This window comes from Staurois parvus, unplaced genomic scaffold (genome assembly GCF_062004578.1).
Source record: "Staurois parvus isolate SC_StPar_1 unplaced genomic scaffold, SC_StPar_1.0 ptg001328l, whole genome shotgun sequence".
Taxonomy (NCBI): domain Eukaryota; kingdom Metazoa; phylum Chordata; class Amphibia; order Anura; family Ranidae; genus Staurois; species Staurois parvus.
Genome location: NW_028319124.1, coordinates 5,901,172 through 6,189,529, shown reverse-complemented (window position 1 = coordinate 6,189,529; position 288,358 = coordinate 5,901,172). Strand labels below are relative to the sequence as shown.

Below are 288,358 nucleotides of genomic sequence, written 5' to 3'. Positions count from 1 at the left end.
ACATCCCGGAGGAGGAGTTGACCGCCGAGTTCCTGGCAAACTCTGCCCAAGGCAGGAGATCGGCCCAATCGTCCTGATGGTCTGAAATATAACATCAAAGGAATTGTTCTAAGGCCTGATTGGAACGCTCCGCAGCCCCATTGGACTGCGGGTGGTAGGCTGAGGAAAAGGAGAGACTAATACCCAACTGGGAGCAGAAGGCGCGCCAGAATCTGGACACAAACTGACTCCCGCGGTCCGAGACAATCACCTTAGGCAACCCATGCAGGCGAAAAATATCCCTGGGAAAGACCGTGGCCAGTTCTTGCGCTGTGGGTAATTTCCTGAGTGGAATGCAATGGCACATCTTGGAAAACCGATCGACGATCATGAGGATGACCGTATGACCCCGAGACACCGGGGGGTCTACAATAAAGTCCATCCCTAGATGTGACCAAGGACGCTCCCCATTGGGAATGGGTTGCAGAAGACCCAAAGGGAGATGCCGTGGAGACTTATTCTGGACACAGATCGAACATGCCGCTACATAAGAGGCAATGTCGGCACGGAGGGTTGGCCACCAGAATAAGCGAGAGACGACCCAACACAGCTGGTTCTTCCCCGGATGCCCGGCAGTTTTGGCGTTATGGTAGGTACGCAGCAGGCGGGTGCGCAATCCCTCGGGTACAAAACATCTACCCTCCGGCCTCCCGGGGGGAGCATCAGATTGGGCCGCCAAAATCTGCTCCCCAAGAGGAGAGGTCAGACTGGTGCGAATGGCAGCCAGGATCTGATCTGGAGGAATAACCGAGATTGGCTCAGAGTCTTCCCTGGACAACTCAGAGTATTGCCGTGATAACGCATCAGCCCTGACATTCTTGGAACCAGGCAAATATGAAACCACATAGTTGAAGCGTGACAAGAACAGAGCCCATCTGGCCTGGCGGGGTGTCAATCTTTTGGCCTCCGAAAGATAAGTCAGGTTCTTATGATCGGTAAGAATGAGGACCGGAACCGCAGAGCCCTCGAGCAGGTGCCTCCATTCCTTGAGAGCCAGAATGATTGCCAACAACTCCCGATCTCCAATCTGGTAGTTGCACTCTGCAGAGGAAAGCTTCCTGGAGTAGAACCCACAGGGAAGTAGGGGTCCATCGGGCGACCGACGTTGAGACAGGAGAGCGCCTACTCCCGTCTCGGATGCATCAACCTCAAGGACAAAGGGCAATCCAGGATTGGGATGAGACAGTATCGGAGCCGACGCAAAGGCGGATTTCAGAGCCTCGAACGCTACGATGGCCTCAGGTGGCCACTCGTGAGGATTACTGCCCTTCTTGGTTAGGTCTGAGAGAGGCTTTGCCAGCGTGGAGAAGTTCCGGATGAACTTCCGATAGTAGTTGGCAAAACCCAAAAAGCGCTGAATGGGCCGAAGACCTTTGGGACGAGGCCACTGCAGAACCGCCGAAACCTTCTGAGGGTCCATGGAGAATCCCTCCGCAGAACTGATGTAGCCTAAAAAGGCAACTTGGGATCGATGGAATTCGCACTTCTCAAGTTTACAAAAAAGTTCGTTCTCATGTAATCGTTGCAGCACCTGCTTGACATCCTGGATATGGGACTCCATGGAGGCAGAGTAAACCAGGATGTCATCCAAGTAAACTACCACGCACTGCTGCAACAAATCACGAAGGACATCGTTTACGAATTCCTGAAAAACTGCGGGCGCGTTACACAACCCGAAGGGCATCACCAGGTATTCGTAGTGACCGGTTCTGGTGTTAAACGCGGTCTTCCACTCATCCCCCTGTTTGATCCGTACGAGGTTGTACGCCGCCCTAAGGTCAAGTTTGGTAAAGACTGTTGCCCCCTTAAGGCGGTCGAATAACTCAGTAATCAAGGGAATCGGGTAGGCATTCTTAGTGGTGATTCGATTAAGACCCCTATAATCGATGCAAGGCCTCAATTCACCACCCTTCTTCTTTACAAAGAAAAAGCCCGCTCCTGCTGGGGAAGTAGACTTACGAATGTGCCCCCGGGAAAGCGCATCCGCAACGTATTCCTCCATGGCCTTATTCTCCGCAACCGAGAGAGGATACACCCTGCCACGCGGATGAGTGGCACCGGGTTGCAAGGATATGGCGCAGTCGTAAGGACGATGAGCAGGTAAGGCACCAGCATGTACCTTATCAAACACGTCCTGGTACTCCCCATAATCAGAGGGCAACGCAGAGTCTGAGGAGGCACACAACACCTTAACCGGCCCACGGATGCACCCGGCCCCACACTGTGGAGAGCACGAGAGAATCTCGGCTGTTTGCCAATTGAAGGTTGGATTGTGCATCTGGAGCCAGGGATACCCCAAAACCACCGAATAGTGCGGAGAAGAAATCACCTGGAAACAGGCCAACTCCCTGTGAACAGCCCCAATAGCTACTTCCACTGGCACAGTCTCGTGGGTAACCTGCGGTGGTTGCAGGGGCCTGCCATCTATCGCCTCGAGAACCAATGGGGTAACTCGAGTCTGCAGGGGAATGGAGTGCTGGGCAGCAAACGAGCTGTCCATAAACAACCCGCTGGCCCCAGAATCTACCAACGCCTGGGCCGTCACCGAGCCCTCCGCCCAAGAGAGGACAACGGTGATCAGTGGCTTATCTCTGCGGAACGCCGGGGACGAGGAGACTCCACCCAAGATCTGTCCCCGACAGGATCTCAGGTGCGAGCGTTTCCCGGACGGACCGGACAGGACTGCCGAAAGTGCCCACCAAGACCACAGTACAGGCAGCGACCCTCCCGACGCTGAGCGGCCCGCTCCCCCTCGGAAAGGCGAGCAAACCCCAGCTGCATGGGCTCACCACCAGACAATCCATCCCCAGGAGGCGTGGGAGGAGAGGGAGGAACGGGTGGGACAGAAAACGCAGGTGCCAGTCGATTGGAAGGCCTCCGCAGGCGTTCCTTGAGTGAAGGCCTCTCCCTGAGCCTGGTGTCAATCAGGATCAGGAAAGAGATGAGCTCCTCCAACACCACAGGCAGTTCCTTGGCTGCAATCTCGTCCTTCGGTGTGTCAGAAAGACCATGGAAAAACGCAGCCACCAGAGCCTCATTGTTCCAACCGACCTCTGCCGCCAGGGTACGAAACTCTATGGCGTACTCGGCCATGGTCCGTGAACCCTGATGCATGGTCATGAGCAGCTTGGCCGCCGAGGTGGAACGAGCCAGTACGTCGAATACCCTACGGAAGGCATCGACAAAACCGGAAAAACCTTGAATCACCGGGTCGTTCCTCTCCCATAAGGGATTTGCCCAGGCCAAGGCCTTGTCTGAGAGTAGTGAAATTAGGAACCCAACCTTTGACCTCTCAGACGGGAAGGCGTGGGGTATTAATTCAAAATAAATACCCACCTGGTTGAGGAACCCACGACACTGACTCGGCTCACCCCCAAAGCGCTGTGGAAGAGGGGCAGAGCCAGTCATACCTCTGGGTGCCGCTGATGCAGCCACCGAGGTGGTGGACGCAATAGGCGGAGAAGCAGCGGGAGAGACCACCGGTGTGACTACTGGCCTAATAGCACCAGGAGCAAGGTGTGCAGTGCGTGCAAGCAGAGTTTGCAACGCCTGAGCGAACTGATCCAACAGGTGATCCTGTTGATCGAGTCTGGCGACTAGCGTTGGGAGCGAAGGCGTGCCTGCACCGTCAGGGTTCATGGCACTTGTGTAATGTCAGGGCAGGAGCCGAGGAACGGACAGGCAGGCCTAACAATGTAACGCACTGGCTGACGACAACCACCACCCACAGACCGGAGTCCCTCAGGGCGCGGAGTCTAAGTCCCAGGCTGCCCTTCACCAGGGCCCCTGATGGTGGGGATGGACTTGACGCAGCCAGGAACCAGGTCGCGGCCCCCAAGACACCTCAGCTGCAGTAATGGCCGCCGCCAATGGCGTGTAGCTGGTGGAAGAAACAAAAGAGTAGTCAGACAAGCCGGGGTCAACAACAACAGGACAAAACAGTACAGGACAGCAGACGAGAATCACAGGTCACAAGCCGGGTTCAGCAACAGAGGGTCAGATCAAAGGAGAATACAAAGAATAGTCAAGTCACAAGCCGAATCAGAATACCAGGAGAGTCACGAGAGTCAGAACAGAGTAATAGTAACACAAAGACACAAGACACAAGTGCAAAGAGCATGTGCGGGCCACAGGCTTATATGTCATCAGCCACGCCCCTCTGGGGGGTGGACCTCAGAGACCTGAAGGCATAAAAAGGACTCCCATCATGCACAGCAGAATCCAAGATGGACGCCAGCACATGGAGTAACATAACCTCAGGGAAAAGGTAGGACCTTGACACTGTACCCGATAGGAAGATTCACCCTCTCTATTTGTCCTATTTACCATTATCATCAAAAGTTAAAGTAAAAGAAAATCCCAAATTTTGGGTTCAGTGTTGAATTCCAAGTGTTCAGAAATCTGAGGGTTAACATTCCAGTTTTTAAATTCCAAGAGATTATAATACAGAAATATTGAGTACTGAATATATAGTACTGGATTCAAACTTCTGAGAGTTTGGAATTCTGAGAGATCAGAATTCCAAGATATGAGTATAGAATTCAGAATGTTCAAAGTTCAGAATTCTGGGAACTGAGTTTGGAAATCCCAAAGTCCAGAGTTCTGATTTTGAAATCCAAGAGATCCAAATTCCAGGTTTAAAATCTGAATTTTCAAAAATCAGAGTTTGGCATTTGAAAGTTCAAAATTCCGAGTTTGGAATTCCAAAAGTTTAGAATTCTGGCAAATTAGAGTTTTTAATTCTAAAGGATCAGAATTCTGATGGTTCAGAATTCCACATTTGGAATTCTGAGAGTTCTGATTTTGGTATTCTAAAATATCAGAATTCCAAGTATGGAATATAGAATTCTGAAAGTTAAAAATTCCAAGTTGGGGATTCCAAGAGTTTGTAATTTGGGTTCTTTTGAAATTGAGTTTTAAGTTCCAAGAATTGGGAAGTCAGAGAAATTAGAATTCGAAGTTCACTGTTTGGAATTCTGAGAATTCACAATTCTGATTGTGGAAATCCAAGCATTCAGAACACTTAGTTATTCAGAGTTTAGAATTCTGAAATTTTGGTATTCCAAGCTTAGATTTCTGAGCATTCAGAACTGCGGGGAGTAAGAATTCTGATTTTAGAATTCTGAGAAACCTGAACTTCAATTTCGGAATTTATAATTCTGAAACTTCCAGACTCTAAGTTTTTAACTTTGAGGGTTCAGAATCAAATTCCATGGTTTGATTTTCAAGGAGTGTTTGAAATGTCGACTTTAGAATTCAGAGATAGGAATTTCAAGCTCGGTGTTTAAAATTCTGAAAGTATAAAATTCAGAGTTTGGAAATCAAAATGATTTGTAATTCCAACTTCTGTGTTTTGGAATTCTGAGAGTTCATAATTCTAATTTTTGCATTTCGAGAGATCAGAATTCCAAGTTCGGAGTATGGAAATCTGAAAGTTCAAAATTTCTAAAGCATAGAACTACGAATCTGGAATTCTGAGTTCTGTATTTGGAAGTCCGAGAGTTTAGCATTCCAAATTTGGAACTCTAAAAGATTGTAACTTCTCAGTGAGGGTTCAGAAGTTCAGATATTGGAATTATGTTGGTAAAAAATTCTGAGAGTTAAGAATTCTGATTTTAGAATTCTAAGAGATCGGATTTCCAAGTTTAGAGTTTGGAAATCTGAAAGTTTGAAATTCCAGTCACTGAAGCATTCCAAGAATGTCAGTCTTTTGCCCCCAGAGATGGTCACACAACACCTGTGACTAACACTGAGGTCAACTTTATCACCCACTACTGCTCCAGACATAAACAGATGTAAAAAAATAATAAAAAGACATTGGTATATCTTATTACAAGACCCGAAAATTGGGCCCAGTTTTAGCAGATAGACCCAGGATAATAGGAGGGCAAGAAATGTCACAAATATAGTCGCTCCCAGCAAGATTAATTATTCAACTCCCGACTTTTCTCCCCACTTGATACATTTTGTCAATTAACTGGCATGTTTCATTGTAAGAAAATTAGGTGTAAAACTCTCTGAATTCTAAACACTCAGAATCCAAAAATCTTGGAACACAAACAATTTGGAATTCAAATTTCGATTTTAGAATAAAAATTACAAACTAGGAACTTGGAATTCTGAACTTTCAATTCTGAAATTGTAACTGTTGGAATTCTAAATTCATAATTCCATACTTAGAATATTTAATTTATAACTTGAAATTTCAAACTTTCAGAATTCCCAAATCTTGAAATTCTGAACTTGTAATTTTGAACTCTCTGAATACTGCACACTTCAGTATTTCAGGTTCTGAACTTGAAATACTGAACTCAAAATTCTGAGTTTGGAGTTTTAATCTCGCAGAATTCTTAACTGGCAATTTAGGAATTTGAACTCAGAATTCAGAATTTGAAACTAAGAATTCAGAACTCAGAACTAAGAATTTTAAATTCAGAATTTGTAACTTAGAACTCAGAATTGTGTGTTACATTTCTAGAAGCTTTGATCTCTAAATTGCAATGTGGGTTCCAAGTTTCAAATTCTGAGTTCTGAACTCTGAGTTCCAAATTCCTAGTTCCGAGTTCTGAATTCAGAATGATAAATTCAAACTCTGAGTTTTGAATTTCACATTTTAATTTCTGAGTTCCAAATACCGAATTCCAAATTCCTAGTTCTGAGTTTTGAATTCAGAATGATAAATTCTAAAATTCTAAGTTCTTAATTTTGAATTTTAAATGTTTTGTTCCAGTTTCTGGGTTACAAATCCCAAATTCCTAATTCTGAAATCCAGTTTTTGAGTTGCAAATCCCAACGTTCCAAGCTCTGATTTTCAAAATACAAATAGTGGATTCCAAATATGGAATTTTGAGTCCCACATCAAAGTTCCAAATCCTGATTTCTGAATTCCTAGTTCCAAGTTCTGGATTTCAAAATTCTGAATTCCAAATTCTGGCTTTAAAGTTCTAAATTTGAAATTGCTAATTCAAGTTCAAGTAATTTAGAAAATTTCATATTCCTAGTTCCAAGTTATGAATTCTGAGTTCCAAATCTCTAATTCCAAAGTACTAGTTCTGAACTCTGATTTCTGAATTCCAAATTCTGGCTTTAAAGTTCTAAATTTGAAATGGCTTATTATCAGAAGAACACAAACCCAGACACAAGTAACAATTGTAAATAATCACACATGCACACACGAATCTCTGTCACCACCCACAAATGACAGGTTTTTGAGCAACCTTTTAGGGCTTTTTTATATGTACGCCCATGTATGCTGCCCACCTAAAAAGTGATTCAATATCAATTATTTTTCAGCGGCATTTTATCAAAGGCAAAATGCCACCTCCTCACCACCTGTATTAGCCATTGAAAGCCCACAGCACTGTGCGCATTATAGACAGTTGCAGCATTGCCCCATTCACATGACTGGGTCACATTTGGAGGTGGTACTGCCTGCCGAATGCAACCTGTTGTACAAGTCCCGCCGATATGCTGGCCATGTCAAGTTGCTCCTCACCTGCCCCCCCCCCCTTCTCCAGTATGAACAGGACCTTATTCGTTACACTTTGCGTTCAAGCTGACTGGCATACAGGCTTCAGCAACACAAACTACTTTCACTAGCAATTAGAGGTTAGCTAAACCAGGCAATGTAGCAATTGTACGTACAGATATGGACAAAGACATTCATGTTGCTAAAGATCCTCCATCTTGTGTCATTCTCACTCCAAATCAGTTCCCCCCTCCCCTTTTTGTTGAATGGCATGTGGTCTGGTGTGACTGAGTTCAGAAGTGCACAGGACACAGCTGGATATACTTCATGGTTGTAGACCCAATTAGCTGATTCCAGTGTGTCTGGCAGACTCTTGCTCAGAGCTGATCGGAATGCTATAAACCCGTCAGTCACTGGACTTGAAAGCATTCTGGAATAGCAGTAAAACATACATCTCATTTGGAAACAACTTTGTCATACAATTTCATAACTTCTCACAGGAAATACATACAATGAAACAAAACATATATTCAGACAGGTCAGTTTAATGCGAGTCACCTGATACCCTACATCCCTAGATTACGTCTACCCAAGAGCAGAAAGCGATATCTCCTTAACCGTCCCAAGCAAATATGTCTGGACATTCAGAATATCATTCTGCATATTATCCTACCAGTGGATAGGATGCTACATGTACCTATGGAAGGTGATTGACCATGGTATAACTTGATTTTTGGTACTAGCCTGGGTCTCCGCCTAAACCCCCCTCCCCAAATGAGGCGATTGGCCCTTGGCTTCAGTAGACACTCCCTGCTGGTGGACTAGAAAAGAGGCTGTCAGGCTTGAGAGAGGTAAGAAGAAGAGATCTCCCTTTTAACATCAGGAACCAACTTTGGGAGAAAGCAACCTTTTGTTCGGACACTTGAACACTGCTTAAACCAGGACTTCTGCAAGTATTCTACCTCTCTAAACTTCTTTCTGCTCTCTCTCTGGTGTGTTATTGCTCTCTGTATTTATATATATATATTGGCTACATCTTTTTCTGTAAATATTTTTATTGCACCATTTTGTCCTTTTTAGTAATAAATCCTATTTTCTGAAAAGTGTTGAACTGTTTCTAAAGCTCTTTAATGCAAACTAAGAATCCCTGTCTCTGAAGAGCGCTACTGTGTGTTTTAAAACCTCTATATATCCCTGCCTGTGGTGACAATGGTATACAGATGCTTATTCAAACATCATAGTGTTACTGATAAGATTGGCGAGTTTCCTCCTTCTCCGTACAAAAAGGCGGTAGGGGAAGTGTGAAGGGTTAATTGCGTAATTAACCTGACCCAGTAACAATCGCTCTCAGGCTGCGGCACATAGATTGTGGTCCAGTGAGCTGGAAAATCTTTGTGCAGGGTGCAGCTAAACGTGGCATTGTTACGCACGTGACAGCGTGGTTTTAGATTGGCTAGTCCTTCGGTCACGAGTTGGTGAGAAGGGCTGGGGGTCTGACGCCGCTCCCGTCACAGGCAATACTACTTCTAGAGATATGTGGAAATGATATAGCGAGCGCTACAAACAGAAATATATGGCCATTTCTGTGTATAAATAGATGGGGAAGGATGTCCTGCTGTAATCCCTGAACCTCTGAGGACGTGCATCGCACGAAACGCGTCAGGGGGGCTACAGCTTTTGGACATCTAGCCACCACATGTGGCCAACATTGTATGGTCAGTACTTTTTGTTGTTTCACCCTTTTTTGGCTAAATAAACCTCAGTCATACAGCATCACACTATGTGGCGTCCTTTATTGGGCTCTCTTTGAGAGCACCACCTCCCACAGTGCCTATCTGGACTAAGGAGTATCTCTGACGCCTACACGGTTTGATGAATCCTGGTTACTGTGCTTCGCGGTGAAACAGAGGATAGTACGGAGTGCGGTCTGACCAGAGCCTTGATGCTGGAGCGTTTATGCAGATTACACTTCTCTACATGCGTTATTTAAACGCACCTCTGGTGAGTGCGCACTCTATCTGTTCTTAGGATTTTTCACCTTTCTTATCACCACTGACCTGGGATGAGGACTTTACGTGTGCTTTAACATTTCTCACGAATAGCGCACTGTTTACCATTGTATCACAAATTTTTTTGATCACTGGCATTTGGATGCATATACATCTTATAGAGATTTTTACTGTATTCTGATTTTAGCGCTGCACCTATTTTTCTCCTTTATTTTACTTCTAGAGATAGTATTTAGCACACAGTCCTGCAATACTGCTTGCTGCCATTGGAAAAAGACCTACCTAAATTTAGCTGGCTGGACAGGTATAGGCAGATGCTAATCTTATATGCAATCTGATACACTTTAAGGCCCGTCGAGCAGCCTAGTGACTTCTGTGATTCCTCAAGCTATCCTACAAGCTAGGATCCTTGCAGTGTTACTTTTGCCACTGCCTACACACACACCCACTCATCCCTGTCTGGCAAATTAGATCTGTCCCTGGGCACAGACACAGCGCAATGCCGAAAAGATTAACACTGAATCACAACCAAGCATACAGGACCTGATAACGTACTACAACAGATTCATCACATTCATGCATTTAGCGCAATTAAAAATCCTAAGCAGGCAGCACATAGTAAAAAGTACAGTTACAAAAAGTTAGTTTAAAAGGATGAGATATACATACAAACAAAATAGTAAAAAATAAAAGATTTAAACCTACAGACAAACTATCCCAGACAAACAAGATGAACAGACCTGCTTGCAAGTTTGGATAGAATCCACAGACCATACCCCAAACACCAATAGGACCCCTCAGGTGTGACCCAGATTTGTTGGCAGATCCTCCTTTCCCTGCCATATAGATCAAAGAGGAATTGCCACCCATCTACACTACCAAGTTGGAGGGTAAGGGCAGGCTCCTGCATAATTACCTAAGTACCTTAGTTCAGGTATCATTTTTGTAATAACAATATTAAAATCCCCATAACTGTATCCCATTGAATTATAGATCTGAAAGTGAGAACAATCGTTCCAGGTGTTGTTTTGTTATATGCAGAGTCCAAACTCCAGCACTCTACATTTACCAGAACTGGAAGTACCATAAAAGGACCCAGATATCAATAACTCCTCTATATATTATAAAACTAGCATGTTTAAACTCAAACAGCTAGTTTTTGCGTCACCATGCTTTACATATAATTTTATGATTGTGCACAGCATGGAAGGGGAGTTATGAGATGTTACCCTTTTTCATTTTTTTTTTTTAAAGTTGGAATATACACATCTTGTCTCAAAATGCTAAGTGATACTTTTACACCTCTGGGAGACCTTGGGATGTAGACACATCGACTGGTGTTCAGTGAGGAGCACACAGGATCTAACAAATTCTTGCTAGTCAGGTATACACATTATACATTTGGCCTTCCTTTCACACTGTGATGCTAAAATGCATTGGCAGATTGGTAAGAAACTTTGTACACTGTTACAGTATATTTGAATTAACCTTACCCTGGCTGGATCACAAGAAGGGGATCACCAGAAGGAAGGTTTATGACAATAAAACCAAAAAAATTGAACTATATGCTCTCTTTTTGGCTGTAAAATTACAGTTTAGATACAATTTTAGTGAACATCCTAAAGGAAAGGGAGGTAATACAGACAGTTCACATGTCTATGAGTAAAGGAAAGCAATCTGGCAAACCTCTAGCTATGCTCACTCCTTTCCTATCTCTGTAGGGTACTGTGGACTGGGAGTAGGCACACAAGAATGCTGGAGATGCTTGTATGCCAACTCTGGTGTTTAAAAATCTGCAGACAGTTTTCAATGATCACAACAGAGCTTTCATAGGAAACAATAAAAAATAAAATGATGTGGTTTGCTTGATATGCTTGAAACTACAAAACAAGCTAGAGAATTTGTTTTAAATTGTGAACATGAAAGTAATAATAGGTCCGGTTGGTACATGCAGCCACCACATCCCTAATTATGAAAAAACAGTCAACAGGAGACTTTAAAAAGTTGGGATTTTTTTAGGTGCTGATACCTTCTTTCAGAGCAATAACAACCACTATTTATAAAATGAACAACTTTTATTGTACAATTAGTTTAAAGGTTAGTGGGATATTACATATTCCCATTGGATAAGATCAAGATGTATTGAGACAACAGAATCACATTTTTGTCCTCAATATCACAACTCCCATAATGCACTTCCCCTCCCACATAGTCAAAGTCATCCCATACTAACACCAAATCAAAACACACCATTTTGTAGCCAAAAAACAGATTGTAATTGATAAATGACATCATATATCTATTACCATTGAATCCCATGGCATAATTTATAACACTATATAGCTGGACCAGAAACATAATTAACCCCAGCATATTACCAGGCATATATTATGATTAGCATGAAATAAGGCTGTTCAGGTGTAATACAATTCAAACACCCTAATGTGACAAGCATCAATATATATGGCACATATCTTTAAACGTAGCCTTGGTAAATGGGAAATAAATAAAACATCAGGCCCAACAGGATTCAATAGTCATTACTCCTATGGGGTGGGAACTCACACATCCAACTGTGTATGTACCCACGGGAAACAAATGGGCCAGACCCCACATGCTCCCAACTCTTATAAATCACACCATGTGCGTCCTCTTAGCCATAACATCTGTAACAAACATAAGAGAAAAATAATGACAATATCTAGACAATCTCCTAGATTGTAAGCTCGAAAGAGCAGGGCCCTCAATCCCCTCATGTTTTGCATTGTATTGGTATTGTTCTGTCACATGTTCTGTCCCCCTTTGTAATGTACAGCGCTGAGCGAACTATTGGCGCTTTATAAATACTGTATAATAATAATAATAATCTAGATAGACATTGACAAGTAGCTCAAACTGGGAACAGGCTTAATTCCTGAGTAACCATTATACTTGCAAGAGGGGTTTAAAACTTATATTTGCATTACCACCATGTGATTTTGTGGCTTCCAACTGAAAAAAAAACATTTGGTCTCCAGTTGGAGGAGATGTTTGTCAACGCCCCCCCCCCCCTCCTGGGGGAGCATTGTACATGTTCTAAAGCAAGAATCAAATTACATCAGTATTAAAGCTATGATACAGACCAACATGCTGGCTTATGGAGGACACCATTTTTCCATGTTGTATTAAGTATATGTGATCCCTGATGCATTTCCAAAAGGGTCTTTTCATTTTACCTACATAGAATGCTTTACAAGAGCACTCCATGTAGTATACTACCCCTATTGTTTGACAGTCAATACTATATTTGGGGTCCATAACCTCCCATTGAGTAAAGAACCAGTTCTCCCCACATGTATCAAATTACAAAATCTTTGTTGACAGCCCTCTTCTTTACACATATATTTTTCTACTTAGATTTCTCGTTGGCAATTTTTGAAAGATCCTTAGACCGCCTTACAGCTTTAAAGGTATCTGTACAAGTACGAGTGTTGTGGTGCATGGGACATATATGCAGTGTCTAGTAGAGTTTTTGATGATGGCTTTATATCTCTTATAAATCAATACAGTCTTCTTCAGCCTTTGGGGAGCAATGCCACCCTCCTTCCCCTGTGTGTGACCTTTGGGGCTGTGGACTGGTTCCTGATTACCCTCTCCATTATGGTACCATCTTTTCGCTCATGTTTGCGGCCGCTGAAACATGAGAGTATACCCTCAATATGATACATACGGTAACTTTTGTTTCCTTTTTCTGAAAATGTAAGTGTACAAATGTATACAGTATATATATTTACATATACACTAAAGTGTTTGTATATTATCTTGAATGTTTGAAAGTACACATGAAGTTGTTTTGTTTTTTTGTACTTTTCACGACAGTACCCCCTGATCCCCTGAAGAAGCTAGTGTGAAACGTGTCGGGACATGGCACATCCTCCCTTTCATAGACTGGCACATTGTGGCAAGCAAAATATGATATCATGGGGTTTATTTACTAAAGCTGGAGGGTCCAAAATCAGACTCCCTTCTGCATAGAAACCAATCAGCTTCTAACCTCAGCTTGTTCAATGAAGCTTTGGCAATGAAACCTGGAAGCTGATTGGTTTCTAAGCAGAAGGGAGTCTGATTTTGGACTCTCCAGCTTTAGTAAATAAACCCCCATGTGTCTATGAGGGAGAGGAAGTGCATTATGGGGGTTGTGATATTGAGAACAAAAATGTGATTCTGTTTTCTCAGTACATCTTGATCTTATCCAATGGGAATATGAAATATCCCACTAACTTTTAAACTAATTGTACAATAAAAGTTGTTCGTTTTATAAATAGTGGTTGTTATTGCTCTGAAAGAAAGTATCAGCACCTAAAAAATCCCAATTTTTTAAAGTTTCCAATTGACTTGTTTAAATTGTGCGTATTCCTATATGGTAATTATACAAGCTGATTGTATAAGAATTGTTTTTGTAATGCCCAACTCTGGGCTTTGAACCCATATATAAATACTTACCTTTTCTAGTTGTCTTCAGACCAGTCATATCAAAATGGTTTCTGCAGAAAGTATATATTTGATATGCTTTGTTTTAAACAAAAGTGTTCTTCTTTAAAGCTGAATTCCAGACAAAGCAAATATTGTCCTAATGTAAGAGCATTGTGTAGCACCCTCCTAGTTTAGGTAGGGAGAGCTAGATCCCAATGGTTAGTCAGGAGCTGAGGGGCAGCTCAGATGTAATAGCCAGAGGGGTCAAATTGTGGTCAGAGCTGAGAGACTCTGCAGGTCAGCCCCTCTGGAATTTCCCCCTGCTCTGAGGCTTTCAGGGGAGGACATTGGAGACAGTGGGTGGAACTGAGGAGTGGCTGGCTGTACTTCTGAGGGACTTCCTCCAATCCCCAACAGAAGACTTGGCAAGAGGCTAGGACTCCCTTAAAAGTGTTAGAGTCTGCTCAGTGGGAAGAACCGGGTGAAAGAAGGAGAGGAGTGAGGAGAGGAAGATCTGAGGCAGAGGAAGGAGTCTGCCAGGAGGCCTAGTGGGATGAAGCCTGCCTGCAAGCTTGGAGCTGGAAAGGAAGAAAACTCAGAGCTCACTGGCCCCCTGAGTGAGGACCACCTGTATGGCAGGGAAGGAGCAGCCCAGCTGATAGGCCTGGCACCAGCAGCCAACCCGCAAGCAGTACAGGAGTGGATCTGAGTGAGTACATCTGCACCCCCTGGGCGCATAGGGGAAGAAGCACCTCGGTGGGAAATCAGATTAGCCCCCTACTAGTGACTGTTCACACATTTAAAGGGACAGGAGCCAGATCCCTTGCTCAGGAAAACCTCCAGATCGCTGGGTGAAGAGGAGCATTTCCTCTAGGGTCTGGGGCAGTTCATCAAGGAGATGTTGGCTAGCTCTCCAACAGAGACTGTGTTGCAGAGGAGAAGCCTGTGAATAGTTCTAGGACGTTTGTCCTCAGTTATCGGTAGCCTTGGGCATCCTATACCCCCTTACCCTATCCCAGTTCTAAATCCCCTAAATTAAAAACAAAACAAAAGCTCAAGGTCTGATTTATGACTGTGTAGGACTATAGGGGGACCCAAACCAACTGCAATCCCTAAGGGGGTAGTGCTACATATGAATATCCTTATTAAATCTTAGTGTACATTGTGTAGTACTCCAAGATTTGTGTAATAATCCAGCACGGCACAACTCATACACTTATCCTCTGTGCAGGAGTTTTCTGTAATAAAGACCAGTCACTGTTGTTCTCTTTCCTTGTGCCTGGTGACTGGTCTTGTATCCACCCCAAAGGTATTTGATGTACAGAAACTATAATTGTATGTGTTGTGGCCTATGAGTAATGTACACTCACCGGCCACTTTATTAGGTACACCTTGCTAGTACCAGGTTAGACTCCCTTTTGCCTTCAAAACTGTCTTAATTCTTTGTGGCAAAGATTCAACATGGTGTTGAAAACATTCCTCTGAGATTTTGGTCCATGTTGACATGAGTTACTGTTGCCTTTGTATTATCTAGTCAAGTTAATTACGCAATTAACCCTTCACACTGCCAGCACCGCCTTTTTGTACAGAGTAGGAGGAAACTTACCAATATTAGCAATAACACTATGATGTTTGAATAATCGTCTGTATACCACTGTCACCGCAGGCAGAGATATATAGAGGTTTTAAAACACACAGTAGCGCTCTTCAGAGACAGGGATTCTTAGTTTGCATTAAAGAGCTTTAGAAACAGTTCAACACTTTTCAGATAATAGGATTTATTACTAAAAAGGTCAAAAGGGTGCAATAAAATATTTACAGAAAAAGATGTAGCCAATGTATATATATAAATTTATATAAATATATATAAATACAGAGAAAGAGAACAGAAAAAAGTTTTACAGAGGTAGAGTACTTGCCAGAGGCGGACTGACAACTCATGGGGCCCCCGGGCAATAGGGGATCATGGGGCCCCTGTGTCCTTACCCAAACTCCAAAAAGCCTATGAAAAAGGTACCAGGGGCATCTCATGGGGCCCCCTACTGACCCCGGGCCCTCGGACAATGCCCGAGTTTCCAAATGGTCAGTCCGACCCTGGTACTTGCCAAAAGTCCTGGGTTAAGCAGATCAAGTTTCAGAGCAAAAGGGGTGTTATCTCCCAAGTTGGTTCCGATGTTAAAAGGGAGATTTCTTCAACTTCAACTCAACTCTCTGCTCCAAGCATAACAGCCTTTTTCTAGAAACTCAACAGGGTGTCTCCTTGAAGCAGAGAAGCAATCGCCTCATTTGGGGAGGGTGTCGTAGGTGGGGGACTCAGGCTAGAACCAAAATCCCTCACAAGTTGATATCAGGGCAATAACCTTCCCTAGGTACATGTAACATTCTATCCAAGGGTAGATTAATGTGTAGAATCATCTGCTGAACGTCTAGATATTAAACATGCCATAATTTACTATTTCAGCTAGAACTATATGCTTTCTGCTCTCCTGTAGACTCAACTAAGGGGTGTAAGGTATAATACGACTCGCATTAAATTGAGCTATCCGAATATATGCTTGGTTTTTATGTAATTATTTCCCATCTCCAGATATAAAATTATATGGGAAAAGTGGGGTTTAAATGTGTTGTCTTGTTTTACGGCTAGCTGGAATGTCTTGAAGCCCAGGGAAGGACTGGTTTATGGCTTTACGATCCTTTCCAAGCAAGAGTCTCACAGACATACTGGGGCCAGGCTAATTGGGGTTTATAACCATGAAACTCTCCCGCTGGCCTGATTGCCTGTGCACTTTTGAACCCAGCACACAGGGACCACATGTCACTCAACAGAGAGGGAGGGGGGGATTTCAGGGGGAGAGATACAAGATGGAGGATCGTTAGCAAGATAGATGACCGCGTCCATCCCTGTATGCACAATTGCTACAGGTGGGGCTTAGGCTCCCTAGTGGAGGACACTAAGAACTACACTCACTAATTGCCTAGGTTCTAGGCATGAGTTTGCGATCATGCGAAATCAGCATCAGGCATAACTCCAGACTTAGAAGCAAGCCACAATGAGAACAGTTGACCCTCTAGCAAGCTGCAGCTACTTTGCTATACTCTGAGCACTCTATACACTATTACATTTAGAGAACACCACTTCTCAGGTGTGCAGCATTTATATACAGACACCACAGAGCCTGTACCGGCATCCACCAACCCAGCACTTCCTGTCATCTCACTGCCAGTGACATGTCCACAGCCACTAATGGATACAGGATGTGCAATTCACTCTGCTTTCTCTCTCCCACAGGGGCCCCTCTACATACAGTAACTCTCCCCCATGACTCCCAGGTTAGGTCCCTAGGTAATCTGTGCCGCAGGTCCAGTCCCAGTATGGGGGGAACCTAGTGCTAGTGAAGGGGACAAGCACAACACCACTACCAGAGTAAAAACCACTCTATGCCAAATCACCTATTTCCTGGCTGTTTGGCTGCCTTAAACAATGATACATGTACAGTCATCCCTAGCAATGGCAATATAGCTTGTGCTAAGCAGCAATCTACATGTTGGACTAGAATGTACTGTATTACCTCTAACTAACAGTCCCCTTGTTATATAGCTCTGTTCTTTAGAATCACTTAGAGAGACCTAAAAACAGACATTTAAAGGAACACAAACAGTCTTTATTGAAGTAATGCAGTCAGTCCTTGTAAACCAGGAACAGTCCTTGTAAAGCAACTTCTCACAAATAGTCCTGTACAAAGGTGCTTTAGTGCCTATAGACAAATTATACCTGAGTAGCAGCAAAGTCCTTAAAGTAGACCATTAAAGGCAAAAGTCCATAAAGGCACGTAATCCACAGGAGGTAGCAAAGAGTCCTTAGAGTCCATGGTTGGCAAGAATCCTCAAAAGGCAATCAGTCCATCAAAGGTACCCAGAAGTTCAGCAGGTCCCCATTCCCTCAGGGAACCCTGACTGGCCCCAGTCTGGGGCTCAGTCTGGATATCAGCCTACAATCTGGCAGTGGTTCAGCAGCCGAACCCCACAGGGAGCTCTCTGGGGCACAGAAGAGCCCCTATTTAAATGAGATGATCTGTAGGGGGTGATGGGTCTCCAGATTTTGGTGAGAAAACTTGGCCAGCAATGTTAACCCTTTCCTCTTGTACCCATCCATCTAACAGGTCATCCTGAGGGCACAGTGCACAAAACAAGATTATCACATTTTCAGTAGAAAGACAGCAGACTTGACCCAGAGAAACTTTAATCAACATAGAAAAAAATTAACGCCTTGGAAGCACCTGCATACAGGCGGCTAGTGTAATAGTCTAAGGCAGGGTTCCTAAATCTTAATGGTCTTCAAGTTTTTCATGTCTGAATGCCACCTGAAATCATTCCATTAATGTTTTGAAGCTGAGCCTTTTGCAACCTAAATGAACGCACTAACTGTGTTTTCGATGTATACGCTGAGCGTAACTGCACTGCCTCTGAGCACTACAAACTAAAAATGCTATTAATTTATTTTTAACATTCAAAGCAAACCTTCCTTATCCATCCATTCATGTCTCCATGCTCTATTTTGCTGAGAAATCATTTCGAAAAACACCCCCTGGCATTTCTGGTAGATGATTCATGTATCATTTACTTCCTGGAATCCATCTGGCCTTAGCTCAGGGATAGGCTGAGATGAGAACCCTCCCTCCTTTCCTGAAGACTCCTGGGATGTATGTCATCATTTGCCTAGGCCTGGAAACCAGGAAGTAACTGAAGAAATGTAAAAACAAGTTTAAACCAAGGACATATAACATACCTTCCTATCTATTTACTAATGTTGGCAGCATAAGGATTAAACATAGTCCATGTTGTATGAGAGGGTGAAGTTCCGCTTAAACTGTATTCAATCTCTACTCCTCTGATCTTTGCTGAAGATCTCTTTTGCCCTGCAGACCTGCCTTTTGAGAGATCTAGCCTCTGATCCTAATACTACCTAGGGATGCACCGAAATTTCTGTGGCTGAAACAATTCAGCTGAAAACACCCCTTTCGGCTGTCGGCCTATATGAATAAAAGCACCGATACAGGTGCCGAAAAAACCCCGCCCCTCACCGCCGCCCCTTGCCACCACCACCGGCTGCCGCTCGGTAGTTCTCAGCTTTACCTGAGAAACCATCGATGCCCCCATCCCCGCGTTCTCGCACATATTGGTGAACCCATATGCATACGTAGGCCATGCCCACATATGTAAACGGTGTTCAAACCACACAGGTGAGGTATCGCCACGAACATCAGACCAAGAGAAATAATTCTAGCACTAGACATCCTCTGTAACTTTACTCTGCTAACCTGTAGACAGTTTTAACCACTTGCCCTCCTGAGGATTTACCCCCCTTAATGACCAGGCCTCTTTTTGCTACTCGGCGCTGCACTAATTCAACTGATAATTGCGCGGTCATGCAATGCTGCACCCAGATGAAATTTACGTCCTTTTTTTCACACAAATAGAGCTTTCTTTTGGTGGTATTTGATCACCTGTGCACTTTTTATTTTTTGCGCTATTAAAAAAAAAAGGCTGACAATTTTGAGGAAAAAAAACAATATTTTGGACTTTTTGCTATAAAACATGTCCAGTAAAAAAAAATGTAAAAATCAAATTTAGTCATAAATTTCTGCCAAAATTTATTCTGCGACATGTCTTTGCTAAAAAAAAAACCCAATACGTGTAAATTAATTGGTTTACGTGAAAGTTATAGCGTTTACAAATGGCGGGAAAGATACTGGGATATTTAATTTTTTTATACTAATAATGGCGGCGATCAGCGACTTATGGCAGGACTGCGGGACTGCAGCGGACATTCTGACACTGGGGGGGAATTGACTTGGGGTCACTGACATCCCCAGTGACGCCAATACAGTGATCAGTGCAAAAAAAAAAACACTGACACTGTACTAATGGCACTGGGGAGGAAGGGGTTAACTTTTTTATTTACTGAAAGGGTTAACTGTGTGAGGGGAGTGTTTTACTAGGGGGCGGGGTGTGTACTGCACAGGAACACGCTGATCCGGAGAGATAAACTCCTCTCCGGATCAGCATGTCAGGAGCTGACAGGGGACTGACAAAAAGCACAGCTGCAGTGTAAAGACTGCAGCCGTCCTCCCTGTCAGTGATTGCTGCTAATCGACGGGACACAGTAGGTAATGACCGGCCGTGACCGGCGACTGACACCCGCGGCTGCGATCAGCAGGACGGGTAGGGCGGGCACACGCCTCGCGTGCGCCCCCTACCTGTTTTGCAAACGCACGTTTTAAAACGTGGTTTTGCCCAGCCGTGCCGACCTGCCACTGTATTTCTACAGTGGCTGGTCGGCAAGAAGTTAAAGCATCACCCATGGAGATTTTTAAGTACCATAGTTTCATGAGCGTACACGACAGTACATTCTACGAGCGTGCGCAATTTTAAAGTGTGACATGTTGGGTATCTATTTACTCGCCGTAACATCCTCTTTCATATTTTACAAAATTGGGGTATATATTTTTTTTTTAGTTTTTTTTTAATCAAAGTCTATTTTTTTCCAAAAAATATATATTCATTTTTAAAAACTGACAATTTTGGTTTTGGGTTTGGTTTTCAGCCAACGGCATTTTGAATTTTCAGTTTCAGCACCAGAATTTTCATTTCAGTGCACCACTAATACTACCTAAATGTCTTCCAGAACATGGTCACCTCCAGGTCACAGCCTACCTCATTCTTGTTCTAGCAATTGGTATCTGTCACCATAGCAAATCCTCACTCAGAAAATATTCTCACAATTGTGAAATCTAGCAGGCAGAAGAGGGAGACCAGAAGAACTGTGCACCAGAGGCATCCACCAGAAAGGGCTACGTATAGCTCTATGTTTTGGCGCTGGGACCTGCCATGTACCAGGGGGAAGGGGAGAGGAGAAGACACGTTATCCAGCCACAAAAGTGCTTCATCTGAAAATAATTGCATTTCAAAGGCCATTTACAACCATGCAAACTGTGGCCTGAGACTGCTGTAGCATAAGGTTTCAAAATCACTTTGCAAATGGCAGAATCTTCTTTGGAATAGGGGAACGAGACTTTGGACAAAGACATTCTTGTTTAGCTATTGCAGGCAGGTAACGTGTCTGCTGTCTGCTCATAAATTATACCTTTCTCATGTTCCAGCTCTGGACTTGGCGCTCAGAAGTAACATTCCTCACCTAAACATAACCAGTGGTCATTGGTACAATTGTGCCATCTGGTGGGGTGATTGAGGTACAACACCTAAGGTAAAACAATACACTAAATTGCCAAAAGTATTGGTTGGCCAGCCTTTACACATGAAGTTTAATAGCATCCCAGTCTTAGTCTGTAGGGTTCAATATTGAGTTGGCCCGCCCTTTGCAGCTATAACAGCTTCAACTCTTCTGGGAAGGCTGTCTACAAGGTTTAGGAGGGTGCCTATGGGAACGTTTGACCATTCTTCCAGAAGCACATTTATGAGGTCAGGCGCTGATGTCAGATGAGAAGACCTGGCTCAGTCTCCGCTCTAATTCATCCCAAAGCTGTTCTAAATCGGGTTGAGGTCAGGACTCTGTGCAGGCCAGTCAAGTTCCTCCACCCCAAACTGGCTCCTCCATGTCTTTATAGACCTTGCTTTGTGCACTGGTGTCCAGTCATGTTGGAACAGGAAGGGGCTGTCCCCAAACTCTTCCCACAAAGTTGGGAGCATGAAATTGTCCAAAATGTCTTGGTATGCTGACACCTTAAGAGTTTCTTTCACTGGAACTAAGTGACCAAGCACAACCCCTGAAAAACAACCTCACACCATAATCCCCCCTCCACCAAACTTTACACTTGGCACAATGCAGTCAGGCAAGTACCGTTCTCCTGGCAACCGCCAAACCCAGACATGTCTATCGGATTGCCAGACAGGGAAGTATGATTCATCACTCCAGAGAATACATCTCCACTGCTCCAGAGTCCAGTGGTGACGTACTTTACACCACTGCATCTGACGCTTTGCAGGCTTGGATGCAGCTGCTCAGCCATGGAAACCCATTCCATGAAGCTCTCTACGCACTGTTGTTGTGTTAATCTGAAGGCCACATGAAGTTTGGAGGTCTTTAGCTATTGACTCTGCAGACAGTTGGTAACTTCTGGGCACTGTGCACTTCAGCATACGTACATATTACTAACAGTTGATCGTGGAATATTTAGTAGCAAGGAAATTTCACAGATGGACTTATTGCACAGGTGGCAACCTATCACAGTACCACGCTTGAATTCACTGAGCTCCTGAGAGTGACCCCTTCTTTCACAAATGTTTGTAGAAGCAGTCTGCATGCCTGTGGCCATGGAGGTGCTTGGAATCAGGGGCGGACTGACAACTCATGGGGCCCCCGGGCAATAGGGGATCATGGGGCCCCTGTGTCATTGCCCAAACTCAAAAAAGCCTATGAAAAAGGTACCAGGGGCATCTCATGGGGCCCCCTACTGACCCCGGGCCCTCGGGCACTGCCCGAGTTTCCAGTTGGCCAGTATGCCCCTGATTGGAACACCTGAATCCAGTGATTGGGAGAGGTGTCCCAATACTTTTGGCAATATAATGTACTTTCAACACGATTCTGACCCATCAGGAAATGTACAAGTTTGTTATACAGTATGTATCCAAGCCAAATATGAGATGTTGTATTGTTAAGAGCCTAGCACTGGCATGAGTATGTTCTCCTTGTATTGGAGCTTTCAACTGTCCCAATATAAAGACTGACATGAATTGATATATGGAAAGCACTGTTGAAAAACTGTCAGTATTTAAAAAAAATCATAAACCTTTATGTATTATATGGCGTTTCATTTAAAATGTCTTGCATGGTATAGACCATAGAAATAGATTGATTGTGCATTATGCTGGATGTAGTTTTGGACATTTACCAGTAAGTGAAGCCTGTGCCTGACAACACTCTACAGGGTGTTCCTAAAGTCTGGACACATAGGCGAAATGCGTATTGAGGAAAAAAAACATATAGTTAGTGATATTTGCTATGTGTCCAGACTTTAGGGACACCCTGTAGTTCTCTGGTTTCCAAAAACAGTGCCATATATCAAATGTATATACAGCTGTTTAGGGCTAGATCTCAGCAGATGTCATCAATGCAAGATGTAACCCATGGTTGCTGTGCCACTTAAAGTGTTACTAAACCCTGGACCCTGCATTCTCTATATGTGGTCTCCCATAGTACATAAAACATGGAAATGCAATTATTTTAGTAAATATAAACTGCTAAATACCGTTTCTCATCAGCAGTTAGAGCAGTTTTGTGACTTTTATCAGTATCCAGCTGAGCACTGGTTAATCTCTTAGGAGGCATTTTCATTCTGCTCTGACTGTCCTATGAGGCTGCATAAACCCCGACCCTCTGTCTGGACAGTGCTGATTGGTCCTGTGCTGATCACATGCACCCTCCCAAAGAAAAACTCTAGCAATACACACTGAACTGAGCATGTGCAGAGTGACTCCTAGAGCTCTGTAACATCATCAGATGGATTGGGGACAGTAGAAAAAGGGGAGGATCAGAGAAGACAGGATGAAATAGCCTTTTTTACACAATGCGGAGGATTAACCCCTTAGGTTGCACAGTGAGTATAACAAGCATGCTTTACAGCATATACAGACTGATTTTATTGTTGTGGGTTTTGTAACACTTTAAAAGAAAATGTAAAGGTGATAGGCGTTTTACAGATGAGTGGGTTGGACTGTTAAATGAGGCCTTCCCTGATGCTGTAGGTAGCAGTGTTTGCCTGGTCAAGATGGGACATGCATGGGCCTTATCTGGGAAGCATCAAAGGGCAAGGTAGAGACTGGGTAAAATAATTTTTCAAGTGGATGGAGGTGCATGTGACTTGTGTATCAGGGGCCACAGACTGTGCAGCTGTACCAGGGCCCCCTGGGATTTAGAGGCTAATTTATATTAGCTGTGGGTCATGCTGGTGCTGAGATGCCCTTCTGCTGTTATGTAGACCTAGACACAGTTCATTTTAGGGCAAGTTAAAAGCAAGAGGCCTTAACCATGGTACTGCCTTGTAACTCCCATGTGATGTCAGGCAGGGATGACTTCCAGCACTGCCTACAGGGTTGTCAACATGGATTAACAGTTTATGGGGTGATAAAAATGGCCAAATCTGGGCATTCAATGCACAGAGGTTTATTAATATATACTCTATAAAGCACAAATACATTAGGGAAAAACAACTAATGTCTTGATGTGTTTTGCACAGACAGATACAGTATCATGACGCATGCCGGTGTGAAATGCTTCAAGGTGTTAGCTAATTTTTTCTCATGTGAATAATCAGAAATATCCATTCATGCATTGCTTCTTTGACGGTCTCTTTCTTCTGCGGATTTATGAAAAGCTGGCCATACATGGTTCAGTTTTGTTTCATTTAGCCAGGTGGATGACCAAAAAAAAAACTGAACCAATTTCCCTATCCACACAGATGAGGTGGATGAGGGACTCCCCCACCATCAGAATACACTGATCAGCATTGAAACCAATTGGCTGCATCCAACAAATCAGTCTATGAAAAGTGGATTGAAATTCGTCTGATTCCTGCTAAACCAGCCGAATGTTGATCCATGTATGGCCATCTTTATGCTGTCAGCATAGGAATGTCTGGATATGAAAAGCTGTAGATGGATGGAATACTAGGTTCCTATGAGACCTAATAATGATATAAAGGAGGCATTTGCTGTGTGAAAACTGGGTGTGGCTACACTTGGTTAGAGGCATGGCTTAAAAAGCAGTAGCATGTCTACTTACATAGAACAAAAGTAAGAGAATTATATTCAGTGTGCTTACCAAAAGATGTAGTACTGTCCCCATATACATAAATAAATGTCAAAAAGAAACCTAAACAGCAAATAAACATTTATTGTATTTTGCACACATGAATGATCAAGACTGTCTTGCAAAAGGTGGGGCATGTGGCAAATCTGTATCTATCTATCTATCTATCTATCTATCTATCTATCATCTATCTACCCACAGTGAATAAGTTGATGTAAGGGTCTAACATTTTAGTAGGGAAGGGGCCCTTTGGTGGCATTTCCACTACCTAAGAAACTTGGCTATGAAACCCCTGAGCCCCCCTTATTCAGCAGGTATTGGTATGAGGGGTGTAGCTTGAGCAGTGGTTGGATGCATTCCCAACCCATGAATCCAATGACTGCTTAAGGACAGACAGAGGAAAAACCTCTACCAGTGCAAGAGCTAGGCAGTATTTTCACCCCCTGTCAAGATAACCTGTAAAATGAAAATGGCACCCATTCAGATCAATTTATAACTAGCACAGGAAATCTGCATATAGGTGAGGCAGACACATGATGAATCTAAACCCGTCCCAGAACTCAGTCCATCTCTAGAGTACTGTATCATTTTTGCATTGTGAAGAAAATCTCTTACTCAATTGCAAGTGACCTAGGGATTGATTTACAAAAGGCAAATAGGCTGTTCATTTTGAAAGGGAATTTTCCCCAGACATTAGTGATAGTGGTGAAATTTCACTTTGCAAATCTTCCAAAAAGAAGTCTCAAGGTACCTAAAATTATATATACGATCAAACAAAAATACGTATTCCTGATTCCTGGAGTCCCTAGACACCAAGCCAATGAGAAACTTACAGAAAAAGAACTAGTTGTGGACTCAACCGGAATAGGGAATTCGTGAAAAATTATTCAAACAAAGGAGAAGGTGATCACCTTTTCCTTTGTTTTTCTTGAGCATTCACAAATTCCCTATACCGGTTGAGTCCACAACTAGTTCTTTTTCTGTAAGTTTCTTTTTGAAATTTCACTTTGCACTGAATACGCAAGAGTGTATGAGGATATGTAAAAAAAACAGTATTTCTGCTTGCTTCACCTTAAGCACTGGGAGGATTCCCTTGGAAAATGAACAGTCTATTTGTCTTTAGTAAATCAACACTGATGTTAGATGGCATGAGCTTCTTCACTCTGTGAGGCACCCTCTGCTAGAGTCTGCCAAGGGAAAATGTAAGTAATTAAGTTGCATCTGAGAAGTGATATTACTAGATGCTGACTAAATTCAATTTTAATTGCTGTGTAGTTAAAAATAAACAAATGAAAAGCCTAATAGCCATATCTTGGCCATAAACTGAGCGATTTTCAGGTAGATCTTGACAAACTGATGAAATTCGATCAATGGGATCGGTGGCTCCCCAGGCATCACTCCATCTGATATTCTTCTAGCTAAAATTTGAAGGAGCTGGAAGGAAAACTGTTGGCAGGACAGCAAATGCATCCAATCAGATGCAGTCACTGTTCAAATACAGCAGAATACAGCAGCCACAGAGGGACATTTGTCCATCCATGTTGTAAAGCACAGATGGAGGAATCTGTTTTTTTTTTGTTCAGCTCACAAGATGAATGAAAGGAATCTGTACATGTATGGCCAGCTTTACAAACCTTCTATGGCTACAATACAAAAATAGCCTCTGTTTCTCAGTGTCATGTACCCAGTCAAAACTGAGTTGACGAGAGGGCTACCCCTACACCTTTTCTCCTGTTTCCCCTGGAGATGATGACTGGGTGTGACAAGACACAAAGTGGCAAATGTGCCTGCAGGAAATCTGGTTCGGAATATCTTGGTAGCAGATGCAAAGCTGAAGCAGGCCAACTGTCAGTGGATAGATACTGGATCTCAGATGTGTAGTCAGACAAACAGAGGTCAGCAACATACTGGCAGCAGGAGCACAGAGTCAGGAACCAGGAGTCAGAGCCGGGCCAAGGTCAGCATCAGGCAAGCAGAAGAAGTACCGTAACGGCAGGCAGGAAGCAGGGTCGGGTCACAAGCCAGAGTCAGCAACAGAGGTTCAGGAACAAGCAGGATCAGCAAGCCGGGTCAGAATACGGATGAACATCAGATCAGGTCATAAGCAGAAGAAGCTGATGACCACTCAGCAAGGAACCTGAGTCCTGTAAGGCTTTAAATAGGCCACAGGGTGCCAAAGTCCATCAAACAAGCACACTCATACACATGAGCACAAACAGAATGCTAATGCTCATGTGCTCATGTAGTTGTGGGCAGGGTCCAAATGCTGTGCATAGTTCTATGGACCATTCTGTGCACTTGTGCATTCCTTTGAGCATGGCCATTGCTATGAACATGAGCATTCCTTTGAGCATGGGCATTCCTTTGTGCATGGTCTTGGCTATCCTGATACTCAGACACTGCATTATCATCTACAGTATCAGATGGATTGGAACAAAAACAGATGTCCCATATGTTCCATTTTTTCTTCCATCTTGTGATAGAAAAACAGACTTATTTATTCCTTACAGGCAGCCTGATGTAAATATCCACCCACATCTGGTCAGGAATGCAACAGAAGACCTGAGCGAAAATTTCAGGTGTTCAGTTTGATGAACCTTTACAGACCCAGATGTACACGGCATACATTTAAGACCACCTCTTGGGTTACATTGAAGTCTGTGTTTTATCTGTTGCATCAAGGGTCAAAATCACACTGACCATATGAAAGGGGCCCCATATTACAGTACACAAAATTAGGCAAGTTGGGTGTGTCACCTTCTTTTAGAAAAGGCACTCAGGACTTTGAACAAATATTAATCTCTGACTGAAATTTCATTTTCGGTGGGCAAGATCTCTACACAATCACAGAACCAACTTACGGCTTCCAATATACACAGTATATATATATATATATATATATATGAAACAAGAGGTACAGTATTCCCAGTATGCAATGCATTGACAGACTCCAGGCTGGCTGCTTTTAACAGGACAGAAATACATCGACTGTGAGGAAAATCCGTTCAAATAACCTGCAAATGTACACTGGTCAATGAAAATAATTCCATCGATTACAGAGGAGAGGAAAGAGATAGAATACGGAATTTAATTAGAATGAATTAACAATTCTGTTCCGAAAGCAATTTCCTAAAGCACTCCACATAATTTAGATGAGGACCTATAGACTATCAATACTAAAATATTGTCCATTTTCAACCTTTATACCAACTCAAGGCCAAGGCTAGTAAAGACAATGGAAAGGCAGTTGGTGTCATGTAGTCATAAAGCCAGGTAGAGCCAGGCTCTAGTAACAAAATGTATCTACATATACAAGTGTGGCACAGAAGAGGTTTTTCTGGCTACTAACTGTAATATTGAACATTTAATTGTGTCTGTACACCTTTTCCCTAGTCAAAATTTTTTTTTCGTTTAGCTGTATTAACCTCCCTAGCGGTATGATTATTTCAGATTTTTGATGCTGAAAGCGGTACCATTTTTTTTTTATTGTAGGCCTGTAATTTAATAATAACTCACTGAAATCTGTCTGAACAAGAGTCTAGTAAACATCCCGGGTATGATAAAACTTGAAACGCAAAATCATAAATTATAATTTAATAAATAATCATAAAAAATAATAATAATAAATTTAATTAAATAATATAATCAAACCAAAAACACTGAAATTTGAAATATAGCGCCAAGTTCGCACATCGCTGAGCAAAGTCGCAGAATCGTTTTCAGTGTCTGATGATGAATTTCCTCACGAATCATTATCACTCAATTCTGCAAGTGGTTCTGATTTACTATCGCTGATCTCTAGCCGGTCTAAAACCGCTTTTGAAATAAAGGGACGCTTTTTGGACGCCATGGACTTTTCTAAGTTTCCAGGCAGAAAGAACAGTCAAAATGCAGGTAGGGGACAGGACAAAGCAGTAGGGACAAAATGTATGTGAAATGTTTTGAAACAGCAATGTTTTGCTATGTAATAATAATTTTTTTAAAAAATGACATTTTTTAAAAAATTTCAAATTTGCCGCCGGTTCCGGCGCCCGTACGTCCTGACGTCACAGGGACCGGAACACAGAAGCCGGATGCCAGCATCATCTGGAGGAGATGGCCGGGGACGCTGCAGGGGACGCATCGCGGGAGCGAAGGACAAGGTAAGCGCTGCAGGGACTCCCTATGCAACGCTGCATGGTAAGCCCGAGTGTAGCTCAGGGTTACCGCTTTTGATACTAAAACTTTACCCCGAGCTACACTCGGGAATACCGCCAGGGAGGTTAAAGCGGGTGTAAGGTTTTGTTTTTTTTTTAATACACAAGAGGTTTACACTTACTTGCTATATGCAATGGTATTGCACAGAGTGGCCCTTGCCTCCTTTTCTGGGGTCCCTGGCTGCTCCTCCTCTTTTGTGTGTACTCCCATAGCAAGCTGTGTGCTATGGAGGCATATGTGAGAGTGCACTCCCAAGCCGTGCTGTGTGCGTCCATAGACACGCAGCACACCTCAGTCCTTATCCCCACTCCCTTCTCACAGGATTTGACTGATAGCAGCAGAAGTCAAAGGCTCCCACTGTTTTAATGAAGCCTGTGAAAGCAGGGGGGGGGGAATAGCTGAAGCAGCTGGGCAAATTGCTGGATCAATAGAGGACCAAAGTAAATGTGGGGGGGGGACAGCTAATGGACATTTTTTTTTTAACCTTAATGCAAAGAATGCATAAAAGTAACAGACCTTTTGACATTGAAACCGCTTTAAGGTCACAGGAGCAGCAAGCTTAAAAATGAAAAAGAGGAAAAGATCTGAGATCAGGAGGCTATCTAAGCCAATTTGTTCTGTTGTGCTGCCCTACAAAAAGCCACCTCTTCCTCAAAGACTGCGCAAGAGAAGGGCAGTGTGGACAACTGTTGGGTCAAGAAGAGTGAGGCCTGTGGACCATAAACATGTAGCTTTTGGTGTGACACTGCATATCTCCTATAGTGTTCCTTCTGAACTAGAAGCAGATACAAAGGTTGCAAACGTAGCTGATTCTGAGTGTAGGAAAGAGGGCCCTGAGAAAAAAATTGCTTTGCCAAAAGTGACTGTTTTATCTACGGTTTTGTTCCAGGAGAGTGTTGTGGAAAAGGCTCCTAAAAGGAGAAACCATCTTCTTGTTGGTGATTCATTTGTAAGAGGTGTTTCTTTAGGAAATCATGTGGACGTGTCAAAGGAAGTTAGATGTTTACCTGGTGCTACTGTTAGGAGAGATAAAAGGTGTATTTTAAAAATTGTCAAAAAAGCTAGTGAAGAGTGTAATGTTGATGTTGCCATGCACCTTGGCACAAATGATTTGTCCCAGAATGATGTGTGTTCTGTACAGAGTTTCAGTATTTGGGACAGGATCTCCAACAGTTAGGGTGTACTGTAACATTTTTGGAGGTCATACCTGTGAATAATGGACAAGAGAAAGTACTTCGTACAGCAGAGTTCAATGTTTGGGTAAAGGATTGGTGCAAAGCTGAAGGTCATGATGCTATCAGCTGGTCTGGCATTGAGCTGTACAAAAGAGATCATCTGCATCCCTCACACAAGGGCGCTGAGCTTCTTAGTTTGGAGTTTTTTGGACATGCATTTAAACTGTGAAATGGGAGCAGAGATTTAATTTGTGAGGAGCATTTCTGTCTCCCACATGTAAAAACAAATGTGAGGGTTTGTGTTGCTAAGGACTGGGCTGATGGGGTCATTTCAGTTAAAGTTTCTGGTGATAAAAATAAAGCAGTAGATAGCAGTGTTTGTCATGTCATGTGCACTAATGCTCGGAGTTTAGGCAACAAGCTTTGTGAGCTGACAGCTCTTATGTCTAGGGACAACTTGGGCCCTGCTGCAATTACAGGATCCAAATGACTGGGAAATAACTATACCAGGGTATAAACTATACAGGAAAGGCAGAGTAGGCAAGAGGGGAGGTGGAGTTGCCATATATGTCAAAAATAGCATAAGGCTAACATTAATTCAAAAAACAAATTAAACGCTTGAAACCCTCTGGGTCTGCTTTCCAACCAGAGAGGGATCTTCCCGTAGAATTGCTGTATTATACAGACCTCCAGGATGGACTGAAGATTATGATAACTTTTTGATTGACAAGATAACTCAAACGACAATGAAGGGGGAGGTTTTGATTATGAGTGACTTCAACATGCCTGACATTAACTGGAATTCTTAAACTACTATTACTGTCAGAGATCCGAGTATGACCAGAAATGTGTGGACTGACACAGGGAAGTAACAGGCTTCAGGAATAATATAATAATATAATTTATTATTAGCTACCCAAATATACAACGCTCAGTAAATAAACCAACCTTCCACTAATCTTAGTATGTGCAGGAACACAGGCGCAGTCAGGGCTGGAGAGGTGGAAGGGTCAGGCCGGCCATATGGTTCTGTTAACGACCGGCTGGTGATACCCCTAGCAGTCCTCAGGACAGGATTCCCCAGGGCGCGGAGTCTAAGTCCCAGTCTGCTTATTCACCAGGGCCCCTGATGTTGGGGATGGACTTGGAGCAGACAGGAACCAGGTCGTGGCCCCTGAGTACACCTACTCGTGGTAGAGGGATCCGCCAGAGGTATATGCAGGTAGGAAGCCTGATGTGAAGAGGCAGAAGGTGTGAGCAGGGATGGCTGGATCCGTGCAGGATGGATGGATCATCTGGGTAGCGTAAGGCATAGTCAGGCAGGCCAGGTCAGCAACGTGCGGGCAGCGAGGTACCAAAGGAGCAGGCAGAGAATAGTCAGGGTCACAAGCCGGGTTCAGGAACTCACAGCCAGCACGGTACAGAGGATCAGGCAGAAGGATGGTCAGGCAAGCCAGGGGTTAAACAGGAGACGGTCAGCAGGGTCAGGAACAATGCAGAGTCGGCAACAAATCAGATGGGCAGAGGAACAGGATACAAGGTACAGGGGCTTATGGGGAAACATACACCAAGGCACTGATCACAGGCCTGGTCATTCCTTAAATACACCTCCTGCAATCAGCCGCAGGTGTTGGCTGACTGCAGGAGTGAGCTTCTGGCTGCTGAGAGCACCTGCTGGTCAGCCCTGGCACTGCAGCCCACACGGCAGGTGAGTCCCACCACCAGTGCTGAGTCCATTCCTGACAATTACAAGCAGGAGCAGGGATGTAATGGAAGCTCTGAATGGGCTTTCTCTAAAACAGTTAGCAAAAAAGTCCAACCCAATGTGATCATATTCTAGACCTGGTACTGACAAATGGGAATCAACTGTCAAATGTTGAGATGGGAGAAAATTTGGGTTCTAGTGATCACCAATGTCTTTGGCTCAATATTAAAATAGGAACTGTAAAATCATATACAAAAACAAAAGTTTTAGATTTCAAAAAGACGAATTTTGCTAAAATGGGTGAATTTCTAAAAAATGAATTGAAAGGTTGGAGAAAAACGACAGGAGTAAGTAATCAGTGGGCACTGTTAAAGTCTATAATCCTGGCGTCAACTAGATTATATGTCAAGCAAGTTAGTATGAATAAACAGAAGAAAAAAATGGTTCACTAAAGAAAGAAAGTGAGGCCAGAGGCTCAGGAGGAATAAGGCCGAAACCTGTCCCTCACGAGTACCTAAGGCCAAATTCTGACTGTAGGAAGGCCAGAATACAAGGTAAAGAGTAATCTTTGGGATTAAACAAAGTTCACACCAGGCGAAATATGATTTCCCGTTACAGTAGTATGTCTGTCTTTCATGAAAGCCAGGTATTCTTCAATACCTGGCTTTCAACAGCCATACCATTAAAGCCAGTAACTGGGAAACAGGCTGGAGCAGGGTGCCTAGAGAGAATAGGTCTGGCCAGTTTGGAAAAGGCCAAGTATTATATTTTAGCAGTCTGAGTGTATCTGTGTACCAGTTTCTTCTAGACCCGTTGGGTGCAATGAAAATCATTGAGTTTTTTCTCCTCCTCTGTTTTGTAGAGCAATCACAAAAAGATCCACACTGGAGGAAGGGCATTTATTATGGAGTCCAGGGAATTACCAGGGCATCTGACACCAGTGCTAAAGAATCGTTGCCTCTGCCCACAAACACAGGTAACTTGCTGATAAACCTAGAGGCTAGGATATCTACATTTCTGACATAAGAGATCGGAGATGTCAGGATGAAGTGATCATTCCCCCGATCCAAGGGGTCGTGGCTGAGGAAACCCTCCTGAAAATTGTTCACTCCTAGAATGTAAACAGCAGAGATTTCTGGACAGTGGAGAATCATATTTACTTACTTCAAGGCTGCTTGACTCCTGGTACCCCAGGTGGCTGACATAGGCCACTACTATAGCATTGTCTGATGGCACCCTGATTGAGTATCCATGAGAAAGGGGGATCCAGTGATGCAGAGCTAATTTTATTGCTTTGAGCTCCAGGATGTTGACAAGGAGCTTTGACTCCCTTAGGGACCATGTTTCCCTCTTTGAGAAATTAGAACACTCTTCCCCAGCTTGTGAGATTGACCACTGTTGTTATCATCTTCCATAAGCAGAGAAGAACCTTCCCCATTTCCAAGGTTGGGTTATAAATCCACCAAGTTAGGGCGTTCCTTGTTTTTTTTTTTTTTTTTTTTTTTTAATTTAAATATTTATTAATTTTTCACATTATTACAAAATTTCCATAAGAAGAGACACAATACATATAAATATCAATACATTTCTACTCTGTCCCTTCTATTTACCTCTTTTATTTCCCTTCCCTCCCAACCCACCATTTCCCCCCCTTCCCCCCCTCCCTCCCCTCTGCAAGATCTCCAGTCTCTCTAGGCCCAATAACTTCGAATAACTTCCTAGTTTAGAGTTTTCTATATTTCTCTTTCAATCCCGATTTTTCCCATTTTTCCCATCGTGAATAGTATATTTTCATCCTGTCTTCCTGCATATGATAAGATTTTTCCATTCTGCTAATCTGGTTTACCCTATTGATCCAATCCTCCTCCGTTGGAACCTCTGTCTTCCGTCAAAACTTGGGGATCAACCCTTTTGCTGCACTTAAGTAGTACCATACACCTGATTCTTTATATTTATTTACTGTTGTCTCAACACTATGTAGGAGACACATGGTTGGGTCTAATCCTATGTCATTTCCAGTTATTATTTCTATTAATTTGACTATTGTCTTCCAGAAAACCTGAATTTTTGGACATTGCCACCATATGTTAAACACCGTGCCCTCTTCCCCACATCCTCTCCAACACATTTTTGAATTCTCCCCCCTCATCCTGTGCTCAGTGCTCGGTGTAATATGCCATCGTGTCAAACATTTGTAGTTAATCTCAACGTCTCTCATACTAACACTCTCGTGAACTAATCTAAATATCTTATTCTGTTGATCTTCATCTATCCCCACCCCCATATCTCTTTCCCAATTTGTTATGAAAATTAACTTTGTGTCTGTGTCTAGTTCTGTAAGTATTCTATACATTTTTGTAACACCGTGTTTCCCATCTCTACGTGTTTCTAATAGCCTTTCAAACATATTCCACTCCGTTTTTAATCTCAAGGGTTTTGGGAGAGTTCCTATAAAACATTTTAATTGATGATATTTCCACTCATCTATTTTAGTAAACATATCTCCTCCCATCTCTTTTAATTCTTTAAATGTTCTCAGTTCCCCCTCTACCAATATGTCTCTCAATTGGATATCTTCCTTTTTAAACCATCTCCCTGATATCTCATCTTTTCCTGGGGGGAAAAACTCTGTGTTTGCAAGAGGCATTAATATAGAGTTGAATTCCCATTTCATGTGTTTATGTAAATTATCCCATATCCTTAAGACAATTAAGGTGTAAGTGCTTGTGCCCTCTTTAATTCTTCTATAGTGTGCTGGAACCCATATCATCCTACTCAAATTAATTCCACTCAGATCATTTTCCATTTTTACCCAACTTTTCCTCTTATGATTAAAAGTCCAGTCATAAATTCTTGCTAACATTACTGCTTTGTAATATCTCTTGACATCAGGTAGTCCCATCCCCCCTTTCTCTTTAGTCCTACTTAGTGTTTCATATGATACTCTTGGTTTTTTATTCCTCCATATATATCTTGTTAACATTTTTCTCATTATCTTAAAAAACGCCTCTGGGAGTTTGATCGGGATCATTTGAAATCTATAGAGTATTTTAGGTATAATTACCATTTTAATTAGGTTCATACGTCCTAACCATGATGGATTTCCTCCTTCTAATCTTTTTAGTTCGTCCTTAATCTCATTTATCAGAGAAATATAATTTAATCTATACAGTTGTTTATATGAGGTAGCAAGTTTTATTCCTAGGTATTTTATATCTTTTTCTCTCCAAATAAAGGGGAATTCTTTTTGTAGCTTTTCTTTTTCGCTCTTTGGTATATTAATGTTCAAAATCTCAGTTTTTGTTGGGTTAATTTTTAGATTAGATAGTTCACCATATTCCTTCAGGATCTTCATTATATTTGGTAGTGTTATTCGGGGGTTGCCTACATAAAACAGTAGGTCGTCCGCAAAGGCCGCTACTTTATGTTCTATATTTTCTATCTGGATTCCCTTTACCGCTCCACTGTTCCTTATTATTGATAGCAGGGGTTCCAATGTCAATACATACAGCAAGGGGGACAATGGGCATCCTTGCCTTGTTCCATTGGACATCCCAATGGATTCCGACCTTTCCCCATTTACCGTGATGATTGCGGTGGGCTCCTTATATAGTTTACCTATCCATTCACGCATTCTCTCTCCAATCCCCAACACTTCCAAGTTGTCCATCATAAAGCCCCAGTCCACTCTATCAAACGCCTTTTCGGCATCAATTGACAAGAGCACTACCGGGGCTTTCCCTTTTCTACTTTTCTGGATAAGCATCAGAGTTCTCAAGCCATTATCTCTACCCTCTCTCCCCTGAACAAAGCCCACCTGGTCTCCATGAATCCATTCGGGCATTAGATCTTTCAGCCTGTTTGCTATGACCTTTGCGTACAACTTAGTATCAGTGTTTAATAATGAAATTGGTCTGTAGCTAGAGCACTGAGAGGGATCTTTTCCCTCCTTATGGATGAGAACTACATGGGCCTGAAGGGATTCCCTCCTCCCCTCCATCCCACCTCCCAAGTCATTCATATATTTCTTATAGTACTTAACTGTATAACCATCCGGACCTGGGCTTTTCCCTCCCCCTGTACTTCTTAATGCTGCTTCTATTTCTTCCTGAGAAATTTCTGCATCCAAGGAGTTCAGTTGTGTTTCACTAAGCTTTGGCAATCCCGCATTTTTTAAATATGTCCTCCTTTTTTCATTAATACCTTCCCTAATTTCTTTTGGTGATCCTTGGTGGCTGATGTTATACAACTTTCTATAATACTCCGTGAATACTTTAATAATTTCTTTAGTTGAGTGGACCATCTCCCCCTTAGGGCTTTTTATCTTTTCTATATAATTCCTGTTCTTCTTCTTATTCAGGGCTCTCATTAAGTATTTTCCTGGTCTATCACCCCATCTATATCTTTCACTTAATACTTTATTATATACTCTTCTCCTCTCCTCTTCCATCAATCTCTCTAATTCGTCTTTTTTATCCCTTAACTTCTGTCTTGTTTCTATTGTTATTTTTTTCTTGTGTATCTGCTCCAATTCCAGGATTTCCTTTAAGAGTCCACTAACCCTCTCTCTTCTTTCTTTTTTCTTCCTTGCTCCCATCGCAATCAGGATTCCTCTTATATTTACCTTATGACTTTCCCATACTGTAGCTGTCGATACTTCCTCTGTTTCATTCTCCTGGAAATATACCTTAATCTCTTCCCTGATCTTCTGCACAATATCCTCGTCCAAGAGAAGAGCCTCATTTAACCTCCATCCTAAACCTCCCGTCCACCTTTTTCCCCATCCCATTTTCATTACGACTGGGGCATGGTCCGAAAAAGTTCTTGTCTCTATTTCTATTTTAACCAGCATTTCAATGAGTTGATGATCTATTAGAATGTAATCCAGTCTCGAGTATGTCTCATGTGCATTAGAGAAGAAGGTATAGTCTCTGTCCTTCATGTGCATTATTCTCCAGGTGTCCACCAGCTGGTACTCGTGGATCACCTTCCTCAAAGCTCTCAGGGACCTACCCCCTTCTCTCTGCACAAGGGAGGTTGCATCCATTTGTGGGTCCATACAGAGATTCAAATCTCCTGCTATTATCAAACGCCCTTTTTTAAAATCTATCAATTTTTTTAGCAAACCCTTCAGAAAGATCTCAGGTTTCTTGTTGGGGCAATATATATTGGCTAGTGTGCATTCAATTCCCTGTAGTTTACCTTTCAAAAACAGGAATCTCCCTTCCGGGTCAGTCCTTCTATCTTCCAACTCAAATCTCATATTTTTTGCCAATCCTATTACCACCCCCTTTGCTCTTTTAATTGGAGAGTCAGCGTAATACCATGTAGGATAATATTTAGATTTTAGTTTCACATTAGATTCTATCTCAAAATGTGTCTCCTGCAAAAATACCACTGACATTGCCCTATGATGTAACTCTTTAAACAACTTAAATCTTTTCCCAGGGCAATTCAACCCATTCACATTATATGTTATAAACTGTATTTCTTCCATCCTTCTTGATTTTATTTATCTCTCTTCTAATTCGTCTCCTCCTATTAGGACCGAATGACTTGCAGAATATTAGCCCCACTCCCCCTCCCCCCATCTCCCCCCCACCCCCCCTCTCTTACTTTTCCCCTACCCATTTTTATGTTTATAAACTGGCTACAAATCATTTGTGGAACTGTTTCCACAGTTGATTTAAAATATTGGGCGTAGACTCCGCCCATGGACAGCTCACCTTTCCTCCGACCTCCCTAGCACCCCTTTCTCTATCTACAAGGCTCTGCAATAGCCTTTACTTCCCCACCTCAACCAGAGCCTCCAGAGGGACATCCACCTCAAAAAAGGGGGGTACTAGGGGGGCAAGGGAACAAGAGAGAGAAAAAGAAAAGCGTGTTTTTTTGCTCACTTCTCCCTCCCCCCTCTCCCCAACCCCAGAGCCTCTCTCCCCCTCCCCCCGACCCGCTGCCAATCCTCCCCTCCCGTATCATCCGATTCTCCTTTTTCTTCTTCTTCTTCCCACCCAGTTATCTCCATTCTTTGCAGATCCAGTCTATCACAAAAATCTCTCAGTTCCTCTGGGAATCTCAGATATGCTGTTACCCCATTTTTCCAGCCAATTAGAGATGCTGAAGTACCCCATCTATATTGCACGTTCTGTTTTCTCATTTGCTCTAACAGGAGTCTCAGGGATCTCCTTCTCCATAGAGTCTCTGGTGTTAAATCCGCAAAAATTTGAACAGTCAAATCTCCATATTTAATTAACGATCTTCCCTTGATCTTCTTCCAAATCTCATTTTTGACCCCAAATTTCTGGAACTGTACAACAATATCTCTCGGTCTTTCCCTCTCAGTATCTTGTTTGAACTTTCCTATTCTGAAAACTCCATCCAGTTCAATCACTTCTGTTTCTGGTCTGTCTCTTATGGAGTTTAAGATTTTTTTAACTAGTTCATTTAATGTTTCCCCTTTTGCTGCCTCTGGAATTCCTCTCACCCTAAGGTTAGACCTTCTTTCTTTATTTTCTCGAATTTCCATCCTGTAGAACAGTTTTTTTCTGGGTTTTCTCCAAATGGGTGATTTTTTTCCTTGGCTTATCTATGGTTTGGGCCTGGGTTTTAACTTTCTCCTCTGTTTCTTCCATTCTCATTAGCAGATGCCCTAAATCGTTCCGAATTACTGTCATTTCATGTTTTATCGTTTTCTCCAAACTTTGGAACATTTCTATCATCTCCTTCTTATTCGATATTTGTAGTTCACCATCAAGTTCTTTTTGTCCCAAGCCATCCGCTATTTGTTGGCTACAACTGCTGTTCATACCCAGTGATAGTCTCGGGCTGTTTCCTGAGCTAGTGTCCATTTCCCTTTTGGCGCTTACGCCTTGGGCCCTTTCTGGCGTAATGTTTCCATGTGATGTAAATTTCTTTATTGTGCCTGATTGAGACCCTTTGAGCCCTGCTCCCTTAGGACCTTTATTCTTCATATCCTCTATAAGTCTTTTGTCTTCTATATTCTCTAGATGGGGTTATACCACTCCTCTATGGTTTGTAATCCAGACAGGTTTACTGAGTTTTACTTGTGCTCTCCTAGGGGAACGTGGGTCTCTTCTCTTCTGAACCCAGGGAATCCTCCCCTCTCCTCCTTAACCCCTTGTTCCCCACTGTCGATCAGGAGTCCACTATACAATACAATAGGCCCCCAGCAGGTCTCACTCACCCTTCTCTTCCCCGGATGGTGGCTCCAAGCTTGGGTGGAGGGTCTTCACAGCAGCTCTGTCCTGGGGGGGATTCCTCTGGGCTTCCAACTCTGTACCTGGGTTTTTTTTTTTTCCTCTGGGCTTCGTCTCAGGGATGCAGGGTGGGTCTCCTGGCGCTCCCGGGCTCCCTGACCCAGAATCGAAGAGTCAGCTGGCCGGGGGCCCCAGGCAGCAATAGACCGGGGGCTACAGATAGTGGCCAGCCGGGGATTATGGGCAGTAGTTAGCCGGGGGTTGAGGGCATCAGAGAGCCGGTAACTGTAAGCCGGCGTCTCTCCGTCAGATCAGGCGGCCGGCCGGCTTTCTCCTCTCCCAGAGAGCCTCCGCGGCCGGTCACACACCCCCGCCACGTCACTCCGCTCTCCAGCCGTCCGGGTCCCTCTCTCACCAAGGACCGGAGAGGCCGGTCCGTCACTGCGACCCTCGTCTGGCTCCCATCTCCGGCTCTCCGGGCTCCACTCCACGGCCCTCCAGACTCCGGTGAGTCGGCTCCTAAGGGTCACCAGGGAGGTCGGGGAGCGGTACCTAGCCGAAGGCTAGTGCCGCTCACTCCCCACAGCCGCCATGACCAGGCTCCTCCCACCAGCACCTGTCCTGAGGGCGTTCCTTGTTTAACTGGAGAGAAGCATGGGAAGAGAGGGAGTGTGTTTGTTCGGGGCTAACAGAATATTGTGCTGAAAAGGCCTTGAGTGGAACTCAGCAAAGGGAACAACGTCGAATGAGGCTACCATAAGGCCCAGGACCTTCTTGGTGAATCTCACAGAATCTCATAGATGGATGTCTTTTTTATCTTAAGGTATGAGCATGGGATCTTAAGAGGCAAGTTTGTTTGCGGGAAGGAAAAACGTTTCCTGAGTCAGATCTAGAATGACACCTAAGTATTCTAGTCAAGGGGAAGCCTGGAGAGCAGTCTTTTGAAGGATGATTACCCAGCCTGAAACATCTGGATAGTTATTTGGATGTTCGCAAATAGTTTTTATGGGGATGAATCCTTCAGAGGAAGGTTGTATAGGTACCCTATGGCCTGAATGCCCCAAAGGTTTTAAGAGGGAGAGTAGGGGTACAAGAGCCTCTGTAAGTACTCCGGGGGCTGAGCATAGGTTGAATAGCAGTGTAACAGATTGAAAATGTTTGTTTTCTACTGAGCAGTGCAAGGGAAGTGGACTTTGTGTTCCATGTATTGACAAAAGAAAGGGCTGAATTTTGGATTCAAAGATGAATCCTTGAAAGAGCAATGGGGCACTCTTAGTTTAGAGGAGGTGGAATCCCACAAGTAGAGGTATTTTGGAGCCTTTCATTGTGGAAGAAATTCCTTTTCCCATGACCTCTTTAATTCACTTGTCAAGGTGTATCACCAAAGAGACTTCCTCCTTCAAAGGGTTTATGAATGAAGCGTCTTTTACAGCTTCAGCTGTCTGGGCTATTAGTCATAAGAATTTGTACATATGGACAAAAATGAGTCATTCTGGAAATTTGTGTCATAACTTGTTCTAGGGCATCAACACAGAAGACTGAAACGCATGAGTGTTGAAAAAAAAATGGCTCCAATCCCCCCCATTATTCCCGGTGAGCTGTTGTATTCTTAAGAATGTCTCAAACTTTATGACTGCAGTATCTTTTATGGCTATCTTCTACAGGCACAATTAGAGTTTAATTTAAGACTGGGATGGTAGGGTCTACTTCTGCAACAGTCCACTTTTAGTAAATTTATTTTCCACTGGATATACCTTAGCAATGATTTTCAGAGGAATGAAAATATTTTCAAGAGTACTCCAATCATCATAAATTGCCCATTCTACTTGTTCATAAATAGGAAATGTCTTTTTAGACTTATTAGGTCTCTTAGTACCCAAACGGAATGGCAAGACAGGAGGGACTCAAGAGTAACTATGCTGAGGCATTTGCTCACAGCATAACTGAGCATGTCTATATTTGCAAGCATTTTACATGAAGCCAGGGTATCAGATATAAAGGAGCCTAGGGGTGGGAAATCTTCCACAGTCACCTTTTTCACTGAAATTAGGCCCTCTTCAATCGCCTCTGGTTCTACTGCTTTTAGAGCAGGTATAAACACATCTGACTCAGGTAGAGAAGGTGGGGATGGAGGAATCTGGTGCTTAGAGCTCTGGAAAGGGACAGCTGTATTAAGGCCTTTAACTGTTCAAGAAAGTCTGACATAGTTGCAGAGAAGTAAAAATAATAATTAACGAGCGCTCGGAGATGGATAGTAAGCAGCTAGCATGAAAGGCACAAACCCCAAACCTTCATACTATAAATAATAACACATGCAGCGCTATGAAAAAAAGGATAATATATACAAATGAGTGATAAGCTACTGGTGCTTAAAAGTGATTATGAAACGTCCTCATATCATAGTTCAATAGTTTCAATAAACAGTGCAAAGGTGGTCCACTCCGTGCTGAAAGGTATATAATATGCACTCACCAGAAAGCGCATAATATGCGCATTTGAGTTGTCAGACCACTCCTGGTCCTAGAAAGCCGAAGCAGTGCGGATCGTCTTAGCAGGCTGTCACTCTGGTAGGGTACATCTTTCCTTAACCAGCAGAGGGATTCCAGACATCAGGAAATACTTGGTATACCTAATCCAGACTTTCTCAACCAGGGCATTCATACAAGATATCCACCTTGAGAGAGGGGGGGGCTTGGCCAAACAGCCCACCCCAAAAAACACTGATAGTGTAGTACGTTCAGAAAAATCTTTATTTGCAGAGTAAAGGTAACTGACTCACAAGGTATCCCAGAAGTAAAGATGGCCGTCGGCCTCCACGAGGTACGGAACGGCGTGACGTCACCGGCTAGGCTCCACTCTGACGCGTTTCGTGCGGACGAGCACGTTGTCAAATAGTTGCAGAGAAATCTGCTTTGGTCAGATAGATTGCTTGTTGCATGCCTGTCAGGGCTCCGGGTATGACCAGAGGTATGTGAACTGACGCAGGGAAACGCAGGCTTCAGATATGTTATAAACGATATAATTTATTAATACTAACAATACAAAACGCAGTGCAATACTAAAACATAAACACAGTGCAAACGAACCAAACCACCCACAGATAACAATACATACAATGCAAGCGTAGTTAGGCAGGCCGGGTTAACAACAATCGGGCAGGTAGGAACAGGAGGAGCAGGCAGAGAGTAGTCAGGTCACGAGCCGGGTACAGCAACTAACGGGCAGGTAGGTACAGGGGGTCAGGCAGAGAATGGTCGGGGTCATAAGCCAGGGATCAAACAGGAGAAGTCAGCAGAGGTCAGGATCAGGCTGGCTCGGCAACAAGTTAGTCAGGCAGGAACAGGAACAGGAACGCAGGTAACCAGATACAGGGGCCCATGGAAAAACACACACCAAGGCCCAGACTGCAGGTCTGGCCATCCCTTAAATACACCTCCGTAATCAGCTTCAGATGTTTGGCTGACTGCAGGGTTGAGTCTCTGATTGCTGAGAGCACCCGCTGGCCAGCCCTGGTACTGCAGCCCACAAGGCAGGTGAGTCCCACCATTACTGGCAAGTCCATTCCTGACAGTACCCCCCCCCCCTCAAGGAGCGGCCTCAGGACGCTCCAAACAGTCCTAGCTGGGCAAAATGTTCCACCGCCCGGGTCTGGTAACTGGCGGGATATCAAAGACTGGCACATCGGGCTGGACTCCGGGCAGAGGCACATCGGGCTGGACTCCGGGCAGAGGCACATCGGGCTGGACTCCGGGCAGAGGCACATCGGGCTGGACTGCGGGCACAGGCACATCGGGCTGGACACCGGATCACCAGGCGGAGCAGCAAGCACCGGATCACCAGGCGGAGCAGCAGGCACCGGGCCACCAGGCGGGGCGGCAGGCACCGGGCCACCAGGCGGAGCGGCAGGCACCGGGCCCCCAGGCAGAGCGGCGGGCAATGGGCCCCCAGGCGGAGCGACGGGCACCGGGCCCCCAGGAGGAGCGGCGAGCACAGGGCCCCCAGACGGGGTGGCGGGCGCCGGGCCACAAGGCAGGGCGGTGGCCGCCGGGCCCTCGGGCGGAGCGGCGGGCCTTCGGGCAGAGCAGCGGGCCCCCGGGCGGAGCGCTGGGCGCCAGACCCCCAGGAGGGGTGGCAGGCACCGGGCCCCCAGGCGGAGCGACGGGCACCAGGCCCCCAGGTGGAGCGGCGGGTGCCGGGCCCCCAGGCGGAGCGGTGGGCGCCGGGCCCCCAGGCGGAGCGGCAGGCGCCGGGTCATCAGGCACGACAGCGGGCATCGGGTCACCAGGCATCAGGTCATTTGGCTCGACAGCGGGCACCGCGTCATCTGGCAAGGCAGTGGGCACCGAGTCACCAGGCACGACAGTGGGCTCTGAGTCAATTGGCACAACAGCGGGCACCGGATCATCAGGTACCGGATCGTCTGGCTCGACAGCAGGCACTGGGTCACCTGGCGCTGGATCGTCTGGCTCGACAGCGGGCATCGGGGTCACCAGGCATGACAGCGGGCACTGGGTCATCAGGCATTGGATCGTCTGGCTCGACAGCGGGCATCGGGTCACCAGGCATGACAGCGGGCACCGGGTCATCAGGTACCAGATCGTCTGGATCGACAACAGGCACCGGGTCATCTGGCGTTGGATCGTCTGGCTCGACAGCGGGCATCGGGTCACCAGGCATGACAGCGGGCACTGGGTCATCAGGCATTGGATCGTCTGGCTCGACAGCGGGCATCGGGTCACCAGGTATGACAGCGGGCACTGGGTCATCAGGCGTGATAGGATCATCAGGCTGGATCAGTTCATCAGGCTGGGTAGAGACATCAGGCTGGGTAGAGACATCAGGCTGGGTAGAGACATCAGGCTGAAGTGCGGGTGCCGAGGCACCAGGCTGAACCACGGAAGGCAGGTTCTCAGATGGCAGGCTCACCGGTTTGGATACTGGCAGGATGGTACTGGTTGGAAAGAATTTTCGCTTTTTTCTGGTTTTAACTACTGGAGCACTGCAAGTAAACGCAGGTCTGCAAACGAATGGAGCAGCTGAGGACAGAGAAGAGCTGGAAGATGGAACAGAGGAGGGAGCAGCCGCCACAGAGGACCTCTCCACAGGGCCAAAGAAAGGATAGGTGCAGCGAGTGGGAGCAGGGGACTGGTATGTGGTAGTTAGCAGAGTATACTGGGCCGTCACTGGGGGTGCTGTCGGGGATGCAGGAAGAGTGCCTTGAGCAGAGGAATGACGTTGCAAGCTGACTGAGGCTGGGTGCAACAAGTCTGACCATGTCTGCAGTATGGATTGAACAAAGCTGAGCTTACACAAAGCCTGTCTGGTCAAAGACTGCACTGCGTTTATACAATCCCTTAATACCTGTGGTGAACATGCAGCATAATGCTCCAAGAAGCAATCCACATCATCCTCTAATAACCATACTAGGGACTCTACCTGGTCTGCACTAAATGGTGGCAAAAAGTCATTCCTGCTTTCAGGGGTACCAGATGAAGCCAACTCTACACAAACCTGAATCAAAGGTTGCACCTCAGAGAACTCTGTGCCCTGATCTACTAGAACATGAGCGAGCCGTATACATTCTAGCAGTTGATCCCGGGTATACTCCCTCAGAGTCTGATAAGCATATTCTCTGTCATCAAAAACCAGCAGCAACAAATACACAACCTCATCAAGATCCATCCTTCCCAGCAACAAACCAAGATGGCTTCCCTGTGCAGCCACTTCTGGTCAGGATTGGCCTTGGTGTAATGTCAGGGCTCCGGGTATGACCAGAGGTATGTGAACTGATGCAGGGAAGCGCAGGCTTCAGATATGTTATAAACAATATAATTTATTAATACTAACAATACAAAATGCAGTGCAATACTAAAACATAAACACAGTGCAAACGAACCAAACCAAACCACCCACAGATAACAATACATACAATGCAAGCGTAGTTAGGCAGGCCGGGTCAACAACAATCGGGCAGGTAGGAACAGGAGGAGCAGGCAGAGAGTAGTCAGGTCACGAGCCGGGTACAGCAACTAACGGGCAGGTAGGTACAGGGGGTCAGGCAGAGAATGGTCGGGGTCACAAGCCAGGGATCAAACAGGAGAAGTCAGCAGAGGTCAGGATCAGGCTGGGTCGGCAACAAGTCAGTCAGGCAGGAGCAGGAACAGGAACGCAGGTAACCAGATACAGGGGCCCATGGAAAAACACACACCAAGGCCCAGACTGCAGGTCTGGCCATCCCTTAAATCAGTGTTTCTCAATTCCAGTCCTCATGGACCCCCAACAGGTCATGTTTTCAGGATTTCCATTATTTTGCACAGGTGATTTGATCAGTTTCACTGCCTTAGTAATTACCACAGCTGTTTCATCTGAGGGAAATCCTGAAAACATGACCTGTCGGGGGTCCATGAGGACTGGAGTTGAGAAACACTGCCTTAAATACACCTCCGTAATCAGCTTCAGGTGTTTGGCTGACTGCAGGGTTGAGTTTCTGATTGCTGAGAGCACCCGCTGGCCAGCCCTGGTACTGCAGCCCACAAGGCAGGTGAGTCCCACCATTACTGGCAAGTCCATTCCTGACAATGCCTCAGATAGAACTAGAAAGCAGAGACCAGTGGTAAAATAGGGCCCTGTTCATGTGCAAGGAAAGCTTGTCTCTCTGAGTGGTTTGAGTGTTTTGCAAACCTTCAGCCAAGTGAGTGTTTGCCTGAACTTTTGCCATAGGTCATTTGAGCCTGGTTTCTGCCATCGCTATCAGTGAGGGTGTTTCTCTGTGGGGTACACAAGGAGTAGGGTGCAGAAACAGGGTAAACGTGTCTCAAGAAGGGTACACAAGCAACCCAGATGTTGACTGTTCTATAGCGAAGACCTTGTGGCAAAAGTGTAGAAGACCCTGAGTACCTTGTAAGGGCTCCGGCTGAAAACGGTGGTAAACATGTGACCTGTAGTGTGATGTAACACCCAGTCATCCACCTTAGACTGGATAGTGGAGCTTTTACCACTAAGTTTGAAAGTTTAATAAACTCCAACACATTCCCAGTTTTCTCATAGTTTTTGCATAAGGCAAATACTATTTAGGAGACACTTAAGTCTATTGCAAGTAATGTAGATATCAATTCTAATAAGGGCTATGTTATTGTTCCAACAATAGGACCATCTTGTCTTACCTTTCCATGTCACTGATCCCTATATCTGTCCAGGCTTCACTGGTCACAGTGGGCATAGACCCAGATGGGGTCTTCAGGGTCTGGGGAAGCATAGGAATAGACCATGGCCATGGACCTGTACAGGTGAAACTCGAAAAATTTGAATATTGTGCAAAATGTTAATTTATTTCAGTAATGCAACTTAAAAGGTGAAACTAATATATGAGATAGACTCATTACATGCAAAGCAAGACAGTTCAAGCCGTGATTTGTCTTAATTGTGATGATTATGGCTTACAGCTCATGAAAACCCCAAATCCACAATCTCAGAAAATTAGAATATTGTGAAAAGGTGCAATATTCTCGGCTCAAAGTGTCCCACTGTAATCAGCTAATTAAGCCATATCACCTGCAAAGGGTTCCTGAGCCTTTAAATGGTCTCTCAGTCTAGTTCAGTGCGAATGTGAAGTCCAGTGTGAAGTTTCCACAGTCTGTGTTGATTTGTGGAGCCATGTCATCTGCTGGTGTTGGTAGACTGTGCTTCATTTAGTCCAGGGTCAATGCAGCCGTCTACCAGGAGATTTTGGAGCACTCCATGCTTCCTTCCACAGACGAGCTTTATGGGGATGCGGACTTCATTTTCCAGCAGGACTTGGCACCTGCCCACACTGGCAGAAGCACCAAAATCTGGTTCAAAGACCGTGGGATTACTGTGCTTGATTGGCCAGCAAACTCGCCTGACCTGAACCCCATAGAGAATCTATTGGGCATTGCCAAGAGAAAGATGAGAGACATGAGACCAAACAATGCAGAAGAGCTGAAGGCCGCTATTGAAGCATCCTGATCTTCCAGAACACCTCAGCAGTGCCACAGGCTGATAGTTTCCATGCCACGCCGCATTGAGGCAGTAATTGCTGCAAAAGGGGCCCATACCAAGTACTGAGTACATATGCATGCTTATATTTTTCAAAGGTCCAATATTTTTCTATGTACAATCCTTGTTTTATTGATTGCATGTAATATTCTAATTTTCTGAGATTGTGGATTTGGGGTTTTCATGAGCTGTAAGCCATAATCATCACAATTATGACAAATCACGACTTGAACTATCTTGCTTTGCATGTAATGAGTCTATCTCATATATTAGTTTCACCTTTTAAGTTGTATTACTGAAATAAATGAACTTTTGCACGATATTCTAATTTTTCGAGTTTCACTTGTATAGTACCTTGCGGTTAACTATACATGCTGCACACCTGCCAAGCTGATTTCCCAAACAGGATCGAGTGTCAAGAAGCAACATTGCAGGCCTTCACCATGTCATGGGATCCAGGTACAGTTCCCAAGGTTACAGTGATCTGGAAGCACTGCTTCTAATATTATAGTAGAAAGCAGTGAATAGTTGATTAAATAATTTATAGAAAAATCCTAAATAGCATAAAGAAATCTAGATAAAACTTCAACATAAGAGATAAAAGGTGCATCACTTAAGGTCACCAGCAAACAGTAGTGTAGAGTTATAGGGGTATACCCAGGAGGAGTATCCAAAAGCTTTGCCAGTTTCCAATCACCTGAAGGTAGCAGCCCTCTAACGCAGAGTCTATGAATATCCTATGTCCTGTCCTGTACTGTACTATGAAGATAATAAGCAGATTAACTTTCAGCTTTATGGGAGGTTACAGAATATATTGCTTTCTGCATATTCTAATTTAGTGTTAAAAACAGCCTTACAATAAAACCAGACTCTATGAGTTGAGACATTCAGAACAATTTTTATTGAAGTCAACAAGCAAACTTTGAAATCAGCGGAATGTCATAAAAAAAACTTTTTTCTTTTTTTTCTTTCATATTCGAACAGCTAAAACACACATTTAAAAACCAAAGAAAAACATTTCTCCATAAAAAGAAAAAGAAAAACAAAATAACAATGGTATAGGCAATGTCGTTTACTGTACAAAAAGTTGATATGCACAGACTGACATTCAGTGATTAAGTAAAGTGGTACAGGTATTTCTAAAATGACTAGTGTAATATTTGTATCTCTCTATATATACACAGTATAAATTGATCAGTCCCACCTAAGACCAAAGGTTACTACCAACTGATGGGTTTAAAAAGTAAACTTCGGTTATTAATGCCATTCATTTAAAGCACTTATATGATTTTATTTGCTTGGTTATGTGACACAGAAACTTTTAGGTACTTTAGCTATCGGGATCATACAGGAGACAGGGGTGGAGTAGTGGTGGTGTGGAAAGAGGGGGGGGGGGGGTCACAGGTACTAAAGTGCAGTCTCCATCGAGGCTAATGGAACGTATCCAACATCCTATGTATTACTACATGGAATAAAGTGCCTTTTAAACTCCCATGAGTAATGAGATCAAACTAAAATGGCAAATTAATTTCTTTATTCCAGTATAATAACATTATTGCCCTGACCTGAGGAGGAGAACCAATGAAGAGAAAGGAGTATCACAGGAAAATCTTGGAATATAACAAATCACAGCCCTATAGACAGAGCAGCCAGTTCTTGAAACACGTATTATTCCTAAAAGGTATATTTATGGGCAAATTCAAGATTGTGCTTGTAGCTAGCTATATACAATAAACCCAAAGAAAACAACATACGTAACATTTATAAATTCTCCAAAACAAATTTACAGACACAAGTACTGAATTTTGCATTAACCACCAACATGTATCGCCATAAACACATCAGTCTCCCAAATTTATCTTACGTGGGACTGACCTTTGGGGGGGGGGAATTAAAAGGAAATAAATCCAGATTTACACAGTCAATACTATTACAATCCCACGTACTCTGTACACTGTATAATTGATGCTTTTCATGGTCACATCAAGTCAAAAAAGAACAGAGAACACCTGGCTCCACTGAGTGACTCTGTTAATCTATTTAGAGTTAAATCACCATTTTAATGATAGTTTGTACAATTCACAAGTCCAGCAGACTATCAACCACTTGAATTCTCCTGGATATTCCCTCATTTTATGTCTACAGGATAGCGATAGCATTTCAAAGTGTGAACTATTCAAAGTTCAGTTCTTCTAGAGTATAAAAATAAATGCACAATTCAGTGTATAACATTACAAAGTGTTCACTAACAATTTCAATATTTGGCTGAGTGGTGAATTAAAAAAATGCACAAGGTGTAAAGAAATGTGAAATGGGAATACAAAGCAGCCTTTTTTGTTTCTTGACATTGGCTGTCACTACAGTGAGAGAACATGGTGATAAGTCTTCAGATTACAACTAAATCAATAAAAAATATATATATATAAATAAAAAATGAAATAGAAAAATGTAATTTAATACTTAATCGAAGGACATAATTTAATCCTGGTTATACTTGCCATTAAAATGAGCAGAATATTTCTACTACAGTAATTAATGTATATGTGTTAGATGAAGTTTTCAATACCAACATTTGAACTTGACAAAGTGATGCCGCTTCCTAATGAACTAGTTCTGGTTTAGCACAAAATAGATATAGTACTGGACAATAAAACTGAGCATGATACATTGGTGATCTTACATCTTAAAGCGGAACTAAACCCTCCAATGCTTTACAGCCAAGCTGCCATCTTTGCCTCTGTTTGATCTGTAGTTGCCATGGTGCTGCACATGTGATCAGTTATGAACACAGCCATTTGATGCCTTGACAATTTGGCTGCAAGCACAAGCAAATGTGACAGTTACTACTTACAGCACACCTTGAATATAACTGTTTTGGGAAGCAGTTAAAACGATGATTTTAGCTGGCCATAGATGAGTTGAAAACATAATGAAAATTGTTTTCGGTTGTCAAATCGTTTGGTTTTTTGCATCATTAGTGTGCCAGTTGCAACACACGATTTTCATGCTGCAATCAAAAGTGTCCAATTCAACTTGCTGGGTTTTTTTTTTTTAGAAAAGCGCAAAAAAAAATTATGGCACAATCGTATGAGCTATTTTTTTGGATCAACAGAATGCTCAGTTTTCAACTCAACTATGGCTGGATTCATTTTCAGATTTAAAAGTTGTGGAAAAGAAATTACCTGCAAAAGGTCACATTAACTACATAATTTTCTTAACCCGTTCTATATAAAAAAACAAACATATTTGGAGGGATAGAACCTGTTTTTAATGCCATCTGTGTCCCTGTTGGGGATGTTTATACTCTCTATTTGTCAAAAATGTAGAGTTGTCCAAAATTTTGAGTTGTCAGGAATAGAGGGTAAATCTTCTACAGGACAGAACTGCTAGACGAGGATTTTTTTAATCTTCCTTTACTCTTCCAAAATGAAAACAAAAAATTGGCCTTAAAATACTTTAAGATGCCCACATATTTGGTCTTCTGGTCATCTCATGCTCTTTAATCTAGCACGTACACCATTATACAGAAAAAAATTCTATATTAAAGATAAAGCAACATTAGAAATAATGATAAAGATCATAATTCAGTCACAAGTAAGCTCTAACCATTGTGGTAAGATAGCAATGTAAGAAAATGTAAGAAAAGAGAAAGCCACAGTTTTCCTAAAAAAAAAAATATATATAAAAAAATTCAATCTAAATAATACTAGGGGCAAAAAGACAAAAATTGATTTCTTACACTGGATACTGAAAAATTCCTGTCCTTTAAAATGTTTCCCACTCATATAAATGTATGATCTGCTGCAATTTAGACTCTTGAAAGAAATCGTTCCTTAACATTTGTTTTATTGTTAACGACTCTTTTTATGGTCTTGCAATTGCTACCTGAACCCCAAAGCAACTTGGCAGTTACAGAAAAAACACCAGGAGGGTTACTTCAGTATGAAAACAGTTGTCAAGAGGCAACCTGTATTTGTCACAGGGGTTGCAACTTGAGACAACATAGATTTGCAGCTTGGTGGAAAAACTCAACACAAGAAACAGGTTTTAAAAGAACTATGAAATCTGCCATTGCAGATGTCCCCTCCTGAAAATGCTGCGTGCTCAGTTCATCCCATTGTTACAATACTTTGAGTTTCTGACCAAGAACAAATGTATACATCTGAATTTAAGATTTTTCTTATCTAAACACCAATTCCAAGCCAGTTTTTCAAAGTAATAATGTCAGTGGATCAACAGCAAGGCAGCTAGCAATTTTTTATAAGGTCAGCAATGGCAGCCCCTGTTTTTCCCCATGATAGGTTTGTTTGAATGTTTTTATGCTATACAAAGATTAAACAGTGACACAACTATCAGTATAATTATTTGAGAATTGTCTGTGGCCAGATAATATCAACCACTTGCTTGTTTCTTGCTTTCAGTCTTCAGCACTGCTTGTTTTTCAGATGTTAGATTGTTTTTCAGTAAATAATGGGCTTATTTAAGGTAAGAAAAATATTCAAGTTTCAGTAATTGGTCAGCAAACAATTCTTACTACTCAATATTAATAAAATGTAGATCTACTTGTGTTGTAGTCCTACAGCTTACTCTACTCTATGCATATTTATTGCTTTTTGGATTTCAGTAAAGACCCGAATAGCATTGAATCAGTCTTTACAGATTGTGATTTCGTTGCCAGTGTCAGCAATCCAGGGCAAGCAATTCTCAATTTGTTTCCATTGCACTATTTAACTAAAAGCATAATGCTAGAAGTTTAGTTGCTCACTAAGGGCAGATAACTGTATCAGTTACACCACTGTAAACTGGCGTGCTTACAAAGGTATTTTCATTTGATAATGACTCTGTGATACTGGTGTCAATCAAGTTTGCAATCAGTATATTCATAGATTTGTGTTTTTTCTTGATAAAGGCTGGCACATACAGCTCTTGAAGAAAGCATATTGCATGTTGAAGCTCTTGAAAAAATCCTTCATATTTAGTCAAACAATTCCATGTTTTATCTTATGTTGTGACTTTTCCCAGTGTATTTTATTTTCACATATCAGAATGAATCTGGCTATATGCAAGCTTTACAGTTGTCTTTGCATTTTCTACATATTCCATATATTTGTTTAATATTATTTTTGTATTAGCAGGAAATCTATACATAATAAAGGTAATGTCTTGATGTCCAAAGAACACAAAAAGTATAGCTCTGCCTCCTTGCTGCTGTGGCATGTGGGGCATTGGTCTCATACAGCATACAGTTCAAGTAAACAAAAAAGCTGGAGTTCGATCAGTGATTAAATAACAAGATGCTTATTGGAGTATTTTATACTTTGAATGCATTAGATTTTTTAGTCAGACACTGGCATTTTTGTCTACTGATGCTTACAGGGTATAATTGTAATATATACCATCAGGATCTAAAGAATGTACTGTTTGGTGGACTTGCTATCATTTTGGCAGCTCCTTTGGTGTGGATGGCATTGCAGTGAGTAGCAGATGTTAGATGAAATTATGACTGTCCAAGAATAAGGCAGGCCATAAACTATGCAATTTTATTTCCTTCCACCGTGGGTGGATGGAAAGAAAATTGCTCGATTCCCCCATCAACACAGTCAGTGTTGATGGAGAAATCCCTCCTGCAGTGTTATTGTGTTCTGCCGGAGGGGAGCCTTCCCTCTCTGCAGAACACAATGGTTAGTGTTGCTGGCTACAGCTGGCAGCATTAATCGTTCTGGTACAACAGACAGACTGGTTGTACACAAGTCAATCAATAGATCGACTTGTGTACAACCAGGGTGCCCATACATGGATCGAAATTCAACTGGTTCCTACTGAAGTGGCCCAATTTTGATCCATGTATGGCCAATTTAACTGTTTCTGGATGATTAAATTAGTTAGTGTATGGTCGGCTATAATGAGTCAATTATGGTAAGAAGTTGCAGTAATTAGCTTCAGAAAGACTAGGGATTGCTGTGTAAAAATGAGCTAAGCTGCACCACTCAATGCCATCTTGCAGCTACAAAAGTAAATACAATTTTGAGATGTACTAAAATGTGGTGGTAATATAGAGTAACCTCTGTGTAAAATCACTTGTAAGTCCACAGCTCCAAATGTGATCTAGCCTTGGGCACTATATTGTAAAAAGGAAATTATTAAATGATAAGCAACTGCAGCCATAAAACAGATGCAAAAATGTACTCACTGTGAAAGCTGAGAACAACTGGTATGCACAGTTGGAGAAAAAAAGGGACACTTTAATTAACAGGTTATGATATACCCAAGGCCAGCATAAAGACCATGCAAATGACAACAGTTGTGTAAGTAAGAAAGATTTTGACCATGGGTTATAAAAGTTAAGCTTTGGAATGCCTTACTAGGTCATATTAGCAAAAACAATGGAATATAAAAAGAAAGAGTGGATGCTTTCCTTGCAACTAATGATATCCAAAATTATAATTACCATGGCATGTTGCAGTAGAATTAAGCAGGCCACATTTCAGGATATTTCCTACATGACAAAACTAGAAACCTAGGGTTTTCGTTTTGCCTTCCTATGGACCAAAGCTGCAGGAGATTTGAATTATGTACCTATATATTGTACACGAATGGAATATTTGTTTTTGGTTGCCTGGGGCTCATGTGAGGGACTTGGGGTCCAGTGTGAAATAGACAATCATAGTGTAGGTGAAGTATGGCGTCTTCTCGAGTACAGGAGCATTTGCTGTAATTTTGTAACTAGCTGACTGAAAAAACTGCTTAATCCCCAATTAGCACTGGACTGTTTGAGTGAATGAGGCTGTGAAGTGATCTGTATCAGTATTTTTTTCATTTTGTTTTACAGAGCATATATATTTCCCCTGTACACTGCTGCTTGTTTAAATTTCCAACTGTGTCTCTTCTTTTTATATACTAGTGATTCCTAACAATCTGTAGATAATTTGTCAATGTTGCAAGAGATAACCTACTGATACTAAATATGGTCTGTAAAAAAATGAATGTAAAAAAAAATTAAAATCCATCTAAAGCATGGTTGCTATGGGCAACACCCTCACTTTTCTTCTCTAGAATTTATAATGAGCCCAAAGTCTGATGACATAAAAAAGCCAGTATCAGAGACATGTATATGTTTTTACTAAAGTTTAACTGCTTAACATATGTAGTAGGGTTCATTCACATGGGGTGCTTTACTGCGGGCCCCGTGCAGATCCGTGTTTTCCCAACATAGAGATAGACAGGTGTGCGTGCATCCCTGTGCTGATGTCCCATTCATTGGAACATGTGGCTGCATGGACACAGCCACTGTGTCCTAATACAACATGTGGGTGAGGTGGGTGCAGGTCCCTGAACGTATACAGGGTGCCACTGTATCCTAATATGCATGTCATATTAGGATACAGCGGCTGTGTCTGAGCAGTAGTGTATCTCAACAGAAATGAATGGGACTCCAGCACAGGGATGCACAGTGAGTGGACCCTTAGGGTTTTTTTATTCAAGATGCACCTTGTCCTGAAAGAGCTGCAGGTTGTTCCTTGACAAATATTTCTGTGGCATGTCAGAAGCACCTTTTTCTTTTATGGTTTGTATATTATAGTCACTGTTGATAAGCAGTTTAAACAGCTACATTCAAACCAGCAAGAAAGTGAACTGTAGTGACCACCATATATGAAGACCCCTGTTGGTCAAGAGAGACAACATAAGCCCATGTAAGGATCCGGCACTCAAATTTGATGAGAATCTGTAACCCAAGCAAAGATTTGGAGTGTTGGGTTAATGCCAATAGGTTGAATCATTTACCAGTTTCTCACGTCATTTTGGAAATCCATTTGTGAGATCTTTGCACTATATTACCATTTCTGATCCTCTATCATTGATGCTGTAAGGTAGTCTCTTTCACTGCAGTGAACATACAGTTTATCCATAATATATGGGGGGTTCTTTAATCTAGCAGACCTCAGGCACAGATAGCAACACTGGCATTTCAGTGTAGCAAAGGCAGCATTGCCAGATCACTACAGAGAGTTAGGAGCTGAGGCAGATCAGCCGGTACTTTTCTGTACTTGAGATGTTTTTGAAGACACAAAAGATTGGGAAATGTTCATGTATTGCAGCAATGTGCTAAACATGTTTTTCTTTTCATTTGCACAAACATGCACTTTAAACATACCTCTAGAGCCATGTGATTTTCTATCACTGGGCTATTATATGAGAAATTTGACAATCATTGGACCATTGTTTGGTTCTTGGGGTTTTTAAATGTAATTTTCAAATTTTGCAAAAGCAGCAAGTGTGACGCATTTGAGGGCAAAGTAAGGTATATGTAAAAACTAGCAGATCTCATCTATGTAGTCCCAAAAAGATATGAGAAATGGTAGATTTATTGGACAACCACTGCCTGATAATGGAAATATATATTTTAGGTCAATTTAGAGAAAATAAACAAAAACACATAGGGACTTACTATTGAGTATATTTAGTAATAAAAAGTACAAATATTCAGTCTTGATTTTTTAAGAACAAAAATGTATAACAGAAATTGCATTTTACCTAGACACCAGCGAGTCTCAGTGGGTGGAAAAACACATGAAAACAAAAAAAAAACATACTAGTGTATTTTAGTAGGTCTTTATGATCTAGTTAGCCTGCAGTCAAAAAACACAAAAAATCTGTAGACGATATAAAATAGCAGCATGTACTGGATTTCATGGAAAGGACACTGGTATGGATGACACTATACAGGAAGAAAAAGACTGTAACACTGCTAAACATCAAACAATCTGAACAGTAAAACCTGTACAATTAAATTGTTAATACAATATTTTGTTGGCACATAATAACCAAGACAACACAATATAAAATTCTTAATTTCTCCCCATAAACAAAAGTGTGTGTGTTTGGCACAGTATGGGCAGACCCTGTAATTAAGGTTGTGTTGATTCATTCAGTAAATTGTTCACTTCTTAAAAAAAAAACGTAAGTGATTTTTTATTGGTAACTTCAAATTGTACTCTTGATGAAGATCCATTTAGGTAATGTCACCCCTTTTTGAAGTCCTCTCTTAAGCAGCAGCAGAACCCTCTTTCCCTTGTTTGCATTCCCTCCTATATCAGCTTTCTAAAACATATGATCTTTTCTACAAAGGCGATTTCTCACAACTGTCAGGAATAAGTCATGACTGGTCCTGGGTTTTATAACCAATGATACATGAAGCAGAACACCAAACAAATATAAAATAGCTTTTAGTCTACTTAACGTGTGCCTGTGCCCAGACTATGTGCATTAGGGTAATGGCATCTTCCTAACTAGCAGCAAAAGAACTTTAAAGCAAGACACTGTGGAGAAATTAATTTTCAGTCTTCATAACAGAGGCATTGAGAACACAGCTCGTTTCCCCATTTATATATCTCTGTCAGAACAGACAGTCCTCTATTGTAAACAAATGGCAGGTGCTGTAAGCCATTAAACACTTACTGAAACCTAACTTTAGAGTCTCTTTTCTCCCCAGTGCCTGCAGCTACAAAGGTCAGTGATGGCCTTTTTTTAAAGCTCCATTACTGCATGTTAAGTTAAATGTTAATATCCATAGTCTGAGCACGGGTGAACTTTAATCATTTGTTTAAAAATAATTAAAGCAAATCTTTTGCCCCTTTCACTAAAAATCACATCAGCATACAGCTCTGCATGCTGCTATGAAATCATCTTACATTCATTAAACCATTTTTGCTTTTGCTTACAATTAATGTTTTTCTACTTCACTGATGATGTAACCAGGGCCTCACACCTGCATCCTGGGACATTCCTGTCATGTCCCAGGAAGCACACCCTGAATTTTAGGCGGAGTTCCAGAAAGCAAAGGGAGATGCATTCATCCGCCCTTCAGTAATATGGCCAGCGTGAGAAGAATGGGGGGGAGGGACAAAAGGTATACAAAGAAAAAAAGACTGCAACTATCTCTAAGTATTTGTCTGAAGATTGCCATTACTAAACATTTCTAAATGTACATTTGAGGCAATTTTTCTGATAAGGGTGAAGTTCCTTTTTAACTGTAATAGTTTAAAATCTATCTTTATGACACTTTGTCACAGTTCCCTGCACAGTCAGAAATCATACATATTAGGAGGGTCTGTGATGTAAGCCAATCATGTTGTAATGTATTACCAAGGGATTGTCAATCTAAGCTGTTTTTGGGCATTGGAAGGCAGAGGTGAGGGGGTTTAGGCAGCTTATAAGAGGAGTATAACGAGACTTCAGCAGTATGATGATGTTAGTTTTCAGTCCGGTGAGCAGACAGGTAACACAGGAAGCGGCCGCAGGGTGCAGTGGTGTCACCCAGCTTGATTATAACATGTTGGAAATCTATGCATGTCAAAAAGGCTGCTGAACAGAACAAATAATTTATATTACAAACCTTTTGGTAGGTAAATCAGATCAAAAGTATTTGTCTGAATTGTGTATTCGGTCTCTGATTAGGATTTAGGTTTTATGTTACCGGTCCTCCAGCACAGAACATCACACCTTAGCATACAAGATGCATCAGGTGCTGCTTCTGTTTTTTTCTAGAAAAAAAAAGCTGCAAATCAGCATCATGGAAAGTGTTTAGTTTTATTTCATGATTTGAGATTTTTCTGTTTTAAACCAATATCTGGCCATTATACTAGAATTGTTCGTTGTCACATGCTGCATAGAGTTATGGTCAAAAATATTGGCACCCCTGCATTTCTGTCAGATAAAGCACCAATTTGCCCAGAAAATTGATGCAATTACAAATGTTTAGGCATTCTCGTGTTTATTTCTTTTGTTTGCACTGGTAAAACACAAAAGTGGAGAAACAAAAAAAGTCAAATCTGACATATTCCACGTAAAACCACAAAAATGGACTGGACAAAATTATTGGCACCTTCAATTAAATATTTGGTAGCAAACCCCTTGGAAATCAATCGCTTCCTGTAACCATCAATGAATTTCTTCTACCTCTCTCCTGGAATTTTGGACCAATCTTCTTTCGCCAACTGCTCCAGGTCTCTCAGATTGGAAGAGTTCCTTTTCCCAGCTGCTCCCTATTTCTAATTGCAACAATTTTCTGGGCAAAGTGGTACCTTATATGACAGGATCGCAGGGGTGCCAGTATTTTTGGCCATGACTGTATGTTCAAAGAAATAATAGCAAACAGATACAGCACTGCAAGGCCATTTACTGCTACTGTGTCCCACCATGACATGTGCAATAAGTAACGATGAGGCTTTGCACACATACGAGCTGCATGTTAGGCTCACGTGAAGCCTGTGCTTAATTCTGTTTTGTTGCTTATCCCCACAAACAGAAATATAAGTGAGCAGGGAATGCACAATTGGCACGCTCAGACACTGCAGTCTCATCTATACTGAGCCATTCTGACTACTGCAAAGCTCTTATGTCAAGCTCCATCTCTTGGGGGTCATTTCAGATGCCTCAGCAGTGAAAATCTATGACCACGTCACCAAAAAACACCACAAAACAAAGCCCTTATTGTGATCAAAAACATTATAACCCAACTGTAAAATTTGAGACCACCAGTCTTAGTCTTTTTGAAATAAGGGCCAGCCAGGAAGTAAACTAAACCTGTCATCAAAGCAACACAGGGATGCCATTGCTGAACTCCCTTGTTTCAGTTGTTATGCTGATCATCCGACTTCAATATTTTCCAAATCACTGATCCAGAACAAGTATGCACTATGGAAAACCTCAAGTCCTTATCTGACTATTTGCTCTTTTAAATAGGAGCGTTCAGTAATGACAACCTCCATGTTCTTTTATGACAGATTTCTCTTACGTAAGAGTCCATTATGCGTGTTCCATTGAGAAAAACCTTCATAGAGAGGTGAATTATTTACCATATTGAAGATGTCATCTTTATTGTTCCTAAAGCACACAGCTATATCCTTCTGATTTAACTGTTTAAGTTTCCCTCATGCCTATCAAGCAGCCTGTGATGCAGGTCACCTTAGCTCCCTGGACACAAAACAACTGTATTCAGAGAATGGTTCAGCATCATATCTGAGCACAAAAGAGAAAACAAAAATTCCTATTTGAAAATTGGAAGAAAGGTATGGCTAGAAAAAAAACCCCAATGTATTAAAAACCAAATCATGTATGATGTTTGCAGTAGATGATACCAATTTTGACAGCTACTACACCTCAAAAGACCTCATAGTCTTCGATTCATATAGTCCATACTGTAAGCTAAAATCATTGCACCAACCAAAGAACAATTGCTGCTTTATAAACTAAAGCAGAATGTAAAAGAAAAAAAAACATGTAAAAAGAAACTACCACCATAAACATATTTTGTACTTAATAACAATTTCAAGTCCAGACAAGGATATACATCATTAAAATGCCAGGTCAGGAGTGTCTCGCTCATACATAGAAGTGCATACATCTTCATGCATGTACATTTCATGTTGTGCAATTTTACTGTAGTTTGTGCAATTCAACTGTACCACTGTCAAAAGTGTTTGACAACATAAAGGGCTAGCATAGGTCTCAAATGGTGCCACACGAAAATAGAACCTTGGAATGGAATCGTGTGCATTTAGAACTATCACACAGAATGGGGACTGTAATATGTGAACAACCCAAGACCATTAGTGTCGAAGATCTACCCTTTTACATCCATTCTCTACCTGTGACATAGGGTGGGTTGGTGGATGGCAACAATTTTAATTGCTTTTGATACAGTGGAATAACACCACTAGATTTGACTGTACATAGTGAGGAATGATAATCAAGCACTTATTCCCAGCTCTTAATAAAGTGAACAGTCTTGGATGGTTCTAGAGCACTGTACAGGCACAATCAGAACTACTGACCATACTGTTATAATAAAGTGACAGCTGAAATTCCCTTCATGTCCTTTTACAGAAGTTTAGAAAAAGACTACGTGAAGTCGCTGGAAAATGTCACTGTCCATCCTATCATGAACCCTTTTATAGTAATATGATATTTTTCCTATAGAAGGATCACTGAAAGAACAGTAATTGTGACGTTTGATGGTTTTTACTTTGTTCTTTAATACTTAACAAGTGATGTACCAGAAGGGTAAAGAGCGTCCTCTAAAGATTTAATGTATTGATGCCAATTTCAATGCAAGAGGACAGTTATTTACCCTCAATTCCTAACGGATGAATTACATTTAGGTCTTGATCACTAACAAAGAGGTCGTCTCAGAAGGATGGAGAATGATAGCAGGCCAAGAACATATCCATTAAAGTCACAGGGAACAAAGGATCTCTGTGCTTTCCTCTTCACTTCATGAAGATGTTAGGCAGACATTGTTGCTTTGTTCTGTTTTTACGTATACATAATTGCGTCCGTTCACTGAATGTCCTGCTCTTGTATTCCACCAGGAGACACAAAGGGGTTTATAATCTGTTGAATTCCTATATACTCTTAAGAGACAGGTTAACATATGCCTTTAATTCCTGCTGCAACCGTTTTTTTAAAAGAACATTCTAGAATTTATCCAGGATCCATGAATTTTATACATGTTTATGATTAGAAAAAGGAAAATTTTCTGTTTCTTTCTTCAAAATACCTAAAACTGGGGAAGTTGGTTGCCCAAGCCAATTATTTTTTCATCATCCAGATGAAAAATAAAAAATATAATAAATATAATAAATACAACTTGCTAACCACAACGGTGGGGAAAAGAGGGAGACCAATTCCACCATTAAAATAATAATAATAAAAAAGATGAGTTTCTAGGAACATGAAAATGACACTAATAGGTCATGTACATTTCAATCCTGGCAATAAAACACGATGTGCACATTACGCATCCCCGCCTCGTATCGAGGGGGAGAATTTACACTGTACGAACAAGAAGAGGTTTCGATCTGAAGTGCATCATCTCTTTTAAAACTCTGATGGGAATGAAGAATCCTCACGCTCAATTTTAAATTTAAATTTCTTCTCTCCGTATGCCAGTGGGCGCTTGGGGTCATGCTCAGAGCAGCACAGTCTCCCTTCCAGGGATGAGATTGTCAACTCTCCTTTCTCATGCTCTTTGCAGAAAGACGAAGGGCAGAATTCACAGAAGGATGAAGAGGAGGATCCGCATTTGTCACACTGGTGCCACGGGCAGTCCCATTTACCTGAAAAAGAGAGGAGAATCATTGCAGCAAGCAAACAGACTTCATGAATACATTTCTGACATTTTGCTATAAACACCAACAGTATATTTTTTCAAAAAGACTGCAATTTTTAGCGAAAAAGTATTAGCTCTAGTTCAGTGGCGTTGCCTTCAGAAGAAATTACAGTATGCCATCAGTCTGCTGCAGGTAGGAGGAATCATTGCCTCAGTCTTCTCTACCTCAATGATTAGACTATAAAACTGCAACTTTGTAACAATTCACAAGCAGTCATGGGTAAATCTGCTCTGGTTCAATTCGCCAACAGTTAGGCGATTCTTGTTCAAAACATGGGGAACCCAAACTTAGAGGCAAATCCCATTGAGGAGTACAGGGGGTAAATCTTCCTAAATATTTTTTGTCAAAAGAAAGCTTTATTAAGTTTGCACAAACTTACATGGCATAAGTTCCAGAACCACATGCCAAACAATCATAAACAACCCTTATCAAGACTTCACAGTCACAAGTATGACAATATGAATACAGTAAAAGGCATTCCGCTCCTTATACTCTGCACCTCCACCATCGACATGTGACAAGATCATCCACATAACACTAATTAGCCCATAATGTTTTCAATACCACAGACAGACCTCACATTATTAACAGCATATATTACAAAGTGACAATATGTTACCGTAGCAATTTATCCAACCCGCCAACCCGGAAATATCCAACCACCCATCCCATACTTTTAAAAATTTATAAGCACAGCCTCTATGTTGATAAATAATCCATTCATATCTAAGAACAGTTCCCAAGGATGTTATCCATTCTCTATGTGTGGGAGGGGAAGGGTTTGTCTAGTGAAGTAAAACTGCTCTACGTGCCTGAAATAAAGCACAAGGGGCTGAACGGGGCAGAAGGAGGACAGTCCCGGATTAACTGTACCCTCTAAAGGCATTAAAGTTGACTTGGATCAGTTCATTGTTAATCCTGAGTAGTTACCAAACTCTGTAATTACAGACATAGCTGCTTTCACCAAGATTTCTGTGCCAGCTAGCATCAAACACATATCATCTGCATATAACATTAGTTATAAGTAGGAGGGGCAAAATAACAGTAGCATATTGTCTATAGATCTCTATAGGGATCCCATCTTCCCATGGTGCTTTACTGGCTGAAACTCACCAACTGCCTCCTGCAATTCCTCAATAGAAATAGGAGCGTCTAGACGCATCTTCTGCACAGTGGTTAGGCTCGGGAGAGTAATAGTTTGTAAATATAAGATCATTATATGTGTACAGCATCTTAGAGTGGAGGAAAAAATTTCACCAGCACACCGAGGATTACCAATATGGGTCCAAAGGTTTTAATAAACCATCACATAGTTACAGCAAGGCAACGTTTCGGAGTCTCGCAGGACCCCTGCATCAGGCATGTGACTGATGAAGGGGTCCTACAAAGACTCCGAAACGTTGCCTTGCTGTAACTATGTGATGGTTTATTAAAACCTTTGGACCCATATTGGTGATCCTCGGTGTGCTGCTGACATTTTTTCCTTGCTGATTTTGTTCGGTTCCAGCCGACGGTCACTGCAGCACCCACTTATACACACAGCCATTTTTAACGCAGGAACGTGTGCGTTTGGATCATACACTTGCGTACTGCATTTTAGAGTGGTACAAAGCAGAGTAAAAATTAACTGGCTCGGCCAGCACGGTGTCTGGGGTATTCAAAGTAGTGAGAATGATGGGCTGCTATGGGTGGGGTGTAGATCGCGCAATCACCTATTTAGTTAGGAAGCGACTGGTATGCTCCCCCTCCTCGTAGAAGGCCTGCTTCCTAAAGAAGTGCCGTTTTTCAGCTGAGGAGGATGCCAAATGGGCCACAGCATCCTGTGCAGACAGCCACTCCTCTTTAACAGTGTCAGATGGATTTGCGATGTATTTATTCTCCAATCTCTGTACTAGTTGAGACAAATGGGATTCCTGTAATGAATTATTGTTCTTAATAGCTGTTATTTCCAATATAAACAGACCCCTTAAAAAACATTTGAATGCATCCCAACGATCCAATTCATTAACTTCAGGGGCATTATCTCGAAAGAAAGAAGTCAATGATGTGAGATTCTATACGGTCGTGAATAGTAATGAATTAAAGCCATAATGCATTCATCTTCCAGGGGGCGCGCTTAAGAGTGGAAGCCGGTCTAGCCTTTACCTTAGCTATCAATGGGGAGTGGTCTGAAATACCACAGGGCGCATAAGCCACATCTGAAACCCAAGCATGAGCAGCCGTATTACCCAGGCAAAGGTCAATCCTGGACAGGGACGAGTGAGAGTTGGAAAAGCACGAAACGGTCAAGTCCGTTAGGTGTCTCAACTTCCAAATATCCACTCACCCAAATTCCTCCATAAAGCAGGCCAACAAAGGTCTCCAGCCAGATGGCATACCCCCAGGAGAGGGGTGCCTATCCAGCTGGGGATCGGTCTTCCTAAATTTTATGCATTAGGACAAATAGGCAAGCTACTGACAAAGAAAAGGCATGGAAAGCTAGGCTCTGCTTTGGAGAACATGTATCATGGCAGAAAAGAAAAAAAAAAAGGTCTTTTCATGACAACATTGAAAATACACAAATCCTTTATAATGTGCTTTAGGCCAACTTAAAGCAGTGGTGGTCAAATGTCTAGATATGAGGGGCCTCAAGTGCGACCCCCGACATCACTAAAGGGCTGCACATAAAATTCAGTGAATATTCAATCAGAGATGGTCAGAGACTGCGGACATGACTTAGGAGTTGATCAGAGACTGTGGATATAATACACAAGATGGTCAGAGACTTTGGACAAGCTGCAGGAAATTGTCAGAGAATGTGAACTATTAAAGGAGTTGTTGGAGACTGGGGACATCCTTTAGGGCACAGCCATAGACTGGAGACATTTTACGTGAGGCTGCTAAAAATCACTACTATAACAGGGCAATAGAGAAATAAAGATTAGTGTTTGCTGGGACCATGAAGACCAATTTCTTTTACAGGCAGTCTCAACAATGATGTTGAAACTGTTACATTTAGCATGACTTACCTACAGCAACAACACCCCAGTCTGAAAAATTTCAACTTGAAATAAAGGCTTTTATAAAGTACTTTTAGCAGTGACGCATGTTTACATTAAAAGCTAATAGGCCCAAGTTGACTTGCAGATAGAAATTAGCTAGTAATTTGCTGTGGCTGCCCCAGTTCTGTTCTCACAGATGCAAAACTGTCCGGCTGCAGGAAAATTTCTATCAAACTTGCATTAGGATTTAAGCCACTTTAGAAAATACAGCAGTGTAAAATTGTCCAACAGCAGGACAGTTATAATCAGAGATAATAGTCCCAACTGATGTATAGAAAGAAAGCACTAACTCTCCAGAGCCTCAAAAGGGGTCAATACCAGGAAGAAGCCAGGGAATCAAATGTGTGGATAACCTTAGGATAAAATCCTGGTGATGCAGCCCTCCTCAGATTGGGAGATCATCAAAACTGGAAAAAAGCACACAAGTGGCACAAACACCTGGACCATTATTCAAGGTTTATTAAAACTTATTTAACCGCTTCCCCATCACCCTATAGCAGATTGTCAAGGTCCTACCTTTTCCCTGAGGTTATGTTACTCCATGTGCTGGCGTCCATCTTGGATTCTGCTGTGCATGATGGGAATCCTTTTATGCCTTCAGGTTTCTGTGGTCCATCCCCCAGAGGGGTGTGGCTGATGACATATAAGCCTGTGGCCCGCACATGCTCTTTGCACTTGTGTCTTGTGTCTTTGTGTTGCTATTACTCTGTTCTGACTCTCGTGACTCTCCTGGTATCTATTCGGCTTGTGACTTGACTATTCTTTGTATTCTCCTTTGATCTGACCCTCTGTTGCTGAACCCGGCTCGTGACCTGTGATTCTCGTCTGCTGTCCTGTACTGTTTTGTCCTGTTGTTGTTGACCCCGGCTTGTCTGACTACTCTTTTGTCTCTTCCACCAGCTACACGCCATTGGCGGCGGCCATTACCGTAGCTGAGGTGTCTCGGGGGCCGCGACCTGGTTCCTGGCTGCGTCAAGTCCATCCCCACCATCAGGGGCCCTGGTGAAGGGCAGCCTGGGACTCCGCACCCTGAGGGACTTCGGTCTGTGGGTGGTGGTTGTCGTCAGCCAGTGTGTTACATTGTTAGGCCTGCCTGTCCGTTCCTCAGCTCCTGCCCTGACATTACACAAGTGCCATGAACCCTGACGGTGCAGGCACGCCTTCGCTCCCAATGCTAGTCGCCAGACTCGATCAACAGGATCACCTGCTGGATCAGTTCGCTCAGGCGTTGCAAACTCTGCTTGCACGCACTGCACACCTTGCTCCTGGTGCTATTAGGCCGGTAGTCGCTCCGGTGGTCTCTCCCGCTCCTTCTCCGCCTATTGCATCCACCACCTCGACGGCTGCATCAGCGGCGCCCAGAGGTATGACTGGTTCTGCCCCTCTTCCACAGCGCTTTGGGGGTGAGCCGAGTCAGTGTCGTGGGTTCCTCAACCAGGTGGGTATTTATTTTGAATTAATACCCCACGCCTTTCCGTCTGAGAGGTCAAAGGTGGGTTCCTAATTTCACTACTCTTAGACAAGGCCTTGGCCTGGGCAAATCCCTTATGGGAGAGGAACGACCCGGTGATTCAAGATTTTTCCGGTTTTGTCGATGCCTTCCGTAGGGTATTCGACGTACCAGCTCGTTCCGCCTCGGCGGCCAAGCTGCTCATGACCATGCATCAGGGTTCACGGACCGTGGCCGAGTACGCTATAGAGTTTCGTACCCTGGCGGCAGAGGTCGGTTGGAACAATGAGGCTCTGGTGGCTGCGTTTTCCCTTGGTCTTTCTGACACATTGAAGGACAAGATTGCAGCTAAGGAACTGCCTGTGGTGTTGGAGGAGCTCATCTCTTTCCTGATCCTGATTGACACCAGGCTCAGGGAGAGGCCTTCACTCAAGGAACGCCTGCGGAGGCCTTCCAATCGACTGGCACCTGCGTTTTCTGTCCCACCCGTTCCTCCCTCTCCTCCCACACCTCCTGGGGATAGCTTGTCTGGTGGGGAACCCATGCAGCTGGGGTTTGCTCGCCTTTCCGAGGGGGAGCGGGCCGCTCAGCGTCGGGAGGGTCACTGCCTGTACTGTGGCCTCGGTGGGCACTTTCGGCAGTCTTGTCCGGTCCGTCCGGGAAATGCTCGCACCTGAGATCATGTCGGGGACAGATCTTGGGTGGAGTTTCCTCGTCCCCGGCGTTCCGCAAGGATAAGCCACTGATCACCGTGGTCCTTTCTTGGACGGGGGGCTCGGTGACGGCCCAGGCGTTGGTAGACTCTGGGGCCGGTGGGTTGTTCTTGGACAGCTCGTTTGCTGCACAGCATTCCATTCCCCTGCAGGCTCGTGCTGCCCCATTGGTTCTCGAAGCAATAGATGGCAGGTCCCTGCAACCGCCGCAGGTTACCCACGAGACTCTGCCAATAGAGGTAGCCATTGGGGCTGTTCACAGGGAGTTGGCCTGTTTTCAGGTGATTTCTTCCCCACACTATTCGGTGGTTTTGGGGTATCCCTGGCTCCAGAGGCACAATCCAACCTTCAATTGGCAAACAGCCGAGATTCTCTCATGGTCTCCACAGTGTGGGGCCGGGTGCATCCGGGGGCCGGTTAAGGTATTGTGTGCCTCCTCGGACTCTGCATTGCCCACCGACTATGGGGAGTACCGGGACGTGTTTGATAAGGTACGCGCTGATACCTTACCACCGCATCGTCCTTACGACTGCGCCATATCCTTGCAACCCGGGGCCACTCCTCCACGTGGCAGGGTGTACCCTCTCTCGGTTGCGGAGAATAAGGCCATGGAGGAGTACGTTGTGGATGCGCTTTCCCGGGGGCACATTCGTAAGTCTACTTCCCCAGCAGGAGCGGGTTTTTTTTTCGTAAAGAAGAAAGGTGAGGAATTGAGGCCCTGCATCGATTATAGGGGTCTCAATCGGATTACCATTAAAAATGCATATCCAATTCCTTTGATTTCTGAGTTGTTCGACCGCCTTAAGGGAGCAACAGTCTTTACCAAACTCGACCTTAGGGCGGCGTACAACCTCGTACGGATCAGACAGGGGGATGAGTGGAAGACCGCGTTTAACACCAGAACTGGGCACTACGAATACCTGGTGATGCCCTTCGGATTGTGTAACGCGCCCGCGGTTTTTCAGGAATTCATAAACGATGTCCTTCGTGATTTGTTGCAGCAGTGCGTAGTGGTTTACCTGGATGACATCTTGGTTTACTCTACCTCCATGGAGTCCCATGTCCAGGATGTCAAGCAGGTGCTGCAACGATTGCGTGAGAACGGACTCTTTTGTAAACTCGAGAAGTGCGAGTTCCATCGATCCCAGGTTGCCTTTTTGGGCTACATAATTTCCGCGGAGGGATTTTCCATGGACCCTCAGAAGGTTGCGGCGGTTCTGCAGTGGCCTCGTCCCAATGGTCTTCGGCCCATTCAGCGCTTTCTGGGTTTTGCCAACTACTATCGGAAGTTCATCAGGAACTTCTCCACATTGGCAAAGCCTCTCTCTGACCTAACCAAGAAGGGGAGTAACCCTCACGAGTGGCCATCCGAGGCCATCATAGCTTTCGAGGCTCTGAAAGCTGCCTTTGCTTCGGCTCCGATTCTTTCGCATCCCAATCCTGGGTTGCCCTTCGTCCTCGAAGTTGATGCTTCCGAGACGGGAGTAGGGGCTCTCCTGTCTCAGTGTCGGTCGCCCGATGGACCCCTACTTCCCTGCGGGTTCTACTCCAGGAAGCTTTCCTCGGCTGAGTGCAACTACCAGATTGGAGATCGGGAGTTGTTGGTCATCATTCTGGCTCTCAAGGAATGGAGGCACCTGCTCGAGGGTTCCGCGGTTCCGGTCCTCATTCTTACCGATCACAAGAACCTGACTTATCTTTCGGAGGCCAAGAGATTGACACCCCGCCAGGCCAGATGGGCTCTGTTCTTGTCACGCTTCAACTATGTGGTTTCATATTTGCCTGGTTCCAAGAATGTCAGGGCTGATGCGTTGTCACGGCATTACTCTGAGTTGTCCAGGGAGGACTCTGAGCCAATCTCACTTATACCTCCAGATCAGATCCTGGCTGCCATTCGCACCAGTCCGACCTCTCCCCTTGGGGAGCAGATTTTGGCGGCTCAAACTGATGCTCCTCCCGGGAAGCCGGAGGGTAGATGTTTCGTACCCGAGGGATTGCGCACCCGCCTGCTGCGTACCTACCATAACGCCAAAACTGCCGGGCATCCGGGGAAGAACCAGCTGTGTTGGGTCATCTCTCGCTTATTCTGGTGGCCAACCCTCCGTGCCGACATTGCCTTTTATGTAGCGGCATGTTCGATCTGTGCCCAGAATAAGTCTCCACGGCATCTCCCTTTGGGTCTTCTGCAACCCATTCCCAATGGGGAGCGTCCTTGGTCACATCTAGGGATGGACTTTATTGTAGACCTCCCGGTGTCTCGGGGTCATACGGTCATCCTCATGATCGTTGATCGGTTTTCCAAGATGTGCCATTGCATTCCACTCAGGAAATTACCCACAGCGCAAGAACTGGCCACGGTCTTTTCCAGGGAGATTTTTCGCCTGCATGGGTTACCTAAGGTGATTGTCTCAGACCGCGGGAGTCAGTTCGTGTCCAGATTCTGGCGCGCCTTCTGCTCCCAGTTGGGTATTAGTCTCTCCTTTTCTTCAGCCTACCACCCGCAGTCCAATGGGGCTGCGGAGCGTTCCAATTAGGCCTTAGAACAATTCCTTCGGTGTTATATTTCAGACCATCAGGACGATTGGGCCGATCTCCTGCCGTGGGCAGAGTTTGCCAGGAACTCGGCAGTCAACTCTTCCTCCGGGATGTCTCCCTTCATGGCCAACTATGGGTTCCAACCCGCGGTATTACCTGAGAGGTTCTCACCACAGGACATTCCGGCTGTGGAGAACCATCTTGCTGTCCTGCGTTCATCATGGGGGCAGATCCAGAGGGCCTTGAGGGACTCAGCTCAGCGCCAGAAGTTCCAGGCTGATCGCAGACGGTTGCCCGCTCCTTCATACCAGGTCGGCGATCGGGTGTGGTTGTCTACTCGCAACCTCAATCTTCGGGTGCCCACACCCAAACTAGCTCCCCGTTTTGTCGGTCCTTTCCGCATTCTCCGCAAAGTGAATCCGGTGGCCTATGCCCTTGCCCTTCCGTCTGGGATGCGCATCTCCAATATCTTTCATGTTTCTCTGTTGAAACCTCTGATCTGCAATCGCTTCACTACCTCTCTTCCTCGGCCTCGTCCTGTCCGGGTTGACGGTCATGAGGAGTATGAGGTGAGCCAGATCCTGGACTCTCGATTGGTGCGCGGTCGATTACAGTTCCTGGTTCATTGGCGTGGTTATGGTCCCGAGGAGCGTTCCTGGGTTCCTTCCGCGGATGTCCATGCTCCTGCCCTCCTCCGCGCTTTTCATACCCGCTTTCCTCAGAAACCTTTTGTTGAGCCGCGGAGGGGGAGGGGCCCTTGAGGAGGAGGTACTGTCAAGGTCCTACCTTTTCCCTGAGGTTATGTTACTCCATGTGCTGGCGTCCATCTTGGATTCTGCTGTGCATGATGGGAATCCTTTTATGCCTTCAGGTTTCTGTGGTCCATCCCCCAGAGGGGTGTGGCTGATGACATATAAACCTGTGGCCCGCACATGCTCTTTGCACTTGTGTCTTGTGTCTTTGTGTTGCTATTACTCTGTTCTGACTCTCGTGACTCTCCTGGTATCTATTCGGCTTGTGACTTGACTATTCTTTGTATTCTCCTTTGATCTGACCCTCTGTTGCTGAACCCGGCTCGTGTCCTGTGATTCTCGTCTGCTGTCCTGTACTGTTTTGTCCTGTTGTTGTTGACCCCGGCTTGTCTGACTACTCTTTTGTCTCTTCCACCAGCTACACGCCATTGGCGGCGGCCATTACCGCAGCTGAGGTGTCTCGGGGGCCGCGACCTGGTTCCTGGCTGTGTCAAGTCCATCCCCACCATCAGGGGCCCTGGTGAAGGGCAGCCTGGGACTTAGACTCCGCGCCCTGAGGGACTTCGGTCTGTGGGTGGTGGTTGTCGTCAGCCAGTGCGTTACATTGTTAGGCCTGCCTGTCCGTTCCTCAGCTCCTGCCCTGACACAGATATACTTCTACAGGGCAGCAGGGGTGTGCAAAATCACGTATATATACATGATTTTGCAGTTCTAGTTCGAAGCACACGTGCGCTATACCCCCCGCCACCATTCGCGGCCGTGGCTGTCGATCACCAGGTCCCGGCCGGTGATTACCCGCCGGCGCCTGGTGATTACCGAGGATCTCCGACGGGGAGGAGGGCTGCTTTGTTTCCTAGCAGTCCTCCTCCTTGTCGACTCGGGCACAGTGAAGCACCAACACACCGCCCCCCCACTAAAACACTCCGAGCACACAGTTAACCCTTTGATCGCCCCTCATGTTAACACCTTCCTCCCCTGTGCCATTAGTACGGTATCAATGCTTTTTTTTAGCACTGATCACTGTATTGGTATCACTGGGGATGTCAGTGACACCAAGCCAGTTCTTTCCCAGTGTCAGAATGCCCGCCACAGTTCGGCAGTCCCACTGTAAGTCGCTGACTGCCGCCATTATTGGTATAAAAAAAAATTCCAGTATATATACCACCATTTGTAGACTCTACACCCCAGTGTCAGAATGTCCGCCGCAGTCCCGGTATCTATATCGCTATTTGTAAATGCTATAACTTTCATGTAAACCAATTAATTTACACATATTGGGATTTTTTTTTTTAGCAAAGACATGTCGCAGAATACATTTTGGCCTAAACTTATGACGAAATTAGATTTTTTTCTTTTTTACTGGACAAATTTAATAGCAAAAGTCAAAAATATTGTTTTTTTTCTCAAAATTGTTGGTCTTTTTTTTTTTGTTATAGCGCATAAAATTAAAACCGCACCAAAAGAAAGCTCAATTCCTGGGAAAAAAAGACACACATTTCATTTGGGTGCAGTGTTGCATGACCGCACAATTGTCAGTTAAAGTAACGCAGCGCCGTAACACAAAAAATGTCCTGGTCAGGAAGGGGGGGAAATCCTCTGGAGGGTAAGTGGTTAAAAAGATAAAAAACATGCTCACAAAAAAAGCCTGTAAAGCCACAGGGATGGCCCAAAATGATGGCAGAGTGTCCGTCTGGTGGTGCGGTCAGCCATGACGCGTTTTGGGGACATGTCCCTTTCCTCAGAGCTGAAGGAAGTTTTAATAAACCTTGGATAATGCGCTGGGTGTTTGTGCCATCTGTGTGCTCTTTCCAACTGGTGTATAGCCAACTTTTTTATTTTATCTATGTTGGTAGGGGGAGCGGTAACCACTGTTAGGTGTACACTGTTCTTGGTGATAAAAGATGGAGTTATTCTTTAAGTAATGACAAATGGATTGCCAAAGAAATAGGCTCATATCAGAAATGCAATTTTTTCCTACTCCTGAGGGGGTGTATACAGGAGTGAGAGCTGAAGTTATTAAAACAGAGTTTTCCCACAAAAAATAGATGTTTGACCACTTCCCGACCGTCCTATAGCAGAACTACTGCTACAGGGCGGCAGGGCTGCGCAAAATCAAATATATATATATCTATGTGATTTTTTATTTCCTACCCACGCCGCCATTGGCGGCTACAGCTGTCGATCACCGGGTCCCTGCCAGAGGTTCCCCGCCAGCACCCAGCGAATGCAGAGGAACATTGACAGGGGAGTGGTCTGTATGTAAACAATACAGATCTCTCCCCTGTCAGAACCAGCAGAGCAATACAAAACAGCATGCTTACACAGTAAAACACCGCACACAGCACACAATATGAAACACACAGCACACAGTTAACCTCTTGATCGCCCCAGATTTTAACCCCTTCCTGCCCAGTGTCATTAGTACAGTATCCGTGCTTTTTATTAGCACTGATCACTGTATTAGTGTTACTGGGGATGTCAATGTCAGTCAGTTACCCTCCAGTATCAGAATGCCCGCCGCAGTCCTGCAGTCCCACTATAGGTCGCTAATCACCGCCATTACTAGTATATATAAAGAAAAAAAATTCCAGTATATATATACCGCCATTTGTAGTCGCTATAACTTTCACGTAAACCAATTAATTTACACGTATTGGGATTTATTTTTAACAAAGACATGTAGCAGAATACATATTGGCCTAAATTTATGCCGAAATGTGATTTTTAAAATTTTTTTAATGGATATTTTTTATAGAAAAAAGTCCAAAATATTTTTTTTTTCAAAATCGTCAGTCTTTTTTTGTTTATAGCGCAAAAAATAAAAACCACAGAGGCGATCAAATACCACTGAAAGAAAGCTCCATTTGTGGGGAAAAAAAGGACATAAATTTCATTTGGGTGCAGCGTTGCATCACCGCGCAATTGTCAGTTAAGTTAATGTAACAACGTATCACAAAAAATGCCCTGGTCAGGAAGGGGGGTAAATCCTCTGGAGGCCAAGTGGTTAATATATATACTGAAATTATGTTTGTGTAGTTCTGCATTCTAGCAATGCATGATGAAGACACACATACACCCAGTGATTAGAAATACAGGAGAATACACCCAGGAAGAGCAAACAGAGCATGACATACACAACCTAATATTAGGTAAGGGTAAGAACACATACACTCAGTAACTGGGAAACACAGGAGGATATACAACTTGTAAGTTGCAAGGTGGGGCCTCTATCAATCTGACTTGTTTTCCCAGCACATTCCTCCAGATTGGATTGAGATCTGGAGATTTTGGAGATCAAGTCAACACCATGAAGATACCTTCTTCTGTACCTCTGTGGTCCCGTTTTGATCACGTGCCCATTAGAGGGAAATTTTGGCTGTGGACACAGGTGAGCATGGGCACCATGACAGGTATGCGGCTATGCAGCCCCATACACAACAAACTGTGATGCAATGTGTGTTCTGACACCTTTCTATTGGAACCAGCATTAATTTTTTCAACAATTTGAGCTACAGTAGCTCTTCTATTGGACTAGACTACACAGGCCAGTCTTTGGTCCCCATGTGGATCAATGAGCCTTGACGCCCATGAACCTGTTGCCAGTTTTTCAGTTTTCCATCCTTGGACAACTTTTAATAGGTCCTGACCACTGCAGACCGGAAACTTCCCACATGAATTGCAGTTTTTAAGTTGCCCTGATCCAGTCAACTAGCCATTACAATGTGACCCTTGTCAAAATTGCTCAAATGCTTACACTTGCCCATTTTTTTTGCTTCCAACACATCAACTTCAGCAACAACATAGTTACTTGCTGCCTAATATATCCCACCCACTTTCAGATGCCATTGTAACGAGATAATCTATGTTATTTATTTTACCTGTCAGTGGTCATAATGCTCTGGCTGATCAGTGTATATATACAAGCACAAATATTACATATTTCTAAATACCAAGGCTCACCGTAGGGAGGCTGTGTCAGGTTAAGGCAGAGGAGGTGATAAGCTTTAGGACAGTCTCTCTTATCACACATCACCAGCTCCCCTCCATCACCACAGCGGAAACAGAAATCTTCATGCATCTGTTTCTGCTCAGTTTTGATTTTGCGTTTCTTTGCTTTCAAGCGGGCATTTTTGGCCTTTTCTTCTGTTGCTGTAGCACAAGCTGTCTGCAGAATGAAGAAACACAATACTTTATAGATTATAACAATGTACTAAAGACAATAGAGAGGTAGCACTAGTACATTCTGATTTAGAATTGTGATGTCTGCTTTTTTAAAATCTGAGAGAGGTTTGTTTGTTTGTTTGTTTGTTGTTTTAACTAGGTATTAGTGTAGTTATATTTCCTGTGTTGTTTGTTTGCTTTACCTTGTAATGATGGGCTCACATGTTGTGGCTGCAGTTTGTAGTGTTATAGCTGATCGATTCCCCTATGTCCATGTATTGCTGCAGCCAGCTTGCCCCTCATGCACCAAGGGAACAGGACAACCTCCTGTTCCGGATCACACAGCATCAAATCCATCCTCTCTGTGTTGCATCACAAATGTGGGAGTGCTAATGTGATAAGTGTTGGTCACTTACCTGACGAAGAGGCCCTGCGTGGCTCCGAAACGTTGCCTTTTTTACACTATGTGACCATGGAATAAAACTTTGGACCTGTCTGAGGAATCCTTGGTGTGCTCATGACATTTCTTTACATCAAGTGTACTAGGTTCCCAGCCTGTGATCACTGTAGTACCAGCTAAACCTTACAGCCATATCCATGAACGTGTGCTTCGGGAATATTATGATTTGCTATTGTGATAAAATACATAATCTCCCAACTGCATGAGTGAGATTGAGTTCTCTATGTGTCTGTGAATGCTCTGCCTGCTTGTGTCTGTGCCAGACCTAAATACTATGTAGTTATCACCTGCAAGCCCACTGGACCGTGAGACCCAGGGATTGTGCGACATGTAGCTTCTTCACAGGAAGTGTCTGATCTCATATTACAGACAGACATGCATTAACCTGTGCAGAGCCATGCCACAAAAAAAAACGATGACACGGTAATGTGAAGATTTGAACTATAATAGAATTTGTGTACAGGACAACAAATGACACCATTAAACTACATATTAAAAGCACATCTTATGCATGTGAAAAACAAGGAGCAGGTAGGAATGTTTACCATTCCAAGGTAATGTTTACCATTACCTTGAAAGATAACTGAACCTTTAGTGCAGTTGCACTCATATTGTATCATGTAAAGGAAATTTGTAAATTCTATATAAAATTGTATTCTATTTTGTATACTTTGCCTATGTATTGTACACTGCACTCGTTGTGCACATGGCACTAATAATGTTTTCATTACATTTGCATTCTTTCAAGTCCTGATTAGAAATTAGTCTGCCTATGTAACAACTCTTGTTACCATAAAAGTACAATTGTAATATTAATTTGATACCCCTATTCCCTCTTAAATACTGCGGTCACCCTCTGGCTCTATCTAACACACATCTTCAATCTCTCCCTCTATTCTGGCACCTTTCCCAACACCCTAAACCATCCACTAGTCACCTACATACTTAAAAAGCCTTCCTTGGACCCCACCAATCTTAGCAACCTAGGCCCCATCTCTTTGCTCCCCGATTCCTCCAAACTCTTTGAACGCCTGGTCTTTAACCAACTGAGTGATCACCTCATCAAGAATAACCTTCTTGATCCCCTTCAGTCTGGGTTTCGCCTTCAACACTCCACAGAAACTGCTCTCCTCACAAACAATTTACTAACAGCAAAAACCAATGGGCACTATTCTGTACTCCCACTTCTGGACCTCTCAACTGCCCTTGATACGGTTGACCACCCCATTCTCCTCAAAAAACTTTACTCCCTTGGTATCCGTAACTGTGCTCTTTGTTGGTTCTCATCCAACTTATCCCACCACACCTTCAGTGTCACTTACAATTCTACTTCCTCCTCTCCTCTCGCTTCTTCAGTTAGGGCCCCCCAAGGTTCTGTTCTTGGACCTCTCCTATTCTCAATCTACACCTCCTCCCTGGGTCAGCTGGTAGGCTCCCATGGCTTTCAATATCATTTCTACGCTGACGACACCCACATCTATCTCTACCCCTCAGCTCACAACAAGTCTCCTCACGTATCACTAATTTACTGACTGACATGTCAGCCTGGATGTCACACCACTTCCTCAACCTCAATCTATCCAAAACTGAGCTCCTAATATTTCTTCCCCCACATGCCCCCTCCCCTTACTTCTCTGTCAAGATCATTGGCACAACCATCAACCCAGCCCCGCATGCCAGGGTGCTAGGTGTAATTATGGACTCTGAACTCTCCTTTCGGCCCCACATCCAATCACCTTTCAAAGCTTGCGTCTCAATCTCAGCAACATCTTCAAAATATGCCCCTTCCTAACCAATGACACCACAAAGCTTCTTATTCAATCCCAGGTTATCTCTCACCTAGACTACTGCAACTCCCTCCTCATTGACTTACCTTTACATAGGCTATTCCCCCTCCAGTCCATCAAGAATGCTGCTGCCAGACTCATCCACCTTACCAGCTGTTCAGTTTCTACTACCCCTCTCTGCCATTCTCTCCAACAAATTAAATTCAAAATACTTACAATAATTTACAAAGCCATCTACAGCTCGGCCCCCAGCTACATCACTAACCTAGTCTAAAAATACCAACCAAATCACTCCCTTCGTTCCTCACAAGACCTCCTGCTTTCTAGTTCCCTTGTCATTTTCTCCCATGCCTGCCTGCAGGACTTTTCCCAAGCCACACCCATCCTATGGAATTCCCTAACCCAATCTGTCCGACTATCTCCTACTCTGTTTTAGGTGATCCCTGAAAATGTTTCTCTTCAGAGAAGCATATCCTGCCTCCACCTAACAACTGTACATGTATTTTCTTCATTGGCTCATCCCACACAGTTAATACCTTTTGTATCGCTTGTCCCTCCCCTTTTAGATTGTAAGCACTAACAAGCAGGGCTCTCTGATTCCTCCTGTATTCAATTGTATTGTAACTGTACTGTTTGCCCTCACATTGTAAAGCACTGCGAAAACTGTTGGTGCTATATAAATCCTGTATAATAATAATACCTAAGTAATCATGTGTATGAAAAAACTTCAAATGTGCTGAATAAAGAGAACAGTTAGCTAGAAATATGCTGAGTGTATCTTTTTGTGTCTGTTACCTGCTGCAGTAGTTATTATTATTTGGAACTACTAATCAATATGACGATAGGAGTTGCCTATCTATAAATTTTCAGTATTAAAGTCCAGAACAATCGCCTTCCTGACAGTTTTTCCTCACCTGTCCGTGATCCAGAAGATATCACCCATGAAGCCACCAAGCTATTAGTTAAATCGTCTTCACAGTACCTCCAGTCAATGCTATGAAGATTTTGAGCTCCATGCTCTAGTGGAGTAGGAATTCTCCATAGGATTGAATGGAGCGTGTACTATTCATGTGCAGCCCCAGTTCAGAAGATTTTGGCAAGAAGCTCAGAGGTTTTGTGGATGATATCTTGCTGGAAGGAAGACACTGAAGCAAAGATATGTACGGGGGTGCACAATACATGAGTAATGCACTACATTTTAACCACCGCCCGCCATATAGTAATATGACAGGTGCAAGGTGGTTCTTTCGTTCTGGGAGGACGTCATATGACGTCCTTCCATTCTCACTGCGCATGCGCGGCTCAGGGATTGCACAGCGCGGCGATCAGTGGTGCGCTGTGTCTCTCGGACACAGCGAGTCACCGATCACGGAAAGAGCCGAAGATGTCGGCTCGGTCATGTGATCAGCTGTGTCCAATCACAGCTGATCACATGTAAACAGGGAAATGCTGGTTATCGGCATTTCTCTCCTCTCGAGCTGAAATGCCGATAACCGGCATTTCCCTGTTTACATGTGATCAGCTGTAAACAGTGAAATGCCGGCTCTCCTCTCAAGAGGAGAGGAGAGCCGGTAATCGGCTTTCCGCGGACATCTACACTGATCATCAGGGCACTGATGATCAGTGTGCCCTGATGATCAGTGTAGCCCCAGCAGTGCCACCTGTCAGTGCCTTGTGTCAGTGCTAATCAGTGCCTCGTGCCAGTGCCCATCAGTGCCATATCAGTGCCTACCAGTGCACATGAATGCCACATATCAGTGCCCATCTAAGCTGCCTTTCAGTGTCACCCATCAGTGCCAGTCAGTGCCACCTATCAATGCCAATCAGTGCCACATATCAGTGCTGCCAATCAGTGCCACCTATCAGTGCTGCCTATCAGTGCCAGTCAGTGCTGCCTATCAGTGTGCATCAGTGCCGCCTAACAGTGCCTGTCACTTTTATAACAAAAACTAAGAAAAATTTTCAAAATTTTCAGTGGTTTTTGGTTTGTTTAAGAAAAAATAAAAAACCCAGAGGTGATTAAATACTTATAAATACAATGTGAAAATGATATCCAAAAACACCCTTAAACCTACACTGATTTCAAATTGGAAAAAACTTTCAACCCCTGAAAGCTTAAAATCAAATAAACAGGTCCAAAAGAGAATCTACCCTCTTTTACCAAATAATCTACCTATATGTATAACAACAAAACTTTCCCCATATAGTTATATACGTAAACTAACACAAAATCATAAAGTCCAGTGTCTCAGTGATCAAAACCAAATCATAAAAGTCCAGTGTCTCGATAATCAAAAATTGGTAGAACTAAAAAAGATGTATTCCTTGCAGTGTTGATTGCGTTCAATGATTTTTGTGAAAAACCTCAAAAATAAAGAAACTCACAATAGTGCATTACCATAACATAATCAAAAAAAAAAAAAAAAAAATATATATATATATATATATATACCTATATATACGCATACATGCAAACACAAATGTGTATCATAAAATTGTGCAACACTAAGTGATATAAAATTAGTGAAACACTTGTGAAAACCTTCCAAATAGGTAATAAAACACTCGTGCTCAAAAATTATAAAATCCTGAAGTGATCCACTCAGTGAGATTCCTACCCACACTCAGTGAGATTCCTACCCACACTAACAGAGGTGGAAAGGAAAAAATATCAGGAAGATCAAGCCTTCCAATTAGGATTGAAATCTCTAAAAGAAAAGAAAAATATTGTTATCAGACCTGCAGATAAGGGGGGAGGGGTGGTGGTTTTAGATAGATCTGCATATGAAAAAGAAATGGAACACATGTTAAATGATCAGGAAACGTATATGAAAATTAAAAATAATCCAGTCAAGTTGTACAAAAAAACGCTCCATAATCTAGTGAAGGAAGCAGAAAGAATGGTATTGTAACAGAGAAAGAAGGTAGATATTTGATTCCTAATCATTGCAAAACACCAATTATTTATTATTTACCGAAAATTCATAAAAATTTGACCAATCCCCCGGGTAGACCAATAATTAATGGGATTGGTTCTTTACACTCAAGAACGGGTGAATACATTGATTTTTATTTACAGCCAATAGTGAAAAAAATGCCCTCATATTTAAAGGATAGTAGTGATGTCATCAATATAGTGAATAATATGAGAATTACTAAGGAAACTCTGTTGGTTACAATTGATGTTAATGCTTTATATGCGAATATCAGACATAATGATGGCATTAAAGCCATCAAATGGGCTTTGAAAAACTTCTCTGATCTTCATATTAAGCAGAGAAAGTTTATCATCCAGCTACTTGAATTCTGTTTAGATAAGAACTATTTTTGGTATAATGGAGAATTTTTTATACAAAAAAAAGGGGTTGCAATGGGCGCAAAGTTTGCGCCCAGCCTTGCCAATATATTTTTAGCAAAATGGGAGGAGAAGGACATTTTTAAAAATAGAAGGAAGGAACTCATACTGTGGAAACGTTATATTGATGATATTTTGGTTATGTGGGAAGGTTCCCTACAATCATTAAAAGAGTTCTTTTTAATCTTAGAGAATAACGAATATAATTTAGGGTTTTCGTTTACGGTGGATCTTATGTCGATTAATTTTTTAGATCTTAATATTTTTTAAAGAAAACGACTCTCTTTTTACTAAAACATATTTTAAGGAAACAGACAGAAATGGCTTTATACCGATTAATAGCTGTCACCACCCTATTTGGATACATGGTATACCTAAAAATCAGTTTGTTAGAATCATGAGGAATTGTTCCAGACTGAAGGATTATATAGAACAATCAGAGTTAATTAAGGACAGGTTTGTCCAGAAAGGTTATGATCCTACTAAGTTAGAAAAAATTAGGTTTGAAATTAGTAAGAATTATATTGGAGATCAAAAAGTGAGTTATCAATCTAAACAAAAAAAAGAGTAAAATAAAAGGGTGGATTATGCGTTTATATCGAGTTATAATTGCCAATATAAAGAGATAGAATCTATTTTCAATAAACACTGGCCAATTATTAAAAAGGATAGAATTTTGGGCCAGATAATACCGGAAAAACCTACTTTTATCTATAGGAGAACAAACAATTTAAGGGATATTTTAGTAAAAAATGTAATTTCTCCCCCCAGGAAAAAGAAGATGAATATGTTTAATCTTAAAGGATTTTACCCCTGTAAAAAATGTTACATATGTAAAACAACAGGTATTTATAATAGATCTATTAAAGAATTTACTTCCCAAAATACAGGAAAGAGTTTTGAAATAAAAAAGTTTATTTCTTGTAATTCGACATTTGTTACATACTTATTAGAATGTCCATGCCACTTACAATATGTGGGCAGAACGTCAAGACCCCTTCATAAAAGATTGAGCGAACATGTTAATAACATTAGAAAAGGTAAAAAAGACCACTGTCTCTCGAGACATTTTAGGGATACCCATAATTGTGATCCAGGGACCATTAAATTCTGTGGTATTGACTCTATAGAAGCTCACTGGAGAGGGAGTGATAAAATTAAAATTTTATCACAAAATGAAACATTCTGGATATTCCAATTAAGAACACTTAGACCTAGAGGATTAAATGTGGATTTAGACCTTAATTGCTTTATTTCTAATTTTTAAATGTTCTGTTGTAATTTTATTTTATTTTAGTTTTAATTTTAATGTAGTTAATTATATAAATAATTTAAAATAAATATTCTCCTAGCTTTTTAGGTTAAAAAAGAAACAATTCATATTTAAAATTAATCATAACTTTATGTGCTATTTAGTAGGATATTTATATTTTAGATGAGATGATAATATTTATCGTGACCAGCAGGGGGTGCTAAGGGAGTAGCTATTAGTCTAGATATAGTTTACTATATGAGATGTTTGTCAGGATATACAGAAAGTAGGGGATATTAAATAAAATAATGTTTTTATCAATGTTTTAATTCATTAGTTGTATTCAATGTGAAATCATGATTAGTTAAGATATACATTAATGTAATTTTCTGGATTTGGATTATTGGATATAGGTGTTATATTGTATGCGGTCCCACTAGATATGCTCCTAGTTTCCGATTGTATAGGGAGCTCATTTCCTGTTGGTAGGCTGTGCGGTTTAGTAAGGGCGATGTTTCCCTGTTCCAATATGGCGATCAGAGTATCGTCAGTCAATTGAGGAGCGGTACTTATTGCGGCCAGGTGTCAGGACGTCTCTCTCTCTTATGATTAAGTCCCGGATGTGACGAAACGCGTCAAGAGGAAGTGACGTCATACGCAAGGAGCAGGAACCGGAAGTGTTACAGCGGCCATCTTTGTTGGGGAATCGCTGGATACTCGTGTGTGAACTGCCTGGGAAACTGTGGGAACTGCCTGGTAATCCCCACATAGTGGGGTTTGTCCATATCGCAAATTCTAATTTTAAATGCAAGCAGATTCATTAAAATGTTACTACTCTGAATATACATGGAGGTACGTCATGCTTCATAGACCTGTGAAAGTGGATGGCATTATAACATTATCCTAACAATAAGTGAAGGAGGAGAGGAGGAGAAAGTTCCTTTGGAGGATTTCTACAAATTATACTATTAAGGCGTGGGTTCTTTCTATTGTTGGTAAGGGTATATTGGCCTTACTCACTAGAAGTGTCACGTGTGGGTAGGAATCTCACTGAGTGGATCACTTCAGGATTTTATAATTTTTGAGCACGAGTGTTTTATTACCTATTTGGAAGGTTTTCACAAGTGTTTCACTAATTTTATATCACTTAGTGTTGCACAATTTTGTGATACACATTTGTGTTTGCATGTATGCGTATATATAGGTGTGTATATATATATATATATATATATATATATATATATATTTTTTTTTTTTTTTTTTTTTATTTATTTTTTTTTTTTTTTTGGATTATGTTATGGTAATGCACTATTGTGAGTTTCTTTATTTTTGAGGTTTTTCACAAAAATCATTGAACACAATCAACACTGCAAGGAATACATCTTTCTTAGTTCTACCAATTTTTGATTATCGAGACACTGGACTTTTATGATTTGGTTTTGATCACTGAGACACTGGACTTTATGATTTTGTGTTAGTTTACTATATATATAACTATATGGGGAAAGTTTTGTTGTTATACATATAGGTAGATTATTTGGTAAAAGAGGGTAGATTCTCTTTTGGACCTGTTTATTTAAGTGGTTAAATACCACCAAAATAAAGCTCTATCTGTCACAAAAAAATGCTAAAAAGTTTATATGGGTACAATGTTGTATGACCGTGCAATTTTCATTCAAAGTGTGAGAGCGCTGAAAGCTGGAAATTGGCCTGGGCAGGAAGGTGGTATAAGTACCCTGTAGGCTAGTGGTTCAAGTCACTGCATTCTGTGTAAACATCAGAGGTACAACAAAACACACAAGAGTCACTCAACCCTCAGTATCTGCATCAGCTAAATGCTAAATGGATAACCCTGTTCCAATTAAAGGACCTGGATAAAAAAAAGGTGCAAATACCAAGTGCAATGAGGTTACAGGGGATAAGTACATAACCACAGTATGGGCAACTCCAACAACACAGGAGTGCTCTCAACCCTGTGGAAGTCAATAGAGTCACAAGACCAGGAATAGTTAAAAGCGAAATTCACTTTAATGTTGGGTTAAAAAGCATGACGTGTAGGAGTGCCAAGATTGATACATCACCAAGCCAGTGGAGAGGAGAAACACATATTCCCAGAAGCTGGAGGATGACACATGATCCCGGACACAACAGTAGGTTGCTCAGTCCAGGAGCCTCAGGACAGCGGGAAGGGTGTGTAGGTGGCAGCCACTGGGATCACTGAGATGGCACATCCACTGGAAGTTACGTGTCCCAAATCTGGTTGTTATGTCATACACCTGGCCACTCAAACAAGAGCTGGTGAGGGCAAATTGGAAGCCTAGGGGAGCACTCAAACCATGTGAAACCAAAGGAGAGAAGCTGGTTATCATGATAACATGGCATTAGGGATAAGTGGGGGAAGGGGGGGGGGCATTAGGGATAAGTGGAGGGAGAGGAGGAACACTGGGGATTAGTGGAGGGAGAGGAGGAAAATTGGAGATAAGTGGGGAAGAAGGGGACATTTGGGATACGTGTGGGGGTGGGGGGGAGAGGGGCATTGGGAATAAGTGGTGGGGAGAGTGGGGACATTAGGAATAAGTGGGAGAAGAGGGGGGACCCTGTGGATAAGTGGGAAAAGAGGGGGGGGACACTGGGAATAAGTGGGGAGAGAGGAGGAGCATTGAGGATAAGTGGGGACGAGAGGGGGACTTTGGGGATTAGTGAAGGGAGAGGAGAAACATTGGGGATACGTGGAGGAGAGGGGGATGTTTTAGATAAGTGGGGGGGGAGGAGAGGGGGGACATTAGGAATAAGTGGAGCAGAGGGGGACATTGGGGAATAGTGGGGGGGCGACATTGGGGATAAGTGGGGTGGGGGGTGAGCGTAGTGTGCCCTATGTGATTGTACTGCACATGCTGAGTGTCCCATACCACAGTGCACTTGGTTAGGAAGATTCCAGGAGATGTCCATTACAGGTGGGGTACAGCAGAGGATCAGAGCTCTGAGCAGTATGCTGCAGGGACTGGAGGCGGCTCAGTGCCCTGGGACTGACAGCCAATAGGAAGAAGTCAGGAAAGTATGTATGCACTTCTTGTGGAAAGAAAAGCAAAACTCACCTTGCTGGCTTTTCATTGCGGAGGATCATTAGTGTGGGGCTAGGACAGGCTGTAATACGATACGTTAGGAGATCAGAACGTCAACCTCACTGAATAAAAACACCATTCCTCCACCCTCTCCTCTGCTGTCATGTGCCGAGCAGTGAGGGTTTTGTGCTGCCGGACTAGAAGCCAGGCTTCTCTGTCTACAGTTCTGCCAGCGCCAGAGTAGCCCACAGCAGGGCTAAATGTAGAACAAAACTTCTTGTCTGGAGCCCAGAACTGCATGTCCCAGGCAATAGGAATTAAACATCTCTACACTGTTCTGAGGCTCCTGGGCTGAGCAACCTACTGTTGTGTCCGGGATCATGTGTCATCCTCCAGCTTCTGGGAATATGTGTTTCTCCTCTCCACTGGCTTGGTGATGTATCAATCTTGGCACTCCTACATGTCATGCTTTTTAACCCAACATTAAAGTGAATTTTCATTTTTAACTATTCCTGGTATTGTGACTCTATTGACTTCCACAGGGTTGGGAGCGCTCCTTTATTTGTTGTTTTATGGAATTGATGTTAGCAGTTCCTAGAACCCTAAACATGCTGAGATGCCAAACTATTTGCTGGTCTGTGTCTTTACTTATGGCACACATGCATGGGCAACCTGACTGGCTTTATTATGTATGGCTAGATCCATCTGCAGCTCAGTGAATACCAGAACTGCACACCTTGTTGCTTTTATAGTCACATAAAAAAAATACAAGTATCTTGCAAACTAGATTTGTATGACTAATCGGTCTATGTAGTCCTAGATTGTAAGCTCCAAGGATTGTCTCCCGTTATATTGTAAAGCGCTGAGCAAACTGTTGGCGCTATATAAATCCTGTATAATAATAATAATAATAATGTAGTGCAACTTGACTTGCTTAAGACTTCTAGAAAGTTTCTTACCAGCTCCTGCTTAGCTTGAATTCCATAGTAAGTATCTAACATTTTATAATCAACAAAAAAATATGAAGTGGAATAACTGAAAGAATGAGAGACACACTTACTTTTGGTCGTACCCCCAAGAAACCACTGCAGTTATCTGCACCACAATGACACTCCGTTCGACCGTTTCCCAGACAGTCAAGGTTATAATTAAAGGTTAACTCAGTGCCTGGAAACATAAAATGTTTTGGAATGCACATGTTACTTCATATTTCATTCCATCACCTAAGTCCTCATGCACACTGGACATTTTTACAGCTGCTGTTTTTGGCTTTTGACGGTTTTTTCTACAGCTAGTAAACTCCCCAGCATGTTATCCTATGTGTCCATTCACACATAGACTGTAATCATCATTTTTTGGCAGGGGCGTTTTTTGACTGGAAAAAAAACCCAGAAATAGTGGGTTTCTAGAGAAATATTTTAGCTGTAAAAATGCTCTAATACTGAAAAACATGGAAAAACGTGGTAAAATCACGGCAAACCAGCGTTTTTGGACATTTTTTTAACCAAAAAAACTTTTTGTTCTGCTCAAACAAAACTAAAAACCGCAAACACGAAAAAATGCAGCAAAACGCTAATACAAAACCGCTAAAAAACGCTGAAAAACTTGCATTTTTAATGTGTCTTTACACAGCTAATGTTACCAGTGTTATTAAAACGCCCTGTGTGCAAGGAGCCTAAGATTTACAAATATCATTCCCACATAAATCCTCACCACCGTATCTGGGACTTATTAAGCAAAAATGTTGTCAAATTCATTGCTTTTAGTGGATAACTAAAAATACCTACAAGTAAATGTTTCTGAACACTGACAATCCATTATGAGGCATATTCAATCTTAATTACTATGAAAGGTTGCAATATAGTAACTATTTATTAGCCAAATGAAGTTATCATTTCAATAATACCTTTGCTACCTTTAACACTGTAGATTATTTAGACTAGTGTTTCACAATTGCTGGCTTCTGGCCTTCCTGCTTCCAAGCAGTGGATTTCCAGCTTGTTTATGCATGCTGATAGATACTTTGCCTCAGAGGCTTCACTGCATGTGCTAGAGATCAGGACCCAGCGGCAGATTTATGTAATGCTGCCCCCTCTCCCAGCAGCAGCCTGCACAGAAGCATTCCTGTAGTTGCTGGCATATTAAAACAGCAGCAAGAAAGTTGTAAAGGGTAGGCCAGGGAGATGCTTAGGAGTGAAGCACTGAAAGACAAGAAGGAGTGAAGGGGGAGCAGGGGCGGACTGACCATTTGGAAACTTGGGCACTGCCCAAGGGCCCGGGGTCAGTAGGGGGCCCCATGAGATGCCCCTGGTACCCTTTTCATAGGCTTTTTTGAGTTTGGGCAAGGACACAGGGGCCCCATGATCCCCTATTGCCCAGGGGCCCCATGAGTTGTCAGTCCGCCCCTGAGGGAGAGTCTGCTATAAGAAAAAGAAAACATAATATATTGCAGTTTACCAAATCCCCAAATTTAGTGGGTGCATTCATTTTCCTTTCTGTAAAAAAAGAAAATGAATGAAGCAATCACATTTGATTTTTGTAACATTGTAAACTGCAACCTATTACATTTTTGTTTTCAGGTTTAATACCACTTTACATTTATGGTGCTGGTTTGGGGATTGGGGATTATTGCAGAAAGATATTAGTCTAGGTTCACATCTACAGTACCTTGAAAAAGTATTCATACCCCTTGAAATTTTCCACATTTTCTCATGTTACAACCAAAAACTTAAATGTATTTCATTGGGATTTCATGTGATAGACCAACACAAAGTGGCACATAATTGTGAAGTGGAAGGAAAATGATAAATGGTTTTCAAACTTTTTTTTACAAATAAATCTGTGAAAAGTGTGGCGTGCATTTGTCCCTGACCTGTATGTTGTGTTTCTTGGCCTTCATAATGCTGTTTGTTCACCAATGTTCTCTAACAAACTTCTGAGGGCTTCACAGAACAGCTGTATTTATACTGAGATTAAATTACACACGGGTGGACTTTTTTTACTAATAAAGCGACTTTGGAAGGCAATTGGTTCCACTAGATTTTAGTTAGGGGTATCAAAGTAAAGGGGGCTGAATACAAATGCACGCCACACTTTTCAGGTATTTATTTTTAAGCAATTTTTAAAACCATTTATCATTTTCCTTCCACTTCACAATTATGTGCCACTTTGTGTTGGTCTATTACATAAAATGCCAATAAAATACATTTACGTTTTTGGTTGTAACATGAGAAAATGTGGAAAATTTCAAGGGGTATGAATACTTTTTCAAGGCACTGTATGTGCACGGGCACAGCAGCCAATTCTTTTGAATAGGCTGTTGTACCTGTGTTTCCCATAGGTAAAAGTCCCTGACCCATACAGCCGCATGGCACCTGAAAACCTGGCATGTTTTCCAATGATTGGAATGGCATATATAAGTGATTTTGAGCAGCCCTGCTACTCTGTAGCAGTAGTTCTGCTATAGGGTGGTCTAGAAGTGGTTAAAGGTAAACTTATCCTTTAAATACGCATGTTGCTTTCTTTTATTGTGTATCAACCCTTTTTTTATTGTTGTATCATGGAAGGATTTGAAAGAATTTGACCAAGTACTGGGGTCTCACTAAGATTGAGAACCACTAGTTTAATTTACACACATTTGTTGCTGCAGTAAATAAACTGGGGGTTTTTCACACTTTAACATTTTTTTCAGCGGTTTATTGTGAAACAAATTGTTACATTGTAATTCTCTGCAACTAACTGCAATGCAGCATTTTTTTTATGCTTTAGCAAACACTGACAATTTTATACTATGCTGTTGCTAAAAATCAGCTGTAAGGCCCCATGCACACTGGCGTTTAGCCTTTGTGCATGAGATTCTGGCGTATTTGTATGGGCGGAAGGCCTAGGTGCACTGTCCAGCCTTGTTCCAGGCAGCCTGTAAAACTCTGAGAGGCTGAAGGCTGCTGCAGCTGGACAGGGATGGACGGTGAACTGAGTGGTTGATTTACTAAAGGCAAATAAACACTGCACTTTGGAAATGCAGGTTCACTTTACAAGTGCAGTTGCTAAAGAACTTAGTAAATGCGGTAAAGCTTCACTTTACAAAGAATACCCAATCACATGCAAGGAAAGTAAAAAAAAAACAGCACTTTTGCTTGCACATGATTGGATGATTAAAGTCAGTAGAGTTTCACCTCACTTACTAAGCTCTAGAGCAACCGCACTTGCAAAGTGCACAGCCTATTTGCCTTTAGTAAATCAACCCCTGAGTGTTACTAACATTTAGTGCAGTATATGCTAGAGATAATTGTCTGAGATCATGGCATTTACATCTGAGGATTCCTTGGAGGATATGAGGTACACTCTAGGCCCTTTAGTGGACAAAGGGGGCTTTAACCACCTCGGTGGCAGTGCAGGGTCGGTTGGACGTTTATAAATGGCCTCCCTGCACCCTGCTTGTGCGCGCTCCCTGGGAGCGCGCAGCACTGTGATTCGGTGCCCGCTGTGTCCTCCGGACACAGTGGAACACCGATCGTCGGACGGGACCTCTGTGCGAGGTCCTGATCATGTGATCACTGATTGGCCAATCAGTGATCACATGCAGAGTAATAAGCAAGAGTATACAGAGTAATAAGCATTTGTGACATCATTGCTTACTATGTGTTAAATCTGTGAATGATCACAGAGGTCACATGGTACAAGGATATTCACAACAGCCTTGTACCATGTGACAAGCTGTGACCAATCACAGTTCACACAGTAGTTCTCAATGGCTGCAAGAATGCAGCTAGAGAGGAGAAATGATTGCTTTTACAGCCTTTATGGGTGTAAAAGCAATCAGTGTAAACAAAAAACAAATCTTCATCACCCCCCACAAGTAGTACAGTGTCACCATGGTGACACTGTACTGCTAGGGTGACAGTATGTAAAAAAATAAATAAATAATAATATAAAAAAAAAATAAAAAAATGTAAAAAAAAATGTTTAAAAATTATAATTTTTGGTTATAAACTAATTTGGTTTTTTTTTTACTAAAAATATAACGGAATAAATTTTGGCCAAGATTTATGATGAAATACTATTTGCAAAATTTTATAAGAAAAACACTTTTTTTCAAAATGTTTGGACTTTTTAATTTACATAGCAAAAAAATAAAAATCCCAGTGGTGAATATACAGTCAGGTCCATAAATATTGGGACATCGACACAAATCTAACATTTTTGGCTCTATGCACCACCACAATGGATTTGAAATGAAACAAACAAGATGTGCTTTAACTGCAGACTGTCAGCTTTAATTTGAGGGTATTTACATCCAAATCAGGTGAACGGTGTAGGAATTACAACAGTTTGCATATGTGCCTCCCACTTCTTATGGGACCAAAAGTAATGGGACAATTGGCTTCTCAGCTGTTCCATGGCCAGGTGTGTGTTATTCCCTCATTATCCCAATTACAATGAGCAGATAAAAGGTCCAGAGTTCATTTCAAGTGTGCTATTTGCATTTGGAATCTGTTGCTGTCAACTCTCAAGATGAGATCCAAAGAGCTGTCACTATCAGTGAAGCGAGCCATCATTAGGCTGAAAAAACAAAACAAACCCATCAGAGAGATAGCAAAAACATTAGGCGTGGCCAAAACAACTGTTTGGAACATTCTTAAAAAGAAGGAACGCATCGGTGAGCTCAGCAACACCGAAAGACCCGGAAGACCACGGAAAACAACTGTGGTGGATGACCGAAGAATTCTTTCCCTGGTGAAGAAAACACCCTTCACAACAGTTGGTCAGATCAAGAACACTCTCCAGGAGGTAGGTGTATGTGTGTCAAAGTCAACAATCAAGAGAAGACTTCACCAGAGTGAATACAGAGGGTTCACCACAAGATGTAAACCATTGGTGAGCCTCAAAAACAGGAAGGCCAAATTAGAGTTTGCCAAACGACATGTAAAAAAGCCTTCACAGTTCTGGAACAACATCCTATGGACAGATGAGACCAAGATCAACTTGTACCAGAGTGATGGGAAGAGAAGAGTATGGAGAAGGAAAGGAACTGCTCATGATCCTAAGCATACCACCTCATCAGTGAAGCATGGTGGTGGTAGTGTCATGGCGTGGGCATGTATGGCTGCCAATGGAACTGGTTCTCTTCTATTTATTGATGATGTGACTGCTGACAAAAGCAGCAGGATGAATTCTGAAGTGTTTCGGGCAATATTATCTGCTCATATTCAGCCAAATGCTTCAGAACTCATTGGACGCCGCTTCACAGTGCAGATGGACAATGACCCAAAGCATACTGCAAAAGCAACCAAAGAGTTTTTTAAGGGAAAGAAGTGGAATGTTATGCAATGGCCAAGTCAATCACATGACCTGAATCCGATTGAGCATGCATTTCACTTGCTGAAGACAAAACTGAAGGGAAAATGCCCCAAGAACAAGCAGGAACTGAAGACAGTTGCAGTAGAGGCCTGGCAGAGCATCACCAGGGATGAAACCCAGCGTCTGGTGATGTCTATGCGTTCCAGACTTCAGGCTGTAATTGACTGCAAAAGATTTGCAACCAAGTATTAAAAAGTGAAAGTTTGATTTATGATTATTATTCTGTCCCATTACTTTTGGTCCCTTAACAAGTGGAAGGCACATATGCAAACTGTTGTAATTCCTACACCGTTCACCTGATTTGGATGTAAATACCCTCAAATTAAAGCTGACAGTCTGCAGTTAAAGCACATCTTGTTTGTTTCATTTCAAATCCTTTGTGGTGGTGTATAGAGCCAAAAATGTTAGAATTGTGTCGATGTCCCAATATTTATGGACCTGACTGTATACCACCAACGCTTTATCTGTCTCAAAAAAATGCTAAAAATTCATATGGGTACAGTGTTGCATGACCACGCAATTGTCATTCAAAGTGCAATAGCACTGAAAGCTGAAAATTGGCCTGGACAGGAAGGGGGTAAAAGTGTCCGGACTGGAAGTGGTTAGGACTCATTCAAGATGAACACTGTGTCACCACAAATATAATGCAGTACTTTTTCACTCTTCCAGGGCATTTTCAAACAAACACCTGTTAAATATGCAAACATAACTTTTTGTGTCATGATAATGAGGGTTGTCTCAGTTAGAAAAGCCACTGTATGATCCACTAAACTTTTAGGTAGACATTACCTCTACTATAGGAAATACCTTTTTTTATTGCAGGGGGAACACTAAGATGCATTTAAGATATGTGTTATTATATCAACAAACCAATAAACACAAGTGATGTGTTTTTTAGTAACAGTAAATAAACCTCAAATTACAAAATTATACAGCAAGGTAGAAATGGTTAAATCACTGTACCTTGAGGTATGTCACAAAGCGCAAACAGTCCGACTCTCACATCGCCATTCACCGTCCACTTTTGGGTGTCGCAGTTTGGGTTACAGCTGTGATTCATGAAACGGGAATAATTCCCCTTAGGGCCAGCATCTATGATACGATCCTGGAATTCACCGGACAGAAAGAGGCACAATCAATCTGCTAGATGATAACAGAAAATTAAAATAATGCACAACTGACTCTTCTGAAACGATGTACTCTGCTCATCCTCTGAAAAACGAAATGTTTTTCTCTAAATGCTGTCTATATATACATGTCCTATTCAGATATGTTCCTCCGCAGAAATTTCACATCAAGCTATTTGAATGTTTTCCACCTATAATGCTAATAATCATACTACCCCTTCAGGAAGCAAACAATTCTATCACCTAACTGATCAATAAAGTATCATAAGATCAGGGGACTTTGGATCTCCTCCCCGATCCACTTCTCCCACTACACCCAGGTAATATATAAATGCCTGTTTTCTTTTCTTTTTCTTGTCTTGTAATACACTCCCTTTAAATTGATGTTGCCAGGTGATGTCCAATCATCTGTCTGTATGCCAAAATCTAAGGGCAAGTCTTTTGAAGATTTTATTGTAATGTTCTCTTTATTATTTTGTTTTGTATTGTCATCTTTGCAAAATTTTATTTTAAAAAATCCCCTTTAACCACTTACTAACTTAAGGCCATATATAAACATCCTGCTGCCATGAGCTTAGTATAAGTTTTATAGTTGGCAATCGACTGTTCAGTAAAAGTGATTTGGGTGGTTCTACAGCCATTCAACTACTTTTACAGTAGTGAGAAGGGCCACACTGGCTTATTAGCCTCCCTAAGATAGCATTAAAGATAAACAAAAAAAAAAAAGATACAAAATTAATTTATAATAAAATGTATGCAAATAATGAAAACAAAAAGCTCCCTTTCACCCTTGGGTACCTTTTTTGCCATTTCATGGGCAAGTACAATGTTGAGGCTAGACATGTTCAGCATCTATTTACTTGATACAATCTCATCTTTTATATTTTACCAAAATATTGGGTGTTATATTGTGTTTGTGTGCACTAAAAGTCATTTTAGTGTATTTTTTCTTGAAAATGTGCATTTGATAAGAAGCTGCACAAATATCGTGCTACATATAAAATTTGCAACAGCCACCATTTTACTCTACAGAGCCAATATAATTGATTGGGGCTCTAAGTCATTTTTTAGCAAAATATTTTTTAGCAAGTGTGTGAAAAAGAAAAAAATTGCCCTTGACGCAAAGTAGTTAAAAGAAGGCAGCGTATTGGATCATCTTTCCCAATCAGCACTGACCCTTCATACTGCTTAGGGTTTATTGATTTGTGTTTTTAAGGAAAGAACAGAAGTCAGATTACCAAAACTGATATTTAGTTTAACAGTTTGTGTACTTGGCTGTTAATCTTTTCTCCCAATACTACTAATTGGAATTACAAAATAAGCTTCATTCAGCTTAGAAGGGGGCAAAACAAATCTTACAAATCAGCTTAATGCACCTGAAATGCTGCATTGTCCCATCTACACTCTTTTACCTTCTGTGAGAACGGAGAGCTCCCAACACTGCCCATCCACTACACCAGTCACAAGGAAGCTGTCTTTATCTTGCTGAATTTTTAATTTAATACACATTGTGAAGAATGAAGCTATATGAGTGCTAAATGTTCATCAGAAGAGGTCTTCAGAAATTTACATGGACTAACGTTTTAATGGACTGCCCATAAGAGAGTACAAGCACTAGTCTTAGTTTGAGGGAAAACAAAATTTCAAGTCTACAAAGTCCTCCCTAAACAAGAATGCTTTCAACCTAGAGTAGAGAGAGGATGAAAGCAGAGCTGGCAGACACTGCTCATACTGTCTGACTTGGGGAAAGTATGGACTGTTCACCAATTGACAGACTGCAGGTTACATAGGGGCGATCTACTAAAACTGGAACACTCGGAATCTGGTGCAGCTGTACGTGGTAGCCAATCAGCTTCTAACTTCAGCTTGTTCAATTAGACTTTGAGAATAAAACCTGGAAGCTGATTGGTTTCTATGCAGAGCTGTACCAGATATTGCACACTCTACGTTTAGTAACCCCCCTCAGTATGTACTTAGGTGTCATATATTTAGTAGGCACTGTCAGTCAGGCCTGTAAAGCCCCTTCCAGATGAGGCGGACTCTTACCCTTATAAATCAAGGAACACAGGTCGTTACTAAATCATTTTTTAAAAATACTGATAGGAATAGTTATATTCCCATTGACAGCTGCCATCCCCCCTCATGGTTGTCCAATATACCTAAGGGACAATTCATGAGGATAAGACGCAACTGTGGAGATTTAGATACATATCTTTCACAAGTGGCTATTCTTAAGAAAAGATTTGGAGAAAAAGGGTATGATGAGGTCGTTTTGGACCAAACAGTGAAACAGGTTGCGTGTATGGATAGGGAGATGATGTTATCCCAACCTAAAAAAGAAAGAACCAATCAAGTCTGCCCTTTTATAAGCAATTTCTCCATACAACACATGGAAGTGAAGAAAATAATAAATAGGAATTGGGGGGTGCTTAAAACAGACCCTATTTTGTCTAAGCTACTTCCTGATAGGCCAGAAATTACCTTTCATAAGGCAATGCCACTTAAAACCAGAATAGCGCCAAACATTATTGATCCTCCTACTGCTACATCATTTTTTTCTGACATTAAAGGCTTTCACCCCTGTAACAAATGCATGATTTGCAAGTACAATGGGATTAGGAAAAATAAGAGCAAATCTTTTGTCTCCCACACTACTGGAAGGAGCTATAAAATTCCTCTGTTCATCTCTTGCAACAGCAGATATGTAGTGTACTTACTAGAGTGCCCATGCCGCAAACAGTATGTAGGTAGGACCACAAGGAGATTGAGGGACAGGCTCAGAGAGCATGTGTATAATATTAAGAGAGGCTATAAAGAGCATTCTTTATCTAAACACTATAGGTACTTTCACAATAGAGATCCCTCATCTTTAAAATTTATTGAGATTGACATGATCAGACATCATTGGAGAGGCATTAATAGACGCAGAGCCGTTTTGCAGCTAGAAACCAAGTGGATCTATGAGATTCAATCTCTAAATCCACTAGGGTTAAATATAGATCTAGATATTAATTGTTTTACAGATAATAGCTGAGTTTTAAATATTTATTCTATGCCTTATTCAACAATCACATCTGTGGGTTGTTTGACTGCCCTTTGGAACATAATGATACTATATGATGTTGCGTTACCTGTTATCTATTTATTTTATCTTTTTTATCTGGTTTTGAGGTGATATTGGTTTTTGAATTTGATTTTACTGACTTCTGATGACATTTATTATATATTTTTAATATGACTTAATATTTTACTATACGGACGTATTCGGTTCATTCCTATTCTATTCTATAATATTTTTATGCTATTTCTAAGTTTATATGATGTATATGGGACTCAATTGTTCCATTTTACGTATGTTTTGTTTACACATATTAGGTCCCATGATGCCACATTGTGATTCCATCATAACCATGACTTTTAGGGGAGATTCTTTTATTTTTATTTCTCCCTTCACATAATTTAGCCTTTTACTATTAATTATTAATTTTAATTTTTTTTTACAATGGTTTCCTTCTTTTCCCTATACATATTATCTCTGGGGATATATATAATGGTTGGTGTTTTTCCTTATCCCCAGTGTTTTCATTAAAGACATATATATTGTTACATTTAATCACAATGAGGGTCACGTGCTGTTGCCCCATTTTTAAGATTGTTATTTATATTTGTGTTACACCATTAACACTACTGCCATGAATGTTTCCCATTTTAAAAGTTGCTTATATATATATTAATATTCATCATCTTATGCTGATCAGTTTGTGGTAATCTGATTGCCAGTGTCTGTAATCCAGCTGTGTGCGCGCACGTGCATGCACATTAGTGCTTTGTCCCTAATACTCTGATAAAATGTCGCCCGCGCATGTGCAGATGCACTAAATGTATAAAATGGGATTTTAGACGTCCGACAATAGGTACACCCCTTTTGAGAACGTGCTCTTGCACGAAACACATCAAGGAGGAGCCCTAACATCATGAGTGTCATGCCGCCGGAGCCGTACGGAGGTCCGGGCGGCCATTTTGGAGAGTGGCTGAGCAGCCAAATGTTATCTTATGTGCACTTTACTGGTTATACTTATTCCAATTATCGATATGGAATGTTTTTAATTTATATTTTTGGAAATTTATCCTTAATAAATGAATACTTCTTGAGAAAGTACTACACTATATGTTTTTCATATACTGCTTGGCTCTGAGTTAACTGCTCACAGAGACCCCCAGAGGAAGCGTGGCTGCATGTGAAGCTGGTGTCCAGATGAGGGATCCTTGCTCTGGCTGGCTGTTCCATTTAAAGGGGCCCCTACAGAGGCCTATTGGTTTAATGCAAGTAACCTATGTGCATCTGGTGAGTGCGCATTTTATATATTGCTGCATGGAGTCACATCACGAGGATGTTCACTATGAAAATTACCCACGAGTCTGAAGTTTAACCACTTGTATTGCTGACCTACCTAAGTCAAGCCTGCACTTCTTTCCACACATCTCTAGACTGTACAATATAACTTCTCATTCGTGCGCCTAATTAAGCGCCGTATTCATCTAGAAGTTTACTGTATTGAGTTTTATTTTTATTTATTTTATATATTTATATAAAAATATTATATATTATAATGCACCTTTTGATATATATCTGCTAGGAGTCCACTTGCTCAGAGGTGGATCTGCCCGCTGATCTCCGCTGAGCAGACGGGTGGCTGTTCCATGTCCACTCCGCTTATGCAAAGCGGACACAGACACAGCCGGTTCTCCTCTATAGTCAGTCGGATGTAAACAGACTGCCTGTCCGTTTCGTCCCGACTGTCATCCAATCCGATCCACTAGATAGAAGGGGCATCCGCATCCATCTGTTTTTAGTGGATCAGATTGGATGTAGGCGAGTGTAAACAGACACAGGTGTGTTTACACCCGCTGCTCCACAGAGGACAATAGAGTGTCCGATTGGGTTCGCCTGCAAAACTGACAGATGGATCCGATTGGTCAGCTCATGTGAAGGGGGCCTAATAGTGCTACAGTCTTTGACCGCAAATTGAAAAAAAAAACCAAAAAAATGACCATGTAGACTTAAAAACGTTGTTCCTTCATCATCAATGCTGTTCCATAACATAGAAAAAACAGACATAATATTTGAAGCACATGGAGAGCCTCTGAGTTTATGTGCTAAGTACCAAAACACTGAATATATCTTTTTTGCTAAATTAGAAAAAAAACAAAACACATCATTAGTGTGCCCCTAGAACACACTAATCAATTATCAGCCAGTAGCTGGAGGCATCCACTAAACAAGTACACAAAATACTATAAATGCTTCTGAATCTGCTCTCACCTTGGTGACAGTAAGCAAGTAGAAGTTGGTGACTCCGTTTTCATGGGCTCGTTTCAAGCGTAGTCTGCACTCTTCCTCATCGATCAACTCCCCTACGTATTCATTCACAAACTCGCCCTGAAACGAACCAAAAAATACAAATCTTAGAAAGGAGCAGATATAATCTTATGTTGTTGAACTGTCAACGGTATTTCTACCACATGGGGAAGCCAATCAAAAAACAGTATGGAGAAGAGTCTGGACTATTGCAGCAGTAACAAGAAACACTTGCTCCAGTTTACCTGCATACCTAACATAGCTCATGCTGAAAAACTGATATTTCAGATTTCAGCGGATTGCAGAGTGCTGACATACCCCTTTGAGGTTTACATCTTAGTATCCCAGCCTGAGCTTCCAGTTCCACCCTCCTGTTTTGACCATTATGTGTGTGCCCCTTGTGAATGAAATTTCTATTTATTTTGCATTTCTGAACAAGCAAATTCCCATTCGGTTTGGTATCAGCTGCACTAGGTTGCGTAGCAAGAAAAAATACAATGAAAGAATCTTGCCAATTAAGTCCTTAAGAGGGATAAGAAGTCAGCAGGTAACCAAACATAGCAGGATCCGCAAAAAAATAGAATTTTATGTTTTTAGTGGAATAATTAATGTATTAATTTCTATTAGAAATCTAAACTTTTAAGATATACCTCAAGCTAAAAAACCCAGAAAGTTTCTTTCTACTCATCAGAATGCTACCTTTCGAATATCTCTCTTGCACAGAAGGCCCCAGCCTCTCCTCTCAGTGCGGAAGATCTCAGTCTCGGGGTAAAGCCGTTTAGTAAAGCTCTGGTTTTGGCATCTCTCCCCAGCAGGGCACACCTGTGGGTGACACTCATAGAGCAACATACGGTTCAGGCACTGGGAGTCCAGGCCACATGGAGATTCATCAGTGGGACGACAGTTACAACGAGGTATTTCCGAGATGTCTGCCACCTGGATCTGAATTTTCCCCACGGGTTTGTTGTTCTACAATATGGGAAAAAAAGAAAACAAAAACACACCATAAACAATTTGCTATGACCAAGGATCTGAAACTAAAATGCCTGGTTAAGCAACCAAGACTAATTTAAGTTTACTTGGGCATAGATGATTATTTATTTTATAAATAAAAAAAACTAGAACTGAACATACTAGGTATACAGAACATGTCCATGAAAATCTGTAGAGCAAAATGATTTGAATCTATCCAAGCAGAAAGCAAGCATCCAGGCTCTACTGCCTGCGAGCTGCAATTTCAAATATTATCTACAACAGTCTGCTGGAGAGAGCTGACATTGTAACATCATTATACAGGTATAATGGCTCTGTAGATGTGCTTGTAATATCAACCTGCTGAGTGACGTACACAACAGGGATACTAAAAAGCTAGGTGAATGTGTCTGAAGACAGTAAGGGGTTTATTTACTAAAGCTGGAGAGTCCAAAATCAGACTCCCTTCTGCATAGAAACCAATCAGGTTCCAGGTTTCATTGCCAAAGCTTCATTGAACAAGCTGAGGTTAGAAGCTGATTGGTTTCTATGCAGAAGGGAGTCTGATTTTGGACTCTCCAGCTTTAGTAAATAAACCCCTAAGGGTCTGTACACAACTGCATGGTTTTAGGTCATTGCATGTGCATTTTACATATATATAGTCCAACAATAAAAGGATATATAAAGCTGCCAGCAAGATCACCATCTGGGAAAGTTAGCATAAATTTAGAGATGACAGTGCTCCTATTTCCCCATAGACACCGCAGGCTCAGGCTTCAAGTACAGTTGCAAGAAAAGGTATGTGAACCCCTTGGGATTACGTGGAGTTTTGCATGAATTGGGCATAAAATGTGCTCTGAACGTCATCTAAGTCACAACAATAGAAGAACACAGTCTGCTGAACATAATACTACACAAACATTAGATGTTGCCATGGTTTAATTGCACATAACATGTAAACATTCACAGTGCAGGGAGGAAAAAGTATGTGAACCTTTGCACTTAATAACTGGTTGACCCTCCTTTGGCAGCAATAACCTCAGCCAAACGTTTCCTGTAGTTGCAGATCAGACCTGCACAACGATCTGGAGTAATTTTGGACCACTCCTCTTCACAAAACTGTTTCAGTGTAGCAATATTCTTGGGATGTCTGGTGTGAATCGCTCTCTTAAGGTCATGCCACAGCATTTCAATTGGGTTGAGGTCAGGACTCTGACTGGGCCACTCCAGAAGGCTTATTCTGTGCTGTTGCAGCCATTGTTTTGTTGAATTACTTGTATGCTTTGGGTCATTGTCCTGTTGCATCACCCATCCTCTGCGGAGCTTCAGTTGGCGGACAGATGGTCGTACGTTTTCTTGCAAAATGTCTTGATAAACTCTGGAATTCATTTTCCCATCAATGACAACAATCCGTCCAGGCCCTGAGGCAGCAAAGCAGCCCCAAACCATGATGCTCCCTCCGCCATGTTTTACAGTGGGGATGAGGTTTTGATGTTGGTGTGCTGTGCCTTTTTTTCTCCACACATAGTGTTGTGTGTTCTTCCCAAACAACTCAATCTTGGTTTCATCTGTCCACAGTATATTTTGTCAGTAGTGCTGTGGAACATCCAGGTGCTCTTTTGCAAACTTCAAACGTGCTGCAATATTCTTTTTGGACAGCAATGGCTTCCTCCGTGGTGTCCTCCCATGTACTCCATTCTTGTTTAATGTTTTCCTTATTGTAGATGTGTCAACAAAAATGTTAGCATGTGCCAGAGATTTCTGTAGGTCTTTAGCTGACACTCTGGGATTCTTCTTTACCTCATGCAGCATTCTGCGCTGTGCTCTTGCAGTCATTTTTACAGGACGACCATGCCTAGGGAGAGTAGCAACAGTGCTAAACTTTCTCCATTTGTAGACAGTCTGTCTTACCATGGACACATGAACATCAAGGCTTTTGGAGATACTTTTGTAACCCTTTCCAGCATCATGCAAGTCTACAATTCTTGATCGTAGGTCTTCTGAGAGCTCTTTTCTGCGAGGCATGGTTCACATCAGACAGTGCTTCTTGAAACCAGTAAACCCAAAACAGGTGTGTGTTTTTTAAGGGCAGGACAGCTGTCAGCAACACATCCAATATCATCACACTGATTGGAGTCAAGGTTGGCTCACACCTGGCTCTAATTAGCTCTGGGAGAAGTCATTAAGCTAGGGCCTCACATACTTTTTCCTCCCTGCACTGTGAATGTTTACATGTTATGTGCAATTAAACCATGGCAACATCTAATGTTTGTGTAGTATTATGTTCAGCAGACTGTGTTCTTCTATTTTTGTGACTTAGATGACGTTCAGAGCACATTTTATGCCCAATTCATGCAAAGCTCCACGTAATCCCAAGGGGTTCACATACTTTTTCTTGCAACTGTACAGCCTTTCTGTACTCTGTTTCCACTGATGTCAAAATCAGAAATTTCTTTCCTGGAAGTTCAAACCCAGTCTTTGTACATTATTCCTTTAGTCCATCGATGGTCAAGCACATAAGGCATTACACATACAAGTTTTGTTATATACAGTAAGTCACAGGAATCACATCCACCTTTTTTCAAATGTATCCCCTACAGTCTTGGCAGTCATGCACCAAAGCCTCACTTTTCTGTGGTCCTACTGAGCTTCACTATTAGACTTTCTCCAGGGTTTCTTCCACCAACATTTGCCAGAGCAGCCTCTACGGGGCTGTAAACCTCCCACCTTCCTCCACCTTCATTAAGGAGTTCTCACTATCCTTCCTTCTAATGATGCCAATTAGTTCCAGAACCCCTTAGTGAGGGTGGAAGGCTTGTGATAAGCATGAGTGCCAGAACTGTAGGTTATACAAGTGAAACACGGTGGAAACGAATCCTGTGACTTGCATAACAAAATTGATATGTGTGATGAATTATTGCACATGGAATGTGTTTGATCAATAATTGTCAAAAGGAATAAGGTACAAAGAAGTTTAAACTAGCTGGAAAGACATTTTTGACTCTGACATCAGTCGAAACAGAGTACAGAGAGCGTGTGATTGAAGCCTGACTCTGCGGGTGTATACAGGGATATAGGGAGACAGAAGGGCTGCCATCTTTAAATTTACTTAAAGAATATAACATGTTACATGTTATACCCATATTCAGGGTGTAATATTCAACATATTACGATCAGATCAGACCGGCCTCCGCTCTCCCTCCGATCCCCACTTTGACAGCTCGTGGGGATTCTTTTCCCCTCTCGCTGTCAAATTTTTAAAAGACGTGGCCATGCAGGGCTCTGCCCACATGGCCCTGTCACTCATTCATAGTCATCTGTGAATGAGAGATTACAAGTCCTGACAGTCTTATTGGCTGTCAGCTTGTAGTCCTCAATGAACTACCATGACACTGTGAAGCGCCGTGATGGTTCATTAATTTTTCCTGTCAGTATATCTCCTTGCTCGTACATCCCATATGAGCAAGTAGATGTACTGACAGATCTGCAGGAGATGGTTACAAGCTCCTACAGACAAAAAATAATAAATGCACGTTTTTACCTGCAAAAAAATGTGCATTTACTTTTTTTTTCTAAAAGGTGAACTTTAAACTGAAAACGAGAGTGCATATGCCCACGCACCATAGGCCAGTGGAAAAGACAAAATTACTTAATTTATAGTTAGGATTTTTATAAAATGATAGGATTCTTGTATGTATGGTTACCTGAGGATGGAGATCAAACAAAATCACCAATATTCCTCAAAGGAATAGAAAAAAAGGCCAAACATACTAAATAAAATGAGCACCAAGATCAAGGAAAAAAAAAGCATAGCATATTTTCCTACTTGGTGTAAATACAACAATGAGAGTTAGGAATTTCTCCACCGATCCTTTGTATTCCTCTACTTAATACAGAGAGGCCATCCACAGCACAGTTCAATGTATGTGCAGATCGAACATGTATATTCCAACTGACACAAAACAGTGGAAGCTTTCTCTCTCCAGCACCATCTTTAAATGTACATACCTAAAGTGTGCAGATGTGAACAATTGCTATGTGGGACTAGCTATTAAAAAAATGGTAAGCATCTGATCCCTAAGACAATGCAACTGTAAACACAAGAAATATGCAATGAGTGGAGTAGTGACAAAACACTTTTTTTCAATATTTAAATGATCTGAGGAGCAGCTTTGAAACTGAGCAGCACAAAGCATACTGTTTATTTACCATAAGGTACTTGGAACTTGTGCCTAATGCAATAGGAATAGAGAAGCAAGCTCTAATGCACAAAATGTACAGTTTTAGGTTTTCTTTTTCCTTGCCTAACAAAGGTAAATCAAAAAATTAACTGGTGAACAAAGGGGCAAAAGTTCTACTGAGAAGAGTTTCAAAACTTTTGCAAAGTTTTTCCAGTAATCTGAACTAACGTGGCAGCCAAGCCATTGTATGAACATAAAGTGTTAACGTAAAGCCAATGAGGTTCTTTCCATGGTTTCATACCCTGATGTGCTTGTACGGGGGTGGTTTTCTGGAGTTTCTCTCCACTTCCAGTGCTTCTTTACTCTCCCTCTGTGCCTTCAGTTCCTGGAACCTTTTAGCAGCCTCTTCCAGAGCTGCACATAACATTAAAAAAGAGGTAGAATCACCAAATGTATATGTATGTGAAATGTGTATCTATTTGCACAAAGATTAACAATGATGTTTACAGGGTATAGACCAGGGCTTAAAATTTCAAGTCCTGAGCTACTAGCCAGGCCTTAATAGTTACTCGCCACCAACAAACACACAAAAACAGAGACACCTGTACACACACACAGACATGTACATACACACAGAGACACATGTACACACACGCACAGAGACACATGTACGCACACACACATACAGACACATGTATACACACACAGGCACATACAGACACGCATACACACAGATACATGTACATACACAGAGATACACACGCAGAGACACATGTACATACACACAGACACATGTACATACATACACAGACACATGTACACACATACATATGTACGTACATACACACAAACATATGTACAAGCACACACAGACACATGTACACACACATACATGTACATACATGCAGACACATGTACAGATACACACATGTACATACACACATACACATGTACATGCATGCACACACACATGTACACACACACAAAAGTTGCAGTACTTCGTTGTTCACTCACAGAGCTGGGTACTGCACTCTAGGAGGAGGCAGAGAGCACAGCATATACTACTTGCTTTGCTTTCACTGTGCTCAGCTATTGAGCAGTCTGACAGCTTCCAGTGCCAATGACAGATGCGGCCTGAGCTCCAAGCCTGCTCAGCAAGACGGCCCTGGGGGACACACTCACCTCCACCATAATTTCCACTGGCCATTGGCGAGCAGGCGAGTGAAAATTTCAAGGCCTGGCATATAGGATGTCTTATTCTAATTAGACAAACACAGGCAAAAACAAAAACCTTACAGATGCTCTAACCCTTCCCCACTCTTTTGTTACTTTAAGGAGATTCACCCTTACTTCCCGTTCTGGTAATTAAGTATTTACAAGTTTGAGCTAGTCATCATTAAGAAACATTGTTTGAAGTTACAGTTTCTTTCATCATTCCACATACTCACCTTTCTTAAAAGTTTTGTTAATACTGGTCTGGCCCTCTGCAAAGCTTTTATCCCCTTCTACGTAGGGAAACACACGACCCTGGTGTACCCAGTAATAATCATGAGAACCAAAGAAGAAAACGGGGAAATCTCCTATGTCATGTTTCAGGCCCTGGATATTGAGTGGAACGGACCTTGGATTGCAGATCTCAGCTGGCCACCACCTGAGAAAAAAAACAAAATGGCATTTTAGAGTACATATCCAAAAAAAGTGATACACAGATAAAGTATCTTTAGCCGTTAAGAATACTGGCTACAGACATACGAGAAGGTCAAAGTACCTTATCTACATGCATAATCACACAATTATATTGCTGATTCAGCACTTGCCTGTAATTCCCAAGCTTGACCCACACAATCTGTTTGTAGTGCAGCTTCTTTCCAGTCCTGCAGTCATTGCAGCTCCAAGATCCTTGTGGCATCTCTATGCTGAGACAGGAAGGGTGGAAGGCGGCTGGACACGAATCGCAGCATAGGAGTTTGCCGCCTCCTCGGATGAACACATAACACCTTATTAAGAACACTGATTAGGGTGCCACACCAACCCTTGCACTGCTTGGCACACCCAAACAACAAAAGGGTTACAAGCTAAGTTATCAGGGACCTACTGGCATCTGACTGGCCAGCACTGGTGAGCAATCAGAGAATGCTACTCTAAGAAACACCCACAATACTTAAAGGTAACACTAACATTTTGTAATGGTCCATGTGGGCTTTTTATGCCATGCTTTGCTAAGGGGGGGGGGACATCAAACAGCTGAATGTATTTTTAAGATACATATTGGCAAAACTGTTGTATTAAGTATTAAGTTTTGCTGGCAAACGCCATCATCATCTGTAAAATGGTTTTACACTCAGGAGAAGACGTGCTATGCTGTATTTTAACTTGATGGGAGCAGTTTGTACAGGTACAGCATCAATTCTCTTGAAGAGAAATTTGCAAAGAGCCAATCACAGCACGGCCTGTACAATATCATTGATTGTTATTATGAGTAAATAACACCTGTCCATCAGCTGCTCTATTGTACATCTCTGGTGTTTATGAGGATGTTCTCCATCAACCCACTGGATGCTGGTTGCAGAGCTAAAGCATGACTAAGAAGCACACAAAGAGCACAGGAGGTGAGCCAGTCCTTATCCTTAATAAAATGCAAGAGTCTTTAACATGATTGGCAGGATATCAGGATGAACATATGATGCCTGGTGGAAACAAAATCAGAGAGATTTATAAAGATTTAATCACATATAGATTTTGCCTATAGCTAATACATATTTAAATTAATCAAAGCTCTACCTTAAAGGGAAACTACAGTCTGCAGCCGGCAAGTACAAATAAAGTTATTACTGCATTTCCCTGAAAGCTATTTGAATGTGACTTTTGAATTTCAGATTTGGAAATGCTCCCTCTAGTGGTCATCTGTGATTAGCATTCAGGGCAAAGTGCCAAAATCTCAATAAATTGGAAGTCGTTTTTCTAATTGTTACCTACAGGTAAGCTTATAATAAAGATTACCTGTAGGTAAAATGAATATATTATAAACCTGCATTGTTTAGGAGTTATTCTCTCTTTTCTAAAGCGGGCGCATGCGCTCTCAAGGAATGGCATACCCGTGCTGTTCCTTCAGAGCTGTGTGCCGTGGGCCGGGACTCCTGCGCGCATGTGTTGCATACTAGCACATTATGACATTACCTTGCAGGGGCCTTTTTTTTTTTTGTCTGCGGTTTACTACCGCTTTAAATCCCACCCTGCCACCAACCTACACTCACCTTTGCAGCACTCCCCCTCTGTTACTTCCTCTGTTGTAGCTGCTTCATGTTGAAGCTTACAGAGGGTTGACTGTTTAATCTTTATGTCACATGACAATGTTTGGTCCTGTTGATTGGTTGCTCGTGATCTCATGGTATGAGGTTACTTACTGGAGGTCATGATAGGAAGCACATACATATTTTGTGGCAGCTGCGATAAAGAAAGGAAAAACATGGAGCTCTGGGAAGGTGAGTATAAGTAAGTCTGAGGGGTGAGCTAGCAAGAAACTTTTAAAAATCCACTGAGCTATGTCCTAATAGAGAATTTGCTGTCCTTCTCAGGTCAGACCATACCAGACTTGTAGTAAAGCACAGTCTGAGAAGTACATATATGGCTGCCCCAGAAACAATTTTTTCTGTTTGAAAACTCTTAGATAAGATCATTTAGTTAAAGAATAGCTCCAGTCATATTTGTGTTTTTTTTTAAGTCAGTCTACAAAACTGTAGCTGCTGACTTTTAATAAACAGATATTCACTTGTCCCAGGATCCAGCCATGTGCTCACTCGAGCCGTTCTTTCCATCGGTCTTCTGTCCCCGGCACTCATCTCAGCTGTGGGTACCCAGCTGTGACAGCTTGTGGCTGCCCAGCCCGGTGCCCACTACTTATACGCGAACCATGCTGTGCATTGTGAATGGTCCCACAGTCTTCTGGGACCTGTGACATGTCCCAGTAGCAAGCAGGGGGGTGAGTCAAAACCAGGTACCCGCTCCCCTCCTCAAAAAAGTGCCATTTCCTAAAGAGGACCTTAACCTTCACACCATCTCAACTCATGTGGGTGGACTGAAACACTCCAGGTCTATCCTCAGCATACAGAGGTGAGTGGGGGGAGGGAGCGCTAAGACGCATCTATCCTGTGTGCGTTTGGGGATGGGCCATCAGCAATGGGGGTTAGTAGAAGGTCCATTTGGAGGTGGTGTCCAAGTCCATCTGTAGTGGGGGGGGGCTTGTAGTAGTATGGACTTGTCCGAGGAGGAAGCCGGCTGTAAGAGCTTGTAGATACTCCTAATGCAGGTAGAGAAGAAAGACAGCAGCGCCAGCTGTCTCTCTTCTCTACTTATCCTCAGCATATACTCCTACCGGTATAAGAGAATGGGGAAGAAGATGGTGTGAAGGCTATGGTGGAATATGCTTTACATATGGATGTTTTGCTCATGAGACCATAGGTGGAGACCGGTAGGTGGATTATATCTTTATACACAAGGGCTTTTTTTATATTAGTATTTTATTAGTAAAGAGTTCACTAGCTCTGGTAAGAGTCTTCTTACACATAAGGTGGTGGTACACTCAAAGATGTTATTGGTGTCTGGAGCATCAACTGATTCAAAGATCTCAAGACCCATCATGGTTTCACTCATCACTTGGGACGATTTCCACATGTTTGGGATTATCACTTTTATGACTTTTGTGTTGGCACTAGGATTTGTATTTTGACTGTTCAATATTATATGCATGTTATATGTGAATAGCGCAGCATTTTTTGACTTCAGCAGGAATCAGGAGAATTTCAATCCATGTATGGCCACTTCCGCTTAACAGAAGTCAATTCAATGGTCAACTTCTGTTGAACAGGAATGCTTGAAATTTTTTCTTGATCAATGGGCTGAAACCACTGATCAGTGTATGCTGACATCGGAAAATCACTGTTATCACAGTACAATGGCATAACAGGGAGAATTTCTCTTTCCACATCGGTTATGTGGATGGAGGAATTTGTTCTTTTTTTTTTTTTTCAACTTGCTGGCTGATCAAAAAAAAAAAAGATCCATTTATGGCCAGCTTTAGACAGCACTCCATAAGCTCCAGCAGATACTTCTGACATTTTCAAAGGGTACCTCTACTTGTCTCATTCAACCCGATAATAAAAGTTTAAAGCTCTAGCAAGCAAAGCATAATGCATTAAACCAATCTGAGTAAATGTTTGCATTTTGAAAATATAAAGCTTAATTTGGAAGCTGGAGACTGGCAATAAATCCACAATCTTTACGACCATGATGCACACCTGGGAGTACTTTGCACTGGCTGTAATGAAGTAGTTCATACATTTTTTAAAACTTTAAGAGATAAGGGTACAGAGAATAAGTGATGATAAAGGGAAGGAGTATCTAGAGCAATCAAGGAGTTATCAGTGTAGGTAAAAACAGTAAGAGGAAGAAGTTGTATAAGAATTGTTATATAGAACAAGGCAATGCCTGCCTTCCTAAAACACATTTTAAGGGTCCATGTACACTGGCTTATAAAAACGCCAGTGCTTTTGGCAGGAAAAAAAACGCTACTTTTGAGGGTTTTTGTACCAGCGTTTAAGAGCATGTAGCATTTTTGTCTGCCAGAAAACTGCACTCAAAAACACACAACAGAAGGGTTTTTTTTCTGCCTCTAAACGCTAAGCTTAAAATATGCCTCTAAACAACCTAATTTGCATGGACACATAGGATGACATTATTTGCTTTTACAGTCAAAACACTAAACTCCTCTAGGAGCAGCACAAGACTGTCAGTATATACTGTGTGTGTGTGTATATATATATATATATATATGTACAGTGGGGATCGAAAGTTTGGGCACCCCAGCTAAAAATTTGTATTAACGTGCATAAAGAAGCCTAGGAAAGATGGAAAAATCTCCAAAAGGCATCAAATTACAGATTAGACATTCTTATAATATGTCAACAAAAGTTAGATTTTGTTTCCATCATTTACACTTTCAAAATAACAGAAAACAAAAAAATGGCGTCTGCAAAAGTTTGGGCACCCTGCAGAATTTATAGCATGCACTGCCCCCTTTGCAAAGCTGAGACCTGCCAGTGTCATGGATTGTTCTCAATCATCGTCTGGGAAGACCAGGTGATGTCAAGCTCAAAGGTTTTAAATGCTCAGACTCATCTGACCTTGCCCCAACAATCAGCACCATGGGTTCTTCTAAGCAGTTGTCTAGAAAACTGAAACTGAAAATAGTTGACGCTCACAAAGCTGGAGAAAGCTATAAGAAGATAGCAAAGCGTTTTCAGATGTCAATATCCTCTGTTTGGAATGTAATTAAGAAATGGCAGTCATCAGGAACAGTGGAAGTTAAAGCAAGATCTGGAAGACCAAAAAAAATATCAGACAGAACAGCTCGCAGGATTACGAGAAAAACAATTCAAAACCCACGTTTGACTGCACGATCCCTCCAGAAAGATCTGGCAGACACTGGAGTTGTGGTACACTATTCCACTATAAAAAGATACTTGTACAAATATGGTCTTCATGGAAGAGTCATCAGAAGAAAACCTCTTCTTCGTCCTCACCACAAAAATCATCGTTTGAACTCTGCAAATGAACATATAGACAAGCCTGATGCATTTTGGAAACAAGTTCTGTGGACCGATGAGGTTAAAATTGAACTTTTTGGCCGGAATGAGCAAAGGTACATTTGGAGAAGAAGGGGCACAGAATTTAATGAAAAGAACCTCTGTCCAACTGTTAAGCATGGGGTTGGATCAATCATGCTTTGGGGTTGTGTTGCAGCCAGTTGCACAGGGAACATCTCACGATTAGAAGGAAAAATGGATTCAATAAAATTTCAGCAAATTTTGGATGGTAACTTGATGCCATCTGTGAAAAAGCTGAAGTTAAAGAGAGGATGGCTTCTACAAATGGATAATGATCCTAAACACACCTCGAAATCCATGGGGGATTACATCAAGAGGCATAAACTGAAGGTTTTGCCATGGCCTTCACAATCTCCTGACCTCAACATAATTGAAAATCTATGGATAGACCTTAAAAGAGCAGTGCGTGACAGACAGACCAGAAATCTCAAAGAACTGGAAGACTTTTGTAAGGAAGAATAGGCAAAGATACCTCAAACAAGAATTGAAAGACTCTTGGCTGGCTACAAAAAGTGTTTACAAGCTGTGATACTTGCCAAAAGGGGCAGTACGAGATATTAACTCTGCAGGGTGCCCAAACTTTTGCAGACGCCATTTTTTTGTTTTCTGTTATTTTTTAAGTGTAAATGATGGAAATAAAATCTAACTTTTGTTGACATATTATAAGAATGTCTAATCTGTAATTTGATGCCTTTTGGATATGTTTCCATCTTTCCTTGGCTTCTTTATGCACATTAATACAAATTTTTAGCTGGGGTGCCCAAACTTTTGATCCCCACTGTATATAAAATATATACACACACATACCAGTCAGCCATAACAGTATGACCACATATAAATAAATTAGAGGAGGAGGGCTTAAATAAAAAGTTATATACTGTAGGTGGAGGGAGGTTATAGAGGGTAACCAGAAGACATATAGGTAGTAGTAGGGTGAATTATAGGTTAAATACTGCAGTGAATATTAACAAACATTGCAAAAATGTAACATATTGACATAATGCTGAACATATGAATCTGTGATGTTATATAAATATTAATCAATTGGCAAAAAGAACAAAAAGTTTACCACCAGGCAACATATTTACAGGATGTTCTGCCCAGAAGCATTTCTTTCCTAGAACAGGTGTTTCCAAACCCACCAGTTGTGGTGCCCATGGAGAGCAATGGAAGTACACTCCCACTTATCACTAGAGACAAAATTCATCAAACAGTGCCACTTGTGTATAAATGGAGGAGAAGGACAATGGAGGCATGGCCCACAGGAACCAATCAGATGCTGCTGTCAGTTTCTACACAACAGAAAAGACAGCTAGAATCTAATTGCTTTGGGAACACATCCACTTTCCTTTCCTATTACAGAAAACCCAACACCCACAAAGACCTCCCAGCGGGATATATTTCCTCTAAATTATGCCTACATTATTCAGATTGTCCAATAACCAGTGTTTTAGAGGAAATATATTTCAAGCTCAAGCAACACAGCAGACATCGGCATAGCTTATAAGTAATGCTTCAGCATCAAAGCCAAAAGCAGCCAGCGCAAGCAGAGGGCTGAAAATAATTTTGATTGTAAACATAAATCATCAGGGAGTATTATTATTATTATTATTATTGATTAAAACAAAGTTCTAGTTTACTATAAAAATGAATGCAATAATTTTTCTGGGTTAAAAACAAAAAGGGAAAGATTTATGGTAGTTTATACCTTTTACAATTGATTATATGATATAAGCCCAACATTGCCAGGCTCTTTCAGGAAAAGTGGGAAACATACAGATGACTACTTTAAAAAATGAAGCTGTTAGGAGAATGGACAAGCATATCTATATAGACTGTTTTTCTAAAGGAAATGACATAAAGAGCATTTACAAAATCTTTTAAAGTAACCCTGTGGTCAGTCTATGGACACTGAAATATTTACATATTCTTAGCAAGCAGTAAATTGGCTTTTAAACAAGCCCTCCATGATCTTTATTGTGTGACAACACAGAGGTCTCTGTACCATGACCACTCAGTGACCACTGTGGAGCAATTCTAAGTTACATTTTATAACAGAAGATCTGAAGTTGTTCAAGTTGTCCCCGTACCAGTTCAGTCAATTCTTTGCCCCTATCCCAGGAATTATATATCAGGTTAGCTCTGGAGGAATGACAGGAAGAGCTGAGATGCTGAGACAACAACTTGGATAACTTTAGTGTTCTGTTTTGAACTTTGAAGATGAATTGGTTTACAATGCCTACAACTACTGCGTTAAATGTGGGTTTGATTTAAATCGTATGTTCTGCTTGTTAGTAATATTTAAATACCAGTATGTACATAGCCTGGTTACAGGTTTGCATTAAATATAAGTACAGCTTCAGAAAAGCTGACCTCCTGATCTTTATCACTACACTTTTATTCTTTTTTACAAATGGCCAATGAAGAAATGCCACTGCCACACTGCTGCTTTTTAAAAAAAAAAAACACACACACGTTTACTGAATACAGCACAGTAATGGAGCTCCTAAATAACATAATTAGTATGAAAGAGTTAAAAAAACAACAAAAAAACTGGGGAGGTGCCCAGTTGTGTGATTTGGCAAATTCACCTCTCCTCCAATCAAGGAGTTTTCTTTGCTGCGTTAAGCAGTGATAAAGAGAGACAGCTTCATTGGATGCCACAAGTTGTGGTGTTGACAAACATTACAGTATATAGCAGACAGTGGACAGCACTATCTGCATTCTACTGTAAATGAAGTCCATACTCTAAACGGCCAGCTGTGTCCTGCCCAGAGTCATGGCTTTACTTGCATTTTGTACATGGACAGGGGTCTCCCACAGAGACTAATAGGCCATCTCCAGAGACTCTCTATAACTTTCCACAGGAAATACAAGTGCATGCTTGGGGCAGCAAGGGTGCAAATTCCTTCAGGATAAGAAACCACAAAAGGAATCTGTAGGACTCTTAGGTCTATTCAAATATAGGAGATGTAATCAGGATGGTCTGGTGTACTTTTTCTGAAACTATACTTATTCTTTAAAGTAGACCTGTTAGGAAATAAATATGAGAGCTGCTATTGCTCATCTCATTCTGAAAATGCTAGTATCTTGGCTATTATGCTGACTCATTGGCTTCAACTCTACCTGAGTCACTGACAATGGGACCAGACCAGGGAAGTCAGATCTTCATATATGCATAGGTCTTCTGCATCAGTGACCCACATTATTGTAGCCAGAGGATCCGAATGACAGCCAGGCAACTGGCATGGAAAGTTCCATCATTATTTTATAACATGTTTCCTTGAAGGATGGAAATATAGGCATTGGGTTGCTCTGATGGGTGTCAAACCTAATATAACAACCCAAGTTCTTGGTGTGACCAAGGGCAATGGACAAGAGCATAACTTAAAACTGAACTCCAGACAAAACTTTTTTATGTTTTGGATAAAGCATGGAAAGGGCAACTTCTCAGTTCTAGCTGCATCCTGGGAAGATGTTCAATCACTTTCTGTCTTGGTTATTAAATTGTTAATGAGTAGACACATCCCCCCCGAAGTATGGGAAAATGCCAAATCTCACAGCTGTCACTGAAACAGGTGGCAGATTTCCCCTCACCTATTGGGACTTTATTTTCTCCTGGGTGACAACTGTCCCGGATAACAACTGTCAGCCAAACTGAAATGTGTAAAAAAAAAAAACTAGGCCAGAGTTCCACATTAAAGATATAAACTACATATTACAACTTGAATAAACCAGGTACACTGTTTTCCTCAGCTTCCCTAATTCTTCACATTATAACTTGCACTAAATTGCAAGAATGTTTTAAATATGAACTCTATTCAAAAATTCCTAAAATTACAGGCTAAATGTATCTTGAAAAAAAAAATAAAAAATGCACATGATTTTGCAGGCAAAAGGAAAAAAAGGGCATTTTTTTCCTAGGAGTCTGCAGATCAATGCACATGTGATCACTGGATGGCAGGTGCATTGTCAGGCTCCTGCATGCTCTTCCTCTAGCTTTGTGACTGTACCTCCATACGGACTTTCGGTTACAAAGTTGGAGAGAGATTAAATGTAGTCATCAGTGTCCTCACAGTCCATTGAGAACTACCAGCTGTGTGTCGCCGAGGACTTGTAGTTTATTCATTCACAGATGCCTGGGAATAAATGATGTGGCTGTGTAGGCGGGGCCCCATACAGCTGCGTTGTTTTTAAAATGTGACAACAGGTATGGGGAGAGGATCCCCCGTCCATTGTCATGGAGAGAGAAGCGAGAGAGGTGAGTTGCTTAATAATAACATGTTGCATGTTACACCCTAATTACGGGTGTAAAATGTAACATGTTACTAAAGGCGAACTTATACTTTCAGCTATAGGGAACCCCGTAAGAAGAAATTGTGCGTCAAGTGAAACTTCTATAGGGACCCATTTTTTACTTCTAAAGGATAGGTTTGCTCTGCCATTCTTTGTATCTCCCAGCACCGAGTAATAATTTGTATTTCTTACTATTCTCCTGACGCTACAGAGAAGTCATCTTTCGTGTTCTTATTCCTTTTGGAGGTTACTAGTGTTGGCCATTCATGTGCCAGCCGCGCCCCACAATGCACTGTGCCCTGACAGTGCATTATGACTGGCCAAAGTAATGCACCAATCACAGTGCATAATGATGTCACAAGAGGCGGGGTAACATCATCACGGTATATAAGAACTGTCATCGCAGCGCAGCTGTGAGACAGCGGGAGCGAGCGTCGAGAGTGGAGCTTTTTTTTTTTTCGGGTCGGTGGTGGTGACAGGCATCGTGATTGACATTGGATCTACTTCGGGGGACAATTTTTATTTTTAATAAAAGACTTGTCAAAGACTGTCTCCTTTCATTTTTACACTACCCTTTTTTTTGTGAATGGGTAGCAGTACCGTATACTGCATATTCATTCACATGGGGGGGGGGAATCTGGGGGCCCCCTTGTTAAAGGGGGATTCCAGATTTCGATAAGCCCCCCCACCCGCAGACCCCCACAACCACCAGCCAGGATTGTGGGGAAGAGGCCATTGTGCCCATCAACATGGGGATACAGTGCTTTCAATAAGCCCCTTGCCCCAAAGCACCAACCCCATGTTGAGGGCATGTGGCCTCATATGGTTCAGGAGGGGGGAAGGGCGCTCGCTTGCCCCCCCCCTTTCCTGACCTGCTGGGCTGCATGCTCAGATTGGGATCTGGTATGGATTTTTGGGGAGGACCACCACACAATTTTTTTAATTTTGGTGTGGGGTTCCCCTCAAAATCCATACCATACCCAAAAGGCTTGGTATGGATGGGAGGAGGGACCCCATGCCGTTTAAAAAAAAAATGTAATTGTCTGGGAACCCCGCTGACAGCTAAAACATGAAAGAATGTTTCACTACTAAAATACCGCATGACTTAGTAATATAACTCATGCGGTATTTTAGTAGCTGAGCGGTATCATACCACATGCTCAGAATCAGTAAGATACCGCTCAGTAAATTGTCCCTGTTTGAAGTTTCTTGGTCAAATTTTCAGTAGGTTCAGCCCATCAATACTTGTTACTAAGCACAGTTTATAACTTAAGGGAATAAAATGTCGCAGACTCCCCAACAGTAAGAATACGAGAGAGTCATTACTACAGGTACAACAAGAAAGCATTAAGGAAAACCATGCTTATTGAGATAAGGTGTCTGCCAATGCTGACCTCTCCTTCTAAAAATGTTAGCTGCCTGGCTGTCAATGCTTCCAGATTTACTGATCCAGAACAAGTATCTGGCTTCACTGGCTGCATACATCTTTGTGGTCAGTAAATAGAAAAGTACTGAGGATCAACAAGATTCCCAAGCAACAAGCAATTTAAGAACAGAACCCTCAGTAGTTCTCTTTGCACAGGTTTTCTTTATAACCGTCATGAGATTCTGTGTATTAGTAGGATATAATCTTAAAAGAATGGTATGTATTAGTTACCTTCACTACACGTGTTTAGTTTAATACATTCAGGGAGCTTCAACAGAAATTCAAATGAATAGGTTTACTTCACAATACTGCATAATGTTGGGTTATAGTATTACCTATCATCACCTATCTTGTTCCAAGCTCTGCACTCAGCTGGAAAAGTGAAATGTATTCATCTACAGCTATCAACAGAATGCTCACACAGATACTACACGTCCCTAAAGCATCAAAATTTCTCCAATAAAGCTTTCTTTTACTGATCCACAGTATAGAAAGTGAAATGAAGGATCTGGTTGCAATAAGCAATGATTAAAACTTAAGATAAAAACCTCCTTTACCTTTTTACAAGCATTTGTTTTTTAATTTACACTGCTTGTGGTGTATGTGCAGTGCAGTACACACTCCCTGCATCGGTAAGATGCTGAAAAGTGAAGCCTAGTGATAATACATTTCCACTGTATCATCACAGGTTGCCAGTTTCTGAACAATGAAGGGTGCAGAAAAGAAAGGGCAGAGGCAGCTGTGGAGAAGCTATGGTTGGAGCAGAGCTGTCACTGCTGGAGAAGGGAGGGCAAACTCAGCATAATATGCATATCTGCACATTATAACAAGTATTCCCATATCCCCATTACCCCTCAGTGGAGATTTAAAGCTGTGTTCACACTTGTGCGGTGCAGTATATCGCTTGTGATTCGCACAGGAACTGCACCGCATTCCTGGGCAAATCACATGGGAATTTTGTGCAGTGCGACTGGAGCCATACATTTTGTATGGCTCAAATCGCACCGCATCCGCACCAAAAAGGTGCAGGACCCTTTTGTTGGTCCGCACTAGAATCCGATCGCATGGGTATTCACACTGCACTTTGAGGACTGATTTCGGGGTGTTGTTAACTTGACATACACACCCGCAGCGGTTCATATGAACGGGGTGTGATTGTGATGCGGTGCGGAATTCACACAGAAAATGCTGCGAATTGCGCACCGCATCAGTGTGAACCTAGGCTAAAGGATACGTTAACCTTTAAAAAAACATACTACGTAGTAAAGGGGCCTCAGTAGTGAAAGAAAAATTGCCTAGCTTAAAAAAATACAGCTTAGTTTACAAGAAATACCTAAAGGCCAATCTCAGCTTTCCCAAAGCCTGTTCACAAAATCTACAATCCTGACAGATCTACCCCATCTTGACACAGAAGCTGGGACACTCTGACCATTGAGTGTACACCCAGCATAACAGAAGTGAGCATTCTTCATAATCCACAGCTGAGCTCTGTGCATGCATCGGTCTTGATGGAGGAAGTGCGATCATTCCTGTGATCCTGGAGGTGTACCTAACGTATGATGTGTCCAAAATCCTGGGCAGGATGAGGGTGATCACTTCCAATTGTAGTTTTCCAGCCAGACTGCGGGAAAGCCAAGTTTAACCTACAGGTAGGGCATTTGAACCAAGGACCTATTTTGTAAGCTGCACAGTGGACCACTGGATTGCATAGTACAAAAGTGAACCTGGTCTTCAAAGCTGTAACTAATTTTCATTCTCAGGTTACTGTAGCTATGTTGTATATGCCTTCAAAAGTCTAGCAGCAAAATCAGAAAACCACTGTTGAACACAACAAGAGATGCTTCAACAGCTGATACAGGCAGAGTGGAACAAAACTGGTGAAAAAAATCTGCTTACATAATTTACCATCTCACTACCATTTCTTAAAATTATACATTGAATAAAACCAGACAGGAGAGAAATTTGGGAGCAGTAATTTCTGATTGTTTTTAAAGGTGCAAGCTCCATGAATGTCAAATGGACTCATGGATTTTGTTTACTGTGTTCACCAGACCTGAATACTTGTTCCAAGCAGGGAATCACTCTCACCGGTAAGCAAGGAATCACACTTCTCTCACAAGTAAGCAAGAATAATAGCTCTGGATCTTCCACCATAAAGCCGGCCATAGATGGATTGGATCTTGGCCGAGGGACTCAGGGACCGGCCAAGATTCGATCTATCTATGGGCAGGCTGGTTGTACTGAAGTCAATCCATCCACTGACTTCAGCTTGTCAGAGTTTTTTTGTGTGATCATTGAATTTTTCCATCAACACTAACTGTGTTAATGGGGGAATTTAGCAATTTTCTTTCTTTCCACCTGTGTCAGCAATGGTGGCTTTTATATTTCTATATATATACTGTAAAAAAACTCAATTTTATTGTATCTTCAATTTATTAACACTGAAGGAAAATCCTCTGGAAATTCACTTTTTTTTTTACATGACATAAAATTCAGTGTAAAGTTAAAGCCACAAATATTCCATTTACATTTATAGTTCTAATTATAGTTATTAAAACATCAGATGGAAGTCCATTCTTGAAGTTGTATCCTTTGAGGGTTTCCCCTCCCCTCCCCACTGCTGGATCAGGTCAGATCTGCACACAAGAGTATGTCATTGTGATTTTATATTGTCTGGTAACTCTCTGAGGTATATAAAGCTTGGTCAATCACTTTTGGTTGATGAAGTCTATGCATACACTGTAAGGCTCCATGCACACTGCTCCTAGAGGAGTTTAGCGTTTTGCCTGTAGAAGCAACTACAGTTATCCTATGTGTCCATGCACATTAGGTAGTCTAGAGGTGTTATTTAAGCTCAGCATTTAGAGGCAGAAAAAATCTGTTCTGTTTTGCGCTTTTGAAAGCATTTTTGTGACAGAAAAAAAATGCTAAACGCTTCTAAACACTAGCACAAAAAATGCTCAAAATTAGCATTTTTTCTGCCAAGAGCACTAGCTGTTTTTTAAACCAGTGTGTATGGAGCCTAATGATTTAATTTTTTGTATAATATGGATTCATATTCACTGTCAAATACTCTCCTGAAAAAGTGAAAGCTGTCCATGAAACATGTAGAGAGAAATCCTAGATCTACAAAACATTTTATAGGTTATATGTTATGCTAAATTAGATCTGGGAAAACTGGAGGTGGCTATGAAAATTGATCACTGTGAACAATTAAGTGTGTATGGAGTACACCAGAGTGGTGAGTTACCGGATTCAATTTGTGATTTTAACTTTACATTGGATTTTATGTGGTATGAATAAAATTGTGACATTTTAACAAATCTTTCTTTTGTGTTGTTTATAAATTTGATGTACCTGGAAAGTCCTGTTAAAATGAAGCTTATATATATATTTTTATATTTCTACCTTCTTCTTCCTTCTCTTCCTCAGCTCCTTCATTTGGCTAACAAGAGTAGAAAACAAAAGATGCCAATTGTAAATTCCATGTAGCAAATAACACAGGGCTAGGGATTTTGTCTCTTCCTCACCCACCATTTGACAGTGCTGGCTGCCTAAGCAGCAAATGACCAAGCACTAGCACTGTCTCTTGAGAGGAAGGAGCATAGGTCATACCCCAAGTATTGGATATTTAACTATTCTTCTTTCACCTGAATGGGAAGGGGGGTGGGGGTGACAATTGCCTTTTCCCTGTGTTGACAATGCCTTCTTTAAATGTATTGCAGTCAAAACACTAAAAAAAAGACTTGTTACTGAGGGCACCTGCATCTTGCTCCCTGTTTTATTCAATTTGTACAAAGTAGCCTTTTAGGGGTAAAGAAAAAATGGCAGCAGCATGACATTATATTACTCAATTTACACATTGGGCTTAGGGGCTATGCTAAAATCTTATTTCTAGACTGTATCCTAGTGATGATGATTAACTCACAGCTTGGGTGTCAAGGCCAACTAAAACTGACACATTTGTTTTGTTTTGTTTTTTTCTTTTTTTGAGGGGGAGGGATGTTAAAAACCCACTGTTTTAATGGCTCTCTGACTTTCTGGTTTTAGAATGAACCAGTTCTCAGAGGCCAATATTAAGGATGTAAATTTTGCAGCTAGATTCCCTTGTTAATTTACATAACTGAACTTTCAGCATGGCCGGTTTCAGGAGATTTCAGCAAGGAGAAAAAAAAGTTAAAAAAAAGAACTGACAACACAACAAAATACAGAAATATTGGGTTTGGGTTGACCTAAACTTACAATAGAACTGAAAAATGCATGAACATTTAAGGCCTATAGTGGGTATATACTACTATCAGTGACACTAGTGTGGAGATCCCTCTTCCCCTCCTTTCCAAGCCATGGAATGGCCATGGCCATGATGACTAGAGAGCTGCTGTAAGCTGGCCTTCCAGTCCATAAATTCCTATAATAAATCCACAGTGATAACAAAGTGCATTTTCTGAAACAACAGTTTAGCTTTTGCCATCTATGTTTTATAAAGCAACTAAATAAAATTAATATCAAGTTATAAAAAACCAAACCAGGTAGAATTATTTTAAGCCCTTTAAGCCATAACAGCACACAGATATCAGGAAGGAGACACAACACACCCAAAGTAACTCAGCATCCAATACAAGTTCACAAGGCATGCAAAGCGAGAAAGCAGCGCAGAGAAAGCCGCGTGCGAAGCAAGGATGGATTTTTAATGGTTTTACAACTTTATAAAAACAGTTAAATGCAGATGTGAGTGGGTTAAATGGGGGAAAAGCTATTTTTAGTTACCTTTCTCAGATTTCTTTAGGAAAGCTGGCGAGGAAGAAGGAATCATAGGTATTTTCATCAACTCTGCACGCTTTGAGTCATTCAGTAGAAAGTGGGACTTAAAGGACATAGAACTGACCAGGGTATAATCCTGAACTATCAGCCCTATACAAAACAAACAGAGAGATGCGGTCAATGAAAGCACCCATGATTCCACAAGGATCAACACAGAGTGGGGAGGGGGTGTGGAGGTTCAGGGAAGAAGAAGAAAACAATACAAATAAATAAAAAGACACAATGAGAAAATGAAAAGTAAACATGGGTGAAAAGAATGACATAAGAACAACTAAAATGAGAAAGTGACATGGGTGGTGTCAACATGTGGCTCTGTTTATGTTAACTAGGCCCTGCCTAATAGGATACCAAATCATGGCTAATCAGCGGCTGCATCATGATAGGGTTATCACAGTGCACCCCATGAAACTGCTATGAATGTGACACTGGGAAGGGAGGGACAGTCTCCAAACACAAGAGTATCAAGTAGAAACCCCCTGGTTGCCTACTGTGGGTCAGTTGGTGTTGCATCCAAAGTTCTTTTCAACCTTTACAAGCCACTAATTCATTAGAGCCAGAGGAATAATGAAGTTACAAGGCTCAATTCACAAAGCTTTAACACAAAGATAAGGAGCTTTCTTTTAATGACTGTCATTTTCAAATCTCAGTGGAATCAGCTGAAAATAAATTTCACTTTAAAAAAAAAAACATTAAGATGCTTATCCTGGTATGTTAGCTTTCTGAATTGAACCTACAATGTCTTAAGAAACTGGAGGATGGGTAAAGTGTATAGGATGCAAACAATCAGAGCTTTCCAATGGCTGATGGAATATGACTGGCTGATAAAGGCTACACATTTTCCTATGTGTTCAAAATGTAACCCATATGTTTTAAAGAAGGAAATCCAATATGCAAGCACTTTGTGTTGTATCTCCTAGTGTGTCTTCTCTAAACATTCTCTACTTGAGCAGGTGATAAAATGCATATGCATTAGAAGCAAACCTATACAATCCATTAACTTCATGTAAATGTAAATTCTCAGTTTCTAAAAACTGCACCTCTAGACCTCACAGGCAATGTCTACTGTTCTAATACTGAATTTCCAAAAGTAAGACTCCCAACACCCAAATACATAGTGTGGTTCCATTGACTCACTGAAAGAATGCTCTGTGGAATAAAATGGGGACATTTATAAGCTGGCCTTACACTAGCAGAATTTCAAATGTTTTGAATCAAAAACTTTCTTTCAATTTTCTGTTAGTGGGGCCAAATCGAAGTTCATTTTAGACTGCAGCGAGAAAAAATTTGAACGAGAAGGATAGAGAATTTTTCTTGAGTAAACACATTTCTAACAATGCACTTGGTTTTTTGTTTAGAAAAGTTCATTCATTGCAAAATTGATTGTTAAAAGCAAGCAAAATTTTGAATTACTTTCAAATGACATTTGTCAAGTCATCAAACGTACTGAGAATTGTCGTACAAATTCTAATAGTGTATTGCCAGCTTTAGAGTACAACTGAAACAAGCCTGGACAATGCTGACCAAGCATATGATGAGGTTACCTTCAATCTGATATCCAAAACAATCTGTAGTTTCAGATATATAGGCATCTGAAATATTTGAAGGGAACAAACCCTCTTTTGGTAGTGAAAGTCACCATTAACTTTCCCAACAAATCCAAAATGTATATATAACTTTGCCTGTACCATTTTTTATGTAAGCTATGCCCTGGCTTGTGAAAGGTTTCGTTTCAGGTCTTACTTTAAGGAAGTCAGTATTTGCATACTAACAACAGAAAACTATAATCCACTCTGTTATATGTTATATACTGGCACTTCCATGGCGATTGTGACTTGTACATGTAGTCTTCTGTTATAGCAGGTTTGCTTTAAGATAATCTTTGAAATAAAAGAAACTGTATCATATGATTTTCTAGCTTGCACAGGATAGTATTCTGGAACATTGGGTTATACTGCCACCTGCCACCTTCAGGAGTTTGAAAAGTGGCAAAGCACGGCTGTAAAGACAGCCAAGTATAATTCCTTCTGCTGCCAATATGCCTCAGTTTTGTAGCAAGCAATGATAGGAGTGGATCATAAGAACAGAGGGAAGGGACCTGTGACCCATAACGTGCTCCAAGTAAAGGTTTTTAAATGTAAGACAATACTCCTATTTTCTTAGAACAAAAACAGAACACAGGATAGTATTCTGAAACATTTAGACATCCAAAAGCAGTCCACATGAAATGTATGGCAACAGCAAAAAAAATAAACTAACGGCCTCACATAAAGAAAAACCAATAGGCTAACAAAGGCAGCTCAAGGGAGCCTACAGTGCCACCTAAAGAACCTTACAACTGAAGCCGTCATCAGCTGAGGTCCAAATATCCCCCTGGTAAAACTCAAAGTGGTTTTAAACTTTTACATATACCCAGTCCAGTAACTAGCCTCAATTGATACACAGAGATTAAACAAATCCTCCTATACAACTTGTACACTTTTTATATGCAGCCATCTGTCCTATACAGCCTTCTACAACCGACAGATGAAAGGATTTTTCTCAGCAGCAAAAAGCAGGGGGCAGGGATCTGATATGATCCACACTGCATAGCTATAGCACAGAGCTGAGTGTAATCTGAGAGCTAATTGGAGGAAAGTGACATAACCCCCTCTATACAGTCTCAAGGAAACATAGAATTGATTGTATGAGTCATCTGCTGTGTGCTGGTGGGGCAGAAGGTGGTCTCTTGGGAGGCTGAAGTATCGGCCTAATCTATTAGAAATAAGTCATGCAGACAGCAGAGAGAGGAGAGATCATAGAGGAGCCAGAATCAGTGGGTTGGAATCAGGTTAATACACACTATCATGGCACACGCTTTGTTCATTTTTCATGTCTGAGCTTTATAACCACTTTAAAGAATGTGTGAATAGAAGAACAGGTGGCAGACTTGCAAATCTGAGAAACAGATGCCTGATACTAAAAAGCCTATGAAGCAATAACTGATCTAGTGGAGTGTGCCTTGATTGGAAAAGGGGAATCTTGCATCTGAGGACATGAATGATAAGCTGATGAATCCACCTAATGATAGTGGAACAAAAATTGTACTTCTCCCATTCAGGGGCCTTCAGGGATGACAAAGAGAGAGACAAACTGACAAAGGGGAGTTGTAGCTGAGATATAGGATCAAACAGTATTTACCACATCCAGACAATGGAGTGAAATTGACTTAGGAGGTTTAGATGCAGAATAGAGAGATACTAGAACAATGTCCTGGTTAAGGGGAAAGCAAGAAACCACACTGGGAAGAAAGAAGGATCTGGGCCCTTAAAACAACCTTATCCTTGTGTAGCATGCTTCCTCCAGTCCAAGGTCCTGCACTGAGAGAGTATCAAGGACTCCTCCCCAGCCAAACTGGCTGGTATCCATCATCAGAACTTTCCAAGCCATTGTGAGGAAGTATTTTCCTGTTGCCAGGACGCAGGCATCTGAAGACTTAGGATTTACCCAAACCTCTGTAACATTTGCATGGCCTGTCAGACATTAGCTGGCAGAGATTGTGCCAATCATTTCCTCAGAAAAAAAGATCAAAGATAGACTCAAAAGATCAAAGATAGGAGGAGAAATAAAGGGGCCCACTTCCCACAAGCACTCCAACAATACCAAAAGCTTATCAATCCGCCTGTCCCAAAATGGCACACACATGGGCCATGTGCCTGACTTAGAAGGAGATTGCTCAGTGAGGGAGCTTGGGTCAAACAACTGGCAAACAAAAATAGGTGGCAGATTTAAAATTAAAAAAACAATCCTCTTCTGCTGCCTCGTTTGCGACTGAATGTTTTGCACATGGTGCTCCGTTGTTTTACTCCTAGAAGACCAAAGCAGTACACCTAGATTTTAATGGACAAGGATCCCTACTTATCACAGCAGCCTTCCATCCTGCATCATCCTCAAGGCAGAAAGGCAAAGAGTTAAGCCCTATTCACTGGTCTTCTCCCATCTGGTGGGCTTTCTCACTAAGGAGTCTTCAGGGACTGGGTTCCACCAGATGGAGTTACCTTGGCCCTGGACCTGTACAGTACCCTGTGGCTAACTCAACACATACTTAAGCACCAAACGCAGGATCGAGTACCCGGAGAATGGCTAGCCTCTCACCTTCTTCTTGGCAGGGTTAGGGTATGGTGAAAAATGAGCCTCAGTGACTTTGCAGCAATTGAAGAAAAAATATCTTGATAAAAAGTAAAAAGGTTTTGTTTCTCTCAAAGCAATAATAAATCCATTTAGCTAAGGACACTACCAAAAACTTGATGTATTTTGTGAGTAGAAGGCTGTCCTTAAAGCTTTATTTTGCCCTTTTCAAGTCTCCTTGAGATGACGGTATAACCCAACATTCCAGAATACTGGCCCTCTGCCCATGATATATGATCAAAAAATTATTTCTGTAAAATTGCTGCAAATACATAGAAAGCACTTGTTAAGGCCATTCAAGTATATCTAAAACTAAATCATTATTTTTTGGTTTTGGATGGAGATGTACATGATTAGCCTCTCAAAAGATCCCTTCTTAGAGGGTTGTCATTGGAACTGACACTCACATTGGAAGATTTTCCCTCACCTCTTGTTCTAGAGATGACAGTAAAATTTTGGATTTCCAATCACACAGTTCTAATTCCATAGGCAAGAATCTGCAGGTTCCTGCAATGAAATGACAGGTGTGTGCAAGACGTTGAGGTTGCTGAGCTCATACAATACAATGATAGCCTGATGGCGGCCTCATCTGTCTGTGACAATTTGCACTTTTTTCACACAGCCAATGATTTTCTGTGGTTAGGGATAGATGATAATGGTTGGACACAGATTCCTGCCTCTGAATTTAGCTGTGTGTGTTGTATTGTGTGCAACCTGTTTCATGGTGCATAATATGAATGAGGCCTTAGATACAGAGGAAAGAGGATCTAACCCTTCCCAACTCTACCTAAAACCTACCTAAACCTAAACAAAAAAAAAAAGTTTTGGCTTTACATACACTATAAAGGCAAAGGGAACATCTTGCAAGTAAGAGATCTTTTTGGAGTCTGTTTTTGCACCTACATTCAACTCGCTACAATTGGTTAATGTTTATCAACAGCCTACTATAATCATTATCATTTGTTTGGTAAAGTTATGACCAGGGGCGGACTGACCATTTGGAAACTCGGGCACTGCCCGAGGGCCCGCAGTCAGTAGGGGGCCCCATGAGATGCCCCTGGTGCCTTTTTCATAAGCTTTTTTGAGTTTGGGCAAGGACACAGGGGCCCCATGATCCCCTATTGCCCGGGGGCCCCATGAGTTGTCAGTCCACCCCTGGTTATGACTTTGGACAATGATGTTTTGGTGTGACCAGAGACCCTGGAATATAGCCTTCCTCATCAGCACACACAATAAACTGAGAGCCATCAGCTGCAGACATTAGATTAGTTCAGAACTTTTACACAGTGAAATTATTTACTGTGTTATTTCAAATGAAAGCATTTTTTTTTACAGTCTGCAAAGGTGAGTGAGCCAAAGGCTGGTTAGTCCAGCTTCAAGATACCCCAAGGGCTAACGTTTACCATGAATGATAAATATATATATTTACACATATACAGAAAAATCTACACTGCTCCCAAAATTCAGTAAATTAAGTAAAAATTGTAACCTGTTATTTTCTATTGTAAAATGTCAGTCCGGCCTCACCGTGTTTCTGGGTACAATCTGATACTGACACAATGCTAAGCTGATAAGATAGGCCAAACTTCTTGGAATGCTGTTTCTGTGATATCAGCAACCTCCTTACTTACCAGCCCTGGCTGCACTGATGTCTCTGTTACCAAAGTCTTTTAGCCAAGAAGGCAAAAACACCAGGAAAGCTGCATCTATGCAGTCCATCATTGATATGGAATCTCTATTATACAATTTACATCCAGAAAATATAGACTATATAATAGGCTCAATACACAAAGCAAACAAAAGGATAAGGATATTCATTTTCAGCCACGTGACTTTAATTTTCAATTCCACTTGGATTGTCAACTTTTTGAAAAGAAACATCCTTACCTTGGTGAATTGAGGCTCATGTGTGAAATAGACAGCAGTGCTTTCTGGTCAGTGGATAAAGTAATTTGACAAGTTTACAGTTCTCTTTAAAGAAAAGGCTTAATTTTGAATCTCCAAGCTGAAATTAACGTTATATCCATACTGGAGGTAAAATGCATAATGTGAATAAATATTAAGTAGTTAAAATAATTAAATCCCAGAAGCTATATGAAACATTCAGTCATGTCTGCACGGTTATGTGTCTAATGTGTGCATTATTCCTTCTAATGTCTACCTCAAGAAAAGCTCAGACTGGCTACATCACAAAGGAAAACTGGTTCATAGAGATTATTGGAAAATGTTAGATTAGATAAGATTGTTAGAAGATGTTTCAAAAGGTGATATCCTTTGAAGAAATGTTTTAATTCAGATACCCTGCCAGGCCCTGGCCAATGTATATAAGGAGAGCTGCAGAGTACGTGGGTCATTGCATTCCAAAGAAAATTGAGTGTGAGGAACTCTTTTGGGCAACCCATGATTTAGTGAAAATGCTGCTAAACTTGAGGAATATGTAAATCCAACACGAATAAAAGCCTATGCGGGTTTCTTTTCCCATCTATGGAAATTTCCCTTCACTTTCTGACCTATAGACACAACAAGAAGTGAGAGAAAAATTTCTCCAAAGTAAACGGAATTAGAGAGGTGTCACCAAACAAGTGTCCTAACTGGAAGATTTGACCTCTGTTCATGTTTTGGTGACAACTCAAACCTTGGATATTCCCATCTCTATATGCACTGGAGAACAATGGTCACCAAGACAAATAGAGAGGTTGCATCAAAATACCCAAAACAAAAAGGCTTTGGCTTTAGATATACTTTAGAAGTAGTGTGTAGATTGTCACAAATAGACTAGGAGATTGCATCCTATCATGCCCAACCCAAAAAGGAATTACTAATCTTGGATAGAACTTTTATTCTCAATTTCAAAAAAGGTGAAGTTGACTGCAAATAAATTTATAAAAAATGTTGAATTTCTCTATGAAGTATAACTATATATCTAAGAGATGAAACTGGCTATTTTAGAGCTCCTCCCTTGCACATACTACAATAGAGTGTCCTGATGTTGGCCTGTTCTGTGTTCTGTTCTCCTCTGCGTGAACCTTTAATGAACCATTCTGTGTTCTGACGTAAGTAGCTCATGTGATCCATGCGCGGGCTTCATTCTGATTCATGGTTAATATCACGTGTATTTGCAGTTTGCAAAGCACATTGTTATGAGTAATGAGTTTGAGGAAACAAAGAAAAACGATGAATGGAATATGAATAAATGAGAACAAAGTAATCTAGAGGCTTCATCTGGTCAGGGAATTTAACACATTCTTGAACATTTGTTGCTAGGGTCTTCTATAAATCTTATTATCACCATTACACTTGCAATACACACACATAAGTAATTCTAAGTAAGCAAAACATTCTCATCAAGCTAGATCAAGCAATTTTCACATTCAACAAAATGAATATCATATTCAACAGTTTTGGAAGATTCCCCAACTCATAAGGCTCAAGATCTCATTGATTAAATACCACACTTAGGCGGAGTGATTTCATCCTCTTCTGTACAGCAGAGAATTAGACCATGTTTATTTCAATACGTTACCTGGATACTAAATTAAGGTGATGACTTTCTTTAGGACACTTTCACCCAGCTATTCTATAAGCACCCACCCACAGAGAATACAGACAGGATCCTTTGGAAGCTCTGATGAGAGAGGAGTTAATGGGGTTCTAGCCTAGTGACCCCCTACCAAAAAAGGGAAAATTACAAGGTGCTGTAGTTCATCCAAAATGGGTCACATAGCCTAGATAAGTTTAGCTATTAGCCTGATTCCACTAAGGGTTTAATAATTAAATATCATTGATGGTCCAGTTAATTAATTCATTAAGTAGGATGTACTAGAAAAGTGGTGATCCCCAATTTGTTTTGTGAATCTGTCTAATTAGGATTGGATGTCTCCACCCCCAGTTTCTTAGATTAAGATTTAATATAGAGTTATGTTGCAGCGCCACCCGCTGGCAGATGGTACTGCAGCACAACTAACTAGTAACATTTCATGCTAAAAAGCATGAATGTGCTGCATACAGACCTGGAGCTCCAATTGTTGTTTACAATGGTGGTCGGGGCAGTAGAGAGTTGTTGATGCTACTACACTATATGGCTTAAAGTTTGTGGACACATGTGGGAATGTCTTCACATTCACCCAAAAGAGCAATTGTGAGATCAGGTACAGATGCTGTGTGATAAGACCTGGCTCAAAATTAGTGTTCCAATTCAGCCCTGAAGCAGGGCTTTGTGCAGGCTACTCCCAAGTTCCTTCACACCAAACTTGTCATACCATGTGTTTATGTAACTGGCTTTGTGCATAGGGGGCAGTCATGCTGGAAAAGAAAATAACCTTCCCCTAAACTGTTTCCACAAGGTTGAGGGAACACAGCTGTTTAAAATATCTTTGTGGTGGGAGCAATATTAGTACCCTTCACTGGAAACACCTGAATGCAGTAATTTAGAAGGACATCCACAAACGTTTGGACATATAGGGATTGATTTACTAAAATTGGAGAGTGTAAAATCTGGTGCAGCTCTCCATAGAAACCAAGCAGCTTCCAGGTTTTTTGTCAAAGCTTAATTGAACAAGCTGAAGTTAGAAGCTGATTGGCTACCATGTACAGCTGCACCCGATTTGTATGCCCTCCAGTTTTAATAAATCAACACCACAGTGTACATGAAGAGAGCACAAGCATCAACAGAAAATATACTGCATTTCAGGCACACTGTAATGCATATTAAACTGTGCCTAAAAGACATGATGAGACAGACGAAAGGTCTGTACCAATATTTTTAGGGGTACAGTTCTTATCTACGTTTTTTGGGTGTTTGATGCTGTTTACATCTTTGTTGTGCATTTCCATTATGGTATTGCAAGTAGAATGCACTGTACATGTAGTTAATATCACACTATGACATGAACTAGATTGTACCTAGACCTGTTATTTATGGGCTATGCTGGATATGTGTACAGCCAGTATAGGCCATGGCCTTAGACAGTAGGGGCAGCACACAGCCAAACATACATCATGTTGCTTAATGTCTCCATACACTTAGTAAACATTAAGCAGCAGAATGTAAAACTGGAGAATGTAAAAATCGGGTGCAGCTGTAAATGGTAGCCAATCAGCTTCTAACTTCAGCTTGTTCAATTAAACTTTGACCGTCAGCCCTACTCTTCAACCAGTTGGTCTATGTATACTGAGGTAGACTGGGAAGACTGTCTCCTTAAACCTCTCGGTGTGTCTTGTGTGGCTATATAATCTGATCTTGTGATTTTAGCCTGGGGTAAAAGGAAAGCAAACAAAACAGTTGGAATAAGAAGGAGGGAAGTATAATTCCTGTCTTGGTTATGGGCCATCCAACTGTGATGAAAATACAATTCTTTGAGTACGATATAAGGATCTACAAATCCCAACATCCGGACAGTGCTACGTTTCTGAACTACATAGATAACAACTTCAGAATTACTAGATCTGTTCAGTAAGGTATTATATGTAGCAATGATGATGTACAAAATTCAGAAACCCACAGCAATCATACCTCACTAAAAAAGAAACAAAAGACCTCTAATGAGAAGTTATGGGTTACTGCATCTTGCATAATGAACATCAGCACTGCAGAAAATAAAGACTTAGTTATCTGCACTGTTTGTATGGTTTCCCTATTTACTCCTATTGTTGTCTGTCCCCATGCTAAAACGAATGTCCTTGGAAAACAAGATCAATGGAAAGACATTAGATGCCATAAAGAACTGTTCAGGCAGTAGCTATGGCAGCATTTCCCTTAACAATAGATCCTGTTCAGTGCAAATTTCAGATGAGTGCTCAGGCTTTACTCAGTCCTTGACATATTCAAGGTTAAAGTGTAATGCCAGCCAATACTTTCTATTTAGCTTTTGATAGAATGGGGAAGAGTTCAAACATGTTTGTATCCTGTCCCCAAGAGCCCTCCCCAAAAGGAAGATTTGCCTCATTCCCTGAAGGGACATCTCTCCAACAAGGGAACAACACAATAATATAGTGGGGGAAGTGTACAAACTTGTCAGCATTCTATTGCAATTTATGTTACTGCTGAAAATCTCATCCTGTCCACAGTGAGATTTCCCCAAAAGGGACACTGAAAGATATATTAACCCAATAGAGGTTGTAACCCTGAAGGCATACACCTGAGGCCATCTCTCCATATTTCCCTCCCTGGTGGGTTACACTCCTATATCTCTATTACCCTTGCCTTCCCTCAGAGATGCATTTTGCTCATCCCCAGAGGTAGATATTTCCTTTGGCTAAATTTTCTTTCCTTTCTTCTCCCATTCCTAGTTTATCATTCACTCTGAGCTACTGTTTACATATGTAAAAATACTGTGTTTGGCAACACGTCTGCCACAGTTTTCCACCCAGCAGATTTTAAGTTATGCACGTGGCTATGTTGCAGTGCATTAGCCAAATTTATACTCGTTAATCTGATATTAACCAGAAACTACATAGTGAAAATCATCACACAAATCACATTGCTTACCTCGAGCACAAACGAAGCAGAAGCTCACGTTGACAGCACAGGAAGAGTGACCACTGCGCTTGGAATGGTTGCTGCAAATGATGAGATTACCAGTGAGGATGAGGCTGCCTGCAGCCACACAGTTGTCTCCACTGTGATATGCCACTGGGCATCGTACACAGCGTAACATGCGCCCTGCAAACAGAAAGTCACAATGAAAACCTCATATGTATGCTTTCTACAGCTACTCCTAAAGTGAAATAGCTGTATATAATTTAATTACAGTATAAAGGTTACAGCCGCTTGTGCTTCCTAACGCAAACATATACTTTGCCCATGTAGGTGTGCTTTATTGCCCTTCCCCCCAACAATGAATACTCATGATGGCATTACACAGGTTGATGCATAACCTCTGTCTATAGTGTGGGACCTGACACTTACTGAAATAAACTACATATCCCACAGTCCCTGGGTCTCTCAGTGTAGGTGGAAGCTACACAGTAATTATATCTGACAGACACAAGCAGGCAGAGCTAGGTCACAGACACACACAGAGCTCACTTTCAGTTTGGAGATGATATGTTTCATCACATTAGCATTCCTACATTTATGATGCAACTCAGAGGGGGTGACTAGGCATGCATCGGATGCTGTGTGATCAAAGGAAGTTGTCCTGTCCCTTAGCTAGCTGCAGCAATGCAAGGGAAATAAGGGGATCGATCAGCCATGACACTACAACCTGTTGCCACTAAATGTGAGCTCATCATTAAAAGGTAAGGTGAACATACTACACAGGGCATATAATTACACTAACACCCAGTTAAAACATTTGAATCATTTAAAAGTGTACAATGCCTTTAAAAAAATAGCTGTGCATTTTCAATGAGTATACATTTTTTTAAAGGGTACAATGAATATACATATTTTAGGTTATCAACTATTTGAGTAATTTCTGATGTGAGTTTCACATTTTAAATTCTTGATGGACTATACTTCATGAATATATTTTATTAAAAGAGTTGTCAAGTTTCTAACTACTGTTTATATGCATCAGAAACTCTAAATTCCAACAGAAAAACTGGAAAATACATAGCAAGCCGCATAGGAGGTGCACTGGGATTTATTTACTAAAGCTGGAGAGTGCCAAATCAGGCTCACTTCTGCAAAGAAACCAATCAGTCTCCAGGTTTTACTGCCAAAGCTTAACTGAACAAGCGGAGGTTAAAAGCTGATTGGTTTCTATGCAGAAGTGAGCCTGATTTTTGCACTCTCCAGCTTTAGTAAATAAACTCCCCTTTTTCCAAGCAACTTAAGAAAGTTGGACTGAGAAAGCAGAGCAATTAAGCCCAGCTATTGGTGCAGCATCACAAAACAGGAAGCACAGCATGCATACATGATGTGTGAATAGTACCGCCTCTATATATTATACATAGTATACTGTATATGTATTAACAAATTAGACAAGATTTTTTTAAACATACCAAAATACTTTATACTCTGCTACACACATTTGAATATCCAATAGAATTTTCAAAGAATGTATTTTCAGTTAACCAAAACTGATATTTCAGTTGGAGTTGGCTAGATAAAGTAGAAGTCCATTCAAATCCTATCTAAATGGCTCCCACCCCCATTTTAAGTCCTATACTAACTTCCCTGTAGAGGAAAGATGTCTATAATCACCTATACCCTGGGTGCTCTGGTCCAGTCACATGATCAACTCCCAGCACCAGCTTCAGGGTAGAGGAGGGACAGCTGACAACTGATGCCTCATGGTAAGCCTATGGGTGATGTCACAACATAGGCATTGCAGCCGTACTTGGAGATCTCGCCTCTTCACTAAAGCTAGCCGCTGGGGAGATGACATGACTGGACCGAAGCACCCACAGAATAGGTAAGTACACACATCTTTCTTCTACAGGGTAGTTAGTAGAGGGCTTAGAATGCGGGTGGGAGCAGGTTTAAGTTTAGACTGGACTGTCACTTTAAATCACTCCTGCTAGGATTCCTTTCTCTAGCTCAAAAAAATCAGATTTTTTCTGCTGCACGTTCTATGATACAAAATAAATAAAAACAAAGCCTGAAGTGTCACATACCTACCTAATCCAACATCCCTGAATATAATCAGCACATACACCAGGGCATTTCATAGTGTGTTTTATGCAAGGTGTGAAACTTAGCCTGTGTGTATGCATCGAATGTTGGCAGCAAATGTGTTCTGGGTCTGGAAGAACGCAGGATGGCAAATGTTGCTGGAACCACCTAGAACACAGGTGTCAAACACAAGGCCCGAGGACCAAATCCGGCCCTCTAGGCCATTTCATGTGGCCCTCAGACCTCTCCTGCAGCTGTGGCACTCCATCGCCTTTACCTTGTCTCAGCAGTCAAAGGAAGAGAAGAGGAGAAGAGGAAAGATCTCCTCTGTCAGATCCTGCTATTCTCCATGCAGCCACAGAGAGGCTCATTTCTGCAACCTCCCACCCTTGGTCTCAGCAATTGGCAGCAGGGAGGAGGACAGAACTCCTCCTACAGATCCTGCACACCGCAGCACCTCCTTGTCTCCAACTCCCCTGCAGACTTCAGTAACTGACTCCAGCCCTCCTTTGATCCTCTTCCAGACCCTGCACTTTCTGCTTCCCAGCTCTGCCTCCAGCTTCTTCCTGGCAGCAGCACAAGGTAAAGGGAGTGCACTGTGATGTAAGGGAGGCAGGGGTGCTCTGGACATCTAGTGTTACAGATACAACCAGCCCTTTGAGGGCAACCATAATGCTGATGCGGGCCGCCATAAAATTGAGTTTGACACTGTAGCAATCGTGCACACAGATGGACGCGGCCATCCATCTTGTCAAGAATCTTCCATTTTGTATCATCTCTCTCTCCCAAATCAGGCTTCCTCCTCCAATTTCCCCCTTCCCTCAGGAATGTGGTCTGTGTGTGTTTGCTGAGTTCAAAAGGCAACAGGCCCCAGTGGGAGAGCTCCAGGGCTGTAAATCCCACACTAGCTAGGTGCCCCTCTGTCTGCAAGACCCATGCTGGAGAAGGGGTCATCAAGCCATAAACCGGCCCTCACTGAGCTTCAAAAGACATTCCAGGTGGTCATATAAACAGACTTACATTTTAAAACCCAGTTTTCCATATAATTTTATATCTCCAAATAGGAAATAATTACGCAAACATGGAACACATATTCGGATGGCTCACTGTAAGACAAGTCGCCGGGTGTATTACACCCCCTATCTGACATACACAGGAGAGCAGAAAATTATATCTCCTTAACCATTAAAGTAGATATTTCATATTTAACCATTCAGCAGATGATTCTGGGTATTAATCTACTCGTGGATAGAATGTTATATGTACCTAGGAAGTTATTGACCATAGTATAATTTGTGAAGGCTTTGGTAAAAGCATGAGCTCCCCGCCTACACAACCCCCTCCCCAAATGAGGCGATTGGTTCTCAGAGTCAGGGAGACACCCTGTGGAGTTCCTAGAAAAGCTAAGCTAAGCTGAGTTGAGCTAAATTGAAGAATTCTCCCTATTTTTACATCGGAACCAACTTTGGGAGAAAACGCCCTTTTTGCTCAGAAAACTTGAAAGCTGCTTAACCCAAGGCTTTTGGCAAGTACTTTATCTATCGCTTTCTGTATATTTAAATATATATTGGCTACATCTTTTTCTGTAAATATTTTTATTGCACCCTTTTGACCTTTTAGTAATAAATCTTACTTTCTGAAAGTGTTGAACTGTTTCTAAAGCTCTTTAATGCAAACTCAGAACCCCTGCCTCTGAAAAGCGCTACTGTGTGTGTGTTTTAAACTTCGGTATATCGCTGCCTGCGGTGAAGTGGTATACCGACGATTATTCAAACATCATAGTGTTATAGCTGATATTGCCGAGTTTCCTCTTTCTTTGTACAAAAAGGAGGTGTGGCAGTGTGAAGGGTTAATTGCGTAATTAACTTGACCCAGTAACAATCGCGCTCAGGCTGCAGGTACATCGATTGTGGTCCATTAGCTGGAAAATCGTTGTGCAGGGTGCAGCTGGGCGTGGTATTGTTACGCACGTGACAGCGCGGTTTTAGATTGGCTAGTCCTTCGGTCACGAGTTTGGTGAGAAGGGCTGGGGTCTGACGCTGCGATCGTCACAGACACCCCTGACCTAGAGCATGCCTGTATAATAATAAAACACACACACTTTAAACTGTACCAGAAATCTATGCACAAGTTATGCGTGCAGAAAATTAGTCAAATAGCAAGAATCCATTAGAATCAAGTAATGGTGTGGGATCATAAGGAACATGCAGGCTTTTCAGACAAAGGCTGCCAAACTGTCAACTGGCATATAAGCTGGTCATACACTCACAAGGGGGTCCATCTATAAAAGTACAAATTCTGACCATATTTTGGTTAATCTGTTGATTTCCTATGATTCTCAACCCCATCCAATGGCCATAATGCAGTATTTTTCTTGAAATACCTCGATCAGGAAAATACTGCATTATGGCCCCTAGATAGAGTTGACAAACACAGGAAATCAATGTAAAGTAGAATACTGTGAGAGCTGACCAAATGCTTGTGACATTTGTCTGGCCATTTATTTTCAAAATAGACCCCTAGGTAATTTAGAGGCAATTTTGTAATCTTTATATTACGCATGGAATGCAATACACTCTAGAACAGTGGTTGTCAATTTATGAGGTATATGGTGCCTCATCTGGGACCCCTGACATCACCAAAGGGCTGCACATCATATTATGTATATATAATGCTACAGAAGACTGTCAGAGACTGCAGATTTACTAGAGTGAATGGTCAGCAACTGTGAACATACTAGAGGTGTGGTTGGAGACATGCCTTAGGAGTTAGAGATAGGGAACAAGTTACATGAGAGACACTATTACAGCCCCATTACAAAAACAACACACCCACTGCTGACTGCTGGGGCTGTGTGGCAAGCAACAAAGGGCTGAAAATTGGGCAGCAGGGCTCTAGATGCTCCATAAACCTCAATTCACCTTTGGAGGCTCTGAACATGTCCTTGTCAGCACTGCAAGAGGTACAGCAATGGTGTGGGCACCGGAAACCCTTTGAATCGAAGACTGTTGCTGAATACTGGCGGGCACAGGATTCATGGTAAAACTTTCCACATGAAGGGACAGAACAGCGCTTGACACTGGTACTGGGTATCTTGCAAGAGAAACAAGTGTGGAGACCTGTTTAAAACATAAACAAACATTTAAAGGCAGTACATGAAGCATCTGGAACAAGCATTTCAAATGTTGCTGAGAAAAAAAAACTTTTCCTTAGGTGAACCTCGCATAATAGGCATAAAAGATTTAAAAACTGAATTCCAGGCAAACAACAAATACGCCAGTTCAGAGCTCAGTCTGGGAAAAGCCAGAAACAGCAAACAGTTTGGAGGCAAACAGTTATGCTGCAATGCTCAGGCTAACAAGCTACATGCTGATAGGAAGAGTTTAGAGTGACAGAAAGCTGGGCTCATGAGTTTGCTGCTAGGGCAGTGACAAGACCTAGATGACATGAAGTCAAGAAAAGGTCTGCTAGCTGTGCAGTGTGGAAGGGATGTGTAAATCTGACAGACATGAATGAAATACATAAGTAAATGAAATGACAGAAATAAACATTCTTAGTCAGGCAAAACAGCACTCATTTATATATCCATATTTATAGTTTGCCTGAAGTTCAGCCTAAAGTGAGGTTAGCTTATACAGTATGGTCGCTTTCACACAGGCGTTCTGTATGTCCATTTTTCATCTGTCCATTTACAGATGAAAAATGGAAACCTATGTATATCTATGGACTAGCGGATGTAAACGGATGATCATCTGTATACATCCATTAACCACTTGCCCTCCTGAGGATTTACCCCCCTTAATACCAGGCCTCTTTTTGCTACTTGGCGCTGCACTAATTCAACTGATAATTGCGCGGTCATGCAATGCTGCACCCAAACGAAATTTACGTCCTTTTTTTCACACAAATAGAGCTTTCTTTTGGTGGTATTTGATCACCTGTGCGCTTTTTATTTTTCACGCTATAAACAAAAAAGGCCAAAAATTTTGAAGAAAAACAATATTTTTTACTTTCAGCTATAAAAAATATATAGTAAACTCAAAGTTGGTTATAAATTTAGGCCAAAATGTATTCTGCTACATGTTTTTGGTAAAAAAAATCCCAACAAGTGTATATTGATTTCTTTGTGTGGAAGTTAGAGCGTCTACAAACTATGGTATAGATACTGCAATTTACGCCATTTTTCTGCTATACAGCGCTGCGCTAGTTTAACGGACAATTGCGTGGTCATGCAATACGGTACATAAATGAAATTTACATCCTTTTTTTCCCCACAAATTGAGCTTTCTTTCGGTGGTATTTGATCGCCTGTGCGGTTTTTATTTTTTGCGCTATAAAAAAAAAGGCTGACAATTTTGAGGAAAAAAAAACAATATTTTGGACTTTTTGCTATAAAACATTTCCAGTAAAAAAAAAATGCAAAAATCAAATTTAGTCATAAATTTCTGCCAAAATGCATTCCGCGACATGTCTTTGCTAAAAAAAAACCCCAATACGTGTAAATTAATTGGTTTACGTGAAAGTTATAGCGTTTACAAATGGCGGGAAAGATACTGGAATTTTTAATTTTTATTTATACTAAGAATGGCGCCGATCAGCGACATATGGCGGCAATCAGCGACATTTGACAGCGACCAGCGACTTATGGCGGGACTGCGGCGGACATTTTGACACTGGGGGGGGAGCTGACTTGGGGTCACTGACATGTCAGTGACACCAATACAGTGATCAGTGAAAAAAAACCACTGAAACTGTACTAATGTCACTGGGGAGGAAGGGGTTAACATTTTTAGAGTTTAGTGTGTGAGGGGAGTGTTTTACTAGGGGGTGGGGGTGTACTGGACGGGGGGGGGGAGGGGGGAGCTGATTGAGGGAGAGAAACTGTTCTCTCCCTCTACAGCTTGGCGGCGAACTGTCACAGAGCAGGCTGTGTGTAAACAATGCAGCCCTGCTCTGTGTCAGTGTTCACCGCTCATCGCGGGAAAACGGCCGGTAAAAACCGGCCGTGACCCAGCGGCGGAGACCCGCTGCTGACACCCGCGGGACAGGTAGGGCGGGCGCGCGCCTCGCGCGCGCCCCCTACCTGTTTTGTAGGCACACATTTTAAAACGTTAACCGTTTCCGGTCCGCCCTATAGCAGAAATATTGCTACGGGGTGGCACGGGTGCACAAAATCTTGTACATATGTGATTTTGCATCTCCAGGTAGGGGGCATGCTCGAGCCCTACCCGCGCTGCCATTCGCTGTCGCGGCTCTCAATCACCGGGTCCTGGCCGGTGATTGCTCGCCGGTGCCCGGTGATCTCCGATGGCAAACAAAACAGTTCTCCTCCCTGTCAGCTCGTGCACACTGCTTTCCATAGTAGTGCACAGCACAGCCATAAAAAGCAGTGTGCTTAGAGTGAAGCACAAACACAGCCCCCTAGTAAAACATACCCAGTACATAGTTAACCCTTTGATCGCTCCTCATGTTAACCCCTTCCTGCCCAGTGCTATCAGTACAGTGTCAGTATTTTTTTTTAGCACTGATCACTGTATTGGTGTCACTTAGGATGTCAGTGACACCAAGTCAGTTTCTCCAAGTGTCAGAATGCCCACCACAGTCCCGCTATAAGTCACTGACCGCCGCCATTACTAGTAAAACTTAAAAAAAAAATTTGCAGTATATATACCGCCATGTGTAAACGATATAACTTTCACTTAAACCAATTAATTTACACGTATTGGGATTTGTTTTAGTAAAGACATGTAGCAGAATATATTTTGTCCTAAATTTATGACAAAAATTGTTTTTTTTTTTAGTTTTTTTTACTGGATATGCTTAATAGCAAAAAGTCAAAAATATAGTTTTTTCTCAAAATTGTCAGTCTTTTTTTTTTTCTATAGCGCAAAAAATAAAAACCGCACAGGCGATCAAATATCACCGAAAGAAAGCTCAATTCGTGGGAAAAAAAGGACGTAAATTTAATTTGGGTGTAGCGTTGCATAACCGTGCAATTGTCAGTTAAAGTAAAGCAGCGCTTTAATGCAAAAAATGACTTGGTCAGGAAGGGGGGGGGGGTAAATCCTTAGCAGGGCAAGTGGTTAACATCCATTTTTATATACTGTATATATAAAAATCATCCTTTCTTTGTTAAAACATTACTCAGAACCACCAAACATTATATATTTTTAAGCAGAGGCCCTAGAGAATAAAATGGTGGCTTTTGCAATTTTTTATGTCACATGCTATTTGCACAATGGTTTATCAAACACATATATTTCGGAAAAAAAACACTAATGAAATTCAGTACACACAAACAAATTATAATACCCAATTTTTGGGAAAATATAAAAGTCATGCTTTAAACTTGTGCACACCTGGAAGTGGAACAGTGACAGTGACACACTACATACATTTAATGATATATTACCCATAGGTTACGCTTTTCAGGAATTACACCTCTGGGTGGATTGAGCACTGGGTTTGGAAATTCACACATTAACCACTTGCCTACTGGGCACTTTTACCCCCTTCCTGCCCAGGCCAATGTTCAGCTTTCAGCGCTGTCACACTTTGAATGACAATTTGCGCAGTCATGCAACACTGCACCAATATGACATTTTTATCATTTTTTTCACACAAATAGAGATTTCTTTTGGTGGTATTTATTCACCACTGGGTTTTTTAGTTTTTGCACTATAAATGAAAAAATAAGTTATTCTCATTTCTGTTACAACAGTTTGCAAATAAATAATCTTTCTACACAAATGTAGGCCAAAATGTATTCTGCTTCATGTCTTTGGAGAAACTAACCCAAATCTGTGTTTATTATTTAGTTGGTAGAAAAGTTATAGACTCCACAAACTATGGTACATATCAAAAATTGATAAATCCTGATGTACTGATGGCTGATCTCATTTCTTGAGGGTCAAAAACACCAGGACAGTACAAATACCCCTAAAATGACCGCTTTTTGGAAAGTAGACAGTCTGAGGTATTTAGTAATAGGCATGGTGAGTTTTTTTAAGTTGTTATTTTTTTCTCATAATTTTGTGGAAAGTTAGGAAATAAAAAAAAAAATTTCACAACTTTTTTTTTCATATACTATCACCAATTCAGTACAGCATCATCATATGACTGGCGTGGCGGTGATCAGGGACACTGACAGGCAACAGCATGTAAAAAAAAAAAATTATTTTTCTACTCCTGTGACCTGAGTAATATAATTTTACCATTGCACTACTCTGGGCAAGCGATCAGAATTTTTTTTTCTACACTTTATGATTGTTTATACCAACAAATTACATTGGTATAAACAAGCATTTTTACTGAATGAAACTGATTCATTCAGTAGTTTTTGTAGTGATCAGTTGTGATTGGCCATAGCTGATCACATGCTACAGATGGGCTGCTACAGATGTACATGTGATCACTGTGACCAATCACAGCTCGCAGCACAGTTGTAAGCATGAAAGGAAGCCATACATTGTTTACAACTGTCATGTGATCTGCTGTGATTGGTCACAGCGATCACATGATACTGGCAGAGGGTTGGTGTAGTGATATGTACCATGGACACAGCCGGTGACAGATCATGCCCGTGGGGCGCGTGTGATGTGCGTTACTGGGAGGACGTCATATGACGTCCTCCCAGGATAAAAGGGCTCTCACTCGACCATCATTGTAAAATAGGCCGGGTGGGAAGAAGTTAATAAGGCAATTAAAAATCAAATTCTTCATGTGTTTGCTAGGTAACTTTTTGGATGTTGGAGATTACGTTTGTGTTAGAGCTGAAGGGGGAGGGTCTGCTTTAATTACAAGAGTTCTTTCTTCAAAGCAATAAAAAAAATTAAGAAAACAAACAAAAAGAATCAACTTTATAGCATGACTCTAAGCATAATATGAAGCATCCCCCTGATAAAGGACTTTCAAATGATATACAAACTTTGTTTAAAGGGAATGTATAATGAGTTGTTACAATGGTAAGACCAAGAAAAAAACAAATGTATTCTTTTTGGACAGATAAATCTAAAATATTACAAATGAATATTTTATATTTTTAAAGGCAGCATGTAGCACTTTAGGTGACTTTTCGCATATTTTCTGTGTTTATTTCCTGTTGAAAAAAAAGCCTGTTTTTACAGAGCTCAATAGCTCAAGCTAAAATTTACAAACACAAGTAAAGGAACAAGAGCAGCAATTTTCCTTCCTCTGATCAAGGTTTCAATCAGACAGAGAAAGTCCAAAGGCAGACAGTTTCTGTTGTGCTCTTGTTTTAGATAACTCATAGTGTTCTGGGACTCCTTTGACATGTATAATTGTGTGTAAAACAAAAAAGTCAAAAATAAATATAAAATATAAGTAATTTTCATGGATGTGCAGTGTGGCAGAGGTGTGTAAATCACAAGATTAGAAAAAAATGTAGAAATGTTATGGCAGTGAAACAATAAACTATAACCATGTCTATTTCTACTGTGTATTTAGCAGTGTTGATATCACTTTAAGACAGGGTCAGAGATATGGACATACCAGTTTTGCACTCCATGCAGATAAATTTCCCATCTGGCAGTGCATCCATGCCCAGACACTCAAGATGGAAGAGACGAGAGCAGTCCCCATCGCAAGACACCAGCGACTCCCCAAAACTTTCACAGATCTGGAAAGGTTATTTTTAGGTTACTTCTGCTAGGTCTGCCATCAAGATTTAAAAGGTATACTGCATAGACAAAAGTGAATACACACAACAATTCATACTTCATTGTACAGTATTTACCTATGCTTTTATTTAAAGTAAGTGTGAACTCAATTTTTTTTTATTCTTTTTAGATGACAAACAGGCTTATACTTACCTGCTTTGTGCAATGGAATTGCACAGAGTGGCCCCGATCCTCCCCTTCTTGGATCCCCTTGCCGGCACTCCTGGCTCTTCTTGGTGTACCCCCATAGCAAGCTGCTTGTTATGGGAGCACTCCTGTGGGCTTACTCCCGAGCTGCGATGCCTGAATCTATTGACACACACAGCTCATGTCTTGGCCCTGCCTCCCCCCTCAGAATTTGATTAACAGCAGCGGGATCCAAAGGCTCCCACAGCTCTCACCCAAGCCTGTGACAGCAGGGAGAAGGGAGAGACAGGCAGATAAGTATAAGGGGGTGAGGGGGAAAACTGCTTCCTAAACATTTTTTACTTCAATGCATTTCTTGCTTTAGAACCACTTTAAGATGCCATAAACCTGTACTAACATACAGCATTTTTTTCCACAAGGCATAGAATTATCCCTACATATAGGGTTGTTTGGAAAAGGATAGGTGAATTTGTGTCAGTTATTTTGCTGGGCATGTTTTTGGGTCGGACGAAAAGCCACCTTCACTTTCATGGTGAACAGACACTAATTAAAGTATAACTAAAGGCAAAACTTTCTTTTTTAGTTTTATATAGAGCGGAGAGGGATTAGAACGCTTGTCAGTTTTTAAGTAACAGAAAACCCCACATTTTTGGGCTGTCCCCAGAAAAGTAATAGTGGAGGAATCTTCCAATGGGGACACTAGTTCTAGTGACCTGGGGGTCCCCAAGGAAATCCCTTAATTTGGAGGGATTTTCTCTCACTTCCTGTTTGGCTATGGGTCAGGAAGTGAAGGTACATCTCTGCTATGGGACACAGATGATGAAAAAAAATCTGATAGGGGTTATAACCCTCCCTTAGAAACAAAGAAAAGTGACGGCAGAAAAACACTGAGTGGTCCATCGAGTCTGCCCATTTTTTTGTGGGGGTGGGGTTGGGTTTTTTTGTTGTTTTTTCTTTTTACTTTTTTGCTCTATCCAGAATGAAAAAAAAAGTTTTGCCTATAGTTCTACTTTAAATCTGTTTTTTATAGACTGAGATGGAGACTATTAACTGGAACTCAATGAACAAACAACGATATAAATGTGGAAACTTTATATTAAACCAACTTTGCCACCAAACAGTGAAAAAAAAAACTTGTAAAGAAAGAGTTAAAGCTCAACTCTGGCATTTAATGCGTCATAAAAATGTGGCCTTCTGTTTTGTCAAGAAGACAATCAAACTTTGACGGAAACTTACCTTATGTCAGATTCCCACAGATTTATCCCTCAATGCTCCCTGTATTGATGAATGGTCCCCTGAACTCTCTCTTTTTACTAGTCTGTGACCAGTCCTGTCGCCATCCCTATTGCTCAGGTCATTACGCACAGTGCAGGGCCAGAGACCACAGCTGATTCTGCATTGTACGTGATGACATTAAAGTACCTGCTGATATTTAGGGGTGAGGGAGAAGAGAATGGCAGGGCCAGCTGCTGCACTACCAAGGACTAAGGTAAGCAATACTCTGTTAGATCACCTTTTCATAAGACACGTTTTATATTCTGCATAACGAGAGAGAAGGAGGCCAAATTGTTAGCATTTATTAAGTGCCCAAAGTTTTGCTTTAATACTTACCTGTCATACCGCCCACTCCTTCTATCTTGTGGGCTTAAAGTGCTACTAAACTCAGGACCCTGCATTAACTATATCTGGTCTTCCACAGTACAAAAAACATGTAAATGCAATAATTTAGTAAATATTAATTGCTAAATACGTTTTCTCATCAGCAGTCTTGTGACTTCTATCAGTGTCCAGCTGAGCACTGTTTAAAGCTTGTAGGAGGAGTTTTCATTCTCCTCCGACTGTCCTATGGGGCTGCATGACCCCTGACCCTCTGCCTGGACAGTGCTGCTTGGCCCTGTGCCAATCACATGCACCCTCTCTAAAGCAGTGAGTATAACAAGCATGTTCTACTGCATATACAGACTGATTTTACTGTTGTGGGTTTAGTAAAACTTTAAGTGATGTAGCAGTTGGCAGATGGAACCACAGAACACAGTGGGTGACCAGATATCCAATATATTTGGGGATTCTTATGTCACCATAGCTATTCAAAAAACTGAAGATCTGCGTTGCAAGTGCCAGGGCAGGAACAGTATTAACTCCTTGGTTTAAAGGGAGCATTTTTTCATTTTTTTCTCTCCCTGAAGTGAGTCAGATGCTAAAAAGGTTTTTCAGCTGCGACAACTCTACCAGAGGCCAGGGATTTAAGAATTTACTTAGTTACTGTTAGTGAATTGATGAATCAATAAAATAACTAAAGCAGACTTATCCATAAATATAATCTTAAATCTATGCTAAAAATGGTGCTGAGGTAGATAAGGATTACACAAAAACTGACATATTTTTCCTGAAAAACAGGCTGCTCTGTTTCCTCCTGGTCAGGTCAGGGAATTTAAAAAGCTTTGGCTGAGGGAAGGTACAGACAATCCTAACTCTGCTCCTCCATTTCAACACAGACCACATGACTAAAGGCCTGAGATTTTCATTATGTAAGAAGCACTAAAGGAAGCCTCAAAGAGCTTTTTTCGCAAAAAAAAAAGTATATCAGCCTATTTCTTGTAATGTATCTTTTTCAACTGGTTATATATCATATCTAAAGATTGTGTTGACATATGGTATTCACAGGAGGTATCCACTGCTTATGCATTTTTCATCATATGCTTACTTTGAACTCACTTGTCATAGACACACATGCATATATATATATATATATATAATCTATCCAAACATTAGAAAAAGCATGCAAGAAAATAAAGAAATGGGGGCTGCACACCAATCATTTGTCAGTCCTCAAAATAGTTTTACAGGAACAAGAGAGAGGATGCTCACCCTGCTAGCTTCCTCTGACTTTTGCCCCCCCCCCCCAGTGGGGCTTAACCATAACTCTACAATTGAGCTCCATCAGTGGACAAAACAAGTCATAGGAAGACAGCAGGGGGAGTATCATTTCTGCTTGTTCTAATATTGCTACTTTGAAGGCTGATGGATCACCAGCGCTTAGCCCTCACCCAGTGGTGTATTTAGGTTTTGTGCTGCCCTAGGCAACACAAAAATTGGACACCCCCATCTATCTCTGGCGGAGAGAGCCTGACAGTGACCAACAACACCACCGCCCCATCCCCCCCACCCAAGAGAGCCTTCCACTAACAGCGGCACCCCCCCCCCCCCCCCCCCCCGGTGACTCTAGCCCATTTGGGCTCTGCGTACACCATCAAGCAGCCCACAGCCTCTCAGGGATCTCACCTGGTCCCCATGCAGCATTTGTCTTTTCTTCAGGGGGGCACTGCTAAAAAATGCCGCCCTAGGCAAATGCCTTGTTTGCCTTGTGGTAAATACGCCCCTGCCCTCACGTACTTTGCTTGCTTATGTTTGTTGTGTGAGACAAAGCCTATAGAGGATTTGGCACTCAAGGTTGGAATAATGGGGCCAAGTGTGGGAGTGCTGGAGCAGTGCTATCTATTGATAATGCACACACTGTGTTGTGTTGCCTTGAGAAAAAAGATCAGGTACGTTTTTTGTGCATGTATGTGTGTTGAGCATAGCAAACGAATGAGCACAGGTGCCAAGACCTGCGTGAAAAGAAAAAGCAATGTAAATTCTTATGTGTAATTGAGCCTTAAACAATTTTTATTTCCTTTAAAGAAGGGTTTATATAACCAACAGAAATGTGTTTCAGCAATTATTCACTTAGAATAGTAATCCACTGCCTGTACAGCAGTGGTAATCCACATCTTGATGAGCTCCTGCTGCTTATACAGCAGTGGGAGCGCTACAAAAAATCCCAGTAAAGACAAAGCACTGTGTTTTTAAAAAGAAGAAATAAATATTTCACCTGTCTTGTTGTAGACAGAAGAGGTACACATATTTTGTAAGTGGTCTCCCAGTTTGGGAAACGCTGTTAGCTCTTTGTAGGACTTTAATTCCACGTATTATGTGATTCCTTACAAACCAAGCAGCTTCCATACATACCTGGCACACTGTGTCTCTCTTGCTTGACCACCGAGATACACTGGAATCTACAGACTGAACATCAGAGGCATCCGCGTCTGCATTGGCCGATGGGCTGTCCGGTTGCTTATCAAAGCAGATCTGTGTTCAGAAGACCAGGCATTACAGAAAGCATAATCCACAGCTCATATGTGTACATGTAGTAAATGTAGAAACAAACAGGGACATTTGGGACTAGATCACCAATAAAAAGCTGTCTATATAATAATTAGAGTAGTTAGCCATGTCAATGACATTTCTTGCGGCATGCTATGATAAGAATCTGGCTAGTTGCAGTTTTTTTTCCCTCACTTGTCTTTAATCTAGTTTTTGTGAACAATACATGCACACAAAATGCAAAACACAAAAGGTTCTATTTCTTACATTTTTTTGAATAAAACATTGGCACTTCCCCATCAAGCAATCACCATGCTTGCTACTCTCTCATATAGACCCATGTTTGCCATCAGAGCTCATTTAGTTGGATATTTTCCTCCTCATGGCCTGGATTTTGGAGGGAGTGCTGCTCTTTAATTACAAAGCTATGTAAAGAGAATTATACCAGCTTATTCATTAAGGCAGGACAAAGAGCCAGGTGAAAGTGCAAAGTACAGCAACTCACTGTAACATCTTTACCAGAAAGAAGGCAGCATAAAGTGCTAGGTCATAACTGCCTATTTTACTTCAGCAACATCTGAAGTTCCCATAAAGTCTGATTCACTTTTTCACAATGAAGAACTGGCAAGTTTTTGCTGTAAAATTTAAGGATGAATTACCTCAGAGCGCCTTAAGCTACAGAGATCAGTGAGTGCTTGTTTTAAAGCTCATTTACTGCTTGTTAAGAATATGTTAATCTTTGAATGTGTATTATCTAGCAACAGCTCTACTTTAAGGACATCATTCAAACAACTTGAATATGGACATTATTGGAGTGCATATATTATGCTTAGGAATTTTTACTAATGAATGCTAACCCAGCAATTCTGCACTGTCTCTCTGTTTGCCTGGAATGTCTAACACATTTTCAGGAAAGACGGGCCAAAATAGGCTTCTGTAGGTTACTTTTGCAATCTATGAGGTACAAGTAAGACGGGGAACTCACCTGTGCATCGTTTAGGCCACGGGAGTCAGAGTCTGAAGCATCACGGTAGGAGGAATTTGCAAGCTCCACATCGGTGGAGGCACGGCTTCTCTTCTTCAGGGGCTTGCATGCATCAGAGATCTCACTGGCCCCTTGAAACAAGGAGCGTCAGGATTCACAAACACACCACGTGGTAAGTACCATTAGTTTCAATGATGGTAGATGCAGACATGTGGTAAAAGTGAATGCTAAGTGATTTTTGTACCTTCTAGAGGTAATAATTTAAAAAGTGTATAAATTCAGAGCACCGCGTGTCGGCTAGTATGCTTGCACTAGGGACACTCTAGACACAATTCTATCAGTGCAGTGTAACTAATTTAAAGACCTGAACATTGGGGTATGATGCTACTGGTCTGCAGTGGACATTGTAGACAGCAGCTCCATTGTCAGACAGACTCACCTTTCTGCAACCCAATCTGTACCGCTGTTAGAGGGGTGTCTTCCACCTGTCCATGAAAACAGACAAGAATAAACTAATACAAAAAACAGCATGTATACCTTTGGTTGTCTTTAAAATAAACTTTAAATTAGATAATTTAACATAAACTTAAGGGAGTTTGGTCCCAGCATACTCTTTCATTTTAAAATATCAGCATTGTATTAGTAATACAAGCAATGTTATTGTGACAGTCCGATATAAGCTTACTTGAACTTGTTAGTTCTGCCTGTCTGCTAGCCATCTCTTTTCACAAATTCCAGGATTCCCTGCATGCTTTGCAGCTTCTCCTCTGCTATATATTTCAATTTCTGAGGACTACATATCCCATTGTACTTTGCTGCTTGCAATCTATGATTCCTGTACTGACTTCATCTCCTGAATCTCCTCCTTTCAGTACCTCTATAGTTCAAAAGGCAGGCTGTGTGAATTCTGTGGCAGAAGTGCCTACTAACAAGGCATAGTACATACATGTCACAGAATTCAAGACAGGAAATGTGTGGGGATCTTCACAAAATAAGTTTACAAACTTCAAGATTGTTCGGAATAATAGGGGTAGGCTAGAAACAATCAGGATTCAATATGGAAATAAAATATTTTACATTTTGGCCATGGGTATGATTTAATGATATGTTCATACAATGCAGTCAAGAGGTCATGAATAGATCTTTTTGCTAAGGATCCATCCTTCCTATAAGCCTGCATTTCCAAATTATCAGTAGGTGTGACCATACTAGTCCATTTTTATTTGCACTTTCAAAAGGATGTCCAATAAGGGAAAAAAAAAAGTAAACCATCAAAATTCAAAAATTAAGATTATCAGCATACACTGACAGAAAAACAAATTCTTGTTTCTTTCACATCAATCTGTAACCAACAAATAAAAAAAAAACACACACACACACATCACACACACAATAGAAAAACAGCCAAAAATGAATTGTGTGTTGGATGGGGAATGAAAAATCCTAAAAGCCAGATAGGCAGAAAAAAGGAAGGTAACAGTCCTTTCTACTTATGTTGACGGAACTTATGTTCCCCGGCAGCTCTGTATCCTATGAATTCTGTATACAACTGTCAACACCTGTGTGTGTTAGCTGTGTAGGTTACTCTATGCTCTTATTTTACACAGCTACATGAAAGCATGTACATTTTCAAAGAAAACAAACTCATTTAACTTCTGAGACCTTAGAAGGAAGGTCCTTAGAAGGATCACCTAGAGGTCAGTGTCACCTCTGGACAATAGATGTCCTAGTACAATTGACATGTGAATTATCAGTATTACTGTAGGAATTTTAACAGTCATGGACACAAGTTTACTTTTCTTGTGAGGTTTTCATCAGTCACAAGATTATGAAAGTTTTGAAGGCATCTTGAGCGCATGGGTCAAAGCTGTATTTAGCCACATGTGCAGTATTATATTTAACGTTATGGAAAAGGAAAGCCATTGTCATATATGCTCTGCAATGGCGAAAGGGCAGAACTAGGTCATGAAAGACATTCTCACATGATGAATACTGTTTGGATGAAAGGAAAGCCACACAAGTCTACAAAATAAACTTCTCACAGCTCACCCTTGTATTCACTGATGACTGCAAACATGTGCTCTTGTAAGTGACCGTTTATGTTTTACAATACTAACGTATGCTGACTGCAGCAAAGAAGACTGGTTGGGCGATTTAGTGATAAATTGGACAGACAAACACAAAGCACAACTATACAAGGACATATTTAAACAGATACCACATCATAATCCACATTTTCCTTTGTTTGCCAATTTTTATTAAGAAATTGTATATTGAGGGGTCTATTTGTATGCTTGCTGTTGCTCTTCAGTGGCCCTGTAGATTCCAGATGACATGCGTGAGTGTGAGTATTTAGCTGTCTGTAAGTCATGCCATCACCAGCAACATGCATCTGACTTTCGATAAAAGGCACCCACATACAGTACGTGTTTTATTATGTGTGTGCGCCAAAGGGATGGTAACTGTTTGGCTTCTTTCCACCCACCTGCTCTTTCTTCACCTTCTTCTTTGGCAAAGAGTCCAGGGACTTCTCAGATTCTGAACGAGTCCGATTAGACCTTCTCTGGTGTTTCTTCTCTGAGCTCCCTGGTAAAGAAAAACTTTGTTGTGCATTAATCCAGTATTGGGTCAGCCCCTAGCAAGGCTGTAATGACCCACATTATGCTACTAGCGTCTCTTAAATACTTTTGTCAGTAACATATTATACAGAAGAATTGAATAATAAACCACTGTATCCAGCACTCCCCTTTTCCCCCAAATTCAAGCTGAACTCCAGGCAAACCACTACATACACTAATAAAATACATCTATTGTAACTGTTTTACATTACATACAGTTCTGAGAGTTACACAGGTCTTGTCCCTTCCTCAGCTTGTGACTGGACAGAAGAAGTAGAATGATGAGCTCATCTTCTTGTCACTCTGCTCTCTTCTACTATCAGGGTGCTCATTGTTAGCACCAAAGCACTGCTGCACAAATGACTGGCACTTTGTGCTGCTTCTCCCTCTCCAAGTATGGGCTCTCCTGTACAGGGTCTGCAAGAGGCTCATACCAGGTAGAATTCAAGGCACTTCTACTTACTGAATTTAAAAAAAAAAACAATTTAATGCTGTAATAATGAATACAGAGTTGCATTAATCTGTGTCAGTTATATCTTCCTGAAGTTTAGCTTTAAAGTAGAAGTCCAGTCCAATGCTATCAAAACTTAAACCTGCTCCCATCCACATTCTAAGTCCTATACTAACTGCCCTGTAAAGGAAAGATGTGTATACTTACCTATTCTGAAGGCACTCTGGTGTAGTCATGTGACCTCCGCAGCAGCCGTCTTCGGTAAAGAGGAGAGGTCACCAACAACAGCTGCAATGCCTATGCAGTGACGTCACCCATTGGCTTACTGTAAGGCATCTGTTGGCCGTCCCTCCTCTACACTGAAGCCAGCCTTCAGAATAGATACATACAAACATCTTTTCTTGACAGGGTAGTTAGTATAGGGATTAGAAGGGGGGTGGGAGTAGGTTAAAGTATAGACAGTACAGTGTTTGACTGGTTTTCTACTTCAAGTATGATATGCTAAACCATATCACTTTCTAAATATTAACTTATTTTTTAAATAAATACATTCTAAAATCATTTTTCAATACATCATATACCCATTGTCACACTTTCTTAAAAAAAATCACAGTAAGTAACTGTTTCTGTAAAAGGACATCAGAAAAGGGTTATTGCCAAATGGTGTCTTCTTTCTTCCTTTTTTTAGACTTATCCTTAGATAAAATATTACTTACATTACACTGCCATCTCCAGTTTCAAGTACTGCAGGTAACAGGAAAACTTTCTCTGTATTGTGGTCTGTTCTGTATTTACAATCAGATTAAACACATTTTAAAATGACACTAAACTCTGGTTTAATTACATACATCCCCCAAAAGGTACCTTCTATTGCTCTCAGCCTCCTCCAAATTTCTTTTTTTTTTTCTGTTGTGATCTGACCTTCTGTTAGAGGGCGGCTACTTTCCTTTTCCATAGTCCCACTGTATGTAGGAACGTAGACACCCTCTCTTACTTGCTCTTGAGATGGACGATAGGATTTGTAGCGTACATAAAGCCGTGTACCTGACCACAACTAACGTGCACTGCTTGTTCCAAACAAACTGAAGTTAGGGTGAAAAGGAGAGGGTTTGGGAGCTCACAAAGGGTATTACCACCGGGCGGAAAACACAGTAAGAAAGAAATTTGATGTAAAATGGAATACAGGACCATTGAGTAGAGGATTTGTATGGATTGTTTTTAAGAAAAGGAATATAATTTCATGTCATTCTAAGGTAAACAAATATTAACCACCTCAGTATCAGACACCTTTACCCCTTTCCTGCCCAGGCCAATTTTCAGCACTGTCACACATTGAATGTCAATTACTCAGTCATGCAACACTGTACCTAAATAAAAATTTTTGAGACAAATAAAGCTTTCTTTTGGTGGTATTTAAAAATAGCATGTTTTTTCCTATTTCCTTTTATAAAATTTTGCATATTTACGTTCTTTAAAAATTTATGTCAAAATGTATTCTGCTACATTTCTTTGGTAAAAATAACCCAAATCAGTGTATATTATATATTTTGTGTAAAGGTTTTAGTCTACAAACTGTGGTATACTGTATATACACTATATTGCCAAACATATTGGAACGCCTGCTTTCCACACAGATGAACTTTAATGGCCCCCCCAGTCTTAGTCCATAGGGTTCAATATTGAGTTGTTCCACCCTTTGCAGTTATACCAGCTTCAAATCTTCTGGGAAGGCTGTCCACAAGGTTTAGGAGTGTGTCTATGGGAATGTTTGATCATTCTTCCAGAAGTACATTTGTGAGGTCAGGCACTGATGTCGAAGAAGGCCTGGCTCACAGTCTCTGCTGTAATTCATCCCAAAGGTGTTCTATCGGGTTGAGGTCAGGAGTCTGTGCAGGCCAGTCAAGTTCCTCCACCCCAAACTGGCTCCTCCATGTCTTTATGGACCTTGCTTTGTGCACTGGTGCGCAGTCATGTTGAAACAGGAAGGGGCCATCCCCAAACTGTTCCCACAAAGTTGGGAGCATGAAATTGTCCAAAATGTCTTGGTATGCTGACACCTTAAGAGTTCCCTTCACTGGAACTAAGTGGCCAAGCCCAACCCCTGAAAAACAACCCCACACAAGTATCCCCCCTCCACCAAACTTTACCCTTGGCACAATGCAGTCAGGCAAGTACCGTTTTCCTGGCAATTGCCAAACCCAGACACATCCATCAGATTGCCAGACAGAGAAGCATGATTGGTAACTCCAGAGAACACGTCTCCACTGCTCTAAAGTCTAGTGGTGGCGTGCTTCATTCTACACATTCTACTACTGCTCCTGAGTATGGTGAATCACATGTGTGAGAGTTTTTCACAGCCTAGCCATATAGAGAGGCCCAAAATCCAAGGAAGCGCCTTCAGGTGTTTCAGGGGCATCAGAGGCTTTGCATTGCACTTGGTGATGTAAGGCTTGGATGCAGCTGCTCGGCCATGGAAACCCATTCCATGAAGCTCTCTACACATTGTTGTTGTGCTAATCTGAAGGCTACATGAAGTTTGGGGGTCTTTACCTATTGACTGCAGACAGTTGGCGACTCGTGCACACTGTGTGCTTCAGAATGGGCTGACCCCACTCTGTCATTTTACGTGGCCTACCACTTGATGGTTCAGTTGCTGTTGTTCCCAGTTGCTTCCACTTTGTTATAATACCACTAACAGTTGACTGTGGAATATTTAGTAGCAAGGAAATTTCATGGATGGACTTATTGAACAGGTGGCAACCTATCATGGTACTACGCTTGAATTCACTGAGCTCCTGAGAGCGAGCCATTCTTTCACAAATGTTTGTAGAAGCAGTTTGCATGCCTAGGTGCTTGATTTTACACACCTGTGGCCATTGAGGTGATTGGAACACCTGAATCCAATGATTTGGAGGGATGTCCCAATATGTTTGCCAATATAGTGTATTGGAAAATGTATCAATTCTGATGTGCTGACTGCCTACCAGATTTCTTAAGGCTGTAAAACACCAGGACAGCACAAATAGCCCCCAAATAGCCCATATTTCGAAAGCTGACAGTCCAAGGTATTTAGTAAAAGTCATGGTTAGTTTTTTGAAGTTGTGTTTCTTTGTCATAATTATTTGGAAAATGAAGAAATTGAATAATTTTTTTTTACAAAGTTGCCACTTTAACAAGTTATGTCTCACACACAGCATAGGCATATTTAGAATTACAACCCAATGTATGGGGATGCCACGTGTGAGACTTTTTCACAGCCTAGATGCATAGGAGCATAAATTACGCAACTAATTTCCTAACTACCTAAAACATCTTTGGAGGTCCTGGAGCACCAGGACATTGAAAAGACCCAGAAATGACCCCATTGGGGAAAGCAAACACACCAAGGCATTTTCTGAAAGGCATAGTGAGTCTTTTGAAAATGTAATTTTTTCACCACAATTTTTTGAAAAATGTATAAAATATTTCTAACACACACCATAGGCATAATTAGAATTACAACCCAAAACACATTCTACTACTGCTCCTGAGTATGGTGAATCACATGTGTGAGAGTTTTTCACAGCCTAGCCATATAGAGAGGCCCAAAATCCAAGGAAGCGCCTTCAGGTGTTTCAGGGGCATAAATTACGTAATCTAATTTCCCGGATCACCAAGACAGTATAAACACCCACAAAATGACCACATTTTGGAGAGTTATTACCCCAAGGTATTTTTAGGAAGGCATGGTAAGTCTTTTGAAGGCTTCATTTTATTGCCACGAGTTTTTGGAAAATGCAGAAAGAAAATGAAATTTAATTTTTTTACACAAATTTAGCAATCTAAGAAAATATTTCTCACACATAGCATAGGTACTTAAAATTACACCCCAAAACACATTCTGCTACTCCTCCCAAATATGGTGATTTCACCTGTGTGAGACCTTTTCACTGTCTGGACTATGTACCACACTTTGTATCTTGTGTATCACACAAATCAACCAATTGTGTCAAAACCAATGAACTGTATGAGTCACCTCTATATCAGTGGCCAGGGAATATAGCCTACTGTAGCGTCACCTATTGCAGTCTCAGTTCCTATAAGCCAAGCAAGCCTAATCTACTGATACATGACTGCACCAAGAAATGCCATGTTCACTGGCCTGGTGTCTCGCAGGATCAGTAGGATGTGCAGATGGGTCACTTCAGGCTGCAGGCAGAGATACGATCAGCAAACAAGCAAAGGATCGGTCCAGGAAGCAGGCAGAATTGTGGTCAATAAACAGGCCAGGGTTAGTACAGGCATCAGGCAGAGGCAATAATGCACTGGTGTGGTAGTGATCAGAGACATGCTAGCTGCAGTGGCGGTGATCAGGGACACAGTAACTGGTGTGGCAGTGAAAAAGGACACTGTAACTGGTGTGGTGGTGATCAAGGATAATATGACTAGTGTGGCGGTGATCAGAGACTTGGTAGCTCCTGTGGCTGTGATCAGGGACACAGTAACTGGTATGGCAGTGATCAAGGACACTGTAACTGGTGTGCTGGTGATCAGGGGAAATATAACCGGAGTGCTGGTATTTAAGGACACAGTAAGTGGTGTGGTGGTTATCAGGGATATGACTGCTGTGGTGGTGATCAGGGACACTGTAACTGGTGTGGCAGTGATCAGAGACAATATGACTGGAGCGACAGTGATCAGAGACACTGTGATTGGGTGGCAGCGATTAGGGACACTGTGAGTGTGCGGCAATGATTAAGGGCACTGACTGGTGTAGCAGTGATTAGACACACTGTAAGTGGGTGTAGGTGATTAGGGACATAATGAGTGGACTGCGGTGATTAGAGACACTGTGAACAGACTGCGGTGCTAAGGAACACTGTGATTGGACTGCGGTGATTAGTGACACTGTGAGAGGGTGAAGGTGATTAGGGCACTGTAAGTGAATTGCAGTGATTAGGGACACTGACTGGTACAGTGTTGATTAGCAATACTGACTGGCAGCACTGGTCTGGTGACATTTTACAGCTGTGACAGTAATCAAAGACAATGGCTGGCGGCACTGACATGCAGTGATATCAGACCAGCCAGTCATTGTACACAATCACCGCCAGAGCAGTACAATGACACCACAGTGACACTGTACTTGCTCTGCTGACAGAATGTACTAAAAAAATGATATATAATATATAACTCTTAACAGGCTACTGACCTACAGTATGTAGTAAGAGGCATTGTGGAGCAACTTATTATTAGTGTTTGCAGCAGAAAGTAATCTGCATCTCAGTTCATCCTGCTCCTCTCCAAGCAGTAAATTGTCAGCCAGTCATGTGATCTAACATAAATACTGAGCAGGTGCAAAGGAAGAAGAGAAAGAGCTAAGAGCTGAGGCCAGATTTGAATCAATATTTCTATTGTGAACTTGGGGAATGAGTTGTTCCACAGTGGCAGCAATTACAAAGCTCACAGAATAAACTAATTGGCCCATTCTACCTCTTGGTCCAGAGTTCACTGTAATCCTCATTTAACCCATACCAACCAAAATACCTGTCTCATGTGACTGCCAGAGAGCTTCTCACAGTGTGGATTAGAAGATGCAGCAAGTTAGATCGAGCTCTCCTCATCATGGAGGATATCCAGCATCATCTAGTCCTTTCCTCCCCAGCCTTACTGCCCATGGGTAATGCTTTTGATTCATTGGATTTCAGCTCTTTCAGTCATGGAAGCTCAGCATTACATGTGAGCAAAACCTAGGGTGGCAGCCTGCATGCAAATGAAAGCAGGACTTTTATAAGGTGAGCAATGAAAAGGGAAAAGAGTATGATTTTTTAATTTCATCTGCATATTGATGAAAAGGGGGGGCGAGGGGGGGTAACCAGGGAAGGCAAACTATAAGCAGATTAAATTTGAGCTTTAAACTCAATCTTTGTTAAATATATCCTAAAACGTAACTGTTAAAATTTATATAACTCTCTGATAATAATTTTAGCAACAAAGAAGTTTATCACACCAATAAAAAAAAATCAGTGATTGCTACCTTAATACTCCCATTATTATCATGTGTAAAAAATGATTTGATTTTGAGCCATTATTTATGATTTTTCATTGCGAACACATTTTTACGGTATTACAGTATTTGTTAAACACTGAATTTTAATTTTCTACTATATAAAGAAAAAATACCAAAAATTTGGGTTTGCTTACTTTTCTTTCCTTGAAAAACTGACCAAACAATCATTAGTGATCAGTGACACTTTAAACATTCCCACCTTTAAGAAAAGCAATCCCACACTCATTGGTCAATGACACTTTAAAACCTCTCACACAAAAAACAAATCCACCATCTTTGGTTGTCAATGGCACTTTCAACAACCCCTCCCCCAAAAAAGGACTGGTCAATAGATTGACTTCTACACAATCTCCCTGCCCATACATAAATCAAAATTCATCCGGTTCAGCAGGGAATTTCTTTTCATTTATGGCCAGTTTTAGGAGAAGTCTGGGTAATAAAATGGATTAGATAAAGAGTAAAGGGTAGGCTATGCAATCACAGAGGGTCTGGCTAAAATGAATTCTAAATTCAAGATTTGCTAGGTTATAGGGACATTAACTGTGCTTAGGCAGTACTCTAAAAATGTACCTTTTACTTTAAATTCCTTTCTTGAAATTCCATATGAAATATAGCACTGAACTTCCTAAGATGTCAGTGTGCCTAGGCACACAGTGCAGAATAAGTCATGGCAAGTCGGTAATAGGAAAAGATCATATGCAGCAGGTCACAAGCAATACTGGTAACTAGTCCTTTGCCCTGTACTTGCTTTTTTATGGGCATAGCTTCAAGTATTCAGTTCCTCTTTAATAATAAAACATGGAGGTTGACTTACACTAAATGGTGTATACAAGAAGGAGCTCCCCATTGTGGTAATATTCATAGCTTAACTTGCAGACTGGAGGCATGCAGATGATTTGGAGTTGCAGAGCTTCCGCAAGGAATAGAGGAGACATCAAGTTAGCAGAATAGCAATGAGGTGTAAATCAAAGGAGTGGCTGAACAGAATGAAATTTTCAATTGTACATTTATCTGGTTGACTCAAGATCTGCTTTAAATAATATCTAATACCAAGAGCAACATTTTTTTTTCTTCCTAATTCATTGAGGGACACATGAATTCAGTAACAGTCGAGGTGTCCAAAGGCAGTATAACCAAGGAGTGGGCAGCAACAACATACAGGCTCATAAGAAGGGACTGGGAAATGTCTGCAACTACCTGAAGGACCAATGTCCAAATTTGGTGAAGCCCCCACTGGAAAGGGAAAGCTGCCAATGACAAGGAAAGGCTACAGGGAATCAATCTGATTCTCAGAACCAGGACAGAAGAAATCATGGCCAATGGAAATGATGCCGCCTGAAGGAACACTGAGCCCGAACCAGCAGGAGGATGAAGACTAAAAGACCCACCAAAACATGTGGAAACAACACACTGTAACTACATGATAAGAAAGCAATAGGTTAACAATGTGACATGGTCAACAGAAAAAGACACTGGGAAACATCCCCAGGAGAAAGGTCTAAAGAGGAAACTTTGGACAAAATAGGTTCACAACAGAAAACCAGCCAGTCTACATGTGAATGCCCCGACCTTACCCACTGAACTCTCAGGATTCAGGGAAGAAAGGTTCCATGACAAGAATACGTTCTCCTGGTTAGGCAACCAATCTTACACTGAGATATCCAATTAAGCAAGAATATCCAGTAGGAATAGGTAAGTGACCCCTGAGACTGGTAGCAAACTTAAGGACAGCAACCATGAAGTCATCAGAGGATCGGGTGCACAAACGGTACACCTACAAGGGAAGGATATTTGCAACCCCAGACTGGTGCAAGGTGTCTCTAAAACTTGACAGGGTACTTTGCAGGATTTGCATTACCTTGAGCACAGAACATGTGTCTAGGAATCTTCTGATAAAAAAAAAGGAAAGGGCCATATTGTAGATACAAGGTCCAGTGCTCAAGAATTAGTAAGCACCTTCAAAGGACTCTAAGGGACCAGGTCCTTGATAGGATAGTGAACAACCAGAATTGTTCTAGGGTGACCTTGTAGGTCAGAGAGTCTCTTTGGAGAGGAGGATGCTGAGAAGTATCAGGTACAATGAGGGATTCAACTGTAAACATAAATGTAGGATTATTCTGAAGAAAAGAGGAGCAGTCTGGATGGGAGACAACTCCAAAAGTCCCAACTCAAACAAGGATGAGGAGTCACAGGGAAGACCTGGGAAGTTGAATCGCTTAGCGCAGTCCCCAAAAAATACAGTATGTGGCAACTGAAGGAAAAGAAAACCATGAGGGGTCAGGTCGTGAGCTTAAAGGGGCACCCTGAGCACAAAAATGCTGGGGAGGCAAACAACCCAAGGACTCATCTTGATGTACAAACAGTCCAGTTTACCCCCCCCCTCCCGCTTCTAGAGGTAGGGTTCCCCCTTATTTGCCAAAGGCTTTTCAGATTGAATATCTAACCCCTGGCCTTGAGTCCAATGGGCTGAGTGGGAGTCCGCATCAAGGAATGTCTCATATACAGTAGCTGGTGTATTAAGGTCTTTGCAGCAGAAAGAGCTCTAAAAGTCCCCAGGCTCTGGAATAGCAGGCAGATCCCCCAAATATAGGGAAATATGCACTGCATTGATGAGATTTGAAGCAACCCCCCTGTAAATCTACAGTCTACATAGGAGACTGGAGTGCCATTCTTCAGAAAAAGACTTTTGGGACTTTATATCTTAGTCCAGGATGGTGACTGGGGTCAGAAATCCATGCGTTGTTTCATAAGCAGAAGCAACAGTGGGATGGTGAGTGCTGAAAGGCAGGAAAGAGAGTGTGGAGTGCATGCTGCTCCGCTTAGCAGATACATCCAGTGTTTAATACCTCGTGTTTAATACCCCAGCCTTAACTGCAGTAAAAGCAGTGTTGGTGGGAAATCTGAAAGGAGCCTAGCATTGCAAACAGTAAGATAGCTCCTGCTACTTTGGTCTAAACAGCCTCCTAGGACACTGGCAAAAAGCTGAGGCATTCTGTGTAGAGGAGGGGTTTTCCCTCCTCTAGGCGGCTGTATAACTCAACTGTTTATGAATTCCTCAGTGCCTTAATGGATGAGAAAGAAATTATAGTTTTGTTTGTGGGTTTAGGTAGGCATGAAAGTTTATGTCCACACAAATTTTTTTGTATTTATTTATTAATTTTGCATAAAGTGGGGAAGGATTAGAACCCCTGCTGTGTTTTTACACCTATATGGGGCTCCACTAGACTAAATTATCCCTCACCTACTGTCGCAGGGACAACTGTTTTACTGGACAGATAGTAAGGGGAAAATCTCCAAGAGGGACATAGAAATATCAAAAAATTCTTGTTTATATAAAGTGGGGAAGCCAAGCACCCCTGGTTTTTGCTGCTGTCTATGAGCTGAAATCTTCAATGGAACCATGGAGAGAAATAAAAACCTGAGAGAGCATTCAATCCTTCCTCACTTTACCATTAAAAAAATCCCACTGAGCTGCTTCACTTTGTCTTTTGAATGGCAGCCTCTTTGATACCATCATGTACAATGAAGGCTCAGCTTCTTATTTGTTTCAGCTGAATGAAACTTCAGCTTTAAAGGTGTATTAAACCCTCAGGGTTTCTCAGCTTAACACAATAAAGCGGAGCTCCACCCAAAAGGGGAACTTCTGCTTTAAGGACTGCTCCCCCGCTCCCCATTTCCCCATTAAGGATTGGCACCTTTGGGGGGCAGGGGGGGAGTGGGTACCCAAATTTGACAGGTACCCGCTCCCACTTTCGGTCTGATCGCCTAGGCGAACGGAAGCGGAAGGTGTCCTCCCTCCCTGTAGTCTTTTGGGACATGTGACAGGTCCCAGAAGACCATGAAGTGCAGCGGTACTTGTGCAAGCGCAGTGGGTACCCGGCTCTGAAGCCGCAAGCTATCACAGCCAGGTGCCCACACTGAAGATGCTGGCCTCCTGGAATACAGGACGGCTGGTGAAACGGGCTGCAGGGGACACACCACGGGACAGAGGGACAGGTAAGTGGCTGTTTTTTAAAAGTCAGCAGCTACAGTTGTTGTAGCTGCTGACTTTTTTTTTTTGACAGAGTGAGTGGAACTCCGCTTTAAGCACAATAAAATAGGCATTCCCCACTAAACTATTTGTTAAAATTCTTACCCCAGTTTTTGCAGTTTACAACTTTCAATGCTGCTGGTTCCTGCTTTCTCAGTGCTGCTTCCCTAAACTTCCAGTCTTGACAGGAAAGAGTTAACAATGGACAGTGCAGTCTCCAGTCAGTGTATTAGTTTGGTAAAGGAAGCATAGAGAATGCCTTGCCCTCCTAGGCTACGGGGCTGTGTGTTTCCGATGATGTACACGGTGTAGGGAGACACAACTCTAGTCCCTGACTGCAAGGGTAGCTCCATAGAATTCTGCAAGGGAAAGGAGCCACCCTGAAAAAAGGCAACCTGAGGTACTGGTCATGGCACCAACTTAAACTGGAACACAGACAAGGTTTTAAAGATAAATAAGCTGCAAATTTAGTAAGTGATTAAATCAGCTGCTGAAAGTGCTTAAAAAAACAGAGGGTTTAATATCACTTGAGGTCTAGCCAGCCTTGATTTGTTCCTCTGAGATCAGCCTTCCGGAGGATTTACCCCCCTTCCTGACCAGGCCATTTTTTGCGATACGGCACTGCATTAATTTAACTGACAATTGCGCAGTCATGCAATGCTATAGATAAATGAAATTTATGTAATTTTTTTCCTCATGAATAGAGCTTTCTTTTGGTGGTATTTGATCACCTCTGCGTTTTTTATTTTTTGCTCTATAAACAAAAAAAGACCAACAATTTTGAAAAAAATATATATATATTTTTTTTTTTTACTTTTTGCCATAAAATATATCCAATAAAAAAATTTTAAAAATTTAATTTCTTCATAATTTTAGGCCAAAATGTATTCATGTCTACATGTCTTTGCTAAACACAAAATCTCAATACGTGTAAATTAATTGGTTTACGTGAAAGTTATAGCGTCTACAATGGCGGTATATATACTGGAATTTCTATTTTTATTATACTAGTAATGGCGGCGATCAGCGACTCATAGCGGGATGGCATTCTGACACTGAGTGGGAACTGTATAACTGCCACTGACATCCCCAGTGACACTAATACAGTGATCAGTGCTAATAAAAAGCACTGACACTGTACTAATGGCATTGGGCAGGAAGGGGTTAACATCTGGGGCAATCAAAGGTTAATTGTGTGATGTGCGTGTTTTACTGTGTGCTGTGTTTTACTAGGGAGGCATGCTGTTTTGTATCTTTCTGCTGTGCACAGAGATACAAAACAGCAAGTCCATGCTGAAAGGAGAGAGACCTGTGTTGTTTACACACAGGTCTCTCCCCTGTTAGCTTTACCCGACGATTTCTAAGTTCCAGCCAGTAATTGCCAGCCGGGACCCAGTGATTGACATCTGTAGCTGCCAATAGCGGCGTGGGCAGGGCGGCGTGCGCCTCCTACCCGGAAATGCAAATCACGTATATATACATGTGATTTTGCACAGCCATGCCTCCCTGTAACAGTACTGCTATAGGGCGGAGGAAAGTGGTTAAAGGTCAGGCCTTTTAGTAGCCTTCATTCTTATATGAAAAACGATGCTATTGACTCAACATACGAAAACATTGAACTAGTTAGAAACAGAATGAAAACAATAAAGATGTAAATGTTAAACACATGTTTACTCCTCCAGAGAAAATGAGGAAGAGTTCTGGGTGATGATGCACATGACTTGGGTGAATCATTTCCTCAGACAAAAGGGTACTCCCCACCTAACAAGATGGCAATAAGCACAATTCTCTGAAGTTTCCATATATCAGGAAATTGTACTCCCTCTATTATAATATTAGAACTGTATCCAGGGCTGCCCTGCAATACAGCCAGAAGAAGGGTCGGTGTATACACCACTGGAAAGCCAAAATGTAAAAGAATCCTGCTATGAGAAAGGCAAGGAAGTTGTCATTGCTGAGCTCTCTACTGAAAAATTGTCAGCTGCCTGGCTGTCATGTTGGCTCTCTTGCATCACCACTCTGAATCACTAATCTTTCTCTAATGACTTCTGTTTTGTCTCAGTTTTTCCTGAACTGCATACATATTCTGCTTTGCTGTCTAACAAAGTCTAAGTCAGCAGAACAGCCAGGGAACTGGTATATTTAGAAGGCGATCAGTAACAGCAGCCCCCATATTCTTTAACAACAGGTCCACTTTAAATTCTAAGAAAACTTACAAAGTGTATGTACAACCTATTTTTTTAAGTTTTGAATATAATGGGAAAGGATTAGAACCTCTGTCAGGATTTTACTGCTAACTGGAATTCTGTTATACAGATTTCCCCTCACAGTGCCAACGGTTTCACATGACAGGAAGATCTGCAACAGCAAAACAGACAGAAATTATGTATATATCTATATAGATAGATATATATTAGAGAAGATGAAAGCAAGAATTTGTCATCTTTGTATTGCTGTTAGTGTCCTTGATGCAGATTTTGCCTTACTTCCCATTTGGAAAAAAAATTTCAGCACAGAAAGTGAGGGGCAGTCTCCATGCCTCTAGGTTCACACCTATGAGTTTTCCTCAGCATTTTGCGGAAATGCACAGCAGGCCATTTAACATGATTTCCTAAGGGACAGGTTCACATCTCTGCATTTTCACCCGGTGCGTTTTCTGAAAAGGGTCAGAGACTTTTTAAAATGCAAAAGGTTGCTTTTTGGTTCTATAGACTTTAATGGAGACACTGCAGAAAAGCATGTAGTGCTCTGATGTGTTTTAATCTGCCTAGCAACAAGAAAAAAACCCGCAAACGCATAAAAAATGCAGCAAAAACGCACTGCAGAAACGGATCAAACCCAAATTGCATAAGTGTGAACCTAGCCTGAAAGCAATAAAAATGCAACAGCAGTCCTAACCCTTCCCTATTTTATCCAAAAAAAAGAAAAAATGCTGGCCATCCACATTAAAGGATAATTTCACCTTTTGGGCAAAAATAATATCTGCACATTTTTTTTTTAAAATGTGCATTTATTATTTTTGTCTAAAGGAGCCTGGAAAGGACCCAATCAGTAGATCTCTAATGCCATGCTGGTCTCCTGCAGACCTGTCAAAATATCTGCTTGCTGTACGGGATGTATGGCGCCCTGGTAGTTTATTGAAAACTACAAGACCACAGCCGCTAAAACTGTCGGGACTCGCAGTTCATTCATCCACGGTCTGTGAATGAATGACACGGCCGTGTGGACTGAGCCCCACACAGCCACGCTGTTTTCAAATCTGACAGTACAGGGAAACTTCTTCCTGTACTGTTTGTCGGGGGAGGGGTTGGCGGGCACGGCTGCAGCTATGGGAACATGCTACATGTTCCACCCTAAAAACGGGTGGAACATGTAACATGTTCCCAAAGGTGAACTTATCCTTTAACCACTTCAAGTCCGGACGCTTTGAATGACAATTGCGCGGTCATGCAACACTAAACCCATATGAATTTTTTGAGACAGATAAAGCTTTATTTTGGTGGTATTTATTCACCACTGGGATTTTTATTTTTTTTGCTATATAAATGAAAAAGTCCAAAAAGTTTGAAAAAAAGTGTTTTTCTTATAAAATTTTGCAAATAAATAATATTTCATCATAAATCATGGTCAAAATTTATAAAGTTATTGTTTTAGTAAACTAAAAAAAATAACCCAAATTAGTTTATAACCAAAAATTATATTTTTTAAAAAAAATTTGTTACATTTTTTTTTTATATTATTATTATTTTTTTTTTCATACTGTCACCCTAGCAGTACAGTGTCACCATGGTGACACTGTACTACTTGTGGGGGGTGATGAAGATTTTTTTTTTTTTTTTACACTGATTGCTTTTACACCCATAAAGACTGTAAAAGCAATCATTTCTCCTTCTCTCTGGCTGCATTCTTGCAGCCATTGAGAAATGCTGTGTGAGCTGTGATTGGTCAAAGCTTGTCACATGGTATAAGGCTGTTGTGAATAGCCTTGTACCATGTGACCTCGGTGATCATTCACAGATTTCACATGTAGTAAGCAATGATGTCAGAAGTGACATCTTGCTTACTACTATTCATGTGATCACTGATTAGCCAATCAGTGATCACATGATCGGGACCTCGCACAGAGGTCCTGTCCGACGATCGGTGTTCCACTGTGTCCAAAGGACACAGCGGGAACCGGATCGCGGTGCTGCGCGCTCACAGCTTATAAATGCGGGTGCCGTTTATGAACGGCAACCCACCCCTGGACTGCCACCGTCCTGCCGTTTATAAACAGCGGCTGGACAGGAAGTGGTTATAGAGTAGTCCTGTCTTAGTGGCAGACTCAGCCAGACCAAGTAAAACTGTATAGTGATAGTTATTCTAACTTAAAGAATCCATTCACTATATTTTACAGCAATCTCTGGTCTTAAGGTCAACCATAATAAATCTCTTGCCCTCACTTAACTTTGGATGACTCTACAGTAGACTCCTTCCACCAAAGCTTGTCTTTTAAATGGCAAGCAGACACGCTGCCTTATTTAGGAATTAATGTAATTCCTTCCGTAGACACCCTTTATCAACAAAATTATCCCCCCCCCCCCCCCCCCTATATAAAAAACTGCAGGACGATCTTTCCAAAAGGGCCCTCTATCCCCCCCTTCATGGTTCGGTAGGTTGTACTCAGTAAAAATGAACACTCTGCCTAAATTTCTGTACTTGTTTCGTACTCTGCCAATAATGATACACGTCTGATTGCGTATTTTCCAACAGAAGATATTCTAATTCATATGGGGAAACAAGAGACCTAGGGTGAATAGACGTATGCTTTTTGCCTCGAGATTGACAATAGGATTGGGGGTCTCAGAACTATCCAAATATTTCTATGCTGCCCAACTAGTCCCATTGATACACTATCATTCTAAACACGTCCGCCCCCTGTGGATGCATTTGGAATCATCCCATGTCCCTAATATTCCGATCAGCCATATGATGTGGATGAAACCCAGGGACAGACCTGCAACTTTGTGTCCCACGTTATCATTTTCCCTTTCTTTATGGGATAGATTAGTGAGTAAGCATGGCTTTATCTCCCCAAACTCCCCTAGCCCCTTTATTGGGCAACCCGGCATTTCCCCCAGGCCTCAGGCCCTCCACTTTTGAATGGTGGACCAATAAATGTTTTCTTCGGTTGGCGGATTTTTGCGATCATAGAGGCCCAATACCTAATATAGTATTTCAGGAGAAACATCACCTCTCCACTAAGGAACTATATCGCCTCTCACAAATAACCTACCTTCTCCATACCCACACCAGTGACCCGTCTTCATTGACTCCAATGGAACATTTCTGTAGAACTCTGGATAAGCACACTGGTCATATATCCAATATATACGCTATCTTACAAGAGGACCCCACCAAATTACCCTACATGGAACGATGGGAACAAGACCTGGGGGAGGTATTAGAGGTGGCAGAGTGGAATAAACTGGCGCAGCTCAACTCCAAAAATTATATCAATGATTGATCGAAGCCAATTATAAGGTTTTCTTGCAGTGGTATTTGGTACCCTCCCGCTTGGCATCTTTTGTTCAGGGGGCCTCCTCCGGTTGTTTCTGTGACTGCGGACAGGAGGGAACGGTTCTCCATACATGGTGGACCTGTAGCAAAGTAAAGCGATTCTGGATTCGCACCTATAACTTTATTTCCTTACCTAGGTTAATCTTATCAAATCTCCACATCAGGCCCTCCTAGGAAAGCCAGTGGAGAACATACCCGGATATGTGAGACGCCTGATTGCATTCATATTTACTGCTGCCAGAATATCCTCTTGGAGGCCCCCAACGGTCTCCCTTGACCTCCTAAAGGCCAAGCTGACCTGGATAAAGGTCAATTGACATCTGTATGCTATTCTCCATGATAGGATGGTCTAGTTTGAAAAAACTTGGGATCCCTGGATCAAATATCTCTCAGCACCGTCCTAGGCTGGATTGTGGACAATATGTGGAATCTATAGAGAGTACGCATCCTACACCCCGTGCCTGGCTACCCGTCCATTCCTCCTCCTGGAGTCCTTTCTCTCTCCCTCTCTATTCTTTTTCTGTCTCTCTTTCCACTCTTTCCTTCTTCCCCCTCTTCTTTACCCCTATCTTTTTATAGGTCAGCACAGTGGCTTATTGGTTAGCACTTCCACCTGGCAGTACTAGGGTCGTTGGTTCAAATCCCAACCACGGCACCACCTGCCTGGTGTTTGCATGTTCTCCCTGTGCCTGCATGGGTTTCCTCTGGGTACTCTGGTTTCCTCTCACACTCCAAAGACATGCTGGTAGGTGAATTGGATCCTGTCTAAATTATCCCTAGTATGTGTATGTATGAATGTGAGTTAGGTACCTTAGATTGTATGCCCCTTGATGGTTAGGAATTGATGTGAATGTATAATATATATGTAAAGCGCTGCATGAATTGACGGCGCTATATAAGTACCTGAAATAAAATAAATGTGTCTTTTTCTATCATCGAATATAGATACCTCAAGGCTATAGGGGGTGCTCCCCCTTATTGCCTGCAGAAAATTGGAGGGAGACCGGCCCACCACACAGGTCGTGGTGGTCTCCGACGCTAGGCCTGACAAAAAGTTTTACTTTAGTTTTTGTTTTCTTTCTTTATTGTTACTGACCTTACATGTATAGGTCCCAATGGGACCCTTTTAGCTAACAATAACTGATAATTGTCATAGCTTGTTCCATATTGTGCGTTGTTTGTACCAGCCAAGGTGGGTTGCAGTTTGTAGAGAAATGGATGTATAATTGTCTGGACTGTCTTCTAAGATAAAATGTATAAACACCATTGAAAAAAAAAAAAAAAGAATCCATTCACACTAGGATATTCTGCTGCGGTGCATTAACATATGTTATGTCACATGTTGACGTATGCTTTGTAAGACTGCAAATTTACTACAAATGATTGGGTATAGGATTATAACTTTTTTTTTTTTTATGGTTGAACTGGATGGACTTTTGTCTTTTTTCAGCCAGACTAACTATGTAACTATGATTAGCATTTTCATTAGTGCACCACACAGTAGAGTGTTATGATTCACTGCAAAAAAGGCAATGTACCAATGCACATAATGCGTGCTGCCACAGTGCAGTGGTGTAAATGAGTTTAACCACTTGTGTACCAGCCTGTAATGCCCCTTCCTTACCAGGCCATTTTTCAGTTTTCAGCGCTGAAACAGTTTGACTGACGATTACTCCATGACGCCACTCTGTGCCCACATGAGTTTTATATAATTCTTGTGAGACAGACAAAGCTTAATAACCACTGAGCATTTAATGTTTTACTATAATAAGAGATAATGGCAAATTATGTAAAAAAAAAACAACTGTTTCTCTTAATTTCTAATAAAATAAAAATGCCAGAATAGTAAGAAAATAGCTGACAGCTATTTATAAACAGCACTGGATAAATAAAGGGCCACTGATCCGTCGGGTTAAAGTGTATCCAAAGCCAGTATTGTATTGAAGGGTTAGAATCTCTGTCAGGTTTGCATTGCTATTTGTGCCTTGCTGGGGAAATTTAGGCCCCTTTCACATGTGGCCAACTGTGGCTGCAATCTGCTTGCTCAGCAGGGGATATGTCTACTGATTCCCATTGAGCAGACGGATGACAAGTCTGTGTCCACTCCGCTTATGCAGACGGATGACAAGTCTGTGTCCACTCCGCTTATGCAGTCGGATGACAAGTCTGTGTCCGCTCCGCTTATGCAGACGGATGACAAGTCTGTGTCCGCTCCGCTTATGCAGAGCGGACACGGCCACAGGCCGCTCTCCTCTACACCCAACTGCCATCCGATCTGATGGACTGGATGTAGGCGGGTGTAAACGGACACATCTCCGTTTACAACCACAGCTCCATAGAGGAGAATAGAGGTTCTGATTTGATCCGCCTGAAAAATGGACAGGCAGACCCGATCTGAAAGTTTGTGTGAAAGGGGTCTTATGCTCTATGTGTCCTGGTGACCAAAAGGAAAATCCAAAATTTTGAGTTGACACCAGAAAAGGAAGTAAGGAAATCTTTCAATACACTTTTTTCCAGTAACAACTGTCTAAGAGGCATTTTCCCTTACTTTGAAGAGATTTCTTCTCAGTCCCTGATGTGTCTACAGACATCTGTGATCGCGTTTCACTTCCTGCTGTATCTACAGACATCTGGGAGAATGCAAAAAAAAAAAAAAAAAAAGAAAATGGGTTTTTAACCATTCCCTATTCTATCCGAATAGTCAAAATGGGTTTAGATACACTTAAAGTAGATTTAAAATGGATAACATTCATTGCTCTGGTTCATGCCAGCAAAATACGTGTCTGCATGGCTGATTATAGTCTCCACCAGGGGCACATATAAGAAGGTGACAACACAGGAGCACAACTGGTATACAGTTGTCACCCTATAAAAAGAAATGTCTGAACAATGACATTCATGGCAGGATCACCAGGTGTATAATAAGAGTTGCAAATTTAAGAAGTTTGAAAACAAAATTTGAAATTATATTAGAATTTTAAAGCTTCTACAAGATTTTAGTAGTTGGGTTTAGATCTACTTTGAAGACCAAATACTCATATTGTTGATAAGCCCAATTGTGACTGGTTCTCTTAGGTATAAGTCACAGAAGAGAAAAAATGAGTTTTATTACTTTCTTGTCATCACTTGGGTGATTTTTCTTAACTTACCGTTCTCAGGATAGTTCTGAAATGGTTGCAAAGTGGCAATAAAAAGCAGACATGTTCTAACCCTTCTAATTCTGCCAGGTTTGGCTGCTTAATCAAGCATATCAACAGGAATGGTAGAAAATAAAAATATCACTTCATGCTGTATGTGCAAACATACATACATACGAAAAACTAAACTACAGGCTATCATATATGTCTATAGAGTATGTGGTCTCACTTATTGTTTGACTTTCATGTATTTTCTATTGAAGCAAACATTTTTTCCAATTTGGACAGATTCCGGGCCTGTTCACACCAGATGCAGTCAAGTGGTTTTTTTCCACATAAAAAATGCATGCCCAGTGTTCTCCATGTTTTCCAATGGCCCTAGTTCATATCGGGGCAGTCAGTTTCAATCAGTTTCTGGTGCAGAAAAAAAAAAGTTGAACATGTTGCATTTTTTCTGCATAGAACTGTACTGGAACACAGCAAAAAGCATAAAAATGCACCAGAACGCAGTGTGGTGAGAACTGTAAGCCTATAATAAAGCTTACCTGTAGGTTAATTGAATATCTCCTAAACGTGCACCATTTGGGAGATATTCCCTTGGTTGGCAAAACGCATCAAAAACACACCAGAACGGAGTGTGGTATGAAGTGTAAGCAAAAATGCATTCGGAATGCATTTTTGTGGTATGAACTGACCCTAAGGCTAGCCATATATGGCTAGGTTTCTAAAAATGTGATCCCCTGTAACAGCATGGATGGAGGAATCTTCCCTGCCGGCTATTGTATTCTGAAAGCCCCAGCACATGTGGCTGTCTGAACACCTGAAAAACAACTGCATCTAACAGGATACAGTCACTGTTTGACTGATGATTTTCTACCGCTTTTATTGAGGTGGATGGTGCCCACAGCTCAGATTTGAAAACAAGGAAAGTTTAAAACCCCATTATGTCTGTTTGCTGTGTGGCACGGGAGAGATTTACTTTCAGATCCTATTCCATAGACACAAGAGTAAGAGAAATCTCCTATCAGTTGTCACTTTGATCATCAAAATATTTCTTCTCCATTCCTGTTCTGAAGACAACTCATGGATATTTCCTTCACGTTCAATCCCAGTGATAATAATCAGGAAAACTAATGAGCGTGAAGCTCCACTGTAGAGATTCAGCAATAACCTGACAAGGGCTCCACCTCCTCATCACCTTATCCTATCCAAAACTAAAAGAACAGTTTTGCCTCTAAACATATTTTAAAACATATGGCCAGAAAGTGGCGGTTCATGTCTGTCAGCCAATCAATAATCATGTATGCTTTGGTCACCTAAACGTACGTGCATGAGTGAATGGTTATGAGAGGAGTTATGGGAAGGCCACTCCCAGCGCCATCTACTGTATGTCAGGGTTGAAGTAGGGTTTCGGACATGTCTGATTGATCTTTCCTATTTGAGAACATTATACAGGTATACGGTGTTTTTCATACAGGTAGCAAAGTGAGATTAGCAGCACTCCCTTTAAGAGACTGCTTCTAATCTCAGCTTGTTACCTGTATGGAAGACACTTGGTAGCCAGAAATTCTGCTGAATGATAGGGGATCAAATACTTATTTCCCTCATGAACATGCAAAGCAGTGCATAATTTGTTAGACATGCATTTCATTTGCTATTCTGTCTCTTAATGTTACAATACACCTACCATTCGATTTTTAGACTGATCATTCTTTTGTGAGCGGGCAAACATTCAATATCAGCAGGAGATCAAATACTTATTTCCTTCACTGTATATAGACCCTAAAAATGCTGCAGAAAACAACTAGTTAATCTGCCAGAAATACACTGAGTTCCTAACTTTCTCTTTGAGATTATACAGCTGCCTCTGCTGCACTAAAATTCCAAGCAGTGTTATCAGCCATGCCCAGTTCTGCCCTGCTGGACTACAGAATATGAGCCATCTCCCCACCTTTCTAATATAAGCTCTGTAGTCCAGCAGGGGATAACTCATCCAGGACCATTAACACGACTTAGAGCAGCAGAGGCAGACATGTAAGCTCAAACAGTATGTTAAGAGCTCACTGTATTTCTGACAGTTTTCAGCACCTGCAGCATTTTTGAGGGGCTATTTGCACCAGCCTAATCAGGCAGACCATTCATTTGAACAGGTTGCTCAGTTCACCACAGTGGAGTAAAAATTGTAAGTTGGTTGCATTTTTTGTACCCTACTACACCACAATGCGTTGTAATGTTGGGGTGCTTTTTTAAACGTGCACATAACTGCAATGCAAAGGTGTGAATGGGCTCCTGAATTGTTTGTAAACACTACCAATGAACTTCTCTTATTTGGTCTTTTAAATAGAACATTGAAAGCAATTTAAATGTGAAAAGCTTTGTGCCAAAGATATAATAAATAATTATCCAGCTGCAGTCACTAAACTCAGTGTGGAGTGTGCAAAGAAACAAATATGTGTATGAGAGAGGTCAGACACATATTTGTTTCATTGAAAGCAATTTGCCATATCTGTTTCTTAAAGCTGAACTACAGGAATTAAGTCAGGTTGATAAATGTGCAGGCATACAATCAGTTGAATCCAAAGAGGTGCATGCCACCTCCTGGACATATCTCTTCAATTTAACTCAGCTCCTTCAGCTCAAGAGTAACATGCAACTGCTATGCCCGCCCTTCCCCTTTGCTGCTCATTCACAGAAGCCTTTGTATTTTGTGAACTCATTTACAAAATACAAAGTTTTTTGTGAATGGGCAGCAGAAGGGAAGGGGGAAGCAATGCTGTGAGTGAGAACATAATTAAAGAGACAAGTCCATGAGGAAGGATGCAATGCACTGGACTTAACTCATAGTGTCCCAAACAAAATTTTGTTTTTAGATATGCATTGCCCTTTCATGTGCAGTTTAATGCAAAGGCTAGTTACAGGTTGGGTGGTTGCCACTTTTTTGTACAGTTGGTTGAATGAAATGCTTTCAGCTGCCACTGTGCTCTTGCTGGGCATCCCATGCATTCCGTGCCTTTAAGGAGGGGTGTGCTCTCTCCAGGCAAACCTGCCCCTAATCTATCCACTGCTATATTAGGAGTTAGGACTGCAGTACACAGAGGAGCCTTGACATACCGACTGCGGCTTACAAATATATTTGTGCAAATGTGTGCAAACAAAACCTGCTGTTTTAATGTGAATTGTTAGACAGGGTCAATTTTTTTTTTATTTGCGGGCTTGTTGGAAAGTGTGCTGGGAAATTTTTTGTTTGTTAGAGATGTGTGTTGCCCTTCCATGTGCACCTTACTGCAAAGGCTAGTTATAGGTTGGGGTGGTTGGCACTTTGTTGTACATTTAACTCATAGTGTGCCAGCAAATTTATGAAAGTGGCTGAATAACTGGAATTCAGCTTTAAGTTAAAAGGAAACCTGATGAGCATGCCAGAAATATGATGAGCTTATATCTTCTTGTGCTCTCTGCCTGTGCTTACTATTATCAATTACAACCATATCCTATGTTCTGAACAGTAGCAGAGGGGTGGTGTTCTACAGTCCTATCTCATTTGTGTTGCCTTGATACAGAAGGGTGAGTATTGTCACCTTACGACAGAGAGTGTGTTACAGGTATGCCGTGTATTATATATTTGTTTATGGGTTTAGATACACTTTAAAAGATAAACCATGAATGTGCATGTATGCATGTATCGCAAGGATGTACTGAATATGTTTTTTGGTTTTTTGCGTTTATTTTTTTACCTGACCTACACTTTAACTTTACAACCATAATTATACATAGTCCGATCTCCCAGCTTGGAATGAACACTTGGCAAACTGGACATTTAACTAGAATTCTAAACTATTAACTTACCAGCAACTGGGACACTGACAATGACAACAATAACTTTCTGACCCAGCAAATGAATGGTCCATCCAACTTCTATATATTGCACTGCTGAAATTCATAACACTATGGCACAATTACAAAGCTGTACTTGATAATTAATTTGAGATGGTATCCAAACATCCACTACAGATACTAAATGAGAAATAAAAAGGCCTCTATACTGTCAGTGTGTGATGGTCCAGAATGATTCCACAAGTGGCGTACCTTGGAGTATAAGCAGGAAATCCTGTTTATTTTCTGAAAATGTGTATGTGTGATAAATATTATTTTCTGCCCTTCTTTACCACCCTTGCCTATTATTAGGCATTCACAAAGTGATCCTTTTTTACCATGTGCGGGAAACATGTTTGAGACTTGATCTCCTTCTGCTTCTTTGGCTTGTGATTCATCAGAGTGGTGTATGACTGTAGGAAAAATGGCTGTGGTCACTCACAAAGGGCTCCCCGCTGTCAGAATACAATACCACAGCAGGAAGGATTCCCCCATTTACCTTAAATGTTTTGAAGGGGAAATCAGATCATTTATTTTTGTTCAACCCACTGGTGGAATGAAAAAAAAATCAATGTATGGGCTGCTATAGTCCAATACTGCCCTTACAGCTAACAGACACAGAAGAACTCCAGGGAAAAGAAAAGGTTTCTGTCATAATGTTTAGCACATATTATATATAGCAGCTTGCCACTATGGATGTGGTGGCTTGCATTAGTTTTCCTTTTTCTGTTCTTTGATCCTGTGAGTAACACACATTCTGTCTCTGGATGGCTACACTCACTCACTACACTATAATACTGTAATCCATGTACCCATGTGAGGTGACACAGGCGTTTTTTGTACTGCAGCTGAAATGTGAGTTTGTGCTTGGCGATTTTCTTTTTATTAAAGCTTTACATACAGTATCACACTATGGAGGATCTCTGTTCTTCTGTTGTATGATTCCCAAACATAATGTTTATATATGAGCATTCATATTGCTACCTGGCCATGGAGGAATAGTGGAAGGTGGAGGAAAGTTCATCGAAGGTGGTGGAGCCAATCCTTGTGTGGAGAAATCGTGTAGGATCCTGGGTGACCCATAAGGCTTTTTGACCCCTGGGGGTCACAGGGGGAAGGTGAGCGGGCATGCCTGCCATATAGGAGCATCACGCACTACCTGCACTGACACAGGAGCATGCAGTTTGTGATTTATTTGTGTGGGCTATTGTTACACAAGTTAAACACCGTATTTCGTGGACTGTTCTACTACTCATATAGATCACCTATTTAAGGTGACGCATATCCCTGTGTAGGGAATCACTGTGTGTCACGATAATGATAATATGATCACTTGGATATATATATGTTTGTTTTATACTGCATGTATCACCTATAAGTGTCACAGTACATTCTTGGTTGACAGCATATTGACATCTATATTGTAAAAGCAGTGTTTTACCTAACCTAAGGGTTATAACAGTCAATACAGCGCTACATCACTATCATATTAGTTCTATTCACTCACTACACTGTATATGGAGGGAGCCATAGCTGTCACCTTTATGCAGGCCATAGACGGGTCGTTTATCGGCTGAATTGTCGGCAGAAAAATGAAAAATCGGTCGTTCTGTTGCCACCAATGCTTATGAAAATTGTCAGTTTTTTGTAGATTTTCCAGCATGACCGTTAAAAGAAACGAGAAAGAACCGCGAAAATCGGCCGACGACATTGCCCACTAACGGTGCGAATATCGGCCGATTATTCTTTCGGACGAAAATTCGGCTGATAAACGACCAGTCTATGGCCTGCATTAGGCTGATGACAGATAAGAGATTCTGCTGACAGTGACCACTATGATCTCTAAAGTGGCTGCCTGTCTGTCCCTATGGATCCACACCCTCTGTTGCTGAGAAAGTGAGATGTTACTCCATCACTGGCTGAACGCTGCTGAATTTTGATCGATAGCGATTAAAGCGACAGCTCACTGCCTCAGCTACAGAGGGAGCAACTCCATAGGGACAGGTAGGTAGGCAGGCAGACTGTTAGCAATCCTGTTGCTTGAAATTTTTCACTAGTGACAGAATCACTTCTCTGATATCAGCCTCAGACAGGACTACAAACACTCCTTCCTCCTCATCTCCATTACATGGGGGAAGGGGGGGTGGACATTATTTTCAGTTTACAGAAAGTTACAAATGACATTGCATTTCTGTTAATAACAACAGGCATTTTCTGTACTTGCTAAGTCTCAAAAATGAAAACTACGGCAACCACCACATCCAAGGACTGGTATGCTTCAATATATTACATTTTATTCTTAGGTTTAGATATCCTTTAATTACTCAATGTTGCTCAAGAGTCATAATTTAACGTATTATTGACTGGTTCTCTATGTTACTTGCCTGCTTTGACTGTGCAGTGAGGAAGTTGGGGAAATAACTACTAACACACTCTATAGACAGGCAGAGCAGACTAGCAAAAGAAAGCAATCACGGAGATATGCAGTAGTGAATCTCCCCATAGAGGGAACAGAAATATGAATCTTCATACTGCGTAGATTTTAACATAAAGGTTTTCAATGAATTTAAACCAAACAGAATGATTTCCCATATCTAAGAATGAAAGAGGAATGGAAAAGCCAACATATGATTCATTCCCTTTGGGATGTACTCTATATACATGTGTGAAAAAAAAAGAGATTCTGAATATATCCCATTCTCATTTTCTCTCATTCTCATTTATATTTCTGCAGGGCAGATATAGGAACGTACACAATCAATCGACCCCTCCTTTGCTCTGCTTTACAGAACATCTCAGCATGATGCTAAGTGCAGATGAGATTCGGGCTGCAAACGGGTGGCATTTATTACAAGCAATATAAAGCTTCTGGCTTCTGGTATCTAGCAAAGGCCATTTTCAAAAACCCTATACTTTACTCTCTGGGTAGTCTGTCAGTTGATGCAATTTTCTGAGCATTTGGGTTTGTTCAAAAAGCCCATCTTCTATGAGGCCACTGCACCCTTATCTAGTGTGTTCAGGGACTTCCATCTTCCCTACGGTTAAGTACTAGGAGCTCTATCTTACAATACAGACTAAGCGCGGATGACACTATGGCTATAGATAAGCCAGCACCTAAAATGAGTGGGCATAACACTGCAAATATGAAGGCTTGAACAATCAAATGAATAGGAACAATAGCCTTTTTAAATTTTCTATAGGCAAGCACGTGAAAGAAACTAGAGTATTTTAAGTGTGCATTCATGTATTAGGATTCGTGCACATGGGCGCATTCGGCTGTACAGCATAAACAGACGTATTTTAGTGCCCTGAGAGCCCCTGGTGCTGCATACAGCTGCCTATAGACTTTAACAGGTGAAGGTGGCTGTATGCAACTATGCGGTGCTACTTGCATAAAACAGCACGTGCACACAGATGTAATATCCCAAACACAAGCTGCCTGCATTCAGGACATTACGTCTTTGCGTATGCGCAACTTTACACTACAGCCATTTTCACCCATCTATGTCTTTGGTTGATCTCCTAGATTGTAAGCTCCAAGGAGCAGGGCCCTCCTATCCCTTTTGTATTGAATTGTATTGTTGCTGTATTGTTTCCCGTTATATTGTAAAGTGCTTAGAAAACTGTTGGTGCTATATAAATCCTGTATATTAATAATAATACAGAGCACCAGGCACTTCCAGGCATTAAAATATGCATGTTTGTTTATGTTGTACAGGCAAATGCGCCCACGTGTAAAGGACCTTAAAATATTGTTTCTATGTATTGTTTTAATCCCATATGTACACAGGGAAGTTTTTTACTTGACCAAAGTTTGCTTCTTGTTTAGTTAGGCTGCACAGTGATGGTGCTTTGCTCTAATCTCGCTGCAAGCCTATCAGACATTGTGTGATTGAGCACAATTAACTCTGCAGTCTCTGACAAGCTGAAACACCTAGAACGTAACTATTATCCAGGAACCATATGATCTTTGCCTAGACTTAAATCACGAGTTAGACTGCAGCAGTGCTTTTTTAATCCATAGCAAACAACAGATAATTTTTTTTTTTAAATAAATGTAAAATAATGTGCCAAAATAATGTGATTTGGCAATGATGACATGAAGTACGGTAGTAATGCCTGATTGATTCATGTACTTTATATGCTAAATATAAATGATAGATTCAGTTTAACAGTCCCAGTGTACTGTTTTTTGTTTTTTTTTTTGGGGGGGGGGGGGAATATGTTTCCTAATAAGCCTCTAGATAAAATCTAGCACTTGGATTGAACCACATGAACAAATTATGGAAACACAAATGATCTACAATAAAAACAGCTAGTGTAAAACAAAAGCTGCTTACCAGGAGCAATTGAGCAAAGTTACTTTCTCAGCTAGTTCTATGACTGGTAATTTGCTTACAGGCAAATCAATCATATTTACAGATATCTTCTGTCTATTATTCTCAGACAAATGAATGCAAACATGAGCTTGCATGATCTTCTCTAAGTGAATTACAGCTTAAGAACTCATATCTAACCCTATCCCCAATAGAGTTTGTGTTGATTACCATAAACAGAAATAAATATTCAGAAAGCAAACCATATTCAAAATACCTTTCAGACTTCTTTAAGTTCTAGCTGCAAACTAATATAAATATATATATATCCTGTATAAATATTATATACAGTATATCACATGCAGACTTAATGCATACCTGGTGCAAATAACAAATGAGTGCCATATAAACAACTTAAGTTTTGTTATCTGCACATTAATACGGAATAAGTCTGTATATAGCACTTTCCTCTGAGCCAAATAACTGTTCACAACAGAAAACCCATTCAACAATGCAAACATTATCTTTGTATCGTTTATTGCACAAAAAGCAGCATATAACAAAAATATGAAGGCAGTTTAGAGAGAAAATACTGAGTGGGGGCATGTCCTCTCTCTCTCCGTTTATTTTAGTCTATAGATTTCAGCGCTGGGCGCAAGAGTCTCTTCCCCCCTCCCCCATTCACTCTGGCAGTACGAAGGTTGTGTTAGGGGCAGACACGTGCAGTTTGCCTACCTGTGGCCCCCGATGACGTTTCAGGAGCAGGTGTGTGTTGTGCTGACGTTTTCTCAACCTTCAAGTTGGGGGAGGGTGTGGGCGTCTTTTCCGTCAATTTAATTGTGATTTCCGGCTTGGTTCCATCTCCCTTCAAAACAAACACAAAGGAAATTACACACAAGCTGTGAAAAGGTTAAGATTCAGTAAACCAAAAATTATTAAAGTAAAAAAATGTTAAGCTCCAAAACTAAGTACAGCTATAGATACAGTATCTAAATCTGGCCAAACACAGCCCAAACTTCAGCTGATTCTTGCTGAGTCAGTCAAAATTCAAGCCATTGCTAGCTCTGTCAGCACCACCCGGCTTGGCAAACTTTGCTAATAAAATCGCAGGAGCTGGGTGGAACACTGTTGGCCAGTGACTGTATCCTATTGTATAATGTCGGGGTATTCAGACAGCCATGAGTGCTGCAGCTGTCTGAAAACCATAGCCTTCAGGGGAGATTCCTCTATCTACACTGATTAGGAAGGATTGAGAAATCTATATGTAAATGGAGAGAGCAAGATGATCAATGGCCAATTCATAATATGTCAATCATGACAGTCTGAATGTCATCATTAACTAAAGCTTCATGAACACAGATCCTTAAAGGGTAACTCTGCTTTCATGGGGGACAAATTAACAAATAAAAAAAAAATACAGCATATATAAATGCTACACCAGGCATATTGTAATTGAATATTATTAAAAATGAATTTCCTTTTCAATCTGCAGCAGTGTGAGTTTCTCTAAAATTCAGTGCAATAAGGAAACATGGAGGCGTTCTGTACACAGTTGGGGTATGGAATGCACCCCCCCCCCATTGTTTTTCCTGCTTATTTTCCCATAAGTCTAATTTTTGTTGGGAAATTCCCAATGGGTTAACCACATCTAAAGGGATTCAGACACTGTCATTTTCTTCGTTAGACCTCAAAAAGTGCATCAGGTGATTTATAATGAAAAATCATTCCCATTCACATTGACACAAAACAGACAGCTTTTCCTTCAGAGCAACAAAAGGTATGAATCCATAATGAAGGTTGTTGACATCCTTACTCTTTTTCATATCTCTATTACTGTATTAAATGGAAACATCCTTGGAGCAGATTATCTAGTAGGACTAAGCCCTGGTTCACACCAAATGCAATTTCAAAGTGGTGCGATTTGGTTCCATTTAAAGCATGACTTCAAAGTAGTGCTGATATTGACACAGGTGCTATTTCAGTGCCATTTCCCTTATAGTCTCTGAGAGTTAAATCACACTTAAGTGATGGAAAAGTAATTCAGGAACTATTTTTCAAATTGCGCTACTTGAAATCGCACATATTAAAGCAGAACTCCACCCAAAAGGGGAAGCTCCATTTTAAGGCCTCAGCCCCCGCTCCCAGTTAAGGACTGGCACCTTTAGGGAGCAGGGGGGGTGGGAGCGAGTACCTGAGTTTGACTGGTATCCACTCCCACTGCATCTCCTAGCTCAGTGGTGGGCAACCTTTTTTTTCAACTGAGCCAAATCTCGCCAAAACCACGATTGAAATTTATTTTGAGAGCCACATTTTTAAAACTGAAAATACATAGGATGGTACACTGTTTTTAGTTTCAATAAGTTTTTATAGTAATTCATCCCCCATAGTAACTCATCCCCCATATAGTAATTCATCCCCCATATAGTAATTCATCCCCCCATATAGTAATTCATCCCCCCATATAGTAATTCATCCCCCATAGTAATTCATTCCCCATATAGTAATTCATCCCCCATAGTAATTCATCCCCCATATAGTAATTCATCCCCCATATAGTAATTAATCCCCCATAGTAATTCATCCCCCCCATAGTAATTCATCCCCCATATAGTAATTCATCCCCCATATAGTAATTCATCCCCCATAGTAATTCATCCCCCATAGAAATTCATCCCATATAGTAATTCATCCCCCATAGTAATTCATCCCCCATATAATAATTCATCCCCCATAGTAATTCATCCCCCATAGTAATTCATCCCCCATATAGTAATTCATCCCCCCTATAGTAATTCATCCCCCATAGTAATTCATCCCCCTATAGTAATTCATTCCCCATAGTAATTCATCCCCCCTATAGTAATTCATCCCCCATATAGTAATTCATCCCCCATAGTAATTCATCCCCCCTACAGTAATTCATCCCCCATAGTAATTCATCCCCCATAGTAATTCATCCCCCCTATAGTAATTCATCCCCCATATTAATTCATCCCTTATATAGTAGTAGTAAGTAAGTAGCAAGTAGTAAGCCAAGTCCCCCCTGTGTCAATTCACTTACCTTTGCTCCGCGCGTTCCTCTCGCCATGTTCCCGCGCCGTTCCGGTCTTCAGGGCGGACTGTGAGAGGAGCCTAGCTCCTCTCACGTTCGTCACGCTGCCCCGCCTACACACATCCTGACAGCCAATCACTGGCTATCAGGATGTGAGTGGCAGCGAGACTGGCCAATCATTGCATTTGAGCGCGCTGCCCTGGCTGTTTTTTTTTTGGATCACGCTGCAGAGTCCCTGCCGCCCGAGAGGAGGGAGGGGAGCGGGCGCCCGGCGCACAAGAGCCGCATTAAAGAGTGTAAAGAGCCGCATGTGGCTCGCGAGCCGCGGCTTGCCGACCACTGCCCTAGCTGATCAGAAGGGGAAGTTGTCCTCCCCCCTCCCTCTCCATAGTCTTCTGGGACATGTGACATTCAGAGAGTGGAGCGCTACTTGTGCAGTGGGCACCCGGCTGTGAAGCCACAAGCTGTCACAGCCAGGTGCCCACACTGAAGATGCAGGAGCCGGGGAGAGAGGAGTGCCCCGTTAAACCGTCTGCGATGAAGACACCGCTGGATCGAGGAACAGGTGAGTGTCTGGTTTTAAAAGTCAGCAGCTACAGTTTTTGCCATAGAAATACAATAGATGTGATTTCCGGTGTGGTTTGTAAATCGCATGTCACACCTGAAGTCACAGCGATGTGAATCAGGGCTTAAAGTTATAGGCCAATATTTCAAAGGTTCACCCTAAAATCTCTCAGTCAGTGATAACTGCAGGTGTCCACAAATGGAATTTAACCCAGTCCAGATGACAGTCAATTAATGACTACAGCCACTTTATCTACTAGCCCAATTGAACCTTCAGGTTATATCAGCTAAAAACATTTGTAGTACATCAGGAGTTCAAAGTCTCAATTTTTTTTATTCGAAAGCAGCCACAGCTTGACTAGCAAAGTCTGTCCCCTGCTAGAAGCTGCAGAGTGGACCAACATAGAGGTAAGAAGGGAGTGTCAAGGGATGTCAATTATCCCTTTATCCTTGCCTACAGCCCAAGGATGCTTCTGGCTGTCTCCATGGGGCTAAAGATCTCCTAAGATATGTGACCCCATCACTAATTGCCAAGCATTGATTTGAGGATCACAGCCCCCACAGGTAATAAACACAGTGACCAGTTCAGCGCTACAATGCATAGTGAAATAACAAAATTATATGTAAAATAAGTTCATTACATTCCCCTTGGGAAAGTCACATGATGAGTGATGAAACACTTTGGGCGGGGCTTTGAATGACGTCATGATGCTCTACGGAGCCGGCGATGGTATCGGCACTAGCAGTGTTCACTGGTTGATACAACTTGCAACTTTGGTTTATCCACTGCATGAGCCCCATCGTAGTTGACTCCCCACGGCTGATTGAACTTGGTGCGATTGGGCACCCTTTACATGTGAGTGCGCAATCCATTTATTTTTGAGATATTAAAATGTTTTAAAGTTTATGCGGAGGCTTTTGTTCATGAGGTGATGTGAAGGTGGGAGTTATATACCGGACAAGTTGTGAATCATAGCTGGGATCCATCCAGTTGATCTACAGTGTCTGTCTTAGGACCAAAAACGCAGTTAGACCAAACATACTACTACGTGAGGTCATACTCCTGGAGGTGAGCAGACATCTGGTGATGGAATATTGCACTTATATGCTTTGGAGCACTTGGTGTTTACAGAAGGATGGAAGCATTCTAATGAAGATGAATGGACTTATTTTACATATAATTTTGTGATTTCACTATATATTGTAGCGCTGCACTGGTCACTGTGTTTATTACTTATGCCTGATATGAGATGGGGTTATGTGCAAGAGCGGCTATTTTATTCTTATTTTTGCAAAAACTAATTAATTTAGGTTATACTTTTCATCTACATTGAGGTATTTTCAGGAGAAGGGTAATTGTTATCCATAGAAATGCACAAGATTATATTATTTTGTTTATTAACAGCCCCCACAAGTACTTCAACATTTATATAACATTTTCAGAATAACAGTATGCTTAAGGTGAAACTAAACTCATCCATTTAACTTGTTTCCCAAAACAATTACTTTTAACCTCCCTGGCGGTAATCCCAAGTGTGGCTCTGCGTTAATATTCAGTATCAAAACCCCGAGCCACACTCGGGATTACACTGTAGTGTAATTTACCATGTCCCTGCGATCCCCTGATGTCCTCTGGCCGCATCTGTCTTCCGGGTTCCCTTCCCTGCGAGCGCCGCAACGCAGGCAAGGTGGAACCGGCGGGAGATTCAAAAAAGTAAACAAAACAAAGCATACACACAATACATTGTAATCTGTGAGGATTACATTACTGTATCAAACCATTTCACCTAAATTTTGTCCCTAGTGCTTTGTCCTGTGGCCTGCCTGCACTTTTACTGTTCTTTCTGCCTGGAAACTTGAGAATGTCCAAGGCATCCAAAATGCGTCCCTTTAGGTCAAAAGCAGTTTTAGACCAACTAGAAAACAGCAATAGTGAATTAGAATCACTTGCAGAATTGAGTGATAATGATTCGTGGGGAAATTCGTCATCAGACACTGAAAGTGCCGATAGTGACGATTCTGCGACTGAGTTAAGTGATGTGCGAACTTGGTGCTCTATTGACTGTGGTACGGATCAGGCAGCACCTGATTGTGACATTGGACTTTGTGCAATCCCATGTTTCAAAATTTTTTATACCCAGGATGTTTACTAAACCAATATGCAGTGTCTAGTAATATTGCACCCTTGTTTGGACAAATTTCAGTGTTTTTGGTTTGATTACATTATTGAATTACATGTTTTATTATAATTATATTATTATATTATAATTTATGATTTCGTGTTTCAAACTTTATCACACCCCGGGATGTCTACTAGACTCTTGTTTTTCCAGATTTAAGTAAGTTATTCCTAAGAATTACAGGCCTACAATATAAAACAACAAATTTCCATGCAAAACAATGTACTGCTTTGACATTCAAAAATATTGACATAATCAGACTGCTAGGAAGGTTAAGGCAATCCATGCATTATAACTGTCACAATTGCTTGTGCTCTCATCTGAATTGTAAAACCATCAAATAACTGGTGTCATAACTGATTGCATGTGCAGCACCATGGCAACTGAAGATCAAAAACAGACTTCCTTTGCTGTAAAGCAGGAATCTCCTAACTTTTCAATGTGCTAGTTTATTGTCCTTCAGACTTTGGGGGACTGAACTATGGCCAGTGGGGGTAGAAAATGTCCTAGGCCTAGTATCAGTGAGAATAAACATGGGCCTCAGGGTTGATGGTCAGCAGGTCGAAGACTTGTGCCCCATCTATGGTGTAAGTGGAAGAAATAGTGCCCCATTGTTGATGTCAATGGAAGAAATAGTGCCCCATTGTTGGTGTCAGTGGAAGGAATAGTGCCCCATTGTTGGTGTCAGTGGAAGGAATAGTGCCCCATTATTGGTGTCAGTGGAAGGAATAGTGTCCCATCATTGATACTAGTCGGAGGAATAGTGCTTCAGCAATGGTGTCAGTGGTAGGAATTATGCCCCACTGTTGGTGTCATATCACTGGAAGGAATAGTACCCCAAGGGTCAGAAAAAGGCTAGCAAAGGGCTGCATCTGGACCTTGGACCACAGTTTGGAGACCAATGCTGTAAAGGATAGGAAGGTTTAGTTTTCTAGTGAGTAAGCAATGCCACAATGTGGATGCTTTAGGAACTAAGACAAATATGTCCTCCAAAAAAGGATCAAATTGTGATAAGTGATGTCCAGCAGGTGTTCAGTAATTATCTTGTTATGGTGTGGCTATATAAATTCATTCAAATGAACTGGTGTTACTGAAAACAAAGTATTAGGCACAGTACTCAACTCTCTTACAATCCCTTTATCCAGTTTCAATGAATTGTAGTATATGAGATTTTAAACCCATAAATGCATATAAACCCATATAAATGCAGCGTGGAATTTTCTCATTGTAATACACTACAAGTATTAGTGGTTTCTGATTTCTCCTTACCTTAGTTGTGAATATGAATTGGTCAATACCTTCAGAAGAGGCATTCTTGAGGGCTAAAACATTCTCAATTTTCACCACAGGTGACATATTGCACTTCTGAAGGTCAATAGTGCCCTTGTGCAAAAGAACTGAAGGGGGAAGGGATTTGCGAGCAGCTGCTGTCTTCCAGGGGATTTTTGGAGGGGGAGGTGGCTGAGGTGGCGGTGCCTCTTCTTCTGGCGGTGGCTGTGCCGGTGCCTGTTTTCTCTGGCTCTGCCTACGGGTTTCAGGTACAGAGTCTCTAGAGTCTCTTAACGAAGAAGTAGATTGAGGTGCTGGAGGAGATTTGGTAACGTCTGATGAACGGGCAGATTCTGCCTCACTACTTGATGTGGACCTCCGACACTTTTTACTAGGTGCTGGCTTTTTGGGTTCAGGAGAGCTTTCTGGATCTATGTAGATGAAAGTGTACTGCTCTATTCTCTCCTCCCGTGTCATCCGCAGGGCTTTCTCAGCATGGGCGATACCGATATCCCACTGGATGCGTTCTTTCTGCGGCCGGGGTTTCCTCATCTACACAAGATAACAGAAAGGTTAGACACTATATAGTCACATGTAATGATACACCTACAAAAAATACAGGTTTTTTTTTTAGTCCTACTGCACCTCAATACATACAGTAGCTCTCAATTGATGCACCTGTGTGTTATGTACTATGTCTGCTAATCTCCTACAGTGAGCCTGCAGCCTTTTCCTGTCTACATACATGTACCCCAGCAACTATTTGTCAGCGTGGGTTTCCTAATGGTGAAAACACTGGAACACGGCTGTGCAATGTACAGTTGCAAGAAAAAGTATGTGAACCTTTGGACTTAATAACTGGTTGACCCTCCTTTGGCAGCAATAACCTCAACCAAATGTTTCCTGTAGTTGCAGATCAAATCTGCACAACGATCTGGAGTAATTTTGGACCACTCCTCTTCACAAAACTGTTTCAGTGTAGCAATATTCTTGGGATGTCTGGTGTGAATCGCTGTCTTAAGGTCATGACACAGCATTTCAATCGGGTTGAGGTCTGGACTCTGACTGGGCCACTCCAGAAGACGTATTCTGTGCTGTTGCAGCCATTGTTTTGTTGAATTACTTGTATGCTTTGGGTCATTGTCCTGTTGCATCACCCATCCTCTGCGGAGCTTCAGTTGGCGGACAGATGGTCGTACGTTTTCCTGCAAAATGTCTTGATAAACTCTGGAATTCATTTTCCCATCAATGACAACAATCCGTCCAGGCCCTGAGGCAGCAAAGCAGCCCCAAACCATGATGCTCCCTCCTCCATGTTTTACAGTGGGGATGAGGTTTTGATGTTGGTGTGCTGTGCCTTTTTTTCTCCACACATAGTGTTGTGTGTTCTTCCCAAACAACTCAATCTTGGTTTCATCTGTCCACAGTATATTTTGCCAGTAGTGCTGTGGAACATCCAGGTGCTCTTTTGCAAACTTCAAACGTGCTGCAATATTCTTTTTGGACAACAATGGCTTCCTCCGTGGTGTCCTCCTATGTACTCCATTCTTGTTTAATGTTTTCCTTATTGTAGATGTGTCAACAAAAATGTTAGCATGTGCCAGAGATTTCTGTAGGTCTTTAGCTGACACTGGGATTCTTCTTTACCTCATGCAGCATTCTGCGCTGTGCTCTTGCAGTCATTTTTACAGGATGATCACGCCTAGGGAGAGTAGCAACAGTGCTAAACTTTCTCCATTTGTAGACAGTCTGTCTTACCATGGACACATGAACATCAAGGCTTTTGGAGATACTTTTGTAACCCTTTCCAGCTTCATGCAAGTCAACAATTCTTGATCGTAGGTCTTCTGAGAGCTCTTTTCTGCGAGGCATGGTTCACATCAGACAGTGCTTCTTGAAACCAGTAAACCCAAAACAGGTATGTGTTTTTTAAGGGCAGGACAGCTGTCAGCAACACATCCAATATCATCACACTGATTGGAGTCAAGGTTGGCTCACTCCTGGCTCCAATTAGCTCTGGGAGAAGTCATTAAGCTAGGGCCTCACATACTTTTTCCTCCCTGCACTGTGAATGTTTACATGTTATGTGCAATTAAACCATCGCAACATCTAATGTTTGTGTAGTATTATGTTCAGCAGACTGTGTTCTTCTATTGTTGTGACTTAGATGACGTTCAGAGCACATTTTATGCCCAATTCATGCAAAACTCCACGGAATCCCAAGGGGTTCACATACTTTTTCTTGCAACTGTATGTCAGCACAGCTGTTCTTAGTCTCTGCTGGGAGAGCCTGTGAAAGGCTGACAAGGTGGCAGCACAGGAAATGCTTGCACAGGGTCTTCATGACAGGATCAAAAGCATTATTTTAATGAAAGCTGCATATACTGAAAATATTGAAATTACATTATGATTTTAAAGCTTGTATGAGATTTTAGTGATTGGATTTATATACTTATACCCAAACCAGGTTTTGAACTGCTGAGATGAAAACACAGAACAGATGACAGTCATAAACAGCTGTAGCAGCCTAAGGCCTCATGCACACGGGACAGATGATTTTACATATGTTCTTGCTGGTAGTCTGATCCTGCATAAAACCTTGTTCATACACTGTAAGCATGCAATGTTTGCTGTAACGTTTACATTTGTACCACAAACAGTGCAAATACATTCTATTGGCCACTGCTGCAACTCAGGAGTGTCACCTAAAAATCACCAATAAGTAATCAGTGCCACTTGCATTGCTGATTGCATGCTATTGATGTTTACATCTTGGCCCTGATTCAAGGATAAGTTCACCTTTTAAAAAAAATAATAAATGCACGTCATTGTAGGTAAAAACAAATGTGCATTTATTAGTATTTTTTACTTGGAGCTCAGGAGATCGCAGGTGCCATGCAGGTCTCCTGCAGACTTGTCAGTGTACCTGTCTGCTCGTACCTCATACAGGCAGGCAGATACACACTGACAGGAAGAGACAATGAACTACCAGAGTGCTCACCAGCGCCATGTTAGAACTAAAAGCCGATAGCCGTAAAGGATGCCGGTACTTGCTGTTGTCCATTCACAGAACTCTGTGAATGAGTGAGGCAGCCAGGTGGGCAGAGCCCTGCATGGCCAGGTTTTTTTCTAAAATAGTGACAGCCAGTGGAGGGAGAAGACCTCCTGCTTGCCGTCACTGGAGGCAGTGGAGCAGGCACCGGCTGCAGGAGTGGGAACATGTTCCACTCTAAATATAGGTAGAAAATGAAACATGTTCCCAAAGGTGAACTTATCCTTTAAGGTATTCTTGTGGTGGAGGAGCATGCACACAATAACTGGCCTTCAGTCACCAAAGATTAATAAATGACTGCCTAGGTCATTCTGCACATGAGCTACTATCAGCACATGAAGGACTTCTTGTGGGCTGACATGTACACATCAATAGTGTCTAATTATGTTGTTGATGTTTATTTGTTGGCCCTGAGCAGTTTTTGCACCGTATGAACGGAAAGGCTACCACAAATGTTTACATGCGTACAGCATAAAATACGCTCCATATGTGTGTCCTCAAATGCAGATCTTTCCATTTTGGTTTATGCAGCTTTACACTGAGGATCAATACAGACGAGGGTGCATGGGCCCATACAATACTGTTGCATTCAGATCTGTTATCAAATGGGGAATTTACATCTTTTTATTAACCTTTTCCATTTTTAGAAAAGTCCCTACAAAGCTTGTTTCTGTTGCATTTTCAGTGTCAAAACACAAGCAAAGAAACTCCAATTTGCTTAAAGTGGAAATTCATTTCTGTAAAAGTGCAGAGGTGAGAGGATGTAGTAAGGGACTTCCCAGGACCACATCAAAGAATGGAAACACTAAACAAAATACAAACCCTTTAACCCTTTCATCTCACATACAGGAGATATTTTTAAAAACAGAGACCATGTAGATTAAAGCGATGGTAGTTGCGATTTTTTAAATTGTATGATATTTGTGCATCCATTTATCAAACCTACATTTTCAGTCAAAATACTTTCAAATGAATTTAATGCAAATAAATAAAATAAAATTTTCAAATTTTTAGAAAATTGTACAGATTAGAGTTGACAAAATAGATACCAAATATTTCAGGACTCAAAATTACGTTTGCCTGTGACACATGAAACTAAAATACCCCCAATTGTCCATAAGCAACTGTTTAAAGCCTTTACAGGTAATCAATTTAGAGTTAACCATAAACAATAAAATCTTCTCTTTCTAAGCCTTCCCTGCCCACAGAATACAATGATCAGTTTTGCCGGCTATAGATGGCGGCACTGAAAAAACCGACAGGCTGATTGTACACAAGTTGATCGATATGTTGACTTGTGTACAACCAACTAGCCAGCACATGGATTGAAATTTGTCTGGTCCCTGCTGAACCAGCCGAATTTCGATCCATGTATGGCCTGCTTCAGGAAGCAGAATTTCAGCAGCCATTTCTTACAGTGATTTCACAAGAAGTGTTGAGCTCTGCACTTGAATAATGCTTTGTTGAAGCCTTTAAATCATCATTAAGCTCTAGCCCAATGTCACTTTAACAAGCTGCTAGCATGTATCAGCACCAAGTGAAACTTGGTAAAGGTCTGTTCACACTTGCATTTGTCTCTATAGAACAATCCATGTTCGGTTCGCTCTTCAGAGAGCATTTGACATGTGGTGAGTAGGCAATGTATCGCCTTCTCACCATCTCCGCTAACCCCTCACTTGAATGGGTCATGCTCTGCGGGTGCTACGCCCACTGAAAGCGACAAGGGATATAATTCTTGCTGTGGCCACGAAGTATCGCGGCCGCAGCGTGTGCCCCCCAGCTGCTGCCACTGCATTGTAAAAGAACCCAAAAAAGCCAAATGAAGCTTTCTAAAAGCTTATTTAATGTTTAACATCCTCATATCAGAACTGAAGACTTCAAGGCAGCTGTTTGGAAAGTTGTTCAAATGCTTTGCAAAAGCACCAGGGGTCTCTAAACTTTTGAAACAAAGTGCCAGTTTACTGCCCTTCAAACTGTGGTCAGTGGGAGTACAAAGTGCCCTGGCACTGGTGGGAGTAAACAGTACCATAGGCTTGGTGGTCACTAGGAGTAAACAAATTACATCACTGGTGTCAGTGGGAGGAATAGTGTCCCATCACTGGTTTCAGTGGGAGAATTAGTTCCCTATCTTGGGTTCCAGAGGGAGGAATAGTACCCCATTGTTGGTGTCAGTGGGAAGAATAGTGCTTCACCTTTGGTGTCAGTGGAAGGAATAGTTCCTTGTATCAGTGGAATCGAATAATGCTTCAAGGGCTGGATAGAGGCAAGCAAAGGGCCACATCTGGCCCACAGGCCACAGTTTGGAGCCCCTTGCTCTACACAAAACTCTTCTACAAGCTGGAGCCCAAATGAACAAGGCCCTAAAGCTTTTGTTCCAAATTTTGAATTCTTAGAACATTCCTTCAATTTTCTAATCATTAGTGATTTCCAGGGGTTCTGGAAGCAATCAGAGAGGACAGAAGAATTGAGATTGGGAAAAGAGGACAAGTGGATTTAATGGTGATCGTGGAGAAAATCATAGCATATTAGGCAGCTACATCTGTGATCTTGATTGAGCTGGATAAAACGATTTAAGACCAAGTGTGGTCTAATTGGGAGGTGAGAGTCCACCCTGAGCACTTAAAACTGAGAGTCACGTCTACAGCACTGGTGTTGTGGTTGCACATTCGATATAAGAAGGATTGATTTGGACTGATATTTATAGACTGCACTTTATGAATTTTCACTGAATTATTGATTGTGCTTCATGTTTATATATGCTCACATGATTTATGCTTTGTATGGCTTTTTTATTTAATTTATTACACTGATTATGGGGTATGTATAGGTGATATTCACTAATGGAGGGTTTAAGGAGCAGCTGTATATTCATAAGTTTGATTTATTTACTGGTGCTAGGAACACTTTCTGTGTTGGCAGAAGCTCCTTGAGCATCATAATGATTTATATTTTTATTCCAATTTGTGTATAAACAATAGAATTTTGGTGATCTCATTTACTTTTTTGGAGATATTTAGGCAGTGCACTGGTTTTATACACTTTCACTTTTGAGATCTGTTTTATGTTTTCAATCTTAAATGGAGTTAACAAAAAGTCTTACCAAGATCAATAAAGAGAATTGTAGAAAACATTCAGCAGACTATTGTATTCTTTTATGGATGTTATCTGTCCAGACAAACTACCACAAAATCTGTACATTGATTTTCACTTACAACCACAATTACCACAATGGAATAGATTGACAAAATCAATTAGCTGGGAAATAAAAATCTAAAATGAAATTAACACGACCTGTAGAGAAAAAATGTTTTGGTGATTCTGTTCCAAGTAGTCTGAAATCTCTGACTTTTTTTACTTCTTTGAGTTGAAAGGACAGCAACTGACTTTATCTCGTCCTAGTACAGCAGCATGCATACAAAAATTACCAAACAAATGGGAGGTTAACAATCAAACAGGAGCAAAGTGGTAGACTTTGCAGCTACTAGGTAAGGTACATTACACAATGTTGCCCTCACAATAAGCCCAGTATAATGGGCGCTCCACGCAAAAATTAAGGCCCATTTTATGCAGCTACAATGACCTTTACTTATCTTTAAAATCTTTTCAGTCCTTGGTTTTGTCAGTGTCCTCCAAGCTACACATCTGCTTTAAAGGGCGAGGAGACTCTAAAATGATTCCCGCTCTATAAACATCGATGTAACCACACATCCCTGGTGTGACAATACTTCTCTACTACACCATTAAACACTATCAGCATCTTATAAAAACTTGCCCTTGTACCTGGCCATAAAGAAAAACAGCTGTTTATCTTTCAGTAAATGTTCTGAGCAAAATGACTTTATTCTCTAAGGTCAAGCAGAATTGTGCATACGCATGGTTTGAGCAAGAAATGGAAAACACTGTGCCAGCCCTTTGCAGCCTGGGTAGTGTACAATTCAGGATGAATTCTGGCACAGCTTTTAGACATCACTATGTTCTTATAGGTTAAAAAGATTAATATTAATTTACCCTTTTCACCTTAAAAAGTATGTCTAAAGTCATGTATTACTTAAAATAAAAAAGTAATTAATGGCTTTAACCACTTCCATACTGGGCACTTTTACCCCCTTCCTGCCCAGGTCAATTTTCAGGTGTCAGCGCTCTCACACTTTGAATGACAATTGCGCGGTCATACAACATTGTACCCAAACTAAAATGTTATCATTTTCTTCACACAACTAGAGCTTTCTTTTGGTTGTATTTAATCACCACTGGGGTTTTTTGTTTTTTTTTTGCTAAATTAAAAAAATTCTAAAATGTTGAAAAAAAAACACATTTTTCTTTGTTTCTGTTATAAAAGTTTGCAAATAAATAATTGTTCTTCATAAATTTAGGCCGAGATGTATTCTGCTACATGTCTTTGGTGAAAATAACCCAAATTAGGATGTATTATTTAGTCTGTAGGAAAGTTATAGAGTTCACAAACTATGGGAAATATCTGAATATTGATCATTCCTGAAGTACTGACAGCCAATCTAATTTCTTGAGGTCCAAGAATGTCAGAACAGTACAGATATCCCCAAATGACCCCTTTTTGCAAAGTAGACAGTTCGACGCATAAGAGGCATGGCGAGTTTTTTTAAGTTGTAATTTTTTTGTCATAATTTTTGAGAAGTACAGCATCATCATATAACTGGCACGTCGGTGATCAGGGACACTGACTGGTGACAGTGCAAAAAAAAAATAATTTTTTTTTATTTTTTTATTATTTTTTATTAAATTTTTTTCTCTTTTTTAAGATTTTTTTCATATTTCACTATGACCACAGTAGTATAATGTTACCATAGTAACATTGTACTACTTTGAGGAAATGATCAGTATTTTTTTTTTTTTTTACACAATTTGCTTTTAGTAAAGAATTACTTTGCTATAAGCAAGCATTTACCTGAATGAAATCAATTCATTCAGGGTTTTTTTTTTGTGCTTAACTGTGATTTGGCCACAGCTAATCACATGACACAGCTGGGCTGTGATTGGCCCAGCTTGTGCATATTATGATCGCTGTGACCATTCACAGCTAGCCACACTTGTATACAATGGATGGCATGAAAGGAAGCCATCCATTGTACACAACTGTCATGTGATCTGCTGTGATTGGTCACAGCAAATCACATGGTACTGGCCGGTACACAGATCTGTCATTGGCCGAGTTCGAGGTACATGGCCGTTGACAGATAGCGCCACTGCGCGGCTCTGCGGGGAGACAAACTGCGCATGCCTGAAAGGACTCCATATGGCGTACACCCAGAGGGACGAGGTGCTCGCCCGGCCACCATCTGGCTATAGGTCGGGTGGGAAATGGTTAAAGGATTTCACCTTTCAGACAAAAATAATAAATGCATATTTTTTTGCAGGTAAAAATATGTGCATTTATTATTTTTGTCTACACAAGCCTGGAAAGCATTGTACCAGAGATCGCTAGTCTCCTGCAGACCTGTCAGAATATCTGCTTGCCATACGGGATATACGAGTAAGCAGATCTACTGACAGGAAGCTTCAATGAACTATCACGGCACTCCACAGCACTGTGGTAGTTCATTGAAAACTAAAAGCCGACGACTTGCAGTTCATTCATTTTCACAGAAGTCTGTGAATGAATGATGCGGCCATGTAGGCATCTCCCCATACTATCTGTCAGAGGGAGGGGAGGCAGCGGGCGGCGACTGCAGCTATGAGAACATGTTACACGTTCCACCCTAAAAACCAGTGGAACATGTAACATGTTCCCAAAGGTGAACTTATCCTTTAAAGGTCTACACAAAGCCTATGACTATCACTAGGTTATGGTTGGGATCTTTGCTCTACGTATATTATTACCTCTGCATGTTGAAGACTATATCTCCCATGATTCATACTCTGGGCTGGGCTACCAATCAAGTGAAGAGGTCACAAGGTCAGTGCTGCCTCTGCAGACGTTGTACAATCTGTTTCACTGCATTGGGAAGGGAAGCAGTGGAGAAGAAGTAGTACAATCAGTCCCACTGCATTGGGAAGGGAAGCAATGAAGAAGTAGTACAATCAGTCCCACTGAATTGGGAAGGGATGCAGTGATGAAGTAGCACAATCAGTCCCACTGCATTGGGAAGGGAAGCATTGAAGAAGTAGTACAATCAGTCCCACTGCATTGGGAAGGGAAGCAGTGGAGAAGAAGTAGTACAATCAGTCCCACTGCATTGGGAAGGGAAGCAGTGGAGAAGAAGTAGTACAATCAGTCCCACTGCATTGGGAAGGGAAGCAGTGGAGAAGAAGTAGTACAATCAGTCCCACTGCATTGGAAAGGGAAGCAGTGGAGAAGAAGTAGTACAATCAGTACCACTGCACTGGGAAGGGAAGCAGTGGAGAAGAAGTAGTACAATCAGTCCCACTGCACTGGGAAGGGAAGCAGTGGAGAAGAAGTAGTACAATCAGTCCCACTGCATTGGGAAGGGAAGCAGTGGTAGCCAGTCTTCATTACCAGATATTAATGCCCAGGTGACAAAGCAAGCACAAGTTACATACAAGATTACTAGCCACAGGTGGTCACTTTTGATTGACAAATGACTTAACTAAGGTATGACTACACATTTTCTATGCAACAATGCATTAATTACATTTACTTGGAGACATATTTCCATAGCTGAAATGTTTACCTGGTAAAGCATATGAACTGAATACCTGGGAAACAAAGGCCTGATCCCAAAATTTCCAAGAAACATTTAAAGCTTGTTCCAAGAAAGCCTGGAATGTAAGGGGAAAAACCTGACCTTGACTATAAGTTTGCACGATCTGTTTGAGCCACCTAGAAATGGTGGAATTAAAGCTGGGGGGCCCTTCCTGGGTCAATCTGGAATGGTAAAAAAACAATCCACAACTCCAGAGCGAATAGAGTGAAGTAGTGGGAAGAGATATGCTCGATCAGCTCAAATCATATTTGAACAGTGGATAGAAATCTCCTTCTGGTGACCCAGAGATGGACACAAAGAGAGAAGGGCATTTTCCTGATTAAGTTGAAAAGCAGAGACAACCTTGGAAGCAAGAAAGGTCAGTCTAGACTTCAAAACCACCTTATCCCTCTGTAGGACCAAAAACGGTCCCTTGTAGGATAAAGCTGCCAGTTCAGCCACCCGTGTAGTCAAAGTGATAGCAACAAGGATCTTTAGGAAGTAGACTTCCTAGCCCTGATGATGGTGGGGATGACACTCTCAGGGATACCCCTGCCCTTTAGAACCTGGGCTTCAACAGCCTCAGCATTCTTGGGACAGATATCACGAAAGCTTAGCAGAGATAACAGTGCATCCATGAGAAGTCTTACCAGGTCAGGGTACCACACTCTCCTACAAGTTGTTCACGTCCAGGACAGGATGTGCTTTACCTCCTTTGCCGCAGCAAGACTTATTGTTCCTCCCTGATGAATGATGTATGCCAATCTTATAGTGAAGTCTGACTGAATCTAAAGCAGATGACCTAGAAATAGATAGGTCCAACCTTGGAGACTCAGCCCAATCACCTGCAGAAATTGCACCAACCAGCAAGCCCCTGCATTGACAGAGTGAACAGAACTACCCTCCAGCTAAAAAGGCTGGCGTCTGTCATCAGGATCTTCCGCAAAACAGGTAGGAATTACTTTCCTGATGTCAGAGCTAGATTCTGAAGCCAACAAGACAGGAACAGCCAGCTCTTTGGTGTCCAATGAAAGATCTGTCCATAGCATAGATCAATTTGTCCCATGATAAAAGAACATCATGTTGCACATTTCCTGAATAGAACTAGGCAAATGAAACTGCCTCAAAGCAGGCCACCATCAGATCCAAGACTCTCATGCAGAAGTGGCTAGTTGGACAGCTCCTGTACTGAAGCACAGAGTACAGGAGAGTCTGAAGTTTCTCCTGGGAAAGTGTCCAGGACCAGCAACAGATATTTCAAGTGATGGGTAGGAGAGAGTGATGATTTTTGAAGATTCAAAATCCAATCAGAACATCTGCAAAATCTGGCCATTCAGGGACAATTTGTTCTCCAGAGCCCTCTCTGACTATTTCCTCAAGTTGAGGTCATCTAGCTAGGAATCAGAAGATGACTGGACAATCTGCGACATAAAGTCCTGCATGAGTTAGCAAGAGCTTCCTTTGAGAGGGGAGCAGGCCCAGCAGCACCTAATGGAACCAGAGAGGACTCAGAGGAAGGAAGAAACTCCAATACTAAAAAGCAACAGGACTCCAGTCTATGGGCGTCTGCACTATCCAGGGGTGTTCTACAGCAGACCTCAATCTATTAGTAGGCAATGTGCCACGGACACCCAGTAGAGCCAGGTTGTCATACCCAAGCCCAGAATCAGACAAGCCTTGAGACCCTACAAAACATGAACAGCTGATGGTTAACTCCAACACTCAACACCAGAGGTGACCTTGCATCACAGCAGATGAACATTAAGAACAAATCTGTGAGCAGCAAAGACATGCTTCCTATATGCTGTCTAGTGGGAATTAGGCTGCATAGTGCACATGCTTGAAAGTATATCAGTATTCCCACAGTGTGAAACCCTTCAACAGCAAGCAGGCAGAAAAAGGAGAATTTGAGATAGGCGCCCAGAGCCTAAAGAAAATGAGGAAGCTTTTGATGCCAGCCCAAAATAGTCCACTGACAAAAGTGAGTCTTCTGAGGCAGAGCAAGTGCAGAGGTAAAGCTAAATGCTCTGGACTTGAATAGCACTCCGCAGCTAACTTAGCCAGAACCAGTCTGGAAACTGCTCAAGCAGTGCCTGGTGCCCTGGGGGTGGCCAGGTCCAATCCAGAAGGGTCTAGTCACAAAAAGAATGTAGATCAAGACTGACAAAAACTGTGCCTGGTAGCTAGAAAATCAGACACCTCCTGCAGCTACATGAGGATGAATCTTGATTAAAAAGAAGAAAGTTGTTAGAAAAAAGTAGGTTAGGTCTTGAATCAGACACCCATCCTCATTAGACACTAGACATAGTTTCTTTGTTTCTCAGTATCCAATCCTCCTGTAGGCAACAGTATAACCCAAAGGTTTATGAAGGGGTTCTGTACATTTCTTCTGTACCAAGAGCTCTAGCTTGTGTGATTAGCTGACTAATTTCCTAGAAGTTTGCACTGAATTACAAGTTAGTTATCAGGAATTCCCTGGAGTAATATGTTTTGCAAATTACTCCCTATAGCTCATACTTGCCTAAGAACATGCAGACATGGCATCTTTTCTGATTATAAGACTGAGATTGCACCATGTGACTCTTCCAGTCAGAAATCAGTTTAAAAAAGGACATTGTGAAACAATCAGAAATTTCTTCAAAACACAGAAAGCTATGCATCTGCCACAAATACTGCTAAAATCTTTGCAGCCGATTTAATAATTTAATAATTTTAATTTAATAATTTACATAGAGAAGACTACTGATTTTTTCAACACAACTGGAGTTACATTCTAAATAGCATATTGTACGCTATTTCGGATGAAGGATTGTGGAAAGCTGATCATTATGTCTATGGTTTATGGACAAAAGTTTGTGGACACCGCTCCAAACTACTGAGGTATTTTCAGTGAAGGGTATTGTTAGTTTTACAGCATACAAACACATTTTAGACAATGGGGAGCTTCCAACTTTGGGACAACTGTTTAGGAAATTACCTTTTCTGTTCCAGCATGACTGTGCCCCTGTGTACAAAGCCAGTTCCAAGAAAGCATGGTTTGAAGAGTTTGCTGCCGTGGAAATCAAGTTGCCTGACTTCAATGCTACTGAGCCAGATCTTCTCATCCAACATCAGTACCTGACCTTACATATGCTGAATGAGTACATAGTCGCACAGAAACATGCTTAGATCTTTAGTTAAGCTCTCCCATGAGAGTGGAAGTTGTCACAGTCACAAGGGCGATGGGGGTGGGGATTCTATATTTTATATATATATATATATATATACATTATATTGCCATTTTTTGGGGGATGAGATGTCCAAAAAGCTCATATGGGTGTGATGATTAGGTGTCAACAAACTTTTGGCCATATAGTGTAGGTTCAATTGTCAGTAAAAATTCAGAATACTTGCACTGTAGTTATGTCTAAGCCAAATCGCACCTTGAGCCTTTCTGACTGGTTAAGTACTTTAGCAGCATCTTCAGCCACCAGCTGCTCATACTGCTTCCGACCTCGGTATTCCCGCATGCGCTTCTCATGTATCCAGGCTCTCTCTGGCTCATTGCTGAAAAACTGCACATGGTATTCACGAGCACCTGTTTTGGGGAATGCAAGTAAGATACTGAGGGTAACTTTAGGTACTTTCAGTTTTCATGTTATAAGCTAAGTATTATAACTAGTTCATATGAATTTATGATTCTTGCATATGCCATATTAGCCATTATTACCTTTTACGTTAATATTGCATGGAGATGAACAAATTAATATAGAATTAGGGAGCCCTTCACTCCACTTTAAAAGCCAGGGGACCCCTTAAACCAAATACAGACTGAAGAAAACAATCCCACCATCAAAACCACTATACCCCCATAAGATAACAGCTTAAAAGGAAAAAGCCTTGTTGCTTCAGAGCTCCCAAAGAGGCTGGTCACATAACAATGCCTAGGCAATTACTCCCAGGATCTCCATTGAGGTTGGAGGTTCAGAGAGCAGGTAAAACTGCAGACTGTTTGGGTCTGACTGAACATCCATTCTCAAGCATCTCTGCTCAAATGCCCAGGCATATGATCACATGACTGGCAACCAAGAAAGCCCAAAACAATTTGTGCCTCAAAGAATTACAATATGTTCTTCCTTTTGTAATCACAGCTATTTATTACTTTAAGGTGGCAGGTTTGTCAGGATAGAAGGGGAAGTCAATTTTTACTCTAGGTCTACTTTACAGAGTCAGGATAGGGATAGTCCAGGGGCGGACTGACCATTTGGAAACTCGGGCACTGCCTGAGGGCCCGGGGTCAGTAGGGGGCCCCATGAGATGCCCCTGGTACCTTTTTCATAGGCTTTTTTGAGTTTGGGCAAGGACACAGGGGCCCCATGAACCCCTATTGCCCGGGGGCCCCATGAGTTGTCAGTCCACCCCTGGGATAGTCTAATATGCATTTGTCCAGCTCTGTAAAACAGTACTATATTGTTATTACAATGTGCAAATCTGTCTTACCTCTGGAATTGATCTTGCTGTGAACATGAAGCTGGGGGTCACAGGACACCATACAGGGCCACCAAGGGTAAGTTCCCACCTTAGACCAAACCAAGTCTCCAACATGAAACCAAACACCAGTCCGGACTTCAGGAGAAAGCGGAGAAAGGGGGCTCTGTTCAGCCTGAAACATAAAATGAAATCAGCCTCTCAGTTGGCATTATCTCTACTACTACACATAATCATACTGAATGCTGCAGAAAAATAAATGCAAACTTAAACATTTTATGGGTAACCTATATTTAGGCTTTAGGTTAGTGTCTGTTAGTTGAATGGCCTGTTGTTGTTTTTTTCTTTTTGATAACTATTAGTGTATCAAAAGCCAAGAATGATGTAATATCCTGCATCTTACCAGTCTGGTAGCTGCATTAGTTTTCTTTTTTCATGCTCTTTTTATTTATTTTGAGCTGGTGGTTTTACCAGCAATGCACTTCCTGACACTTATTGTTATCTATAGGAGAGCAGCATTGTCACCCTAGGACAGCACTATACATAGTGTACATAACACTGTTTAAGATTTCAGTGCAGCACTGTCAGCTTTCCACAGTAAGTTAAGAACTCACGGGATTTCTGGCAGGATAAAGAAGTATGTTTTTTAGAACTTATCAAACTGATATTAGAAAACACTTCCAATGGTATATATACAAGGCTAAAAGGGAGCAAATAAGAAAAGTTCATTGTTTGGGTCTACATATCCTTCAAGGACTCCAGTGGAGAGCAGTCGCTACCTAAAGTCCAAGTTACAAGTTAAAAAGTTTAATTCCAGGTTTCCTGTGTCTTTAAAAGATTTCTTTGAATGAGGCATCAGCTATATAACATATAGCGCTGTGTTCTGACAGCGGGATGGGAACTTCTTGTCCGGCTACTGGAACAAAATAGGGTTGAGTTGTACACTGCTCAGCCATTCACAGGAAGCATTGTATTTCATCAATAAATACAAGGCTTAGTCTGACTGGCTGAGGTGTTGATTGTGATGTCATCCACCTGCCTCTCCACCTCCGCCAGTCAGAGGAAGCTTTGTATTCATTGATGCTTGGCACGCAGCCCAAATCAATTCTGTTCTAGGAGCAGGACTGGACATACCCATCCCTCGGGCAGAACATGGTGCTGCATATTCTATGTAGCTTATGCTACATTCAGTTTATACGGTGCTCCTGTCTGTTAGTGAAGGAAGCAGTTTGCTTGGACCAGCTTGTAGTTAGGCTTTAAAGCAAAACTTTATCCATAATAAATTGATTTAAAAATAATGTTCTTTAGCAAGGAACATGCAGGGGTTAGACAAAAAAATGGAAACACTAGATAATTTGCAGGTGTGAAAGTGACCACATGTTTGGAGTTGAAAGCAGAAGTGATGTAACATTCGGTACTCAGTCTCACGGGACTGACAATGAGTTCTGCAGTCACTTTTGTTTTCTTATTCCAGTTTACAATCCTGCGCAATGTCTTTTTGTCTCTTTCAGTCAGCTGACCATGTCGACCGCGCTTACACTTATCAGACAACGTTTTCTGTATATGCCGTCATATATTTTGACACTGTACCTCACGACACAGCAAATAAATTGGCAACTTCACTCACAGAGGCACCAACTATGCGAGCACCAACAATTTGCCCTCCTTGAAGCTCAGTAAGCGCTGACATGACTCCGTATTATTAGCAGCGCACGCAGTGAATGACGAAAGTGAGGCTTCCCACCTGTAAGCTAGGTGTCTCATCACACAGCGAAAGCAAAAGAATGTTACATCACTTCTGCTTTCAATGCAAAACATGTCATCACTTTCACACCTGCAAATCATGTAGTGTTTCCACTTTTTTTGTCTAACCTCTGTACATTCCACATTAATAATTCTATTACCAAACTTAGTGTGTTCTGTAAATTGCCTACAACATTGAGCCTGTTTCTTCTTCCTAGAGGCTGCCATTTTGCTAAATCCCAAAACCAATGAGCAGCATTAAATCTTTAAGCTGTTAGCAGATTGGCTTCCACGCAGTGCCATAAAATAGAGAACAACTGAGAATGTGCATAGCACATAGAGTATTACTGGATTACTGGAGATAGAGTATTACTGGATTTTAAACAGTATAAGCACTTTTTAGCAGTTTTTAATGTTTTATATAGCTATACCTGCAAAAGAGGCCAGCCTGAAGAGATTTAGCAAGGCTTCATTTTCTGACTAAAGTTTGTTGAACTTCACCCAAGAAGGGAAGTTCCGCTTTAAGGCCCCGTCCCCCGCTAAGGACTGGAACCTTTTGGGAGCAGGGGGTATCCGATTTTGACAGGTATCCGCCCCCATGTCTGCTGCAATGATCTAGGCGATCAATAGTGGACGTTGTCGTCTCTCCCTCCCTCCCCATAGTCTTCTGGGACATGTGACAGGTCCCAGAAGACTACGGGATCATTCACAAGGCGCAACGCTACTCCCGCATGAGCAGTGGGCACCCAGATGCCCACACTTAAGATGCTGGCTCCGGGGAGATAGGACAGCCGGTGAAATCAGCAGCGGTGAGGATACAGCTAGATTGAGGGACAGGTGAGTGTCTGTTTTTTAAAAGTGAGTAGCTACAGTTTTTGTTTTTGACTGACAGTAACCGCTCTCTGCTCAGAGCGGATGTGAGAACTCAGTGACCAGAGGTCATGTGATTGCTGAGTTCTCACACTTAGAATGGCGGGGGACAGATGCGGCACTGCATCGATGCAGAATCCACCTAGGTATGTATGATTTTAAAAAACTATCCACCCTAGTGATAAAAGCCAGAACAAGAGATAAGGGATCCAAGTATAGATGGAATAAGCCTAAAGTCTGGTGGATCCAATAGGAAATGGGGACCTCAGAGACCACCTATCTTTCTGTGTCCAGACAGTGACCACAAACAAGGAATCCACCCAGTGGAAAGGAGAAAGCTATATCCATCAATGAACTAAAGAGATGTCTTTCGTTAATAGAAAAAAAATAAAGATCATCTATCTAGAATGTGAAAGTGATATAAAATTATCTTTACAGTAAACACTGCAGCAATGACTCAAAATATTTGCTTGCTGAAAATACACTATATTGCCAAAAGTATTGGGCCCACCCTCCAAATCATTGGATTTAGGTGTTCCAATCACCTCCATGGTCACAGGTGTATAAAATCAAGCACCTAGGCATGCAGACTGCTTCTACAAACATTTGTGAAAGAATGGGTCGCTCTCAGGAGCTCAGTGAATTCAAGCGTTGTCCTGTGATAGGTTGCCACCTGTGCAATAAGTCCATCCGTGAAGTTTCCTTGCTACTAAATATTCCACGCTCAACTGTTACTTTGTATTGATACAAAGTGGAAGCAACTGGGAACAACAGCAGCTGAGCCACCAAGTGGTAGGCCACGTAAAGTGACAGAGCGGGGTCAGCCCATGCTGAAGCGCACAGTGTGCAGAAGTCGCCAACTGTCTGCAGAGTCAATAGCTAAAGACCTCCAAACTTCATGTGGCCTTCAGATTAGCACAACAACAGTGTGCATAGAATGCATGAAGGTAAAAAACCCTGAGCCTTTACAACCACTTTAACCCTTTGAGGACCGTAAGATTTTGGAACGCCAAAAGAATCAATTTTTTTGTTTTTAAAGTTCGTACACTTCAGTTGCTGTAACTAAGCCATTTCATGAAATAATTGGCAAAAAGCTAGATCCATTTGTTGTTTGTTGATAAGAACTAATATTTTGACTCAAACCAAAAAAAAAAGAGTTTTAAGTTCTTAATCAGATGATACACGCAACTAAAAACATGGGACAAATACGTCCCTTGGTCCTCAAAGTCTTTCAGATGCTGCCTTTCAGGCTGTCACTTATTGCTGAACGAAAAGTAAATGAAATACGTTATGCTGAAACATCACACAAATGAAATGTAACTTAAGTAGCTTACATACATATATTCTATGGGGAAACTAGTTTTGCCCAAGCAGGCAAATCAACAGATTCTCATAACTGTTGCCCTCATCATCTGCAAAGCTTACCTTTCTTTCATTTCCCTTCCTCTTTTACGCTAGCAGTGAAAAAAGTTAGCTCTGCATGAGGTCTGGTTCAGGAATCGCACCTGTTCCCGCACCGGAACCACCCGCAGCCAAATCGTGCTACTCTTGTGAGACACACGGGGCTGCCATTCATCCCTGAATGGCGCCCTTCACACATCTCAGCCCACAGCACGATCAAAGACCATGCAGTTTTCCTGCGGATTCATTTTTGAAAAGGTGCATGCACCTTTTTTCTTGCGTGAAATGCAGGCACAGCAACCCATTCAAATGAATGGGCTGCCATGCCCGTGCAAACACGAGCCGCACAGCCCGCAATAGCGTGAACCGGGCCTTAGCGCAGATTTGGTACTGTCACTTGACAGTGCTGGATGTTTGAACAACACAACCACCAGCACAGTCACAAGGGTGAAAGGGGAGTATGTCACATGCCTCCCTATACCCCGAAGTACCAAGAATTTCTCTACATCACTGGCAGCAAAATGAAGCATTGTGGAAGCAAAGAGAAAATGAATATGTGTAGCTGTGAAGGGAAGCAGTTAAGGATACTTTCACACTGCTCTGTATCAAATTCATGTTTTTTGTTGCGTTTTTGCCACATTGCTTTCAATTTAACGCAATGCATGGTGCATTTTTGTCAGGGTGGATAAAAATCAATGATTTTTTTAAAAAAAATCAAAAAAATCGGATTTTTTTTAATTTAAATCGGATTTTTTTTATTTAAATCGGATTTTTTTAAATAAAATGCTTTTTGAGGAAAATATATTACCATCCAAAGGTTATTCCATCATGAAATAAAGATTAGTTTTTTAATTATGTAGAATAAGGCTGTATATGTTTAATTTTTTTGGTAAATAAATTCCATGAATCCATTCACAATGTCATGCTCTTCCAGAGGTTTTTGTAAGATTATTGGGCAGTTTCTCTGCCTACAAGATATTATCACAGATGCTTGGTTTACTTTTGCAGTTCTCAAAACTGAATTTGACTCAGCGGAGATCACATGCCTCTTCTTCACAGCAAAAATGTTATAACATGAACAGAGTTAAGAAAAAGACCTTCATCCTAACTTCTACAAACCTATGAATACAGAATCAACCCCTTCACTGCTAAGTTTCAAGAAGTTCAGTGAATAGAATAGAAACAATATTTTTCTGATTGTTTGGAGTGGAATAGATCTGCACAAGAAGAAAGTGAAACTAAGTGTGAGGAGGAAGGGGCTGACAGTCGAAGTTTCTTAAAATATATATATTTTGTTTAGCCAAATTAGTTAACAAACATGGATGTTTAAGCAAATCACATATGCTGGAATGTTATTGTTTCAGTTGAATAAATCTATTAAATTGTTATTATTAAGGTAATGATTATTTTTCTCCTTCCTAAGTACAACAGAAAAGTTGTCCAAATATGAATGATTAACCTATTAAACTGGGGATAAAAAAACTAATATGAAAAGTTGTTGTTCTAAAAATCTTCATCTACTTGTATATTAAAGTTATACCAGCAAGAATTAGTCTTTATGTAGAAAACTAGGATTTAAATCAAGCCTTACTGACTAGGGATTTAAATCGTGAATTAAATTGTGATTTAAATCAGTTTGATTTAAATCAAATCCACCCTGATTTTTGTCACATTTGCATTTACCGCATATCACTTCCCACTATTCTAATGCGTTTTCATGCGATTTCCAGTGTGACTATGCAGTGCAACTTGCTTGTAATTTTGATGTGACTTTAGGGTTTGCATCACCATAGATAAGAAGCATTCCTATGCGATTTTGATGGATGAGTTTCACCTCTCCTCCCCGGTCATCCTTGCAGCCTAAAGCTAAGTTCACACTGAAAAGTTTTTGATCCTTCCTTTGATTGATCCTTACTCAATCATTCCTTCCTTTGATTGAAGGATCAATCGATCGAAAAAAGTATTGCTCGATCACAGGACGGGTAGATCAATCGAAGGAAGGATCGATCTAAAGGATTCAAGGAAGGCTCAAAAATTGAATGCTTCTATGCTAATGCAACTTCTGTGAGATAACAGAAGTCTGTGGGGCTAAAATTGCACTGAAGTCCACCAGGAATCTTTTCCAAATCTGCGCTGTGCTGAGTCTCATTGATTAGAAGGGCACCTTTGAATATGTGATTTCCCTTGTCATGCGATTCTGTGAATCTGGTCTTTGAGCACTTCCCACAGATGTGTCGCGTTTTTGATGTGGCTTCCATTCATGTCAATGGGGAGGTGCCTTTTTGTTACAGTTTTTTTACTGGACCAAACATACACCAAAAATGCAACAAGCAGGACTTTGAAAAACGCAACACATCCCCACCTGACCAGTGTGAAGAGCTCCATAGGAATGGTCATGCGTTTTTCTTCCTTTTTTTAACCAATTCCCGTCTGTCCGTAGCCTATAAACGGCAGCGGTATACGTACCCAAGCTTGCGGCAGCAGCTCCTGCACAGCTCACAGAGAGCACACTCAGGAGCCTGGCAATTTGTGTGTCATCCAGACACAGTGGATCACATTATCACTGTGTCTGGGTGATCGCATGGTGATTTACCATGTGATTGCTGTGTCCAATCACAGCAATCACATTGTAGACAATGGAAAGTTAAAGTAAGCATTGGTTCACAGTGAGAGCAGATAGAACCGATGCTGCAGCCTGTGTGTATAGCAGCTTGTCAGGCTCACAGTCTGCAGTGCCAGCCTGCCCCAGTGAAATGTAAATAAAAAATGCAGCCAGCTCCTGACACCTGTCCCAGTGTTCACGACACCACCAGGTTCTGCTGGGAACTCAGACTGCTTTCCTCCAATGATAAGACTTGCCCTGACACCCCCCAACCTTCCCTGCACAGCCCAGCCATTCACTGAGAAGTTCCGTGTCTGCTGTTTCTCTTTCCCCAACTCTTATGAAACTGAGAACAGAGTGTGTGTGATCCCTTTTAACCACTTCAAGTCTGGACACTTTTACCCCCTTCCTGTCCAGGCCAATTTTCAGCTTTCAGCGCTATCACACTTTGAATGACAATTGCGCAGTCATGCAACACTTTACCCATATGAATTTATTAGCATTTTTTTGAGACAGATAAAACTTTATTTTGGTGGTATTTATTCACCGCTGGGATTTTTATTTTTTTTGTTATATAAATGAAAAAGTCCAAAAAGTTTGAAAAAAGGTGTTTTTCTTATAAAATTTTGCAAATTAATAATCTTTCTTCATAAATCTTGGCCAAACTTTATTCAGTTATCTGAACATTTTGTATTATATTATCTATGTTTTGTTTTGTTTTTTTAACATACTGTCACCTTAGCACCATAGTGACACTATACTACTTGTGGGGGGTGAAGATTTTTTTTTTTTTTAACACTGATTGATTTTACACCCATAAAAGGTTGTAAAAGCAATCATTTCTCCTTCTCTCTGGCTGCATTCTTGTAAATGAAAAAGTCCAAAAATTTAGAAAAAAGTGTTTTTCTTATAAAATGTTGCAAATAAATAATATTTCATCATAAATCTTGGCCAAAATTTATTCCGTTATCTTTTTATTAAAAAAAATAAATACCCAAATTAGTTTATAACCAAAAATTATAATTTTTAAACATTTTTTTTTAAATTTTTTTTATTTTTTTACATACTGTCCCCCTAGCAGTACAGTGTCACCATGGTGACACTGTACTACTTGTGGGGGGTGATGAAGATTTTTTTTTTTTTACACCCATAAAGGCTGTAAAAGCAATCATATCTCCTTCTCTCTGGCTGCATTCTTGCAGCCATTGAGAACTACTGTCACATGATACAAGGCTGTTGTAAATAGGCTTGTACCACGTGATCTCTGTGATCATTCACAGATTTCACACGTAATAAGCAATGATGTCAGAAGTGACATCTTGCTTACTACTCTGCATGTGATCACTGATTGGCCAATCAGTGATCACATGATCAAGGACCTCGCACAGAGGTCCCGTATGATTATCGGTGTTTCACTATTTCAGGAGGACACAGCGGGCACCGGATCGCGGTGCTGCGCGCTCCCAGGGAGTGCGCACAAGCAGGTGGCAGGGAGGCCGTTTATAAATGGCCACCCGACCCTGCACTGCCACCGTCCGGCCATTTATATACAACAGCCAGACGGGAGATGGTTAAAAAAGGGAAAAAAGTGTTTTAAATGTTTTTATATCTATACACAAATGTTTTGCCTTTAATTTCTATTTTAAACTGAATGGGTTGTTTTACAAAATGAACTTTACATAAACTTTAAGGCCTCATGCACACAGCACGTTTATACAGCTGCTCCTAGAGGCATCTGGCTTTTTTTTTCCTGCCTCTAAACTCCCCTGCATGTTAAGCAGGCCATAGATGGGTCGAAAATCGGGCGAAAATTCGTCCGAAAGAATAATCGGCCGAATTTCGGATCGTTAGTGGGTGAATTGGTCAGCCGTTTTTTGTGATTTTGACACTTTTTTAAATTGGTCATGTTGGAAAAAAAACGGCCGATTTTGTCCATCGGCCGATTTTCACTGCAATGATGGGCAAATAGGCCGATCATTTTACCGATTAAAAACATGCGCATGAGCCATGACCTGCAAGAAAAGAAGAAAAAGAAGATGAAGACAAAGAAAAAGAAGAACATCTGTATCTATTTGTAATTATTTTGGATACAGATGTTTCTATTCGGATACAAATAGATACAATGTTGCAATCGCAATACTTTTAAATGTCAAATATAATAGCGGTGTCCCTGCAGAGAGCTCCGCTATTATGTTTGACATTTAAAAGTATTACGGTTGCAACATTGTATCTATTTGTATCCGAATAGAAACATCTGTATCCGAAATGGATACAAATAGATACAGTGTTGCAACTTTGCTATACTTTTAAATGTCAAATATAATAGTGGAGCTCTCTGCAGGGACACCGCTATTATATTTGCCGGCCGTAGACGGGACGAAAATCAGCCAATTTTTTTTAACAATGGTGGTAACGTCGGCCGACTGAACCGATTTTTCGTTTTTAAAAAAAAAAAATGGACGGTTTTCTCCCTGTCTATGGCCTGCTTTAGCCTATGTGTCCAAGCACACATAAACTTTAAGAGGTGTCTATTGGCAGGAAAAAAAACACTGCCAGTGTGTCCAAGAGCAGCAGAGGTTTTGCAGAAAAAAAGTCTCACGCCTCTAAACACGTATTAATGCTAGGTACATTTACCACATGAGTGTTAATTCATATCAATGGCCAGGATAAATGATTTATTCTGGCCAAAGAAATGAATTAATGACCCAACTCTTGACATGGCTACATGCATTCCACAATTTTACAAGCTTCAGGCTGCTGCCAAGAGGGAAGGCTTCTAGGAGAGTTAAGAAAACATCCATGCGACTTAAAGCTAAATACAGGTGTATCTCGGTTTACGAACTCCTCGTCTAATGTCATTTTCAGTTTACGAATGAAAATCCATTGAAAATAATGCCTCAGTTTACAAGTTTTTTATGAATTTTCTACGCAATACGAAGTGCATGTCGGAGCCGATTTTTAAATGCAATTGCTGCCTTTTTTTTTCTTCACTATAGCTCACAGAATTAGCTGTCACTTTCCCCGGATACTTTGTTTCTTTTATCTTGGGAAACAAACTAAAAGAAAACATTGTTTCTTTTAACTCAGAGAAATAAACTAAAAGGAAACTTTCTTTTATCTGGGGGGAAAGTGACAGCTAACTCTGTGAGCTATAGTGAAGAAAAAAAAAAGCTGGTAATTACATTTAAAAACCGGCACTGACCTATAGTGACAGCGACTTTTTTTTCACTTATTTCTGACCATTGGAACGGATTAATTGGTTTTCAATACATTCCTATGGGAAATCGAGTATCAGTTTACAAATTTTTCGCAATACGAAATGTCCCAGAGAAAACATCAAATTCGTAAACACCTGTATATCCTATTAACAACTTTACCTCTGTTGTAAGGTTAGGTAATATTTAAATCATTAAAAAGATGTAAAAAGAATATTCTCTGTACCTGCTCTTTTTAAAGCAGTTTTTTCCACCCCCAAGTTAAAAAGTGCAATCGTAATTTAAAAATAGTGTTTGCACTAGAATTGAACTATGGGGCACATTTACAAAGCTGTTAAATGTGAATTTAACCAAAAATTCACTGGTGATTGATCAAATCCTTAGCAAAAACACATGAACATGGAAGTTTTACTTGCAGTGAATGCCTGATGAATGTCTGAATAACTGATTTATAAGAATGCCCCTTTGTGTGCTGTGGCTTTTTAACCACTTCAAGTCCGGACACTTTCACCCCCTTCCTGTCCAGGCCAATTTTCAGCTTTCAGTGCTATCATACTTTGAATGACAATTGCGCGGTCATGCAACACTGTACCCATATGAATTTATTAGCATTTTTTTGAGACAGATAAAACTTTATTTTAGTGGGATTTTTATTTTGTTTTTGCTATATAAATAAAAAAGTCCAAAAAGTTTGAAAAAAAGGGTTTTTCTTATAAAATTTAGCAAATTATTCATCTTTCTTCATAAATCTTGGCCAAACTTTATTCAGTAATCTGAACATATTTTTTTTACATTTTTATTTTATTATATTATCTATGTTTTTTTTTTAACATACTGTCACCCTAGCAGTACAGTGTCACCATAGTGACACTGTACTACTTGTGGGGGGTGAAAATTTTTTTTTTTTTTTTTTGACCACTGATTGCTTTTACACCCATAAAGGCTGTAAAAGCAATCATTTCTCCTTCTCTCTGGCTGCATTCTTGCAGCCATTGAGAAATACTGTGTGAGCTGTGATTGGTCACAGCTTGTCACATGGTACAAGGCCGTTGTGAATAGCCTTGTACCATGTGACCTCTGTGATCATTCACAGATTTCACACGTAGTAAGCAAGGATGTCAGAAGTGATCACATGATCGGGACCTCACACAGAGGTCCCGTACAACGATCGGTGTTCCCAGAGAGCGAGCGCAAGCAGGGAAGCGGGGAGGACATTTACAAACTGCCACACGCCCCTGCACTGCTCCCGTCCGGCCATTCATATAAATGCGCCGGACGGAAAGTGGTTAAGGTGGTCTCCAGACTGCTGTGCAGGCGCAGCTGCAGGATCTATGATCGTCTACAACCTCCTAAATTCAGCTTTTCTGGCTGCACAGCTCAGAGGTCATAGACATTCCACACACCCTCATCATGTCATTATGATCCCATAGTTTTGAGACCATCACTGCACAGCACAATGGGGCCCCTCTTAGTTTAGTCATATAATCTTCCATCTGATTTGACTGACATTGCATTTAGTGAAAGTGGCAACAGGTGGCCAATAAAAGAGCAGGAGCGAGGCAGGCACAGGAAGGGATAAAACTCCCTATACGTTACCTATTTCCTGGAAATGAAGAACACACATCCTACAGAGAGAATCATCACATCACTTCACTAAAACAGTAGCACCACCTTAATCACCTCCCTGTAATGCTATGCAAGAGACTACGTAAGGTGGCATATGTATAATATGAAATATGGAAAATGAAACGCAAACACACATTAGCAAGTATGCCTGCATAGTTTAAAAAAATATATACTTTAGTGCCAGAACTATATATGTTGCCATTGTTGATGTCCTTCAGGAAATGCTTAAAGTGATACTAAAGCTGTTTTTTTTATTTAAAATAACAAACATCATTACCTGCTCTGTGCATACTTACCTGCTCAGATGAGGCTATTGTGAACATTCTGGATCAGAGAGGGCTCAGGTAAGAATTTGGGGGGGGGGGGGGGGGGCTACACACAGAAGGGTTTTTACCTTCATACATAGAATACATGAAGATAAAATGAGCCTTTAGAACCACTTTAACTGCCTGTCTTCAATACCGACTTGGTTAAGTCTGCTGCAAATGGACCCAGAGCTCCTGTTTTGCATATGCGTTCTGAGTAGGGGCAGACTGACCATTTGGAAACTTGGGCACTGCCTGAGGGCCCGGGGTCAGCAGGGGGCCCCATGAGATGCCCCTGGTACCTTTTTCATAGGCTTTTTGAGTTTGGGCAAGGACAAAGGGGCCTCATGATCCCCTATTGCCCGGGGACCCCATGAGTTGTCAGTCCGCCCCTGGTTCTGAGTCAACAATTCACAATACTAAAGGATTTGGATTGATGTGACAGCCAAGAAACTAGCAGTAGCAGGAAGAAAGGTCACCATTTGCAACCCAATTACATTTTAGGTTTTCTTTAAAGCGATATTAAAGGTTCGATTTAAAAAAAAAGATAACAAACATGTTTTACTTACCTGCCCTGTAGAATGGTTCTGCACAGAGCAGCCCTGATCCTCCTCTTCTCGGGTCTCCCGCCAGGACACCTGGGTCCTCCCCCTGATTGGTGCCCACAATAGCAAGCTGCTTGCTATAGGAGCACTGGTGCATGCTCGTTCCCGAGCCCTGCTCTATTCATGCAAAAGGCACATAGAGCTGCAGCTCAGCCCCACTCCAAGCTCTCTCCTCACTTGCTGTGATTGACAGCAGTGGGAGCCAATGAGGAGAGAGAAACCCAGGACAGCAGAGGCTACCAGGCACAACACTGGATCGAGATAAGACTCAGGTCAGTAATGGGGGGATGGGAGGGGAGCAGCACACAGGTTTTTTTTTGTTTTGTTTTTTTACCTTCCTGCACAAAGGAAAAGAAAAAACCTTCAGCCTTTACAACCACTTTAAAGTGACTCTGTTGCCAAATTAAAGTTGGCAGTAAAAAACCTGGTAAGAAAATATGAATATTTACCTCTCACACCAGCTGCACCAATGTGTAAAGCTCAACTGATGGGAAACCAGGGCTGAACCTTCTGCAGAAACTGAGACTTCTGAAAGTGTTGATCTACTGGCCCCAGTAGCGCTCAGTTGTTCCTTTAGTGAGCCCCCACATAACTACAGCATGCTGCAGTGCCAAGGCGGGATCACTAGAGAGACCACAGCGCACTGCAGGGATTTCTAATCAGAGGACTGCAGGCAGCTGGAGAGTTAAGTATTCATTTTATTTTCATATGTAGGTCTTTTTTCTGGCAGCTTTAGTTTGACAGCCAGTGAAAAAAAGCCCTGAAAAATACCCATTATTTCCAAGCCTGGGGGGAGCTCATAACTATCTCTCCTTCCTTCCACAATGCAATGCCAGATGCAAGTCACCTAGGAACCTCCTCAGGGCTCTAGAGGGTGAACAGAGTGGTGTGCAAGAATGGGGTGCAATAGGTTCCTGCATTATCATGACCGACATGAAACACAGGAAAGAACAGGCATACTCTCACATCTGTTCCAATAAATAAAATGAAAGTTCTACCTGCTCTTCCAAGATTGCAGTTACCTATGTCAGGCATATGATACAGAGCCAGCTTGTTTTGTGATTGGCAAAGCTACATCCCCGTTGTTAAAGCAAATGGGGTGTTGAAATGTATTGAGATAATCCCTACTGTCAGGGGGGAGGGGTGAAAGGGGGCATGTTATACTCCTGTATTCCAGGTGCCGGCCTCTTCAGTGTGGGTACCCGGCTGTGACAGCTTGCGGCTTCACAGCCGGGTGCCCACTGTGCATGCACGAGTAGCGCTGCGCTTCCTAAATGGCCCCGTCGTCTTCTTCTGGGACCTGTCACGTGTCCCACATGACTTCGGGGAGGGAGGGAGGGTAGGAGGACAACTTCAGCTTCCAATCGCCTTGGCCAGGGGTAGGCAACCTGCGGCTCTCTAGCTGTTGTGGAACTACATTTCCCATAAGGCATTGCAACGTTACAAAACTGATAGTTACAACTATGACTTGCAGAGGCAATATGGAACTTGTAGCCCTGCAACAGCTGGAGAGCCACAGGTTACCTACCCCTGGCATAGGCAATCGCAACGGAAGTGGGAACGGGTACCTGTCAAATTTGGGTACCCGTTCCCCCGCTTCCCAAAAGGTTCCAATCCTTAATGGGGAGCGCGGGACCAATCTTTAAAGCAAAACTTCCCCTTTTGAGTGGAACTCCGCTTTGTGTGTGAATGAAGCTTAAGAGTCTAGACTGCAGGGGAAAACCTCCCTCTATATATCCAAGTGGAAGTTTATTTCTAATTTTTTTTAGGCAAATTTGGATAACACCTACTTTATATTTGTTACATCTTCCAATTCACATAGGATAACTTGCAGAAATATTTAAAAATTCTGCTTACCTACCTAGCGCCCTAACACTCCTCCAAAACATTTGATGTCTATTTTTTTTCTCAGAGAATATATATCCCCCCCCAAAAGTACCCGATTCCGCTTTCTCAAATCCTGCCTAAGCAAAAATGACATCTGCTTGAACCCACCCTCTATGCTTGTCTATACTGTGCTGATAGATCTTTATAATCAAACTAGATGTACACACGTTCTATCTTACCAAATGGTTAAAGATCTTATGGTTCTGGTAGTACATTGTATGGTAATGCACTTTTACAAAAACTGTCCCCCAAATGCACATTGCAAGCTATTCTGAGCAATTTCAATGTAAAATCCTGCTACAAAGAAACAACTAGAAAGATAATATATTTTTTTTTTCCCAATACGCTGTGTGAATGGGAGATTTCTCAAACTTGACTGAAAATAAGAAAATACAATTTATTCAAATATGGCAAAACTAATATTTATACACTATATATGTGTGAGCAGTACAAGGTTGGTAAAGTAAGGCTGCTTTCACACTGATTAACTTTTCCTTCATTTTCGCGTTGGAGGGGAGAAAACCGCATGACCATTAAATCCTATGGAACGCTTCACACTGGTCAGTTGCGGGGCTGTTGCACATTTCATTATTAAAATGCAAGTTGCATTTTTGGTGTGGTTAGAAAAAAAAAAAATTCCATACCTGCCCATTGAAATGAATAGAAAACGCATAAAAAACATGGCAAACGCACACCCACATTGGTGGTTTTGGTGCATTTTTTGAGTCACGTGTCCTTTTTCACAAGTGCAAAAACATATATTTTTTTTTTTACAATGGAGCAGTGTGAAAGTATCCTAAGAGTAAGCCTGAAGAACATCTTTAACCACTAGCCTACAGGGCACTTATACCTCCTTCCTGCCCAGGCCAATTTCCAGCTTTCAGCGCTGTCGCACTTTGAATTACAATTGCGCGGTCAAGCAAAACTGTACCCATATGAAATTTTTATCATTTTATTGTGACAGAGCTTTATTTTGGTGGTATATAATCACCTCTCCACCTCTGTGTTTTTTATTTTTTCTTAAACAAACCAAAAATCACTGAAAATTTTGAAAAAAAAAAACTTTTTTTCGTAGTTTTTGTTATAAAATTTTGTAAATAAGTGATTTTTCTCCTTCGCTGATATGCGCTAATGAGGCTGCAGTGATGGGCACTGATAGGCTGCACTGATGGACATTGATGAGGAGGCACTGATGGGCAATGACAGGCATCACTGATGGGCACTGATAGGCAGCACTGACTGCACTGTTAGGCAGCACTGACAGACACTGAAAGGCAGCTCAGATGGGCACTGATATGTGGCATTGATGTGCACTGGTAGGCACTGAGATGTGGCATTGATGTGGCACTGATGGGCACAGGGACGAGGCACTGATAAGCACTGATGGACACTGACAGGTGGCACTGCTGGGGCTACACTGATCATCAGGGCACACTGACCATCAGTGTACATGTCCCCTCCGCGAAAAGCCGATTACCGACTCAGCATGACAGCTCGAGAGGAGAGAAATGCTGATAACCGGCATTTCCCTGTTTTTCCCTGTTTACATGTGATCAGCTGTGATTGGACACAGCTGATCACATAACTGAGCCGACATCTTCGGCTCTTTCCGTGATCGGTGATCCGCTGTGTCCAAGGAACACAGCGCACCGCCGATCGCCGCTCTCTGAGCCGCGCATGCATGGTGAGAACGAGAGAACCACCGTGCGTCCTCCATATTACTATATGGCGGGCGGGAGGTGGTTAAAGCTGAGCTCCTCCATCTCCCAGCATATCTTTTAAAGTGCAAAAAGTCAGTGACTAAAGCCTGGTATACACATTGAGGGTTTTTTTTTTCATTTAGCATGCTGTTAGTACAGCAATCGCTCCTGCTGTGCCTTCCTCTCCCACCAGAACACACTAATCACTGCACGCAGCCATTGGCTGTGAGTACTGATAGGATACTGGTTTTCCAGCATGTCCCTTCATCAAAAGCTAGTCCTCAGACCAGCTTCTATCGGAAGGACAACTGTACACATGGTCCAAATGTCAGCCGATTCCTGCTGAACCAGCCAATATTCAGGTCGTGTGTACCCAGCTTGTGTAAAGCTTGAATGAGAAAGAATTATGCCTAGTCAAGTGTATTATACATTTAATGCACTGATAATAAACACCTGGAAGTGAGGGCCTTTGTCACAGTGAGTGATAACATGTACATAAATACTTCAAACCTTTATCTTTTATGTATCTCAAAGCTAGAGATGGGATTGGATACATCATCCCTTCAATCTTTTAAGTGTAAGTATCATAAATGACATACCAATGTATCATGCATGAAAAACATGTCAATTCAGGCAATTTCAATGTAACATCCCATACCCTCAATAATTACACCAGACAAAAGGTGTGGTAAATAGCTCTGTTGACACACTTATCTACTTTTCAGTTCTTGCCATCTGCACATTGAGATCGTGAAAGAGCAAACCAGCAGAAGCTCACATGACCTCAGCAGCCCAACACATGACTAAACTTGTAAAGAAGCTGTTCATTTGTACAGTATAAGCCACTCACTCCATGTGTTCACATATCATCCCCCTGTACATGCTTGTTCACTTATTTTTGAAAAGTAAATAAGGCAATCCTTTGGGAATCTGAGGCCATGTTTCTGGTGTAGTGTCCAGCCCAACCCCCATCCCACCAGTTTCCTGTTCCTTGTATACTGAACCTCTACTATCAGCATGAATCATGTCTAACTAATTTTCCTGACACCAAGAGAAAAATGGTGACAGGGGAGTGCACAGCTTGTGGTCGACAGCCTCAGCTCTGGTCCTGTGAGCTGTGTCTCTTTCCCTCCAATCAACTCTCAGAGCTCTCACTGATGTAGCTTCAGCTCTCTGCTCCCTGCTTTTCAGAGCTGAGAGATTCTGTGTACATTTTTGTATTTTAATTAGATGTAGGGTAAAGACTGTACAACTTATGTAGGAGGATTTGTTTCATCTCTGTGTATCACCTGAGGCCAGTCACTTCACTGGGTGTATATATAAGGGTTTAGAGCCACTTTAAACTATACCAGTGAAAGCCAGTCAGCTTCCCTCCAATTGTGAGCTTACAGATGCCAAAGCATTAAAGGCAAGTCATGCTGGTACCTGTAGTCTCACAGCAGCTGAACGAATCACATTGGTTCAGTATATATGCATACCTGCAGCTACAAGAAGAATAACTACCATTTAAAAAGGTAGTTGTTGTGACATTGTCCACAAAGACAAAACAAGGTAGGCATGACATGCAAGAGACATCAGGTGCAAAAGAGGACAGAAAAGCCAGAAGATTTGAAGTCCAACTGCAGACAGGATTACTTTCACAGGTTTTCAAGAATTCTTGTTCCTCAGGTGGGCCTTGCTGTCAAGCAGGCATACCTCTAAGTCCCACCACTTAGTAGTTTACTGCAGGACCTAAACTTCCTTTGGCATGGCCTTTCTGATTGCTCTGCATTTAAGCATTTCAAGTCTCATTGACCCCAGAGCTGCAGTCAGTCTCATCTCCACTTCTTTCTCCTCCTGGCCATTCACGAAACAGAGCCTGGGGCTGTGTTTTGTGAATGGTAAGCAGGAGTGGGGGGCAGAGATGCAACTGTATCACTTGGATGTAGGAGGCTTGCAATGCTTACATCGGGGGCAGCCTGGAAGTACAGCAAAAGCATGACTTTCTTTGGCATGTACACAACTGATCTGCACACACTTGTGAACATTTGGAATGCTTACATACAGTTTTCATGGCTATTAAAGGCCTTTAAGAATCAGTCATGTAACATTTTACCATTTGCATCCAGAAGCTGTCATTATTGCTTTGTACACAAACAAGAACATTTAACATTTATCACATATATTGCTGCAAAAGTCCTGAACGATGCAAAGCAAAAAAAGAGTTGGTTTAAAAAGGTGCACCTTATAGGCCAGATGCACATCTATACACATGTTTATTGGGGTTGCTCCCATTGAAGTGTTTCTGAACCCAAAATCAAAACAAGCCTAAAAGGACTAGCTAATTTTCATTTTTTTCTGGGTTTAGATATGCTTCAATTCTACTGGGCCACAAATGTGCATCCACATAGTAAACATCACACACTGCACTGGGTGTCACAATTTCCATCTTTTCCAACCAAAGAATGCTTTACATTCATTGAGAAAATGCCAAGGGTTCTCTGAATGGTGTCCATGTCAAGGAGCTACCTCCCGTGTTCACTACGCAGCAGGTCAGCTGCACACCACAGGTCAGTATTTTCCAGGATCTCCCAGGTATGACCAATGCAATCTTCCATTGGTCCAAGCTACATTAATGTAACTATGCAAAAATATGCATACCTAACCTTCAGCTTTAAAAAAGGTTTTGCCTTTAGGTATATTAACCAGCCTCGCTAAATTATAAAATTGGCTTTCAGTAATTTTTAGTTTACATTCACATACATGGACTGCTAAATGCTGAAGTGCAGATTTCTTGCTGCTTATTGTTTATGTGTATTAGAGTGCCATGAATGGCTAATGCACCACAACTGTGTTAAAGCAAAAAAAAAAAAAAAGAAAAGAAAAAAAAACAAACAAACACTGAAATTAAGATATCATGCATGCAAAGATTTGCATCCAGTCCTATGTTAATCAAAACTTATGCAATAGTTTGTATTGTGCCAACGAGAAGAAGGAATGGGGGACATTAAACATGCTTTTGTAAAGGTGCACCTATGCTCTACAGCAGCCGCTTTCAACCAGGGATCAATCATCCTGAGGATACTAGGGGGTTCCCTGAACAGTAAGTAATGGTGAACTGATCTCCCACCTTCACTGGACAGAAGTCAAATATTAGAGGACACCGCAATGTTTACTGCTTTTCTTTTCTGCTAATATTTTCTTTTCAAGATTATTAGGCCTCATATGTAACACAGAATCCATCAAATCTGCATCTAGGAACTAGTGCAGAAAATGTGAGCCTAAACAAAGGGGAGAAATACACCAAAATAATTTTTAAAATTTTGAACGCATACAAGTCTTTATGCATCTATATGCACGTATTTTACTGAGCAGGACGCAGGAACTTTTCTCCTAGAAAACATATCCGTAACATCAGTAAAATGTTTATGCCCGTATGAATTTAATTATTTTCAGTAAGGCCGGAAGTTTTATTAAAAACTATCTACAAGTTAATAGTCGCAATAATGTACCGTGAGCTGTAGGTATTCATTTTTAGCAAGGGTTCCTGGAGACCTGAAAATTATTTTAATGTTTCCTCTGGGGTAAAAACGTTGATAAAGGCTGCTCTATAAATATAGAAAAACATTGAAAAGGGTTAAAAACAAAAAAAAGTTAAAAGATCAGAACTATAGCTTAGCTTTATTTCGTGCATAGAAAAGAAGAAAAGGGGGTGGAAAAAGACAAATAAAAATTAAAAACAAAATAAAATTTAAAAAAATGTCCCTTTTAGTTTAGCTTTATTTAGAACAGAAGAAAGAGTAAGTATAACAAAAATAAATATTTGATCAGCAAGAGAACATTAGCATAAGACCGATTACAAGCCAAATTGCATATTAAACAAATTATATGAAGCAAGCTCAGCTCAAGCAGGACTATCTGAACTCCCTACACCACAAAACATCAATACATAAAAAATAAGTAAGGTGTTACATTTTTGTAACATAATACAACAAAGGAACACATCTGCAAATCACATTAAAGCAGATACAGCAGAACTCACTATCTCTTCCTCAGGGGGATCCAGTTTTTGAATCTTGTTGGGTTGTGGTTCCTCCACCTTCACCTCCTCACGGTGGTGATGGTGATGGTGGTGATGGTGCTTGCTGCTCTTCTTTCTTTTCTCCTTCCTTTCCCGCCTTCTTTCATGCTTTTTCCGGTTGATTTCACTGGCTTGGAATTCGTGAAGGAGATCCCCACATAGTGAGGATTCAAACATCTCCCGACCATTCTGAATTGTCTTTGTAATTCTTAACTTGATCTCTGGGGAGCCAGTCTTTTTTGGAGTAAAAGTGGTTGAGGAAGGAGGGGGCTGAAGAATTGTTGGAGGGGAGGTGGGTTGAGGAGGAGAAGATTTAATTACCCCCTCATTAGGCCGCATAGCGGCAGTCTCCAAATGGTGGTAATACTCCAGGGTACTGAAGTTTCTGCTGCCATACCCATTGGCTGAGCCATTAGGGAACTGAGAATATGCCTGGTATTTGATCTGTGAGTCATATCCCAGAGAGGACTGATAGCCATTGGTGAGGGGTGGCAAGTCCTCGGTGGTAGGTGTGTGGTACTGAAAGTCCGGCTGCAGGCCAGAATCATAGGGCGTATGACCGCCCTCGTCAGCCTGATCGCTGCTGTTGGCATCATCCTGCCGGTTGTTGGCTGAGTCGATGAGTTGAGGGGGTTGCTGGATTGTGTTTCCCATGATCCCTTGCATGAAAGAGAAGGAGAAATCCATTGTCGTGCTCAGGCATCATCAGCTTTCCCTTTCTCTCATAGGGCCTGGAGAGACAAAAATGAATAAAAGTTCAATCTTTACAAAAAAAAAATCATCACAGCGTTTATTACTTCATTGTCATATTTTGCTGTGTGTCAAACCATTCACCACCAATATGAATAATCAGCATCATGAGCTGCCACCTAATGCTGCAGCCAATGCTAATGCTACCTATGTGAAGGCTGGCCATAGAAGGAACTTTTTTTTCCTTCAGCTAGCCACACTGGTCTTACGCATAGGATCGGTGGATTAGGCAAGTATATCTCCGCTTAACGATCCCCTAGAAAAAAAGAGCATTTAACCCATAAAATGCAGGCACAGCCCAACAGCATGGGAAAATAACATTTCTGCCCAGAGTTGTTCTTTGTTTTTTTTTTTAACCTATGAAAAGTTTGAGGCTTTTACAATTGTTCACATTTCCAGTGGGGATTTTTCCCCTCACTTCCTGTCCTGGTGATAAAACTGTCAGACAGGAAATTAGGGTAAACCTGAAACAAAAACATACAGAAGAAAAAAAACCAAAAACTCTTTAGTGGAATAATAGCAGCTTTTCACAGTTATGCATTCCAGTTGTAGATTTTCTCATATTTTCTTCCTGATAAAAAGGCGGTCACCAGAAGAGGAGGTGAAGAAAGGAAGAGTTTTGACAGCCAAAAATATCTGAGGTTCTAACCCTTACCCACTATCCAAAACTTTACAAAGAAAAAAAAAAAAATTTAGCTAGAATTACACTTTAAAGTCAAACTTATTCTAGCTGATAACAGCAGTATAAGCAGTAGGAAGATCAGCTGAGGAACTTCAGGTCTCAGGCACAACCCAGCAATAACAGTACCCATTTTAAACAAATTATTCATAAATGTAACCCTATGTGATTATAAATGCTATTTAAAAAAAAAAAAAAAAACACAACAGGTTAATACTTACCTGCTCCAGAGCGACCCTGATCCTCCTCTTCTTGCGCCCCACCCCCACCCCTAGCGTGCTTGGCTCCTCTTAGAAGTGTACCTACAGTAGCACACCTGCGGGATTGATCCTGAGCCACGCTGCCTGCGTCTAGACACCTCTATGTCACAGGATTTGACAGACAGCAGCAGGAGCCAATGGTTCCCGCTGCTCTCAGCCAGGCATGTGAGAGAGGGGCGAAGAGGAGAGATGCTACAGATGGGCATAGAGCTGGGACAAGCAAGGGATCAGGTAAGTATAGGGGGAAGGGTATTTAAGCTTTAGAATCACTTAAATGACAGCCAAAGTTTGCATCAGATCCTTGCTCAGGAGCCTCAGTACCTAGCATATACAAACAAGGAGTGGTTATTTTCCCCCTACTATCCTACCCATAGGAATATGGCCTCTTTCAGATTTAGCAGACTGTCATGATCAGCCAGGGGATTGGGTATCCATACACAGATCCACTTCTCATCAAAGAGGAGGTGGATGACACATCCATGTCTGCTCAGTTTATGCAGAGCGGACATGGACAGAGGTAGCTCTGTTCTATGAGCAGCCAGGTGTAAACGGACTCTGCTGTCCGTTTAAACCTGACTACCTTCCGATTCAATCTGCCTAAAACGGAACATCGGATCCCCTTCCGGGTTTTTTCTTTTTATCTAGTAGATCAGATTTTACCCAGAGGTAGGCAGGTGTAAAAGGACATGAGCCCATTTACTCCGGTCTGTCCATAGGGGTGAATGGACCATCCGATCAGGTCTGCCTGAAAAACTGATAAGCGGACCTAATCGGACCCACCATTTGAAAGGGGCTTAAACCAGTCTGGACTACCAATTCAGTACTAAACCAAGAAATTCTGCATATATGGATCAGATCTAGGACCTCTAAAAGATATTTAGAAATAATGCCTGAAACCAAAAATGCTTAAACATACTAACAGCAGTAATATCCATTTTGGAGTGTGTGATGTCATCAGCCCTCTGCAGCCAGAGGAAGCGGTGTATTCATTCACAGAATACATAGCTTCCTATGAATGGTTGAGCAGCTCTACTCAATTTTATTCTGTGAGCGGAATGGGAATTTGTCAAGCTGCCGGATCACAGTGCTGGCTACATACAGTTCATACAGCATACACAGCCACTGCAACGGTTAGTGAAGCTCATGTACTCTTTTTTTCAAGTTACAAGCTGCAACTGACTATAATCAAATGTGAGCAGGCCCAAATGAAAACCCTGGATTTTGGATGAGGAGCATTTTGAGCATCAAGATACAAACTGCTCAGTTGTAAATGGGGTGTAAGGTATAACAGCAGCATCTGCTCCGCATGACAGGTCGGTTTTAAAAATTCTTGGTCCTCAAGTTTATACTTTATTTGTTTTATTTTAAAATTCCTAAAGTTAATTTTACTAATGGAAACTAAAGGCCTGGTACAAATAGTCATGCATTGTACATTTCTCTGTTTGCAGACATTTTCTCGGTGTGCTTTAGCTTCCTCCAACACATGTAGGTAGAGGAACTGGCTTCTGACCACTCTGGTCTTTGGGTCAATTTAAACATCTCAGCTTAAAAACACACAATTTTAGTTATTACATTGTAGTACATATTTTACGTGTTATGCGTTTTTACATACATCTTGCAGATTTGCAGTGTTGGTCATTTATTTTTACATATGGTTTCACTATTCTTATGGATAAAAAAAAACAAAAAAACGCAGTTTTGAAAGTATTGATTACTGTAACTGCCATAGCCATCCCTTCCCCTTTTGCCTTGCCAAGAAGGCGCATAAACAATACCGTTCTCTCCCCTGTCAGCTCCTGCACACTGCTTTGCATGGCTGTGCATAGCACAGCCATGCAAAGCATTGTGCTTACAGTGAAGCACAAACACAGCCCCACAGTAAAACACACACAGCACACAGTAAACCCTTTGATCGCCCACATGTTAACCCATTCCTGCCCAGTGCCATTAATACAGTGTCAATGTTTTTTTATTAGCACAGATTACTGTATTGGTGTCACTGGGGATGTGACACCAAGTCAGTTCCCCCCAGTGTCAGAATGCCCGCCGCAGTCCTGCTATAAGTCGCTGATCGCCGCCATTACTAGTAAAAATTTAAAAAAAAAAAAAAAAAACAGTATATATACACACCTCCCTTTGTAAATGCTATAAATTTCACGTAAAACCAAATAATTTACAGGTATTGGGATTTTTTTTTTTTCAGCAAGACGTGTAGCAGAATACATCGTGGCCTAAATTTATGACGAACTTTGATTTCTTACATTTTTTTACTGGGCATGTTTAATAGCAAAAAGTAAAAAATATTGTTTTTTTCTCAAAATTGTCAGTTTTTTTGTTTTTTTTTTTAATAGCGCAAAAGATAAAAAAAAAAAAAAAAATGCACAGGCGATCAAATACCACCGAAAGAAAGCTCTATTCGTGGGAAAAAAAGGCCATAAATTTCATTTGGGTGCGGTGTGGCATGACTGCACAATTGTCAGTTAAAGTACTGCAGCATCATAACGCAAAAAATGGCCTGGTCAGGAAGGGGGGTAAATCCTCAGAAGTCCAACCAGCATAATGGCTGTCAACAAAAAGTAATTGTTCAAAGATTATCAAATTTCAAATCTGCTGCTTAATCCATGACATTGTTTCTGAACCACATTCATCTATCTTACTGCTTCACAGTTTTAATACTTCTCCAGCATAATATTATGATTCTACTTCAACTTTCAGGGGTTATTCCACATGCAAAAAGTGGAGAAATCAATAGCAACTAATCAAAACAAGTTTTCCTTAGGGCTCATTCACATCATATCCAATTAGCTGCATTGATCATAAACAACTGTTTTGAACGAAGCAACAATGATTTAAACACTTCCGGGTTCAAATCCTACACTTCCAACCTGGTAAGCATCTATCCAAGCAGATCTGTGCTAGGTTAGATGCTATGAAAGGCAGAGGAGACACTGGGGTCTATTAAACCCCAAACATCTCCATAAAAAGTACCTGGCACTTGCCCAATGCTATCACATCGGAGGTTACCCTTTGTAATAGTAATAAAGTAAAAATGAGCTAAAAAAAAAGTAAAAAAATAAATAAGTAAATAAAATGGTTTAGAATTTGTGGCCGTAATCCCATTTGCTCCACACACAACCACAGGCCCAGGGTGCACACGTATATGTAAACTGCAGTCTCACCACACCATGAACATCAAAGTAAGAAGAACAATAATTCTAGGACAAGAGATCCTGGTTAACGACAGGGGTGTGGACATTTTTGAAAAAACTACTTGTCCAGGGACTAAATCGGGGCCCCAATCTACTTGTCCCTCAAAACAATCTACTTGTTCACATACAAGAAAAAAAAAAAAACACTTTAAAACTAAAACCGTATTTAAATCAGAGGTGATTTTAGGAATGTCTGGGGCTTTTAAAAACAAAAGAGGCTTTATGGCAACTTAAATGTGTAATATTTTTACCATTGCACTGTTTATCTCCTCCTCCCCTCCCTGCCTGTCTCCAGCACCATACCCGGGGACTAGCAAGGAGGAGAGAGACCTTGCAGTGTAATGAGCACTGATTGGCTACTCCTCCGGAAAGGGTGGAGCAGTGCTTATAGTTTATCCCTTTCGCTGCCAGAACCATTTTTGCATTATTTGCACAAGTTTAAAAAAAATTCATTTTGGGCCTGAGGATTACACAAAACCTCCAAATAAGATATATTTTCTGAAAGCAGAGATGCTAGAGAATAAAATATAGTGGTAATTCCAATTTTTTATGTTGCATGATTTTACCGCAAAATTTTACTAAATACAAGTAAGTTATTTTTAGGGCACAAAAAAGCAATAAATGACCCTATTTTTTGTAAAATATAAAAGATGAGGTTTTACCGAGTAAATAGATATTCAACTTGTCAAACTTTAAATTTACGTGCGCTCGTGAAATGGCAACGAACTTCAGTCCCCTATATTTTCTATAGGTCGACACATTTAAAGCTCCTTATAGGTCACCAGTTTAGTGTTACGAAGGAGTTCCGGTGCTAGAACTATTGCTCTCATTCTGGCATTCGCGGCGATATGTAACATGTATCGCCATCAACGTTTTCATGCGTTTTTCATGAATTCAACATCGCTGATCATCAAAAAGATAATCGTTTTACTCTACAGGGCTTCTGCTTTTAGAATGACAAAGAATGAGAATGGCAGGAGAGGAGCAATGTATTCAGTGACTGGCTGTCACTATATCAGTCCCGGTTTTTAAATTTAATTACAGGCTTTTTTTTTTCCTTCACTTTAGCTCACAGAATTAGTTGTCACTTTTCCCCCAGCTAAAAGAAACAAAGTTTCGTTTTAGTTCATTTCCCCAAGTTAAAAGAAACAGTTTCCTTTTAGTTCATTTCCTGAGATAATAGAAACAAAGTTTCCTTTAGCTCCAGGGAAACAGTTATTCTGTGAGCTATAGCGAAGAAAAAAAAAAAAAGCAGGCAATTGCGGCACTAACATATAGTGACAGCCATGAGGGAGCCTCTCTGTATACACTGCTCCTCTCCTGTCCCCTATTTGATAGCAATAAAATCAGCAGTTAAAGAAAAAAAAAAATATATATATATATATATATATATATATATATATATATATATATATATATATATATATATATATATATATATATATATACACACATATATATATATATATATATACACACATATATATATATATATATATACACATATATATACATACATACACACATGAAAGTATGAAAAAAAAATTGGAGCCTCCCCACCCCCACATAAGCAGACATTTCGGTCTTGGTTCGGTTTTCAGCCACATGCATTCTGAATTTTTGGTATCGGTTTCCGCACCAGAATTTTAATTTCGGTGCACCACTAATAGAAACCGGCCGATATTCAGCCTGTTTGTATGGCAGCTGGTCCAGAAGACCAAAGTGAAGGGGCACGACCGAAAAAAGTCTGCCGATCGGCTCCCGATCAGCACTCTCAGCCAAAGGCCAATCTCATGTGAACAGACATTAAACCCGGCCGGAAAAGCTGCCGTAGAGGATTTCCCAGCCCATCAAACAGAAGAGTAAGGCCTCTGGAAAGAGCTCTGGCCATAACAACCCACCCAAAGGTCCCCCAAGATGTTCAGTCATGGGTTTAGCCCAAACCAAAAGAGATTGGCCAGCCCCCATCACAGCAAAAGAAAACTGCATGGCTGCCAATACACCTTAATTGGGACACCTTAAAGAGGGCTTCAAACCTATTGTCACACAGGAATTGTCAGGGTCTTGTTGTGACAGGAGACTGCAGAATCCACTGCAGGGATTGCCCACAATTTGCTGAAGCGCTCCATGGGATATTGCTGAGCAAACCATTTTGGGTAATAATCTTTTCTGGATAATCCCAACCTTTGTAAACCCCCGCCTGTGTGTGAGGAGGAAGACTTTTGGAGATTGTGGAGTTTTCCAAGATCCCAGACCAGAGACCTTAAACAAGGATTGACTCTGATTGCTGCAATTTCAAATTGATACTCATTCTGTGAGGACATCAATAGAAGAAGGCTGGAGAGATGCCAGAAGACTAGGCATCCTGCTGTTAGGATTCAGCTAAAGAAGACAATGCCTCATCTCCTGAATCCTCTTCCCCTTTGCAGTAGAGAAATCTTCCCTAGACACAAGAAGCAGAGGAATGTGCCCTGAAGGAGAAAGTTAAAATCCCGATGCAGCCAGGGATTAAGACCGAGAGCCAGCAAGAGAAGCAATGCTGACAGAGCTAACCAAAAGAACCTCCATACTCTTCCACCAACCCTCCCCATCCTCCCCTAAAGTGCTGAAGAAGTCTGTAGATCCCCACACCTTTGTCTAAGGTTGGCCATGTGCCTGCAATGTGACTTTTCCTTAAGAGGCACTCATGACCTAAACCCTTATACCAGATGACTTCCCAAAATGACCCACACAAGTGCATAACTGACTGCTGGGCAGACATGTATCAGAGTCCCTGCCAAAAGTGGGGATACAAGGGAAAAACAAGGCTCCAAACTAAAATGGCACCCAATCTGCCAGATTCCTCACATTGCTGCGAATGAGCAAGCAAATGTCAGCAGTCCCTTAATGGCAGCTGCTTTTCCCCAATGCCACCAAGGTTTGGAAAAAACAACATGCTGAGGCCCTGTTAATTTAACTCTTCAGATGCAAAGCAATAAGCTCCAAGATTCAGGTCAGTCTAAAGCATCAGTCAGGCATACCCACACTTCATCAGGGTCTGTCCTCCATCACGGCCCAGGAACTGTAGACTACCCCACCAGCCACTTATGCAATGCAAACTGCCTGCCAAAGCAAGCAACTTCCCTCATGACTCAAAAAGGTCAATAATAAGCAGCAAATTTAGACAGGCATTGCAAGAAAAACAGCAAATACTACTGCATCAAGACACTAAATGACAACTTGCTAGAAGAATTTAAGAAAAAAAACAAACAGTATCCAGAAATAAAATGTCACAGGGAAGACAGAGCGTTCATGCACATACACCTCTATCACCTAATGATAGTAACAAAAATAATGAAGGCATGCCAAGAGTTGGAGGTCCTTTGTCCTGTGATGTAAGAAATACCCTCTAAAACAACCTCTAACCAACCTCAAACTGCTTGTAACAGGAGGCAATTTATCCTCAAAGATAAAAATATTAATACATTTTATTTAAAGTCACCTTTCAGAACATCCAAGGCCACCTTACAAAGATGGCAACAGAACAGCAAAAAAAGTAAATAAATAAAATACATATACATTACATAAAACATTAATTACAGAACAAACCAATGTCAGACAGAGTATGCTAGTTTAAAGAGATGAGTTTTGAGACAAGATTTGAAAATGGGTAGAAAGCCAATGTTGCAGATGTCAGGGTGATCCAAAGTCAGGGGGCAGAGCGGCTAAAGGCTCTGAGTTCCTAGTAGTCAGGTGGCCTGACAGAACATTGAGGTAGATGAAAGATCAGACCAGACACTTTAAATGGTGTTCAACCCAAAACCAAAATTGTAATAGATTGCAGCTTACCAATCATTAGATGTGGTGGCTGCTTTCGTTTTTTTTTCCCCTCCTCTGTGTTCACCTGGTGATGTGACCAGTAAACACACCTCCTGTATTAGAGTGCCCCTATTCTGAGTGAAGGAGCTCAAGGGTACCTTTGGACAGCAATATTGTCAGTCTGTGGGTAGGGCAGTTTTAGATGTACAGTGGATATAAAATGTCTACACACCCGTTACAATGTCAGGTTTCTGTGATGTAAAAAAAGAGACAAAGATAAATCATTTCAGAAATTTTTTCACCTTTAATGTGACCTATAAACTGTACAACTCAGTTGAACAACAAACTGAAATCTTTTCAGAACTTTTTCCACCTTTAATGTAACCCATAAACTGTACAACTCAGTTGAACAAACTGAAATCTTTTAGGTGAAGGGAAGTAAAAATAAAAAACTAAAATAATATGGTTGCATAAGTGTGCACACCCTTAAACTAATCCTTTGTTGAAGCCCCTTTTGATTTGATTCCAGCACTCAGTCTTTTTGGGTATGAGTCTATCATCATGGCACATCTTGACTTGGAAATATTTGCCCGCTCTTCTTTGCAAAAACACTTAAAATCTGTCAGATTGTGAGGGCATCTCCTGTGCACAGCCCTCTTCAGATCACCCCACAGATTTTCGATCGGACTCAAGCCTGGGCTTTGGCTGGGCCATTCCAAAACTTGAATCTTCTTCTGGTAAAGCCATTCCTTTGTTGATTTGGATGTATGCATTGGGTGGTTGTCATGCTGAAAGCTGAAGTTTCTGTTCATGTTCAGCTAACAGGAGCCTGAAAATTTTGTGCCAATATTGACTGGTATTTGGAACTGTTCATGATTCCTTCCACCTTGACTAAGGTCCCAGTTCCAGCTGAAGAAAAGCAGCCTCAAAGCATGATTCTGCCATCGCCATGCTTCACTGTGGGTATGGTGTTCTTTTGGTGATGTGCAGTGTGGTTTTTGCACCAAACTTATCTTTTGGAATTATGGCCAAAAAATTCAACTTTGGTTTCATCAGATCTGATTATATTTTCCCACATGCTTTTGGGTGGCTTCAGAAGTGTTTTTGCAAAATGTAGCTGGGCTTGGATGTTTTTCTTCGTAAGAAAAGACTTCCGTCTTGCCACTCTACCCCATAGCCCAGCCATATGAAGAATACGGGAGATTGTTGTCACGTGTACCACACAGCCAGTACTTGCCAGATATTCCTGCAGCTCCTTTAATGTTGCTGTAGGCCTCTTGACAGCCCCCCAGACCAGTTTTCTTCTCGTCTTTTCATCTATTTTGGAGGAACGTCCAGTTCTTGGTAATGTCACTGTTGCTCCATATTTTCTCCACTTGATGATGACGGTCTTCACTGTGTTCCATGGTATATCTAATGCCTTGGAAATTATTTTGGACCCTTCTCCTGACTGATACCTTTTAACAATGAGATCCCTCTGATGCTTTTGAAACTCTCTGCGGACCATGAGTTTTGCTGTAGGATGCAACTAAGAAAATGTCAGGAAAGACCTACTAGAACAGCTGAACTTTATTTGGGGTTAATCAGAGCCACTTTAAATGATGGCCGGTGTGTACTGACTCCTATTTAACATGATTTTGAATGTGATTGCTTAATTCTGAACACAGCTACATCCCCAGTTATAAGAGGATGTGCACACTTATGCAACCACATTATTTTAGTTTCTAATGTTTACTACCCCCCCCCCCCCTTAAAAGATTTCAGTTTGTTTTTCAATTGAGTTGTACAGTTTAAAGGTCACATTAAGGGTGGAAAAAATTCTGAATTTATTTATCTTTGTGTAATTTTTTTACATCACAGAAACCTGACATTTTAACGGGTGTGTAGACTGTTTATATCCACTGTACTAGCAGATTGGATACACTAACCAATTAAAAACTGATTCCAACTCATACTGCAGTTACATTTACAGAAACTGTGTTTTTTCCTTTTAGAATAAAGGTTTTTCAGGAATAAATAAAGTTGGTCGTTGTCACATGTGCTTCATGCACACACACACATGGGGCTTTTGGAAGGAGAAATGCAACTTCAAAAACAAGCCTAAGCCAGGTTTTTGCGAACAAGTTTAGGCACGCCAAGAATGTTAATGTATTATGGCCACTGAAATGAAAAAACGCTCAAGTGCTAAATATGCCTAGTGCTTAGGCGCGTTAGGTGATTTTATGCTTAAGAGTTCCTCTCCTGAAAGCGACATTGGTGGGGGGGGGGGGATCTGCTGATAAATTCCTGGAAATGCCTATAGTGTGCATAGACAGATGGGCTTAAAAATAAACCCCAAATGCCTGTAAAATAGCGTTTTTGAGCTCACGTATGCATAAAGCCTAATGCAGGCCATGGATGGGTCGTTTATCGGCCGAATTTTCGTCCGCACGAAAAAATGGCCAATATTCACGCCGTTAGTGGGGCCAGCCCGCCGGCCGTTTTTCGCGGATCTTCTCATTTAGTTTTATCGGTCATGCTGGAAAATCCGCAAAAACCAGCCGTTTTTCGTGGACATTATTATTATTATACAGGATTTATATAGCACCAACAGTTTGCTCAGTGCTTTACAATATAACGGGAGACAATACAGCAACAATACAGTTCAATACAAGAGGGATTTGAGGGCCCTGCTCCTTGGAGCTTACAATCTAGGAGGGAGGGGCTAATGGTACAAAAGGTAATACCTGTGGGGGATGGACTGGTTGGAAGAGTAGAAGATTCCATTATTAGCTGAGGGCAGGACAAGCTTCACTGAAGAGATAGGTTTTCAGAGATCGCCTAAAGGTGAGCAGAGTCGACGATAGTCTGATAAATTGGGGTAGAGAGTTCCAGAGGATGGGGGAAGCTCTGGAGAAGTCCTGAAGACGAGCATGGGAGGAGGAGACAAGGGAGCTAGAGAGTAGGAGGTCTTGCGAGGAGCGGAGAGTACAGTTTGGGTGATATTTGGAGACAAGATTGGTGATGTAATTTGGGGCAGAGTTATAAATGGCTTTATACGTTATTGTTAGTGTTTTGAATTTTATCCGTTGGGCAATGGGAAGCCAGTGGAGGGATTGGCGGAGAGGGATGGCAGATATGGAATGGTTAGTAAGGTGGATAAGTCTGGCAGCAGCATTCATGATAGACTGAAGAGGGGATAGCCTGCGATGAGGTAGGCCAATGAGGAGGGAGTTACAATAATCAAGGTGAGATATAACAAGGGAGTAAATAAGTTGCTAAGTAGTTTCCGAGGTTAGGAACGGGCGTATCTTGGAGATGTTGCGGAGGTGAAGTCTACAAGATTTGGACAGTGATTGGAATTGGGGCTGAAAGGACATATGGAGTCTAGGATTACACCTTGTACCCTGGCATGAGGGGAGGGACTGATGATTGTGTTATTGATCTTGATGAAGAAGTCAGGGGAGGGGGCACGGGCTGGGGGGAATACGAAGAGCTCAGTTTTGGAAAGATTGAGTTTGAGGAAGTGGAGTGAGATCCATGCTGATATGTCACTTAGTAGGCTGGTGATGCGAGAGGAGACTGAAGGGGTGAGGTGAGGGGTAGAAAGATAGATTTGTGATAGACATGGGTGGCAGCATCGTCAATGGGGCCGACCGATTTTTCATTTATCGGCCAAATTGGCCCGTCTACGGCCTGCATAAGAGTTGGTAAGCTGCAATATAAGGGCCCTTTCACATGGAAGGATTTCACCAAGCAGATAAGCCTGCTCAGCAGGGAATCTGTCCACTGATCCCCACAGAGCAGGCGGATAACAGATCTGTGTCCGCTCCGCTTGTGCACAGCGGACACGGACAAAGCCCGCCGTTCTCTATGGGGCGGTCAGATGTAAATGGAACACCTATCTGTCAGCTGATCCACCAGACGGATGGGGAATGGATCCCCATCCATCTGTTTTTAGAGGATAGGATTGAATCGGACGCAGGCAGGTACAAAAGGACACATGTCCATTTACATCTGCTGCTCCAGAGAGGGCAATGCATGGTCAATTCTGGTATGCCTGAAAAACAGATATGCAGATCTGGTTGGCAGGCATGTGTGAAAGGGCAGTAATAAACGTTTGCTTTCAGGTCTAATACTGCTTTAACCAGTTCCGTGCTACCCTAAAGCAGAAATACTGCTACAGGGCGGCACGGATGTGCAATATCACGTAACTATATGCGATTATGCAGTTCTGGTAGGGGCGCGCACAAGCCGCACGCATGCTCTACCTGCGCCGCTATTCGCGGCCTCGGCTGTCCATCACCGGATCCATTTTAGCAGAATACATTTTGGCCTAAATTTATGATGAAATTTGATTTTTTTTATTTTTTTTACTGGACATGTTTAATAGCAAAAAGTAAAAATATTGTTTTTTTCTCAAAATTGTCAGTATTTATAGCGCAAAAAATAAAAAACACACAGGCAAAAAAAAAAGGACCTAAATTTTATTCGGTGCATCGTTGCATGACCATGCAATTGTCAGTTAAAGTAACGCAGTGCAAAAAATGGCCTGGTCAAGAAGTTGGGTAAATCCTCTGGAGGGCAAGTGGTTAAAGTTAGTTTGTAACAGCTTACAAGCACCTGCTGTGTATTTACATTAGAGAGCTGGAAGGCCACCAACATTCTGCTTCCATAGAAAAAAAAAATTGGAAAACGAACTGTGATACCAGATATCAGAGGATCTGTTGTGACATTTGAAGATGAATTTCTCCACAATGCTTTAAAAGTGCTAGGTCAAACACATACTTTCAGGAAAAACTACACTAAAATGAGTTGTAGTGCAAACACATTATTATACTCATTTTTTTGGTAAAGTATAAAAAGATGGGGTGCATCAAGTAAAGAGATACCAAACATGTCAAGTCTTATCAATCGCAAAAAAAAGTTGGTACCCAACATCCTTCATAGGAAAAGTTTTTAGGTTATAAATATGTCCCTAGAAATGTTGTTCTTACTCTGTGCATGACCACTGGGGTGTGTACAGGGGTGCACTTAATTTATTATTTTGAGTTATTTACTTTTAACAATTATTTTTCTTCATTTAACTTTATTGGTAAAACAAGGGAGCGAACAAGCCCTCTATGTGATAGCATGGGCAGGTAGCAGGTCCTCTTTAGACCCCAATGTCTCCCCTGCAGCTAATCACCAACTGTGCTCAGGCCCGTGGTCTCCTGAGGAGATCTATTGGTATAATTACTACTGAACTTTTTTATCTCTTCTCTTCATGATCATTCAACCCCACTCATCGTTATCTGTTCCTACCCATAAAGAATTGGTCAGCACCACCCTGTTCTAACTTTTCAACCATAATGTAGTTACTCAGAAGCAGCTCCCCATAAGGAAAAACAATTTTACATTTTCCTTCTCTCTTGCAATCAATCAACATCCCCTTCCAGTGTAATTAACTAGCATTATGCAATTAAATTTGTGTCTACACAAAGCATTAAGGTGTTGTACTAAGCCTCTGACAGTGCCAGGAAAATAAAAATAGGTAATACCTTTTGCTGAACAGTTGAATTTTGGATCCCGAGATCCACCCAATATTCAGCATGCCTTAGCCAATCGTTTGCATAACCTTTAGACCGTATTAACAGCAATTATTCCCGACACAATTATTGTTTCAAAATACAGTAGAAAAGTCTGCCAATTATGGAATTGTGACCTCAGTTCAAATTTAACAAAGCAAATTCACAAAGCTTTTGCATTTAAATTATCCTGCTCCAAGTGTGAGCTACTCAAACAGTAGCTGAGAGATCAGTTCCAGATTATGTGAAAGTTTAATTCTTTTTTCGTGTGCGTACGTATGTAAGTTTAAAAAGGGTATCTAAACTTTAAAACAAAAATGAAATAAGTGGCAGCTTATCAGTCCTTAGGTGTGGTGGCTGCATTCGTTTTCTTTTTTTTAGGTTTTTTTTCCCCCTTTCGCTTTCATATCAGTAAGACACTTCCTGTCCTAGAGCGACACCATTCACTGCACGCTAACGATCAGTTCAATACGCAAAGTGATAATGGCACGATCAACCTGTGTTTTTTTGTATTTGCAGAAAATGTACTTAGCCTGAGAAATCAAAACTAATGAAGCCACCATATCCAAGCACTTGTAAGCTGCAATATCACACGTGTGTCTGAATCGAGATCCCACAACAATGTTTTTGATGTGTAGCATGTTGCAGTTTGAGAGTCAGTTTCTCTAAATAGGATAGACAGTGAGCAGATGAGGGAAAGCCAAAGTGTATAGATCACATACATGATACGGACTGTACTTCTTGTTAAGTAACTGCTTCCATAAACATTTACAATAAATATATATATAGGGATGCACCGATGCCTTTTTGATCGGCGAGAACCAATACTTTTGGTTAAGTAGTTGCCAATACCAATTACAGATACTTTGCGGTGGAATTAGAGTCAATTAAAAAAAAAAAAAGAAGCATGGACGCAAATTGAGAATGGAATGCGATTTGAACAGGAATGCGGTACAATTCCTGTCCAAATCGCATGCGGTTTCCCCACTGCACAGGAATGGTTCAGGAAACTGACCTGTGGCTAGATTCTAATTTTACACACACTCTCCCCCCCATCCTGGCAACATAGGCACAGGCCTGCCAGCCAGCACGGTCTAAAGATGGGGCTGTGTATGGAGGAGATTGGGTTGTCTCACTCACCCAGGAGAAGGATCACGTTGCTGGAGTGCATGTACTGGATCCTGGCCAGCATGGACTGGCTGTGCCACCACATTGTGTCCCTTGTAGCCAGTGAAGAAGTTAGCACCTAGCTGGAAATGGAGCTGTCACACAGGTCGCTGGAGCTCCTTCCAGCAGCACAGACACAGCAATCAGCACAGAAGCCTGCATCCTCCCCTCCATGTATTCTGTGGTGGACACGGTGCTGACCAATCAGACGCTATCTAGCCCGTACTGTCATCCCTGCACTAAGAGGAGAGAAAGCACGGGATATCAAATCCCCAGACCTCTCCTTGCAGGGATGACACTAGGAGAGGACACTGCAGGCTCGTGTTCCAGCCCCCCGCCACCACAAAGAAATGTCCACCTTAAAATACATGGCGGGGAGGATGCAGCCTCCTGTGCTGATAGCCGTGTCTGTTCTGTGACAGCATGGCTCTGTGACATGCTCCCCACACTTCTGTGTGATCTAAGGCTATGACAAGCCTAGGTTCACACAGGAGCAGTGGGGAAACTGCATGTGATTTGGAGAGGAATAGTACCGCATTTCTGTTCAAATCGAATGCGATTCTTTGTGGTGCAATTTGGGTCCACTGATGCAAATCGCACCGTAAAGTATCGGTTTCAGGTATAGGGAGTATTTCCACGAGTACAAGTACTCGTGAAAATACTCAATTATCGGCGCATTAAACCAAAAAGCAATCATATTGCAGTATACCAATTCTTAGATGTGATAGCTCAGGTATATGCAATTCCTATTTCCCAACACCGGCTCTCCTCCCCTTCTTATCCTGACCCAAAAGGGACATGTATGATGTAATTTCCGGGTCCCTGTTGACAGATTTCCTGGCCATTGAGGCCGGGAAAGAATGTAATGCAGAGTGATGTAAACTACATTACAGTCAATGGAGCACAGGGGAGATATCTGGGGTCCAAAAAATTGGGTAATTTAATGCCTTTTTGTGCCCTAAAATTAACTTAAGCGCATTTTATTACTGAAATTTTGCGTTTCCTAGACCTGTGCAGTAATATCGTGTAACAAACAATCGTAACTACCCCTATTTTATTCTCTAGAGTCTCTACCTAAAACATTATATATTTTCTTAAGGCAATCTCCGGGCCTAAAATTATTTTTCTTAAAACGTGTGCTAAGAATGCAAAAAGGGCTCTAGCAGCAAAAGGGACAAAGGATACGTTCACCTTCAGAAACGTTACATGTTCCATCCGTTTTTAGGGTAGAACATATAACATGCTCCCACTCCTGCAGTGGGTCGTTGATCCGAGCCCTCTGTGTGACAGCAGTACGGGGAGACGTTCCCAAGCTCTCCCACATGGCTGCGTCATCCATTCAGAGTTCTGTGAATGAATCAACTATAAGTACCGACATCCTTTGCAGATGTTGGCTTGTACCTCTCAATGAACTACCACGGTGCTAGTGAGAACTATGGCAGTTCATTGATTCTTCCTGTCAGTGTGAAAAAGAGACAGATCACACTGGCAGTCTGCAGGAGTCCTGCATGGCACCAGTGATTTGCTAGTTGCTGGTGCAATGCTTTCCAGCATCCTGCAAGAAAAAAAAAAAAGTGCATTTATTTCTTTTTTTAAAAAGTGAACTTATCAACGGAGCAGACACTGGAGCTTGATCTGGCTGCTCAGCACACACTTGTACTGAGCACTCAAGTGCTTTCATGTGTGAGGGTAACCTGAAGGAATAAAAGTTTTATTTTTCTCATTTGGGCCGGTGCCTCATTTACTCAGCAGATGCGTTTCTGCTGAGCTTTAACAGAGCCCAACACTGCCCTTTCCCGACCAGCACTCAATCGGTGCTCATTACACTGCAAGGCCTGCCCCCTCCCTTCTAGTCTCCAGGTGCAATGCTGGAGACAGGCAGGGAGGTGAGGAGGAGATAAACAGTGCACTGTTAAAAAAATAACAGTTTAAGTCGCCATAAAATGTCTGTTTTTAAAGCCTTAGACATTCCTAACAGCACCTCAGAATTTAATACTGTTTTTGTTAATTTTTTTTGTTTTTATTAAATCAGGACAGATAGATTGGCATGAGCGACAAGTAGACTGGTACCCCGATTTAGTCCCTGGACAAGTAGTTCTTTTAAAAGTTTCCACAACCCTGTAGATGCATTAGGTTAATTTTGAGGCTCTCGGTTTCCCCTGGTGATCCTGCTAGTAAGTCTGTTGTTTTTCTGTTGCAGATATAGAAGTCAGAGGGTTGAGACAAACCATTCACTATGGACTGAGGTGTTTACAATAGCCAGCTTTCATTTCTGTAAAACATTCATCCCAAAAGGAACAAAACTGTTGTAACTGCTGAGTTAGCTGGAGTTTGGCTTCAATTTGTTACTGTATATAAATCTGCTAATCACTCTAATGCTACCCTCACTCAGAAAGACAATGCTGCCGTCCAAAGGTGTCTCCTTCATCCAGAGTTGAGGCACTCTAATACAGGTGGTGTGTTAATGGCCATATCACCAGGTTGAAACGGGGAGGAATAAAAAATTAAAACTAATGCGGCCATCTAGGCTAATGACTGGTAAGCTGCAACGTTGCTTTTTGGTTTTAATGCAGCTAAAAAAAACAAAACAGGAATATGAAAGAACAAGTCCAAAAACACTAACAATATATCACTAACTGTGCTGCTGCAGACGTGGCCAGAACCCCGCAGTTAGTCCAGGTAGGTTTTCCATGATACAACAGCATAGGTAGATCAGGACGCACAAGGTACACCCGGGGAATTTAGATGAAGGACCACAACTGGTTCATTTGTATTCTCTATCCAACTCTAATGTATACAGGCAACTCAAATTTAGTGCAATTCTGAAGCTTCTTGAACGTAGGGCCGGAATTTACAGCTGAACCGTACACAGCACTTGCATCATATTTTTTTTTTTCATAAACAGAGCACACTGTATTCGGATATGTTTTGGCAGATTTTATTCCGGTATACAAGTCAATGGGAATGCAATGAATCATAAAACATCTCACTGCAAACCATTTCCCCCTGATAGTACGTAACATTTGACTTGCTTCTCTCTACTGGTATTTACAAGGGTACTGAGGATCATACTCAAAGGCTGCAGGCAAATCACTGAAAACAGACAAACAGCCTTGAATTTGCTCAGCCTTGTAAACAGACATGTTCAATCTCTTCACTGGGCCTCTGTCATATTAACAACTGAACAGACTCAATCACAACTATTCAGTATTATACAACCCTCTAGCCCAAATATTCAGTACATCTCAATTTTCTTTCCTGCATAATTATTCAGAACGGCCCCATTTTAGAGTGCACTTTCACAAATATATTCAAGCACCTCCAATTATTCTACTCACCTTCCCCACTGATCATAGATAAAGCCAATTTTACATCTCCATTCCTACATAATTATTTATTCTCTCTCATGCTAAATCTCACTGTTCCAGGATCACTCAGCACCTCCCATTCTAGATCTACCTACAATGTGTATTTAACACTTCCAAATCTCCTTTCTATACATAAGGCAGCCATTCAAAAATCATCTCCTGCCTGTTTAATCATTCAGCCAGTGCATTTCTATCTCTCCCCCTACACAACCACTTCCATTTTATACCTCCTTTACAAACATAACTCAGCTTTTCCAATTCAATATTTCCATCCGCTGCTTAATTACTTGAGCCCACCTTTCTATGTCTCCCTCCCATATTCATCAACTCCTTCACATTATACATATTTCAGCCCTACCAATGCTTTATTTCTCTCCCCTGCCTAATCCCCCGTTCCAGTAATTCACCATCTCCCATTTAACAGCTCTAGAAAATTAATCCTTAAAAGGTATATATAGCCCACTTTTTATAAAAACAACAAAACACACTAATAAAACTTCCATTAACTTTTTTTTTTTTTTTTTTTTACATCAGAGTCTGCAGAGCATTGCAGGCACAATGCAAACGTACCTGCAGACTCCTTTCTGCAGCCCCAGGGCTGGAAAAATCAATGGACTACAACTACAGTGATCTAATCGAAATTGTGATCCGTTGAGATCTACGAGTCCCACTGCCACAGTGGGACCCTGAAAATGGATTTGTGAATGGATTACACAGCTGTGCAAGTCAAGGCAAATAAAAAAAAACAATGCTGCAGGGAGGAAAAAAAAAAACCCCCCGTGGGGGCAGTTTGAGGGAATTGATGTTGGGGGAGGTACCAGTGTTTCCTGTTACACCTCAAATATGGATATAACATGAAATATGGTCAAAAAAGATGGATGTAGCCCTTAAGCTTGCCCTATTTTATATCTTTTTTTCCTGCTTATTTATACATGCCCTATTTTATATCTTCTTTACACACAATGATTCAGCCCTTAAAGTGTTACTAAACCCCGGACCCTGCTTTCACTATATCTGGTCTCCCACAGTACACACAACATGGAAATTATTTCAGCAGTCCTGTGACTTCTATCAGTGTCCACCACAACACTGATTAAAGGAATTTTCATTCTCCCTGATTGACTTATGAGGTCGCAGGACCGCTAACCCACTGTCTGGACAGCACTGATGCTGTGCTGATCACATGCACTCTTCCAAGGAGAAAAAAAATTACTCTGGCAATACGCACCAAACTGAGCAAGTGCATCTTGCCCCCAAGGCTCTGTTCTATCAGGAGATGGATTGGGGACAGTAAAGGAAGAGGAGGATCAGAGAAGATAGGATCAAACAACAGTTTTACAGGAGGATTAACCCCTTAGGTTCTGCAGTGAGCAACAAGCACGCTTTACTGCATATACAGACTGATTTTCTGTTGTGGGTTTAGTAACACTTTCACAATCCATGTCTTTCTCCTGCTTAATAATTCAGCCCCCTACTTCTTGCCCCCCCCCCCCACACACACACACTTATTCCCCCCATCTACTTTATATCCCCCACTCTTTTACAATCATTGAGGTTTTCCTACATGTTAATTCCCTCTGCTGAATAATTCAGCCCTCCTCATTTTGTATTTACCTTACATAATTATAGCCACTCAGCACCCCACCACCCCCCTCCTTCCCAATTTAGTATCTCCACAGTCTCTTCCCCCATGTTATTATCCAGAATTAGTTGCCACTCACTCTGTCACATTAATTCTATTTTTTTTTTTGCACAACAACCAATTCACTTTTCCTTTCACAAATCATTTTGCATCCTCCTGCACTTCCTCTTCTCCAATGCATTACTGTCATTTCATTCCAAGATAATTCAGCACTTCCCCATCTTTTTCTTCCCAGCATAGTTATTCAGCACTCCCATATCTTGTCATTTTCTTTCCTGTTCCAATAAATCAACCTAAAAATCTCACCATTTATCACCTAACCTGGTCCATAGATTTTATGGCCATCAATAACCTAGGAAAGTGAAGAGCGAATCCTCCCCCCATCCCTATTAGAAATCCAACATCATACAAGATAAAGGCACTTCTGCTCCCCAATGTTCAACTGCTTAGAGCATCAGCTTTTCGGACAACTATACACGAAGGATTCGGAGCTTTCTTTTCCTTCAATAAACATGCGCATCTAAGAGACTGTGCATTGAGTCTATAAACCCAAAGAGTTATGAATGGTGTTTTTTTTTTGGGGGGGGGTTTGCATTAAAATTTATTGGACACAGTCCATGTGTGATCACATTTTACATCGAGGTTCATGTAGCGATTTATTTCATTTTAGGTCAGGGTTCATGTAGCAATTTATTTAATTTTAGGTCAGGGTTCATGTATCGATTATTTCATTTTAGGTCAGGGTTCATATGTCGATTTATTTCATTTTAGATCAGGGTTCATGTATCGAATATTTCATTTTAGGTCAGGGTTCATGTATCGATTTATTTCATTTTAGGTCAGGGTTCATATATCGATTATTTCATTTTAGGTCAGGGTTCATGTATCGATTTATTTCATTTTAGGTCAGGGTTCATATGTCGATTTTTTTCATTTTAGGTCAGGGTTCATGTAGCAATTTATTTCATTTTAGGTCAGGGTTCATGTAGCAATTTATTTCATTTTAGGTCAGGGTTCATGTAGCAATTTATTTCATTTTAGATCAGGGTTCATGTAGCAATTTATTTCATTTTAGATCAGGGTTCAGATATTGATTTATTTCATTTTAGATCAGGGTTCATGTAGCAATTGATTGTATTTTAGGTCAGGGTTCATGTAGCAATTGATTGTATTTTAGGTCAGGGTTCATGTAGCAATTGATTTCATTTTAGGTCAGGGTTCATATATCGATTTATTTCATTTTAGATCAGGGTTCATGTAGCAATTGATTTCATTTTAGATCAGGGTTCATATATTGATTTCATTTTAGGTCAGGGTTCATGTAGCAATTGATTTCATTTTAGATCAGGGTTCATGTAGCGATTTATTTCATTTTAGATCAGGGTTCATGTAGCGATTTATTTCATTTTAGATCAGGGTTCATGTAGCGATTTATTTCATTTTAGATCAGGGTTCATGCACAGATTTATTTCCTGTGAGGATACATTACATCAAAGTTAGCAGTAATAGATTCTACCGTAACCTAATGATATTTAGTTTGCACCATAAAATGTTTTTTAACAGTAGCAAATGTGAGCTCTGTAACAGTCATACCAAAAATTGCTCATTGTGAGCTTTTTATATAGCACAAGCAGTATGTGCCATTTCAGTGCCACAGAGATCCCCTTCATCAAGCTACTCAGCCTTTACGGCATGGTATATTACGGTCATTCAACAGCCCACAGATCACAGCATCTGATGAAGTACGGTGAGAATGGTTCTTTCAGACTTAGGCTAGCCATACATTTTGTTTTTTTCTTTTCAGTTCTGCAGGCTGAACAAGAAAATCAATCGATTTCCCCCTACACACACACACTAGACAGTGTAGATGGAGGAGTCTCCAATGCCAACTATTTATTCAGGCAGGCTGTCTGAATACCTGAACAGTGACTGCATCTGATTAGCTGCAGTCACTGTTTGCTTTTAAATCAACTTTTCCCCAAGTCCTGTGGTGCTGCTAAGGACACCAATGCTCAATTTTTCACGAATTTAGCAGAACTGACTTCATTCTGAGCAGTGTATGGCCAGCTCATCCCAGCTGCTCCTGACAGATGCAGCCAATAGGTGCTACATTGCATTCTAGGACAGTGTTAGAATTCCTTCACACCTAGGAGGTGACACATACAAATGGGTGCATTAAAGTAGTCTATTCACTTTGCATGCTAGAGTGTGTTGCATCACAGGTTGGTTACCTCAGTGTGTTGTGGTGCCATTTAAAATGAATGTACTTCCCATATTACTACATAACACATTCAATTTGAAGAGGACCCAAATCTCAGGTGGGGGAGTGTTAAGGGTTTAATGCTTGCTGAGTGTATGGTAGAGCAATACTTCCCTTATTCCTCACTCCAACATTCTGGGTTGTGGCTGGGCCCTTGGTGTCCCCACATACCATGCAGGGCAATTGGTCCAGCTCTGTACGCCGGCCGGAGCGCTATAGAGAAGACGACTCGGGGATGCTTAGGGCTCATTTACAAGTGTGGCCCTGTTTGTGGTCTCTCCGTAAAGTTATCCACAGTGGATCACTTTTCAGAGGTATTCGACAGGCAGCTCAGAGACTAGGTCAGATCAATGCCTTGTTAACCATTGAAAGCCCACAGCACCATGACACAACCATATACATTAAACATGGTTGCAGCGGGGCCCCTCACTTGAATGGGACATGCTGGGTGGTGGCCCTGTTGTGTAAATTTTTCCATGTACAAGTGCAGCCACGTATGCCAACTAACCCCTGCCAGCCATGTTAACTTGTAGCTCTGCTGTCCATAAAACCACAACTCAACCGCCAGTTTTTACTGACCCTCACCCACCTGTAGTATTTTTTTTCTGGTGCCCAGAGTTCAACTTTAAAGTGGAACTTTACTGACCAAAAAGAAAAAAGGCAGGTTTTTAATATAATGCATGAAAGTATTCATACCATGCGCACTATACACTGAGCTGTACATACAATAGACGGCTCTAATTTTGCCACATTCCTGCTGAATTGGCTGAAAATGGAGCATGGGTGACGGTCAGTATTATTCCGGCTCAACAAAAGTCGACTAAGCTTGGTGGAGAACTATCATCAGGTGAACAGTGACTGCATCCTATCACATACTATTAGGGATGAACTGATATATTGGCCGAAAAGAGGGTTAATCGCCATTTTGCCAATAGAAAGAAAAAAAAAAACAGGTGGCCATAATGGCATGCTGTGTCTCAGACTTTAATGCAAAAGCGCTTCCCATAGACTTCAATGCAAAATCGCCCCCTAGTGACTTCAATGTAAAAATGCTAACCACATTAATTAAATTTTATTTTTTTTCCTGAATCTTTGGTACTGGAATTTTCATTTCAGTGCACCACTACATCCTATCATATGCAATGGTGGAAGCTGTGGCTGCTGAACACAACAGCCAGCAGCAGAGATTGCTCCATCCATGCTGTTTAGGGAACAAACGGATTTCCTCATTCAGCCTGGTGGGTATAGCCTGGTATGGTTTACACCAGTGAAGCTCATCCTTTTACATGTGTGAATACAGAAGGCGTCATGCGACAACAATCGCTGTGTAAACACACTCTTACATCTCTTGTTGATGGCCCTACAACCTATAAGTTCTTTTAGCTAACCACTTCCATTTGAACCTTCTCACAGGTATTCTCGTTTGAAACCTATTCTCTTAACCACTTCCAGTCCGGACACTTTCACCCCCTTCCTGTCCAGGCCAATTTTCGGCTTTCAGCGCTATCACACTTTGAATGACAATTGCGTGGTCATGCAACACTGTACCCATATGAATTTATTAGCATTTATTTTTTTTGAGACAGATAAAGCTTTATTTTGGTGGTATTTATTCACCACTGGGATTTTTATTTTTTTTTTTACTATGTAAATAAAAAAGTCCAAAAATTTTGAAAAAAAGTGTTTTTCTTATAAAATTTTGCAAATAAATAGTATTTCATCATAAATCTTGGCCAAAATTTATTCCGTCATATTATTAGTAAAAAAAAAAAAAAATAACCCAAATTAGTTTAAAACCAAATTTTTAAACATTTATTTTTATATATTATTTTTTATTTTTATTTACATACTGTCACCCTAGCAGTACAGTGTCACCAAAGTACTACTTGTGGGGGGTGATTAAATTTTTTTTTTTTTTTTACACCGATTGCTTTTACACCCATAAAGGATGTAAAAGCAATCATTTCTCCTTCTCTCTGTCTGCATTCTTGCAGCCATTGAGAACTACTGTGTGAGCTGTGATTGGTCGCAGCTTGTCACATGGTACAAGGCTGTTGTGAATAGCCCTGTACCATGTGACCTCTGTGATCATTCACAGATTTCACACGTAGCAAGCAATGATGTCACAAGTGACATCTTGCTTACTATTCTGCATGTGATCACTGATTGGCCAATCAGTGATCACATGATCGGGACCTCGTACAGAGGTCCCGTCCGACAATAGGTGTTCCACTGTGTCTGGAGGACACAGCGGGCACTGGATCGCGGTGCTGCGCGCTCCCAGGGAGCGCGCACAAGCAGGATGCAGGGAGGCCGTTTATAAACAGCCACCCGACCCTGCACTGCCACCGTCCAGCTGTTTATATACAACAGCCAGACGTGAGGTGGTTAAAGAATAAGTTCACCTTTTTACAAAAATAATAAATGCACTTTTTTGGCAGGTAAAAAAATGTGCATTTATTTTTTGTTTCTTGAGCCTCTAAAGCACTGCACCAGCAGGTCTCCTGCAGAAAAGGTGAACTTATCATTTAACCTTCCTACCAGCCAACTCCTGATCATTACCAGAGACTGTAGCTGTCAAGGACAGCTCAGTCAATGTTCTGGGAGCATACTCAGCGCAAACCTTGGATGTCCAAGGGCACACATATGCAGTGTGGGGTGTTAAATCCCACCTTCTTATACGTTATGAGGGCAGCAGGTTAAAGGTTTGTTCACATCAGCAAGCTGCACACAGCACTGTTTATTTTTTCCCTCAAAAAACTTCATTGAAACATCACAGGTGACATTTCATTACAGTTCTATTCATATACCCTGCATTGGTGTTGTGATGGTTCAAATAGCTACCCACTGCGTTGAAAGAAAAACGTTCCGAATGCAATATGTTTTTTTAGTGCCCCCTGCAAACTGACCTCGTGGGAAACTAGACATTTATTGGGGTTGTGCTGCAAACTGCCCCCAGCAAATGCATCTGTTGTGAATGGGCTTGATTGGTTAGTGAAGCTCAGCCATGTACTGCATCTTATTAAACGCATGTGTGAATACAAAATGCATCATGTGACAAAGATCGCCATGTAAACTTGCTCTTCTGTTGATGGTGATCCAACAATCTATAGGCCATTTCGGTTGGCTGCTTCCATCAGAACCTGTTACAGGCATTCTGCTTGCAGCCTATTTAGTGAGGGGGAGGGGCTTGCTCACGCCACCAAGCAGTGCTGATCGCTTAGTCGCTGGTGTACACCGCGAAACTCAGTGCCAATGAACCGATCCTGCACCCTCCCACTGTTTACTTTTCCACAAAAAACTTTATTGAAATGTCACAAGTGCCACTTCAATACAGTTCAAGTCACCGCGACCCACTACAAAAAAATAAAAAAAATGCAGAACTTTTTCAGTGCACACAGCAGACATGCCGTGATGCAAACTAGAAACAAGTAACACTGCCTTGTCTATGTGTTGGGGATGCACTGAAAATGGCTGTCAGTGTAGACACAACGCACTGGGCCTGTATAGTAAGTGAAAGCAGATCTTCACCCTCAGGCCCTGTTCACACGTGTGCTTTTGCCACGCTAAAAAACGCACTTTCCCAGCCTGTCAATAGCAAATGAAAAAAATAGCCCTTTAAAGCCCTACCTGTTCACATCTGTGTGTGTTTTTTTTTTTCTATTACAGTGCACCGAGCTTTAGAAATGTCCTGCTTGCAGCATCTTTAGTACAGTCTGAAAAACGCACCCTTCTCTGAAGTCTAGGGAAGGGCACCAAAAATGCACCCCACTTTTAAGCGCATTTTTTGAGTGACATGTCAATCTTTTGCCAGGTGACCAGTGATGAAAACACTTGCAAAATTGCACTACATGTTGCGTTAAATTTTAACACAATGCATAAAAAAAATGCTCTAAAAACCTGCTATGCATTTAAGAAAAAGAAAAAAAAAAAAAAACACATTGCGTTTCACAACGCACAGACATGAACGGGCCCTAAAGAGTATGTTGGGACTAAATTGCCTCCTTCCCCCTCCCTTACAAATAGATTTTTTTTTTCTAAGAACTTCAGGCTTTTTTTTTGTAAACGCATTCAACACATTGAGCTCTTGGGCATTACAGTAACAGTAAGGGCCAATTCACACCGACTTGCTTTAAAACGTATTGAAAGCGGATGTACATTTCCTTCCATTTCAGTCGTGCGCTCACATCCGTTGACATACATTTTCGATGTCCGTTGATATGCATTTTATCACACGTTAAAGCGTACTGCAGGATATCCTGTGCATTGTGCTGGCATCCACTGCATTGTGCTAAAACGCATACAGGCTGCAACGCAGGTCAATGCAGCATTATGGTGTAAATAGGACACATTGGAAATGATTGTTTTTCAGATCTCCTTCTGTTGATCTGCGTTATACAGCTGCATCAGAAGCTTCTCACAGACTATGCAGCAAGTGGGAGGGCTGAGCGGTGGGAAGGGTCAGATGGTCCAATCAAATCATCCAATCTACAAACACACCGCGCACCTCTCACTGGTACCCGTGAAGGGCCCCCGCGGACGGGTCACATTTCGGGGACCCTCAAACCATCATCAATGGGGTTGCAACGCAGGTCAATGCAGCATTATGGTGTAAATAGGACACATTGGAAATTGTTTTTCAGATCTCCTTCTGTTGATCTGCGTTTTACAGCTGCACTAAAATGTAGATCAACGCACTGCTGTGACTTGACCCTAAACCTTCAGGTTTTTTTTACATTAAAATAACAAACATGTTCTACTAACCTGCTCTGTGCAATGGTTTTGCACAGAGCAGCCCTGATCCTCTTCTTCTGGGATCCCCCGCTGGCACTCCAAGCTTCTTCTCTTCAGCAAGTGCCCCCATGGGAAGCCGCTTTCCATGGGGCACCAATGTGGGCTTGCTCCTGAGCTGCCCTATTGACAAGCCCCCCACTTCTCCATCACAGCATTTGATTGACAGCCAATAGCTCCCGCTTCTATCAATCTGCCCAATGAGGAGGGAGATAGTGTTGAGAGCCAATACTCTCATGCACATCAATGGATCGGGCTCAAGTGAGAATAAGTGGGGGCTGGTGGGGGATCCTGCAGCACAGAAGGATATGCATAGAATGTATTAAGATAAAAAAAAAAAAACACACCTCTACCCTAGGTTCACACCTAAGCGGTTTCCGCAGCATTTTGCAGAAATGCAGTACAGTCCATTTAACATGATTTCCTATGGGACATGTTCACATCTCCGCGTTTTCACCTGATGCGTGTTTTGGAAACGGTCAGGAACTTTTTTTGAACGCAAAAAGTTGCACTTTTGTTTTATAGACGTCAATGGAAACGCTGCAAAAAAGCATGCATTGCGTTTTTGCCGCGTTTTGCATTTTAAATCTGCCTAGTAACAAGAAAATTTTTTTTTTTTATAAACCCAGCAAAATGCATCTAAAAAAAGCAAGTTCAAAAACACCACGCAAAGCAGAAAAGGCTCAAGCACAACCTGCACAGGTGTGAACCTAGCCTAAGGCTTTACAACTAAAACCAGTCATTTAACTGGCCAAAATCAGTCACGCTGAACTACTAATTGCGCCTAGCATTAGCACTTTTAGATGCATCAAGTTTTTCTGGATGTGTTGGCAGTGAGGTTTTTGTTTTCTTTGCCTCTAAATGCCTATTCCTGCATGGACACAGGTGTGTAACCCCCCCCCCCCCCCCCGTTAGTGCAGGCATGGCAGCCCATTCATGGCAACCTACATTTCCTAAAAAAAAAAAAAAAAAAGTGCTTCCCCTATTTTAAATACGCAGCCGCAGGGAAACTGGATGGTGCTGCATGCGATTTCCCTGCGAGTCGAGATGTGAGGGGTGCCATTAAGAATGAATGGCAGCCCCGTGCATCTACAGAGCAGTGCGTTTTGGGTGTGGGAGCAGCTGCAATTCCTGCAAACACCCCGCAGTGTGAACCTAGCCTTAGCAGCAAAAAAAAAAAAAAAGTCACACGCTCCTAAAAGTGGCATTTTAAACCGGCGCTGTGCATGAGGCCTTATTGTTGCTGCAAAGCAACACTCCCACAGCTCTCCCCTAGATGTACTGCAGGGCTCGCCGATTCCTGCGCACGTGCACCACAGCCGAACGAAGGCTGTTCTTTCCCTTCACAGATGTACTGCAGGGCTCGCCGATTCCTGCACACGTGCACCACAGCCGTACAAAGGCTGGTCTGTCGCCCTCACAGATGTACTGCAGGGCTCGCCATTTTCTGGCATGTGCACCACAGCCAAACGAAGGCTGTTTTGTCCCCTCACAGATGTACTGCAGGGCTCGCCGATTCCTGCGCACGCGCACCACAGCCGTGCGAAGGATGTTATGTCGCCATCACAGATGTACTGCAGGGCTTGCCATTTCCTGCGCACGTGCACCACAGCCGTACGAAGGATGTTCTGTTGCCCTCACAGATGTACTGCAGGGCTCACCGATTCCTGCGCACGTGCACCACAGCCGTGCGAAGGATGTTATGTCGCCATCACACATGTACTGCAGTGCTCGCCATTTCCTGCGCACGTGCACCACAGCCGTACGAAGGCTGTTCTGTCCCCTCACAGATGTACTGCAGGGCTCGCCGTTTCCTGCGCACGTGCACCACAGCCGTACGAAGGTTGTTCTGTCGCCCTCACAGATGTACTGCAGGGCTCGCCGTTTCCTGCGCACGTGCACCACAGCCGTATCAAGGCTGTTCTGTCCCCTCACAGATGTACTGCAGGGCTCGCCAATTCCTGCGCACGTGCACCACAGCCATACTAAGGCTGCTCTGGCCCCTCACAGATGTACTGCAGGACTCGCCGATTCCTGCTCACGTGCACCACAGCCGTACGAAGGATTTTCTAGCCCCTCACAGACGTACTGCAGGGCTCGCCATTTCCTGCGCACGTGCACCACAGCCGTACGAAGGATGTTCTGTCGCCCTCACAGATGTACTGCAGGGCTCGCCATTTCCTGCGCACGTGCACCACAGCCGTACTTGGTACGTTCTGTCCCCTCACAGATGTACTGCAGGGCTCACTGTTTCCTGCGCACGTGCACCACAGCCGTACGAAGGATTTTCTGTCCCCTCACAGATGTACTGCAGGGCTCACTGTTTCCTGCGCACGTGCACCACAGCCGAATGAAGGCTGTTCTGCCCCCTCACAGATGTACTGCAGGGCTCACCGTTTCCTGCGCACGTGCACCACAGCCGTACGAAGGATGTTCTCTCGCCCTCACAGATGTACTGCAGGGCTCACTGTTTCCTGCGCACGTGCACCAGAGCCGTATGAAGGCTGTTCTGTCCCCTCACAGATGTACTGCAGGGCTCACTGTTTCCTGCGCACGTGCACCACAGCCGTACGAAGGATGTTCTGTCCCCTCACAGATGTACTGCAGGGCTCAACATTTCCTGCGCACGTGCACCAGAGCCGTACAAAGACTGTTCTGTCGCCCTCACAGATGTACCCGCACCCTCCGCCACGACTGAAGGTCAGGCAGCACCCATGGGTAGATCTGCGCATGCGCCATCATGGCGGTGACCAAGCCCTCTGGGAGGCGGACTTGGCTTCCACGGGAAGTCCCTCTTTTATGTGAACACGCGTGTGCGGATACAAAAGTTGTCATGCAACAATGATCATGTATACAGACCCTTCCAGCTCATGATGGGCGGCCCTACAATCTATAAGCCGCTATACTCGGCCGCTTCCATCAGAAGCTTCTCACACACTTTGCAGCAATGGGAGGGCTGAGCAGTGGGAAGGGTCAGATGGTCCAATCAAATCATCTACAGACACACCGTGCATCTCTCACTGGTACCCGTGAAGGGCCCCCGCGGACGGGTCACATTTCGGGGACGGGTGGGGGGACCCTCAAACCATCATCAATGGGGAATAGTGATGGATGAGCAGTCTGTGATTGGATGATGCTCTGATTAACCCCCCCCCCCCCAAACTATACATATACACACACATCCCCTCCCCCACCATCACCTTCAGTTTGTTCCATTCTAGATCCGGGTGTCTCGGACTTCAGCCACAGGAACCCACGGTGACCCGAAAGGGGGAGGGGCGTCAGCAGATTCGGGGCTGGTGACGTGTTTTTTTCAGGGGGCCGGTCCCCTCAGGGTGTTCCCGCTCGATCACAGCCTGGAGGCCTCGTCTGTATTTTTCGGGTGAGCCCCGTATGGCAGGGACACAAAATGGCGGCGGAGGTATTATTCGGGTGTCTCCTCCGGTCACGTTACCCGGGAAGGCGAAAGGACGGTTCCGGTCGTTCTCAGGCCCCTTCCTGGGGGGATTACGCCAGACCCGGGCCTGAAATGCGGGCTTTTTCGGGTGTTGTATTGTCTCGGGCCGATTCTGAAGGGCTTTCGGGCGTCATGCGCGGCTCCCGGCCTGCCGAGTCCCCCACCCTCCCCCCCAGGTGCGCTCTAGTCTTTTCCGGGTGTGTCCGGGTCACCGCCGCCCGCTTCCTCTTCACACAAAAGCCGCCCGCGCGCCCCGGCAGCGCCAGTGAGAAAAAAAATCCCGAACGGAGATTGGCTGCGAGGCCGCGCGGGGGATGCCGGGAGTTGTAGTTCCCCTCAGCGCCGCAAGCGGGATTGTTGTCATTAAAGCTTGAGGGACAGAGTGAGCATGGTGCGCAGCCTAGAGCGGCTCCTGCTGGACAGATGACCGTATGACCACACATCTTCATAGTAACTGCAGGCCACACTTTAAAGAGACACTTCACCCAGTTGTGCTGGCTTCATGTACTGTGCACTGGGTCATTGTAAAGGACAGGGGAAAAAACATTAATTGCATGTTTTTCAAACCAGTTTAGGCGAGTTTAGCAACATTTGGTGTTTGGGAGTTTACTTCATTGGCCAGAATTTTAATTTATTCTGGACATTGAAATAAATAACTGCCAAAGTGCCAAACGTGCTTTGTGTTTAGGCGTATTTGACGCTTTAAATGCTGGTGATGACACTTGTCCTGAACCCTTTCAGAGAAGTACCAGTAAACTCAGCATCCTGTACACTCCTGAAATCCTAGGTTCACATCTGTGCAGGTGGTGCCGCTGGGGAGCCACAGGTGGGTGCCATAGTTCTAATGGCACATCGGCCGCACTGGAAAACACAACTGCACTGGGAAGCGAGGTTCCAGTGTGGGCTGCGTTTTCCAAAGAAGTGCAGGAACTTGGGCAGCACAGTGGCTAAATGGTTAGCACTTCCAGCTGGCAGTACTAGGGTCGTGGGTTCAAATCCCAGCCATGGCACCTCCTGCCTAGAGTTTGCATGTTCACCTTGTGCCTGTGTGGGTTTCCTCTGGGTACTCTGGTTTCCTCCCACACTCCAAAGACATGCGGGTAGGTTAAATAGTGTACGTATGAATGTGAGTTAGGGACCTTAGATTGTACAGCCCTTGAGGGTTAGGGACTGATGTGAATGTACAATATATATGTAAAGCACTGCGTAAATTGACAGTACTATATAAGTACCTGAAATAAATAAACTTCTTCCCTGCATGTCACGGGCACAGGAGTCTATTCAAAGGAATAGGTTCTCGTGCCCGTGCAAAATGCAGCCCCCATAGATGTGAACCGGGGATAAATGAGTATTTAAATGAGAGATTTACTAAAACTGCATGGTGCAGCTCTGCACAGAAACTAATCCGCTTCCAGGTTTTATTGTCAAAGCTTAATTGAACAATCTGAAGTTAGAAGCTGATTGCTTACCATGCCCAGCTGCACCAGACTCTGAGTGCTCCAGTTTTAGTACATCTCCCCCTATGTGTACATGGATGTATAGGATAATATGAAGGAAAGTTCCATTTGATTTTCACTAACTTCATTTCAGTTGAGCCTCAGCTGGACAGATTTCTTAAACAAAAGTTTTTGTTCTGCAAAGCAGCTAACGGTAGCCTGCACCCTAGTGAAACAACAATATAAACATTCATAAGTAATCTTTTAATACAGGCGTACCTCGGTTTACAAATTTAATGCATCCTCCTGGACATTTCGTATTGGGAAAAATTTGTAAACCAAAAACACGGTTTGCTATAGGAATGCATTGAAAACCAATTAATCCGTTCCAGAGGTCAGGGAAAAAAAGTTTTTAAAAAGTCATTGTCACTATAAGTCAGTGCCGGTTTTAAATGTAATTACCGGATTTTTTTTTCTTTTTCTTCACTATAGCTCAGAGAATCAGCTGTCACTTTCCTCCCAGCTAAAAGAAAGTTTCTTTTTAGTTTATTTCCCCTAAAAGAAACAGATGTTTCCTTTTAGTTTGTTCCCCAAGATAAAAGAAACAAAGTATCCTTTAGCTCCAAGGAAAGTGACAGCTAGTTCTGTGAGCTATAGTGAAGAAAAAAAAAGCCAGCAATTGCATTTAAAAATCTGCACTGACATACACTTTATATTGCGAAAAAAAAACCAAGGCATTATTTTCAATGGATTGTCATTCGTAAACCGAAAGTTATGGTAACCGAGGAGTTCATAAACCGAGGTACACCTGTATTTTCATTTAATTAAAAAATATTTAACACATTAAAGGAATAAAAATATATACAGAAAATAGCAATATACATTTTATTAACTGCTTCCAGACCGCCCTATAGTAAAACTACTGCTACAGTGGATATAAAAAGTCAACACACCCTTGTTAAAATGTCAGGTTTCTGTGATGTGAAAAAATGAGAGAGATAAATTTCAGAACTTTTTCCACCTTTAATGTGACCTATAAATTGTACAACTCAACTGAAAAACAAACTGAAATCTTTTTAGGGGGTGAAGTAAACATAAAAAACTACAATAATATGGTTGCATAAGTGTACACACCCTCTTATAACTGGAGATGTAGCTGTGTTCAGAATTAAGCAATCACATTCAAAATTATGTTAAATAGGAGTCAGTACACACCTGCCATTTAAAGTGCCTCTGATTAACCCCAAATAAAGCTCAGCTGTTCTAGTAGGTCTTTCCTGACATTTTCTAAAGGTGGGAATACACGATTAGAAAATCGACTGATCGGTCATCCAACGACCGAGAGGCGTTCGTTCGTTGGTCGAAATCGTGGCCAACATTAACCAATCTAAAAAAATTGTTTGTCGGCCAGTACATAGTGTTGACGTCTTCCATACAAGTGGAAGTGATGCGGTGTGCATGTGACCTTGTAGCCACACCCTTCCGGCCAGAACGAGCGATATACACAACAATTACCAGCAATGAGTGTAATATTGTTTATTACATGACCTATATACATAAATAGTGATACATAAAATATCTTTAGAATTCTGGTTTCATTATCTCATTAGGCCAATCTACTTTTAACATTTGGATTTTTCATTCGTGTTTACGAAGATTCCTTGGACATAAATATCCGGGTCATCTTCTGTTTCCGCTCATGCGTGATAGCGCTTGATAGATTTTTTTCGTACGACCGTCATACCACCACATAGAAAATTGGTCGTTCCTATGCAAAATGACAATTTTTCATTGTTGTTCAACCGGATTATTTTGTTCACAATATCGTTATCGGTTAAAACATCCTGCTCAGCAATGAAGAGAAAATTGTTCGATCAGTGGTTCTGCAACACTTTTCATACGATGTTCTTATAGTGTGTACAGGGTATTAGTCACATCCTAGAACAAAAGCCATGGTCCTCAGAGAGCTTCCAAAGCATCAGAGAGATCTCATTGTTAAAATGTATCAGTCAGGAGAAGGGTACAAAATAATTTCCAAGGCATTAGATATACCATGGAACACAGTGAAGACAGTCATCATCAAGTGGAGAAAATATGGCACAACAGTGACATTACCAAGAACTGGATGTCCCTCCAAAATTGAAGAAAAGACGAGAAGAAAACTGGTCTGAGAGGCTGCCAAGAGGCCTACAGCAATTTTAAAAGAGCTGCAGGAGTATCTGGCAAGTACTGGCTGTGTGGTACATGTGACAACAATCTCCCGTATTCTTCATAATTCTGGGATATGGGGTAGAGTGGCAAGACGGAAGCCTTGTCTTACGAAGGAAAACATCCAAGCCCAGATAAATTTAGCAAAAACACATCTGAAGTCTCCCAAAAACATGTGGGAAAATGTGTTATGGTCTGATGAAACCAAGGTTGAACTCTTTGGCCATAATTCAAAAAGATATGTTTGGTACAAAAACAACACTGCACATCACCAAAAGAACACCATACCCACAGTGAAGCATGGTGGTGGCAGCATCATGCTTTAGAGCTGGTTTTTCTTCAGCTGGAACTGGGGCCTTAGTCAAGGTAGAGGGAATTATGAACAGTTCGAAATACCAGTCAATATTGGTACAAAACTTTTAGGCTTCTGCTAGAAAGTTGAACATGAAGAGGAACGTCATCTCACAGCATGATAATGACCCAAAGCATATATCCAAATCAACAAAAGAATGGCTTCACCAGAAAAAGATTAAAGTTTTAGCATGGCCCAGACCTGAATCTGATGGAAAAATCTGTGGGTTGATCTGAAGAGGGCTGTGCACAGGAGATGCCCTCACAATCTGACAGATTTGGAGTGTTTTTGCAAGGAAGAGCGGGCAAATATTACCAAGTCAAGATGTGCCATGCCGATAGACTCATACCCAAAAAGACTGAGTGCTGCAATAAAATCAAAAAGGGCTTTAAAAAAGTATTAGTTTAACTGCCTCCTGCCCGCCATATAAAAAAAATGATGGGTGGGTGGTAGTTCTCTCGTTCTGGGATGACTTCAGATGACATCTAACCACACGCACGCCCCCGGCGGATCACCAATCGGCAGAAAGAGCAGATAACTTCGGCTCTGTCATGTGATCAGCTGTGTCTAATCACAACTGGTCACATGTAAATAAGGAAATGCCGGTTATTGGCATTCCTCTCCTCACGAGCTATCACGCTGTCAGCTCATGAGGACAGGAGAGTCGGTAATTGGCATTCCTCAGAGGGGACATCTGCACTGATCATCAGTGCACTGATGTTCACTGTATTGGCGTCACTGGGGATATCAGTGACACCAAGTCAGTTCTCCCCAGTGTCAGAATGTCTCCTGTAGTCCTGCTAAAAGTTGCTGATCACCGCCATTACTAGTAGGAAAAAAAAATCCCAGTATCTATCTCCTTCACTGCCATTTGTAAACGCTATAACTTTCACGTAAACCAATTAATTTACACGTATTGGGATTTTTTTTATCAAAGACATGTCGCAGAATACATTTTGACATAAATTTATGAGGAAATTTGATTTTTAAAATTTTTTTACTGGACATGTAAAATAATGTTTTTTTCTCAAAATTGACAGTCTTTTTTTATAGCACAAAAAATTTAAAAACGCACAGGCAATCATATACCACCGAAAGAAGGCTCAATTCATGGGAAAAAAAGGACGTAAATTTAATTTGGGTGCAGCGTTGCATGACTGTGCATTTGTCAGTTAAAGTAATGCAGCACCGTAACGCAAAAAATGGCCTGGTCGGGAAGGGGTGTAAATCCTCAGGAAGGTAAGTGGATAAAGATGGAAAAAGTTCTGAAATGATTTATCTTTGTCTTTTTTTTACATCACAGAAACATGACATTTTAACAGGGGTGTGTAGACTTTTTATATCAACTGTACAGGGCAGCTGAGCTGTGCAGAATAACGTATATATACACGTGATTTCATATTTCCGGGTAGGACGCGTTCGAGCTGCCCTACCCGCGCCACCGTTGGCAGCTACAGATGTTGATCACCGGGTTCCAGCCAGAGATTCCCCACCAGCACTCGGCGATCGCCGAGGAACAGCGACAAGGAACAGATATGTGTGTAAACAACACAGGCCTCTCTCCTGCCAGCAGTAACATGCTGCTGTGTACTTCTCTGCACAGCAGATAAATACACAGTTGCAGGTTTACATAGTAAAACACACACAGCACACAATTAATCCTTTGATCGCCTCAAATGTTAACCCCTTCCAGCCCAGTGTCATTAGTACAGTATCAGTGCTTTTTATTAGCACTGATATCTGTATTAGTGTCATTGGGATGTCAGTGGCAGTTAGTTCCCACCCAATGTCAGAATGTCCGCCGCAGTCCCCCTATAAGTCACTGATTGCCACCATTACTAGTATAAAAAAAATTTAAATTAAATTCCAGTATATATACCGCCATTTGCAAATGCTATAACTTTCATGTGGACCACTTAATTTACACATATTGGGATTTTTTTTTATTAAAGACATGTAGCAGAATACATTTTAGTCTAAACTTATGACAAAATTTGATTTTTAATTTTTTTTTACTGGACATGTTTTATAGCGAAAAGTCAAAAATATTTTTTTTTTTCAAAATTGTCAGTCTTTTTTTGTTTATAGGGCAAAAAATAAAAACGCACCAAAAGAAAGCTCTATTTGTGGGGGAAAAGGACATAAATGTAATTTGGGTGCAGCATTGCATGAACGCGCAGTTGTTGCTTAAAGTAATGCAGTGCCATATCGCAAAAAAAGGCCTGGTCAGGAAGGGGGGTAAATCCTCTGGAGGGAAAATGGTTAGTGCAAAGGGCTAATCTTACTTATTCAAAACTGTGCTCAGGCACTATTAAAGCCCAACACCAGGATTCATTTTTTTTTTTTTTACATGACCACTGTAGTGACCTTCTCTATTCAGTTTATGTCGTAAGGTGTGAAGCAGATTTGTCATGCAAGAGCTTGCAAAGGGGTTATTATTATTATACAGAATTTCTATAGCGCCAAGAATTTGCACAGCACTTTACAATATAAAGGAAGACAGATTAGTTGCAATACAATTCAATACAAGGGAATTAGGAGAGCCCTGCTCATATGAGCTTACAATCTAAAAAAAGGGGGGGGTAAGCGCTACAAATAGTAATAACTATGAGGGGTGAGCTGATGAAGAGGGGAGAAGTAATTTTTTTTTAGGTGGAGGTGGGATAGGCTTTCCTGAAGTCCTTAAGAGATAAATCTTCAGAAATCACCTAAAAGGTAAACAGAGTAGGAGACATCCAGATAGGTTGGGTTAAAGCAAAGTTCCACTCACCCTGTCAAAAAATAAAAGTCAGCAGCTACAAAAACTGTAGCTGCTTACTTTTAAAAAAAGCCACTTACCTGTCCCTCGGTCCTGTGGGGTGTCCCCCGCAGCCCATATCACCAGCCGTCCTGTATTCCAGGAGGTCGGCATCTTCAGTGTGGGCACCCGGCTGTGATAGCTTGCCGCTTCACAGCCGGGTACCCATTGTGCATGTGCGAGTAGCACTGCGCTTCATGAATGGTCCTGTAGTCTTCTGGGACCAGCCACGTGTCCCAAAAGACTACAGGGAGGGAGGGAGGACACCTTCCGTTTCCGATCGCCTAGGCGAAAGGGCTGAAAGTGGGAGCGGGTCCCTGTCAAATTCGGGTACCCGCTCCCCCCCCGCCACCCAAAGGTGCCAATCCTTAATGGAGAGTGGGGGAGCAGTGATTAAAGCTGAACTTCCCCTTTTGGGTGGAGTTCCACTTTAAGTTCCAGATTATGGGAGAGGCTCTATTTGTCTTACTAAGGCCTTGTGCTCACAATGAGACTATTGGACTAATGATCGTCTTTTTTTTTCTTTTTAAATATTAGTCTTATATCGAAAATGAATTTGAGGTCACTAAAGTTACGGTAATCCTCTTTAGACAGAATACAACTTCCTAAGTGATCTAATGTGTTTTATTGTAATGTATTATTGGTCACTCAGTTTTTTCGTTCAAATACTGTACTAGTTCTATGAAAATCATTTGTTCGGTTATCTTATGAGAACATTTTTCCTGCTTGTCCCTTCGGATATTTTCACATTAACTGTTGAGATCGACTCTTGGAAGCTGTGTACTAATGTTCCGATTATTGAAAGCGTTTTTGTTCATCTGATTCTCTCATCATGTGTACTAGGCATAAGAGGTTTTGCCAACTGCGGCATTGTGATGTCATCCTCTGCACTATCGGGCTGTTTTTATGGTAGCTGTGCCAGGAAGAAAGGGGTTGGGTGACTCAGGTTGTCAAACAGCCCAGATGCACTGTAAAGTGGCTAGCTTAACTTCCCTAAGTACATCTAGGGCTGAAATAAAGTTGGTGCAGCACGCTTTCAGCAAAGGTGAAAGAAATCAAGTTCTTAGATGACATTACCTATCACAGACAGGCACAACCTAGACAAAATTGTGCAAAAGCTGTAAGGCAGATGAGATAAATCTGTAGTACTCACTCCTGCAGTTTTGAGACCCTAGGGTGTTTTCCTGTAGTTGCCCTGCAGCCAAGCACAGTCAGCACGCTTTGGCTCAATAAACAGTCTAGGGCACGGGTGTCAAACTGGCGGCCCTCCAGCTGTTGCTAAACTACAAGTCCCATGAGGCATTGCAAGATTGACAGTTACAAGCATGACTCCCAAAGGCAGAGGCACAATGGGACTTGTTGTTTCGCAACAGCTGGAGGGCTGCCAGTTTGACACCCCTGGTCTAGGGGTATGCTTTTCTGGTGTTTTATTGCAGAACTTGAATGGATTTAGGGTAATTTTGGGATACTCCAGTAACTTTTGTACCAACTTGAGGACACTGATCTTCCTTTTAAATATTTGAGCCTTCAACAAGAAAATAATAGAATGGGCTTTTCAGGACACCAGACACAATGTCCCCTTTAAACAAAAGTGACTCTAGTACAAGAGGGGTGGCCATGGCACACAGTCTCTGGAATCTCTCATACCAGCCTGTACTCACTAATGTCCATGGATAATTGGTTGCCTCCTTCCAATATCTTCCAGTGATAGCAGACTACCAGAAGTTCCTCAGTCAGCTCCAGCAACTTTCAGCAAAATAGGCCCCCAGCTACCATAGCTGGGATCTTGTTGAACAGCAAACACATAGCAGGCTTGCCCAGGAGATAAAGGCCCCCTCCCCAGGCTGTTATCTCCTCCCCAAGGAGAAGACAAGACTATTCCCAGTCCCAGAGTATATATATATACACAATCCCAGCCACTATCTGGGCACCTCTCCCCAGGGATTGACCAGTGCTTCATAAGTATGCAGCTGCTAATTTGACTCTTCCTGCCCTCTATCTTCCTGAACATTTCCAGACAGACGGGGGAAGCAGTCAAACCTGCAGCCAGTGAAACATAGAACAGACCAGAATAATCACGCACAGCTATACTGAATTTATTCTCTCTTGAGAAGAGGGCATTAAGGGGGGATATGATCAACATGTATAAATACATCCGTGGTTCATATAGTGAACTCGGTGTAGAGCTATTCACCCTGAGGCATCACAGAGGACAAGGGGGCACTCTTTACGTCTGGAGGAAAAGAAATGTAATCTCCAAACACGGAAAGGTTTCTTCACTACAAGAGCGGAGACTGTGGAATAGACTCCCTCAGAGTTGGTTCTGGCCAGCTCAGTGGATTGCTTCAAAAAAGTCCTGGGATTCTTTCTTAGATACACAGAATATAACTGGATACTAACATTTATAGGTAAAGTTGATCCAGGGAATATCAGATTGCCTCTCGGGGGATCAGGAAGGAATTTTTTTTCCCCAGCAGGAGCAAATTGGATCATGCTTTGCTGTTTTTTTTTGCCTTCCTCTGCATCAACTGTGGGTATAGGATTATAACTTTTTTTTTTTTGTTTGTTTAATGGTTGAACTTTTTAGCCAGACTAACTATGTAACTATGATTACAGTGAACCCAGAACTAAATTGACATTTAGAGAGAAAGATAGAGAAGGCACCACTGAGTGTAGACTGTAAAAACACTTTATTAAAAAATAGCAGAAAATACACTAACATTTTGGAAGGTATATAAAGGCACATCTGTAATATATAGCGGTCTTCCGGGACTGATGTGGATATGCTGCGGATGGTCCAAAAAACGGTCACTGCCCCAGTCTATAACTGGCCTTCACAGCAAGAAGCACATGGAAGGGCGACTCATTTCAACAACAAAACAGAACAATTCCCAGCTCTAACTCGCCAGCCAGCCTGCAAACAAACCGAATTAACCTGTCTTGCAATATGCGTTAAAAACAGGGGTTAGCACGCATTTGCAAATACATGCGTAAGCTACAGAACCTCATCAAGGCACCCCGATATTCTGTAGTTCCTAACTCTACAAACTTTGACAGCCCCCATAGTAGAGGCACATGTATTTATTGGATAGACCAAGGGCAGGTGGACCTGAGGGAGCCCACCCCTCCTTGAAGGTACAGGAGTGCACTGGACACCCAGCATGTAGCACAAATGGCAGCCAAGGTGTCCAGTGCGCCCCCTCGACCAGCAATTCAACAGTACAAAAAACGGTCACTGCCCCAGTCTATGACTGGCATTCACAGCAAGGAGCACATGGAAGGGCGACACATGTCAAACAAAAAAAGAGAAAAATTCCCAGCTCTAACTTGCCAGCCAGCTTGCAAACAAACCGAATTTACCTGTCTAGCAGTATGCGTTAAAAACGGGTTTTGTCCAGAAGTCCAGAGCGGGCTGTAAGATGGAGCAGAGCCGGGTTAGCACTGAATTACAAGAGCTGAGTCCAGAGTAGGCTGTGGGATGGAGTAAGGCCAGATAAGCTCTGTAGGATGCGGTGGAACGCAGGTGGACCGCAGCATTCAAAGTGACCACAAGACCGGAAGTGACACAACGACGTTTCGGAGCATGCACACCAGCTACGGGGGCACACTCCTTTCTCCAGCTTGAGAAGCAAAATATTGGTGCAACCAGTGTTGCTTCCAATAAATCAATGTTAAACAATTATAGGCTCAGTTCACACAGGAAACAGTGTTTTTGATCCTCACTGAAAAATGATCTGTGGTGGATTGTTTTCCCAAGGACAGCGAGTGAGGGTTTGCAGGTGTTCAGGAGGTAATAATGCCCCTTCTTGATGTCTGTTTTTTGGAACTACCGACACACCCAGAAACATAACTTCTCATCCATTAGTGACATCTGGCGATGTCTACCCACATGGAAGAGAAATATAATTAAAAATATTATTCCCAAATATATTGCCATATACAGTGGGGCAAAAGTATTTAGTCAGCCACCAATTGTGCAAGTTCTCCCACTTAAAAAGATGAGAGAGGCCTGTAATTGGCATCATAGGTAGACCTCAACTATGAGAAACAAAATGAGAAAACAAATCCAGACAATCACATTGGCTGATTTGGAAAGAATTTATTTGCAAATTATGGTGGAAAATAAGTATTTGGTCATGAAGGGAAATGTATGTCTTTTAGGTCTGTCATTTTGTTTATCTTACTCCATTTTATATTCCATGTTGATTAATTGTTTTGTATTATACCCAGAATGAGTTAATGAAAATATGCTATGTCAGTTATGTATTACAGAACTATACTCACAAAATTCTTCTATCTTTTATCTTAGCTTAGCCTTGGTAGAGACGGTAAAAGTATCCAATTATTTCTTTGTATTAACAAACACCTGTTTCTGTTATGATACAATTAAATGTCAAATATTTCTGTTCCATGAGAAAATAATTGTTTGTTACTTATAACTAATTACAAATGCCTGAGAAAGATCATGTTCACAGCCTTGAAAAGTATCTAGCGAGATTCTATTGTATGTAGCAGATAAGTTTTTATGTAATATTATAGACATTCCTTATTCTTGGGAAAATTAAATTTTGCTTCTCATCATTATTCAGGATTGACGTAAATGTTTGTATTCTCACTTGCACGTTATATTGTACTATATAAGAGAGCTTTCGTTGTGGAATAAATTAGAAGTTTTTGGTTACTTACAAGACGGTCTCATGTGTGATTACTTGTAACCAATGCTTTTCCAGGCCTGAGGAGACAGAACGAGTGACAGAGAACTTAGACCAGGGGTCTAAGGGTCAATAGAACCAACAGTTTTGGGGGCTCGTCCGGGATATCGGCATCACCCGCTCAGTGACCATCCACTTGTCCGGTAAGTAGAATTATTTTCTATATAACCTGTACAAGTTGGATACAAGGAAACTGGGAGGCTCTGATTAGTCCGATATCCATTTAAGCCAATATGTGCTCTGGGAGCAGAACACTCCGGGAGTGTTAGTAAAATTGTCTCCGGGAGACTAAGAAATCTCAGGGAGATTGCCTATAGTCACTCATTCTGTGTCTAAAGTTTATTATTTTCTACATATAGAAGTATAAGATAATTTGTTTTGTATGAGTAGTAAGTCTGGGTGGTAAGTGTACAGACCGAAATCACTGAAGACCTATTGTCAGAAGGTGTAAGACGCACCACCCTCTCAGCTAGACCTTATTGGTTGTTGACCTGAGAAAGGTGAACGCATGGTGACACCAACTGGGAGGTCTATGTAATGACATGTACATTGTGTAAATGTGGTTTGCTGATACATTATAAAGGTTATGATAGTAATAGTCACGTTATTGTAGATATTGTAAATAGACCTTCCTTCCCGATAATAAACTTGAGAGATTGATTTCAACTATCACTGTGTGTATGTGTATGTCTGTTGTCTTTTCTGAGATGAAGTCAATCTCCCCGACGCGTCGTACCCTCAGCAGCCTGATAGAGACTGATAGCCAGGGGCTATGGACAACCTTTCAATTGGAGGTCCCACCGAGATCGGGAGGTCAACCCATTTGCGGTCACTCAGTAAGATATACAAAATCTGTCTGTCTGTCCGGCTGTCCGTGGGCTCTGACTTAACTCTCGATCTCTGAACTGTGACAGGAGTATTCCGGGAATACTTCATTGAGTCTCCGGGAGACTCAGATAAGGAAAGATGATTTATGTAGACGGGGTCTACATTTCAAATACCTAGACGGGGTCTAGGTTAATTACAGAGTCTTAACTAGTCTGTTGAGGGTAACCAACTTTCTTTTCTTTGCTTCTACTATCAAATGTATATAGTATAAGATAATTTGTTTATGAAAATAAGTGAACCCAGTTGGTAAGTTAACGGGTCAAAGTAATTGAAATAGAGTCAATATTTAAGTTCTTATTGTCTATTTTTTGTTGAGAGTGATAAGTGGTTATGTTATACTAGACCCGCTCCGTACTGTCAGCTCCATACTGTCAGAATATATCTTTCCTTCTCCAAAGAGGACGTGATTTTTTCATTGCAGCACAGCAGCAAATCCAACCCACAGCCCTATCCCCTGTCCCAGTCCAGGACGCGGTGGAAGACCAATCTGAACCCCCACCCAAGGAATTCCTGATTCCACATAGAATGAGGGAACCTTTTTTACTGAAGGATTAAAAGAGATATCAGGGTCCCTATTAGTAGACTTGGCAAATAAAGCAGGAATAGATAAAATTTTCAGTCCTGGAAGGGCAGGTAGAACCAAACACAGTCCAAGCAATATCCATTTCTCACTGTAGGAGACACATTATTAATTAAATGTTTAGAAATAGAGGACATTGACTGTGTTACAAAACATTGTTCTGTTGGTGCTTGACATTCCATCTTTTTTACAGCCATACCGTCTGATGCTGAATGTTTTTCAGTAATTAATTTAGCAAATGCATTTTTTAGCGTTCTTGTTGATGCAGAGACACAGCCCATTTTTGCTTTCTGTTTAATGCCTTGGGGTTTTTGTAGATTTTTCTGTAGTCTACTCAACTGTTCTCCAGGCCACTCTGAGGGGGTGGACACCGGACTATGGGTCAGTCCTGCTGCAGTACGCGGATATCATCTGCCTCTACAGTCTCACTAAGGGGGCCGGCCTGAGGGATGGGGAGAGTTTGTTGAAATGTTTTTTGAAGGTGGACACAAAGTGTCAAACAAAAAACTACAATGGTGTAACACAAGTGTTGAATATCTGGGTTTTGTGTTTACAAAAGGAGGAAAGGAAAGTCAGTCCAAAGAGAGTTGTGGCTCTCCTGAAACTTGCCCGCCCACAAACCAAGAAAGATATGCTCTCCTTTCTTGGAGCCATTGGTTACTGCCGCCAGTGGATACCTGACTGTTCCTATTATGATAAGTCACAACCCAGAAAATGTCAGAAATTGTTAAGTGGTCAGATGACATGGTTGATGCATATGTGTATTTGAAAAATGTAATGATAACTGCCCCAGGCCTTGACCTCCCTGACTATGTAAAAATGTTTCATGTGTATGCAAGGGACAATTGTAAGACCATGGCTGGTGTACTCGCCCAGGAGCATGGAGGCAGACTTCGCCCTGTAGTTTTTTTCTCAAAAATGGTGCCAGTTCAGGTCCAAGGCATGCCTGCGTGTCTCAAAGTGTTGGCATTTTATGTTATGACTGTGGAGATGTCTATGTTATTCACCTTAGGACACCCTATGATATTGCACACTACACATAATGTAGCTATTTTAATAAGAAATATACACACTCAGCACATGTTCTCCCAATGATTCAGCGGATATGAGGTTATCTTGATGAGCAACCCCATGTTGCATATCAAGTATAACAACCCAGGTCCAGCAATGATCCTAAACGCACTGTTGGGTCTCAAATTGTCAAACGATCTAGGACCCGAGGTTCATGACTGCTTCAAATCCATTGAGGCTAATATTTCACCCAGACTAGATTTATTAAAGATTCCAATCCCAAATGCTGATGTTGTTTTCATAGATGGCTCCTGCACTAGGCCAAATGATAATTTATCATGCCAGCTATACTGTAGTTAAACTCCTTAACACTGTTATAGAAGTAAAACCAATCCCTTTTCAATCAGCCCAGGCTGCTGAATTGTTTTTGAATTGTACAAAGATCAGTCTGTCACTATTTACACGGATTCTAAATATGCCTATGGAACAGTGTATGACCATGGTGTATTATGGTTTCTCAAAGGCTACATAGGAGCTGATGGGAAAAGGATTGCCCATTCCCAACTATTAGCCAATTTGCTCAAGGCTCTCACACTTCCCAAGGAATTTGCTGTCATACACTGCAGAGCACATACCAAAGGGGACGATGATATAACAAAAGGTAACGCTCTAGCAGATTATGAAGAAAAAAAGGTAGCTCAGCAATAATTTGCTTTACTGCAGATGCCCACTTTATGCCCATCTTCCCAGATGATTTTCAATTGATCACAACTTTGTAGCAGTCAGTTTCCACAAAAGGAGCTCGAAGACTGGTGCTACCCTATTTTACAGAAGAATCCAAGGACTGGATTAATCTGCAAAGAGGGGATACCATGCATCCCACAGTGTAGCGCCCCGATATACATTGCACAATACCATGGTATAGGACATATAGGATGGAAGGCAACCCTAAAACAACTCCAAAAAGATTTTTATACCACAGGAATGGTGGAGTTAGTACAAGATTATGTGAAAAGATGCATCACATGTATCAGAAACAACCCAAATAAAGCCATGTATCAAAACCTGCCTTACCCCACAACATCTTTTTCAAATTGACTTTACACACATACCCCAAACAAAAGGGAGGACAACAACCAGCTTGTGTGATCACAAATGTGTTTTCCCGATGGCAAGAAATGTATCCCACAAAAAGAGAACGATATTATCCGCAAGTTTCCGTTCTTTTTACAGGAAAATACCTACACGTTCCAGGCCGGAGATCGTATTGTGGTGAAACAGCTGACGAGAAACAAGAAACAGCAGGATTTCGTCTATGGACCAGAAACTACGGTCGTAGCAGTAACTAGAACAGCAATTCTCACTGAACATAGTTCCATCTGGATCCATGCTTCTAGAGCGAAGCTGGTCGAGAAAGGTCCAGGACCAGACCCAAGGGAAAAAGGAAAGGAGGTACTAACGGGGGCAGAAAGCCCTGACCTCGAACAGGACAATCAAGGAAAAAGGGGGTACTAACGGGGGTAGAAAACCCTGACCCTGAAGAAGATGAACTGTTTCCCCAATTTTAGGCCATGGTTCTGCCACTTTCTCCTGATTATACTGATTTTGTTGGCACCTAGCCATGGTGAAGTGGTGATAATACAGGACTCAGGCCACACCATATTGTGGTATAATTCATCAAATACTGAGGTTGCCACCTTTATTATTGATTACTGCCAAAAATTGTACAATGTCCCCATAACTCCCACTTATTCTGGTTGTATAATATGTATCATACTGCACATGCTGTTAGCCATGTATATATAGATGCCATAGGGGTACCAAGAGGGGTTCCAGACGAATTTAAGGCCAAAAACCAAGCAGCAACTGGATTTGAGTCTATATTTCTCATTGTCACCGTAAACAAGAACGTTGATAGGATAAATTATATTTAATACAATCAAAAAAGATTTGTTAATTATACTAGGGATGTCCTAAAGGGAACTGCTGAACAATTAGAAGCCATTTCACAGATGACACTCCAGAACAGGATGGCCCTAGATATGATCCTAGCTGAGAAGAGTGGTACATGCAAAATACATAGACATGGTAGACATTTGTTGCATTTATATCCTAAACAACACAGGCCCAAATGGCAAAGTCACATTAGTCATAAAGAAATTTGAAAACTTGTCTATAGAGTTTAAGAAGAATTCCAGCTTAGACAACTCTTGGGATTAGTATTTTGAGTGGTTCACTAGCTGGAAACAGACACTAGTACAGCTTGCTATTATTATCCTGATTATATTGATTACCATAGGTTTTGTGGTTTGCTACATCTTCCCGTGTATTAAGAAGCTTATGAACAAAGGTATAGGTATAACTATGTATGAAGAAGTGATCCAAGAACAAACTGCCCCACTGAACCCAAAACCTAAAGAGTACCACAGTTATCTAGCCAAATATAAAAAGAAGCAGAAATAAAAATCATATATGTAAATAATGATTTTAAGAGGGGATTGAAGGGAAATGTATGTCTTTTAGGTCTGTCATTTTGTTTATCTTACTCCATTTTATATTCCATGTTGATTAATTGTTTTGTATTATACCCAGAATGAGTTAATGAAAATATGCTATGTCAGTTATGTATTACAGAACTATACTCACAAAATTCTTCTATCTTTTATCTTAGCTTAGCCTTGGTAGAGACGGTAAAAGTATCCAATTATTTCTTTGTATTAACAAACACCTGTTTCTGTTATGATACAATTAAATGTCAAATATTTCTGTTCCATGAGAAAATAATTGTTTGTTACTTATAACTAATTACAAATGCCTGAGAAAGATCATGTTCACAGCCTTGAAAAGTATCTAGCGAGATTCTATTGTATGTAGCAGATAAGTTTTTATGTAATATTATAGACATTCCTTATTCTTGGGAAAATTAAATTTTGCTTCTCATCATTATTCAGGATTGACGTAAATGTTTGTATTCTCACTTGCACGTTATATCGTACTATATAAGAGAGCTTTCGTTGTGGAATAAATTAGAAGTTTTTGGTTACTTACAAGACGGTCTCATGTGTGATTACTTGTAACCAATGCTTCTCCAGGCCTGAGGAGACAGAACGAGTGACAGAGAACTTAGACCAGGGGTCTAAGGGTCAATAGAACCAACAGGTCACCTACAAACAAGCAAGATTTCTGGCTCTCACAGACCTGTACCTTCTTCTTTAAGAGGCTCCTCTGCCCTGCACTCATTTCCTGTATCAATGGCACCTGTTTGAACTTGTTATCAGTATAAAAGACACCTGTCCACAACCTCAAACAGTCACACTCCAAACTCCACTATGGTGAAGACCAAAGAGCTGTCGAAGGACACCAGAAACAAAATTGTAGACCTGCACCAGGCTGGGAAGACTGAATCTGCAATAGGCAAGCAGCTTGGTGTGAACAAATAAACTGTGGGAGCAATAATTAGAAAATGGAAGACATACAAGACCACGGATAATCTCCCTTGATCTGGGGCTTCACGCAAGAGCTCACCCCGTGGGGTCAAAATGATCACAAGAACGGTGAGCAAAAATCCCAGGACCACACGGAGGCACCTATTGAATGACCTGCAGAGAGCTTGGACCAACATAACAAAGGCTACCATCAGTAACACACTACGCCGCCAGGGACTCAGATCCTGCAGTGCCCGACGTCCCTCTGCTTAAGCCAGTACATGTCCGGGCCCATTTGAAGTTTGCTAGAGAGCATTTGGATGATCCAGAAGAGGATTGGGAGAATGTCATATGGTCAGATGAAACCAAAATAGAACTGTTTGGTAGAAACACAACTTGTCGTGTTTGGAGCAGAGAGAATGCGGAGTTTCATCCAAAGAGCACCATACCTACTGTGAAGCATGGGGGTGGCAACATCATGCTTTGGGTCTGTTTCTCCGCAAAGGAACCAGGACGACTGATCTATGTACAGGACAGAATGAATGGGGCCATGTATCGTGAGATTTTGAGTGCAAACCTCCTTCCATCAGCAAGGGTATTGAAGATGAAACGTGGCTGGGTCTTCCAACATGACAATGATCCCAAACATACCGCCCGGGTAATGAAGGAGTGGCTTCGTAAGAAGCATTTCAAGGTCTTGGAGTGGCCTAGCCAGTCTCCAGATCTCAACCCCATAGAAAACCTTTGGAGGGAGTTGAAAGTCCGTGTTGCCAAGCGACAGCCCCAAAACATCACTGCTCTAGAGGAGATCTGCATGGAGGAATGGGCCAACATACCAACAACAGTGTGTGCCAACCTTGTGAAGACTTACAGGAAACGTTTGACCTCTGTCATTGCCAACAAAGGATATATAACAAAGTATTGAGATGAACTTTTGATATTGTCCAAATACTATTTTCCACCATAATTTGCAAATAAATTCTTTCCAAATCAGCCAATGTGATTGTCTGGATTTGTTTTCTCATTTTGTCTCTCATAGTTGAGGTCTACCTATGATGCCAATTACAGGCCTCTCTCATCTTTTTAAGTGGGAGAACTTGCACAATTGGTGGCTGACTAAATACTTTTTTGCCCCACTGTATTTGAAATGCTACAATTTTGGCCATATTCAATATATTAAAAAAAATATATAAATATATATACAAACACACACGTGAAACTCGAAAAATTAGAATATCGTGCAAAAGTTCATTTATTTCAGTAATGCAACTTAAAAGGTGAAACTAATATATGAGATAGACTCATTGCATGCAAAGCAAGATAGTTCAAGCCGTGATTTGTCATAATTGTGATGATTATGGCTTACAGCTCATGAAAACCCCAAAGCCACAATCTCAGAAAATTAGAATATTGTGAAAAGGTGGAATATTCTAGGCTCAAAAAGTGTCCCACTCGAATCAGCTAATTAAGCCATAACACCTGCAAAGGGTTCCTGAGCCTTTAAATGGTCTCTCAGTCTGGTTCAGTAGGAATCACAATCATGGGAAAGACTGCTGATCTGACAGTTGTGCAGAAAACCATCATTGACACCTCCATAAGGAGGGAAAGCCTCAAAAGGTAATTGCAAAAGAAGTTGGATGTTCCCAAAGTGCTGTATCAAAGCACATTAATAGAATGTTATGTGGAAGGGAAAATTGTGGAAGAAAAAGGTGCACAAGCAGCAGGGATGACCGCAGCCTGGAGAGGATTGTCAGGAAAAGGCCATTCAAAATTGTTGGGGACTTTCACAAGGAGTGGACTGAGGCTGGAGTCAGTGCATCAAGAGCCACCACACACAGATGGATCCTGGACATGGGCTTCAAATGTCGTATTCCTCTTGTCAAGCCGCTCCTGAACAACAAACGTCAGAAGCATCTTACCTGGGCTAAAGAAAAACAGACCTGGTCTGTTGCTCAGTGGTCCAAAGTCCTCTTTTCTGATGAGAGCAACTTTTGCATCTCATTTGGAAACCAAGGACCCAGAGTATGGAGGAAGAATGGAGAGGCACACACTGCAAGATGCTTGAAGTCCAGTGTGAAGTTTCCACAGTCTGTGTTGATTTGGGGAGCCATGTCATCTGCTGGTGTAGGTCCACTGTGCTTCATTAAGTCCAGGGTCAACACAGCCGTCTACCAGGAGATTTTGGAGCACTTCATGCTTCCTTCCGCAGACGAGCTGTATGGGGATGCCGACTTCATTTTCCAGCAGGACTTGGCACCTGCCCACACTGCCTAAAGCAACAAAACCTGGTTCAATGACCGTGGGATTACTGTGCTTGATTGGCCAGCAAACTCGCCTGACCTGAACCCCATGGAGAATCTATGGGGCATTGCCAAGAGAAAGATGAGAGACATGTGACCGAACAATGCAGAAGAGCTGAAGGCTATTGAAGCATCCTGATCTGTGTGTGTGTGTGTGTGTGTGTGTGTGTGTATTTGGGTTTTTTTTCCCCACACATATACAAACACTGCATGTTGAAATATTTTATTACAAAATATATGAAAAATATTTAAAAATACATTTCAAATATACAAATCTACATTTTTGGAATGCATTTACAAATATATGTAAAGTAAAAAAATGTTAAAATGACTTGTATAACATTTTATATTATATATATATATATATATAATAAATTATATATGAAACATATGTTAAAAGAAATCTGAAGAATATATTAAAAAAAATACATTTCAATCATATATATTTTTTAAATATATTCTTCAGATTTTTTTAACATATAAAAAAGTCATTTTAACATATATTTTACATATCTTTTGTAAATGCATTCCAAAAATGTAAATTTGTATTTTTAAAGATGTAAAGTATATTTGAAATGTATTTTTAAAAATATTTTTCATATATTTTGTAATAAAAACATTTCAACATGCAGTGTGTGTATATATATAATTTTTTTTAAAATATATTGAATATGGCCACAATTGTAGCATTTCAAATTTATGGCAATATATTTTGGAAGAACATTTTTAAAATATATTTCAAATATATTTTTCTTCCATATGCTCTATAGGCATGGGTTGAGGGGCTTTGAGCTTGTGTTGTGGTATCAGTTTGAGGCGTTTGTGACATCATTCGTAATTAATTGACAGGGGCATTTGGCATGCAGTTGAACTGTTTTGCACCTGCATTTGGCCTGCTTCAATCATTTGAAACCCATTCAAACCCTTCTGAAGGGAACAAAAGCCCATTAAAAAAAAAGAAAAGGGGCTGTGGTGGAGGGGCTGAATTGGGATGGGGTAAATGTTCGGGTTGAGGGTAGAACCTGACTGGGGGAGCAACCAAGAAAGAGAATGTGGGTGTGGGGGGGGGTTCCTCTCACTATAGTGCAGAGGAATCAAGCAACACAAGTATTCCTTCAAACTTTCATTTATAGTGCAGAGTAAGTGGAAATGATATATAGAATGAGTCTGCGCAATGGTGTTGACCTGCTACTGACACCTACCACACCCTAATCAAAAGTGTGTGAATTAATGGAAATAAAGATATAGCGCTGCTCCTAGTCATAAAAGTGTTGTGGTAATATTAAAAAACTAGTGAATGACTCCCCCACTCGTAAATAATATTTGTCAGTGCTAAGAAGTGCTCCTGTTGTGCAAAATTCCTATCTCTATAGGAAAAAACAGTGCTTACTACAGAACACCTCCCCTCTTTGTGTGAGCAAGGGGAGGTGTGTACAAAAAAATAACAGTACAAACAACTGGTGAGCGAAATGTGCTGGGTTATAAAGCCCTCCTCTGGAAAATATAAAATTTGCACTAGTGCTACAAAACACCTTCCCCTTCAATAGTATATATAACAATACAATATTGAATCCAATGGTGAATCTCAACAAAGATACAGATATACATGTATATGTGTATATGAAAATAGTCAAAAAACAAATACAGTCCAACAGACTCTTATGCTCAAGTGAATAATATAAAATGATGAAAGTGACCGGTGCCTCCACTCGTGCTCCCCCTTAATGACCGCACTCACCGCAATGTTTGACCCTTGTTTCCAGTGGGTCCAGCACTCTACTCTGGACTATATTTGAGCACTGCGCTAATTTAACTGGTAAGTGTGTGGTCATGCAACACTGTACCCAAATTACATTCTTATAATTTTTTTTTTTTTTTAACACAAATAGAGCTTTCTTTTCATAGTATTTGATCACCACTCTTTTTTATTATATAAATGATAAAATATAAAAACATTTTTTAAAAAATGCTAATTTCTCATTTCTGTTATAAAACATATCCAATTAAAAAAAAATAAAAAAATCTAAATGTCTTTAGTAAGAAAAAAAAAACTCAAAAAGTGCATAATAAATGTCTTGTGTGAAAGTTATAGCATTTACAAACTACGATATACATACTGGAATTTATGCAGCTTTGATGCTATACTGGTAGTGGCGGTGATCAGAGACTTATAGTGGGACTGTGATAGTGTGGCAGGCAATCTGGTGCTAGCCGACGCTGGCTGGGAGGTACACTAACTGATTAACTGGCACTGACATCAAAAGTGACACTAATACAGTGATCAGTGCTAATACTGTACACTGGCAGTGTACGAATGACACTGGATGGGAAGGAGTTAACATCAAGGGGCAATAAAAGGGTTACCTGTGTGCCTAACAAGTGTAATGTGTGTGATATGTGATGTTTTTATAGTAAGGGATTTGGCTTGTTTTCTCCCTGTTTGGAGGGAGGAGAAACAGCCAGATCGCTGCTCTGTGTACAGAGCCCTGTGTTGTTTGAAAACACAGGGGTCTCTGCTATGCATGGACATGGCCGATCTGCAGGTCTCAGCCCTATATCATTGGCCAAGACCTGCTGACAAAATCCCGCTCTGTCCAGAAACAGGCTTGCAATGTTTATTTACGTTGTTGAGCTTTAAGCTTCCGCCCTGTCACAGTAAATCTACTATGATGAAGGATGCTGTACTTGGCATTACAGTATTGACCAAAAGACAGCATATAATTAAAATAACAGCAACATAAAGAAAAGTGCATAAACAAAGAACAAACACTTCAAATAACACACTTGAAAGGCATGAGTTCTCAAGTGGTTGCCTAGGCAGATGAGACTCCAAATCCACAAACTGTCCATTTTCAACTGAAGGATCCAGAATGCTGACCATTTTCAAAAGAAAGGTCAGGGCCTCTGGGACAAGCCCTCTACCTGGAGAAAAGGAGGAAGACACTAATCTCACAAGGCTTCAATCTCAGAGGGAATTTCTCCTGAACCCAGGTGACTGGTAACCTCTGCAGCCAGAAAACTGTCTGCACTGAACACACAATTCTGGAGCAGATCTCATGAAGTCCACTTTGCTCCTTAGATGCATTGTACAGCAATCACTCAAGAGACAGTCATTGTCCACCCTAGTATGGGTTTCACTCCTATTTGCCAGATAGCTTACAGCTCATAGGGATTCACCAAATTGGCATTTTCCAGCCTGTCAAACCTGGAAAAAAATTCCCAGTATGGTGTGGAGTGACCACTGTTGTACTGAAATGACAATTGGCACAAAGATGTAGAGGAAGAGGCTAAAACTGGTGCTTTTGATCCTACCACAGGGATGGGTAAAGCCTTGGCAGCCTTCAACGTTACCTGAGGAGAGTCCACCATCTGATTAATGTTTTTGACAAAAGGCATATCATTAAGCAGCCACCTTAGTTCTAGATTGGGAACTGGACAAAGTATTTTTTCCATGTGTCCTCCTACCCAACGATTCTTTAGCTTGAGGTGTGAACATTTTTGAGGCGTAGCTCTCACTCACCTGTAATTTCAAGTGAAATGACCAGGTTGACCACAACACCAACAGATCTGATCTATACCACATGACTTCTTGTTTAACAAAATTACCTTCTGCCTAATGGAAGTCATGGACTCTTTCAGTTCTTTGATAGCTTTCTGTAACACAGCAAGGGAAAGGAAGCGGTTTCATAGCCCATTGTCACAGATTTCACATTTCTTTAGGCAGCTCTTACTCAAGCTCTTTCATCCTTTCAATTCTGTTCTATAAGCTCCTGGAGGATAGGGTGAACTTCACCGCATTTTTGCTGATCACTTGATCCTTCAAGAACTGTTTCAGCTCCAAGATCTCGGGGATAAGCTTTTTTCCCCCAACAAATAAATGCAATTTCATATGACACGTGTGAATTGAGGTGAATGATGTCGTATGCTTCACCTTGCGCATGCACAGTATAGGTGCAAGATTTCCCCAAAGGCAAGGGTGTGACCGAGGCTACGTCACCACTGCCTTCAGGGAAAGCAGGAAGTGAAAAAGAAAAGGAGGTAAGCAGGGGCGGACTGACAACTCATAGAGCCCCCGGGCAATAGGGGATCATGGGGCCCCTGTGTCCTTGCCCAAACTCAAAAAAGCCTGTGAAAAAGGTACCAGGGGCATCTCATGGGGCCCCCTACTGACCCTGCGCCCTCGGGCAGTGCCCGAGTTTCCGAATGGTCAGTCCACCCCTGGAGGTAACTAAAGCAGAAAAACATAACAAAAAGCCAATATGAATTTTAGGGAAAGGGGTAAATATCCACTTTAAGGAACTAAGGATAGGTGGGGAAATCTAGTGGCAGAAAGTTAAAACTACACCAGATATCACACTAGAGCAGTGGTTCTTAACTTTGTTGGAGGTACTAAACCCCACCAGTTTCATATGCGCATTCACCGAACCCTTCTTAATTGGAAAAATAAAATATGATTTTTAAAATTCAAAACATAGGTATATATTTATACATAGGTGCACAAAATTAACAAAACCGTTAAGAACAAAGAACAAAACCATTAAAACATGATTTTCACACAAAAACATAATAATGAATATTTACTGCACGAATCATATGAGTCGGGTGTGGGTCTTCACCTCTGCCGAACCCGCGAGACTGACTCACTGAACCCCTGGGGTTCGATCGAACCCAGGTTAAGAACCACTGTTTTATAGTAATTCATCCCCCATAGTAATTCATCCCCCATATAGTAATTCATCCCCCATATAGTAATTCATCCCCCATATAGTAATTCATCCCCCATAGTAATTCATCCCCCATATAGTAATTCATCCCCCATATAGTAATACATCCCCCATATAGTAATTCATCCCCCATAGTAATTCATCCCCCATATAGTAATTCATCCCCCATATAGTAATTCATCCCCCATAGTAATTCATCCCCCATATAGTAATTCATCCCCCATAGTAATTCATCCCCCATATAGTAATTCATCCCCCATAGTAATACATCCCCCATATAGTAATTCATCCCCCATAGTAATTCATCCCCTATATAGTAATTCATCCCCCCTATAGTAATTCATCCCCCCTATAGTAATTCATCCCCCATATAGTAATTCATCCCCCATATAGTAATTCATCCCCCATAGTAATTCATCCCCCATATTAATTCATCCCTTATATAGTAGTAGTAAGTAAGTAGCAAGTAGTAAGCCAAGTCCCCCCTGTGTCAATTCACTTACCTTTGCTCCGCGCGTTCCTCTCGCCGTATTCCCGCGCCGTTCCGGTCTTCAGGGTGGACTGTGAGAGGAGCCTAGCTCCTCTCACGTTCGTCACGCTGCCCCGCCTACACACATCCTGACAGCCAATCACTGGCTATCAGGATGTGAGTGGCAGCGAGACTGGCCAATCATTGCATTTGAGCGCGTTGCCCTGGCTGTTTTTTTTTTTGGATCACGCTGCAGAGTCCCTGCCGCCCGAGAGGAGGGAGGGGAGCGGGCGCCCGGCACACAAAAGCCGCATTAAAGCGTGTAAAGAGCCGCATGTGGCTCGCGAGCCGTGGCTTGCCGACCACTGGGCTAAGCGATGTTGCGTGACCACCTGCAGCCAATGATGGACAAGCGGGGCATGTCATCACGAATCATATGAGTCGGGTGTGGGTCTTCACCTCCGCCAAACCCGCGAGACTGACTCACCGAACCCCTGGGGTTCGATCGAACCCAGGTTAAGAACCACTGCACTAGAGGTAAACAATCTGAGATTAACAGTTGAAAGTATTTTATGGGAGTTTTTCTTGGCTAACAAGTTGGTCGAACATTTAGCATCTGCCATCCATATATTGTTACATTTTTTGAGATGTAGGGTTTCTCGGAGATCCTTTTCACAATTTTGTCATATAGGAGCTTATTAGAAGCAGGAGGAGACAATGTGTAGTAGAGTTGACAAATTAGGCCTGTGTGAGATCCTGTAGACAACAGCCCTCAAAAGATGTAGCAAGGGAGTCATGTGGTGTTTTACAAGTGAGGACACATAGGGGTCTGTTTAAAAAACATTTGCTGGATAAATATCACAAGCATTTGTGCAGGCTGGACAAAATATCCTAGTATTTTCTGTAATGGAATAATTCCTGAATCATCTGTTCCATCTAGTGACCAAAATGCAGTATAGTTTTCTTTAATAATATCTCAATGAGAAAATATACAGCATTTTGGCTACTAGATTGAGCTAACAATATAGGAATTCATCTACAGGTGTACCTCGGTTTACGAATGCCTCGGTAACGTAATTTTTGGTTTACGAATGAAAATCCATTGAAAATAATGCCTCGGTTTACGAATTTTTTTCGCAATACAAAACGGATTAATTGGTTTTTAATGCATTTACGATTTTTTTTAAATCATGTCCCTGTACAGTACTATAACTTTAAAGTGCAGTTTATAAAGAGTTTTGAACAGATACGATTTTTTTACTTTTCTCTGACCTCAGAAATGGATTCATTGGTTTTTCAATGCATTTTCAAATTTTTTTCACAATACGAACGGATTAATTGGTTTTCAATGCATTTACAAATTAATTTTTTTGACAAAATAATTTAAATGGGATGCCTAACGTGTGGCAACATGCAAAAATACTGCAAGCATATTATTTTAAAAGTGTGTTGCACCTAACCGTACAGTAGTGTGGTGCCATGCATTTCTGTGGCTGTGGTAGACGTGTGGAGGTGCAATTAAGTATTCATGGTGCCTGCGCACATCTGCAAAGGGAATTGCATTTCTTTGCTGTGCAGGAAAATGCGTGCTCTTGTATGCGTTTCTGCACCACAGATGGCATGAACAAGTCCTAATGGCTGGTTCACATTATAGAAACAAAGTCTAGATGTGTTCCGGATGTGTTTTTGCATGCGCGTTTTTGACGCATCTTTAGCATGTTCCGGTGCGTTTTTGATGCATTCCAGTAAATTTTTTATGCATTCCAGTTCATTTTTCCTTCTCTCTTTTTCTTCAATTTAATTAAGGACATGTACATTCCAGTGCATTTTTGATGCATTTTACCACATTATAGTACAGTTCTGTGCAGAAAAAAATGCAGCATGTTCTACTTTTTTCTGCAACCGGAACGCACTGGAACTGTAACCATTGATGTGAACTATGACATTGACAACCATATAACCTACTTTCTGTGCGTTTTGAATGCAGAAAAAAAAGCAACTGAAACGCATGTAGTGTGGACTGGCTCTAAAGGTTATTATAGGTAAGGGAACGGGACTGACCAGGAATTGTGAAGGCAATCAGACTATTGGTGAGATACAATTAGGAATCTTATAATAATACGAGATCTGAGCTGGAGGTGATAGGAAATGAGACACATTAACTAGTTCAGTAAATAAACAGTTAAATAAAAAGAGTTGAGCGGTGAACAGAAAGGGATCAGCAGTCTGGGAGAGAGGAGAGAAACAAAGTTGCAATCAACTATAAACAGAAGGAAACTTGAAAGTGTCAAAACTTGTGGAGCAGAGCAGGAGTGCCTCTGATGTCCAGTACACACGATAAGAAAATTGTACAAAACATTTTTTGGAACCACTGATCAATCCATTTTCTCTTCGTTGATGAGCAGGATGTTTTAACTGCTAACAATATTGTGAACGAAAAAATTCGGTTGAACAACAGTGACAAATTTTGTCGTTTCTCATACGAACAACTGATTTTCTATGCGGCATTATGACGGTCGTACGAAAAAAATCTATCAAGCGCTATCACGCATGAGCGGAAACAGAAGATGACCCGGATGTTTATGTCCAAGGAATCTTTGTAAACATGAACAAAAATTCCAAATGTTAAAAGTAGATTGGCCTAATGAGATAATGAAACCAGAATTCTGCATATTATATTTTATGTATCACTATTTATGTATATAGGTTATGTAATAAACTATATTATACTCATTTCTGGTAATTGTGTATATCGCTCGTTCTGGCCGGAAGGGCGTGGCTACAAGGTCACACGCACACTGCATCACTTCCACTTGTACAGAAGACATCAACACTACATATTACCCAAACGATATTTTTAGATTGGTTAATGTGGGCCACGATTTCGACCAACGAACAAACACTCGGTTCTCAGATGACCGATCAGTCGATTTTCTAATCGTGTATTCCAACCTTTACATCACAACATTGAGCCGCTGTGTGATAAAATGACAGGAGGCTAACAATGGAATTTAGCAGCTGCAGATGGGATTGTCAGCTGCACTGGCCCTCCTCTGCAGCTGATGGGGCCGGGCCCCCTAAAGGAGGGCTGGGGGTACCCCCTTATCAGTGGCCCTGCCCGTGCTGATCACCAGTTGGTATAAAGTGATGAAGAAGCCTTCCCTGAACCATCTCTGCTTGATTGAAATCTTTCCCTATGCTGAGTGCTCTTCCTCATAAGCAGGTTCCTGTCCCTGACCAAATGCTCAGTTAAAGTGTGCCAAAATGAGATGGGTAACATTCTGACTTCCTAAGGGACAACATTTTCTTAAATTTTGTCCCTTAGGACACCAATCTTCCCAGGTGGTGATGGCACAAGGCCACCTACAGGTGGGAAGAAGGTAGTTAGTAGGGCACGTCGGTGGACGATGCTGTGGAAGTACGGCAGTTGATGATGGATGGTGTGTAGGGAAACCGGTACTGAGCAGCACTTTTTTTCACCTTCTTCTACAGGTGGAAAGACTATCTGCGCTTGCCTACACACTAAGCAGTACTAACATTTCGGACAGTATGAGCCAAAGAGACAAATGCTTGGCACACAAGCTGTCTGTCTTCTGTGCATTCGTCTCTGGGTGCCTACTGCACTACATATTGATAATTCTGCATGAACCCTATGTACACTGCAATACACCCTTTCTAGCAAATTTTCCATCATTTCAGGGATTTTTTTGTTCATATACATTGCAATACATGTTTAAGCTGGCCAACTGCATCAAAGTAATCCCTCTTTGGCCAGTCCCTACTCTGCAAAATACTTACTTGTTTATAGCATACTTCATTGGATATAGTGCCAATATGGGTCAAATATGTATATACACAAATTGTTGGAGAAGTACAGGTTCAGGTCTGGTCACTGAAATGCATTATGCTATAGAAATGGGATATACTGTACCTGAGGCCTTTAAGCTCCAAAGCAAAATACTACCACGCTATGAGCTGGGGCTCAGCAGATCACTGTGTCCTCAGATTTGATCCCTGGTGTTCTAAAAATGGGGCTTGGGAGATATTTCTGAGCTGAGAGTACCATACCACTCTCCCTGATGGCACTATGCAGTGCCATATATAATGTCTCTAATGTGTAGGTTAAAAAGAACCTGGTGTAAAGTTTAATACCAGATCTGTGGAGTTCAAAGCCCCATCACTCACAATACGTGAAAATACAGTTGTGGCCAAAATTATTCAACCCCCAATGCTGTAAAGGGGTTTAGGGACTATAGTGTACATTTGGAATTGTATTCAGAATCAAATCCTACAAGGACGTTGTAACTACCCAAATGCAACTAAAATGACATCAATTGTTTATGTAATACAGTAGTAAATGGTTCTTATGTGGTTTCTTCATTGCCACAATTATTCAACCCCTTAAAGACTACCACTCTGAAGAACAGAGGTTCATACAGGTGCTTTCCATCAGGTATTGAAAACACCTGTGGATGTCACCGAGCAGCAATCAAGCATAATAAGCACCAATTAGGCAGCTTTAAAATGACTGTGATACTCAGCTCCTTCTAGACATTTACTGGTGTGGTTACAAACATGGTGAAGGCAAGAGAATGGTCCAGGAAGACAAGAGAAGAGGTGATTTCTCTTCACAGGAAGGGCAATGGCTATAAGAAGATTGCAAAGATGTTAAACATACCAAGAGACACCTTAGGAAGCATCATTCGCAAATTCAAGGCAAAGGGCACTGTTGAAACGCTACCTGGTCGTGGCAGAAAGAAGATGCTGACTTCGACTGCTGTGCGCTACCTGAAGCGTAGAGTGGAGAGAAGTCCCCGTGTGACTGCTGAGGAACTGAGAAAAGATTTGTCAGATGTGGGTACAGAAGTTTCAGCCCAGACAATAAGACGCACACTGCGTAATGAAGGCCTCCGTGCCAGAACTCCCAGGCGTACCTCCTTGCTGTCTCCAAAGAATAAGAAGAGTCGACTGCAGTATGCCAAAAGCCATGTGGACAAACCACAAAAGTTGTGGGATAGTGTTCTGTGGACTGATGAAACAAAATTAGAACTGTTTGGGCCCATGGATCAACGCTATGTTTGGAGGAGGAAGAACAAGGCCTATGATGAAAAGAACACCTTGCCTACTGTGAAGCATGGTGGAGGGTCAATCATGCTTTGGGGCTGTTTTGCTTCTGCAGGTACAGGGAAGCTTCAGCGTGTGCAAGGTACCATGAATTCTCTTCAGTACCAGGAGATATTGGATGGAAACGTGATGCAGTCCGTCACACACCTGAGGCTTGGGAGACGTTGGACCTTTCAACAGGACAATGATCCCAAGCATACCTCCAAGTCCACTAGAGCATGGTTGCAGAGGAAAGGCTGGAACATTTTGGAGTGGCCATCGCAGTCACCAGACTTAAATCCGATTGAGAACCTCTGGTGGGACTTAAAGAAAGCAGTTGCAGTGCGCAAGCCTAAGAATGTGACTGAACTGGAGGCCTTTGCCCATGAAGAATGGGCGAAGATACCCGTAGATCGCTGCAAGACACTTGTGTCAAGCTATGCTTCACGTTTAAAAGCTGTTATAACTGTAAAAGGATGCTGTACTAAGTACTAAGATTGAATGTCACTTGGGGGTTGAATAAAACTGATAATGCTGTGAGCACAGAAAAGACATTTGTGGTTATTTCATTATAACTGTTATGTTATATTTGTCTGACCTACAAGTGCCTCTTTAATGTAAATGTAAGCAAGATGACTGAATGATCAAAAGCAATGTCAAACTGGCCAAAACACTCAATTTCAGTGGGGGTTGAATAATTTTGGCCACAACTGTATGTTATGTTCCTCAATGACAAAATTGCTAAATGTCTAACAATTCTTTGTAGGTGATAAACTTTTTAATTGAACATTATACAGCTACAGATTTTGCACTTCAGATCAATAAAAAACAATGCATATAGTAAGCATTTTGGTTCATCAGCTACTCACAGTAGGTTGGGTTGTGGGAAGACACATGTTCAACCAACAGACATACCCTAAGTCCACAGAATACACTAAAAAAATGCACTTACCAAAACTAAATTTAGTAGGTGTTTTTGGAGCTTTCTTTGAGTTTATTTACAGTGATTTTCACTTACAAAGCAGCAGTTTATAACAAAATCATGAATTCACAGAACCTTAAAGACACACAGTTGATCCAGAGGAAGGCAAAAAAAGCTTGGCAGTTTAAAAAAAAAAAAAAAAAATAGTTTAAGAACAGGGGTGGACTGACCATTTGGTTACTCGGGCGCTGCCCGAGGGCCCAGGGTCACTAGGGGGCCGCATGAGATGCCCCTAGTACCTTTCATAGGCTTGTTTGAGTGTGGGTGAGGACACAGGGGCCCCATGGTCCCCTATTGCCCAGGGGCCCCATGAGTTGCCAGTCCGCCCCTGTATGAGAAGCTTGGTTGTTTTACTGTAGAACAGGATACAATGCACTGTGTTTTCTATGAATAGAACATACCTGTAGAACAAAGTACAATAACCTCGTGTTTTCTATCTAGAGAACTTCTCTGTAGAACAGGGTGCAATACTCTTAATGGTTTCTATGAACAGATGACACTAGCCATTCACTATGATTTCTTAATATTGTGTAATACACCACAAAAAAAGTGCCTTCTTGATGCCATGTTTGAGACCATTGTGGAAGACGTCCAAACTGACATCTGTAAGGCGAACCTCATCTCAACCAATGTATGATAGGTCTTCCAACAAATGGTGTCGAACGACCACTCCACCTGCCTTACGAACAATATTGGAGACTATAAACCATATAAATGCTGCGCTACATTCAAACTAATTAAAGTGAATGTGGAATTCAATAACTCAAAATTAAAATAATAACAATAATAATAAATAAAAAATAAAAAATGTGCTTGATGATTACAAAAATAATGACAAAACACAAACTTAAATCCATACGCATGTGCAAAAAAATGCACATACATATATTAAATCACACGTGCAAAAATGTGAAGTGGAATGAAAACTAAATAATAAACACAAACTCAAAGTCCAATAATGGAATATTAAAAGTGAAAAAAAAAGGTCCAATAATGGAATATTAGAGTGAAAAAAAAAAAAAAAAACTGTAAACTGTGTTTCCAATAATACTGTAAAGTGACCACAGGTGAAACAAATCGTGCAGATATCTGAGTGTAGATAGAGCATGTGAATCCAACCACCTTCTGGATTAGCCTCTCACCTCATCTCTTCGACCCTTGCGGGTCAAAGAGCAGTAATGGATCCCTCTCACAGATCCTCCAGGCACCAAGGCACTCCAAAAACCACTTCTCAGGATATAATATTCCCACTCAGCTCTTCTCCAGGTATAGGTGAAATATCAATTTCTCAGAACAAAAAAGAGGGATCCTCCCATAGTGTAGTAGGTTTATTATACCATAGGAACATCAGATATTTAGTAGAAATACACTTACGTAGCAGCCAGTCCACATTAGACCCTCATGCTCTCAAATGAGGATATATCTGTGTTTGTTGGGTGTACAGCTGAATCCACAGGTGTACCAAGATGGCCGCCACGCCGGAAATACGTCACCGCGCTACGCCAACGCGTTACGTCACAATATCACGTGACTTCATCAGGGCTCTGATGAAGTCACGTGATATTGTGACGTAACGCGTCGGCGTAGCGCGGTGACGTATTTCCGGCGTGGCGGCCATCTTGGTACACCTGTGGATTCAGCTGTACACCCAACAAACACAGATATATCCTCATTTGAGAGCATGAGGGTCTAATGTGGACTGGCTGCTACGTAAGTGTATTTCTACTAAATATCTGATGTTCCTATGGTATAATAAACCTACTACACTATGGGAGGATCCCTCTTTTTTGTTCTGAGAAATTGATATTTCACCTATACCTGGAGAAGAGCTGAGTGGGAATATTATATCCTGAGAAGTGGTTTTTGGAGTGCCTTGGTGCCTGGAGGATCTGTGAGAGGGATCCATTACTGCTCTTTGACCCGCAAGGGTCGAAGAGATGAGGTGAGAGGCTAATCCAGAAGGTGGTTGGATTCACATGCTCTATCTACACTCAGATATCTGCACGATTTGTTTCACCTGTGGTCACTTTACAGTATTATTGGAAACACAGTTTACAGTTTTTTTTTTTTTTTTTTTTTTTTTTTTCACTCTAATATTCCATTATTGGACCTTTTTTTTCACTTTTAATATTCCATTATTGGACTTTGAGTTTGTGTTTATTATTTAGTTTTCATTCCACTTCACATTTTTGCACGTGTGATTTAATATATGTATGTGCATTTTTTTGCACATGCGTATGGATTTAAGTTTGTGTTTTGTCATTATTTTTGTAATCATCAAGCACATTTTTTATTTTTTATTTATTATTATTGTTATTATTTTAATTTTGAGTTATTGAATTCCACATTCACTTTAATTAGTTTGAATGTAGCGCAGCATTTATATGGTTTATATTCACTTGATCACTGGTATATGATTTAATGTTAGCAGCTGTTTGGGGTTCATTTATTTACTATTTCAGTTTGTTTAAACACACATTTGGAGCGCAGGAGGGTCACACCATTAATATTGGAGACTGTCCTGTTCTGGAGTGTGAAATGGCCTTGTGGGAATTGGGACCCCTCCAGGACACCCTTGAGACAATCTCAGACCATAAAAGGACAACAGATGAGGACAGTCACCCTTAATCTGATGAATTAAGGTTGCCTTAGGCACATTGTGAAGGTCATTCCCTCCAGAGTATACAACTAAAAACGGGTGACTTGTCCCAGGCCAAACCTCAGATCCCAATCCAGTGTTTTTCCACCTGCCTGTCATTCAACCCCAGAACATACAGACTGGAGTGTCGTTCAGCCCAGAATATATAGTAAGAGTGGCCTACCACTCAAAACAAGGCATCTATCTTTTCAGGTTTTGAAACCCCAGAAAGATGGCCAAAAAAGGGACATAAATGAGGGCATGTCCCACATTGCCGAATCCTGGAGGCCAAAGTAGAAAGTATATAGCCTAATCTTTTTTTTCTCAGAGAATAGATGCAGGTACTCCCACCTTCCGAGTCACCCTTTGTCTCTTGATTCCACCCCCTATCCACCTTGTACCTCCCCTTTTAAAGAATACAGAACCAAGTATTATTTTGTGGTGCTAAGTACTTTGTACAAAATTTGGTGATAACAAAATTATCAGTAAAATAGATCTCCTGAAGCCAGCAACAACAGATCCCCCCAGCAGCAAAAGACCCTCCAGCAAAAACAACGCATAAAGGTCCTCTGTGCTACCTACAGATGTTATACAGGCTGCTTGCTGCTGACACGGATTGTGTATTCGCCAAACTAATAACATAAAAAGTGCAGCTCAAACCAACAGAAAACTGACATACTGCAACACATGTGATGTGACAATGAACTCAATAAAACCTCCCTGTATATCACTGTACTTAAACCAGTATAAATATATCAACAGATACTCTTAATGAATAAATAATAGATCAAAGTAAAAAAATTGTGTTTAAAAAAAACTTTTAAAAGCAAAATATGCAATCATTGCATATAGTGAGTCAATGGAAATAAGTCTATATATAAAACACCCAGTGAAAATAAACTAGGAGAAATGTTAAAATATTGTACTGCAGCTACAGGTATCATCCCGGTATTGTTTTTTTCAGCTGGTAGTTGGCTTTCATGTAAAAACAATCCTAGTGGCTAATTCGCTTTTACAAGCAGCGGTAGGGGATGTTAACCCCCCCCAGTTTCCACTGCTTTCTTGGGCTCTTCCGTCCCACCAGGGAATCCGAAAATACAGCAGGAAATTCTGCCGGCTGACCACAGAGCTGCTCAGAGACCGGAATGGCTCCAATCATCTCTACGGTCAAAGAAACTGGAAGCTTTGAGCATTTCATCATTTCTTTCTTTTCATTTCAATCTTGGTTTGATCAGATGCTTTAAGGGCAGAGGAGATATCTAGAGTCTAAGAAAATAGTACCTGTCACTGCCTATTGCTATCAAAGGGGATATTTACATTCCCTGTGATAAAAATAAAAGTGATAAAAAAAAAAAAAAATCACTGTGCAAATACTGTGTGCCATAAAAAATTGCAACACCCACCATTTTATTCTCTAGAGCCCCTCCTTTAAAAAAATATATAATGATTGTAATGATTGGGGGTTCAAAGTAATTTTCTACCAAAAATCGTTTTTTTTCATTTAAAGAAAAAGTGTCAGAAAAGGCTTCAAGTAGTCAGCAGAGTGGCATAAGCTTCTAATGTTGGCCTTGAAATTCCAGGATAGTAGAAGCACCCCAGCCTCCCCCCCCCCATATGACCCCTTTTTGGAAAGTAGACACTCCAAAAGGTATTTGCTAAGAGGAATGGTAAGTAATTTGCAGATCTTATTTGTTGCCACAAGTTTTTGTAAACTGAAGAACAAAAGAAAAATGTATTTTCTCTTTTCTTTTTCAAAACCCTGTGAAAAAATTATATTTGTATTATCCTAGCATTTTAGGGCCTCCGAAGCTGTGATAGGTAGTGAGGAAGTGACATGAGCAAATAATCCCTGTGAAAGCCTGGAGGTGGTGATTACATTTTTGGGGTCTGTATGTAGCTAAGCTGCCAAAAGGTTTCTCACATGTGGTATCCCCATACTCGAGAGAGGGTATTTTGGGGTGTTATTCCACATATACCCATGGCATGTGTGAGCAATATATCATTTAAGTGACAACTTTGTTAAAAAAATTTTTTTTTGTAATTTTAAAAAATTTGTGGCAAAAAATAAAATCTTCCATGGACTTAACATGCCTTTCTCAACATGCCTCTCCCATGCCTCTGGGTTGTCTATTTTCCAAAAAGGGGTAATTTGGGGAATTTTACTGTCTTGGCATTTTAGCACCTTAAGAAATGTGATAGTCAGAACCAAAAAACACTGCATAAATTCCAGTATATAGTGGGGAAAATAAATATTTGATCCCCTTCAGATTTGTAAGTTTGCCCACTTACAGAGAAATGAAGAGTCTATAATTTTTATCATAGGTGTATTTTAAAATGATAGAGACAGAATATCAACCAAAAATCCATAAAAAAGCACAATACAAATGTTATAAATTGAGTTGCAGTTCAGTGAGTAAAATAAGTATTTGATCCCCTACCAACCAACAATAATTCTGGCTCCCACAGACTGGCTATGTGCTCATGTGGTACACAAGATTAATCCTGTCAATTTCTGGTGCTCCTAACGACAACTCGTTATGTGTACAAAAGACACCTGTCTACAGCATCTCTTTCATCCGTTCAAACTGCACCGTCATGGGCAAAGAGCTTTCAAAGGACGCCAGGGACAAGATTATAGACCTGCACAAGGCTGGAATGGGCTACTAGACTATCAGCAAGAAGCTTGGTGAGAAGGAGACAACTATTGGAGCGATTATTTGCAAATGGAAGAAATTCAAAATAAACTATCAATTGCCGTCAGTTTGGAGCTAAATGCAAGATTTCGACTCTTGGGGTAAGGATGATCATGAGAAAAGTGAAGGACCAGCCTAGAAATACACAGGAGGAGCTTGTGAAATGATCACAAGGCAGTTGAGACCACAGTCGCCAAACAAACCATTGACAACACAATACGTTGCCATGAATTGAAATCCTGCAGAGCCTGCGAGGTCCCCCTCCTCAAGAAGTCACATGTACAGGCCCATCTGAAGTTTGCCAGTGGACATCTAAATGATTCAGAGAAGGATTGGGGGAAAGTGCTGTGGTCAGATGAAACCAAAATTGAGCTCTTTGGCATTACCTTGACTCGCTGTGTTTGTAGAAAGAAAAATGCTGACTATGACCCTAAGAACACCATCCCTACAGTCAAGCATGGAGGTGGAAACATTATGCTTTGGGGCAGTTTCTCTGTGAAAGGTACAGGTTAACTTTGCTGCATTGAGGGGCCAATGGACGGGGCCATGTTTTGTAAAATCTTGGATGAGAACTTTCTTCCCTCAGCCAGAACACTGAATATGGGTCGTGGATGGATCTTCCAGCATGACAATGACCCAAAACATACGGCCAAGGCAACAAAAGGAGTGGCTCAAGAAGAAGCACATCAAGGTCATGGAGTGGCCTAGCCAGTCTCCAGACCTTAATCCTATAGAAAATGTATGGAGGGAGCTGAAACTTTGAGTTGCCAAGCGACAGCCAATAAAACTTAAGGATTTAGAGAAGGTCTGTAAAGAAGAGTGGACCAAAATCCCTCCTGAGATGTGTGCAAACCTGGTAACCAACTACAAGAAACGTCATACCTCTGTGCTTACCAACAAGAGTTTCTCCACCAAGTACTAAGTCATGTTTTGCTTGGGGATCAAATACTTATTGTACTCACTGAACTCAATTTATAACATTTGTATCGTGTTTTTTCTGGATATTTGGTTAATATTCTGTCTCTATCGTTTAACCACTTGCCTGCTGGGCACTTTTACCCCCTTCCTGCCCAGGTCCATTTTCAGCGCTGACGCAATTTGAATGACAATTGCGTGGTCATGCAACATTGCACCCAAACAAAATTTGTATCTTTTTTTTTTAAAATTTTTTTTTTTTAGACATATAGAGCTTTCTTTTGGTGGTATTTAATCACCCCTGGGTTTTTTATTTTTTTGCTAAACAAATTAAAAAATATTGAAAATTAAAAAAAAAAAAAGTTTTAGTTTCTGTTATAAAATTTTGTAAATAAGTAATTTTTCTCCTTCACTGATGTGCGCTAATGAGGCTGCAGTGATAGGCGGCACTGATGGGCATTGACAGGCATCACTGATGGGCACTGAAAGGCAGCACTCATATCGCACTGATAGGTGGCACTGATAGGCAGCACTGACTGGCATTGATAGGCGACACTGATTGGAACTGTTAGGCGGCACTGATGGGCATTGTTAGGTGGCACTAAAAGGCAGCTCTGATATGTGGCATTAATGTGCACTGATGGGTACTGGTATGTGGCATTGATGGGCACTGCCAGGTGGCACTGATGATCAGTGTAGATGTCCCCTCTGAGGAATGCCGCTTACTGGCTCTCCTCACGTGCTGTCAGCATGAGGAGTGGACTGCAGATAACCGGCATTGCCTGTTTACATGTGATCAGCTGTGATTGGACACAGCTGGTCACGACAGAGCCTGTGTCATCGGTTCTTTACTGCGATCGGTGATCCACTGTGTTCCAGGGACAGAGCACCCTACCGTTCACTGCGCCGGGGGCATGCACAGTTAGAGTGGGAGGACGTCCTCCGAAGACAAGTAAACCACCGCCCACCTGTCCTTACATGGTGGGTGGGAGGTGGTTAAAATACACCTATGATAAAAATTATAGACCTTTAATTCCTTTGTAAGTGGGCAAACTTACAAAACCTGCAGGGTATCAAATAGTTATATATACACACACACACACACATACATACATATACAGTCAGGTCCATAAATATTGGGACATCGACACAATTCTAACATTTTTGGCTCTATACACCACCGCAATGGATTTAAAATGAAAGAAATAAGATGTGCTTTAACTGCAGACTGTCAGCTTTAATTTGAGGGTATTTACATCCGAATCAGGTGAATGGTGTAGGAATTACAACAGTTTGCATATGTGCCTCCCACTTGTTAAGGGACCAAAAGTAATGGGACAATTGGCTTCTCAGCTGTTCCATGGCCAGGTGTGTGTTATTCCCCCATTATCCCAATTACAATGAGCAGATAAAAGGTCCAGAGTTCATTTCAAGTGTGCTATTTGCATTTGGAATCTGTTGCCGTCAACTCTCAAGATGAGATCCAAAGAGCTGTCACTATCAGTGAAGCAAGCCATCATTAGGCTGAAAAAACAAAACAAACCCATCATAAAGATAGCAAAAACATTAGGCGTGGCCAAAACAACTGTTTGGAACATTCTTAAAAAGAAGGAACGCACCGGTGAGCTCAGCAACACCAAAAGACCCGGAAGACCACGGAAAACAACTGTGGTGGATGACTGAAGAATTCTTTCCCTGGTGAAGAAAACACCCTTCACAACAGTTGGCCAGATCAAGAACACTCTCCAGGAGGTAGGTGTATGTGTGTCAAAGTCAACAATCAAGAGAAGACTTCACCAGAGTGAATACAGAGGGCTCACCACAAGATGTAAACCATTGGTGAGCCTCAAAAACAGGAAGGCCAGATTAGAGTTTGCCAAATGACATCTAAAAAAGCCTTCACAGTTCTGGAACAACATCCTATGGACAGATGAGACCAAGATCAACTTGTACCAGAGTGATGGGAAGAGAAGAGTATGGAGAAGGAAAGGAACTGCTCATGATCCTAAGCATACCACCTCATCAGTGAAGCATGGTGGTGGTAGTGTCATGGCGTGGGTATGTATGGCTGCCAATGGAACTGGTTCTCTTGTATTTATTGATGATGTGACTGCTGACAAAAGCAGCCGGATGAATTCTGAAGTGTTTCGGGCAATATTATCTGCTCGTATTCAGCCAAATGCTTCACAACTCAATGGACGCCGCTTCACAGTGCAGATGGACAATGACCCAAAGCAGACTGCAAAAGCAACCAAAGAGTTTAAGGGAAAGAAGTGGAATGTTATGCAATGGCCAAGTCAATCACCTGACCTGAATCCGATTGAGCATGCATTTCACTTGCTGAAGACAAAACTGAAGGGAAAATGCCCCAAGAACAAGCAGGAACTGAAGACAGTTGCAGTAGAGGCCTGGCAGAGCATCACCAGGGATGAAACCCAGGGTCTGGTGATGTCTATGCGTTCCAGACTTCAGGCTGCAAAGGATTTGCAACCAAGTATTAAAAAGTGAAACTTTGATTTATGATTATTGTTCTGTCCCATTACTTTTGGTCCCTTAACAAGTGGGAGGCACATATGTAAACTGTTGTAATGCCTACACCGTTCACCTGCTTTGGATGTAAATACCCTCAAATTAAAGCTGACAGTCTGCAGTTAAAGCACATCTTGTTCGTTTCATTTCAAATCCATTGTGGTGGTGTATAGAGCCAAAAATGTTAGAATTGTGTCGATGTCCCAATATTTATGGACCTGACTATATATATATATATATATATATATATATATACACACACACACACACAAAAAAACACATATACACACAATAGTTTGTAGACACGAACTTTCACACAAACCAATTAAAGTGTTACTAAACCCTGGACCCTGTATTCACTATATCTGGTCTCCTACAGTACACAGGACATGGAAGTGCAATTATTTTAGTAAGTATAAAGAACTAAATACCTTTTCTTATCAGTTAGAGCAGTCTTATTATTATTATGCAGGATTTCTATTGTGCCAACAGTTTACTCAGCGCTTTACAATATAATGGGAGACAATACAGTTCAATAGTTCAGTCCAAGAGGGTTAGCAGGGCCCTGTGCGGATCACATGCACCCTCCCAAGAAGAAAAGAAAAAGAAAAAAAATCAAAACAAAAAACACCCCTTTC

The 288,358-nt window shown here is 41.6% G+C and overlaps 1 protein-coding gene across 5 annotated transcripts; it reads right to left on the bottom strand.

Moving 5' to 3' along the window:
• Positions 1-55,538: 55,538 nt before the first annotated feature.
• NSD3 (nuclear receptor binding SET domain protein 3) lies at positions 55,539-248,296 on the bottom strand. Of its 5 annotated transcripts, none has more exons than XM_089661313.1 (23): positions 247,702-248,296; positions 216,993-217,762; positions 197,030-197,192; positions 195,973-196,127; positions 182,819-183,370; positions 176,489-176,618; positions 148,209-148,309; positions 146,163-146,208; positions 145,724-145,854; positions 144,604-144,723; positions 140,282-140,408; positions 134,692-134,889; positions 129,698-129,871; positions 118,993-119,136; positions 103,659-103,818; positions 103,290-103,492; positions 102,143-102,255; positions 97,388-97,657; positions 96,653-96,769; positions 91,166-91,307; positions 84,903-85,009; positions 73,726-73,930; positions 55,539-61,220 (listed from the first exon to the last, which is right to left on the bottom strand). In XM_089661313.1, exons 2-23 carry the CDS (start codon positions 217,716-217,718, stop codon positions 60,982-60,984), a joined length of 4,323 nt encoding a protein of 1,440 aa, XP_089517439.1. In that variant the 5' UTR covers positions 217,719-217,762; positions 247,702-248,296; the 3' UTR covers positions 55,539-60,981. The 5 variants fall into 5 exon arrangements, with proteins under 5 accessions (XP_089517439.1, XP_089517440.1, XP_089517441.1 ...); XM_089661314.1 differs by having other exon boundaries at positions 103,659-103,815; XM_089661315.1 differs by having other exon boundaries at positions 118,993-119,016.
• Positions 248,297-288,358: the final 40,062 nt, after the last annotated feature.

What these genes read in the sequence shown, in the direction of transcription:
- NSD3 (XM_089661313.1), bottom strand. Translation starts at nt 217,718, where the DNA reads ATGGATTTCTCCTTCTCTTTCATGCAAGGGATCATGGGAAACACAATC. An exon ending in ACCAGTCAGAAAGGCTCAAG is followed by an intron (nt 183,371 to 195,972) that starts GTGCGATTTGGC and finishes TATCTTGTGTAG; the next exon opens with ATGAGGAAACCCCGGCCGCA. An exon ending in GCTTTGTGACATACCTCAAG is followed by an intron (nt 85,010 to 91,165) that starts GTACAGTGATTT and finishes TTATGTTTCCAG; the next exon opens with GCACTGAGTTAACCTTTAAT.